At 32.1% G+C, this 238,687-nt stretch overlaps 32 protein-coding genes and 5 non-coding genes across 61 annotated transcripts; 16 read left to right on the forward strand and 21 right to left on the reverse strand.

The window, feature by feature from the left end:
* On the reverse strand, positions 2,517-2,588 carry TRNAD-GUC. Its single transcript has one exon. It is a non-coding gene; the product is annotated as a tRNA-Asp (tRNA).
* On the reverse strand, positions 9,918-12,008 carry LOC109351194 (gibberellin 3-beta-dioxygenase 1-like). The gene is made up of 2 exons (XM_019592569.1): positions 11,384-12,008; positions 9,918-10,674 (listed from the first exon to the last, which is right to left on the reverse strand). The coding sequence occupies exons 1-2, from the start codon at positions 11,869-11,871 to the stop codon at positions 10,023-10,025; spliced, it is 1,140 nt and encodes a 379-aa protein (XP_019448114.1). The 5' UTR covers positions 11,872-12,008; the 3' UTR covers positions 9,918-10,022.
* LOC109351197 (katanin p60 ATPase-containing subunit A1-like) lies at positions 21,378-25,259 on the reverse strand. 2 transcript variants are annotated; one of them, XM_019592581.1, is made up of 7 exons: positions 25,002-25,259; positions 24,409-24,922; positions 23,356-23,553; positions 22,677-22,921; positions 22,403-22,561; positions 22,162-22,249; positions 21,378-21,938 (listed from the first exon to the last, which is right to left on the reverse strand). In XM_019592581.1, the coding sequence occupies exons 1-7, from the start codon at positions 25,118-25,120 to the stop codon at positions 21,657-21,659; spliced, it is 1,605 nt and encodes a 534-aa protein (XP_019448126.1). In that variant the 5' UTR covers positions 25,121-25,259; the 3' UTR covers positions 21,378-21,656. The 2 variants fall into 2 exon arrangements, with proteins under 2 accessions (XP_019448126.1, XP_019448125.1); XM_019592580.1 differs by having other exon boundaries at positions 24,406-24,922.
* LOC109351200 (auxin-induced protein 22A) lies at positions 28,380-32,346 on the forward strand. Its single transcript, XM_019592583.1, has 3 exons — positions 28,380-28,850; positions 29,735-29,828; positions 31,939-32,346. Exons 1-3 carry the CDS (start codon positions 28,493-28,495, stop codon positions 32,051-32,053), a joined length of 567 nt encoding a protein of 188 aa, XP_019448128.1. The 5' UTR covers positions 28,380-28,492; the 3' UTR covers positions 32,054-32,346.
* On the forward strand, positions 40,021-41,790 carry LOC109351199 (auxin-responsive protein IAA17-like). The gene is made up of 5 exons (XM_019592582.1): positions 40,021-40,347; positions 40,706-40,887; positions 41,296-41,407; positions 41,540-41,601; positions 41,707-41,790. Exons 1-5 carry the CDS (start codon positions 40,190-40,192, stop codon positions 41,775-41,777), a joined length of 585 nt encoding a protein of 194 aa, XP_019448127.1. The 5' UTR covers positions 40,021-40,189; the 3' UTR covers positions 41,778-41,790.
* Positions 42,143-61,036, reverse strand: LOC109351195 (N-alpha-acetyltransferase 15, NatA auxiliary subunit-like). Of its 2 annotated transcripts, none has more exons than XM_019592572.1 (26): positions 60,859-61,036; positions 60,041-60,119; positions 59,791-59,873; positions 59,548-59,697; positions 58,777-58,892; positions 57,635-57,740; positions 57,207-57,278; positions 56,999-57,114; positions 56,071-56,203; positions 55,686-55,763; positions 55,547-55,600; positions 55,348-55,418; positions 54,648-54,702; positions 54,463-54,558; positions 49,629-49,757; positions 49,442-49,524; positions 49,122-49,352; positions 48,590-48,722; positions 48,410-48,517; positions 44,928-45,059; positions 44,659-44,715; positions 44,247-44,344; positions 44,065-44,123; positions 43,861-43,972; positions 43,298-43,374; positions 42,143-42,800 (listed from the first exon to the last, which is right to left on the reverse strand). In XM_019592572.1, exons 1-26 carry the CDS (start codon positions 60,907-60,909, stop codon positions 42,589-42,591), a joined length of 2,691 nt encoding a protein of 896 aa, XP_019448117.1. In that variant the 5' UTR covers positions 60,910-61,036; the 3' UTR covers positions 42,143-42,588. The 2 variants fall into 2 exon arrangements, with proteins under 2 accessions (XP_019448117.1, XP_019448115.1); XM_019592570.1 differs by having other exon boundaries at positions 43,298-43,398.
* On the forward strand, positions 62,599-62,680 carry TRNAS-AGA. Its single transcript has one exon. It is a non-coding gene; the product is annotated as a tRNA-Ser (tRNA).
* LOC109351196 lies at positions 63,567-69,695 on the forward strand. Of its 7 annotated transcripts, none has more exons than XM_019592573.1 (11): positions 63,567-63,737; positions 64,543-64,751; positions 64,843-64,931; positions 65,021-65,135; positions 65,211-65,416; positions 65,576-66,438; positions 66,525-66,588; positions 67,713-67,801; positions 68,416-68,536; positions 68,620-68,727; positions 69,259-69,695. In XM_019592573.1, exons 1-11 carry the CDS (start codon positions 63,609-63,611, stop codon positions 69,381-69,383), a joined length of 2,118 nt encoding a protein of 705 aa, XP_019448118.1. In that variant the 5' UTR covers positions 63,567-63,608; the 3' UTR covers positions 69,384-69,695. The 7 variants fall into 7 exon arrangements, with proteins under 7 accessions (XP_019448118.1, XP_019448121.1, XP_019448122.1 ...); XM_019592576.1 differs by having other exon boundaries at positions 68,422-68,536; XM_019592577.1 differs by having other exon boundaries at positions 66,531-66,588.
* Positions 70,374-73,993, reverse strand: LOC109351202. The gene is made up of 5 exons (XM_019592587.1): positions 72,971-73,993; positions 71,792-72,353; positions 71,475-71,697; positions 71,337-71,393; positions 70,374-70,822 (listed from the first exon to the last, which is right to left on the reverse strand). The coding sequence occupies exons 1-5, from the start codon at positions 73,965-73,967 to the stop codon at positions 70,577-70,579; spliced, it is 2,085 nt and encodes a 694-aa protein (XP_019448132.1). The 5' UTR covers positions 73,968-73,993; the 3' UTR covers positions 70,374-70,576.
* On the reverse strand, positions 76,802-84,125 carry LOC109351203 (uncharacterized protein DDB_G0283697-like). Of its 2 annotated transcripts, none has more exons than XM_019592589.1 (12): positions 83,268-84,125; positions 82,727-82,829; positions 82,429-82,643; positions 81,545-82,323; positions 81,128-81,239; positions 78,685-78,807; positions 78,152-78,193; positions 77,995-78,045; positions 77,722-77,791; positions 77,569-77,645; positions 77,154-77,241; positions 76,802-77,061 (listed from the first exon to the last, which is right to left on the reverse strand). In XM_019592589.1, the coding sequence occupies exons 1-9, from the start codon at positions 83,756-83,758 to the stop codon at positions 77,764-77,766; spliced, it is 1,944 nt and encodes a 647-aa protein (XP_019448134.1). In that variant the 5' UTR covers positions 83,759-84,125; the 3' UTR covers positions 76,802-77,061; positions 77,154-77,241; positions 77,569-77,645; positions 77,722-77,763. The 2 variants fall into 2 exon arrangements, with proteins under 2 accessions (XP_019448134.1, XP_019448133.1); XM_019592588.1 differs by having other exon boundaries at positions 77,995-78,040; positions 78,147-78,193; positions 83,268-84,124.
* On the reverse strand, positions 85,272-88,413 carry LOC109351204 (nuclear pore complex protein NUP50A-like). The gene is made up of 2 exons (XM_019592590.1): positions 88,270-88,413; positions 85,272-86,947 (listed from the first exon to the last, which is right to left on the reverse strand). Exon 2 carries the CDS (start codon positions 86,880-86,882, stop codon positions 85,587-85,589), a length of 1,296 nt encoding a protein of 431 aa, XP_019448135.1. The 5' UTR covers positions 86,883-86,947; positions 88,270-88,413; the 3' UTR covers positions 85,272-85,586.
* On the reverse strand, positions 89,848-101,501 carry LOC109351201 (coatomer subunit beta'-2-like). Of its 4 annotated transcripts, none has more exons than XM_019592585.1 (26): positions 101,399-101,501; positions 101,160-101,180; positions 100,946-101,007; positions 100,631-100,685; positions 98,071-98,107; positions 97,615-97,940; positions 97,447-97,578; positions 97,191-97,339; positions 96,623-96,691; positions 96,317-96,467; positions 96,149-96,214; positions 95,356-95,544; positions 94,818-94,958; positions 94,658-94,732; positions 94,355-94,531; positions 94,148-94,239; positions 93,945-94,061; positions 93,416-93,530; positions 93,199-93,270; positions 92,627-92,823; positions 92,433-92,526; positions 92,138-92,244; positions 91,883-92,015; positions 91,576-91,726; positions 90,711-90,776; positions 89,848-90,199 (listed from the first exon to the last, which is right to left on the reverse strand). In XM_019592585.1, the coding sequence occupies exons 1-25, from the start codon at positions 101,399-101,401 to the stop codon at positions 90,757-90,759; spliced, it is 2,751 nt and encodes a 916-aa protein (XP_019448130.1). In that variant the 5' UTR covers positions 101,402-101,501; the 3' UTR covers positions 89,848-90,199; positions 90,711-90,756. The 4 variants fall into 4 exon arrangements, 2 of the variants coding, with proteins under 2 accessions (XP_019448130.1, XP_019448131.1); XR_002108198.1 differs by having other exon boundaries at positions 89,866-90,199; positions 91,526-91,726; XR_002108197.1 differs by having other exon boundaries at positions 89,866-90,199; positions 91,501-91,726.
* On the reverse strand, positions 102,476-105,384 carry LOC109351205. 3 transcript variants are annotated; one of them, XM_019592594.1, is made up of 3 exons: positions 105,120-105,384; positions 103,124-104,262; positions 102,476-102,819 (listed from the first exon to the last, which is right to left on the reverse strand). In XM_019592594.1, the coding sequence occupies exons 2-3, from the start codon at positions 104,167-104,169 to the stop codon at positions 102,633-102,635; spliced, it is 1,233 nt and encodes a 410-aa protein (XP_019448139.1). In that variant the 5' UTR covers positions 104,170-104,262; positions 105,120-105,384; the 3' UTR covers positions 102,476-102,632. The 3 variants fall into 3 exon arrangements, with proteins under 3 accessions (XP_019448139.1, XP_019448136.1, XP_019448137.1); XM_019592591.1 differs by having other exon boundaries at positions 103,124-104,280; XM_019592592.1 differs by having other exon boundaries at positions 103,124-104,280; positions 105,116-105,384.
* Positions 108,397-110,338, forward strand: LOC109351206 (trihelix transcription factor ASIL1-like). Its single transcript, XM_019592595.1, has one exon. It carries the CDS (start codon positions 108,897-108,899, stop codon positions 110,115-110,117), a length of 1,221 nt encoding a protein of 406 aa, XP_019448140.1. The 5' UTR covers positions 108,397-108,896; the 3' UTR covers positions 110,118-110,338.
* On the reverse strand, positions 113,130-116,443 carry LOC109351208. Of its 3 annotated transcripts, XM_019592598.1 has the most exons (8): positions 116,114-116,442; positions 115,703-115,812; positions 115,476-115,608; positions 114,942-115,045; positions 114,715-114,859; positions 114,461-114,601; positions 113,692-114,232; positions 113,131-113,556 (listed from the first exon to the last, which is right to left on the reverse strand). In XM_019592598.1, the coding sequence occupies exons 2-8, from the start codon at positions 115,741-115,743 to the stop codon at positions 113,483-113,485; spliced, it is 1,179 nt and encodes a 392-aa protein (XP_019448143.1). In that variant the 5' UTR covers positions 115,744-115,812; positions 116,114-116,442; the 3' UTR covers positions 113,131-113,482. The 3 variants fall into 3 exon arrangements, with proteins under 3 accessions (XP_019448141.1, XP_019448142.1, XP_019448143.1); XM_019592596.1 differs by having other exon boundaries at positions 113,130-114,232; positions 116,114-116,443; XM_019592597.1 differs by lacking the exon at positions 116,114-116,442 and having other exon boundaries at positions 113,130-114,232; positions 115,703-115,940.
* LOC109351209 (mitochondrial arginine transporter BAC2) lies at positions 123,352-126,076 on the forward strand. The gene is made up of 2 exons (XM_019592599.1): positions 123,352-123,768; positions 125,293-126,076. Exons 1-2 carry the CDS (start codon positions 123,532-123,534, stop codon positions 125,956-125,958), a joined length of 903 nt encoding a protein of 300 aa, XP_019448144.1. The 5' UTR covers positions 123,352-123,531; the 3' UTR covers positions 125,959-126,076.
* Positions 129,844-135,248, forward strand: LOC109351210 (kinesin-like protein KIN-13B). The gene is made up of 12 exons (XM_019592600.1): positions 129,844-130,179; positions 130,390-130,473; positions 131,002-131,193; positions 131,438-131,539; positions 131,952-132,029; positions 132,134-132,215; positions 132,594-132,753; positions 132,824-133,126; positions 133,422-133,640; positions 133,798-134,143; positions 134,239-134,304; positions 134,719-135,248. Exons 1-12 carry the CDS (start codon positions 130,024-130,026, stop codon positions 134,896-134,898), a joined length of 1,968 nt encoding a protein of 655 aa, XP_019448145.1. The 5' UTR covers positions 129,844-130,023; the 3' UTR covers positions 134,899-135,248.
* LOC109350996 lies at positions 136,688-137,803 on the reverse strand. Its single transcript, XM_019592304.1, has 2 exons — positions 136,954-137,803; positions 136,688-136,757 (listed from the first exon to the last, which is right to left on the reverse strand). The coding sequence occupies exon 1, from the start codon at positions 137,558-137,560 to the stop codon at positions 136,970-136,972; it is 591 nt and encodes a 196-aa protein (XP_019447849.1). The 5' UTR covers positions 137,561-137,803; the 3' UTR covers positions 136,688-136,757; positions 136,954-136,969.
* On the forward strand, positions 141,673-142,616 carry LOC109351218 (60S ribosomal protein L37-3). Its single transcript, XM_019592610.1, has 4 exons — positions 141,673-141,785; positions 141,892-142,027; positions 142,145-142,246; positions 142,335-142,616. The coding sequence occupies exons 1-4, from the start codon at positions 141,783-141,785 to the stop codon at positions 142,379-142,381; spliced, it is 288 nt and encodes a 95-aa protein (XP_019448155.1). The 5' UTR covers positions 141,673-141,782; the 3' UTR covers positions 142,382-142,616.
* Positions 144,699-147,276, forward strand: LOC109351216 (ras-related protein Rab7-like). The gene is made up of 7 exons (XM_019592607.1): positions 144,699-144,868; positions 145,091-145,117; positions 145,398-145,497; positions 146,046-146,192; positions 146,278-146,358; positions 146,552-146,697; positions 147,061-147,276. The coding sequence occupies exons 1-7, from the start codon at positions 144,816-144,818 to the stop codon at positions 147,134-147,136; spliced, it is 630 nt and encodes a 209-aa protein (XP_019448152.1). The 5' UTR covers positions 144,699-144,815; the 3' UTR covers positions 147,137-147,276.
* TRNAM-CAU lies at positions 148,424-148,495 on the forward strand. The gene has a single exon. It is a non-coding gene; the product is annotated as a tRNA-Met (tRNA).
* On the reverse strand, positions 148,796-148,867 carry TRNAM-CAU. The gene has a single exon. It is a non-coding gene; the product is annotated as a tRNA-Met (tRNA).
* On the forward strand, positions 150,273-153,704 carry LOC109351214 (rop guanine nucleotide exchange factor 12-like). The gene is made up of 8 exons (XM_019592605.1): positions 150,273-150,871; positions 151,247-151,363; positions 151,505-151,659; positions 151,755-151,829; positions 151,938-152,213; positions 152,290-152,610; positions 152,930-153,350; positions 153,484-153,704. The coding sequence occupies exons 1-7, from the start codon at positions 150,631-150,633 to the stop codon at positions 153,335-153,337; spliced, it is 1,593 nt and encodes a 530-aa protein (XP_019448150.1). The 5' UTR covers positions 150,273-150,630; the 3' UTR covers positions 153,338-153,350; positions 153,484-153,704.
* LOC109351215 (rop guanine nucleotide exchange factor 12-like) lies at positions 154,080-156,111 on the forward strand. The gene is made up of 5 exons (XM_019592606.1): positions 154,080-154,236; positions 154,345-154,620; positions 154,697-155,017; positions 155,337-155,757; positions 155,891-156,111. The coding sequence occupies exons 1-4, from the start codon at positions 154,165-154,167 to the stop codon at positions 155,742-155,744; spliced, it is 1,077 nt and encodes a 358-aa protein (XP_019448151.1). The 5' UTR covers positions 154,080-154,164; the 3' UTR covers positions 155,745-155,757; positions 155,891-156,111.
* Positions 160,882-163,031, forward strand: LOC109351213 (pentatricopeptide repeat-containing protein At4g21065-like). Its single transcript, XM_019592603.1, has one exon. It carries the CDS (start codon positions 160,935-160,937, stop codon positions 162,864-162,866), a length of 1,932 nt encoding a protein of 643 aa, XP_019448148.1. The 5' UTR covers positions 160,882-160,934; the 3' UTR covers positions 162,867-163,031.
* On the forward strand, positions 163,661-173,065 carry LOC109351212 (golgin candidate 5-like). 2 transcript variants are annotated; one of them, XM_019592601.1, is made up of 20 exons: positions 163,661-163,950; positions 164,169-164,407; positions 164,764-165,764; positions 166,705-166,776; positions 167,515-167,589; positions 168,142-168,256; positions 169,146-169,207; positions 169,304-169,351; positions 169,711-169,995; positions 170,074-170,133; positions 170,307-170,390; positions 170,480-170,545; positions 170,640-170,738; positions 170,819-171,037; positions 171,444-171,558; positions 171,629-171,849; positions 172,031-172,090; positions 172,168-172,281; positions 172,571-172,645; positions 172,773-173,065. In XM_019592601.1, exons 2-20 carry the CDS (start codon positions 164,260-164,262, stop codon positions 172,806-172,808), a joined length of 2,955 nt encoding a protein of 984 aa, XP_019448146.1. In that variant the 5' UTR covers positions 163,661-163,950; positions 164,169-164,259; the 3' UTR covers positions 172,809-173,065. The 2 variants fall into 2 exon arrangements, with proteins under 2 accessions (XP_019448146.1, XP_019448147.1); XM_019592602.1 differs by having other exon boundaries at positions 164,174-164,407.
* LOC109351217 lies at positions 174,327-175,789 on the forward strand. 2 transcript variants are annotated; one of them, XM_019592609.1, is made up of 3 exons: positions 174,327-174,524; positions 174,676-174,816; positions 175,421-175,789. In XM_019592609.1, the coding sequence occupies exons 1-3, from the start codon at positions 174,483-174,485 to the stop codon at positions 175,583-175,585; spliced, it is 348 nt and encodes a 115-aa protein (XP_019448154.1). In that variant the 5' UTR covers positions 174,327-174,482; the 3' UTR covers positions 175,586-175,789. The 2 variants fall into 2 exon arrangements, with proteins under 2 accessions (XP_019448154.1, XP_019448153.1); XM_019592608.1 differs by having other exon boundaries at positions 174,332-174,592; positions 175,421-175,785.
* On the reverse strand, positions 177,636-181,800 carry LOC109351219 (transcription factor bHLH68-like). Of its 4 annotated transcripts, XM_019592612.1 has the most exons (10): positions 181,282-181,797; positions 180,708-181,029; positions 180,342-180,416; positions 180,069-180,134; positions 179,595-179,660; positions 179,375-179,434; positions 178,897-178,941; positions 178,611-178,655; positions 177,849-178,018; positions 177,636-177,797 (listed from the first exon to the last, which is right to left on the reverse strand). In XM_019592612.1, exons 1-9 carry the CDS (start codon positions 181,422-181,424, stop codon positions 177,890-177,892), a joined length of 951 nt encoding a protein of 316 aa, XP_019448157.1. In that variant the 5' UTR covers positions 181,425-181,797; the 3' UTR covers positions 177,636-177,797; positions 177,849-177,889. The 4 variants fall into 4 exon arrangements, with proteins under 4 accessions (XP_019448157.1, XP_019448158.1, XP_019448156.1 ...); XM_019592613.1 differs by lacking the exon at positions 177,636-177,797 and having other exon boundaries at positions 177,802-178,018; positions 181,257-181,800; XM_019592611.1 differs by lacking the exon at positions 177,636-177,797 and having other exon boundaries at positions 177,802-178,018; positions 181,282-181,796.
* Positions 192,771-195,839, forward strand: LOC109351222 (auxin-responsive protein IAA8-like). 2 transcript variants are annotated; one of them, XM_019592618.1, is made up of 6 exons: positions 192,771-193,165; positions 193,196-193,382; positions 194,159-194,388; positions 194,650-194,791; positions 194,897-194,958; positions 195,570-195,839. In XM_019592618.1, the coding sequence occupies exons 1-6, from the start codon at positions 192,997-192,999 to the stop codon at positions 195,605-195,607; spliced, it is 828 nt and encodes a 275-aa protein (XP_019448163.1). In that variant the 5' UTR covers positions 192,771-192,996; the 3' UTR covers positions 195,608-195,839. The 2 variants fall into 2 exon arrangements, with proteins under 2 accessions (XP_019448163.1, XP_019448162.1); XM_019592617.1 differs by having other exon boundaries at positions 192,771-193,382.
* Positions 196,345-199,496, reverse strand: LOC109351221. The gene is made up of 4 exons (XM_019592615.1): positions 199,031-199,496; positions 197,685-198,129; positions 197,455-197,570; positions 196,345-196,857 (listed from the first exon to the last, which is right to left on the reverse strand). The coding sequence occupies exons 1-4, from the start codon at positions 199,458-199,460 to the stop codon at positions 196,442-196,444; spliced, it is 1,407 nt and encodes a 468-aa protein (XP_019448160.1). The 5' UTR covers positions 199,461-199,496; the 3' UTR covers positions 196,345-196,441.
* Positions 202,672-205,067, reverse strand: LOC109351225 (uncharacterized WD repeat-containing protein all2124-like). Its single transcript, XM_019592623.1, has 2 exons — positions 204,192-205,067; positions 202,672-203,499 (listed from the first exon to the last, which is right to left on the reverse strand). The coding sequence occupies exons 1-2, from the start codon at positions 204,789-204,791 to the stop codon at positions 202,771-202,773; spliced, it is 1,329 nt and encodes a 442-aa protein (XP_019448168.1). The 5' UTR covers positions 204,792-205,067; the 3' UTR covers positions 202,672-202,770.
* On the reverse strand, positions 205,858-209,807 carry LOC109351226 (ALA-interacting subunit 1-like). Its single transcript, XM_019592624.1, has 8 exons — positions 209,611-209,807; positions 209,152-209,210; positions 208,384-208,458; positions 208,170-208,286; positions 207,969-208,039; positions 207,354-207,654; positions 206,750-207,039; positions 205,858-206,086 (listed from the first exon to the last, which is right to left on the reverse strand). Exons 1-8 carry the CDS (start codon positions 209,690-209,692, stop codon positions 206,026-206,028), a joined length of 1,056 nt encoding a protein of 351 aa, XP_019448169.1. The 5' UTR covers positions 209,693-209,807; the 3' UTR covers positions 205,858-206,025.
* LOC109351223 (zinc phosphodiesterase ELAC protein 2) lies at positions 210,804-217,201 on the reverse strand. The gene is made up of 12 exons (XM_019592619.1): positions 216,882-217,201; positions 215,803-215,892; positions 215,597-215,641; positions 215,393-215,447; positions 215,186-215,229; positions 214,642-215,103; positions 214,196-214,461; positions 213,977-214,106; positions 213,832-213,882; positions 212,757-213,160; positions 212,051-212,660; positions 210,804-211,266 (listed from the first exon to the last, which is right to left on the reverse strand). The coding sequence occupies exons 1-12, from the start codon at positions 217,182-217,184 to the stop codon at positions 210,949-210,951; spliced, it is 2,778 nt and encodes a 925-aa protein (XP_019448164.1). The 5' UTR covers positions 217,185-217,201; the 3' UTR covers positions 210,804-210,948.
* On the reverse strand, positions 220,626-223,146 carry LOC109351228 (aquaporin TIP2-1-like). The gene is made up of 4 exons (XM_019592625.1): positions 222,916-223,146; positions 222,113-222,363; positions 221,002-221,397; positions 220,626-220,781 (listed from the first exon to the last, which is right to left on the reverse strand). The coding sequence occupies exons 1-3, from the start codon at positions 223,043-223,045 to the stop codon at positions 221,029-221,031; spliced, it is 750 nt and encodes a 249-aa protein (XP_019448170.1). The 5' UTR covers positions 223,046-223,146; the 3' UTR covers positions 220,626-220,781; positions 221,002-221,028.
* On the reverse strand, positions 226,716-232,378 carry LOC109351224. 3 transcript variants are annotated; one of them, XM_019592620.1, is made up of 14 exons: positions 232,319-232,378; positions 232,126-232,204; positions 231,532-231,676; positions 231,048-231,277; positions 230,443-230,480; positions 230,103-230,182; positions 229,595-229,662; positions 229,159-229,483; positions 228,654-228,766; positions 228,504-228,569; positions 227,989-228,079; positions 227,780-227,847; positions 227,317-227,354; positions 226,716-227,067 (listed from the first exon to the last, which is right to left on the reverse strand). In XM_019592620.1, exons 1-14 carry the CDS (start codon positions 232,345-232,347, stop codon positions 226,878-226,880), a joined length of 1,560 nt encoding a protein of 519 aa, XP_019448165.1. In that variant the 5' UTR covers positions 232,348-232,378; the 3' UTR covers positions 226,716-226,877. The 3 variants fall into 3 exon arrangements, with proteins under 3 accessions (XP_019448165.1, XP_019448166.1, XP_019448167.1); XM_019592621.1 differs by having other exon boundaries at positions 232,126-232,198; positions 232,319-232,363; XM_019592622.1 differs by lacking the exons at positions 229,595-229,662; positions 230,103-230,182; positions 230,443-230,480.
* TRNAR-UCU lies at positions 234,103-234,175 on the reverse strand. The gene has a single exon. It is a non-coding gene; the product is annotated as a tRNA-Arg (tRNA).
* Positions 234,874-235,785, reverse strand: LOC109350997 (ethylene-responsive transcription factor ERF036-like). Its single transcript, XM_019592305.1, has one exon. The coding sequence runs from the start codon at positions 235,783-235,785 to the stop codon at positions 235,216-235,218; it is 570 nt and encodes a 189-aa protein (XP_019447850.1). The 3' UTR covers positions 234,874-235,215.

Below are 238,687 nucleotides of genomic sequence, written 5' to 3' on the forward strand. Positions count from 1 at the left end.
TTACATTACATAGGTTGATTAGATAATTGTTTATGAGAACAAGTGATGAGTCTGGTTATATTAATCATGTGAATTAGATAATTGTTTATGAGAACAATTGATGAGTTTGGTTATATTACTCATGGAAATTGGATAATTGTTTACGAGAACATCTGATGAGTTATAATGTAATATGTTATATATATATGAACTGTTTTTCATATCTGAGTGTAATATTCTGAGTAAGTCCACGTTGTCAATGAATTTATGTTCATTAGATGTCTTACTCTCTCTATTTCTCTTCGTTTTCTATTGCTTGCTTTTCGGACGTGTGCTCGTCAGGTAGACAGCTTTACTCGGATTTGGAGCTACCCGTCCGTGATGTTCCAGGAGGGGGCATGCGGAATTGAGGCGAGGCAGTACCCTAGCTTTGGAGATAGCCACTAGGAGTTACTTATCATTTTGTGACTTTTGAAACACTGACGGCTTCAGCTTGTTCATGTCTTTGTTTAGTGTCTACTGGCGATGATTAATATTTCCGCCCTTTCTTGTTGGATATGTATATTAAATACTTATGATATTTTATATCTATGAAGATGTATATTTAGGGAAATGTTGTATCATTTCAGTTACCGTTAGGTAACCGATTTTGATTTTCCGCGTTATATGTTACTTAAAGTGATGTCCCGGAAAAGAAGGGTTTTTAAAAGGAAATAATTTTATATCACTAATTAAAAAAAAAAATTACTCACTTTTCCGCGTATTAATGACACATTGCTCCTGAAGAATGAAATATATATATAGGGAGATATTCACGTGAAAACAATGCGCTATTGTGAAAAATAAGAATATTTAATATATACCATTGGATCTTAATTGAACGGTTAAGATTAAAAGATACATGCATATGACTATCACATGACCAATAACTAACTTTCAATTCTAATCATCTATGATTGGTTGTAAGACCCAAATTTATTATTTTCACAATTTTTACATGAGAACTGTTCTCACTAGAGTAACTCTCATATATATATATAGCTACTCACGTGAGAGCACTATTATGAGAAATGAAAGCACTTAATATATATCATTGGATCTTGATTGAACGTTAAGATTAAAAAATATAAAAATATATTCATATGACTATCATATGACCAAAAATTAACTTTTAATCCTAACCATCCATAATTGGTTGTAAGACTCAGATTTATTATTCTCACAATTTTCTTATGAGAAGTATTCTCAATTGAGTAGCTCCCATATATATAGAGCTACTCACGTGAGAACAATGCGCTATTGTAAGAAATGATAACACTTAATATATATTATTGAATCTCTTGATTAAACAATTGAGATTAAAAGATACATGTATATGATTATCATATGACCAATAACTAACTTTTAATCATAACCATCCCTAATTGTTTGTAAAGTCCAAATTTATTATTCTCACCATTTTTACATGAGAAATGTTGTGAATTGTGTAACTCCATGTATGTAATCAATCAAATTTAAGTTGTTATGCATTCATTGGCTAGATGATACAGCAAATGCAGATATCTTTTTCTTCCTATGGTTGCATATTTTTCTCTCATTAGTTTTCTTTTGTTTGGCATATCACTGATTATCCAATGAATATGTGGCACTATTGTTAACCTTTACTATGAAACAAGTTCTATTCATATGATGTACAAGCTAATTCTTTTTTGGAGCTGGTTTTTAACAGTTACATATTGCATTTTGATTTGCCATATTTTATATGCAAGGGTGTGTTTAAAAGGCAGATATTGGTAAAAGATGATAAAAAGAAGAAGGAGAAGAAGAAGAGGGAAATGCAAGTGGGAAAAAGGATGGAGGAGAAATCTTACTAATATTCACAAGAAAAATTAGATGAGATTACTTAAACCGACTCATATTTGAGTTTGACTAATTTGGTTTTTTTATGATTAAGTTGTTTCTAAAATCTGGCTTTTCTATGAATAAAATTGCATTAAAAGAACATGTAGTTTGATTCTTTAGGCAGTTTTTATCAAATATGTAAATTCTTGCAACTTCCTCCTAGAAAGAATCCACCAGCATGAGCATATATGCCTGTATAGTATACAAATATTAGGTAGGCTAAGTCATGATACATTGGTGTTGGCTTTGGTATTTCGTTTCTTCTTCTTGTTGGGTGATGTTGAATAAAAAGTCAGCCAAATTTGTGAATATCACTATTGGTGATCAAGGTGTTTATAATTTCACATTTTTATATTATAATTTCATTCATTTATTTGGTTTTGTTGAACTACTATAATATGCACTACGAAATTATAGAGGGAGTAAGTTAGAAAGAGAGAGAGAAAAAAGGTAGGAAAAACATCCACTTTTCTTGGAAAGATTTTTTTTCTCTTGGTTGGATTAAAAGCCCATAAACTGGATTTGATTAAATTTAGTGTGAGCTACTATTTTGCCCAACTTAACTTTGGATAAGTAAAATCTATAAAGCCCAAATTGCAGAAAATGGTTAGAAAAATGAAAGAAGAAACAAAAAACGCCGTTGCCGGGGATCGAACCCGGGTCACCCGCGTGACAGGCGGGAATACTTACCACTATACTACAACGACCTTGTTGATGTTTTATGCACATTTACATCTCATAACGTTTCATATTTTCTATTTTTATTTCACTCTTCAAATAATGCCATGCCCATCATAATCTCATTCCAAATTTGCAATAACCGGTTTCATATTTTACTTCCTAATTTAGATACATATATAGAAGAAATGGGATTGCAACATCTTCTTCCATTGTATTCCATACTTGCAAATTTTCACCACTTTAATTTCTCTACCACTCCCATTTTTATTTTCATATGAGGAAAATCTCTTCTTGGCTTCTACTTTAGACCAATGCAAACTATTTTGTCCCTTTACCATATGCTTGATTCAATGATCTTATGTCCCTTTACAATATGCTTGATTGAATAATCTTATGCCCCCTATGGCTATTTCCATTTTTGGATTGCATAGCACTACATTTGCTTGTCTTAGTTAACTACGTTACATGCCACCCCATTTATGGTAAGAACAACTAGACCATGTTGCCATGTTTATTGGTATCTTATATATCCATATCCAAGCAAGAAATTTAATAAAAACTCTCTTATACCTTTAATCTCTACATTGATGGAGCTTATCATTTAGCCATGGTCTATTAATATTTAGAGGAATCTAGCAGACATTGGTACTTTAATCAGCATCAGCTACACCATTGATTGTGTTTGGTTTATGAATCACTATCCAAAAAAAAACATAGTGGAGTAAGTGGAATACGGTTAACGTGAATGATAATGCAATGATTTAGTTTGTAGTTTCGTAAAAGAAGAAAAATATGTCTTCTTCTAATTATTTTGTGCTATTTAGAGTTTTCTTTCAAGTGAATTATAAAGCTAAAATACTTTGATCAGAATTTAATTAACCTAGAAAAGTTAATATATACTCATAACCCTATATGGTATTTTCCTTTTTGATAAATTCATCAAATTTTAGTTTAATTGACAATCAAAATTTATTTTTTAATGAAATCATTGTCATTTATACAATAACAATAAACCATTTATCCCATCAGACCGGGTCAACTATGTGGATCAAACAATGTTATATTGCTCTATTGTTGTTACGTAGCTTGCAACAATTCAAAATAACACGAAATAATATTTACTGGATGAGTCATGACCAGATCGTTCTTTTTAAGACGTTCGTGGCACTGCCCAAAATGTGCAAACAGACTATCAATCACGTCATCCATAAGATAAAACAGCTCAGATCGCTAGATCGCTGTTATCGAATTTTTAGTGCACTATAAGACATAAATATCATAAATTGAAAAGTTCAAGTTATTTTTCGCTTTTTAGTTATTTTAGTGTCTCGAGGTTTTAAATATAAAGCAAAATTACAACTTCATACTAATTTCTTAATTAATATGGATAAAAGTTTGTTAAATACATGTTGAAGCTATTTATATAATAATCATCCCACCCCAAAACTCCATACCATACACTGATACACACATACAACTACTTTAATAATATAATAAAATACAATAAAATGTGCTAATATGATATAGTACCTAGGTGGAGTCGATTAATTAGACATCTCATATTTTTACGTGAATATCCAATATGCATGAACCACGTAACCATAATCTAGTGGAAGAAAATGTGACCACATAATCCCAAATGAGAAACGAAGATACAAGAGGAAAAGATACGAAATTAGAAAAGAAAAGGCCACTAATAGCGTTGCTATAAGATTTTGGATTTTTTCTCTCCATTTTCTTTGGAATTAAATACAATAGACCCACCAATAATACATTGATTTAGTGGTGTAAGCTCCTGCTAAATTTTAAAATGACCAAAAGGTGAATGATTTGATTCCTAAGAGCAATAATTATTGGGAGAGACAATCACAAATCCCAAAATATATTAATTTTTTACCTAATAGGTACGAGAATACTTTTAGTAGTACAAAAAAATATAATAGACCCACGCATGGGGAGATTAAGCATTCCCTCAATCACATTGATATGATTAAGATAATAATATTGATTTTATTCATAAATTTGAAAGGTATTGTGGTCATTCACAATTTGAAAAGACATTAATTGACCTAATTAATTAACATTAGAGTACATAACTTTTATTTTAATTTTGTTTTTTTCCTTTTGCCATATAATGTGAGTATGTGATATTTTCATTGAGTTGCTCGTGTGGTGGGATCACAAAATAGATATGAAAAAAAGCATGGATCCTACTAAACATGTCAATACGATTTGAAATGGTGAGTGAATATTTGAAATCATGCGAATATATGATCTTTTCTTTAGTGTCAAGATTTTCAGATGTGATCAATATTATGATTACATTGTATTTATATAGTTGTAATTCTGACTTCAATTTTAATTTTTAATCTTAAAACCCTAAGTAGTCTTATTAGATTGGTGTAAGTAAAACATCTTATTCACAAAATCATAAAACAAAATCTAGCTCATATTTTCTCAATAGTTGATATGATTAAGATAATTGATTCGGATATCCTTGCTTGATAAAGAAGTTCATTCGGATATTTGATTTAAACACTTCAACAAACTCCTGATTTAGATTCATTGGAAGAAAGTGTTGGACATATATAGTTTTGTTATATATAATTAGTGTTAATTGCATTATATATGAATCTCAAGATAGGAACAAAATAACTCATTTCAACTATACAGTTTATGATATCATAAACATACCGCTTATATTGAAACACATTAACGAAAAATCACCACAAAAAAAGGTTGTTGCCTCTAATATTCATCGTAGAGTCACCAATTATTTGTTCAATGTTGGGATTTAGCTGTCTTTTCCTTTGAAGTACTTCAATCATTCCCATGAATATGATGGAGCCTCTAAACATCACTTAGGAATTAGGATCAACTAAATCAAGCATCTTAGGTTGTGTCCCTCAAAATATATCATTTCATGTATCACTTGTTATGATTGGTTAGAAAAATATTTAATTATAAAAAATTTAACTCAAAAATATTTTTTCAATCAATCACAACAAATAACATAAAGAGTGACACACTTTGTAAGACAACAAATATATTCATAAACTATGCACACTTAGAGACTCTACTTTATTCTTCAAAATATCAAACTTTTGTACCTTTTCATTACATATAGGCTATGAAATTATTGAATTAACACCGACACTTTCATTTTAAACAAATAATTACTTCGTGTTTCAATTATATAAGTTAGTCTGCTTTTAGAGTATTTTTAAATTATAAAGCCAAAATATCGGTTACTTAAATTTTTTTCCTTTCTAATTTACCACTACTTATCATTATATATTATTAACTGCATAAATCATGTACCGTACATAAAAATTAACATGAATGTTACTATCCATAAAAAGTATCCCAACATATTAATAACCGTCTGTTAATAATATAGAAGGAATCAGCTTTTTTATGATAATTATTTTCTACTTGAAAAATTAGAATGAACAACTTCTCATAGCACTGTTTATTTCTTCTAATTTTAATCAATTCAATTTTTTTAATAATAACAAAAAGTTCAAATCTTATTTTGTGTTTTAAAGTTTATCCTATATATGTGTGATGGTGATGGATAAAAAAATGTGGGTTCCCATATTATACAACAATTCTATCAATACGATTTATTTATTGTGAGAAAACTCATTTCATCAAAAACTTAATGATAGATATACTCCTACTTAAGTTATGAGCAAATTTATAAAAGTCTTATTTATAACATTCAACAAAATTTATAATAGAATAAATATTATGAATTCGTTTAAACATGTAGGCGATTCCAACTAATAATATTAATAAGTCTTAATTGTTATCGTTTATTCATGTCAATTATATTTAGCTTGCTATAATTTTGGCACTTATCGTTCCTATTTATTTTCATTGATAGAAGGAAAAATATAATTAATTAATACTAGATACAATTATTGAGTAAGGATGGAATTAGAAGAAAAAGTTTAACCAAAACTTAAAATTGTAAAACAACAAAAATTAAAAAAATAATACTTAAAACAACAAAAAAGGATTGAAAGAGTAAGTTGATGTATTTAATCTAATTGTTAATTTTATCTGCCGCATTTGTTTATATCATGATCCATGTCTTCATGTCTTGTGTTTTCTAGTGTTAGCATTTTGTAGCTAACTCCAACTTGAAAATAATGAACAATATATACTCTTAACCATATTTTGTTATGGGTAGGATTGATGTATGTTTCTACCCTATCAACATTGTGGATGTTAGTTGTATGATGGTTAGTTTGATTTCTGGTAGTAGTCATCGTATAAGAAAGCTATAGACAACACAAATGTACTTTGGTTTGGGAGTGAGACGGGGGTAGATGGATAGTGATCCGGGCGGAATTCGACTTTAAGCTGTCTTAAGTAGTATCTGAAAAGAGAGATCGTAAGGCTTAGAGAAATAGGATATGGTTCGGAGAGAAGTTATGTTTATGATGCCTTTTCTATTTATATTATTTGTTAGGAATCAACATATGTGATCTTAACGCCGACTTTTTTTATCAGTAAATGTTAGTATGTTAATATTTGTCATAGGTGAGACTTGAACCGTCAACTTCCTTCAATTCAACCCTTCACCCTAATCATCAAACAATCTTATAATTTCCTTTTTTTGGTGAGACTCAAACTCAAAACCTCATTTATTATATTCCTTAAACCCTTGATATCCTAACCATCAAACTATTTTATCATTCAGACTGAAGTGCTTACCTCAGAATTTAATTTTCTAGATTTTTACAAACTTTTCCTCTTGGAAAATTGTTTTGCATGTAGGTGACTGTAATCTGAAAAATATGTCTATGTAAAACCAAGACAATTTAAGAGAGGATGAGATAGTTTGCTCAGAAAATTATTTTCAACCATGATATGATAGTATTTTTCTGATCTCTTTCATATTTGACAGGGTCAAAGGACAAATGCTTCGTCTCATTCAACAAAGAAAACATTATAAGAAAGAAATAATTTTAGGGCAAGCTGGATGACTAAACATGGGCGAATAAGAGCTCAACAACACATAAGTAGGGACAATATGCATATGCACATTGAACAAGATAAATTAATAAGGTAATACAAATAAATACGATAAAAACATGCATCTACTAATAATATAAGAGTAATATTTATATTTAATTATCAATAAGTTCTCTTAAATATTAGTAATATTACTGAATGATTATATTTATAATACATAGATATTATATTCTAAAATAGAACAAACAAATGAAATGAAGAATGGTGAAAACAGGCACTTGCCCTTGATAAGTTGGAACCTGCTATGGTTCTAATTTCTAAGTAGAGGCTAACCACCACCATCACGTGGTTGCAGAGAGACAAGTACAACATGTGTTCAGACAATTATTTCATAAACCAAATGATTGATAAATATTCCCTTGCATTATTTTGGAGTGAATAGTTTAATTTTATTAAAAAGAAAACGGACTTCTAAAAGAGGTTTATTGTTGAAATAATAAGGATATATATACTCTAGTCTAAAACTCTACGAGTGAAATAAATTCCAGTAAAATCATCATTTAGAAGGATCTCACTACACCCATGCCAAAAAGAAGTAATGATTCTTTCGGAGAAATGATAAGTACTACAAAAACAAATAAAAAATAATATGGTAAATTATTTTTATCCTCTTTTATATATAATGTAATAACACTTTTATTATTAAAAATATAAAGAATAAGTACACGTCTTTTCATTAATAGTGAGAATTTAAAAAAGGGAGAATCAAACAAGTTTAAACTTAAAAAATTGAGTGAGAATTACTGGCCATCCACTACACTGATTCTCTTCCTTGAGGGCATGAGAAAATTTCAATATAATCTCTTGCTCAGTTGTATCTAAAGTATATAAACTAATAAACCAACTATATTACTAGGGGCCAATATCCTCTCCTAAAGAGAAGTACATAAAAAGCAAAAAGGAAATACCATTATATAATATAACATTTTTACCTGTTAGATATATTATTATTATATTTTTATCCTAAATGTAAAAATAAAATTAATAATTTATATCTTTAATACTAGAAATGATTCTCTCCCTATTACCATTACACGACATCTTACTATCATGTGAATATGTTGAGAGGTATTTAGAAATTAAAGAGAGGATATTCTTAGAAACAATGTCTTTTATTTTTTTAACCAAGATATATTATTTATATTATTATTATATAAATGTAAAACATATTTAAGTGGTATTTAGGTAATTGAGTAGACATAAACTTTATCTTTATTAATATTAAATACAAAATATACCTAAATAACATTCAAGTAATTGAATATGTATTATTTCATCTAATTCTTTTATATACTTAAATTATTTATGTTTTAGTCATTATTTCTGAAGATTATCACACATTCATTTTTTATCCAATTTTTTAGACAAAGAATATCACATTTTTAAAGAAGTGTCAAAATACAATTAAATCAAAGATTATAGATTTATTCTTTCTTGAAAAATAAATTTTCTATAAGAATTTTTATAGTATAAAGACTCTACGCTTAATCATAAATAATAGGAAAACAGATTTACATGCTTGAGAATAAAAAAATCAAAGGAGTGTTGGACCAACTTATTATAGGTATTATAAATTGACGAATTGTTACTTATTAAAAGTATCCGATATTGATGGATAATTAAAGCAATGTAATTTTCCACAGCAGTAAATTAATAGATAAAATATAAATATCAAGTTCCAAAGAAAATGTTCTTTTGTGCGTCTTGTAGTGGATTTGAATATGTCAAAATCGACAATTTTGCCATGTCACTTTCACTACAAAGACAAACAAAGCGCCAGTGAAACTGTATGTTTGCATTACTTTCATTGATTTTATATATCTTATCCTCATAATGGCTTTTCCTATGTTCTCTCTCCCCTTTACAGCCAAACAAATTTATCCATACAATAATGTTCTTTTTTCTAAATTTGAATATGACATTTGAACACCATACACTTTATATCAATGTAGTTGGATATTAATAATTTTATCTAGTATATAAGGTTAAACTTCACATATCCTACATAACCATGAATGAATTAGCGTCTAAAACATGCAAATAAGAGTGTAATATATATACATTGTCGGTATAAAAATTTATACACAGTCAATACATCATTAATCATTCCTTTACATTTTTTGAAGAGTTAATAATAATAAAACATGAATAATGAATGACGCAATATAGTGATAGTGCATACATTTTTTTTGGAAAAAATTTTGGTACCTCTTCAACCTCTTATTTGTTTATAGACAAAAATAAACTTCTTTATTGTTTGTATCCCCATTCCTAGGTACATGGATCCAAATGATTAACCATTCATGTTCTAGATAAGTAAAAATAAGTACTTTCATTTCTGTTGTGTTGCCTTTTGTTGCTTGGTACAAAATAGACCATGCAAGAAGTAAGTTTAGGAAAAGTTCAAAGCTATTTTAGCCAACTTGCACACTACTTTTGTGTGACTCGTTTACATCAAACAAACCACCATTAGTACTACTAGGTGCACAAAGTTGGACATAGGAGAGTGCCTTGTTGAAGTGTTTTGCTTTTGTTCCAAGGTACTCACTCCAAGTAACTGCCCTATAAAGGGCGGGCCTAGTTGGGCCTACTAGCTTTTCATGTGGACATATCTCCACATTCGCCGGAGGCCCATAAAGATAGGCAACCGAAAACCGCTGCCTAGTCCGGTTCACTATAACCCGATGGAGCACACTTGAGTACAACCCATTTGACAAAATATGGAAAAGATCACCAACATTGATCACAAGGCCGGTAGGTAGTGGCGGCACTGTCACCCACCCGCCACCGACACCATCTTGTTTAACCTGTAATCCACTAATATTGTTTTGGTAGAGTATAGTGAAAAGTGTGGAGTCAGTATGTGGGGCGAGGCCCATGGCCCGATCCGGATCCGGACAACTCGGGTATGAGTTCAATTGCAAGGCAGCACAAGCCTCATTGAATTGGCCCTTTGACCCAGCCCAATTGAGATCTTCCTCAGTAATACCCAAAGAATCCAACATGAGCAACATTAACTTTCCCGCTAGCTTTTTCATGGTTTCATTATATTGCATGACAATGTCACTGAAAAGACAAAACAAGCCAAATTAGATGAAGGAGTATTAGGAAAAATCACGGAATTGTTGACCAATAGCCAAAGAGTTCTCAAACACAATAACAAACACAAGCAAGTTGATTCGGTACAAGTAATAGATTCTCATCCCTTCCTAAATCTCTAGGGTGGGACCATACTCATTATAATCTTTGCTATTTGTATTAGGATAAGACAAATAAGATATAAATTGGCCATTAGTACCACCATCACAAAATACCAAAAAACTCACAAAAAAATATAAGTTTGGAAAAGAAAAAGAAATGAGAAGACAAACAAAGTAGCTAGCTTGTTTAGTTTATACATTATACTTTTTATTGTCTAGTAATACTATATACTTTATAATATACCAACAAAAGCCTAAACTTCGATAGCTGAGTTCCACTTAGCATATATGTTGATAGGAGTTTGTAATGATTGAGTTTTTTCAAGTATGAAATCTCATATCGAATATGACGAGTGAAAGAGTTTATAAGTAGAAAAATGTCATTTTGATTCAATTTTTCCATATCCCATTAACAATAGAACTTCTCGACAGTTAGAAACTCTTCATCAAGTCGAAGAGTAATATATAATATTGAGTTATATAAAGTATATATATCTATATATATGTGAAGATTTCTACTAAAGAAATAGTTTTATATTGAGAAGACGTGCATGAAGATATAGATATGTTGGTACCAGTATTTGGTGTAATCGTGTGGCCAGAGTTGGCAAAAATGGTCAAGAGGTGAACCAACAATGGTGAACCCTTCAGACCACATGAGTTTAGGGAAGAATGATGAGATTCTTGCAAGGCCATAGCCCGAAACACCATCAGGGGAACGAGAAGCTTTGAGTTTTTGATGAGAAGGAAGTGAGAAAAGGTTCCTACCAGCCCATTCAATATCATCAAGAAGACTCAAAGGAACACCATGGTTCACAATTTGGAACACACCCAATGTTTTGCATGCATGACCTATTAGTTTTGAAGCATTTGAGTCATTGAGATCAATAACTGGGACACTTAAACTACTACTACCCTCACTATTGTTGCAAGAAGGGTATGTGTGATCATTGAGATTTGTCCAAGTGTAGGACTCAGGGAGTTCTTGTAGGGAATATAGGTCAGGGTGTTTGTGGTGAACATGGACTGGGTGGTTTCTATAGGATTCTGAGATTGAAGGCATAGTGAGTGAATGAGTGAGGGAGTGTTGAATAATATAATTGTGATGATGATGAGTTTTGAAGTAGAAGCTATTGGTGCTAGTACTTCAAAGAAAACATTGTACCTTATAGAAAAATAAAAGATAGATGAGGTGAGAAAACATGATTGTGTGTTGTGAGTATATATAGAGATGATGGGATAGGTTGAGAAAATTAAATGTTGCTCTTACCCCAAACCAAAGGGAAAGATAGGGACAAACATCATCCGTTTTTAACAGTGTTGCATTTTCTATTATGAATCAATTATATATTGACATATGAATAAAAGAAAATTTTTAAAAACAAAATGTAATATTCTGATTGGCTCGGGACAGGGAATGAAACATCATTCGTGATATGTGATCTTTGTCCCAAAGATAGTGTTTCCATTTTTTTTTTCAAGGTGTCCCCCGACCATAGGCAAAGGATTTAGTAGTTTTGGAACCTAAAAATTATTGAGGTGGGATATTCATTTTTTAAAGTAAGCATTTTCTATACATATAATAGGGAATGAATGTGTGATAATATACTTATGTAATTCAACTATCTCAAACAATAGTGGTATTTCTATTTAAATATTCTTTTATTTTTTAGAAAATAATTCTCAGGTGTTGGTTGCTGTTTGAGGATAAGTTGATGATTCTTGCATACTGTTTGTATAGCTTTTTATGGCATATAAGTGATTTGATCTACATATATATATCTATGATAATTTTTCTGTAGAAAAACTAAATTCATTATTATTTAAAAAAAAAGTTAAGTGGTAACTAAAATGTATACAACATTACACATGAGTGTAGGGGTATATTGTTTGTGATCTTGAGGTGTTGGGCTTTGCCATGTATAATTTGTTTGTTGTGTTGTTTTTTCTTTCTTTTGTCTTCTTGTACTCCCTTCATAGCTTTGAGCACATAAATAGGTGTTTGTTCTTCAACCTTCCTAAAAGGTTGGAAGTGTAATTACCATGATATTTTAAATAAAATTGTCCATATATATCAACAACAAAGAATATTAGTCATTTGTTCATGTATTGCACGAGTTTTTTCATGGGTTTTTTATTTTGAAAATAAGTTATTGATTTTGTAAGTATTAAATATTTATTGCATTAAGCTTTGATTTTATGTATAAAAAATAATTTTTGAAAACACATAAGGGTTGATTAATTCATATTTGTGTAAATATTTATTTCCAATGGTTTGAAATTTGTATTTTCTAATTTATAATGGATGATGAATTTTGGGGCTAAAACTTTAAGAATCAAGTCGATATTCTTATTTGATTTGATTGAGCTTCTTATTCATTTTCACAAAATTTATTCAGACAAAGTAGGAGGCTTGGCTGCATAATTCTGAGGTTTTTTATTAAAAGCATTGCTTCTAAACATATTCATGTGACATGTCTCAAATTCAATTGTTGTTTAGAGAATTGTAGAGGCTGAGGTTAGTTAGGATATTTCTTGTGAACAATGATGCTTTCCATTAATGGAGAGATAAATAATTATTTTTCTTCATATTTCGAATGACAAAAAAGTAGTTCATTATAAATAAAATTATAAAAATGTCATTACACGTTATATTTTATGTGTTATAATATGATATTTGCTTCTCCATTAATGGAGAGTATCAGTAAAAAGAAATATGTTGTGATTTAATTTAAGATTAGGATTTGAGCTCTTCATTATGTACTCCTGATTTTGTACAAAAGAGTTTATTAAAAAATGTGCAAATACCAAAATCATAGTTAAATATGGGAGAATATTTTGTAATTGGACAAGGGAAAGAACAAAAAAATGAAAGGACTATCTTGTCCTCTACACAAAGGCATCTCAACCTTTCAGTTCTCAATTCAAAGGGTTCCACGAAAAGAGTAGGGGCCCCTACCTCCACATGTGCCTTTGTCTTCTCCTTAAGTAAAAAACACTTAAATTAAAGAGAAAAAGATGTATACACTGATAGTGTAAGAGTTTTTTACATTGTTATTGTATCTTCCACCATTCATTTTTAATCATTATTGACTTTTCAGAAAAAATAATCTAAATGAATAATAGATAATGCACTAACTATGTATAAATCCTTAGATTTTATCCTCTAACTTAAACTCTTCCAAGACTTATCTCATTCTTGTCACAACAATAATAATATTTGTACTGTATTTTTGTAATACCATTCTTACATCACTTTATTTTAGAATAATATATTCCAACGTAATCTATCTCATGTAATTTTATACGTTGGAATAAAAACAAATATAAAACATACTAATATGATGATGTGCAAATAGCATACCCATAAACACAGTATAATTAATAAATGCACTCACACTCAATACGCATCTAATTGCTTTTCGTTAGATAAATAAATAAATTTATACACGGTTTGAAGTTGAGATATCATACAATTCAATACAAACCTATGCCTCTAAAAAAAATGGATGTGTATGTAGTATTTTGCTTTGAAAAGTTCGATGCTTCACAGGGAAAAAGACAATGTTAGCCCATAATTGAACAACATATACAAAATAGTGATTTAACCTAATATACATGTGTCTATCCATCAAGAAAAAGTGTCTAAAATTCTGAAGTATCATATCACTATTAATAGTTTGGTCAATCTGATTTACAAGGAATAAGGTTATTTTCAATTCTACCAAGTGACCATTCAGCAAATTACCAAGACTATGAAGGTGAAATCATAATTATGAATTCAACTAAAAAGTGAAAAAACGGTAATATCTTACTTTGAATGGGTATAACTCATGCAAATATTTAGTGTCACACTGCTCCTAGACTAGCCACTAGGAGCACTTATGTGATTTTATTCAACTATTTTTCATGTAAATTTTTTTTTGTACCTCTTGTACCTTTTAATTTCATCATTAATTTGCCAATAAAAAAAAACCTTAAACAAATATATAAAAAAGGGTAGAAATAATAAAAGTAGAAATGAGTGGACTAGGTGCTTATTCTCCCCCTATGGTTTCACTTGTATATATGATCATTTCCTTGAAAAAATAGTAAAGTTTGTTTTGGCATTTTGTGGTTAGATTTATGTTTTCTATGTCCCATGTGGGTCAAGTGGCCTTATTGATATTCAGCAACACCACTCATTTGACAGAAATACAAAATACTAATGGGTTGTCCACATATTATCACTAAATATTATATATTATTTTCCTTTTAGGATACCACAAGTTAAGTACGATAATAACTCATGGGACATGGGCTCGTGTGTGTTCACAACATTACACATAATGTTCATTATATTAGACTAATACTCTTTGCACATGCACTTCACGTGGCACAAACATGCCCAGGTCGGGACCGTTTGGGTCGCTATTCAACCCACCGTTTTTTATTATTATAGGTTACAATGTTGTTATTTTTTTGTACTACCAATGGTATTTCATCAGTTTTGGGTAAGAAATTAATTTTTTTTGGGATTCGTGACTGCCCCTCCCAATAAGTGTCGCTTATAAGAATTGAACTCTTGACATTTAGGTTATAATAAGGATTTAACAAAATCTTACACCACTAGATCAACACCATGTTGATATGGTAGAATGTTGTTAACTGAGTTAAGATCCTCTCCATTAATGAATGAATGAAAAAGCAAATGCTTCAAAAAACAAAAGGAAATGCAATTTTTAATGACATATCTACCCTTTTGATTATAATAAAATTATAATTTTATCACTACAAACAAGTGTAAAAACATGCACTTACTTCTCTATTAACAAAGAGGATCTTTGTTCGTTGTTAACTAGTGTTCTTCAAAAAGTTAAAGATTTTTCATTGAAAATATTGTATTTAATATGTTAAATAATAATAATAATTTATTCATGAGTATCTTAAGTAGTGTTTAGCAAGACCTTATTTTAAAAATTAATTGTGAAAAAATTATGAGCCGGAAAAACATAAACCATATATACTTATGAATCCAAGGTTACGCGGAATGATTAATGAACATATGCAGGAATCTAAGGTCTATAAATTTAATTAATATAAGTATGCATATGAATTAGTGAAGATGGTGATGGGTGTGCATGAGCTTCTATTTTGGGAAATTAAAATTTAAAATGGCCGGCATGCAAAAAAGAAATGAATGCACACTAAGGAGATTTTAAGATAAGTGGACGGCAAAATATTGAAAATATGGGCTAAATACTTTCTTGTTTTTTTAGATTAGATCAATGTAACACGGCCTAAATACTTTCTAAAAATAATAATGTTGTGAGGATTGAACCGAACTAGATAGTCTAATTAGTCTGATTATTGATCAAACTTTAAAATTATTATGGTTTGCAGTCTTATTTAATTAGCAGTTAGATCGTTTTGAACCGGATAAATTTTAGATCTAGTTGTATTAAACCTAGATAAACCATAATAACCCAAGAAGTTAGTCAGATTGCTCACTTAAAATCTAAAAAAATGGAGCATTACTATGATATTTTGTTTTATTCCGGTCCAGAAAAATGGAGAGTTCTTACTTTAATATAATTATATAATTACTAATTATATAAAATTTTACATTTATATATAATTATATATTTATAAATAATTATAAATTATATATAATATTATTCGATCCGATCGGACAATTTAACTAATTAAACCGGTTAAATATACAGCTCGAGTTCCATAACATCAAAAAAAAAACTTTCTAAAAATATTGAAAATGATTCATATTTGTCTCTAAAAATACCAAAAGTAGTATATGTATCTTTAGTCGTTGACTAGGAATTATAATCACACAATTTTATTTTCCAAAACTTAGAGACTAAAAAAATGAATGAAGTTTAAATAGAAACTAAACTAAAAATGAAATTTCCATTTATCAAAAACATTACTTTAAAATTATGAACCGGTTGATTTTGAAATAAGGGCATGAGATATAAATCTAAAATACTATAGCTTTTGCCGTCCTTGTTATGGTATAGAATGAAGAACATAGTTGAATGTCTTCCCAATATGTCAAAGCAAAATTTCTTATCGTTACTATTGCAACTTGACTTACCAATCTTTGTTAAAGGCTATATTTCTTCCTCAAAGATTATACCATATTCTTATGAACCACACAATTGGATACTTGAACACTTTCAAAAGTTTTGAATCATTTTAAATATAAGATAGTTGTTTGTATTTTATATCAAGTTCTATAAATTATATTATCTAAAACCCTTTTAATTTGCATGGATTTTCAATTCTGTCTCGAAAAGTTTTCTTAGAGAAAGGCCACGTAAAAAGCCATTATCTTGGATTGTTGTTTTTTATGTAAAAGTCCACGAGAAAACATTATCTTATGTTGCTATAAAAAATTTTACACCCTAACAATAAACAATAATATTTTTATAGGACATTCAAATAATTTTAATAACATGGTTAGGTGAAAGTGTAAAATTCTTTTACCCTAAATTTTATTTATTTTCTTTTAAAAAACGCACACTATTATGGACATATGGATTGAAATTATTTACTTGATAGTATAAATTTGTAGTATCTCCAAATTAATAAATTTTTTATTTATATATAGCATATCAAATCCTGAAAAAGTCGAGTCCTAGAGTGTCTAAGATTGGAGAAATTCCACTTTGTTTAGCTTAATTACTGCTTGAAGCAAATTTAGTAAGATAAAAGCAAGATACCTTTATGTTTCAACGATATTGGGTCTAATCTTTTTCAATTCAATCGTAAGCCTATGGTCCTATACTATATATGCATTGCTTAATATATTCATTTGTCTACCCAATTATGTTAAAGGGAAAAACGTGTGTTAAAGATATATTTGGAGATAAATGTATTTATGTTTTTTGTGTTATTATTTATGACTAAATTTTAATTATGATTAAATTTTTAATGTGTTATTAAGATTTTTTGTATGTCTTTATGTATATGCGTCTTAACATATGTTAATCTCTTATATCAATAAGAGAGTAATATTTATGTATTTTCAGTATAAATATTTACACAGTCACTACATCATTCATTTAGATTATTTTTTATGAATGGTCAATAATTATTAGATATAATCATATGAGTTATGAATTATGTAATAATAATGTATAAAACTCATATATTGCACTCAATTTATGGAATATCTTTAAAAGAAAAACATTGCAACAATTGGAACTTAATTAATCATGATTCATGAGACAACAAACAATTAATATTTAATACACAAGTTTAGTTGGAAATTGCATCTTTTCATACATTCTTCTCTTACCCTTCCTTGAGCATTTATGTCAAGCCCTTAGTGTATGTCCTAGTCTTAGATTAAATGAATATAAACCTTAAATTAAGATTTTTCAAATCAAGATTTTATATTTATTAATCTTCAATTATTAATGTAATTGATATTTTATAGGCATGAAAATAGTATTTATGTTTTCTCCCACAAATTTCTATAGACCCACTAATAATGTGTAGAATTCAAAGGCTCAAAGTCTATTTAAGTTTGTCCCGATTTGCAAATCTAACTAAGTGGGAAAGATGTGATGAAAGTTTGTCTCCTTATTGTTATGGAAAGAAACGGATAAAATGTCAATAGTTTCAATATTTCCACTATCCTATAGACCCAAGTTAATTCCTATAGAAGCATCATTTTGGGAAAGAAAATTATAAATTCTATTAGTGCTTGCAAGCCCATTAAAATGACATTATTAAAGATAAAATGCTATCATTTTCAGTACTAAAGTGCACATATACACGTTTTACTTAATGAACGTACGTAGCTGTATACTGCCATTCATAAACAAACTGAGATTAATAATCCAATTATTAGGCAGAGAGTTATGAAATCAAATTATATAAAATCCCAAAAGAGAAAAGTACAACCTAAACACCTCTTTACAAAGAGGTGACAGACATATTAGTGTTAAGTTGAACAACAATAAAGGTAGAACAAACATTAGAGAAAAATCAAAGGCATAGGGATAGGGATAGAAAAAAATCATGTTTGAAAAATATATATATACATTGTAAGAATTTTGTATGAGTTCTATACATTATTCACTATTCATATTTAATTATCATTGATTTTGTAAAAAAAAAATCAAATAAATGGTAGACAATATAATGACTATATATAAATATACACTTTTATCTTAAATCCTATACATATTAAACCTAATACAATTGCTTTCTCAAATTTATAACTTTTATCCATCCAACTTCATTAATTATTTTTTAATCTATAATTTTAGATGTTTCTACAACTACTCTACTTAATTTTCATTTATTTTGACATTCACATATAGTATTATCAAGTAAGTATACTCATTTTATATAAGATGTTAATTAGAGGTAACATCATCATTTGAAAATAATTTCATCATTGTTTAAAATGTTTGAAAATAAAAGCCTTTTTCACTTTCAATAAATGAAAAATGAAAACATATACAGATAAAAAATTAAAATGTATATTACTTTATTTTATTTTATCATAAGCATGTTACTCAAACGAATTAAATCAACTCATTTTTTATATTGCCTTTTATCATAGACCTATTATCATAAGGTTCTATATCATATGTAATACTTTAGCCTATTTATTAGATCTCTACTTTAAGCTCCACTCTCCATATTCCTAACAATAAGCATATGATCATGTGCTATAACAAAAGCACAAAAACCCTCATTGTCTAAGTCTTGAAAGTGTTATAATTTAAAGAGAGACGATAAATACTAATGAACAAATTCCAATAAGAGTAGAACTAAAAAAACCTTTTCTTCATGCCCTTGGATCTAGCTGTTGAGTCAACTCTGAATGACTAAGAAAATGAAACAAGAAGTAAAGTTGAATGAAGTTTTTTTAAAACTTACCCAAATCAAAACATCCCAAGTGCAAGTCCATAGTTTATACGCGTTGCAGAAAAATGCTAGCAATTTATGGCAATTTTTTTGTCTCCTTATAAATTGAGTAGTCATAAATCTGTTTCCAAATTTGGGTCTTTGATTAAACAGATTGACTGGTCTTTGTACAAGTTAATTAGGTCATTGCTATGTTTGTAAAAAAGAAAACATGAATTTGGCTACTATTTCTATGTACCCCAATAGCTTGATATGCCAACATGTACAATCTATCCAATACCCATGATAATTCCAATGGTTCCTAATGTACTTGAAAATGAGTTGAGGAAACACGAATTTGGAAATTTGGCATCTAATCCAATGTGGTACATACCCCCTATATGTATATATTCTTATAAAACATACCCTCTATATTGTTCATTAATAAATATAATCCAATAGTTGGAGGCTTCCTGGACGTAAAAAAGTCGAACTTAATAAGGAATGACATTGTCTTGTCCAATAAACATTTTAATACAATACAAGTTATGCACTTGATCCAAATCAAATCTTAGAGGTGATCTTATGATAAGATAAGCTTGTTAACTATGACTTTGCTCAATGTATGGGTACTAGTTGTGTATCGTTAGGATCCAATTAAGTTCATCTTTGTGTATATGGGTGAGCACCTATTGCACTCCTTGAATATATTTATTCCCTTTTGCTTAGGAAAAGAAAAGTATTTGAAAGGAAGCACTTGCCTCTAGTCCTGACATGATTAAAATGGTGCCCAGAGTTAATCCAGACTAAACTTTAACTGAATAAACAAGATTAAGTTGTAATGATAGGTTCTGAATCAATATAGATTCCAAAGAAAGTTAAGTGTTATACCAACAATTTCTCAAACTCCTCTATATTACCTGATAATTCATGTTATTGAACTTAGTTGTGAACCAAATGATTTTGGGTGGTAGCGTTTAAACTAACATCATAGGGACATTAATCACGATGCATTTAAAATACAAGTGTTTAAGTAGTTTTATCTTAAAAGCAGATTGCAATCAGACCAAATTCATCATGTTCTTTGGTGATGGCATGGTTGTGCTATGAAATAAAATGAATACCAATAGCATGGCATTGCCAAGCTGCATTATTTAATTTATATATTTTTTAGAAAGTTTATAGAATTCTAATTGGAATTTTCAATCAATACAGAATAGTTAAAGAATTTATTAACCAATCAAACAATGTGCCACACTAAATGGACACCGGAAGAAAGTATGTATAGTATAGAAAACTGTGAAATAAAAATAACAATATCCAAAAACTTTGAAAAAGAATTACTAGCATCTCACAGGACCATTCAGTTCAACAATACTAACACCAAGGATAGTCTTTTTTATATAACCAATAATATCTCCTCATCTTATGGATAAAAAACTAATCTATTGTGGAGTGTATGACTATCTTTCTTAGCAAATGCTGCTTTCGGGAATCGAGTTTTGACCTTTTGGTCTATCTTATAATCTAGTGAAACCATCACCTACTAGAGTCTAGAAGTATAAAGTAAAGTAATTGATTTAGGTCACATTGAATTAAAAAATTTACAGCTATTTTTATAAACGATTGGTGATTATATGTTTAAGAAACTCTAGTATGTTTTTCTCAGTTGAATAATGTCCAATATTCATTGGCTTGAGGAGCACGTCATTAAAAGAGTGAGACTTCCTATCTAGTTATTGCGTAAGTTAAATTCCTTTAATGGTTTTGAAAGCATGTTAGTTACATTGCATAAATCATACAGAGTACAAATACAAATAAACAATTGTAGACCCCTTCAACACATGAAGATTAGTAAATTACAATAAACAACCATCAGAAAACAAAGATCACATTGACAAACAATATAGGCAAATCACCCAACATGTGCAGAAAATGGGAAGGGTTAAAAAAGAGAAACTGTCATACATTGTGTTCAAGTCTTTCTTATGCTGATCCAAATTCATGAAACCACTTCTCATGTCGATCAATGTCAGCCTGAGAAACACTTCGTTGGACTTTCTTCAAAGCTTCTTCAAAATCACACATGGCAACAGGATCATTTGAAATCTCATCTTTGGGCATGTTCTTGATCTCATCACGAGTCTTTCCTGCTATCTTACGCCTCATACCATTCAAGGAAGCATCACGACAGACATTAGTCAGATCATCTCCACTATAGCCTTCTGTTCGGCGAGCCACATCATCCATATTGACATCGGTGGCCACCTGGTGCAAGTTAAGACAAACTTATTACCTTGTTAAAGGTCCAATTCCTTTATTTTTTTGGGTGAAGTGCTCATATTCTACTCGAGATAACATAACTTATATATATATATATATATATATCCATATTTCATAGCAAAATCAATTAAAGGCTTTCCGAAACAAAAAATAAAGGTAAATTAAGGCCAAGATCCTAGACGAACAAGACAGTAACACAGGAACTTGCCTCTACAGTCTTCAAATTGATACGGATCAGCTCTTTACGACTCTCAAAATTTGGAAGAGGAATATATATACGCTTTTCCAGCCTTCTTCTGCTTAGCATTAATATCAAATTGGGTAAGCAATTGTTGACCAGTGTATCAAAAGGATTTCGGAGAAACATAACTCGTCTCATGTTTTTAACTTTTAATCACTTACAAGTTAACAAACTGGGAAGAAAAGAATGCAGAGAAGCAAATACAGACCTTAGTGCCTCATCTATGTCCCACGGGAAGTTAGTGGCTGCCAAAACCATTACTATTTTACGGCTACCATCTTCATTCGTCGAAGTATTATTTACACCATCAACCTGAACTAAAAGTTCAGACTTTACCCTTCTGGACGATTCATGCTCCCCGGAAGCCCTGATGAAGTAGAACTCAACTCAATAAGAGTTCAGATAATTTCAGGAGATAGTACATATTAATAGTGGGCCCATGGAGTCATGGAGATTATCTTGTGGAAGGAACAAAGACTTACCCTCTAGCATTGCATAGAGAATCAATTTCATCAATGAAAATTGTACTTGGTGCATATGCTCTTGCAAGATCAAACAAACACCGTACCATGCGCTCACTTTCTCCACGCCATTTAGAAGCTAAAGTAGCAGAAGAAACATTAAAGAAAGTGGTACCACATTCAGTAGCAACAGCTTTAGCAAGAAGTGTCTTCCCAGTTCCCGGAGGACCAAACATGAGAACACCTTTCCACGGTCTCCTAATTCCCTGCGAGAACAGAACTAATGAGCACCGCAGGAGTAATTTTTCTAGACATACAAAAACAGAATTTGCAGAGATAAGACACTAACTGGCTGATTATAATGTGAGAATTTGGATACAATAAGAGCCTAGTCAAAAGAATAGACCAAATAAGGAAGCAATTTCTTTGAAAAATATCTCATCATACCACGGGAGCTTTATGTAACACGAGAATTAGCGCACATAAACTTTTGTCGTAACAATAACTTCACAAACAGGAAGAGTTGCAAGCAAGAATTAAAACGTGGTTGCAGGGAAGATTAGTTCAATATATAGCTAAATGAGGATCACTTAAAAGTTGCCAACTTACCATATACACATTATCACAATACCAAAATATTCGTTTAATATAACAGATTTTTAATTATATAAGAATTGAAAGTAGAATTATTCAAGAATACCTGGAAATACTCAGGCATCCATAGTGGAAGAACAACAGCTTCTTCTAGAAGCCTTTTGGCTTCGGAGAGGCCGGCAACATCATCCCATCTGACTCCAGGAGAGGTTTCTAAGACATCTCTTTCAAGCATTTCAGCCAAGTCGGGATCGGGACCTTCATATTGTGGCCTCTTTGACTTTCCATCATCACCATCCCCATTCTATCCACAAAATAAACACACAATTGAGACTTTTGAGGAGCAATAAGGGATTCTACACAATGTAACACAGTGATGATAATGCAGACACCAAAATTCACAACCCCTAAAAGTCTAGATTACTTTTGTAAATAATAAAGCAGAAGACAGACCCCTCAAACTTGAGATGTATAGGTCATGTAATTTAGGGCTGTTTGTTTAAGTTTATTAAACAACAGAAAAAATGTGAATACTTTGATTTAAAAAACATTGCTGACACTTGAACATTTATTTGGTTGGGTTTAATAAAAAAGCAGAAGTTGCACACAAAAAATATCTGAATTTGATAAAACTACCTTTGTCAAATTACTTTGTAAGCCTAAACAATGGCACCTAGTTATCCTAGTTACTGGGATAGGAACGCAATACAGATATAGATATATGATTTATTCATCCACAATTACATTGTTATTGCAGGACTATCTTTCAAGTTAACCTTCATAGGCTACACAAAACGACGAATATGGTATGTGATATGCAAGGTTAATGAGCAAACCTAGTAACTATTAACACATCCAATTGTAAAATAACACTTCACTTGGATATTGATTCATCCAACTGTTACCTTCAATTCAAAATTTAGTCATTACTATGAAGTATGAACAGCACTAGTGGCCAATATTTTAATTTACCTCTATCAAAATTTCGATTTTGGCAGTCTCACTAACCACATCGCAACCACGTCAAACCCATATTTTTTACAATTATCCACAGATGCAGTAAACACAATCTATCCACAACCATAATATAAAAAAACATGCTAGTCACTTAGGGATCAATAATCCTAAGTAAGCAATACAGGTTTTCGCAACTTACAACTGAATCTGTCTTACTGGACTTTCCAGAAGCATTCCCTTTCTTCGCAGCGGCCGATCCTCGAGTTCCAGAGTTAACCCTACTAAGCCTCGCACCACCACGAGCATTAGCATTTGTCGCAGCACCCGTTGTTGATGTTCTGGAAGTAGCACCACGCGCCCACGCGCCATCCTTCTTCAAATTCCTCGCAGCCTGTGGTCTTCTAGAAGTATCTCGACTCGGCGGCCTCCACACATCTGGATCATCCACCGTATTACTAAAACCACCTCCACCTCCACCTCCGCCCGATGATGACGAAGTCGGATACTCATCCAACGGCTGAAATACAAAATTAGATTTAGCAGAAGAAACTGATATCGGTGGTGAAGGAGGCCTTCTTGAATTTGCAATTGAACTTTCCTTAAATGCATTTCTCTCCGCATCTAGTTGCTTCACTACTTCAGTTTCTTCAGATAGTGCTTTCTTCACGTTCATCCATTTTGAACGGATTAACGGATCATCAACACTATTCAAATGCCTATAACAACAACAATAATGATGAATCACCCATTAACGAAACGAATTTGAACTGAATTTGAAAATTAACGGTTACTTACTTGTTGATTTGTGCAATGGCGCCATCGAAGAAGATGATTGAAGTGTCGTAGATTCCTTCGAGTGCGTATTCTCTTGCTAATTTGAGGTGATCTTGTAACCCTGCTAAAGCTCCACTCATTGATTCTTCGAATCAAAAAATTCAAATTCGTGTGGGAAAAAAGCACTTAATCTATCTCTTCTAGAACCTTCTTCAGTGTGAAGTGGGAACACTTTGACGACGACGTTTAAGTAAACGGCGATTCTGAAGTAGTGAAGTGAAGAAGGAAAGTGTATTGACGAAACAGTCCCTTGAAGTTTCTAATATTGACGGTTCGGGCTTTTTTGGGATGGGTGGGCTTTATTTATGATAACGGATTGGGCCCACCAGCCCGCAACAACCTTTTCTACATACATCTCTCTTTTTTTTAATTGGTTCAACCCACCAACTATTATACACTTTTTTTGCTTTTTTTTTTGTTATTATTATTAAACACTACTTTTTACTCACCTTTCTTTTTAATATTTCCCTTGTTTTTATTTGAATCTTATGGTGTTGTGACTTTGTGTCACCCTGTTATAAATAATGTCATCATTGTTGTTTTAAAAGTTTACCGTAGAAACCTAAAAAACTATATATAAATAAGAAAATTATTTAATTTTTTTTAGTATAACAAAAGTATTCTTTCATCCTATGAGTAAAGAACTAATATTTTTTAAATGTGTGATGGTCTCTTCTAACAAATATTACTATCAGAAATCGAACATTTAATTTTTAAGTGTATCTGTAAATCCTTACATCACTGGATTAACGTCTCTAAGAATCACAAGCGGAATGGCAAACAAATTTTCTAGACAACAACATTTTTTATGAGAATAGATAGGTATTGGGTTGAAATTCTGAAAAGATACGAGAGATATGTTTTCACAATGTTGGAAAAGTGGAAAGTAAGTTTGTAAGAAAAGAAGAAAGTTATGTCTGCTGGAAAACTGGCTAACGATCTATTGTATATAACACTTTAAAATCATGCTTTATTGGGGAGTGCCTTTAGTATTCCTTTTAATAATAAAAAATTGGATTAAAGAAAAATGTATAACCATTCAAAGTTATTTTGCATAGCAAATTTTGTGACAAAATATTACAAGTTAATAACTCATGAGTTTTCATGTTCCTCATTGATATGGAATCTTTAACTTAAATTGCTTCACATATTTTTCGCCTCATGGCTTAAGTGGTTGTAACTTGATCCCAAGTGTTCCCTGGACCTATGGTTTGTTATGTTTGACTCATGATTTGTTATGATCCTTCACAATCCAGAGAGAATTGTCTTGGGTCCTACCATTTCATTCTTTTGCTCAATGCATTATCATCATGATGCCCATAAATGACATGCATTAATATTGAGGACAACTCTTTTCCAATATTTGAAGGAGAAGAACGATATTTTTAATTTTATTTTGTTAAAAATATTGGGTATTCTAATTCTGAATGAATAAATATCATACTGTACAAAAATGGATGAGTTAAAAAGCATATAAGTAAATGAACTCATAGACATAATATCTTAAGGTTTTAGATCAAGATATAGTCTCAAACTCACTTGTAAGTTTCTTTCATTTAACTCATGAAAAAATATTATAACTTATTGATAAAGATCTCCCAACAAAAAAAACTTTAAATCATGATCGTTCAAACTTTTATCCATCATGTATAACAATCTTCATCAAGTACTAGATTCTCAGTGAAAAGATCTCCATCTATTAATGTTGTACTATAGAGTTATGATTTTTCCTAGTATTAGAAAGACAAGTGTACATCAAGAAACAAAAGGAAAAATAACATAAATATCACTTTAATGAAATAATAGTTTTACCTTTAAATGCAAATACAAGGAAAACAACTTGTTTATGAAGGAGATGAATATTTTTGTATACTATGTCATTGGTCATCATCATCTAAAAGGAGTTCGTATGCACAATAATTTGGTGAAACATGTAATCATATATGGTCTGAAACTTAGAGATACTATCTTCTTACGTTTCATATTCACTACTCACCGAAAGAAAGAAAATCACATCCAAACTTTTAAAAATATTTTTTAGTGTTGTTGAGTTCCTTTGCTGCATTTTTTCCTTGTAAGTTCCATATTTACTACATTTCACAAATATATTTTTTCCTTGTAAATTTGGTGTTGTTGAGTTTAACCTTTGTTTGCATTTTTTTGTTTTTAGTTCCTAGAATACATCATTTTTCATTTTTAGCTTTTGATGAGGGACCAAAACACATTTTTTTTATAAATAAGATATTAAAAACGAATTATTAACTTTAGTGGTGTTAAACAACCAATAAGAAGCTGATCTAGTAGTATAAGATCTTACTGAACCTCAAAAAGAGTAAAAAGTCAGAAGTTCGATTCTTGGAAAACATACTTATTAGAATAGATGATCACCAACCCAAAAGTGATTTGCTTCATACCATAGAGTGAGGGAATATTACTAATTACATTAAAAAATACATAATAAAAAAGATGTTCCTTATTCACATACTTAAGGATGGCTAATGGTTTAGGAAAAAACTCAATGATGCGTGAAATTATTGTATTTTCTAATGAGAAAAATATGTATGCACTAATAGTATAATAGTTTTTATATTGTCATTGTATCATATATTGTTCATGTTTAATAATTATTAATTTTTAGATAAAAATATCATAAATAAATAGTGAATGATATATTGATCGTGTATAAATATTTATATCAGTAGTACATAAACATTTTTCTCATATATATATAGGATGATACATAATACATGCATGTTTATTTTCATTAACAATACAAAGTAGTGAAAATTCAAATATCATGCAAATGTATGTATACATGATGAATGATGCACATTCTTGATGTAGCACTACCCTCCTTCGATATAAATTATTCCAAAGACCACCCTCAATCAAGCAAATCACATGGTTTGTTCCCAGTCATCTAATCAAACGGCCATCATAAAATCACAAAAAATCCCAAGGCACCAAGAACCGTAGGATTTGTCTCATATCCAACTTATGGTGCTGGCCTTCAATAATTTTTATGAGGGAACAAGTCCCTACTTTTGTTTCTCATGTGACCGACCACTTAACCTTAGTTGACCTGTCATTGCTACCACTATGTCCTTAATTTAGGACAAGAATCATTTATCCCCAACTGTGTTTTATTTAATGTACTAAATCAATCATATATTATTATATGAATAAAATAAAAATTTTAAAAACAAAAAATAATAAAAAGTAGCATTCTAATTAATTTAAGACACGGAATGATAAGACACGGAATGAGACACCATTTTAGAGTAAGAAATCTTTCTCCCTAAATTTCCATAAACTTTGCATATATATTAACTAACCCCTTTCATTTCTTCTATATACAAAAGCAACTATTGATCCTTCACTAAATATTCTGAATCCAAAAACCAAAAAGTTCTCAAACAAAATTGCCTACACACACTAGAAAATTAATCAACATGGCCAAGGAATTAGGACTTGGACTTGAAATCACGGAGCTAAGGTTAGGTCTTCCCGGTGGGGAACCTATGTGTGTTGATAAGAATTATAAGAAGAGGGTGTTCTCGGAGATTGAGGGTGGCGGCGACGAAAACAGCTCCTCCGATGACCGGAAAATGCCGACGAAGAATCAAATGGTGGGGTGGCCTCCGGTGTGCTCATACCGGAAGAAGAATAGTGTGAATGAAGCTTCAAGACCTTATGTTAAGGTTAGCATGGATGGTGCTCCATTCTTGCGTAAAATTGATTTAGGTATGCATAAGGGGTACTCAGAATTAGCTTTGGCCTTGGAGAAGCTCTTTGGTTGCAATGGAATAGGTGAGTTACATTATGTTTTCCTCTTTTTTTCTGTTTAACCGATGATATCATTTACAATGTAGATATGAAACTAATATTTTTTGGGATGTGTATACCTTTTCTAACAAATATAGCTTCTAAAAATCGAACATTTAATCTTTTGATGTTTTCCTATTTCTTTGTGTATCATTAAATCATTATTATTTGCTAAATCTTTTCATGCAAGTTAATTAGGGTAGATATCGTTAAGAACTTAAGATAGAGACATGCAAAATCATATATTAGGTGTGTAGTTCCTAGATGTACAATATATGTATGTGTAAATCAAAATAAACATAAATTAATTGTAGATGTACAATTAATTTATGTTTATTATATAAGATCAATGGATTAACGCATAAATAATTATCAACAAATAAATTTATCCTAGAATTTTGAGAAAAATATATTATATAGTCTACTAGTTTTATCAAAATGGAGATGCTCATTGAATGGCTCATCACGAGTCATGAATATATGATATCCATATAATTATGTATGTTGTTACAAGTTCAAAATATCACTATCCTAAATTATGTAACATATATAGGATTTAATTTATTAAACTATTTTTTTATTTTTTAAATTGAGAATAAATAAGTGAATTTGTTCAAAGGGACAAAGGGGGAGACCAAGTCTTATATAGAATTATTAGACATTCTCCTTAATATGTGATGGCATGCAGTGTATAAAGTTGATTTGGTCTCTTGATTAAACATAATTTATTAACTTCTCCTAATAATCACTTAAAAGAAAAGGGTGGAAGGGAACCAAACCCTAAAAAAAGTTTTGCTTTTATGACAATCAATATTATAGAATTAAGTGATTAACAGCTAGAATTAATTTTTAAAAAAATTTGTTGATAGGTGAGGCATTGAAAAATGCAGACAATTGTGAACAAGTTCCCATTTATGAAGACAAAGATGGTGATTGGATGCTGATTGGAGATGTTCCTTGGGAGTAAGTCCTTCTTGCCCCTCTTCCTTCTAATCATTTTTTTCTTATTAATTAGTAATTAAATATCATTTTCAAAAAAACATATATTGATATTTTGGTTGTTATATTACCTCTGGTGCTTTAATTTCAATAAATTCTTGTTTTATTATAATAAAAAATTACTACATAGGTACAATTAATTAATAAAACCTATATTTAATGTGTAAATAATTAACAAAGACTAACAATAATATACTAAAAAGTAAAAACAAACATGTTACATAAGTTGAATTCAAAACAAGACAAAATAATAAAAGGTTAATTAACTTTAGTCCAATATAATTTTTTAAATCAAATTGAATATTTAAGCTATAATTTAAGTTTTCTGTAATTTAAGACTCTAATACAAAATTTAGTCCAGAAACTCATTCATAGCAACTTAGCAAGTGATTAAGGCTATTGCAATAGAATTAAGATTGTCATTTCTCTAACCTAACTTATTACTACTAATAAGATTTCAACAAATATATATCAATAAAATATTAAATTAATTTTTAAGTTAACATTATTACATATGTAATATTTGATTAATCGGAAATAGAGAAATATAATTATTTTGACATAGATAATTTTTGTTCATCCCAAAAACCTAGCATTTCTTATTGTAATTGCCTTCTTTTATTACCTTACAAGTAATCTTTCCAAGCACTAAAAATAAACCCTTTAATATACACTCTTTTATTTATTTATTTTTGCTTGGGTGGGAGCATCTATATTCATTTCCTGTGATAATAATAGTGATAAGCGTGTCAAATACGAGTCAAGTAAACCATAAATATTTGTGTCCATTACAAGTCACATAGAAAAGCCACCAAATAAGTCATAGTGCACCCACCACCAACTATATATGATTCCTTGTCTGAAAATTAAATTAGGTGCATGCTAAGAATATTCATTAACTTTGACACTTGATCTTTACCATTCTTATTATAGAGTTTTTCTAATGTATACTTAAAAGATGTTAAGACATAGACTCAAAATAAAACACATATATTTATGGAATAGTTCATAATCAAATCTCTTGACTAAGTTAGTATACACTCGTCAAGCTACAACTAATTTTCTTAGAAGCTTAACATTAGACAATTGATTTTTCACATGGCAACATCGTCATCATGATCAAGTAGTCAATATCTCAATTCATGATGTTTTCATTCTTCTAATAGATCATAACATAATAAATAAAAATTGTTGAATTTCATGAATATGCGTATAGTAAACGCTTTAAACTCCAAAAAAATTGTTGTGTGAGAAAGGCATTTAGATATATAATACAAAATTATTCATTTGTCTTCATCAAATAGCTTAAGCTATTTGCAACAATTATTGATTTTTTTGCAAATCTCACATATTTAAATGATATCCAAGTTGGTCAAACAATGATAAGAATAAGTTTGAAAAAAACCAACACTTGATTAGACAAGCCCATTGATTAAGTTGTTCATTGACCTAATTAATAAATTCAAAGTTCTACTTTAGTAATCTTAAAATAAAAACATAAAATAATCTTGGACCTCATATAGCAGACATGCGTGCATACTTAAATTAAAATGATCGACACATCATAATGGGATGAGAGGGAAGAAATGTCATTCATAATGGCATGTCCTAAAAAGTTATAGCCATTATTGTTAGACACATTAAAAGAAGAAAAGCTTCTTAGTTGGCCACATTTCCGAGAATGATCAAATGTCCCATGCCAAATACTATATTTTCATAAGGTACTACTATTTTTCGGAATATGTGGTTATCTCTCGCAACAAGTATCACTCACAAAATTTAAATTTTTGATTTTTTGATCTATCTTAAAATCCAATAGACCTTATATCTTATTGGTATGCGAAATATATGAGATTTATAAAGTAAAATACACACGAGTAACTAGTGAAGATTTTAAAACAAGGATATATATATTTATTTATTTATGTGTGTATATATATGAATGTATAATGATAATGGTAAATTTTCATTATTTGAAGCTACTTATAATATTTTTACTTTTATTTGTGTCATGCAAAGTTTTATACAGCTAGTGCAATTATGGGTATTCATATTTAAAGGGGTAATTTTTCAGGATGTTTATTGAATCATGCAAGAGGCTGAGAATTATGAAGAGATCAGATGCAAAAGGCTTTGATATGCAACCAAAAGGGTCTTTAAAGGGATTTATAGAAGGCGTGACAAAGTAAAAGATATAGATGAAAGTAAAGAATATCATGTCCTACACGTTTTGATGATCATTTCAAAATTATGTTGTCGTTTTATTATATTTAAGTAAGCAATATAGTTTGATATTTTGATGCATGAATTAGACTTTGTCTATTATATATAAGCCTAAGAATGGATGATTTTTATAGGACCCTATTTAATGAAATAGGGAAATTAAAACTCATGGTTTTAGTAAATGTTTTGCCTTGTTTGATATATGTTGTACACACTTGCAGCAATTTATTGTCAATCCATTTTTGTTTGCTATATCTAATTTAATTTTGTTTCCTTAATTTAATTTCCTCTACCTAAATCTTCATTTTCCATTTCATCTTTAATTTTTTTTGGGTGTTTGTATAGTGCAATAATAAATCGTGAACTATAGAGGCTACCACTTTCCTTTATAATTATTTGATTCACTAGTATAGAGAATAACGGTTCAGATTAAAAAAGAACTAAGAATCAATGGTCATTTTTTCCTTAAAAAGTTGAAATGATAAATTTGAATTTGCCATATTACAACATCTAAGAGTTTGTTTGCGAGTTGAGTTTTTAAGGGAATATGAACAAAAATTTAAGAGTTATTAAATACATTTGTGAGATATCTATAAAGTCCGATCTTTTTATTTATTTCTCTTCCAAAACTTAAATCGCAAATGGATCCTAAATTGTGACTTATTCTCTAGACCATGTTTAGATTGACTCACTCGATTCTATTACATTCCTCTGATGTGATGTTGTGGATGAATTCTATCAACTCAAAAAATGTTTATTAACTTGAAGGAATAAGAAGAACAAGTTGAAGAAAAATAAGAAAAAAAGGAGTAAAGAAGAAGAGTTACATATTTTGATATCACTATTGTTAACTAGTTCAGACATGGTGATCAATGCTTTGCCATCTAGAACCATCAAAGGAGGTTAGAGTTACTACAACTAAACATCAAGGAGATGCATGGCTATGTTCTCGATGTGTTAGGAGTCTCAAGTTGAGTATCATAATAATTTGAATGTGATACTTAAGTCATGAAACTCTCTAAGCTAATAAATTAGTCTTTTGAATCAATACTAGTACGGTGGAAGGATATAATTATTATATATAAGTAAATGTGGTTAGTATCAATACTGATTGTATTATTTTGGGATCTAAATTATCTGCATACAATGAATTTGGTTTTATCGATATAATTAAATGCTTAATTTATATTCAATTGAAAGAAATGTTCTTTTCTTATTTGTATTCGTTGCATGAGGTCTTCTTGGGTAAGTGCATAAGAATTTCTGGAAATGTGAGTTTGAGTATGCATGGTCACTATTTGATTTCACGTTCTTTGAATGGTTCCATGAATGTTAACTTCATAGTTTAAGAGAATTTTTTTTCATGTTGATGATTCTCTTATGAATTTTGACTTTCCGTTATATTTTTTGGTACTATTAGGGGTATCTATTCACTTTTTTGGTAAGGAACTAATCCATTTCGGGGATCGTAGCAAACTCTCCCAACAAATGCCGCTCACAGGAATCGAACTTTCGATCTTGGGGATTCAGTGAGACCTTACACCACTAGATATTAAATATTATAAAAGTAATACTAGTATAACTTAATTGTAATACTTTACTAGATATATTTACACTTTCATGACCTTTTGATAGTTATTTTCTTTAGAGGTACTCCGTGATTATTGAAATTTTGGAAAAGAAACAAAAATGAAAGCGGGATTTTATTAAAAAAATTAACAATGATATAAAAACAAGTGATACTCTATTCCACGTAGGCTAAAGAGAAATTAATTAACAAGAAGATGTATTATAATCTAAAGGGTTTAACATATATTCTAGATAAGAATAATTAAACTTTGTACATCTTGCTTTCTTGATGAGTGTTATCAAACAATCAAATAAATCTTCTATGTTTTACTCATGTCATTAATGGTAACAATTGCAATGGTGCTAATTTGTCTAAATACATTTTAGTCCAATGAATTGTCTATGTTGAAGAGTTCAATTTCTAATCTAGTTTCACTAAATAGTAAGATAGATAAAGAGAAATACAAATCCAAATATGTGAGAAAACAAATAAATGACATTCTATAACTAAAAAAGAAAGATTAAAGGAATAAACCACTAATTGTACTCTTCCAAAACAAGAAATGAATAAACCAATAGAAAAAGAAAATACAAAACATTGGGCCACATAGCTAACTAGGTTTCAACAAAGAAAGTAATTGCCTTATGTCCTTTATAGCTATTTGACAAGACAATGTACAATTTATCTTAACTTCTCGCCATGCCATGTCTATAGAAACTTTGGCTAACCATAAAGCCTATCTTGTTTTGTTGTCATGGCCATGTGAATCATGCATTGAAGCAAATTTAAGCACAAATATACTAGTACTACTAAACTTTTACTACACTAACATAAGAAGAAAGAGGGTCCATTGTGCCATTAATTGCCTCCCCTTTAGGGAAGAACAAGGGGTTGAGACTTTGAATTATGCCTACCCTAAAGTGAATATGTAGTTGTCATCTATTTCTCCCTTTGCATTGAGGGTATATAAGAAATGAGAGACTTGTATATGCAAGTTGGAAAGAAGCTTCATGACAATACACTTTCCACTTGTTTTCTTTTCTTTTCCATTTGATTGCTAAAAGATAAAATAGAAGTGGTATCTTATGCATGTAATGGGGTATAGTGTCATACTACCATTATTTGAGATAATGTTGTGCTAGTTTCTTCAAATCTAAAAAACATACACAAATAAAATTGTAGTATAATATCTATATACTATTAATATAAAGATTTTTATAGTTAGTATATCATTCATATATCATTTATCATTTAATTGTATTACTTTTTTAAAAGTTCATGATGATTAAATATAAACGATGAATGATGTAATGACAATATAAAAACTATAATTATGAGGGCATACATTTTTTTCTCATAAAATTGTAACTTTTCTAGTCCGAAGGATTCCATGGCTCTCTAGACATTCAAAGCATATGATTAATTGCTTTCAGGGTAGAGAATATTAAAGCTTAATGACCATTAATCATGGAAAATTATGTTTGAAACATTAATGATTTATATTTTGTACAAATGAATTATTCATTCGGCTTAATTATGTACCACACTTTCCCTTCATCAATGATTAATTTCTATATTTCTTTTTCTTTTGATGCTTTTCATATATAAAGATTAAAGAGTAGGATACATCACCAACGAATCTTGTTGTATTTTGACCAAAATGAAAGGAAAAAAAGGAGAAGATAAAGAAATGTACCCGTTTAATAAAGCTTTCTCAAGGAAAAAAATCACACTATCTTCTTTTTAATATTATTAAAATCAAATCAGTCAAACAAATCATGGAGAAAGACTTACACAAAAATATATATAATATATTATATTTAGAGACAATTGCATTACGTTTTCTGATTACTAACATTTAGGACTAAATTTTACTTATAATAAACTTTTTAATATTATTGTACTTTGTATTCCGCACTTAAAAAAACTTGTAATTATTTGAAAACATGAAACTAGGAAATGATATTGTTGTGGAAAATATTGTGTGTTTAAATTTGCATCTTTAATGTTCCTATAAACAAAAAATTTATTTTTTATACTACCGATAATATTCCTTTAAAAAAAAAATTATTAAACAATATTTTAAACTTGTGTCGTGCTTGTAATAAAATGGGTGTGAAGACGGTTACCTAGCCAATCATTAAAGACTAACTCTCTTTAGGTGATTATATTATAAAACTAATTAAGGTACCTTTCATAAAATCTTTCTCATACACAAAAATGAAGAATCAAATCTTGGTCATCATAGTTAAGGAAAATAATTTACCTATTTTTTATAAATAGATTTTGATCTATAATATTCTATAGTTATCTGAACTCCTCTGATTTCCACCATGGGTATCATTAAGATTAACAAATAACAAATATATAGACATCAGTAAACATGTGTTTATAATGTGTATATAATAAATTTATTTTGTTCTATATGTTAATGAGATAATTTTTGCTTGGAAAATATTAAATAAAACAAATTTGTATTTACTAGTAGTACATTGTATTCTTTTATTGACAATAATTATTTTTATTACATAGTAATTATTATTGAAGAATGCGCCAGACTTTATGGGGGACACGTGACCCGTAAATATAGGTTATGATAGCTAAACCCACGATGAGTGTAGAATTAATGTAACAATGACATGTGGTGGTTCTCGAATTAAAACAGAAAAATTATCGAGTGTAATATCTACCCCTAATATTATATGAATTTATACATAGTTGTTACATCATTCATTATTCAATTGAATTACTTTTTTATAAAGAATTAATATTATTGAAAATGAATTATGAATAATATTTTAATAGTGAAAAAACTCTTATACTCTCACTATATACAGTTTTTTCTTAAAATTAATATTTTTCCTATTAATTATCATAGTCACATATGGTACTAATTAATTTTATTTATTAAATATTCCATTCATAAGTGATATATATTAATTCTTTTATGGTATAAAAAGGTTTTAGTTAAAATAAATCAGAAGAATATTGTGTGAGACAGTATTTAGTGGAACCGACAAAAAAGGGTGAGGATCATTTCTAATATAAGAGATAAAAGTTATGAAAAATAAAATGAAAATAATAATGTAGTGTGACATTTTTATTTTTTAAATGTAATAAGATAATTCTTATATTATAGTTATATCTTTCGGATTTGCATAAGGGAAGACAGACATGGTCACATGGTAAAGGTGGGCCCACACCTAAACCCATACTTCTTATAAAGTTAACCCTTACTTCTGAGTCTCTACCCGATTTCTCTTTATTCTTTTTAATTTTGTTTTAATATTAGTGTTGCTTTGTATATTACTTTATGTTTTACTTATATTGGCAAAACTTAGGATAAAATATTTATTGTGAACATTATTTTCTTTTTAATTTTTACTACAGAGATCTTGATCAAGTGTTTAATATTATGGATCTACAATGTAAGTATTTTTTATATTATAGGCTTATTTTCCATCATTTAGGTGATTTTTACATAAAATTAATATAAATGAATGGTTGATGTAACTATGTAAAGAACTTCACATTAACAATGCATATATAAATGACTTAAACTTTTTTTGGCATAATCTAAGATAATTTCTTTCCTTATAGATAAGGAACTAATTTATTTGGAGTATATGACATCCCATTATAATAAATGTTGCACATGAGAATTTAACATTTATCCTAAATCCTTAAAATTATAATTTTGAGAGAAATGCATGCTTCTTAAACTCAGACCGAAAATGTCCAGTTTACATTAAAAATTCTTAATATTAGTTAAGATTATTTAATAACTCTATATTTAGGGATGACAAAAATATTCGCCCTGCGGGTACCCGCTAAAATACTCATAATAAATAGTAAAAATAGCTTATGGATAAGAGCGAGTATCACGATATCTGCCTCGCAGGTACCCACATATTTATAAATTTAGTTTTTAATTAAATAATTATATATATTACATTTTTATTATTATTTTATGATTATATATTATTTATTTTTGTATTATTTTATAATAAATTTTAGTGATTCAAATATATGATAAATTTAACATGTATATAAATTTTGTTATTCATGTAATAATTATTTTATATGAATTGATTATTATAAAATATATATATTGAAACTTAAAAACTTGTTGGGTACCCACAAATACCTACTACCCATATGAGTATCCGTAAATAGTGTAGTATGAGTACGGAAAAACACTAGCCGTACTCGTTCCACGTGATTGTCATCCCTAATATATTTTAAATTTAAAAACATTATCATGCATAATTAAATAATCAACAAATAATATTTTTTTATTATAAAATATCACAAACTAGTTGAAAATACCATCAAACAACATATGCGTTAAGCTTTAATTGCAATAAAAATACACATAACTTTAAAATTTAATTAAAAATAAAAGTTTTACTAAGTTAACAAATAATAAATATAATTATGAATAAGTAAAATGTTTTTTCATCTCAAAACAATTTTGTTTTGGTTGTTTTAAGAAAATATTTTTTGATTGACTCAGACAATCCAAATGATATGATCATCCGAATAAATCCAATTTTAATGCAAAATTGATTAGATGAGATGTTCAGACTGATTAAATATCCAGTTCATGGTTAAACACTCATAATAATGATCCAAATTAAGTTTTATGCCACCATTATGTGTGATCGACCGTATTCCAAACATTAATTCCTTGTTGATCGAAACATACTATAAAACAAGTTATTTGAAAGAAAAACAAAAATATCTATTTTTATGAATAAGCTAGTTTTTTTATGGACACAAGAGGAAGTTAAAACGCTTATAAATATGGTACTCTTTAAAAGTAATAATATATAAAAAAGGTAATTGACACTTCCAAATTTATGAAAGGTACAGTTTTAACGTTTTAAAATAATAAGTTAAGCAAATCTGGTCCCAATCCGAAAACGTGTCAGAATTTACATACATCATCATGGCACTTTTCTTGAATCTGTGTCATTTTGTATATCAATACTCTGAAAATATTCTAGAACAGACAACACATAATTTGCACGAGTTTCTTGTCAAATTATTCACATAATATCAATCAACTACTATTTTCATGCTTTTCTAACAACGAATTTAGAACTACATGAAAATTGTGACACATAACAAAAATATTTTTAACGAATATGATTTCATATTATTTTTAAATAAAAAAGTTAATATTTAAAAACTTTTCTTTTTCCTCATATTCTAATTAAATTAAGATAGTCTTGGACTCATTATTCTAACCACATTTCATAATTTGAACTTGACTTGAATTACACTCATTTATTTCTAGATTATTAGTGTATCCTAAATAATAACAAAGTATAATATCCATGCTGAAGATTTATACACGATTATCATCTATTATTTATTTAGATTATTTCTTTAAGAGTTAATAATAATTTAAAATGAATAATTCTATAAAAAAAAACTTTAAGGTTGTCCTTGAGGAGGATATTGGATTTACGTGGAAGTTTGTAGCTCGTTAAGGTTAGGATGGAATTTGAAGGTAAGAGGGCCCAAAAACAAAGCAATCAACTCTCAACCATGCATGCTTCATACAAATGCATGTTCCTCTATCATATACACGTGTCTAGTCTAATACTAATAGTTATAATATATGATGATAATATGTCATAAATAAAATGTTAAGTGTCTACTAGATTTGAAATTATTTTTTGAATATAAAAAACTTGAAAATTACAAAATTATTCATTTTCTTCCTATTATAGTAGGTTAAAGATGTCACTCTTTTTTATCATTTTTGTGTATAATTAGGAGTACTTTTTATTTTATGAGTAATGATGTGTAGTTGCCCCTTTCAACTTAGATGATTCCGAAAAATCAAACTATTTACCTTTTAGTCTGATTTCACATAAGGTTTTACATCATTAAACATAATGTCTTTCGAACTTCTTTTTACCATTTGTGTCTTTAGAACATTATTAATAAAACCAACATGATGTAGTTGACATTAACAAATCAAATTCAACATCCATAAGAAATCTAATATATTATTTCTTAATATAGAACTACTTATTTTGTTATTTTAAACAATATTACACATAAACTACTATACTTTTGACTTAGTAATATATAATTAATTATACAAATAACTTGTTGGTTTTGTTGTATGACGTCTAAGTGAATCTTTAGATACTGTATTAGGTAAACATTAAATACTTGATTACTTGTGTTGAAGAGATACCCACATAACCAAAAAAATATTAATTCATTATTTATAAGGGAAGGTATAAGAAAATATAATAAACTATAGAAATAGTTTTTCGAAGATGCAACAACAACAAGAGGCATAGAACTTAAACCTAGTATAAAGCTCGCACGTTGTTGAAGATGAAACAACAACACAAGGCATAAAACATTAGGTCACCACTCTCTAAAATTTCATGTCATCATAAAGTTCAAGACATATATTATACTCATATATATACTATCAAAAACCTTCCACCATTGAAGTTGAAACCACTACTCCTCAGAATCTGACACCATTGATTTTCCTTTAATGGAGACCGAGCTAACCCTAGGTCTTCCTGGTGTAAAAACTGGAACCAAACGTGGTTTCTTTGACACCATTGATCTTCATCTTGCTACCCCAAACCATGCTTCTGCAAATTCAGGAAATAACTTCTTGTGCTCAGCTACAAAATCTCAAGCACCCAAGTAAGAACTAAGAAGCTAGCTACCATAAAAGTTTTGCTTTTTTGTATTTTCAGAACAATGAATATTCGAACAAATTTTATTAGAATATATGGAAGTATGTTATAACATATTCTAATATAAACATGTTTGCATATATTCTAATATATATTTTTATCAGTGCAATAGAGTCAGAAGAATAATGAAAGATTAAGAATAAAAGAAAAAAGTGTGGCCTTTTTTTACAGACAATTGTTAGTTGTTAGTATTTTTGTTGTAGGTGAAAGTTGAACCTTCAACTTCCTTCACTTACATTCTTTATCATAACCTTCAACTTCCTTAAGCCCTTCATTCTCAGCATCAGAATTTGTGATTTTTGTAGGGAACAAATGGTGGGGTGGCCGCCGGTGAGGGCGAGTAGGAAGAATGGAATGAAGAAATGCAAGTATGTGAAGGTGGCAATGGATGGAGCTCCATATCTGAGAAAAGTGGATCTAGAAATGTATGAGGGTTATGACCAGCTTCTCAGGGCATTAGAGACCATGTTTTCTTGCTTAACCATCCGTATGTATTCATTAATACTCGATCCTAATATTTTATATATATATATATATATATATATATTATGTTGCATATAAAATGGCTACTCGTGCATGAGATTATCTAGTGGAGTTTTGGGAGAGTAGATATACATAACTTTACTCGTAAACAAAGAGGCTACTTTTCAACCTTTAAACTTTGATCTTTGAACGTTTGTTTGCAATTTGAGTTTTTAAGATGCAAAAGAGAACGAGGAGGATTTAGTGTCATCCCACGAGTGCATGTGATGTATTTGATTGCTCTCAAGCTTGAATTCTTTTTATTCCTTAAGACTCACCCTCTCTTATATTAGACATATATATGGCATTCTATGTGGGCATAGTTTTGTTTTGATATTGTCATGAGGGTAATTTGGTCTTTTGAATCATGAAGGCAATCAATTGAATGAGAGAAAACTCATGGATAAAGGAAATGGGGTTGAATACATGCCCACTTATGAGGACAGAGATGGTGACAAGATGTTGCTTGGGGATGCACCTTGGGAGTAAGTTCCACTATATGCTTCTATATATTAGTATATGTGTTTGGAATACTTTAAATATTCATCATATATATTCTTCTACTATTTGTTTCCATTTCTTAAGAAACCATCTTTGGTTCTATTTTGTTTTTCTAGGATGTTTGTTGAATCATGCAAGAGAATAAGGCTGATGATAAGCTCAGAAACCATTGGCTTAGGTGAGTTTCTTTTTCTTTTAATTTCTTATCATTTGGTAATAAATCAAATTTATGTGCACAATTATTTTGATTTTTTAATACTAATTAGATTTACTAATATTGCAGATCCAATGAATGCTTCAAAATGTAAGGGAAATCAATTAAGAAGAATAAATGGTGCAATAATAAGTTGTTAAACATTTACACCTTCAAAGTGTAGAAGCTGAAGTTAGAAGAGTTAATTTAGTTTATGATAGCACTTCCTTGGTGCTTAGTTAATGTTGTACATATAGACACTATTGATGTTCCTTTCAGCACCTTTATTTACATTAAGTTTTATTACCAATCAGTGCGTAATGTACGTGCCACATCTACTATGTATTATGTACTTACCTTTGCTTTCAATTTTCAGCATTGTATGTTTTCTTCATTCAATTAAATAACCAAAGCTTAGACAAAATGTTTTACTAAATAAACATTAAATATGGCATCTTTTAATTGAAAACTATTTCATGTTTTGTAACACTAGTTTGTAATGTTTTTTGAGTCAAAACTCCTTCAAAATTGTCTTCTTAACCATTACTAGAACTCAACATCAGAGTTTTCACATAAATGTGTATGGATTCTGATGCAAAACTGAAGTACATGATATCAGTGCATACATGCTATGCTGGCTGAATGCAGGACCAGAAACTTAAAATTTATGTCTCTCCCTGCAACCTAAATAGTATAAAAAATTATACATCTCAGGAAAATATGGGTGAGCAAAAATAAAAAAATCCAACCCTAAAACATAAATTATACATATTTGCAAGGGAATACATCAGTTTGGAGGGTTATCATGCAAAGAAAAAAATATAGCGGCGACTTGTGTCATAATTTGATATATAACCTGCGCCAAAGTTCAGTATAGCCCTTGCTGGGAACTGCAACCTAATTGTTTGGAGGGGATTCAAATGCAGGTTGGTTTACCGAACATCGTAACTCGGTAAGTGTTTTAGCATGTGTTCAATTTTGTGAGATAGTGAGATCTTTAAATGCCTCTAGTTTCCCATTTGATATGACTGACTCCTCCTTATGATCAACCACCAAATGGTTAGCACTCCCGTTTTCCGTGCTCTTGCATATCTGATTCAGAACAGAGTTTGGAGAGGCAGAGCTGTTGCTGCCCTCAAAGTATGTAGAGTAGGAGAAAATCTCTGCGCAGCACACTTTCCATCCTGCAAGAAAATTAACCATTTCGAAATTTATATACATCATGATACAAGATATGTATGACAAAACCAATTACTGAAGACATGAGAGGTTCTTGTGATGCACCATTAAAAGGTCCATGTTAACATAACAGAAAATGCATTAACGTTTCGAAGGAGAAAATAAGTGTAACTCACATTTTCGTAAAAATATTTGTTGAAAATAACACATGAAAATTCCCCTTTGTTATAAAGGAAGAAACCCAGAAATGTTAAGTCAGAACCAAAACCAATATAAATGGCAAAAGATTAAAAATAATTAAACAATGCTTTTGCCCTTTAAAGAACCATTTTTATTTTGTTCATATTTTTCCTTTCTAGAAAATGTTGTTCTCCTTAAGAGCAATTAGTAGAGATTTTAATCTCCAACAAGAGAACTTTTGAAAAGGAATATAAATCTAGATACACATTATTTCAGGAAGCACCAACAAAAAAGCTCATTTCATAGTCCCAATTGTACTTACTCAGTGCCGCATCCTGATCAACAAGCACTGTTCCAAGAAGTTTATGAACTGCAATACAGTCTTTAAGTTTCCATTCGCTGATCTGTCCGGGTGCTCCATTTCTGACAAAAAAATATTGCATGGTTCAATACTACCATTGTTCATATTAGGATTAGGAAGGCAAAATTGAATCTGGAAAGGTGGATAACCAAGATAAAACCCTATGAAGCACACACAGACAGTACTGACAATAAAGAAAGACACAGAAGACTCGGAAATATTCAACATACACATATTACTTTTGAATTTTTCAATTATACTTAATTTCATCATTTTTCAAAATATTTTTCTAATATAGTTTCTCATTAATATGCTTAGTTTTTTTCGAGTAAGCTTTTCAATCATAGAGACATGTTGAGACATGTCAAGCCATACTAGAGCTGTGAAATATGAAACTTTCCTAATCCAACACATACAGCCATGCATCAAGAGCTTTTTAAAGACAAACAAACTTGAAGACGACACAGAAGGGAGTAAGTTTCGTCTTTCTTTGGTGCTTAATAGCATGGAACTTTAGACATTACCTTTGCACAACATTATTTCTTGACCCTTCAATCAACTGGACAGCCTCAGACCTTCTGTTGGGATCCAAAATGTACAACATTTCTCCAAAAGCAGCTCTATGCGTCAAAGAATCTGTGAAGAAGAGGGAAACAAAATAAGAAACCTTAGAATAAAACATGATATATGTTTCATCAACAAAAGTTCATGATAATGCTGACAGTAACCTTTATGTTTTTCAAGGAAAGAGTTATTAGCCTCAAACAAAGATTTCCCATGCAGCTGACTACATAAGAATAACCCTTAGCAAGTTAGAAATAAAACATAAATTGATAAAAAAAATGTATAGAAAGCCCTCCAAAAGACAACGAAAGAAGAAAATTTGAATAATTGCACCATAGAAGAGAACCTAATAGTTTGACGCTCAGCTTCTAAGACACCCCAAATGAGTTTCTCAGTGTCCGTCACAGGTGCATTGATGGATCCCACTTTATGGAAGAATTTAATCTGCAATATATGCACTTACAAATTAAGGACAACAGAAAGAGAATGCTTTTACTTGCAAGGGGAGGAAGAAATTACAAGAATAGTACAGACAATACATCCTAAAAATTAAGAACATAACAAAGACGAGAGGTAACAGGCTAAATAGTTTCCATTTGATTATCTGATTTTGTAACAGGCTAAATATTAAAATTACTTGAAGCAGCAGAACATCAGACACTATTGTGTATTGTTTTGATATTGATAAATTTTAAAAACCTAAACTTTCAAATCCTATTAAGATGAAGTTGATTTGTTCCTCAGAAGAAGTACCATACCAGGCAACGATGAGAATCTGGATGTTCAGCATCCAACCTCAGCAACTGCTTTACAGCCTACAAGTCAAAAGAGACAGAACAAAACAAATTATCTGGTCTGGCATCATATTCTGAAATGATAGAGCGAAATATAACCTTATTGAGATGTGCAAAATAAATGTAGAAATGTTCAAATAATCAGCCAGAATTGGCATAAAGTAACAACACAAAACCATGAATAAGATTCTAGACAAAAAAGTTTCTAGGCTCTTCATTTAACATATTAATACCTGGAAGGCAAGCAAAACCTTCTGTTTTCTCATATATAATTCAAAAGAGAGCAAGTGTGTCTCCAATGAATCAGGTGAATGTTTCTGCAGCAACTTCAAGTATTTTGTGGCTTCGGATAATGGATCTTTAACCTAAACATGAAAAACCAAACAAAGAACAGGATAATATCAGTCTTAAGTAAATGGTTTTTGGTAGGGAAGGAGGAAAGAAGAGAATATTTCTAAAGCTAATATGATATTGATTTGAGGTAGGGGTGAGCATGGGCCGGGTTGGGCCGGGTTAAGGCTTGTCCTTACCCGGCCCTAGATATTGGTTGGGCCACTTTTTTTTAACCCAGACCCGAAGCTAACCCGACCCTAAATAGCGACCGGATCAGCCTTTAAACCTGACCCAACCCTAAACCCGATTAAATAATGCATACTCATTTTAGATAAAGACTTCTCAGTATTATTTATTATTATGAATATGTAGTTTGATATATAAAATGATATATGTATATATATTATTAATCATGTATATATTATGGAAAAATTAAAGAATAAATGATTCTTTCGACCAAAAGGATATCATTACTCAATACGCATTTGAATAAAAACACATACAAACATGATGAGCGAGTGACCATGGGACGGGACGAGTCGGGTCATGCTTGGTCCCTACCCGGCCTTAAATATTGACTGAGTCTATTTTTTGACGGCCCTAGACCCAATCAAATTTATAATAGGAACAAAAGACAATGTGATACGGGTAGGGCCGGATCTTGCTCACCCCTAATTTGAGGTGATGATAATGTGATACAAAAGACAAACCAATAATCATATTTATGCTAATAGTAAACTCCTAGTCCTAATTATAATAGGAACAATCAGGGAATATGAATAAGAAATGAATCCTAAGCAAGCATGTTGGATACTCTAAAATATTCTAAAGATACAGTAACAATATAATGAGATAATTTCCATATATTCTAACATGAACAATTATCTCTTAGCAAAACATGATCAGAACCATGAGATTTAACAACATAATGGTTAGGATGAAACTCAAAGTGGCATGAATTATCGCTTGCAAACTTAGATACACTAAGAAGATTTATAGTGATAGATGGGACAAGTAGAAGATTATTAAGAGATAAAGCAATACTAGGAGTAGTAGAAGGATAGAGTATAGAATGTCCACATGCTTTGATAGAAATTTTGATGCCATTACCCATGAAGATCTGATCAGCAGAGAATTGTTTCACTAGCTCTTGCACAAGGTTCGGACTTGAGGTTAAATTATGAGTGGCTCCTGAACCAGATAGGCCAAAACCACGTACGTGGCAGAGCCAGAAGGAGCCTGGGAAGATCCAAAACCATAGAAGAAACCACATATTTGTCTTTGAAGTAAGGCGGACCAATGGCACACCAGGATAGGCAGAATAATGATACAGTCCAAAACTCTGTGGTGCACCATTGTAGTGATAGTACGATGCACGAAAACTAGGCGGTGCATAATAGCCAAATGATCTATCATGCCCAAATCGTTGACAATACTCACAAAAATATATGCCTCCTCGCAGAGAAAACCAGCTACCATGTGAACAAACCTCTAACAGCAAGGAAACCACCACAATAATCGCCACCACCATGAAAGCCTGAGAAAGACGCATCAGCACAAAGCTGCAAAAATGGTGGTGGAGGAAGTAGAACTCATTGGACTATAAGGCATCATTGACGACATGGGTGCCTGAGATCGGAGAGATTTTGTACAAGATTAACCAACATCACATCAGAAATTGATTGATTGCGGTTACGCTCAAGTTGAGCCTCAAAGATGAGAAGAAAGGACTGAAGAGCATTAACAGTTGGAATCTTGTTCTGATTTTCAACAGAGATGATCACTAGTTGAAACTCCTCAGAGAGTCCATTTGGGATAAAGTCAACATGTTCTGCCTGAGAAATTGGGGATCTAATAGAAATCAGAGAGTCAACAATCACCTTTATCCACGTGAAGTACTCAGATATACAATTGGATCCTTTTGTGATAGAACGAAGTTGCAAACGGCGCTGTCTGCTATGCACTTCGTCTGAGCTTGGCAATACTTGTTGATCTCTTGCCTTAACTGCCAAGAGTGTTTGCATCCAACAACACGAGGTTGAAGATCCTCAGAGAGAGTGTTCAGAAGCCCAGAGAAGATCATGTGATCATGTTCATCCCAGCTCAAAAATGCTGGATTAACGCTATGATTGACACGATCTTCCTCATTGGGAAATTGTTTATGAATTTCAAGAATGAAAATGAATCGTTCAACTCGATTCAATCTGAAGACTAATTCAATGTCTTGGCTACAGAGTAGGTAACTATTTTGAGTGAGCTTAGTTGAAGGAAGAGGAAGGGTGAGAATCAGAGAAGAACGAAGAGGAATAACAGCGGTTGAAGAAGAATCGAAAAACAGAGTGGTGGTGCCATGAGAACCAGGGTCATCAGCGCTAGTCATATAGGGGTCGTGAGACCATGTAAAGATAACTACCTCAGAGAGAAAGAGATAAGCAACTTTATATATAGAGTCAGTTCTAGTCTAGCTTAGGTAACAGATTCAGTTCGCTTCAACAACTATGAGCTTAAGCCTAACTAAACTAAGGTTTATTCCCTAATACATAAACATTTAGATGTTAGAATTATTATGTTTGACAAACCAAAACTTTCATCAACTATTTTGATGTTAATAGTTTTTTACTTATGCCATACACATTGATGAAACTGTTAAAGCATAAAATATAGCATTTTATGTATAAGAAACCTAGTTGATTGAAGGGCTATATTATCATTTTATTGAAGGATTTTATTGAAGGCTTATAGACCTCAAAGAAACATAATGAATATTGCTAGTCAAATTTACATAATGAATATATATTTGCATACTGTTACCCTATCAAGTCATAACTCATGAGATAGGGCTTCGCAACACTATAACTGTGATTAGCATGGGAAGAATATCTCTGGCCAAACAATCAGAATAGTATCCAGAACATTGTTTGAGGGTCCGTATTTGAAACAAATGGGGATTTGTAAGAGATACAATAAAACCTTTCACAAGCCTTCACCTAACATCTTAATTTTACAAAGAATTGGTTCTTAAAACGATACCACAGCTGTTATAGCCAAAATGTCAATAGTTCAATTCTTGCCACCCATTCTCATAAAAAAAGATGAAACACAAGGTAGAGTACATATATAATGTACAATACATGCTTCAAGCCCAATGGGCTCTTTCTTGCATGAGCGAACGTGTTAAAGAAATAAAAAAATTCACGAGCCTTCACCTAACATATTAAACTTTTGGGAAGGTTGGGTTTTGGCAGATTGTATTCATATTGAACATGAATTCAAAGATAAAGTTTCATTTTGCACACTAAATGAAACTTCAAATAGGTCTTAGTATTAGACATGGAGTTAAAATTTAAGAATCTCAATTGCAATGAACGGTTTGAAATTTAACCTGCAACAACGTTTCCCCACGTGGATCAGGATCAACAGGTTTTGCAAGCCGTTTCCCAGACTTTGATGGCCCACTAGCGCTGAATTCTTCATTTTTTTCTTCTGCCTCCTAAAAAAGAAAACAATAGCATGAATACTTTCCAGCAAGAAGCTCCATAGAAGCTATAGAAATTATATTTACTTTCTTAGCTCTTGCTTCTGCCTTTCTCTGTTTTTGCCTCAGTTTCCTTTTCTGAGAAGGAAGCAACTTGGACGCTTCATCATCTTCCTCAGTCGTTGACTTTGGAGGAGAATCATGCAGTTTAATATAACATCTGCAGCTCAAAACATTACAAGCTTGAGATCATAAATAGAAGATCTGAAAATCATCTCACACTTGAGACTAATACTTTAATAAAATGACACTTGCTTACATTAATTTACTGTGAACTATTATGGAAGTCCTAAAGCAGTGCTGTTTTTAGGCCATAAAGTTATAATCCCATACTAAAATTGATATATAAGTGAAAAAAGCCTTGGACTCACAAGGACTGAGACACAAATAATAATAATAAAATAAATTAGTAATAATACACAGCACTGCTCAGTTTCCCGATACATTTTGCACCCCAAGTGTAGGAAAACGGATATGAACTTCCATCAATGAACAGAACCCACAAATACAGTGTTGGACCAAACTATGCAGCACATCAATAAAGACAACATATATTCACCTGATAGCTCCAGCAGCTGCTTTACGAAAATATGTGTGTGAGTGCAATCGGTCTTGAAACTTGAGCATTTCTACATATGTGCGCAATGTCATTTTCCTTAAGCAGTATGAATGAAAATCAAATTGATCTTCGGAGATATCTGCATAATGCTTCTCCACTGCTAGAAATTTCTTGAGAGCTAATCCAAGATCGCCTTGTCGGTAATAGCTTTCAGCAGAGGCAAGCTCATACCTTGCAAAGATAGATATTACAAGTGTTACAAAATCGAACCACAATATCACTAGGACAGAACAGAATATTGCACATCATTATATACAGACCACATGCACTGCATATCATGGAGATTGGTGTGCTGATCCCCTTCTTTTGTGAACAACACAGCAGTTTTTTCGGCCAAATCCACCTGCGTGTCAAGGGAAAAGACAAAGAAATGAGTCAAAAAAGAAAATAGAGAAAACTACACACATTACAGCGCTTAAATGTGAATGAAATACAAATAGATAAAACCTGATCAGCCTGCAGCATACGCTTAACGCATTCACTATTAACATAACGATCAGCAAGATCCATACACCTAGCTTCATCTGCTAATGCAGCAGCAGCAGCCAAATCACCAGCATGCTTCAGTATCCGACTCTGTTATTCAAATTTCATAGACATTCAACAATCCTTCAACATGCTTTTCTATATGCTATTCACTTGTTAGGGCAAGCCACTAGTCACCAGTAATTCAAACTTATGCACTAGCTCACTTTCCCTCATCTGCGGTCTCAAACAGTCAAACACACTCGGATGACTAGTGATCCGATCATTTAATTTGCCTCAATATTATAGACAATAAAAACTCCCTCCTCAAACAGCCAAGCAGTTATTTTATAAATTTTTACTACATTTGAACCAATTTTTTAAGTACAAACTCTCCTTTCCAAACTCCTAAATCTTTTAACCTCTAATAACTAGAGTAGATTATATGCACTATGGGTGACTTTTTTTTGTGGTACAAACTCTGGGTGACTTTGCTGCATGGTGTTTGAGTAGTTTTTTTATGATATTATCAGAAACCATGATTTTTCAAAATTAAAATAAAATTATGCATGTTTTCTTATGTCGCCTATATTTTCAATACTTAGAAATTAGTTTATTGTGTCAAACATAGAATACTTTTTCTTATATTGTCTTAAGTTTATATGTTTTTGTACTGAAAAAATAAAATAATATCTGGTAGCTGAGCTTTTCGAAATAATGCTTCATGTAGTAGATGAGCCAAAAGCATTTTTTTAGATTAAGAAGTGATTAAACTAGAAAATAGAATAAGGGTGAGCCTCAGCTCAATGGTAAGGTTCTTGCTTAGTGACCAAGAAGTCACAGGTTCAAATCTTGAAAACAGTCTCTATGCACGCGGAGGTAAAACTACACACATCTACCCTCCCTAGACCACACAAGATGAGAACCATGTACATTAGGTCACCCTTTTTTAAAATAGAAAATAGAAGATTACAGAGAGAAAGAGAAAACAAAAGGAAACACCGAAAGCGAATCAAAAGGGCTATGCAACAAAGCACATCAATCCCTCCTAACAAAGAAATACCACTAAAAAGCCCGTGTGAGGAGCTTTAAAGAGCAGCCAAAAAAATCACCACATCCCAAACAAAAGGCCAATGTTTATTTCAAATTGCTGTTTTGCCCAAAAGTTTTGCAAATAAATACCAGATTCTACATTGCAGAAATACGACATTTTTATACAACAGAAGGACAACAGAGAAATGAAATAATCAAGAAACAAGAACAAAACTAGTTAGAAGTATAAGCAAACCTTGACAGAATATAGATCAATGACAGTAGGTGTGTGTTCTATAGCCTCATTGATTTTTGAAAGAGCAGTTTCATATTGGCCCCGCCTGTCATAATGCTGCACCAATACAAATTCACTGAGTGAAAGTAAAAAAGGAGGAACCCATACAAATGCATCTAAAAACCATCAACTAAATAGCCACCAACCTGAGCCAACAAGAACAAAGTCCACATAAGAGTTGATGGAGGCTCCTTTTCAACCCTGTACAAAAGACAGACAATGGTGAGTTATCAAGTACATGATAAGATCTGCAAAGCATCGACACTTCATTGTAAAATATAATGCTATTTACCATTGAATTGTAATGTAATAGCATTGTGCTTATGGCTCCCTTTTACAAATATTTAGCCAATTTGACTTATCCTACTCAGAGATGGGCATTCCTTCTATTCTTTCAAATAATATTTTCTTATTGTATAAAGTTATAAGATGGGCACAGCATTTAGCTATTTTCATTCAAGAGAAAGTCAAGAGATAGGGAATGGAGAAAATAAAAAATAGGCCAGGAGATTCACTAGTGGCAAAGCAATACTAATCCGTCACAATAGTCACAAAAACCATCGAGGAGAAGTTTAACAGGGTGAGAGTATGGATATTATTAAAGCAAAATTCAGTAAAACCTCCTAAAAAAGTTCTGTTGACTTCACATAAAACTTCCTGACATTCTAAATTTAAGAGGGGGGTAATACAATTCCAAAAGAAAACTCCTAAATAATATATTAACATCAGCACCAATTTTGATCAAAGGAAAGAAGTTTAAAAGAGAAAGTTCCATGCTGGCAATTTTACCAAAATCCTAATGACAGTTCCTGAGGTACGAAACAGACGTTAACCAGCATATCTTACCTCCCGGGGTACTGACCAGTTGTCCTAATTGAGTTCTCTAACTCAAGAATAAGTCGTTCCAAAATGTCGGCCTGGACAAGAAAAAAAATCAGGACCCACAGAAACTGTATTTTCTACCGCCATAATATAGTAATATACAACAGGCTAATAACACATCCCAAAATATGTAAGCAGTGGAATGTAAGTAAAAAAGACTGACCTTCCCAGGGTGATTGTACAAAGAAGAAAGATCAGAGAACAGAGATGGAACTCCCTAGAAACAACACAATGAAATTCCAATTTAATTTAGAAAATAGTAAGCTAGGCAGAATATGACACCAAAAAGGAATTGTGCATACCTTAGTCAGGAAAGTCCGAATATAACTATCTGCTGCTTCTTTAAATCTGTCATCTTGTAGAAAATCTAGTGGTATTCTCTGACGAAAAAAGAAATGTAGGCTGAATTTCATTTTCAAATATTAACTCCTCAAATAGTACTAATCATTTTGAAAAGGGAAGAACATTGGCAGAGCGACATTTTTTATCAAAGGAAACCCAAAAATTAATCCATAATGTAGTGTTGTGGATCAGTGGAAGATGAAATCACACTAATCTAAGAAGAGTTATATATAATGGCTATAAGAGGGAGGAAAACGAAAACTAAAATACACCATCTTGTGATACACGAACCTGATGACAAGATATAAAGGTTATAGTATACTTAACAAGAGTTCACTACCCTACCTTAACAGCAGAAGACCACTTAAATTGCTCCCTCAGTGCTTTGTACAAGGCATCTAACCGATCTATTTCATCTGGAGAAAAATGACCATTTTCTGAATATAATCCAACACATTTTTGGAGGCCCTCATAATATCTGAGCATGGAGCATGAAAGACAAATACTTAGCTTCCACGAGTCAGTAAGACTATAAGCAAGATAAAATACTAGCAGCTTAGCAGAAAAAGGAGTTAATATATAATTATTGCACATCTTAAAATGAACTAAATAGTGTATAACCCAAAACATGTTGGTGGTAGTATCTGGACAACAAAATAAAGTGAAATTTTTCTCTGGCTTCCACAAGTCAGCAATATCTTGGACAAACCAGATACAACATAAAAAGTTTATCAACCCAGAAAGAACTAAATGAAACAACAACTATTAAGGGATCTCAACCAAAATTATACTATATGCTTCTGTACTGGTTGCTAATTAATAAAATATGAAAAATAAGTTCTCGAAGAAATTAGGACAAGATGTATTAATCCTCAACTAACCTTAGAACAAAACCCATCCCTCCATCTATGAAATATTAGATAAACTTAAAAAAACCAAGATTAAAAGGTTATGACAAGTAAAGAAAAAATACATACATTTATGTTACATGTTGATGTGAAAGGGGATATAACCAACAGTACAGATCATGCAAAACACTACTCTGCAGCAGCAGCAGCCAAATCACCAGCATGCTTCAGTATCCGACTCTGTTATTCAAATTTCATAGACATTCAACAATCCTTCAACATGCTTTTCTATATGCTATTCACTTGTTAGGGCAAGCCACTAGTCACCAGTAATTCAAACTTATGCACTAGCTCACTTTCCCTCATCTGCGGTCTCAAACAGTCAAACACACTCGGATGACTAGTGATCCGATCATTTAATTTGCCTCAATATTATAGACAATAAAAACTCCCTCCTCAAACAGCCAAGCAGTTATTTTATAAATTTTTACTACATTTGAACCAATTTTTTAAGTACAAACTCTCCTTTCCAAACTCCTAAATCTTTTAACCTCTAATAACTAGAGTAGATTATATGCACTATGGGTGACTTTTTTTTGTGGTACAAACTCTGGGTGACTTTGCTGCATGGTGTTTGAGTAGTTTTTTTATGATATTATCAGAAACCATGATTTTTCAAAATTAAAATAAAATTATGCATGTTTTCTTATGTCGCCTATATTTTCAATACTTAGAAATTAGTTTATTGTGTCAAACATAGAATACTTTTTCTTATATTGTCTTAAGTTTATATGTTTTTGTACTGAAAAAATAAAATAATATCTGGTAGCTGAGCTTTTCGAAATAATGCTTCATGTAGTAGATGAGCCAAAAGCATTTTTTTAGATTAAGAAGTGATTAAACTAGAAAATAGAATAAGGGTGAGCCTCAGCTCAATGGTAAGGTTCTTGCTTAGTGACCAAGAAGTCACAGGTTCAAATCTTGAAAACAGTCTCTATGCACGCGGAGGTAAAACTACACACATCTACCCTCCCTAGACCACACAAGATGAGAACCATGTACATTAGGTCACCCTTTTTTAAAATAGAAAATAGAAGATTACAGAGAGAAAGAGAAAACAAAAGGAAACACCGAAAGCGAATCAAAAGGGCTATGCAACAAAGCACATCAATCCCTCCTAACAAAGAAATACCACTAAAAAGCCCGTGTGAGGAGCTTTAAAGAGCAGCCAAAAAAATCACCACATCCCAAACAAAAGGCCAATGTTTATTTCAAATTGCTGTTTTGCCCAAAAGTTTTGCAAATAAATACCAGATTCTACATTGCAGAAATACGACATTTTTATACAACAGAAGGACAACAGAGAAATGAAATAATCAAGAAACAAGAACAAAACTAGTTAGAAGTATAAGCAAACCTTGACAGAATATAGATCAATGACAGTAGGTGTGTGTTCTATAGCCTCATTGATTTTTGAAAGAGCAGTTTCATATTGGCCCCGCCTGTCATAATGCTGCACCAATACAAATTCACTGAGTGAAAGTAAAAAAGGAGGAACCCATACAAATGCATCTAAAAACCATCAACTAAATAGCCACCAACCTGAGCCAACAAGAACAAAGTCCACATAAGAGTTGATGGAGGCTCCTTTTCAACCCTGTACAAAAGACAGACAATGGTGAGTTATCAAGTACATGATAAGATCTGCAAAGCATCGACACTTCATTGTAAAATATAATGCTATTTACCATTGAATTGTAATGTAATAGCATTGTGCTTATGGCTCCCTTTTACAAATATTTAGCCAATTTGACTTATCCTACTCAGAGATGGGCATTCCTTCTATTCTTTCAAATAATATTTTCTTATTGTATAAAGTTATAAGATGGGCACAGCATTTAGCTATTTTCATTCAAGAGAAAGTCAAGAGATAGGGAATGGAGAAAATAAAAAATAGGCCAGGAGATTCACTAGTGGCAAAGCAATACTAATCCGTCACAATAGTCACAAAAACCATCGAGGAGAAGTTTAACAGGGTGAGAGTATGGATATTATTAAAGCAAAATTCAGTAAAACCTCCTAAAAAAGTTCTGTTGACTTCACATAAAACTTCCTGACATTCTAAATTTAAGAGGGGGGTAATACAATTCCAAAAGAAAACTCCTAAATAATATATTAACATCAGCACCAATTTTGATCAAAGGAAAGAAGTTTAAAAGAGAAAGTTCCATGCTGGCAATTTTACCAAAATCCTAATGACAGTTCCTGAGGTACGAAACAGACGTTAACCAGCATATCTTACCTCCCGGGGTACTGACCAGTTGTCCTAATTGAGTTCTCTAACTCAAGAATAAGTCGTTCCAAAATGTCGGCCTGGACAAGAAAAAAAATCAGGACCCACAGAAACTGTATTTTCTACCGCCATAATATAGTAATATACAACAGGCTAATAACACATCCCAAAATATGTAAGCAGTGGAATGTAAGTAAAAAAGACTGACCTTCCCAGGGTGATTGTACAAAGAAGAAAGATCAGAGAACAGAGATGGAACTCCCTAGAAACAACACAATGAAATTCCAATTTAATTTAGAAAATAGTAAGCTAGGCAGAATATGACACCAAAAAGGAATTGTGCATACCTTAGTCAGGAAAGTCCGAATATAACTATCTGCTGCTTCTTTAAATCTGTCATCTTGTAGAAAATCTAGTGGTATTCTCTGACGAAAAAAGAAATGTAGGCTGAATTTCATTTTCAAATATTAACTCCTCAAATAGTACTAATCATTTTGAAAAGGGAAGAACATTGGCAGAGCGACATTTTTTATCAAAGGAAACCCAAAAATTAATCCATAATGTAGTGTTGTGGATCAGTGGAAGATGAAATCACACTAATCTAAGAAGAGTTATATATAATGGCTATAAGAGGGAGGAAAACGAAAACTAAAATACACCATCTTGTGATACACGAACCTGATGACAAGATATAAAGGTTATAGTATACTTAACAAGAGTTCACTACCCTACCTTAACAGCAGAAGACCACTTAAATTGCTCCCTCAGTGCTTTGTACAAGGCATCTAACCGATCTATTTCATCTGGAGAAAAATGACCATTTTCTGAATATAATCCAACACATTTTTGGAGGCCCTCATAATATCTGAGCATGGAGCATGAAAGACAAATACTTAGCTTCCACGAGTCAGTAAGACTATAAGCAAGATAAAATACTAGCAGCTTAGCAGAAAAAGGAGTTAATATATAATTATTGCACATCTTAAAATGAACTAAATAGTGTATAACCCAAAACATGTTGGTGGTAGTATCTGGACAACAAAATAAAGTGAAATTTTTCTCTGGCTTCCACAAGTCAGCAATATCTTGGACAAACCAGATACAACATAAAAAGTTTATCAACCCAGAAAGAACTAAATGAAACAACAACTATTAAGGGATCTCAACCAAAATTATACTATATGCTTCTGTACTGGTTGCTAATTAATAAAATATGAAAAATAAGTTCTCGAAGAAATTAGGACAAGATGTATTAATCCTCAACTAACCTTAGAACAAAACCCATCCCTCCATCTATGAAATATTAGATAAACTTAAAAAAACCAAGATTAAAAGGTTATGACAAGTAAAGAAAAAATACATACATTTATGTTACATGTTGATGTGAAAGGGGATATAACCAACAGTACAGATCATGCAAAACACTACTCCGAGAAAAAATAGGCAATCACACATCTCATCTTACTATTTGAAGCATAGTAACTTAGTAAAACAGAACCTTTCTACACGGACAATTTTAAATAGAAACTAGATCTATGCCAAAGAAACCATCAGGGGAAAAGGAAACAGTTATAGTGGAAGCAAATGAAGAAGAATACATCTGGAGAAAATTTCAAATGGAGACATTCAAACCTAAATTTTGAGTGCCAAAAGAGATCACCTATAATTGTCAGGATTCATGGAAAGTAATGACCGGTACAATTTCTCGCCTTCTTCAAAGCGACCAAGCTTCACCAAAAGAGAAACCTCTTGTTCTTTATATTCAAGCTTATCGACCTAAGAATAAGACATTATTAGAAATAAATTATGATACCATGTGTCTCATGCATTACATTATCAAATTACCTTGGTAAGTAAAACATACATACAATTTCTAATTCCTTCTTGTGCAACTCCTCAAGAGCTCTCTCGAGAAAACCACATTCCTCTAACAAAGAGATCTGGATAAAAATATTTGGAGAAAATCACCGTATCAGGGTAAAATTAATACTAGCATTTGAACCATAATAATGACTTCATATTCCTTAATATGCATGAGTAGAAGTGATAGCCTGGATATTCACATTCAACAAAGTACAATTTGAATAGAGCCAGGAGTTATCCAAAATAGTGACCATAGCGGATAGAAACTATCAACAACAACACTTGCAAAGATCACAAGAAAGATAGAAACAAAATCAAAATCCGATTATGTTATAGCAAAAGCTTAGGCAAAATTTACATGAAACAAAAAAGCGTGAAAAGGCATTATGCATTAATTAAGAAACATAAGTAGTTGCTTGCCAGAGGAAAAGACCTTATATAAAAGCATTTCCCCATGCTCACACCGTTCATTTTCAGGAGGAAAATCATCTTCTAAGGTCCCTTCATATGCTTCCAGGATTTCCACTGCCTTTGATGCACTGTTTCATATTTATAAGGTAAGTACAACAACTACTAAACGAACAAAATTATGCCATGTCAACGACAACTACCAATAACAGAAAAACTAGGGTCCTAGCAGGATACAAGGCCTCAAACCATAATTGGACTCTGGGGCAATTCAAATTACACTGGATCCAAAACTCTACTTGTGAGGTCCAATCCTCGATCCAACAAACTACTGGGATAAGATTTATTTACATCCTTTTGCCAATATTTCTACAAAAATAAATGGAGGGGAAAGCCACAAAATGAACTAAAAAATATTGATTTCTTTTCTTGAAATTGTAGTTATTTGACTGTACATCTTGAATCTTACTTTACTTTAGAGTTCAAAATTATGACTTCCAGGTAAATTATGAGTTATTTGGACATGAATGTTGATAACTCACTTTTTAAATGATTGAATCATACATTATAATATGCATTTTAGGCTATTTTTTTAATAGTGTCATGAACCTTATGATTCTTATTCTAACTTGAAAATTTGACCTTCCGATTCGTAATTTGATTCACAGCTTCACATGTGTATTATAGATATTTGATACCAGTTTTTTACACTAAATATTAGCCACTTCCATTCCAACACCATTCATCACAAGAAAGCAAAATCATAAATATGAGAACACCACAATTAATTTCCAAAAACTATTAAAAGCTTTGAAGATCACACATTAACATAAAAACAAATTTAGACCAAAATCATTTCTCTGTGGAACCCATTATTATGATATAAAAGAAGGATAACAGTGTTTTGAAATGATCCACATCCTCTCCCTACCACTACCTCAGGTCCTTAAGGCCTATTATGTAGCAAAAAAACAATTCTTGCGAAGAACCATATAGCAGTTGGTTATATCATCTGAAAAGCACCGACAGAATAAAACAGCACAAACAAAGGCAAATAAAAGAAGGTGGCCCTGAGATCAGGTAGTATTTCATATAAAGGCAGATCAAGCTGTCATCAATAGGAAATTAGGAATAACCCATTTAATTTGATATAAACCAAAATCATACTTGGAGTTTAAATGATGGGCAACAGCAAAGCCAATCCAGTTCATGCGATGGTTTGACTTGAGAGTCAGAAGCTGTTGTCGTGTCTCAACAAAGCCAGCTAAATCTCGCGTTTGTGCCTGTCGGTAATAAGTAAAAGCACCATCAAATGTGTAAAAACATACATTAAAAATTAATTCACTGCTGTGTATGTTATGAAAAGTGATACACAGTCCATTATCACTGTAAAACATTTGCTTGCTCCAGTACATGGTGGGGGCACCATCCCATGATGTGGCCTTTCATGATGCATTGAAGATACCAGAGAGAATTTTTTCCAACATCATCATTGTTTTTAATGACTCTAATAATTATAGCAAGAATGTACAAGAGCTTTATCTTCAATTTGGAAAATTCATCAAAACAGCAGTATCATTCTTATTTCTGACTTAAGTACCACTGTACAAGTGAGCTTGAGTACTTCAGCAAGAGTTATAAACGAACTTAGATAGGAAATTACAGTTACATAAAAGAAAGTACCATAAACAGCAACCATTGTCAGTTAATGACAAAGTTCATTGCTTTACTCCATAACAAATTCCAAAATTAACCAACTTGTTTACATTCAGTAAGTGTCATAGATCATGCCAGTATACGAAAGATAACACACAAATTACAGATAGAGGTGATAAACCAAATAGAAGCGAAACAAATTAAGATATGGAAGAAAGTCCATTATGAACGTAAAATTTTCTATAGTAAAGCAAAAAGAAGCAAAATGAAATAATATGATACCTGTAAGAGTGATAGGTCACGTAATATTTCAAGATTGTCCGGATCTATTCTCAGTGCATTTCGGTAGCACTTGATTGCTTCCCTGTATTCTCTGTCTGACCGGTAAAGGAGACCAAAAACATGCCAGCAAACATGACTTTTAAGGTCATTCTGCACCAGAACAAAAATTAAGCTTCGATCATCTGACAAACAAAATGATTGGAAGATTGATAACTGCTATAAAATCAAAGACGAAATGCAGACCTTTAGCCCTTGGCGAACAAGTTCATATGCTTCAGACTTACGATCCATGCAATTCAACGTCAAACCCTTCATTGATAAAGTCTCTATCAACCAAAAGGGAGAACAATCACATAAATCAGAAAAATGTCAAAGGGAAGCATTGTCTACGAAAAGATTAACGAAGCATTTTTTGTGTTACTCACTTAAACAACAAATGAACTAAGGAAAAAATATTCCGTGACAAGGAAAAACAAGCACCAAAAAAGTATACCTCCGTGATCTGGAAATTTTTTCAAAATGGCATCGGCTGCTTTGAGGCCCTTTTTGTATTGTTTGGTTTCATAGGATTTCTGCGGTAAGACAAACAATAAAATTAAGCTCCACATAACAGTAACCCAACGGCAGCAAAAGTATATTTTATTCTTTTGTATGAGAATCTTGGTATACAAAAAAATCACTTTGGACTTCAACTAATCCAAAGCTTTCCCAGTGCCTAATTTTTAGGTTGACAATACTTCGATTACTTATAGGATACTGAGATCCTTGCCTCTCAGACCAAAACACATTAGTCAAAGGTATACTTCATTTACTCACAAATTCCCCGATTACCATGATGATTAAAATTTATATACATGGGGTTATCAGCATACACTTTTCTTTTAATGTCAAAATAACTAAACACAAAAAACATTCAAACATAGCTATTAGACGGAATAATTCCGCATGGAAAATCTGAAAGTTACATGAAATAAAATAAAAAACTATTTATCTCCAGAATTCAAATCCATTGCTTCAATTGGAACAAGTATGTAGGAAAAAGAACATTGCTCAACATATTTAAATCCAAAGCAAGGTATTCCCTCAAAATCCTACTGACAACTAAACTCAAATTCAATAGTACTCCCCGAAAGTCAATGACATAGCTCAGTCAAAACCAATAACCATTTAATATTGAACGTAGTTAATTAACCGATATAATAGTAACAGAAACTAGGGTTTTAAGATTGTGGAATCAAAAGAGTGTGGGATCGATGAAAAGGGAATAGAAAGCGTGAAATTGAATAGAGATAAATTGGAAAAATTGCTTACAACAATAAGCTTGAAGAGATTGGCCTCTTTTGGAGGAAGAGAAGCACCCATTGTTACTGTGTTGCACACGCGCCGGAACTGATACTGAAGGTTTTAGAGAGAAGAATGAAGGAAAAGTAGCTTGCGTTTTTATATAAGAAGTTCAACTCTGCAAACTGCTACAAGAACCCTATACCTATCACAAAGAAGCATGAAAACTCACTCAATTTTCAATTTATCTCGTTCTATAATATTTTTATCTTTATTTTATTTCATTATTTACTTCACTTCCAATACTAAAATTACCAAATTACATCTCAAAATTAAGAATTAATAATTACTCGGTGTGAATAAAATTAAGAACCAACTATCAACATGGTTCAAGATTAGCTTTAGCAATTAGGGCCGCTAGGCCATGTCCATGCAATGTCCATTAAAATTAAGGCGGATATGAACATTCCCTTTTTTAAGTAGTACATGAAATATTATGTTTTGTCCGCCTTAACCTTAAGCAGATTTGGCTTGTCGGTCCCCCTAAATTAAAAAACAAAAAACAAAAAATAATATTGTACATAGAACATTACAATATATTATATATTGTTTCTTATTTTTTATTTCACTGCTGAAACATTGTATATTCATGTTATCATAGATGGATACACACTCTCACAATGCGATTCAAAATAAAACATAATACTTTGTTTTGGATAAATCATACATGCAGTTAATTGATAAGATATTATATTTTGGAAAAATGCTACATTGTACTTGAGTGGTGAGAACATGAATTACTTTTGTCATATTTGACCGACCAAATTTTTTATTTTAATATTCATTGATGCTCGTGGGCTGCCCTACCTGTAAGTTTGAGATATTCGTGGGCAAAAATGACATGTTGAACGGACATTTTAGGACAGATGCTCTGCCTGCACAAAACATGCGGACGAGCGAACCCCATGGGCATGGCCCAAATTGCCAATGCTATTCAAGATATAGGTTTAATAAGCATATAGAAAATATGAAAATTAGTATTTGGGCTATAGGTCGTAGGTTGATAAAATAAACAAGAGTGGAGATCCACTTACTTTATCCTAATCATCAATTTTATAGACCTTTAATAGTTTAAGTAGACCTCTTTCCAATAAATAATATTGTTTGGGTCATAGTTAATTGATGACTCGGTTTTGATATTGTATTTTCAAAGTAAAACAAAAATTGAGATAAAAAATTTACCATCTTTTTTAAAATAATTTTATCCGATTTTTCAATAAAGTAAAAATGCATTTCATGATTTGAGAATTTTGTTTTAAAATGTACTACCTTATTGTTAGTATCACTAAGGATTGACACTACTATAATTCTAATAACCACTGTTTTAAATTATGGTTGCGTTTGTGATTGCGGTCATGATTGTGGTTACTGTGGTTGCACACAATCATTGCGACCATCACGATGTGGATTGTAGTGGTTGCAGTGTGAATTATTTGGTAAGTAAAACCAATTTTTTTTACATCGATGCGATCTGACGCAACACAATACAGTTGCATTATGGTCTCATGCGATCAAAATACAGTATGATGTAGTTACGATGCGGCCTGTTCAACAAATTTGATGGTAGTCTAGTTAAGATGGATAAAATGATTTATATAAAAATCGGAAAGGGAATTAACAAACAGAAGAAAAAAAACATTACTCGTCTGTGCATAAAGGTCTTACGTAATGGTATAAATTCATTTACTTTGACAATGTAGACACAAAAAGGTGGACGTGCCGGAGTGGTTATCGGGCATGACTAGAAATCATGTGGGCTTTGCCCGCGCAGGTTCGAATCCTGCCGTCCACGTTTTTCTCTTAATTGTAATTCATTTTCTTAATGAGAAAAAATGTATGCTACTCTTTTACAAATAAATATTACACTCTTCTTTAATATAATTATTACGAAAATCATTAACATTCATGTAATTAAGCCAATGTCTTTTTGCACGATTAATTTATTATATTTTTAAATTGTTTTAAGGAATGTTAAATGATAATTTGTTATCGTGAAAAATTGTTTCCATTATAGAAAAGAAAAAAAATATACACACCAATAATATATGAATTTTATAAGTTATCACTGTATCATCTATATTTATGTTTATCATTATTGATTATTCAGAAAACAAATACACATACACTGATAATGAATAATGTATGTTATATTCAATTTGTATAAATTTTTACATGAACATAAATATTACATTCTTATAAATGATATGAGTTTTTTGGTATTACCAATTGTATTATTTCACATTTTCGACTAAAAAACTAATCTCTTTCGAGATACGTGACTGTCAATCCCAACCAGCATCTTTTCAATAATCGAATCATTGCCCTTTTGGTTTTTTCAGGATCTAATGAACCATACGTCATTGGACCAACAATTAGTTGGTAAAAAAAATAATTGAAGATTAAATGATTTAAGTGTGAGATCATGAGTTTATGTGTTGATAAAAAAAACACTAATCTAAACTCTAATCTAAACTCTAATCTAAACTCTAAATGAATCAATATTGATTCTAAACCTAGTCTCACATTATAGTATGGAGTATACCCTATAAAAATCAAGACAAACCTAGAAAATAGTGTGTAATAATAATAGACAATAATTTACTTATTATAAAATAAATAAATAAATATTTCCCGCCCAGTAATCTCATTTGAATTTTGAAACATATACTGAATTATTATTTGATAGTTTTATGTTATTATAGCTATCAGTATCAGTAACAATGGAAGATCCTCTCTTCAACTATTGGGGTCTTTCTCTCTTTCCCCAATCAACTTCAATTTCCCCTTCCAACATTCCTTACGATTCTCACCACGATCTTCATCAAATTCACAACCATCTCAAACCTATGGTATCGTTTTGTTTATTTATTTTTCATTTTTCGAATAATATAATATCGTATTGCTAGATTCTTCGACATGTTTAGGTGAATAGTAGTGTAGGAAAGTTTGGCTAGGGTTTCATAACTATGCACTTGTTTGATTTCAGTTTCTGTGATGATTGGACACACTTGGTGTAGTGTGTATGGTATTGATCTTTAGATTTAAGTTATTGTGAAAATAAGTATAGATTCGGTTATTTGGTAATGCTAAATCTTATACTTGTATGTTGGAGTGTATTTATTGAATTCATGTTGAAGGATCAAATAGATATGATAGGAGCCCTTTTGATGTTTTATTCGAGGTTTTAAAGAACAGTTTTGGTAGCGGTTTCGGAAATATTGACATTTTGCAGAATTGGGGGCATTTGCTATACAGTGGTGATTGCGGTTTTGGCGACTCCCAAAACCTCGACTTATCCGTGTTTGTAGCGGCCCCGGACCCATAATTAAAACCTTGTTTTCATGATTCTGAAGGTTCTTTCTTCAGTGGGCTGCTTTAATCATTTTTTGGCCAGTTTAACATCACGTTTAGAAATCTCCGAGGACACATGTTATTCAAGTTTTATTGGGGATACATGGTAGATGCCACAATTTCTGCACATCATACGTAAGTTTTATTGGGAAGATAGGGTTGGTTATGTTGGTTTTGAAGCATAAATAAGTATACGTTTGAAGGGTTATTAACTTTAGGGAATTAGATATTGATTTAGTTGAAATGAAACATTAGTCACAACAATGGTGTTAAGTGTCACACATGGTTCTTATGCTCGTATAGGCTTTGGCAAATCCCGGTAAGCTTCTGGATGAGGCAAAGTCCATACTTGATGCTAATCCAGATCTGTTGAACTCTCAAAATTCAAATGTTCCACCATCTGCTGAGACAAATGATGTTCCTGAAGAGTCTCAAGATCAAGAATTTCCTCGAAGACGAAGACCCGCCTTGGGCCTCAAGCGTGGGCGTTTCTCCTTAAAGCCAACTAAAAAGTAAAGTTTTATACTCACCACTCTCTCTATTAATCTCCATCCAACCCCTTTCCTCGTACTGAATTTTATTTGAATATGTTTCTCATTACAGCACTCCTGTTGAGAATTTATTACCAACTCTTGATCTTGATAAATTGAAAGACCCAGTGGAATTCTTCTTGGCTCACGAACGGTTAGAAAGTAAGTCATGATTTTTTCTCTTCCTAAATACACAGTGGATGATGTACATTATAGGCTTTTTATTTATTGGGTTTGCATTTGATGGATAGATGCCAAAAGAGAAATACAGAAGCAGATGGGTGGTGTGTCATTTGAGTCCAATGGGGATAATACATCCAACAAACCCCGACAACGTCGACCAGAACTTCCAGGGAATAATCAGAGGTACCATCATAATACTCAAACCATTAGTATCCATTGCCTTTTCTGTTGTTTAATATGATCTTAATGTTAGCTCAGGCCAGTCAGATACAAGCATCGCTATCCAAAGGAGACTTTTGACAGCAATGCTTATGTTCCATCTTCTCAAGAGATAATTGGATCCGATAGTCATAGTCCTGTTGGTGAGAACACAGACAAAGGTGGATCCAACATTCTTGATCCTGTTGGTGAGAACCCAGAAAATGGTGAAGCTTGTCTGACATCATTGGAAAATGAAGTAACTGGTGAGTGAATACTACTCTATAGAATATGGGCAACTTTGATTATCTCTCAGTCCATGTTATTCTTCCATTCATCTTAATTTCCCTTCTATATGACATCATTCACCTTTTACTTACTCTTATTTCTCATACTTCCAACATTCCTACTGTGTATTTTTTTGTGTGTAGATTTATCAGCCAAGGAAGATGTTAAGCTCAATGACTTATTGGACGGATTACTTCATTGCAGTCCTGAAGATCTAGAGGGGGATGGAGCTATGACTCTTTTGCAGGAGAGGTTACAGATCAAACCCATTGTTTTAGAGGAATTATCTGTTCCAGACTTCCCAGTTAACAAAATGATTGATCTGAAATCTTTGCAAGGAAACTTGTCAAAGCCAAGGAAGGCTTTATCCAACATAGACAATTTGTTGAAAGGTATGAATAAGACACCTCTTAAGCAGGGTTCAGGATCCCCTGCGCAACAATTAGCTTCACCTACCCCGCCAAGAAGTCCATTTGCTGCATTGTCATCATTACAAAGACACATTTCACGTTCCAAACCATCTGTGGATCCATTTTCAGCTGTTGAAATTGTTCAGTTATCCGCAAGAAATAATTCTCCAGCCCCTATGATAAACCAGGAACTCGATCTTGTTGGTTCTGGGAATCCCTCAAATGAACAGAATGAACATATAATCGAAGATGTGATTGCTGTTAGTAAGCCAAGTTCTGTTGTGAATATTGTGAGCAATAAAACCGGTACTTCTGAAGAATCCAAGAAAGGCGATTTTGGGAAGTCATCAGATATGTCGAATGTGCCATTACCTGAAGAGACAATTGCAACTAGCGAGACAGCATTGGTTGAGGACACTATCATGAATTTTGCCAGTACTTCCATGGAGGATAATGCAGGAGAACCTGGGTTTGATGCTAATGCTGACTCAAATGAATGTCATGTTGACATGGATGTGGATGTTGGAGGCAGTTTTATGTGTGAAGGGCCTATGAATGACAAAGAAGACAGGCCAAACTTTGAGGGCATAGTAAGTTTCTATTGACTTCTTTAAGTTTTATCATCTTAAGTTGTTGGCGATGTTTTAACACCAGATGAACTTCTGTATAATGATAGATAAAGGCACCTGCTGCTTCTGTGCCTATGGCTGATTTGGATTTCAACTTGGTGAGTCCACAAGGTATGTATATCTTCGTACGCTTCTGACATATAACCCCATTACAATTAGCTGAAAGTTGAATGCCTAAACATTGTATCAATGCCTGGCTAATTCATGAGTCATGACTAATCCCGAGTCATCTGCTTTAAGATGTTACACTATTATCACTGTACTCTGGCATAATATTTCATTAGCTGCTCATGAAACCTCTTGCTGTCTTTTGATTAGTTCACTTGAAATGTATCGAAAATTTAGGTTTGACCAACTAGGTTGGACGAGCTAGGTTTTTTGAAGCATAAACTTCTTTATTGATCCCCTGTTGGCGGGATGGATTGATACTTAGTGTATCAGATATTAGATACTCGGATACTGTTTATATATTTTTCTTCTATGTATCTTTCAATTATTTTTTTAAGTTTTTCGTATAAACATATTTTTACGGTATTGTATCTATGTCCATTATCCATTAGTCCACTACTAGCAATGCATGTAGAATGACAGTTTCTATTAATTTATCAAAATATGCAAGAAGCCCACTGTTTAATTGTAGTGCCAATTTTTCCTGTCCAGTTACATTTGTTCAGAATGTATTTATCTGCCAAATGTCAAGAATCATTTAAGTGGCTGACAAAATAAAAAAAAGATCAGTGGCAATTAATTTAAGCATAATCACGACTACCATGTGCTAGGGTAATTTATTCCATTTGAAGACCTCTGGTTCCAGGTGATGCATGCTTGAAGACTTTGAACCTGCACCAGTGGGATTTTTCACATGCATTTATGCTTCTCACCTGAAGCTATATTTTAATCCTTGTTGCCAATAGGATTTCATTGTTCTTCCATAGATTTCCTTTTTGTTTGGTTAATATGATATACTTGCTTGCCATTTAAACTATGTGATTAATATGTGGATAGTAACCAACACTAGAATTTCACAAACAATCCAATTATTGTAAGAACTCAATGATACCTTTTGATTCCTGCAGTTGATCTCACTTAGTGGGATAATTAATGCTTTTCGTAGTTGTTATTGACATGTAATAAGAATGTAGTGATTCCCCAGATAGGTTGCCTTTTTTAACCACTTTTTATATTTAGTGGTTATGTTCTTTTGATGGTGCTAAATCAGCTGTGGTATATATTAGCAGATCAATCAAATCCTGCTGGGTTTCAAGCCAGTGCTAGGGATAAATGCACCAGAAAAGAAGATGATGTTTCAGAGAAGTGTGTGCAGGTTAGTTACCTTGCTTATTTTCTCTTTAAATCTTTAAACTGTTTGCATCTTTTTTCATTAACTCAATCATTTTATCAGGTCCTAGATATTTAGGGAAGAAAAATTATCGAACTTTCCTGCAGCTACCTTTTTCATTGGACCTTTTTCTGAAGTTTTACCTCACATTTTTTTAAAATCAATTTGAAGCTAATAGGAACCAGACTGGTGATACTAATCAAAATTGTTAGGCAATGGTCAATTGTTTCAAGGGTATCAATTCTTAGGATGCAAAGCAATTTTAGCTTCATATAAAGCTTTCAGATTATTTTGTAAATGGTCTAATGGAGGATGTAGAAAGCAATTATTTTGGCCATGCAATTGTTAGATCACTCGTGGAAGGAAAACAGACATAGTTGTAATCTCGTGACTTTCATTTCACTCCAATCTTCATATCCTATTTGTAAGGCAACAAACCTGTTCTATACAATTCAGGTTATAAATGGATTGTCTATAATTGCAAATGTTCTGTAGATTTTAGTTGGCACTTGATTTAAGATCTTAAGAAAACAAGTGTGTATAAGCCATGACACATTATCCCACATCCGATTAATCACAATCTTCATTTCTCTGGCTAGGTACAGGAAAAGCCGGAAAGTTCTTTGGTGCCCGTTAATGGGCAAAGGAAAGCTAAATTACGTTCACAAAAACAAAGACAATCTGAGGCTCATAAACTTTCTCGTAGGCAGAGCCTTGCAGGTTTATACTTCTCATCGATCTCATCCATTCATTTTCAAGAGTTTCTTTTGTTGTTGTTCTCAAGTCATTTTCTATCTTCCCAGCTGCTGGTACATCATGGAATTCTGGACTAAGGAGAAGCACCAGGAATAGGACAAGGCCTTTGGAATATTGGAAAGGGGAAAGAATGGTGTATGGCCGCATACACGACAGTAAGTGCAAGAAAAACTCTCCTACTTACTAAACAAAGAAAGTAGAGAGTGCTTCTTATATTTTAAGATTTAGATGCCTTTACTTTTTCATTTGATATTTTATTTAGTATTGATGGATTCTGATGATACAATAATTCTGGTTTTGAGCCTCCCTGCGTTCTGATAACCACTACTATCCTATGTCAATAGCTTTTTATGTGTTAATTGCAACAAAAATTCTGCTATTTCAAACTTATCAACATAGAATAACATGGGTTACTAGTTAAAAAATGTCTATTCATTCTTTCTATCGATTAATCATAATTTTAGTGTTCTATTTTATAAAATCACAATTATTAATGATGAGCATAAATAATTAAAGTATCAATAACCTATTTGTTTACCATAACATGTTACTAAACTACAGATAAGAGTTAATATAGCTACCAGATAAGAGTTTATTATATGGGTTTATGAATTTAGCTTTGATTGTGGAGATTATATTAGATTTTTGTTCTCTGCATGAGAGTTAATAGAAAGTTAACTATGCAGGTTTGGCCACAGTGATTGGAGTGAAGTGTATGTCTCCAGGGACTGATGGAAAGCCTACCCTGAAGGTGAAATCTTATGTATCAGATAAATACAAAGAGCTTCTGGAGTTGGCTTCTCTACATTGAAAGTTATGCATTACTGAATTTGAATATTCCTGTGTCAACATAACCTGTGGTATAACTGAATTTGAACATTTCTGGTTCAAGTTGCAGAGTATTTACTTACTCATACAATTTTTTTGTTTAAATATTTTCATTAGTTTTTCTCCTTGGGTGTTCTCATGATACTACTTAGGTATTGCAAGAAGTTTACCAAAATTGTGACCCATAAACTTTTTGTTATTTGATGAAGGTATGTCTACAAATTGATAATATTAATATGTTAGGTGTTGTTGCAATCAAAAAGTCTTTTTTGATAATGGATTTTTAGAATATGAACTTTAATTCTTTAACATATAATACTATTCCGAAATAGATTTCATAACTAAAAATTCAATTATATATCAAATATCTATTTTTTTGTGTTAGTTTTAAATGTTATTATGTTTTTATTACATTTATATTTATCCTTATCACTTGTACAATAATTAAAAGCAGACTCAATTTTCTAATGTCATCAATGGTCTAGACAAACTAATAAAATGAGATGGTGAACGAATTTGACAAGTTCTTTATAACTATTTACATGGCTGATGTTGGTTTACTTTTGAGGATGGAAAGTAAGTTTCATTACTCATCAGTGAATTCTTATAATATTTATCATTTAAACAGTAGTGTTATTGCTTCACTCACTTAAAATATTCATCAACATCGTTTACATAATTATTAATAAAACTCTTGCTAATATTTATTTTCAACATTTATAACAATTCTTCCATTTAAGTTGAGATATGGTATGAACACTACTGTAGAGTCAATATAAAATAACTTCTATAGCTATTCTATCATCTTCTTTACTATTTAGCTACCCTTGTAGAGATCTCTATAACTTCTATAGAGTCAATATAAAATAAATGATTAATTTAATAGCATTTTAAACTTGAATATCTGAACTATTTAGCTTAGAGACATTTATACATGTTTCTCCTAATCTGTTTCCAAAGAAAAAAATGTGTCTTATTCACCAAATCCAGGTAATATCTCTCATAAAATTGATTTTCAGAAAGACATATGAAACATTTGTTTATTCCCCTAGTAATCTCTCACAAATGTATCAAAAATTTAGCAACGCATTACAAAGAGACTTATCAGGGATTATGAAATATGAATTCAATAAAAGAATGAGAAAATTGCAATTGCCATGCAGTTATTTCATTCCTTTACTTGCTTCTCATGCACCTGACAATAACCTCTACAAATTTCTTATACATGTGTTCCTTCAAGTACAGCTTCTCCACCTTCTTTCTTCCTTCCATCCCCATCTGCTTCCTCGCCGACTGATTCTTAAGTAAAAATCGAAGATTCTGGGCAAGGATGTGATTCCCTGGACGCCCAATAGGATGAACAAGACCTGTAACATTGTGCTCAACAATCTCCTTTGTTCCCCCAGCATCTGTTCCAACAACCTAAACCATAACATCATATCAAATATGGTTGCAGCATGTTTTGATTAGAGCCAAGTTGTTACCATAAAACAATGCACTTTACTATTATTCTTATCAGCATGTTCTGATAAGAATATAACATGTGTAACAGATATTACACTTGTTATATTTTCATTGATGAACTGTTATACATGTATCGAAAAACAATATCACAAGAATCTAGAGAACACCACCTAAACTTTTGCCATTTACTTTTAGGTTGTTGTTGCATGAGTATGCTTCATGACTATTACCATTGAGGAGTTTAAGGAGAAAATATAATATTGAGCTACGATGCATCATAAACTTTCTATATAGATGGAGATTTAGCAGTACAACATGACATGCTTGCAGAGTGTTCAAAGAACATGACCCCTGACAGTGAAAAATAACGGACTATGAGTTGTGACAAAAATTAGGACGGAATCAAGGATAAAACTGATAAAATCTGTCATTACGCGAAATAAACTAAGGGAGAGAGAGTTAATAGTAATACCGGAAGACCAAATGCCATGGCTTCTATAGTCACCCGTCCAAACGTTTCACCGAGTCCCTGTTCACCACTTTGCTAATCAGCAACAGTTTCTCATATTGAAGAACATTTCTGTAATTTAATGACTATAAATGAAGGTACCTGAGAGTTTATTACATATGCATCTGCAGCAGAGTAAAGTGAGGCAACCCGTGTAGTGGATGGGGTCCACAAAACTGATTTTGAAGCGTTTGGATGCTGCTCCAAGAAACTTAAAAGACCTTTAACATAATCCACCTTGTTACTCTTAGATCCAACAGAACCAATGAGAACTTTGAGAGATTGTTCCATTGTTCCCTTGTTGTTGGACAAAACTTGTTTTTTTCTGTGAATGTCAACTTCACATAATTAGTGCAACGAATAAAAATTAACTATCGCACAACAATAACTTGTAAAACTTTATATTTAGATTTATTAACCTGTTTAAAGGATTGCCATCCTTCAACAATGGCAATAATTTTCTAATACGACGCCTTCTCGGCAGAGTAGATTGGCCTTCCTTTACATTCAACAGTTTATTCAATTTATTATCTTCTGGCAATTGTGCTTGTTCTACTACTGAGCTTGCCGATTCGAGAAGTAATAGTTGACCCTTACCAGGGTTGATGCTACTCAGAGATATCACTAGCATATCATTATCAGTCAAGTTCATTTCTTTTCGCACCGAATGTCGCAACAATTGTCTTTTCTCGACCATTTTCTCAGTACTGAAGGTTGGAGTGTTGAGTGTAGAAGGAATTCCAGCTACGAATGCCAGTTCGTCATTAACAGACAATGGAATAAGCTCAGGTCGGGATCTCAGTTTTATGCTTTCTTCTTCACACCACTTTTGCCATTGTTTAGATTGTGATTCAGAAAGAAAAATCAACATCTTTACTCTGTTCAAGACATCCTTTGAACGGTCAAAGTATTCTCGTCGATTTTCCATAATCCACCATGCAACTTGGCTTGCACCAGCAGGAAAACGTTCAATATATTTTTCTGGAAACATATAATAAGACAACAGTTTTCTATTAGGACATGAGCAGAAGAGCGTACAAAAAACTGACAATGAGAAACAATTAACTAACAAATGATATATACCTCTATGTGTAATCAATCTCTACTATTCTATTCCATCAACTCCCAATGGGACGAATCGCTAAAATGCTACAATTTTGTCTATATATGAATATTGCATGGCAAGATTCGGAGTAAATAATAATGTATGATAAGATCTGAAGTAGAAGTCATATACCAATGTATGTACAATTACTATTAGTATGAGAATGTGGAACTAACCTATGACATTGTTGCAATGAATATCCAGAAGGCTAAGGTCCACCAAAGCTTATCATATTTTAAAAAAAATTCCATCGAAGTAGCTATAATTTTCAATCAGTGACAACTAACAAGCTTAATTTCAAAGCTTCGTTGTTTATCGACATAATAAGGTTAAGAAAATATTACTACAGTCTTACAAAACTAAAGAGAAAATGAGATGTCAGCGATGCACATTTCTTCGCTGAGTTCAAGAAATACTTTACCGGCAACTTCAACCACTTTCCAACACTAAATATACAATATTTCAAAAGGAAATGTCAAAAGTCTGTTCTTACCGATCCATGATGCACAGACAGCTGATCCAGCAATGACAATATCGGCCTTCATTGCAGTTTTAAAGCTGAGATCTGCTTTGTCCTCAAGCACCTTGATTCGTTTTCTAGAAAGCTCAGGCATCAAACCACCCTTCTTGCTAAGCACAACAGCCGAAACAGTGGCCCCACAACTCAAAAGCTCAGTTGCCAACTCCATCATTGAAAGTGGTGCTCCGGTCATGGAAAGCTCATGGAATATCAAGATAAACCTCCTGGACCAAACAAGACGTGCAAAATCTCCCTTCCTGTTACATGTCCCGGAACGCTTCTCAGGACTCCATTCCAATATCCTATCCTCTATTGAGCCGAAAGGACCAACAAGCAATCCATATGTACTATTTGTATTCGGAATTTCTGGCTCCTGCTCTTCTTTGTCGATTTTCTCAACTTCCAGTACTGATTTTTGCTTACCACGTGCTTTACCTTTCGAAGCACGCTTTGATCGTTTGCTTCTCTTCTTTGAGCTTGTTTTACGAGGAGATGGAACATCACTTCCTTTCTTGGCCAAAGCTACATTTCTTGTTTCACCAATCTCCATTTTATATCTAGCTGTCTCATTATCAGCAGATATAGAATTATCAGTAGCAATCAAGTCTCGGCGGTGAATCCGTTCAGCATCTATGTTGGTTTCTTTCGGCCTGCTTCCAAATCCTGAAAATTTCTCCTCTTTCTTATCACTGTGTGCCCACCTGGACTGAACAAAAAATCCAAGATAAGCCCAAAGGGTAATCAGAAGCAACCACATCAGTAACCGGTTGCTCCGAAACCAATGTGCACCACCACCTACGCTACTCCTTCCTTCTCTTCTTGGTGTTCGACTAGAATTTATTCGCCGAAACGTAGGAGAATTAGAACTTCTTGGAGTCGATCTTCCGGATAATGTTGATTTAAAGCTGCTGCCTGGCCTCAATGAAGACTGTTTAGCCGGAAAATCCCCTCTATTGTCAATTTCCTCCATTACTTTTCGGAACTATATCATATGATACAAAGAAATCTGACCCCTCAAGAAGCCTCCTACAATTCTTCAAGCTCCAATAGTTCTCTAAGTTAACCAAAATAAGAAACAAGTAAAACAAGCAACAATGATTTAGAGAGCATTCTTATGATTTGGGCTTATGAGAATGGCTTATAAAAGTAGCTTCTGAAAAGAGCTTACAACCTTCTTGTAAGATATTTTTAGCTTATTTCAATAAACTTATGAAAGTTAAAACACTTTTTAGCTTATTTCAAAATTGCTTTTGAATAAGAGTTTACTTAAGCTGATTCAGTCACACCATTTCTTCATCAATACCATAAAAATACTATTTTTGCAAGTTAAATCTTATGGGTATTCTCCTTAACATTGGATCAAGATTTTTTTCTTCTCTCTCCTATAACAGGATTAAGTCCAAAAAAAAAAGAAACATTGTAAAAAAATATAGAAAATAAAGGAAGTTAAAGAAGAAAGTAGAAACCTGGTATGATATTATTCAAGATCTGTGCTTTGAAGTAGAAAGGGTATTTCTTGAAGTTCTTATTTTCTTCACTGAACTTTCAACTAAACTTGGAAAGGTTTTAGAGAGAGAGAGAGAGAGAGAGAGAGAGAAACAAGAAGAAGAAAAAAACAGAGCTCTGAGTCTGAAAGAAACTAAAATATGCACGCACGTGCGGAGGGTAGTGTGTGAACTCTGAACTTGTTCAAATTTCACTAGGAGCAACTTGCAACTATAATAAATGATATGGTTTAATTTATTAATCAAAAAAATTGTCAGTTATTTTATTAAAGTGATTTTTTTTAATAAATTACACCAATGTACTAACGAGTCATTGGTATGGACTAGTTGGATAAAATTTCTAATATATCCTAAAAAAAATTAAAAAGTTAATGATTACATTTCTGAAAAATACTAATAGAATGAACATTCATACATCTAAAAATGATTAATTTCTTACCAAAAAATGTGAGAAAATATCTGTATAATAAAAAATTGTATAGAGATGGCAACAGACTTAGGCGAGTGTGGATAATGCTTTCTCATTCCCAAACCCGTAATATTTGTGGGTACTCGTGCGAGTTGCAGGTATTTACGAATACTTAACGAGTTTACAGTTTTAATTACATATTTACATATTTTATAATAATTAATATTAAAAATAATTATTACATGATAATAATATTATATTTATATAAAAAATTTATAATCATAATCATATGTGTAATTTATTATAAAATAATAATAAAATATATGATATATAATTTTAAAATAATAATAAATATATATAAAAATGTAATTAAAATCAAATATATAAATTTGTTACGATCGTGGGGCGGTACATAAAACTCACTCATACACATAAGTTATTATTACGGGTATCTATTATGATATTTTCTCATCCAATTTTTTTTTTTTTGTCATTCCTGGTGTTGCCTGTTATAGGCTTAAATTAATTTATTCATGTACATGTTCCATTAAAAGATGAAACTATGAAGATGTGGAAATAAAATATGTTTAGCTTTATTATAATGTTTATTATTTATCGAAAATACCGTAGAGGTTGAAACAGTCATTTGACGGTAGTGTAACGGCACAGTTGTTAGGTACAGTAGCAATGATGGGAATGCAGTTTTGTCCACTTACTTCAAAATTATAATAAGAAATGTTTCTAAAACTGTTTTGTTATTAATGTACACAGAGATATATTCTACTTCTGGTGCTGGAAAAAAAAACTAAAACAAAACTACAAACACTGAGATAGTAGCTTACTCAAAGAAGCTTTATTATCAAATATCGAAACTATAAACACCAAAACAAGTTTCAACTGAGAGAGGCAATAAAACCACCACCTATTTCTTGTCTAAACAGAGTTACATTTTATTTATACGGCAAACAAAATCTTCACACATTATTTTATATTTTAATACAACTTCCATGAAATAAAAACAACATATACATTTTCTCCACATTGACAAACATATTCTTATTTTTATTTAAGTCCCACAACATTTATATCTTTCATTACTTTCCCTGGACTAAAATCAACCAAAAATTGTTCTTATTTAAGAACAAAAATCCAGAAATATGAATGACACAATACAAAATTATTTCATTAAGAACTTTGCTATTTAAATATTTCATTGCTGGCCACCATGAGCAGCTTTTTCCTCTTAAAGCTATTAAGACATTTTTCCAATGATAATTGATGAGACTCATCTTATCCAATCTTAGCAGAATATAAATACTGGCCTACTTTGGATGTATTAAATGATTAGAGACTCATACAATCCAATCTTTGTGTTTTCCCTCACGTGAATTAAACTATATGAAAAGGAGGAATCTAATTAATTATATTTGTTCTTTTTCTGAAACAAATAGACGTTTCTTACCTCAAACATCATTACAAGTTACTAAAATTTTGATATTTTGCTCGGGAATCAAACAACTTCTATCGTGCAATTTACTTCATAGAGGCAAACATTAAGTAAAAAACTAATCTCTTTTGAAGGTGCGTAACTTATAGTAATTCATTTATTTAAAATGAGTCATACAACACATATTAGAAAAAACCCATGTTGAATAATATATTTTTTATACTACTAAAGATATCTTTTATCCTATAAGTAAAAAAACTAACCCATTTTGAAGGTGCGTGATTTACAGTAATCGAATCATTGATCTTTTGATCGTTCTTTTGAAAACCTAACAGTGACTTACACTACTAGGTTAGATGACTGTTAAATCTGGGCATGGAATACCAAACTTACACACTTGGTAAATATAATAGCTTCTCTTTGATAACACAAATAATAGTATCTCAACTCAAGTCTCAAAAGGCTAAATAAACAACTTCAAAGCAAAACTACTCATCAGTCAATAAAGGAACTTTGAATTGATACATAAATATGCTTCAGAAACTAAATAATTTAACCACATAAGTCCATAGACAAGAAAACCACTTATTTTACATCAGAAATTTTTAACTCCACAAGCAATTAGTTGCTGCACAATTATCATTGTTTTTCCTCATATCCATTGTTTTTCCTTTCACTAAAAAGCAAACTGCAAGTGAAAAACCTGGAAACAAACCAACAACTACTATGATTTCCTAAGCACCAATTATAGATAAGAATGGCAAATTATAGTTATGGTTACAACAACAATCTTACCGCACAATTATTACACAAGCAACTACCACCTATCAAGCTGCAATGACTTTATTATGGGAGCAGAACAGCATGAACAGGTGTTATATAACTGCACACAAGAAAATGAAAGAAATGTATGTGAGCATATAATGCCCAATGAACAAAAAACAGGATAAAATTGAACAAAAAAATAAGGGCTTGTTTGGTTCAAGAAAAACATTGTTTTTTGTTTTTATTAACAAGTACAGTATATGACCTTGTTAATTATTAATGAAAACAAAAAATATTTTCTTAAACCAGACAGATCCTATATAATCCTCAAATCTAACTGCTGTATGGTGTTTCTGTTTTTGAAATCCAAGGAGTAAAATGGAGAGGATATATCTCAATCATACAACAACTCTAACATTCTAGAGAATTTGAGTTCGGTAGTTACCTTTTTTTTTTTAAATCTGTTGCAACCCAAGTACTCCAGAACAAAAGCGCCGGAGAACAAAGGGCAAGGAGAAAGGCCTGTAACAAAAATCACAAAAACTTACAAAATTGTACAAAATAAACACAGATAAAACATTGATAAAGAAATATAAACCTTTTTCTTCTTATTCAAACAAGCAGCATGCTACATAATACGTCACTGCCCAAAATTCATCTCTGAATATCTGCATAGAACATAACCATTCATTTGGATTATGAGCCACAATTAGAAATCATGCCAATAGGTATCAATAGGTGCACACCCACCACCATTAAACAACCTCTCAAATCCAAAAAAAAAAGACCAGTGAAGTAGGCAGGCAGAACCATGGTCAAAACAATCATTGAAATGACAAATATTTTTGTATTTTTTTGCAATTCAACTTGCCTGCGGGGCTTATTTTGCCGCTGTCCAAGCTCATCACTTACAGGCTCTGCACACAAATCAAAATTCCAAATGATAATTTAATAGCATTACATATATACAACCAAAGGCAACAGGTAAGAAAATATCAATGGAAAGGATTATCAATGTCTTACCAGGTTTCTGTGGGGGCTTCAATTCATCATTAGCATTATTCTCCTTGCTACAGAGATTCAATAACAAAAACAAATTACTAAACCATCAAAAAGCTACAGCAGCATGAAAGCTAACATGGAAGCAAGAAAAGTATAAGAAGCTACTTCATTAAATATTTTCACCCCATTGAAATAAAATATAACCCTAGACCCCACTAGATGGGAGCCTAGTGCACTATGCCACCCTATTTAATGAAATAGAATATGAATAGCAATGTTCATGACATGCTTCATTAGCCAAACATGGAGATCAACATATACGAGAATCAATATGAACATGTTAGATATGCATCTATTGATAAAAATACCACAAAATGCAGTAAACACCAAACAACAATGATCAACAAAAATAATTCATGATCACATATATCTGACCACTATATGCTTCATGCCAGGGTGCAAAGTGTTCAAAGAACTGTTTTAAATCAAAAACATGGAGCAGAACACAAGTCAAAGAAAGATAAGAATGTGATCATATCAACGTTATGAAAATACCAACCTTGCAGAACCAGGTGTAGATGTCTGTCCAGATTGTCGAGCATGGTAAGCACCATCAACAGTGAGGTAGGGTGGACAGTATGAAGCCCCTAAGGCTCCTGCAGCACCAGCCAAAACTGGAAGCCTAGAACCATAGAAGGATGTAGTTAGATTAGAAAGTGTTCTAATAAAAGGGAACTACAAGGAATAAAAGTAGGGTTTTTTAAATTAAAAGTGGTTGAAATCAGTTAACAAAGAATGGATGCTATCCTTCTCAAATCATTTTGTGATCATGATTTATTGTCATATTCGTATTTCTCGAAGATATTTGCAAGTGGCAACCATATACACACAGTGGGAGGACGTTTCAAACATGTAAACTCACAGAATAGCCACCTAATTAGCTCTTCAAACATTATCCAGCATCATACAAAATTCAGAAGAATATATGTACCATGTCATTTCAGAACTTCCTAAACCATGTTGAGGCTGAACATATCCAGGGAATGCCATGCCAACAGCAGGAACTCCCATGCCACCAGGATGCTGCCCTCCAAATTGCATAACTGTGCCACACCAGAGCCGATTGAAAGTCAGACATTTAAAAACTTAAATCTTTTCTGAACAGACATACATTGTAAAATCACAAGAAAACCAAGGGCTGCTGATAAATCAAAAGAACTTGGTACCAAAATCTCTATCACAAAAAATAAGATAAACAGTTGACTTTTCACATGTTTACAAATTAAACTTGGTGCATGAATTCCGACGACAGAAGAGAGAGGTTTGAAGTTGCAATTTGTATATTGGATCCAAAATTTCCTGTCAGTAAGGTTGATACTTAAATGGAAAATAGCTAAGTAAAACTAACCTGGTAAGAAGGCTGGGAAGTTCTGATCTCCATGACTACCACCCATACTGCCCATAGCTCCACCATAAACAAAGCCCCTTCCACTACCATAGGAAGCTCCTCTTCCCTTTCCAACCAATGTGCCTTTTAATTTACCTGATTCTGATGTGGTATCAATTTCTCCAGGATCTGTTTTTGTAGGAGATGAAGATTGAGATCCACTACCAGGTCGATGACCCAGCTGTGGTGCAGGGGCTTGTACAGAAGATGAAGTTCGACCTGGCACAGAACTTCTCTGAGCAGCATGGAGCTGAGTAGGAGCAGTTCTGTTCACTCGGGTATGTGAAGTAGCTGGCTGATAATTCATGTGTGCAGGGATTACTCCACCCCTTCCACGAGCCCTTAGATGAGGAGAGTGAGAAGGATTAACTCCAGAAGATTGCAAATTGTTCATAGGCTTTCCGGCAGATGGATTGACAGAGTCGTCAATATACAGCTTGTCCATGCTGATAGAATCAACAACATTCTTTCCCCGAAGCGAGGCATTGTTTTGTTGAACTGAAAAACCCTCATTGGTAGGGAGAAAGTTCTTGCTTGTGGTTCCAGTTTGGACATCCCTTTTTGGAGTCAGATTAATCTCTTTGTTGGAAGATCCTGAAGGGTAAAAGGGGGGAGATGCATAGTTCAAATTTGAAGACACTTGTTTCTTAGCAGGCGCGGGATCAGATTCTGAAGTGGAGGCGGGTTCGAAAATTCTCCCTGAGCTAACATGTGAGGTTTTCTCAAGAGACTCCAAAGATCTTGTAAAAGACAAGAAAATAATTATCAGAAAGCCTTGACATATATTGGTTGCATTTGTCCAACTAATCTAATCTTATCTCGTAAAACACAAAGTATGCACTCACTGTTTATTTTGCATCTGGAATGCTGGACCGTTGCTTTTCTTATTAGCGGGCTCGTACCTTCGCGGCCCTCTACCTCGAACAACAACCTTAGGGACCTGACCTTGACTGCCACTGTTATCATATCCTGTTCTGTGTCCTCTTGCATATCCTCCACGATCAACAGCTCGAGTTCTGCCACGGCCTCCTCGATAATTACCTCTAGAAGGTCTCCTTCCCTATATTTTAAACAATTATCAGAAAGGTACCACTTGAAAAAAAAATAAAGGTTAATAGTATTGCATTGTTACAAGACTATCACCTCTTTGTAGTGCCTTTCTTGCAAAGTCATCTCATCAAACTTATCATGTCCCCATTTTCTTTCATCTTTGGACTCCCACAGTCTCCTTCCACCATTCATCCGCCTGAAAAAGAAAAGGAAGGGGGAAGGCTATGTAATTTATGGTTAACGTAAATATCAACCATGTAAAACTATAGTAGTCTCTAGTGTATGTACACGACACGATGGTACGTAGCGTATGTACACGACACGATGGAATCATTTTGTGATCATGATTTATTGTCATATTCGTATTTCTCGAAGATATTTGCAAGTGGCAACCATATACACACAGTGGGAGGACGTTTCAAACATGTAAACTCACAGAATAGCCACCTAATTAGCTCTTCAAACATTATCCAGCATCATACAAAATTCAGAAGAATATATGTACCATGTCATTTCAGAACTTCCTAAACCATGTTGAGGCTGAACATATCCAGGGAATGCCATGCCAACAGCAGGAACTCCCATGCCACCAGGATGCTGCCCTCCAAATTGCATAACTGTGCCACACCAGAGCCGATTGAAAGTCAGACATTTAAAAACTTAAATCTTTTCTGAACAGACATACATTGTAAAATCACAAGAAAACCAAGGGCTGCTGATAAATCAAAAGAACTTGGTACCAAAATCTCTATCACAAAAAATAAGATAAACAGTTGACTTTTCACATGTTTACAAATTAAACTTGGTGCATGAATTCCGACGACAGAAGAGAGAGGTTTGAAGTTGCAATTTGTATATTGGATCCAAAATTTCCTGTCAGTAAGGTTGATACTTAAATGGAAAATAGCTAAGTAAAACTAACCTGGTAAGAAGGCTGGGAAGTTCTGATCTCCATGACTACCACCCATACTGCCCATAGCTCCACCATAAACAAAGCCCCTTCCACTACCATAGGAAGCTCCTCTTCCCTTTCCAACCAATGTGCCTTTTAATTTACCTGATTCTGATGTGGTATCAATTTCTCCAGGATCTGTTTTTGTAGGAGATGAAGATTGAGATCCACTACCAGGTCGATGACCCAGCTGTGGTGCAGGGGCTTGTACAGAAGATGAAGTTCGACCTGGCACAGAACTTCTCTGAGCAGCATGGAGCTGAGTAGGAGCAGTTCTGTTCACTCGGGTATGTGAAGTAGCTGGCTGATAATTCATGTGTGCAGGGATTACTCCACCCCTTCCACGAGCCCTTAGATGAGGAGAGTGAGAAGGATTAACTCCAGAAGATTGCAAATTGTTCATAGGCTTTCCGGCAGATGGATTGACAGAGTCGTCAATATACAGCTTGTCCATGCTGATAGAATCAACAACATTCTTTCCCCGAAGCGAGGCATTGTTTTGTTGAACTGAAAAACCCTCATTGGTAGGGAGAAAGTTCTTGCTTGTGGTTCCAGTTTGGACATCCCTTTTTGGAGTCAGATTAATCTCTTTGTTGGAAGATCCTGAAGGGTAAAAGGGGGGAGATGCATAGTTCAAATTTGAAGACACTTGTTTCTTAGCAGGCGCGGGATCAGATTCTGAAGTGGAGGCGGGTTCGAAAATTCTCCCTGAGCTAACATGTGAGGTTTTCTCAAGAGACTCCAAAGATCTTGTAAAAGACAAGAAAATAATTATCAGAAAGCCTTGACATATATTGGTTGCATTTGTCCAACTAATCTAATCTTATCTCGTAAAACACAAAGTATGCACTCACTGTTTATTTTGCATCTGGAATGCTGGACCGTTGCTTTTCTTATTAGCGGGCTCGTACCTTCGCGGCCCTCTACCTCGAACAACAACCTTAGGGACCTGACCTTGACTGCCACTGTTATCATATCCTGTTCTGTGTCCTCTTGCATATCCTCCACGATCAACAGCTCGAGTTCTGCCACGGCCTCCTCGATAATTACCTCTAGAAGGTCTCCTTCCCTATATTTTAAACAATTATCAGAAAGGTACCACTTGAAAAAAAAATAAAGGTTAATAGTATTGCATTGTTACAAGACTATCACCTCTTTGTAGTGCCTTTCTTGCAAAGTCATCTCATCAAACTTATCATGTCCCCATTTTCTTTCATCTTTGGACTCCCACAGTCTCCTTCCACCATTCATCCGCCTGAAAAAGAAAAGGAAGGGGGAAGGCTATGTAATTTATGGTTAACGTAAATATCAACCATGTAAAACTATAGTAGTCTCTAGTGTATGTACACGACACGATGGTACGTAGCGTATGTACACGACACGATGGTACGTAGCGTATGTACACGACACGATGGATGGTACATAGCGTATGTACACGACACGATGGATGGTACATAGTGTATGTACACGACACGATGGTACATAGTGTCCTATAACATTCACTTCAGTTCCATTTTTGGGAGAACCAAGATGTCCCACATTCTAACTCACATACACCATTGTATCCTATTAATAAAAGAAATTGCCAAACATAAAAAAGAATCCGTATATTTTGATTCGTCTCGTTCTAACTTGTCTACCAAAAACACTACCTTCATATTACTTATTATGCAAAATGCAACAGTAAAGATACCTGTTACGAGCACCAGCATTGTCTCTGAATCGGTCGTCGTGCATATAAAAAGCTCCAGCAGTAGGCACAGCAAATGGCTCATTCTCCTTCTTCTCTTCACCATCTTTCTTCCCCGAATTTTCTTCTTCTTCTTCTTCTTCTAAATGTGTATTGACATCAGCAGCATCAGAATTCTTCATCATTACCACAGCACCATTCCCAACCCCACCATCCTCCTCAACACTTCTCTCCTCATATACCTCTACTTCATCTTCCTCTTCCAATTCTTCTTCTTCCTCATCATCATAATCCGCGACACCACCTTCATCTTCAGAATCATCAGAACGAATCACACCAGGATCTGAAATATTATCCCTTCCATCACCATCTTCTCCTTCAGCTTCTTCATCATCACTGGCCTCGCGCCTTCTCCGCATTGCCAACGATCTCTTAGCATCTTCAGGATCACTCTCATACTCAACATCCTCTTCTTCAACCACACTACTACCCATCAATCTAAATCCCTCACAAAACCAAACACAAATTCAACCAATTAAGCAAAAACTTCTCAATCAAATCCTAACCACGAAAACACGCACAAACAGAACAAAAAAATCAAACTTTATCGATGCCCAGATACTAATATAATCACATTTAACGAGGGTTACGAATTAGGGTTACAAATATGCAAGTATGAATAAGAAATACGCTAAATTGAAAGGAGAAGGGAAATAGGGTTATTATTATTATGATGATGTTGTTGGGAGTGAGAGATGAAACCCTAGATAGATAATTTTGGGAGATTTTGTTTTTTGTTTTGTTTTTGTTTTTGTTTCAGTTGTGGAATTTGAAAGTGAAGGAGGAACAAGACTCTAAAAAGAAAAAGGGTATATGGAGAAATTATACGATGAGTGAGAGGGTATTTAAGGAAATTCAAAGTCGGTTCCGGATTTTAGTATTTAGAGTCGGTGATTGGTTTGGACTTCGGATTGTTATTTTCAATTTCACATTTTTTTCGTCTTATATTTTATTTATATTGAGTTTTTTTTAAAAAACTAAACTACTTTACAAACTAATACAAAACAATAGGTTTATATAATCGTATAACTTAGTTATAATCTAAAAAAACAATCTTGTATCAATTTTGCAAGTGGTAATGGATTTACCCATACCAACAAAAAAAAAAGAGTGTGACTATTCTCTATTAATAGAAAGGTAAGTGTTTAATAAAATAACATATTTGTCATTAAAAATATGAAGTAATAAAAGTATTTGCGATCCCTATTAAAAAAAAAGGTACTAGCTGGCAAGTCAATACTTATATAAGAATTAGGAGCACAACTAAATTATCACTTCATATGTAATAAATTGTGATTGGTTGAAGAAAACTCAACCAAATTTAAAAGATAATTGTTAATTATTTTTTATCAATCTTAGCTTATATGACATTAGAATTAAATCTCATTTTCACTCATTCCTCTCTTCACCTATTTGTATGACATGATCAAAGTTCAATGTAAGGTTTCATTATAAGCTGCATGGAACCCGGGTGTGTGAGTTAAAAAATGTTGGTCTTCCTGAATTTGAGGAGCATGATACAATTCTATGAAGTTTCATGACAATATGCATTAATGCTTGCTATCATGAAAAACATATTCACCTCTCTGAATGAAGATATAAAATTCATATTCACATTCAATTATATTATACTTTTTTTTTCTATTTTATAATTATTATACTTCTCTTTTTTCTATTCTTTTTCACATTCATGGAACCAAAAGTGTAACACACGATATAATTGATTGAAAAATATATATTTAAATTCGAAGTTTAATAATTAAATATTTTAAGGTAAGTAGGGACAGAAAATATATTCCACTTTTTCACACTTCTCCATTTAATCAATATTAGAACATAGTTTACGAAGAAATTTTATTCCCACTTTTGTTATATGTTGAAAATAATCTATACAAAAAAATAAGTCATATTAAACAAATAAAGTTAGCATAAAAATAAAACACCAAATGGGATACAAGAAACATTTTTGTAACAAAATAACATTGAACATTCCATCCATAAGACATTGGAATTTGACAAAATTACAGGCACAAGAAAATAACAGCAGTGTGGAACAACGCAGTATTCAAAGAGCTACGATTGTGGAATATAAATTCAAGATTATCCAAAATTAAGACCCATCATCGTTTGGAGACTTGACTCTTGAAGTAAAACTAATTAACTATAATAGACTCTGCCATACAACACCAAAATAACTTCAGAAGAGAAAATTTTCTTTGTTAAATAACATCTAACAAGATAGACTTTGTTGGAAACATTTTCTCACTCATTTGTAGCCTTTGGAGAATTTTCAGGAGTCTTGGTAACTGTTGATGATGTCTCGCCCTTGTGTGCCGAAACAGCAGCTTTAAACTCCTCCACTATGGACCCATCCTTGAACTTCAAGGCAAATGTTGAAAGACCTCTATTCTCTTCTGTGGCACTATTGATGCAAGCAAACGTAACGCCCTTTTTCTCCATAGCGGTGAGCTTCATGTCCGGGTAAAGACGTGCATTCAAAATCAATCTATAGTTCCCCTTAGACCTCATGAGAAGCCTGGCCTTTTCTGTTTCACTTGAAACATTGACCTTCAATTCTCCTTTCCCTCTTTCCTTCCAACTTCCATCAACAAATTCAAACAATATTGAATCTGCATTGAAAACTACTTTCTCATTTTCTTCACCAGTTTCAACTACAACCTCCTGCAGCGCTGTGACACCACTTCCCTCACTCTTAAAGACAGCAGAGGACCCAGATGCCCCAAAAACAGAAGTTCCATTAGTGGATAAACCCAGACCAAAAGGCTTGTCATTTGAAATGGACCCAAAGGAAAATGGAACAGAAGATCCAGTTCCAGCAAGACCTGTGAAGGCATTTTGGCTACTTGAATGCTGTTGAAATGACTTCAAATTGCCAACTTCAGCACTTGGTTCACCACTTTCAACTTTCTCATCCACATTGTCAGTGTTTTCTTTCTTATTATCATTTTCAGAAACATTGTCATCCTTGATGTCTCCTTTATTTTCCTCATCAGCACTCTCATGAGCAGCATCCTTCTTACCCTCATTTTCATTTTCAGTTACATTCTTACTTTGTTCTTTATCTACCTCAGATTTGTCACCGGTGCTCTCCTTTTCTGCAGTACGCTCCTCATCTGCAGCCTCCTTATTTGCAGCAGATTTATCCTCCACCACGCCAGTTTTGCTTTCAGACTGCTTAGTCTCCCCATCTTTAGCTTCCTCAGAATCCTTAGTAATACCATCATTTCCTTTTGAATCATCCGCAACAGTGTTCTCAACAGCTGATTGTACTTCAGTAGTAGCCTCAGCAGGATTAGCACTGGATCCAGTAGGAGCAACCAAGCGAATTCCGGCAAAAGGGTTAGGAGCAGAACTAGTCGTTTGGCGACGAACTTTGACTATTCTTCTGGTTGCCAGAATCTCATCACTGGCTTTCTTAAAAGTGCCGGTCTCAAGTTCAGGAGAATCTTCTTCATCATCAATAGGAGTATCTCGAGTCAGCTCCCTTCCAGCAGCCCTTTTCTTTGAAGATTGAACTGCATTCTCAGCATCCGCCATTGAATAAAGGATGAATAAACAACAACCTAAAAGCTCCTATTTAACCAGGTGCAGTACAGCAATAGCTGCAACCAAAGAAGTAAGATTCACATTCTTTTCTCCACAAATGGAGTAGAAAAAATTCAGAGCAACAAGAATAACACAAGCCATCTGAATAATGACATAGTGTGTATTACAAATTAGTGAATTACAAAGTCACACAAACAAGCTAAAAAATCTCATAACATGTTAAACATTATTGCAGATTTACAAGATATTAGGAAAATACCACCCGAAAAAATCACAGCTATGACCATAAATCCATCAAACATGAAGCAACCAACAGACTAACTGGTAATTTTTTGGTACACGTGTTCCATCTCAAAACCAATTGGCAATGAGAGGAGTAGCCCAACAAGTATTTAAACCATTCCCAAGGTAGGCGATGTGGGACGTACTTTCTAACAGTTAGAATGGGATAAAACAAACAAAAACAAGATTTCTACCTATGGAAATCCTAGTAAACACGAATAGAATGTGACGTTTTGATTCCGCTCTGTCCTATGCACACACCAACCGCTACCTATGAAAGCCTGGTAAACACCCGGACCTATCCATGATAACATGCTATGTACATCAGCTTACACTATTTGTAGCTTAGAGTAATTAGATCCCATACAGCACAATTAAAAAAAAGATAGCTCAAAGAAGCATTCTAAGCATGACATTACACATGAACTAGTAACAACCAGATGAAAATATCAATCTAGACATCTGGTGACAAAAGATGCAATATATCACAGGAAGTTGTTCAATTATTCGAAAGTATTAAATTGCTAATGTGTTGTTTGGTTCTAACGAGCTTGAATTCTATCTGAATACTTTATGATAAATAACTAACGCACTGATAAAGAGCATGCTCAAGTTTTTTTTACACAAAAAATGATTATTTGATTGAAAAAACCACATTTGAAATTAACACGCACGTTTTGCTGGGCTTGTACATATAGAGAGGGTGGAAAAAAAAACCTAAATCAGATTTTTTGAGAAGCAATATTTTCAGCTCCTCAAAAATCACTTTCGCCAAAATCACTTATGAGAATCACTTCCTTTTAAGCCTAAACAGAGAACAATTTCTTAAATATCATACTTTCATATACTAGAAATCCAGCTCGAGATTTCAATCTTATAAAACCCTAAATAAAATTATCTGAAACCTTATTTATCTGCATATATAGGCCCAAACAATAAAATAAAAGCGAGATTAAACAACTAAAGGATAGAACTATAACTCTCATAAACCTATGTAGCGAAATTAATATGAATTTGTTTCTGAGAATTTAAAGCATAAGAATCTAAGTTGAGTAAGAAAAAATAAAATATTAAAATGAGTATTGAGAATAGTTACATGTAAATAAGGAACGATAATTGGTTCGATAACGTTTTCGAATTGACGAAGTGTTTGGGGTGAAGAGTGGAAACCCTAACACGATGGAGAGTGAAAAGAGGAACAAGATTAATATATTCACACACCTGGCACCACTAACACTGTTTCTTTTCTTCTTTATTTTCATTTTTTATTTAAGAGATATTCCCTTTATTGCACTTGTTTTTCTATTTTTTTTTTGTTAGAAAAGAAACAAGAATCCATTAAGTTAGTAATATAAGGTTGGATGGTTTGATTTTCGCTAGTGATGCTAATTGAGATCAACGGTCACGAGCTTAAAAACGATTAATTTCTTATCCAGAAGTAAGAAAATACTCTTAGTAGTACAACTTTTTTTAAATATTATACTACATAATTTAATGAAAATATGGAGAGAAAAAATTAAATAGATAAAATCACATGTTTCTTACTTTTAATTTTTTATTTATCAATATTAACAACTCTCTTGTTTTCACATGATCACATCTTTGCATCATCTAGGAATATAGCTGCATTTAATATTTGGTAGAAAGATGATTTTTCTTTGGAGAATATACATAATTTAAAATTATTTAACATGAGAAAAATAATACATAAATTAGAAATATTACTTTTACATTTTTATGATTACAATGATATATAAAGGTAATTTAAATTTTAGAAAGATATCATTGTTTAACAAAATTTATCCATTCATACTACATATCTTCTAAACTTGTATTGTTGATTACTTAGAAAATATTATCTATTATAAAGTGTTTTAGACGTGTCCACACTAATTTAGGATATCAACTAAACATCCAAGCTGTGATAGTGGATGCATGTGTCAAATTAATTTAGGATATAAAATTCAATTCGGATAATGTCGATGAGGTATCCAACACATATCTACAAAATGTTACATGAATACGATGTTAAATGCATGTGTAACATTAAAATAAAATTTCCAAGAATATAATTTTTTAATGATATTGTGTTACATTGGATCAAATTGAATATTCGTAATTACGAATAACTCCAATTCTTCCATTTGAACTAGGGATAATAATATCAATTATCAAATATACATATAGAAAAGTGATAGGTATTGAACTTTTTTCCTTTCACCGTCTTCTCTCACATGATTAGACTTCAATAAAATACTGGATCCTCAGGTCCATACATAATTTCTCACCTTTTATCATCTGATTATAGCTTATTCATCTGTTTTCTGTGTAATCCGTTTACCTACTCATTGATTTTGTTATTCTTAAGAGCCACAAATATTACTTATCATCCTTATTAATACTAGAATCCTTTGTTCCTCAACTAAACACTACAAATTCCATGAAATCCTCAAATGACAACTAAAACTCATATCCATCTCCAGTTTAATTAATCATAGGATGAACCCTCAAGTATGATCCTTTACAATAAAGACAATCAAACATTATCGGACTATGTTCTATGTCTATAGTTCGCCGATCTATGAATGCATGTAGTTCATGGAAAAAGGTAATACGCCTTTGTATAAATACTGGTTGCATAAACATGGGAAGTAGAAGAACTTAGGAGAGCATCTTGTCAACAAAATCAGCATTTGGGAACAATCATTATTTTCTCTATTAACCAATCCATGTTTACAATTCAAGGAAATATAAAGACTTCAAAGTAAAACAAGAAGAAAAAACTGTCTAAATTTAAACCAGGCAAACATATCTTGTTTAGCTTTTCTACATTCACAGTAGCACAAATATATAGAGGAAAGCCTCAAAGAATGTGATATTAAACTCTGGTAAATTGTACCTAACTGACCCTAAGAATATTGTTGTACTAAGGGCAATATGACAAAATTCAGGGCACTACGAAACCACAATACCAGGAAACAGAAACAACCAGTCCACAGAATCTCTTCATGTCCCATAGAGTTGACCTGCATTTTAAATTATAGAAAATGTAACCGATAAAAAAGTCGATTATAAATGTAATATTACTTAATAAGCAATACCAATACAATATCAATCAAGGAGATTAGATCATGGAATATTCATCTTGACAAGAAACTCTGACCCCTATGCATAACCATAAAAAACATGCAATGCAGAAATATTCAGGTGATGCTCAAGTGGGATCTATATCTTCATAAAAAACATGCATTGCATAAACAACACTATTCATCTATGCTAGGATCCAAATTATATGAAAAAGTGGTTTTATGAAACCAAAAATAGTAATCTGAACATGGTAATGAAATCATTTCATAATAGCAAAACCAGGTTAGTAGGTTAAAATTATGACTTTGTTTTGCTAGACGAAATATATTTGTTTGTAAATTCGCTAAACAGTCCTGACTACTGAAGTACTGATTTTAACAATTGGGTTTAATACAAATGCAAGGCCAGACAGTATTTGAAGCTGATGTGAAGTCGAAGTATGATCCTGACCTCAAATGATTATCCCCAAAGCCGGAACCGATTGTCTTGATGGGACCTAGTGATGTGGTGCTAGCACTGTAAACAAAGAAGAATATTTGAGGACTAATAACCAACCAAACCAAATTTAGAAAGGAAACAGCTATGTTGATGTGACATTCACAATTGAGGTAAACAATATAGAGAGTACACGATCTTGCAAATTAAAGAGACCAATCAAGCAATTATATAACAAATAAAAGGTTTTGCCAAGTGTGAATTCAGAAAGCCAGGTATTTACAATATTAATATTTCAAGGGGCACAAATAGTAATCAATAAGCCAAGCTCAATGGTCGTTCATATAACTTCAAGATAAATGTACCTAGAAACAGTTTGGTGATATTATCCTCATTATCATATGTCACAACAGGCAGATTCTAGAGGAAACACTTTGCATTACTATATCCAGAATATTTCATAGGGCAAGTTAATAAACTACAGCAGGGTGTGCAATGAAGGAAAGAAATGATACAGACTCCCAAGCCCGATATAATGAAAAAAGAGAAAATATATCAGGGTTTGTGAGATTTGGGCAACTGCTTACTACTGACAATGGATATGTAATAATTTCCTCCCAGGTTCTCAAATATACAGCCCAATTGTGGTGTATGATAAACTAAAAAGTCAAAGCAATTAGAATTGGTAGGGCTCAGATGGTATAAATAGTTATAGTAAAAACAGTCAGTTGTATTCACCAATAAAAAAAATTCAGACAGTTGACAAAATGGAGTTAGAAATGGCACTTCGGTAACAATTAATCACCAGAACATAATTACGATTTTCACACCACCCCAACCAATTGCTTTTAGGCTGACGGGGCTCCTTCATTATTCGTACCCCACTCTTCGTCAGCCTCGTTACTATTAACGAGTACTGCACCCTCTGTAGAATCAGAATCCACTACAACTGCCTCCTCTAAGCTTCCTTCCTCTCCATTTGGTTCCTCTTGTGCCTCTGTATAGTCCTCTTCTCCATTTTCCTCAGTCAACTGCAACAAAAAGACAAAAAAATACATATAGCAACAGTGTAACACCACCACAAAAGATTTAGTGAGGTAATTCTTTCTGTGGAAGAGAAACAAATTAAACTATGTAGTTTATGAGAACTTTTTTGTCAACTTTTGTTAGCCCTGTATTCAGAATACCTCGTAATTAGAGTCCCCAATATCAAGAGGCTCCTCTCCTTCTTCAATCTGCATGTTTCTGAAAACTTCAACAAGGGTGGCATGTGATTTGTCAGCATGGTTGATGTACTGCTCTGCAGGTGGGTAAACATACCTAAAATAAAAGATCAAAATTAAAGAATTAGTCAACATTTCTTGGAGATGTTTTATACACAGACAAGCAAATGAGCAATGATGAAAGAAACATGCAAAAAAATCTGCACTTTCCACACGGACCTTGATTCCGCAGCTTTAGATTCAACAGCAAGTGCAACTTGCCAGTCTTCAAACAGATTAGGATATTCCTCAGGATCAGCCAACGACTCGGCAGCTTTTGGATTAACCTGCACAGATATCAAACAATTATAAGAAACATATAATCAACTCAATCCAAAAGCCATTTGTCAACTTGATAAGAATACTAGGACAAGGCTATGAATGAGATGAAAGTTCCTACCAGTTATATCATGCTCTCAAAATAAATATCAAGTTCCACCATTGGTGAGTACTATATATCTGACTAAGAAATTACCTTATTAAGATCTTTTCTCCATATTGCTACTATCTCTGAGACCTTGCTTGGGAGATAAGATCGAGCCATTAAAGCTGCCTCCGGAATTCGATTGCTGCAAAAAGCATAACTCAGTGATAATATATAACTACAGCTTAATCAACCCCCCTGCCAGCAATGTCATGAAGGAAAAGATCCCAGGTGTAGAATATTACCTTTCTACCAACAGTTGAAGGCAGTCTTCAAGTTTGCCCAACATAAATAAACAAAGGAATGAGACGTTGTTCTTCCCTTGCTCCTTAGCAAGGGTTGCAAGTTTTGATATTCCTTCAGCATCTCCTAAAGAAGAATATAGCAGTAACAACCCACTGAAATCCTTTGCGCGCTCTAAACATTCCTCGGCCATTGCCAACTGCAAGAACAGAAAATACAGTGAGCTGGGATAACAATGCCACAATCATTACTTTTCTGACAAGAAAATAAATAAAATAAAACATTTAATATCCTAATAATACATTAGAATCAGTTTCTAAACACAACCTCTAAGTTCTAACATTCAACCAGGCTATCTTAATCTTCCCATAACTAAAACCGGAATAGCCTCTTGCATCTCAAAAGCATCAATAGGGCCTATATACATCATGTGAACATGGTCACATCCAGCAGCACATAAAAGGTGAAGATTGTGTTAAGTAGTCAATAACCAACATAAAACATTGGCAAACTCTATGATATGGATCAGAGGAATCACTTAGGTTGAAGATTCAGATAACATAAAAAAAAACACCTTTCCACTAGACATGGCTAATTCTCCCAACTGCTTCCATTTAGACTCACTCTGCACTTCTACTGCAATAATCTGAAAGGAAAGGGAATGAATATTACTCAAGATATATGAAATGACAAATCAAGCTAAGAAGAGAGACGGAGAAAATTAGATACCGAAGTCATCAACTTTTACTAGGCCGGTATTATCTCCACATAGACATATTACATGAACATACCTTTGCAACATCTAATCTTGCAAGCTGTATTGCTAGATCAAATCTGTAGTCAGGGTCAGTTGCTACTTCAAGAGCTTCCTCTACCATCCCTCGTGATTCCAGGAAACGAGCCACACTAGCATAAAATAAAGTATTTTAATTAGGATGCAGATAACCTATGAGCACCAATCACCAAACTTTAGATCTGAAATATGAACTCTTCTAATGTTTGAATAAATAAAGTACCAGATCTAAATCAAAGTGACAGACAAAGGTTATTCATACAAGAGAATGCATCAGTGTCATAAAAGCATGACAAGCAAAGATCAATGATGGACAAGTAATAAGAAACTACAAAGTTCATAATAAATGTAGCAACTATTCACACAAGATTATGTGTGTAAAAGATTCTATGGTTTGGGATCATAACACAGGATAAAATACATAATTTTGTGAAGTATGATTCTTTTACCAACAAACCTTCTAAACATATTTATACATGATGAAAGGAAAATAATCATTTTCTTATGTAACATAAGGTAACCGCTACCTGTTGTGATGCTCTTTAGGAATTGATGGCAGAAGATCATTTGCCCTTTCTAAATCACCACGCATCACAAGTGTCTTGTACTCAATCAAGCTTAAAAGCAGTGTGTATCCAATAACACTGAGAGAAACAATCAATAAAAACAAAATTAGCCAATAATATAGCAATTCAAAACTTTAAATAATCCAATCAAAGATTTCACTTACTTAAACTCTTTGTCAATCAAATAAACTCGACTTTGGTTCGCAAGATATCCCAACAAGTACATGGGGCGGTCCAAATGAAACATTGTAGTTACCTAAATTCATAGTATTATCCATCAAAAGGTTGCACGTGCTCCTTGTACTTCAATAAATGAATTATGAGTAAGTTCTTCTTAAATTTAGAAGGGAGAAGCGTTAATAACTTAATACCTCACCACCAACACAGTAATTAAGTCTCCAAGAGGAATTGTTGTAGATAAAACAATCCCCAACCCAGATGCCTGTCCTAACACGTTCATTCATTTCATGAAGGAGCTCAAAAGCATCTTCAACACCTTCCTCATCTACAGGTCTTCCACTGTCTACATGTGATGCAACAACATCACGCTGCAACAAAGGAAGTTAAAATGTCTACCAAGTATTCATTCAGAATAAAACTATAGGGAGGAAAGAATGTTCTTTAGAGAAAGCCAATAAATATAGGAAACAGATTAAGTTTACGTGGATCCTTACATTATACTTCAGGATGTAGAATGATGTATCACTTGCAATTGTTACAAGATCACCACTATCAGCCCAGTAGAGGTTCTGGCACCAAAATATTTAAATAAAAAATAAGGGATACAAAGAAAAGAAGAAGAAAAGTAGATATCACCTAATCAAAGAAACTTACTTTCACATTGACATCAATGCGATAGATCAACCTGCATTCAGCCCAATCATAAAAACAGATGAAATCATTTGAGCACATTGCCAGTAAAGTGCCACCGAAAATTCGTTCAGCTGAAAATGTTGGTCGAACACTCCTCTTTTCCTGAAATAACCATTATTTAAACTCCAATTAAATTTTTGCAAAAAACGTTATCATATTTAGAAAACAACTAAAACAATGAGAGGATTAAATTTTTTAGAACTTCCGAAAGTGGGAGCCAAACGAGGCAGTAAACAAAAATAAAATGTAAAGATGTCTTGCCATTGGCCTTGGAGCACATTTGTCAATCACTTGTATAAACGTGATGATTTTCCTTGAGAAAACTATAGCCAGGAAAGTCTTATATTACAGACTCCTTGTCATAAACAGTACAAGAACAGCAGGACCTAATTTACCCTTTAAGAAATAGCAATACCATGTTGGTTCTCATTAACACTTTCATCAAACAAAGTACAAGGTTAAAGAGTAAATAAGTCTTTCTTATGAAAAAAGTGCAAACCTGGAAATTTTTGCTGAAAATTTTAATCTTTGATGTACTTTCTCTGATAGCATATTCTCCATCCGAAGACCAAACAAATTCCAATGCCGAACCAAATGACCTATTTCTCCATGCCAAAGCAGTGTATATAATATACTCACCATCTCCACATACAACAACAAATCTCCCATTGGGATTGTGCTTTAAATTCTGAAGACAATAAATAAATTAAATCAGAAATCAACTACCATAGATGAAACAGATACATAGATTACAGACTATTATAAAACTCCCTTCTTTCGATATAGATTATAGACTACAAAAATAGTGCAGAGCTACTGACTAATGTGGCTACATTACATAGTTTTAGTCTAATAGATATCTAAGTTCTACAAAACACAGTTTCCTCAAATTAACTTCTGAATTTTAACATCTAACATCACACAATATGATCCATATTTAACGTCTAACATCACACAATAAGATCCATATACTAAAATTGTACATAAAATCTAGAAGAGAATGGCCAGATGACCAATTTGACCCTATAATGCACTGACAAGCTCTTTGCATACATATACAATAAAAACTCAGGCAGGGTTCAAGAAATATGTGAAAAATGGTGCATAAAGAACTCAAGATGAATGCACCAAAAGTCTGATTTGATAACTAACATACATATGCCAGACTTCTAAACCCTGTAAAGGGATGCACAATGGTAGCACAAATTATAAAAAATAAAAAATACAACAAATAAAAAAGACATGCTAAAGAATGCAACATAAAGAAAATGGATATTAAGTTATTAACTCACTTGTGGGTAGAGATCACAGGTGCCCAACTCCTTAACAGCCAAAGGTAATCTTTCTCCATCAGCAACCTAAGAAACATCGAACTTGCATACATCACTATAAGAAAAAGAACCCTATGCTTTTTGCTTGCAGATTATACAGCAAATGAAAGAGTATAGTTGAGTCCATACCTCCACATCTGCTCCTACAGTCTTTATATTGACAGTCTGAATTTCATTATGCTTAGCCCAAATAATTTTCCCACTGTTGTCCATGCTCGCCACAGGCACTTCTCGACCAAGTTTGACCATAATTGTTCCTTCGTCATAGCCAATCACAACCCTACAGAGAGATATTTTCATAATTAAGTCACGAGGGATGGGTGAATATAAGAAGACTTCATTATTCAGGCAGAATTTTAGACTATTGTCTCACTCAAGGGCCAAAAAATATGGGACTCAAAATTATTTGCAGCACTTTTATCAAAAATAACTCACCGACGTGAACCCTTCAAGTATCCAATAGCCCATACTCTTTCAAGAGCATAGTTCAATGTATTCTCAAGCCTGCAAGCACATTAAACCACCATGAAACAGTGAATTAGCAAGTTAATTTATACTCATAGTCTCAAATATACTCCCACCCAACTGTGGCAAAATCTCAAAAGGTGAAACAGTGAATTTTTTTTTTTTGGAAGAGATGATATGGACATTAGACAATGTGTAGTCTGTCAAAGATTCAATCATAACCCTATCTTACTTTTATATCAAATCAAGACATTATAGTCACAAAAATAAATAAATTCTACTATTTACAGTGAAAAAAGAAATGTGAATTAATAAGTCAAATATAATATATTATATCAGAAAATGTTCAAAAAGCAAATAAGGCATATCAGTACAAGGTCCCATTCTAAAAGATCAAAGGTCAAAACCACAGTCAAATTATTCGAGTTCCTATAAAGAATGATAATAACGGGAGAAAAGGCAACAGGATGTGCTAAAGAGAATAGGCATAAAGATAAAATAAAGCTCACAAGTCAATAATCTTTGCAGCTCAAATTACCTATAAGTCGTAGAGTGCCATATGCGTACTGTACCATCCTCAGAACCAGTAATGATTATTGGAAGTTCAGGATGAAAGCATACCGCTGATACATTGTGTGTGTGACCTTCTAGAGTCTGGACACAACTTTTGGTCTGATAATCCCACACCTGTTTCATAGGTTTTTACCCATGTTATTCCTATTCATATATACAAATCACCACATATGGGCAAATAAGTAAAGGAAAAGACAGTGAAAATAAACATTGAAACAAACCTTGGCAGTGTGATCATCAGAACCAGTAATGAGATAAGGTTTGTCACCACCTGTAAAGTAATCAACACAATTCACTCCTTTTTGATGGGCATCCAATGTAAAATTAGGGTCAGGAGAGCCAAGATTCCAAATCTGGAAAGATAACAGAAGCATTAATGCATTACTTACCTTTATGGTGCGGTCAAGAGATGCACTAGCAAAGGTGTTGGTGTCTTTAGGATTGAATATCACTTGCATGACATAATGAGAATGTCCCTCAAATATCTGGGTACAAACCCAGCCTTTTTCCCAATCCCAAAGCTTTATGAGCATATCATCAGATGATGACAGCACATAAGGAAGGGTAGGATGAACTGCCACACATCTAATGTAATCTGTATGTGCCTCAAATACTTTGACTTTATCCATTGTGTTGTAATTATATACACGAATAAACAAATCATCTGCGCCAGCAACAACCCACTGTTTGCGTGCAATAAACTTGGCTGACCTCACTGCAAAATCCATGTTGTATAATACCCAGTGGACATGTAAGTAAGAAAACATCCAAAGAAAATTATGCCTTCAAGCAAATGCATCAAGTGGCAAATATGAAAACAAACAGACAAATAATGGTTTATCTACCTGGTAACTCTGTAACCTCAAAAGATTTGGCCATGATCTGAAAAGGCATCGAATAAATTAGTTTTAATTACACAAGAAAATCCCCATAGAAATAAAAAAAATACCCCATTTAAAGTAAAAGGCTTGTGAAATATAGAGATATGAGTTGGAAGCTATCATCTCTTAAAACCAATTTACGGATAGAAACTGTGAGGTACAACTTGCAGAAGGTACAAGTCACTAACCAAATTAAAATTCTTCTAAGCCAAATGCTGATTGTAACATATGCAATTTATCACAATTTACTGATCTATGAAAATGAGCCTCAAAGAGCTCAACAAACAAAAAGCATAGAGATGGAAAACATTCATAAGCAAGGAATATAATCTAAAATTACTCTCCCAATATACAGGCTCCAAGACTATGAATTTCACTTTAGAAGGACGGTTGTTGGACTTCCATTACACAATTTTGGAAGGTCATTTAAATTATGTACTTAGATAAATGAAAAACGCAGCTTATTCATCAATTTGCATAGCAGGATAAAAATTTCATGCAGCTCCCATTTTCTATCAACTTTTAAGTAGAAACAGTGTAATATCAACAATGCACGGATACAGGTAAAAGTATCGGATACAACACAAGTACGGTGATATGGCTTGTTATAGAAAATAAGATAGAGGAACAGTAGGATCTGACATAGCATACATATAAAAAATTTATATCATCTCATAGATTCATACAATATTTTATATAAACACACACACAATATATATATATATATATATATATTATAGGCAGCATACCACTTCATGGTTCCGGGGAAAAGTGGAGAAAATATATTTTACTTTGGGGTTAGTGATTGCAAATACAATGCAAACTAATTATCAAGAATCCAACTTTGGTACGGCATCAGTATTGGGTACGTACCTGACACAGGTATAGCACATATTATGAAGTACCCGTGCTTCATAGTATAAATAATTTCTAACCATGCTACCACATAAAAGATCACTGGAGAGCCCTTTAGTACAACAACTGCAAATTTATTTGTAGATTTGGTTTAATATTTGTTCCATGTAGTGAGACCAGAGAAACATAATTCACCCACTTCCCTAGAGAACCACAAATTGGTTCAGCGTACCAATTTGCGGTTCTTTTGCATACCGGTTCTCCTCCGTTCGTGTATCAATTTTCTGAAAACAACAGCCTCTCCACTTGCGGGGATAAGGCTGCATACATCCACCATCCCCTGACCCCACTAAGTGGAAGCTTCGTGCACTGGGCCGCCCTTTAGCAACCCACTTTCAGCCATGTGTAACAGTAAAATTGGGGTTGCTGCAACTCAGCAGTAAATAGATAAAGCAGCGAAAAAGATGAAGTGTATTGGAAAAAGGAAGTAAAGTTAGGTGCCAGCTATTACTATTGTATCAACTTTTGAGGACCTAATACTGTAGTTTCTGAAAATCAAGGAGCATTAAAGCCCTCTTTCACTTAGCTTTGAATAAATAGATAAAATTTACAAAAGAATAGTAGCTAAGTTAGTTACTAGTAGTACTGAATAGACACGCAAAATATTAGAGAATAAGAATCAAGAGCAGTGACTTAGGGATATAAAGTGGTAATTGCAGTGACAGTTGTCACTGGCAGTTACCTTTCTGTTATTAGTGGGTTAGTTAGAGGAGGTAACATGCTCAGCAAGTTACCTCCTATAGTCCTATTGTAGCTTCCCTTGTAAGATTTCTAAACCTCTATACAATCGGAAAGGCTAAACTACTGTAACTAATTAATTCATTCTTCAATTCAATAAAATTAGATCAATTTTCTCTCTCTCTTTCTCTGTTATCCTTTATCTTCTCTCTTACTTCTTCTAGCCTAGGTAAAACAAGGTTTATCTACTTAAAAATATTTAAGGAAATATTTCTGTGCATATTATTAATATATACAAATAGTATTCAATATTACTCTTTTGCGATTCAGAACATATATTTAGAATGTACCGCGAATCCATAAAACGTACCAACTAAGTACGCACCTAACGTGTAACACCCCAGCCATGACATGTAATTCACCATGAATTCACTGAGTGTGCCACCTATTAGCTTAAATTCATTATGCAATATTTTATTCCCCCTAAAGGGAGCCTCCTGCGACTCGAATCCATGACCTCAGGGACTTATGGTCATTTGTTCCATTGAGTCGCTACAACTAAGCTACACGTACCATATATTTAACATAGTAGTATAGCCCCCTACCAGTATCCCTACCAAAGAGAACCGTGTATCAAGTAACTATGATTGAGACAAACCTCTCCTAACTGCATACAGTACATTCAATTAATCATATAGCTGCTTGAAATTTGAAGGAAACCATTAATAAATAGGTCCCTCTATTCGTTATTCAGCAGCTCGTTACATATAGGCACCATGCAAAAGGTGGCTTGTTTGGAGATCAATCAACAAACACCTGTGTCTGACTTAAGTACCAATATATAGGTATCCATCATTGCATTGCACAATGAGACAAAGTTCGTTTATAACAATCTACATCATCTTAATCTCAATTGTATATAATTGCATACCTGAGATTGGTAGTTCCAGATACATACAGTCCCAGAGTACAAACTTGCCAGAATCCTGCATTAACAAAGGTCAAATCACACAGGTCATCAAAACATCTAAGTATAAACTATTCACCCAATCTATCTAATCCTCAAAGAAACTAAATAATCCAAAAGTAACTACAATGCTTCATATAACAAAAATCACTATCAATCATGCCAGGCGCACTTGAGAAATCTTGAGTGATGAACGCAATGGCAGATATTCTCAACAATAAGATTAACTTATATCATAAATGAATTCCAGAAATAACGAAGCAATGGATAAGACATTACCATGGTTCAGTTGGATGCAGATCCACAGATTTTACTCTTTCTGATCTTTGTGCAAGCTTTCGCTGATCATACATTACAATAAAACGTTAGATTAAGTAGCTTGAAAGTTAAACATCCACAGTACGCTTAGTTTCCGAGAAATCTAATCTACAATAACATTTCTCGGCAACTAAACACAAACAAACATTGAATCAACATAGAAAAACAACAGTACCTTGATATCGAGTCTGAGAGGCTGCAAATGCAAGTAAAAAGAAACAAAGAAACGTTAATGCACGATTCCACATTAGATCACATCGAAACTGAAACCGTAAAAACTAACTACGCAAAATTGAGAGGCTCGAATTTGGAGTTATATGTATAAAATCGTTTGAAATTCGAAGATCATGAAATGGAAGCGAATTCAGACCAGATCTAAGGTTACGAAAGTAATAGAACAAAGAGGAAGCTCACCATTGTAGAAGATTGGAGAATGAAGTAGTGTTGATCGAGAAATCGAAATCAATCGTTGTAGATCAGAATCCGAATTCCACGAGCCCAAAGAGAGAGAGAGGTTCTTTTTTGTATTTGTAAGATAGTGCAGTGTATATACTATAGTGAGATTACGAAAATGCCACTAATGGAAAGTGGGAACAATGATGAAAGTTAGTCCCATTTTAAACGTCATCTAAATTGTTAGAGTGTAATATTTATGTATGTGAGTGTAAAGATATATACACGGTTAATGCATCATACATCTTTCATTTGAATTATTATTTTTAAAGAGTCAATAATAATTGAAAATAAATAGTGGATGATACAATATCAGTATAAAAAACTCTTACAACGTCTATATACATCTTTTTTCTCCGATTGTTAATATAGCAAGTATTAATTAAAGAGTATAATGGTAATTGTTTTTAATACTTGTGTGCATCATTCAACTTTCATATATCTATTTTTCGTTTTATAAGTCATTATTTAAGACATAAATAATTAAAGATATTATAAAGTATGGAATTTGAACTGGGATTTGGACATTTGGTTAGTGTTTAGCAAGAGAAATTTTTTGATCAAAGATTGATGTGATTTTGGTAGCTCAAATGTGTTTATTATTAGTAATAATATTGTATAACTTTTAACTAGTATGCTATAGTATATAGCCCAAATATGTCTAAACAATGAAATATTCAAGGTAGAGTGGTTAAGAGAATCTTAATGGCAAATATGCTTCATGCATCAATCAAAGAGTTCATAAGGTAGAAGATAATTATAAACAGAAAAAGAAATTGATGAGAGAAGGCCTATGGCCTCATTCAACTCATCTAGTAAACATTACAATGCATATATTTGTCAAGAGTTATGATAAGAGTGAATTTGTGTATAAGCCTCTCTAGATCTCTAGGTTGACTAAAATATATGAGTTCGATTCCTATGAGTGACACTTGTTAGGAAGAGCAGTCACGCACCCGAAATGCATTAGTTTTTTTAACCAGTGTGAAGGGATACCCTTGGTAGTACCCAAAAAAAAAATAAGAGATAAAACTATGCCCTTTCTAGCTTTTAACTCATTGAACCATGAAAATTGGTTCGTGACAACAACAACAACATTACATAATTTTCATAATCCATATTATAAACAGATACACATAGGCAAATGTTTGTAAATAATGTTAAACTATCCACATATTTAACCTTTGCAACAATTTCATAACTTGGATATTGTCTCATGAGAAAGTGAACAAAGCATGTTATTAGGAAGACCAGAGAGGAAGAGATCATGGTAACTTGAGTCAGGAGAGCTCTCTGCTGAGTTAGCATATGTTTTCTCCAATTCCTCCTCGGCCGAAAATTCCTCGGATCTACAGTTAAAGCTGCAAAATGCTTTCTCACCTCTGCGAGATTTACGAAAGGTTACAACTAATGCTTCTGGCTTATTTGAAGTAAAAGAGTAAATGATCAATTTAGTCCGCCGAAGATAATAGGGTCACCAGTTAGGTCCTCCAAAGTTTAGTGTCATCAATTAGCTCCTTGATCCTTAGAAAGACCCATGTAATGAATTTGTAAATCATTGAAGGACTTAAATTGGTGACAAAAAACTTTAATGTAAATAAATGGTAACACTATATTATCTTCGGAGAACTAAATTGAAGGTTTACTCTGGAATAAAAATAGCAAACTCTGATGTTTGGGACAAACCTGATTATGTAAATGTCCTTCCCCTTTTCCGATTTCATATTACAAGAGTCACAAGAGCTCGAAACTTTGTCAGAAGGGTAAGGCGCTGATCCTTCTGAAAACATAGAAACTTCAGAAGATCCGAAAGCAGACTCTTCCTTCTTGACGGACTCGGAAAAGACACTTTTTTTACATTCCAAAATGCAATCACCAAAAATATGTGTTCGCTTTGGGTTTGGACCGTGAGAAATTATACAAGTATAATCCTCAGAAAGCTCTATATCTCTTGCAGAGAGTGAGCCTATATATCCATTACTAAAATCAATGGATATTGGAAGTGAACTAGATCTAGTTTTCAAAGAATAATCTAGTTGCAGACTTCTGCTTGTCATTGGAGGCAAACTCGTTATTGCAGATGTATTTTCTACACATAAATCATTGACTTCCGAATTGGAAGTCTGGTTTGAGTTGATCAATGAAGAAGAAGGCCTCGAGGAATCGGGCAAAGAAATCATAGAGCTTATGAAAGGTTTAGATTGCACAATGAACGATTTCTTTCTAGAGACGTCGTCAATGCTCACCACTTCAGAGTTAGGATTTTTGGCTTCAGAAGGGAGTGAAATTACATAGTTTTTGGGCAAGGAACAAGATTTCAAATAAGGTGCAAGAGTTTCGTGGTTATTCGTTGAGAAGTTAAGGATGCCGGTCTTAAACTGTGGTCCAAAAATAACATTTTTCCTATGAAATTTACCAAGGATCTCGTCATTGTGTTTGGTTTCATTAGCAAGGGAACTTACGATGCCGAGGCCTACTTTACTGCAATCTAACTGCTTCTTATGCGCGGTTTGGGATGGTGGTCGAGGGGACTTGACGCTAAAAGGGTTGATAAGGTTCGAGAAGAGTTTGCAATCAAGAGGAGATGTAGGACTCCAGACAGATTCAGAATCTGGTAAAACTTTGGCACCAACCCCTATCCTAGAACCGGAGGTGTGAAAAAATGAGAAGCTTTTCTGTCTTGGGCTCGATGTATTACAAGGTAAAGAGAAATTGGAAGAAGAATCAGCCATGAGATCACAAATCTTCCAAATATGATCCTTTTCTCTTCTTCAGCATTATCTAATCCTCCATTCTTCGTAAAACGACGAAACCATCTTTCCTTGCTGCATAAAATTCAAAGGCTGAAGAAAAAGCCCTTTCTTAATTCCTAGTCAAACGGAATGATGATCGAAATTCACAACAAAAACTAAACATGGCATAAAAAATTGCTTATTCATTAGGCAAAAGAATATGCGCATCCATATATAATTTCTGCAGCTCAAATAGTATCATAGAGAGTATTAATCTTCATTTCCAATTCAAGTAATAATTGCTGCATGAAAAGGAGCACAAAGAATCTAAACTTCCATGTTGAATTTAGGATGGCAAATCTCATGAGAATTTAAACAATTGATCAGATAAAAGCTTTTCCAAATATATTATAACATAATTCTTCAAAATCAACTTGGAAAATAAAAATTTAAGAACAATAATGAAGCAATTTGGAGAGTGGTTAATAACAAAAAAGGAAATCAAATCAATCCTTAGAGTTCTACACTCTAGTTAGGTAAGCTCCAATTTAAGAAATCAGATATGCAAATGATACAATACAACAACAACAACAACAAAAACACATAAAAGTGTAACTCCTAAGAAGAACACCACAATCAGATTATTCATAGTTGCAATTGCAAAATATCACTTTTTTCAACAGAACAATTATCAATTGCTCAGAAAATCGCCTTATAGAATATAGAGCCTAAAAAACAAAAACTAACTGAGAAATCTCACAAAAGCATCAAAAGGGTATCTGATTATTACCCAAAAAACCAAACTTTCTTTACACCTTCAAAATGAACTCCAAAACAATCCATAGAAACTTGGAGAAGCAAATGAGTAAAAGTAAAATCCATAACGGTTCAGATTGGTCAGAAGCCAAAAAACAAAAAAAGCAGAAAAATTTACTATAAAACCCACCTACTTTTGATTAAATCTGAGAGACCCAAATGCAGAAACCTTGAAGTGAATAAGCAGCAAGAGATCAAAAGTTGCATAAACATCACTCTCTTTCACATTTTTCTTCTTTCATTTCAACAGAGATTTTCATTTTCATTTCTTCAGAATCATGTTCTTCTTGCATTCATCAAAGTCAGAGAAACAGTGAACCACTGAGTCTTCCTATGTACTATGCTTTCAGTTTCTCTTTGTCTTACTCATCCACTCTCATGATTGAGACTTCCAAATGTGTACAATACATGTGGCATAGTGTATTCTACAGTATACATCATTATCATTTTGTGATATTTATTTGATAAATTATAATTTTGTAACTTATTTCATTCATAAAAAATTACAGTGTCATTTTCACGGGAGCAGATATGCTGTTCCAAAGTTTGTGTCACTCTATGGGTTATAAACTTATGATTGATTAAAAAATACTTAATAATTAAATTTTAACTTAAATATATTTTTTTGACCAATCACAATTTTATATACATGAAGTGACACAAACAAATTGTGGAATAGCATATGTATATCTCATTTTGACTATGATTGTAAAATTTTCTCATATATTTGTTAAGGCTTAGTAAATGTATAAGAAAATTGAGATATATTATAATATAATATTTTATTTATTAATAATTAATTTATAAGTTATATGACTTTACTTTATAATGGGTAGAAATGATATTATAATATTCCTCATTTTTTAAACCAATCACATATATGGCATTACAGTTTCAATGATATTTAAAATTTCAATAATATTATTAAAGTGACATTTAACAATTGCTGCTTGTTTATGCATATGTGTAATGTGTTATAAATTTTAATTTTTTATTATTTATATTTAATTACTGCTTACATTTAAAGTGCACTTCTGTTTTTTTACCAATATTTAGGGATGCAAATTGGTCACCAACCCAGCCCACGTTTTTTTGGGTGAGTTGTGAAATTTTCACCCTATTATAATTTGGGCAAATGATACTTCATCCTACAATTCCTCCTACATTATAAGAAAAATAACATGTGTCATAAAATGCTATTTTATTTATACTGATCGATTTATAAGTACTATATGTAATTTTCTTATATCTAAGGGAATTTATAGAAGAGAAAGATATGTATATAGTGACAATGTAAGAATTTTTTACACTATCAGTTTATCATCCACGATCAATTTTTAACCATTAGTGACTCTTTGATAAAAGTAATATGAATAAATGATACAATGACTGTGTATAAATCTTTACACTATTAATACTAGATATTCCACTCTTTATAGAGTAATTTGATAGGAGAATATATATCAACCATACTTTATACTTTGAGTTAGGGGTGAGCATGACCAGACCCTACCCACTCATCTGGTATGGTCTGATCATGATCATACTCGAATAGGGTTGGATCTCATCGGGTCTATGGTCGAGTTTAGGTTCAAAGATTAGACTCGATCAATATTTAGGGCGACATAGAGACCAAACATGACTCGTCTCGACCCATCTAATAGTCATTCACTCATCATGTTATATGTGTCTTTATTCAAATGTGTACAAAGTAATGTCAACCTTTTGATCGAAAGTATCATTGATTCTCTAGTTTTTCATTATATATACATGATTAAAAAGATATATATATATATATATATCATTTTATATGTCAAATTACATATTCATAATAATAAATAATATTGAATTTTTTAAATCTAAAATGAGTATGTATTATATTTAATCGGGTATGAGGTTATGATTGAATTTAAAGGTTGATTCGATCTATGTTTAGGGTATAGCTAGCATTGAGTCTATGGTCGGGTTCGGGTTCAGAAAAATGATTCACCCAATATTTAGGATCGGGTTCGGGTTCAGAAAAATGATTTACCCAACATTTAGGGTCAGGTAAGGACAAGCCTTAACTCGAGCAACCGACTCATGCTCACCTCTACTTTAAGCATTCCCCTTATTTCATAATTAAATATTTTCTAACCAATCACAAGCAGTTACACATGAAATGATATATTTCTTAGGATACAAAATGTAGGTTACATGTGATTCACCATCACCCATGATTGTACTCACTTCACTCTTTCATTTCATCCCACTCATGGGCCGTTCTTTTTCTGAATTGTATTTATTTTATAAACTCGTCATATTCAATGTAGTTCATAAATCAAAACAATGAGAGAAACTCACTTTAGCAATCACTCATTTGTATTACTCAATGAATGAAAATAAATAGTAGATAATGATATGACAATGTATAAATCCTTTACATAGTTAGTGTATACATTTTTATTATAATTAAATTAATATTTAAGTTATAGGAATAAATGTGATTGAGATATATGACTAAAATAACTCATCATACATTTGCAAAAAACATTTCTTCTATTTCATTATGTGCCATAAGCTATGATTGTTGAGAATTTTTTTAATAAATAACTTTTACTTAAATATAGTATATTCAAGTAGTCACACAATGTGGAAGTTGTAGGAGATGTCCTACCCATTTGTAAAAGGGATATAAGTTTAACTCATGAGTACGGGTGAGCACGATGAACTCTACTCGCTCACTCGATATGACATGATCATATCTGGCACGAATATGGACATATCTCATCATATTTAGGGTTTGGTTCAGATTAAAAAATTAGACACATATAATATTTAGGGTTGGGTAGGGACTAAGCATGACTCAACCCGACTCGTCCCATGGTCGTTCAGTCATCATGTTTATATGTGTCTCTATTCAAATATATACAAAATAATGACATATTTTGGTTACGAAAGTATTATTGATTTTCTAACTTTTCATTGTACATACATGATTAATAATATATATACATATATAATCTTATTTGTCAAATTACATATTTACAATAATAAATAATATTGATAAGATCTTATCTAAAATGAATGAGTATGTATTATATTTAACTAAGTATATGGTTGAATTCAGGTTTAAAGGTTGACATGTTCAATATTTAGAGTCGAATCTATAACTGGACCTAGGTTTAAAAAATAACTCATCTAACATTTAAGACTAGGTAAAGAATAAACCTTAACCCAACATATGTTCATTCCTATTCATCAAAAGACATTTGGGTCAAATTAAATTGGGATGGTTCTTGCTTTTGCCAAGAAAATTGTACCTTTTTAATGAATTATCGGGGGCTTCCAAAAAACAAAACAAAAAAGTAGGTAATAATAAATTATGGAAAGAAAAAAAATAAAAGGAAAATGTTAACTACACATACCCGGCTCACGTTAGCAACGAGCATGTTCTATATCTGCAACTCATTATTATGCTTAGCTATTTGCTATTCCATTTTCACTTTCTTCCTATTCTACAATCTTCGAAGACCCACTTCATTTCTTTAAGGTAAAAAAGTGATTTTTTTCTGCAATCTGATCTAAGCTTATTATTTCTGCTTATATCTCATTTATTATTGTGAATTGGAGCTGAACCCACATGTCTCTATGCTTCAATTAACTTTCACAATTTCATTTTATTCAGATATTCATTTTCAATTGTTGCAAAAATGATTCCTTTTGTGATTTGATTCTGTAATGAATTTCTATTTAGTTGAAGAGTTTTAAGTATTTGAAGTAGGTATTAGGAATTTGGAGTATGTGTGTGAAAAAAGGATTTGGTAGTTTTACTGGTAATGATGAACAATAGAGTTTTTTGAAGTTAAAAGCTAGGAATCACTTTTTTCTGAAGGAAAGTTTAGTACTTTGCAATTGTCATCTGTTTTTGAATGGATGGCATTGAAGATGATGATACAAGGTATCCCTCTAACCCTTATAGGGTTAGTCACCACCAGCAAGGTTTTGGTTATATGAGTCATCGGAAACTTCCTACGAATGTTTATCCATATTCGCAGCCGGTTGAAAATGAATATGGGGAAAATAATAATATTAGTGAGAGTGAGGAAGAGGAAGAGCAATTAGGAGAGGAGGGAGATGACGATGATGATGTTAACAATATTCACCCTTCGGAAAAGGATGCGGATGACAATGAAGATCAGGAGGAAGATGATGCTGATGCAAATGGTGGTGGTGATGAAAATTGTGATGATAATGGTGATGGCGAGGATGATGATGATGATGACGATGATAAGGGGAAAAGTTATATCATGGAGATTGATGATGATTTAGAGCGCCAACCAAAAAAGCAAAAGCTGAAGAGTTTGATTTCAGCTTATGAATTTGCACCCCGTGTGCCAGCACCATCTGCTGCAGCTCCTAAACCATCTTCTGGTGGTAGGAATCCCCTTACTGATTGGACTGAGCACGAGACATTTGTCCTTCTTGATGTATGGGGTGATCGGTTTCTTCAACATGGAAGGAAGAGTCTTCGATCCGAGGAATGGCAAGAAGTTGCAGAAAAGGTGTCAAAAGTTTCAAGAGTTGAAAGGACAGATACTCAGTGTAGAAACCGTCTAGATACATTGAAGAAGAAATACAAAAAGGAGAAGATTAAATTTCCAGAAATGGACGGTGGAACCAGCAACTGGGTTTATTTCAAAAGGATGGACAAACTAATGTCGTCTCCACCACAACAAGCAGGTATTTCTTGCGGTTTGGATTCCGGGGAGTATGTTTCTACGAACTCTAGAATTTATTCAAATCGTGCAAACGGATTGGATGAAACGAGGGATAGTCCTGAGAATACAGAATCTACCAAAGAAGGTTCAGATGGGCCTCATGCAAAGAAAAGAAGAAAGGGAAGGAGTAGCAGTGAATCTTCTTCCTTCAGATTACTTGCCGATTCCCTTCATAAATTCAGTAACATATACGAGAAGATTGAAAATGATAGAAGGCAACAGATGGTGGAACTAGAAAAGATGAGGATGGATTTTCAAATGGAAATAGAAACACAAAGGCGGCAGGTTTTAGAAAGATTGCAGAGCGAGATTTCGAAACTAGACCAGACAGAAGATGATGAGAATGATGGTTCTTCTGAGAATGGTATGTGATGTCTTAAGCATTATAGCTCCCATTGTTATGTAACACACAATGTAGACATTTGATATCTACCTGTTGTATCATATACATTTGAGGCATTTTTTCCCTTGTTCATTTTTTTCTTGTGAGGCAATACTCTTTGTCAGGAATGTTGCATTTCATTGGAATCAAAACTGGTTAGTCCATCCATGTTTTCATCACAATGTTCAGAATTGTGTTCAGTGATTGTTAGTGCTTTGCTTTCTTATATCAAATTTATTGCTAGTTTATGGCAACAATCCATTAGTCATGGAGAAAGGATATGGACTATGAGTACATCTTCTGACCCAAAAAAGTGTACCACAGTGGTACTACCACTCCATGTGTCATTGTTTGTGATTGGTCAAAAAAATACTTAATTATTAAATTTTTAACATAAATACATTTTTCCGACCAATCACAAGCCGTGATACATAGAGCGACACATTGAATGGGACAACAGATGTGCTCTCGGAAGGATTATAAGTTTTTATCCTTATGTTTTTACATCTTTTTGTTCTGAAGTAACTATTCATTAGGATGGCCTTTCAGGCTTTAATAATTTATTTTTAATTTTTCAACGTATTTTTACAACAAAGCAAAGAGTTATCTTAAGTCTTATTTTTTTTGAATTTTGTTACCTAGTGATCTAATTCTTAAGCTAACTGTTCACCATTATAAGCTTTGGCATGTGCATACAGTTAGACAGGGAGAGATGCTTAGGGATGTAGTTATTGACACCCATTTATTATATCGGGGAGGAATCCACTTAGTCCAAGAGTGAGTATTTTAAACTTATCTACCATCCTAGCCATCAATTCTATGGAAATCCAATAATTCGAATTAATGAGTAGATCTAAATCATTACATATCCATAAAATTGATGGCTAGGATGGAGGCTAAGTTTAAAGAACTTACTCTCGGAGTACGTGGATCCTCACTCTATTATATCATTTGGTTCTAAGATTTTTTATATTTTCAATACATCTTTTATTATTTTTATTTATGAGTGAATAATTAAAAGATGAATATATAAGAAATAAATGCATAGGCTATTCTTTCTTAATTATTTATTTATTTTGTCAAACGAATGATAATTGTGTCAAATAAAAACATAAAACAATGACAGATTGATAAAGAATTTGAATACAGAATTTAGAAAGTTAGAGTCTTTTTATTAGAGTTGTTTCGCTAAAAGTCTAGTTTTGGAACTACTGAAAATTTAAAAAAATGAGTAAAAATTATAATAGACATTTTTAGTTAGAGGTAACTATTGTAATTTTTAAATAATTTTGAAGGGTAAAATTTGTATACAAATAGCAAAATAGAGTTTTTTTTAGTAGATTTTTAGAAATTAGTTTTCAAATGCTATAACTCATTTTTAAAAACTACAATTTTTCTTCAATTTTTGTTTACCAAAATTGAATGATTGAGAAGGTTACAAGTTACTTAAAAACTAGTGTTCCTTGAAGGATGATAATATCATTACTTACCATGGTGGATACACAAACTTAGCACCTACATGGCAAATCCAATCAAAACAAATGTTAACCTTAGGAAAGAAATGGACAAAAAACAAAGTTGATCATTACAGTAAATCAAATTGATTTTTGGACCAAATTCCATGATCTAAATTTCCAGCATCAAATTGAGGATTTACTAATGTTATAAGTCTTTAATTGTCTCACAATTATCAAAACCATAGACAAAAAATTACATTTATGCAATGCTAGGAGACCAAATAAAGCAATAGTATCACTTTCAAGGCCCAAAATGATGATTTACTTCCAGCACTATACATGTCTTAACTTTTGGTAATATATGTCTTAACTATCATGTATTATAGGATAACAGATCCAAGCTATAGATTATCATGAATTATAGGATGTCTACCTTTGATCATCATGTTGTTCTCTTGAATTATAAGATATCTATCTCTATACAACATTTTAGTCTTAAAGGATCTGATATTACGAGAGGAGGTAGTGTTCTTCGGGATAATTAGGGTTAATGGGTGTTAAGGTTTTCTGCCAACTTTGGGCAGAGGTCACCTATTTTAACAGAACTATCGGCTATGGAACATGAGTTGTCTCTGCCTTGGAATCTAAGATTCATGAATGTGATTTTGGGAAGTGATTGCTTGGAAGCTGTTCAGATTATTTCTGAGGAGATTCCAATTCGGATTGTTCGCATTTCATCTTTGACCACTAACATTAGATCTTATTTGGCTCGTTCTTGGGTAGTTAAGGTATCCTATGTGAATAGAGAGGCTAATATGGTGGCGAACTTTATGGCTAAATTTGGTTTTCACTCAACAGACGAGATGAAGACTTGGGATTCAACCCCAACAGATTGTCAACCTCTATTAGAGTTAGATATTTCCGTGTGTTTGTAGTTTGTTTCTTTTTCCGATGTACCAAAAAAATACAACATTTTAGTATTTTTTGTGTGCTTCCACTCAAATATGTTATTTCAAACCATGCTCCGCATTAATGAAAACATGTATGTATTAAAATTTTAACTATTTATTATTTTTTTCTATTTTTGCTTCATTGTCATTGGCACATAATAAGATTTGAGACATGATTTGGGATAACATATCTATGTTTATGTTTGCTTTATTCACCTTCACAATGTACTATTTTCATTTTCAAAACAATTAATGAAATAAATAGCATTTGTTGGCCATACATTTCCCTCCCATTTGAAGTTGACTATGCCAAACAAAGGAAAGAGTTTCAATGAAAAAGATATAATGTTGATATAAATGAGTTGGCTATATAATCTCTCATCATTACAATCCTGGTAATGTAAACCTTAAACTTAGAATATTGAAACATTGTACACAATTTGCAACACCATATGTTCATATATAGTACCTGTTTTTACTTGGTGAAAAGGTGGTAAGAGAGAAAATATAAGATAATATAAAATACAATATTCATATATTGATATTCAATTTTGTTGTACAAATAATAGATTTGACATAAAAATAAGAGTAAAAATCTCATTTTCACTTCTCACGTTTTTCGAGTTTACCAGATTGGTCTCTCAAAAATTGGAAAAATCAAAATAGTCCCAAAAATTTAAAATGTAGGTCAAATTAGTATCTTTTATAGTCCCTACCAAATGATGTAAAACTTGCTAAAAATGACTAATTTGACATACATTTATGAGGACTATTCTGGATTTTTCAAATTTTGATAGACCAAATTGATAAGGTCGAAAAACACGAGAGACTAAAATGAGTATTTACTCTATGCAGAAAGGAAAAACACTATTTGAACAATCAAACACTAAAGAATTTAAAGAAAAAGGAAGAAAAATATTATCATGCTCTATAAGCTGCTTGCATGGGTTATCTCCCTCTAAGAGATGCAATATTTGCTTTGAAGTCATCAAAATCAGGTAAACTAGGATGCACATGCCTTGCTCTACTAAGCATTTCTGGTACTAAGGAAGTTGCTCTTTCATGTCCTCTCAATGTTTCCTTTGAAGTTATGTGTTCATCTCGATTTTCGGCCGCACGACTATAAGAAAATGATATACCTCTTACTGGTGCTGCACTTGAACCTGATTTTGTATAAGGAGATTCTTTCTTACTATAATGCATTAAAAGCATATCCACTGCTTTTTCATTACCATCATTTTTAGTATCTGAAACCTTGTCATTGTGGCTAGGAGGGTGTGGTTTGAGAGATCTAGTCCTCACTGATTTCGGCATTGGCTTTTTTTGAAGAACTGGTTCATGAAGATCATGATTTGATGACTCTGTTGCTTTCTTCAAATTGCTTTCACCTTTACTATTCAATGTTTCTTTGACATAAGGTGGTGGAACAAAACCATAGGAAAATACCCTCTTGTTTTCTACTTCATCCTTAGATACACTTTCCAATGAACTTGAACAAGCTTTTGTTTGGTTACCATGTGATAACTTGTCTCTACTTGTTTCATCATCACTCACAATGTTGCTTTGCACCCTCGATGAAGCGTCAACAATATCCGAATTTCGATCTATTTCATTTCTTTTTGGCATGGCAAGATCATTGTCCATCTTGTGCCATTTTTCATCATTATGGTTATTCATTGGATCATGTTTAGGCTTTTCCTGCAACAAGTAACACTCCTTGCAATAAGTCAAAAGTAGTAAGAGAAGCTTAAAGTTGATGAATAATTGCTTAGTTGCATTTGATTTTAGTACAAGAAAGTAACAACTATATACTCAAAGTGTGATTTAAATGAGTGTATATCTAATCAACCAATTCCAATTCACATTTCTGCTGAAACATGCTTTATTGTTTAGATAACAAACAAATCACTGGTAAGTGAAACTTACTTCGTGTAACTGCGGCGCCGAGTAAAGTCTCTGCTCCAAAGCCTTGTTATCCCATTTTATAGAGAACTCTTGTGCTAAATCACTTAACAGCTGAACCTTCATTTCTTTTGAAGGAGGTTCATGCCTCAACTTGTTAACAAACTAAGGAAAAACAATTATTCAAGTAAGTGGTGGAAGCATCAAAATAATTTATAGTAGTGCTTAACAAGAGTTGTGAAATAAGTAATTTTTATAAGAGTGGTCTGATCAATCACCTCTTTACTTGCATAAGGTTCAAGATGAGTCCCGAATTTCTCTGTAAACATTTTTCTAAGCTCACGAAGTTCGGGCAGATCGGAAAACCTAGCTGCAGCATATATCAATGACGGTATAGCTTCCTTACATTCATCAGGGCAATCCCTATTTAACAAGATTATAAAAATGAGTGTGGTGATAAAACTACTGATGACAAAAAGTATAAAACATATGCAGAAAACCATACCTTTGCTTACAAAGGTCTCGAGCATGATCCGATATGCTTCCGATAAACTTCGCGATGAGTTCATAGCAGGATGACATATTTTGCTCTACCAAAAGCCCTTCAGCCTGATTCAAGTGCAAAGAGTTTAACATCTAAACTGGCTAAGGTACATGTTTTTGTAGCTTGCTTATAAGAATTTGTATTGCAAATCATTTTCCTTATGCAAAAAATTGGACCAATGCAAGACGTCGAGTATAGGAATCGCTTAGATAACATTTGGTAGACATGTACAGCAAGGGTGAAACAGAACACATGATTCGGTTCTGTTTCGATGTTACTTTTCATGTTCTGTTTATAAAACACATCAAGCATAATAGAAACTATGACAAACATTTTCGTCTATTGCGTTTCATCTAGTTCGCGCACGAAACACTAGAGTAGAGAGTGTTTTTACACAACAAATCATGCAGATAAAAATAAAGCTAGAACCTCAGAAAATTAACTATCTAAATCAAATGAAATTGATTATCATAAAAGCACAGAAATGAAAATTACCCTTCCATATGCATTGTATTCAAGGCCACTCCTAAGAAGTTCTGCAATGTCTTTCTTAAGAAACTTCTGCACTGCATTCCTCTTCTTCTGTATCACCTCTAGCCTCATCTTTATTAACCTTGCATAGGATTTGCTATTTCCAAATTCAAACAAAAAACAAATTTAGCAGCAAAAAACTACCATAAAAATCAAGAGCAATGAAGAATAGAACCATTAACTTGTTTTACCATTTTGAATAGAATTTTGCTTTGAATAACCCCTCAAACATTTTAGTCCTCAACAATATGAAGATAACCAAGATAGAATTGAGAAGGTTTCTGCTATTTAGAATAATAACCTGAAAATTATAATGAACATTAAGTTATGCCAATAACTAGCATTCATGAGTGCTTAAAGAAAACAAATTGAGTTCTCATAGAACCATAGATATAAATGGACAATGAACATTGTTATAACTTGTTACACCTTTCTTTTACAAATCCTCCTTATACTAAATAGAAAATTAAATGTATTGGGCATATAAAAAACATACAATATAATTTAACTAGTATTTGGAGGATTTGCATGAAAAAAACTTATATCATTTCTCATATAAATCAGAAACAGTTATAAGAGAGGCAAAAAAAATAGAGTAAAACCTGAAACCCAGAGAGAGAAGAAAGAGTTGTAGATGAAATGAAAAATACTATCTTTGTTACCAAGAAGGAAACTTTGATGATAGAGGAAAAGAATATTGCAAGGTAGAGAAAAAGGGTATGAATAACATAGCACTGAAATTTGCAACTAGAACAAGAAACATAGAAAAAGTGATAAACTTATATCAGATAGAGATAGAGATAGAGAGAGAGAGAGAAATGGTGATTGTTAGAATCTATATATATGGCAAGAAAAAGAAGAAGCTGAATATTGAAATGAAAAGTTAATTTGGAGAAAAAGCTGTTGCCACATATTAGATTCTTCATTCTTTTAGATACATAAGATATAAGCCATGTGCTTTTTCATGCATAATAGCTTATTAACAAAGCAAGTTGACAAATAAGGAGGGAAAATATAACAATCAATAATTTAGAGGCAAATTTTGTAGGGTGATCTAAATTTTTTAACTCTCATGGCATGAAAAAATGACACAAAAGTCAAACTTGCTTATGTGTGTAGGGTCCATTGAAATTTAATTGTGTCATTCTCTTTCATAATTTGAGAGGAAAAAATGAGGAGGGTCCAAAATTCCAAATGCATTACTAATTAGTATTAAAGTTAATTAAAACAACCACCAAGATTTTAGTCTAGTGACATAAGTCTAATGATATAAGATTTTACTATATTTCTAAGATGACTATAAGATCATAAGTTCGATTATTGGGTGCAACACTTGTTAGAAGCGATAACCACACACTTCGAAGGATTAGATCTTTATCCAAAAATGGTGAAAATATTATTGGTAGTATGAAAAAAAACTAGTGAAAAACATAAAAAAAATTAATTAGGATAACTTGGTATTTCATTTTACATTTAAGTCTTGTAATATTAATAAGAGAAAAAATGTATGCCCTAAAATTTTTATACATTATTACTCTATTATCCACCATTCATTTGCAAATGAGTGGTGAATGATATATTAAGTGTGTATAAATTTTTACACCATGCATACTACACTCTATTAATAAATCTCTACATATTATCTTACCTGACATGTACCTAATATCACTTGTAGTTATATGACTATATGAAAATACTTACAAGACTTGATCCTTAAGTTTTTTCTTGCAAGTAAGAATGTATTGATGGATTTATCCTTAAGTCTTTGACATAAGAAAACAAGATTTGTTGCAAAAGTCAAAAGCAAGGACAAGTTAGAGGGTATTGTAGGCAAATTTTGACATAAGAAAACAACTATTTGAATGTGTATTTTAGGTAAATCTTAGAGTTCTTAGTGTTGCCTCTCATTATCTATGTCCATAGAGTGTGCATGGAAGTAATCTATCAACATTTAAAGGAAAAAACGACCAAGATCATCAACTTATGAAAATTGAGAATTAAGTAGGAAAAAGTATACAAATAATATTCTAATTTACTGCTAAATTATCTTATTTAAAATAAGTTATCTCTTACGACTATTAAAATTATGATATTTATGTCTATCTTTTTAGCTTTTAGAAATATATTTTTTAGAAAATGGTGAGATTATAACACATATCATCATTTTAATGAATAACTTATCTCAGGATAAGCATGAGGTGTTGTTCAAGAGAATTCTTTTATTTTGATTTAGTAGTTATATTATAATAGATAATATGTATTTTTTACATTTAAATTAGATAACCTCACTTTAGAATTTAAAAACATATTTAAGATTCATTCGATTGGAAGTAAACGGCGAGTCTTATACTATGTTGTAAAATAATCAAAGAAACTAAGGAAAATAGTGGACATGTCTCAATTCAATGCAGGGTCCTCCAATAATGATTATTAGTAGAAAGAAAAAATAGGATTTGAAGTAAGAGTTTTTTATTGTCTAAATTATATAAATATATAAGTAAATAAATAAAAACTATCTAGGACAATGAAGTTAGAACCAAGCAAGCAATTTAGTTATTTCAAGATATCTAACACAGGGAGGAACTAGAAAGGATAGCATAGGGATAGCAAATACCAGCTAAAATATATGTAACGGGTATCTGTAACAATAGCTTATGGGTCGGAGCAGATAGACACATATTTATAAATTTATTTTTTAATTAAATAATTTATATATATGACATTTTTATTATTATTTTATAATTATAATTACTATTTTTTGTATTATTTTATAATAAATTTTAATGATTGAAATATATGATAAATTTTACATATATATAAATTTTATTATTTATGTAATAATTATTTTATATGTATTGATTATTATAAAATATATAAATATATATTGAAACTTAAAAACTCGTGGGATACCCACAAATACTCACTACTCATACAGGTACCTGTAAATAGTGCGAATATGGGTACAAGAAAACACTATTTGCCATCGGTAGGATAGCATAAATTAATGAATTAAAAACAATAAAATAGTGTCACACGGAAATGGGAAGCAATATTTTCCAAAATTCCACTCCATATTTATTTATTGCATGGCACCATGATGTGTAGCTGTATATATATTAAATACCCGAAGTGGATTTTTATATAAAGCCTTTTTTGTTGGTAAAGTGAGATGAATTTTTTTTTTAAAGTAATTAAGATGAGTAATATATCAATTTCTTCAAAAAATTGAGTTGCCTGAAGTAATAAGGTAGAGTTTTTTTGGGAGCCTAATTCTGGATGAAGACTATGTTGTTATAACTTTGAGAGGGCCTGAAATAAAGTAAAAAAAGATTTTTTTTGTGACAGAAATTTTTTATTATATTTTTGGTGTCTAAAGCAAGAATCTTACTCACATTATGCATGATTGGACTTTTTTAAAGGGTTTGTCATGGAGAAAAGGAACAATAGTTATTATGATTTGAACATATTGTTACTTAATTAATAATAAGAATTTAACATTACTGTATAAATGATTAAACTACTTCTAATCCTAGTCATTCATTTTAATAAAATCTAATAATTAAACTTTAGTCACAAATTCAAATTATTAGATCTCCCTAAAATAAATGATTAAGATGTGGAATAACTTCTTTCAATTACTCTTAGAATAACTGAATCGTGTTCTTAAATGTGATGTCCATCAATTAATAGATCATGGAGAGAAGATGGGTAGGAAAAAAGTGAGAGGATTGGTTGAGTTTGTTTTGTGGTGGTCCCTCATAGTCATAGATTGAGAGATAAAGAGAGTGAAGTAGCGTGACATCCTCAAAAAGGTGCTAACTTCTTTATCCTCATTGTTGCATTGAGCTGTTTTTCTTTGTTTTTTTCCCTTTTATTACTTCGTTTTCAAGTTTATGTATCCATTTGCCAACTCATGCCACACCCACTTTATGATCATTAATTATGGATATTTTTCTTCTTTTTTGGTTGATTACTTTTAAACATAATATTAAGGAGGTCCTATTAAACCTCGACATTCTAAGACATCTGAATTGATTAACTCAAGAATATAAGTTCATAAATTCAAATTACAAGAGGGGAATACAATATTGCATAAACATTTAAGTTTGAATTATAATTGTAAGATATTCAATAATTTATGGACCCAAAAAACTCATATGTCAAGACTTAAGTTTTATATTATCATTATTCATCATTTCAACATTTTCCTTCGAAATTAATAAAAAATACCATATTGCAAAATGTTAAGAAAATGTAAGGGCTAAAAACCAAAAAAATTAAAAACTTATATGTATGGTGAATTAAATACTGCAATACATTTGTGATAACCAAGAGATATTTAGGCGTTTTAAAATATTAATTTTACATTATATTTTATTGTTGGATCTCTCTAGTTTCTTTTGTAAGAAAAAAGAGGAAAAGTTGTCGGGCTTGGATCCAATCCGTTATTAAAGCGTTATAGGAACCCAATTAAGAAATGGCAAACTTTGGACTCAGTTATGAATTTTAAATTATAAAGGCCCTTTAATATTTTTCAAATATAAGTTTGACACAAATAAATTGTGAATTATTTCCAATTTTCATTGTATGAGACTCTATTATATCCCATTATATTAGCTTAAATGTCAAATTTTCAACTCCAGGGAGCGATATTTATTGGGTTAAACAATCACATATGTCGTAAAAGATTAATTCCTTCAATATATGGTAAGGTATACCATTAGTTATACAAAAAAATTCATTTTTGTCTCGGGGAGTTTAACTCCACCTTGTTCAACAAAGAAAGAGTAAACATGTTAGACAAGATACAAATAAAAATGTATTGCATTGGTCGAATATTTGGTCTAAGTAGACCAGAATAAAATCTGGTATATAATAATATATGATTATACGTTTTCAAAATCTCTTGTTGGTTCATATTGTTATCATTACAATGATTACATATTTCCTAGGTATGTAATGAATGGTTTCTTGTCGATCAAAATAGATAGATATATTTGCTTTAGTGTGCTATGTTAGAGATACATTCTTTGATAATTTTTGGTACGAGTCATTGAAGAAAACTTCTTGATGAAGGAAGAAGCACGAGAGAATACAGGAATAAGAAATGAAAACTTGAAGAAAGAAAGAGAAATAATAGAAACTATATTCCTCATTATTGAATGAATCTTTATGTATTGAATTACATTATTTATCATTAAATTCAATTACAAGAAATAAGAGAATTATCCTTTGTATACTACACTGCTTTATTAACATCTAATCAATTAATAGATTAATTATACTGTTAATTAATTCTTACATGATTAAAAAAATTTCAATATCATATAATCGATTAACCATAATGTTAATAGGTCTTCACATATAAATCTGAATTATTTTGACAATTCTTGTAAGAAGAATAATAGTTGATATCATATCATCATTCATATATCACTCACTCCCGGAAATATATTTATCTACCGACATTCTTTCTTAAAAAAGAAGACATAATTTAATTATTTTGGCACATAAAATATTGATTTTTTTACAATAATCGCTTTAATCAGTTTGAAATACCTTATCTTAAAATTCATTTTTAGGTATAATTTTATATTAGGCCACCCATGGATGAAGCAACTAAGTCAAATTAAATCATTATGCACATGGGATTCATTTCCTTTTTGGAGAAACATAAATTGTAGTATTTGAGTTTCCTTATTCTGCAACAGAGTTATTAATGCTGTAGAGGATAAGAATTAAATGAGAAATATATATTATAAAATAACATTCGAATAATTAATACTTAAAATTTACCAATGATATATTCATTAATAAAAATGATAGGATTCATGAACCATGGTTTGATGGCTAGCCATTATGTTAGAGAAAATTTAGTTTTTCGATGCATTACAATGTATTATTGCCCACAATCAATTTTGTTTTTTCTCAAGCTAATAATTAATAACTCTGTCAACATGTTTCATATATTGTTCTAGACATAAAAATGAGACAAAAATAACAACTATATAATAAATGTTTTAATTTTTATTGATTAGACAGAATATTAGAAACAAAATTAGGATAATATATCTTTGTTCTTGGTTGCAATCATTATAAAAGTATTCTATCACACCACGACACACAACATATGTGCATATCTATGGAACTCAATCATACATTTCCCACATCAATGTTTTGATGAGTTAACTTTTAAAATTTATTTTAAACAGAAAAATGTATATATTGATAATGAATAAGTTTATACATTATTATTGTATCATTTCTTAGTCGTGTTTAATAAAAAAATATATGATTCACTTAGTATGTATATATCTTTATTTCATACCTTTCCAAAACAAAATCTGTTTTGAGTATAATCCAAAATAAAATATTTAAACAACAGTCATCACGCCATAATTGTACTAGCTAAGTCATTCAAATAAATCCATTATATTTACATTGAGCTATATTCACACTTCCTTAATTTTAATGATATTATTATATAAATTATCCTTCATTTTTAGTTTCTTACACAAATCATTATTAATTTATAGTTTTATACAGTACATTACACACACTATAACTGGATGAGTAATTAGTATAATCTTTTAAACAAAAAAGTGATAAGTATAATTAAGTTAAACAAAATATGATATATTATGAATACAAATCCAACCAGGTCAAGAATCAATGTATCTTATAATTATTTTTTAGTTCATTACAAAATAGTATAAGAGTGATTTAACCTACATCTCCTTATAAGTATTGATGTATTTTGTAACCAACCTTTGCATTGCCTATATAATATATATCATATTTTCTTTAATTTAATCACATTTATCACATGTTTTTTGTTTAAAAAATTATACATATATATATATGTAGATATAGTTATTATGATGTATGCATATAAATAATGGTGACGTGTGTATATACAAAAAAGATGGACGATTCATATAGTTTTATAAAATTTAGGGAATATCAATATAATTTACTCTTATACTTAATAAATAGATATAAAATGAAAAAAATATGTTAGAGTAGAAAAACATGTATTAAAACATATCAAATACATGGTGAAATAAACTTATTTATTTTTGTTTAGTACTATCATTCATGATATTAAACTTTAATTAAAATTAATTTTTAATGCATTAACAAAATTTTATCATTTATCTTTATATCATGTCTTTGAAACAAGCCATTTTTGGATAAATAGAGTGACTCAATTTCTTGCATTGATAAATGGAAAACAATAGTAACATATACTACTAATTAATAGATAAATAGATTTGGAAAGGAAGTTAAAAACATTAATGACCAAGAACATATTAAAAAGCTTCCAAATTTTTTTACGTTAATGTCAATATTCTAGATTTTAATACCCTTCCATCATTAATTCGTTATCTATTCTGTCTCTTTTCTATCATTTCAAAAAGTTAGGAACACTTGTGTATATCCCAAATCTCACCCATCATGCTGCCATGACAAATGTTTTCCACGTGTAATATATTCATCGGTCCACGTGTATCTTACTTTCATTTTTAACCCATCATAATAGGATATATTTTCGCTAACCGATAAAAATATAATTTAATATGTATATATTGACAATATAAATGAATCATCAACTATTAACTTATTAACCATTATTATTGATTCTGAAAACAAAACTAATACAAAATAATAGTGAATGATATGCGGCCGACGGTGTAAAAAAACAGTACAAATATTTTAAACTCTAGAAATATATCATATTATTTAAAAAAAATTAAAAATTCTTTATTTTGTTTTTATATTTTTTTGTTTTGTAGCGTTCTCCGACAAGATTTGAGACAGTATATCAATTGTTATCAAACTGTTAATAAGTTGTAACAAAACATCACCACTTCGGTTTCAATTGAAAGACAGTGGCACATTTCCACAACTGCAATTTGATCCGTGCAAGTTTAACCAATAAATAAAACATCCTCATCATTACTTTTAAGATTCTGGGTCTTGTTTTTTTCATTCTTTCATAGAGAGAGGAACGTAAAAAATGGATTTTTGGCCAGAATATCTTGCTAGCAGTTGGGGTAGAGAATTTGTAGCAGGAGGAATTGGAGGCATTGCTGGTATAATATCTGGGTACCCATTGGATACAATTCGCATATTGCAGCAACAAAATTCTAACTTTGGTTCTGCTTTCACAATTCTTAGAAATGTTGTCGCTAAAGATGGTCCTGTTGCTCTTTATCGTGGCATGGCTGCACCTTTGGCTTCTGTTACTTTTCAGGTCCCGTTTTGTTGTTATTATCAATCTAATTTTATCATTTTGATGTGTTATTTGCCTGTTGTAGTATAATATGGTAGGATTTTAAGTTTTGTTTCTGTTTCTGTTTCTGTTTATGTTGTGTTGATCGTAATTGCGATAAATTGCAGTCATTGCGATCGCGAGAACTGTAATTTTAGATGACAATTATTGTTGTTGATGGTAACTTAAAACCACTAAGCTGCCTCAATTCCTCAACGGCAATGGATGTGTATTAGGCTCTTGATGAATAAAGTGATTATGCAGAAAAGGTTTTAAAAACAAATTAAATCCTAGGAACTCAATTTCAGTTTTTAATCTTGAGATAAGCTTTTTTATTAAAACTTTTTTAATAAAAGCTGTGTTTCTTTCTTATGAAAAATGGCTAAACAAACTACTAATACTTAATTGTTTTCTCTTCTTCCTTTTGGAATATATTGTGTAGTATATACTCACTGATTAGAGTGCTGAATTCCTTCTGAATGTTATTTCCCTATGGCTCTTTATTCTATTCTATTCTATGAATTCTTTTTTGGATTGTTAAAGTATCAAGAATCACTGAGTCATCATCCAATTTAAACAAATATTTAACTAATGTTTAGGATTAGGCAATAGTTGCTTTTGGATAGGAGAAGAATCATTAGGGATTTAGGATGATGACTCACTCTAACATAGTCATACACATATATCAACAAAGAGTGGGCCTAGTGGTGCTAGACACTTCTAGATTCCTGAGAGCGACATTTGTTGGGAGAGACAGTTACGCAACCTGAAAGAGATTAGTTCCTTACCCTAACATGAGGTGATACCCTTAGTTATATAAAAAAATATTCATATGGATACAACTTTTCTTGTCCAATCAGTATTGAACTAAATTATAGGATGAGTTGTAGAGATACCAATTTGTCAAGTCCTAGTGTTCTTCATGAGTAAGAATGGTTTGGTTCCACTTGCCACAATAATAGTCACAACAAATTGTAATTGCACTATGTAAAGATGATTGATTTGGAAAACATGCAGTCACTAATTCAGTGTTACATAAAGTTAGTTGTGTTCTTTTATTTTTCAATGCATATTTGTGAAACTAGAGTGTAGCAGCAATATAATTGCATTGCATTTGTGATCATGTCAAATCCATAGATACTTCAAAACAATTTTTTGCTGACCCACCTGCCATTTCCATGTATATATGTATCTCTTGGGTGAATAGAGATCTGTTATCCCAAATCTTGTCTCGTACTAATGAAAACATGTAATATCAATTAAAATAGATCTCTGTTCCTCTTGAGCATGATTGGTGGGGAAAACGAGCGAAGGGCATGGGGTTACCTTCACCGTAAGATTTGTGGCCTCCATTTGGCTGGCTATAGCACCATTCATGGCTATTGAAAATTGAATATGCATCTAATGTTTTTGGATAAGTATGTCATTGTATATATTTTAATCTTCATCATAAATAGATCAAATATTCAAATGTGCTGAAGTTATTCTTTTGGTTTTTGGTTGCAGAATGCTATGGTTTTCCAAATTTATGCAGTTCTATCAAGGGCATTTTGCACATCAGTTTCTTCTAATGACCCTCCTTCCTTAAAGGGTGTTGCATTAGGAGGAGTTGGTACCGGTGCTCTCCAAAGTATGCTTCTCTCCCCCGTCGAGTTGGTTAAAATTCGCCTTCAGCTACAGAATACAGGTCAATCTTCACAATCCGTAAAGGGTCCTGTCAGGGTGGCAAAGAACATATGGAGAAATGAAGGCTTTCGCGGAATTTATCGAGGACTAGGCATTACTGTGCTTAGAGATGCACCTGCACATGGTTTATACTTCTGGACTTATGAGTACACAAGGGAAAAACTACATCCAGGTTGCCGAAAAAGTAGTCAAGAAAGCTTGAACACTATGTTAATAGCCGGAGGATTAGCCGGCGTATCGAGTTGGTTTTTCAGCTACCCTTTAGATGTTATAAAGACAAGATTGCAAGCACAATCACCTTCTTCATTGAAATACAAAGGCATTTTGGATTGCCTCAGAAAGAGCATCAATGAAGAAGGATACATTGTGCTATGGAGGGGTTTAGGAACTGCAGTTGCTAGAGCCTTTGTAGTGAATGGTGCTGTATTTTCTGCATATGAGATTACTCTGAGGTGTTTCTTTAACAATGGAAGCATTCAAGTATAGGAAATAATGAAGGAGAATTACCCATGTCAATGTATTTGATACTTAACAAACCAAAAAAAAATGGGTTTGATATTTGACAATCATTATTTGATGTAGTTGCTAAAACATTTATTTTTCATCTCCTTGTGTTAGAGATTTTGCAAACCTTGGCAAAATTATAATACTGTGTTTAGACTTTAAGATTGAAATGCCTTAGGAATGAATTTGATTTATAAAATGGAAATGTAAAGGGTCTATCCATCCAACAGGGTCTAAACAAAAGAGAGGAAAATGACATGAACTAGCTTGAAAGACTTGTAATTGCATCAAGTCCTTTCTCATACTTGTGATATTTTTTTACAGGTTCTTTTTACAATATGGATAACGAACTAATACATTTCAAGATACATGAATGTTCTTCCCAACAAATGTTATTTACATGAATTAAATGTTTGACTTTTTTTATTTTTCGGGGGATCTAATGAGATTTTATATTACTAACCAACGTCTTATTGGTCTAAAACTTGTGATATAATATAAGGTCAATAAAATATTATTTGCTCCACGTGTTTATATGATTTCTTATGTTTTCTCCCCTAGAAATATTCAAAAATAAATTATTCAACCTGGATATAAATATTTTGTTTAGAACAAGTGAAATTATTTTTGTGGCTTTTATTAATCAAGTTTTATGTTTACATATATCTCCAAAAATCCCTGTAAAATTCAAATAATAGCTTAAAATCATCATAACTTGGTAACATTATTAAAAAATAGAATAATATAGTGATATCAATCTATTAATTATATAATAAAACTATTTTAACTATATAATAAAAAAATATCATTTCCCATTATTTATTGGCACATGTCAATTTCTTATTCATTTTTTCCTTTCAAAATGGTTTCACCTTGTTCATGTATACATTTCCACACTATATTTCATTTCTTTATTATAATAATATTAAATCTATTATTGCATTACTTAATAATTTAAAAAAAAAACATGACAATAAACTTTATTTGTGATGATTACAAGTCATACTAAATCTAATTACTTTGTAAAATGGGAATGTATTTTTTTATAATTAATAGTAAAAAAAAAATATAGTATGTAATATGTTATGTTGTTGATAATGATTATTCGTGTATTAATACCCCAATATTTTCCTTTTAATTAACATAGTTATGGAAGATGAGATGAATACTATTTCATATTCTTATTAATGATAATTTGCTAAAATTTAGAAGAAAAATTAAATCGTGTATTAATATTCTGTTATTTTCCTTTTAAAATTTTGATTATGGAGATATAATGAATATTATTCCATATTCTTATTAATGATAAATAACTAATAATATATTATCATTCAACTAACTATTCTACCAATTAATACTTTTATTATCAAGTATTATGATATCAGTTTTGATAACAAAACCTTAATATAATTCATTTACCCTATCTTGTGTAATTATTTAATTTAAATTGAAAAAACTATACATTTTCAGCTCATTCAATATTTGCAATAATCTATCTATTATATTTAATATTTACTATTACTCTTTAAGAGTTACTGTACTTTTCACTTCATCAAATTTTTGTGATACTTTTTTCTCATTGAATTTTAATATTATAGTTCAAATTCTATGGATTTTAATTTTCCTTTATTATAATTGAAAAAATCAAATTCAAAATTGAAGTTTTTTTTGTAATTTTAAATATTTTTTTAATAAAAAAGACTTTTGTAGTGTCATGTTTATTTTCAAAAAATCAAGAGTATCCTGTTTCAATTTCCTATTTGCATTAGAAAATTCAATTTTGAAATTTTCATTTATTTTTCTTATGTGTTTAAATGAAAAATACTCAATCATGACGACAACTATTAATGAGGGTTGATTCAAGTGGTACATGTTTGCTTCCCCTTAAGTAAAGTCTCGAGTTCGAGTATTGTGGATGAAAAAATACCCACTGGAAGAGTTAGCCCCACATACCTGTTGATTTTCCCGAGTTCGGATAAGATCTCTAGTGTGATGATATATGTGGGAAACAAAAAATACACAAGTATTACATGTGTTCTTAACAATGCAAATGTACGTATAACATACGTGTTTTAACTACGCAAATGGATGAGTAACATGTATATTCTTAGCAATGCAATGTAGAGTAACATGTGTGTTTTTAAACATGTGAATACACATGTCACATGTGTTCTTAACAATATGAATACACGAGTAACATGTGTATTTTTTATCTAGAGTGTATAAGTAACATATATGTTATTAAACATGTAAATATATAAATAATATGTGTTTTTAATCGTACAATAAAAAATACCACATCATACTAATGCCACATCATGCTAATGTACAAGTAACCTGGTAGCTTAAGAATTGAGTGGTGCTGTTTATTCCTTTGTGATTTCTCTCAATCGGATTAACCTAATTGGCTCACGATAGATGGGCATAAATAAAGTCAAAATCAGCCTATTTAGAATCACGTAGTCAAAACTGTATGGTTTTGTTTTATATTTTGTGCCAAGGATTCATTGGTTGATTTAAATTGTTTTGGATCAGATTCAAAGAAATCTACAAGACTAAACAAAAAAATGTCTTCGATCCCTCCCTTGATTCACCTAACCCATAGCATACTTTCCTTTTATGGGATAGATTAAAAATAATGCATCAAATTTTAAATTGAATTCCGCATAAAATGAAACTCATTCTTTTATGAGATAGATTAAGGAGAAAAAAATGTATATACTATGAATTGCATACGTTATTATTGTATTATTATCATTTATATTTAATTGTTATTAACTATTCGAAAAATATAATTTAAATGAATGATGAATAATATAGTAACCATGTATAAATCTGTAATTAACTATGCATAAATCTAGATTTAAAAAATGAGTGTAATATTTATGCACTAACAATGTAAAGATTTATACAAAGTTAATGCATAATCTACTATTCATTTGTATTATTACTTTTATTTTATAGTCAATGATTATTAAACATGAATGGTGGATGATGTAGTGAGATTATAAAAATCTATTATACTGTCAGTATATACCTTTTTCTCTAAAAAAAGCATATACTTGGAACCAAATTGATAAATTTTCACATCTTGAATGTATGGTCTATATATTTATTAATTATTACTGACTATTCACTTTTAAATAAAAATACTATACATAAAGTAATGATGTTAATCATGTAAAAAACTAGTAGATTAGTGGTGCCAAAATAGTGGGCCCAAACAGCAACGGTGCCACGCCGAAAATTATTGTAAATTTGTAATCATCATAATAGCTTTAAGAATATTTGAATGTGAAGCTAAGCGCGCTAAGATAATTACATAAAAGATGAGATGACATCTTCTATAAAAAAAAAGTATTATTATTGAATTTAAAATCTATGTATTAATAATGTAAAAAAATTTATATTGTCAATCTATCATTTATTATTGATTTATAATATTTTTGTTTGTACTAACTAACATATGAATGATATGAATTTGTTAATAGTATAAAAAACATTTATATTGTCAGTGTATATATATTAAGTCAATTATTATTTATAGTTGATTAAAAATATTTAACTACTAAATTTTTTATTTAAATATATATTGTCAATAGATCAAATAAGTAATACATGATCGATAAGACGTTGGTCTAGTGATCTAAGACCTTATTATATTCTCAAAAGTTAATATTTATTGAAAAAAATAACTACGAATCTAAGAGAAAATAGATTCTTAATTAAAAAGATAAAAATATATTTGGTGGTACAAAAAAACGGTAGGGTTGACATTTTTTTGGATTGAAGAGTGACTGCTCAAAAAAAAACCACGGGACCCATAGGTCATATCCCATACGCTACGTCTTTGTTTGACTCAAGTCTCCCATTTGACACGTGGCAACCAGAGACTGGTCACGTGGTCTTCCCTTCTTTGAATTTCAAAGCCACTTCCTCACTCACCATTTTCATCATTTCTTCATATCTTCAGTTTCACTCTCCACTCTACTACTTCATCACCGTTCACCACTTTCCGTTTCCAGAACCTTCCGATCTGATTAACAGATGAACGGTGGAGGTAGACAAGGGCAGAGATCTGGTGCGCCGAGGGTGCACCACCACCGCCAACACTCCGATAACTTTCTCGATGCTTCCTCCAATTCCAGGTGGTTACAATCTTCTGGTCTTCAACACCTTCAATCATCTTCCGCTACGCTTCAGGTTCAGTTCCATTTTCACAATTTCTGAATACTAATCTTATATATATATAATTGATGAATTGTGATTATGATCCGTTAAACGACGTCGTGTTCGAACTTTAACATTTTAACAGAGGAAAGTTTTAATGGAGGAAGTGGAAATGAGTATTATATGGAGCCTTCAACGCTTCCGTGTATTAATAGTAATAATAATAATTACTGTTTGATGCAGAAAAATAACGGTGAGGATTCTCCCGGTGATTTCAGTCCTGGACTGTTGGATCTGCATTCATTTGATACAGAGCTTATTCCTGAGGTTATTTATTTTTTGTTTCATTTCATTTTCTTTTTCTGTTGTTCTATAATTGTTTTCTGCTCTTATTTAGTTATGACTAATGGTCACACTCACATTGCATCTTTGAATTGGAAAAATAATAATTGTTGCATCTGGCTTGAAAAATCTTTAACTCTAAGCTTGTACATGATGCAATAATTTATAAATTTTCTCAATCTAGATATCACACTGGATCTATTTACATTAAGGACGCGTCTGGTTAAGCAGTTAATTAAGCGCTTATTCATTCAAAATAAGCTAAAAATAACTTATTGGCATAAGAGAAAAGGGCTTTTTGGAGGGTAATGAACTACTTTCATAAACTTATTTTTGTAAGTTCTATGTAAACTCTTCCGAATTCCCCCTTAAACATTGCTTTCTTAAGCTGATCATATAGGCAGGCATATAGAATCAATTATTTTGGTTTTGGACTAGGATTGTTGATCTATCATTTTGTCCTTCTAAGTTGATAATAGCTTAAATTTTCTTGTAATTTGTGTATACTAGTAGATGCCGGCGTCAAATGTATATGATGGCAACTCACTGTATCTACACGGACGAACTAGAAGCTTTGATGACTCTGAACCTTATATGTTGAGCAAACAGACTGGCAGAGCTCGTGCTCCTGCCCCTGAAAACATGTTGAAAAGTTTTCCTTCAGACAAAGAGAAATCTAGTTCTGTAGCAAAAATTAAAGTTGTGGTATGTTGTCTCCCATATCTTAATTTACTGTTCATGTTTCATTTTTGAAATGCTTATGTTCCCTATTTGCTAGTAAATTTGATACTTTTTTTTGTTTTCAAATATTGCAATTGCAAACCAGTACACATAACTTTATTTAAAATCCATTTTATTGTCTAAAAGTGAAAATTAAGTTTTGTTAAACTGTGAAAAGCATTGCGTTTTAAATTAGTGTAACATTTGAAAGTTGCTATTTTCAATGCAGGTTCGGAAGAGACCACTTAATAAGAAGGAATTAGCAAAGAATGAGGAAGACATTATAGATACATATTCCAATTCTTTAACGGTGCATGAGACTAAACTAAAGGTGAGTGTAATTGTCATCACAAATTTACAATAGCAATGAACAGTTCCATGTGGTATAATTGTCTTAAGTTTTTGGATGTAAGATTGAGCTGCTGAAAATAGCTCATGTGCACTAATAAAATGAAAAGTGGTGCTGAAAATAATACAGATGACATATATAGTATTAAAGGAGAAATGTCAAGCGATTCCATAAAATCTGTTCTGTCTGTGGCAAGTAATTTGATAAAATCTGTTCTGTGTAATTATCTGTTTGACTATTTTAATTTATTATATAAGCTTTCCAGGCATAGTGCGGAACCAAAATAATGTTTTACCCACTTATCTCCTCACTCGACAGTTCTTATGAAAAGTTTTTGGTATGATATTTAATAGATTTGTTATATTGAAGATACTAAAATCTACATGCTTTACAGGTTGACCTGACTCAGTATGTTGAGAAGCATGAATTTGTTTTTGATGCTGTATTGAATGAAGAGGTTACAAATGATGAGGTAACTAACTACTATGTTATAGTTCAATTTTCAGTTGATAAGAATGAATTGAAATACATACCCTTGCTTATTTAACTCTCTGTATAACCTTTTTGTTTCTTTAGGTGTATGGTGAAACAGTGGAGCCCATAGTTCCTATAATCTTTGAACGCACCAAAGCAACTTGCTTTGCATACGGGCAAACAGGTAATAGCAGCCTCTCAAATTTGATTTAGTTGCTACACATCACATGTGAAATGATACTTCCACTTCATATCCGTATCTCTTTGGAATTTCTTTTCACTTTCCAAAGTTGTGCTGGCCTTGATCATTGACCCATTTTGTTCACTTCTTTATTTACATCTGTAAAAGGTTATCTTCTTTTGGTTATTTAGTAGTGTTTGTCATTTAGTGTGGATATTGTGATTGATATTTGCAAATGTTTTCACCAATGCTACACTTTGTTTTATGTAAAAACTATATTCTTGAGTTCTGTAAAGCTAAACGTAGTTTCTGCTGTTGCCAACATGACTCTGATGCTTTGCACTATGAGTGAGATTTTAAATATCATTTCTGCTAATCTAGGAAGTGGGAAAACATACACAATGAAGCCTTTGCCACTTAGAGCATCAAGGGACATATTGAGATTGATGCATCATACTTACAGGAATCAGGGATTTCACTTATTTGTTAGTTTCTTTGAAATATATGGTGGGAAGCTTTATGATCTTCTGAATGATCGAAAGTAAGTCAACTCCTCCTTGTTTTCACTTGGAATATCTATGTTCTTGAGGTTTGATATTGTACTTACGCAGAAAACTTTGTATGAGGGAGGATGGTAAGCAGCAAGTTTGCATTGTGGGTTTGCAAGAGTACGGAGTATCGGATGTGGAGAACATAAAAGAACTGATTGAGAGAGGAAGTGCCACTAGAAGTACTGGTACCACAGGTGCAAATGAGGAATCTTCTCGATCACATGCAATACTTCAGCTTGCTATCAAGAGGTCAGTTGATGGCAATGAATCCAAACCTCCTCGTCTTGTTGGCAAGCTCTCCTTCATAGATCTCGCTGGAAGTGAACGTGGAGCAGATACCACAGATAATGACAAACAAACAAGGTATGATCAATCTAGAGTTACATGTGGTGGATTTATGCAGTTACTTGTCTTGTTAGAACAGTACTTGTGAAAGATAATATTCTTTAGGAATTTAGGGCAGAATAAACTCCGAATTCGGACATATGGTTTATTATTGCAGGTTTTTTATATATGTGCCATCATGAAATGTAATTGTCCCCCGTGCATTCCAATTCCAGTCTAACTTTAACATAGACACAATACAATAAGCAATGTCCTTATCCCTCTAATGAATTTGTCGGTTTTGCATTCGTTTATTTGAAATTATATGATGCAGGATAGAAGGTGCTGAGATCAATAAGAGCTTACTTGCCCTGAAGGAATGCATAAGAGCACTCGATAATGATCAGGGACATATCCCTTTCAGAGGAAGTAAACTTACTGAAGTTTTGAGGGATTCATTTGTTGGCAATTCTCGCACTGTTATGATATCATGTATATCACCAAGCTCAGGTTCATGCGAACATACCCTGAATACATTAAGATATGCTGACAGGTAATGATAAAATTTTATAGTTGATACATTATAGTTCTTTATCCTTTTCTCTTTCAAAGAACCACACCTCACACTAGCACATAATATAACCACTAATGTGCACAATCGAGAATAAAAAACTCATGGTTTTACTGTTACAAACTGATGGAAAATCCAGGGTGAAAAGTTTATCGAAAGGGAACAATTCCAAAAAAGAGGTTTCATCTTCGAATTTAAACGTTAGAGAATCTACTACAATTCCCATCTCTTCGGCTACTGCATTGGGCTATGAGGATCGTACAGCTGATACATGGCATGATGAAAATGATGGGGATGATTTTAGTCCCCCTGAAGATTACTACGAGCCAGTGAAACCATCATTGAAGAAAAATGCAAAGATAGATCCATATGCTACAACAGATGATAAACTGAAGAAACCCAGTGGTCAGATAAAATGGAAGGATGTCCCAAAAGTTGAATCAATAACTGCACAATCAGAAGATGATTTAAATGCCCTCCTACAGGTAAGACTGCTGGCTAGTGAAAGGTGGTTTATTATATGTTCAAAGACGTAGAGTGCATTTTCACTGTGATCTTAAAGCATATGTTATAATTTCAGGAAGAAGAGGACCTTGTAAATGCTCACCGGACACAAGTAGAGCAGACCATGAATATTGTGAGAGAGGTATTTGAATTGCTTCTATTATTCTTCTATCACTTGATTTATTCTTTTAGATGCATGATGCAAGCATGAAGCATGCAAATGAGCCATGTGCTTTATCCTTAAAAAATGTTACTAGCTGTCTAATGGTTTCATGCAATAATATTTGGTAGTGGCCATCATGACTACGATGAGAATTTTTCTAGATTGTTTAGGAAGACCCTCAAAACAGAGATACATAAGAAAATTCTTTCGATAAGTGCCATAAAGGGGGACTATGTGATGGTAGCACCAAAGTTGTCATTAGCACTCCTAACTCCTATGGCCCTCACTATTCATTTTTGAATAAATTAGTAGTTCTCTTTGCTGCATCCTTCCAAAGAGTGGTGCCAAATCCATACTTTTTTCGTATTCAATTTTTTTGTACTACATATGCAGGAGATGAATCTCTTGGTTGAAGCAGATCAACCAGGGAATCAACTGGATGATTATATAACCAGATTAAATGCCATTCTTTCTCAGAAGGCCGCTGGCATCCTTGAGTTACAGACCCGTTTAGTGCATTTTCAGAAACGTTTAAAGGAGCATAATGTTTTAGTTTCGTCTACCGGTTACTAATATTATTTTTAAGAGACTCCATGTGGGGTTGTTTCTGTGATCCAGTGGGAGAAAGATCTGGGGTATCACATGGCACTCTTACTAGTTGATTCATCATTATTTTGCACCTTGGCTATTTACCATAGGGTCGGAAGCTTGAGTCTTTGTTTTTCCCTTTACTCTCCTGAAATGAAGATTTGTATTGGTTTCGTGTTCCTACCAGGCAATGTATCGATGTATAAATTGGTGTTTGATTCATGGATGGAGTGTTTCTTATCGACTAAGTCTACTAACTACTGCTTATTCTGCCGTGTTGATATGTTATAAATTCTTTTACAGTGAACTAGCAATGAATTTTCAGGTTCTGAACACATTCTTATTGTGTTACGACTTACTCATGAGGAGAGCCTAACCCAAAAGACTAGTCTATTAGGTGGGAGAGCCTCATGACTTAAGTACCACATGTTCATATTGAGTTTATTGTTCTAGTCAATGTGAGACTCCTAACATTGCCGCCCCTTTAAGGATTGACGTTCACAGCGGCTTTCACTCTATCGGCATTGACCCGATGATAGCCCTTTCTCGTTTGGTGGCTTCACTCTCCTATCAGTATTTGGTAATATAACTTAATCCAGCCTATAAGTAGCCCTTCTTGTAATGCAACTCTCAATGAAAGACACCAATTGTTAAGACTTGAGCTCATGAGGAGAGCCCAACCCAAAAGGCTAGTCTATTAAGTGGGAGAACCTCATAAGTAACACATTAAGTTTACTATTCTAATTAATGTGAGACTCTTAACATAGTGTTGTTTTTGCAATTTTGAAGGCATTACCAAGTATTTTGAATTCATCATTACCATAATGAATTACGGTTAAGCAATTACCATGGGTGCATATTAGAGCTATTATGTAACCCAAGATTTTGTCAAGAAAGGAACACGCGGTAACTACAGTGCAACCCAGGAACTAATGTGGCATGGTTCTAGCAAAAAAAGGTCAATGAGGAGAGTAGCAAGAATTTGTAGAAACCAAAGTGGAAGATTGTGACCCTCATAATGATGTAGCTCCTTACTAATACAATTGCTCCCAATTTCAACACAGTCTACCAGACATGAAAACAGAGGATAGTTATGTGCAGATTTTACAGTTAAATTTGATATCTGATTTGACGCCATTTATGTGAACTAAATTTCCATTGCACTAATTGAGATTTGTGAAACTACTTACGGAATATCTATGTTCATATTATTTCCATGTGTTTTGCCAATTAACACGACCATTTTTTTCCTGTCATTGAGCTAGATGACTGTATTAGTCACCAACATTGAAGGGCATGCATGTCTTCCCATTCGTCGTTTCGACCTTTCCATGTTCTTCTACGACTTTGGTTTCTGTGATATAAGGCGTAGCCATGAAACCAAAATCGATCACTCTTGTATGTATTGCATTTTAATATCTCCCTGCTCAAACTCAATGAGATGTTTGGAGTTTCCAAACTTATATAAACACGTTTGTGTTTCTCACCTTCTTATCAAATAACTAAATAAAATTTGTAACCAAACAAAATTTGCAATTATATGAAGATCTAAGCATATCTGTAATAAAGAAACTTAAGACTTAGCAAAATGGAAAAAAACGACAAACAATGCTAGAGATTCTTATATTCTGGTCATATTAACTACATTTTTTCGCAATTGCCTTGAACTAAATGTAATTGTAATCGTGATTGTCCCCACAACCACAAATTAAAAGCATGATTGTAAGTAGTAAAAAACTGTACAAGTGGGAAATCAACACAGTAGGAGAAAGGAAAATAGTGAAACAATACATACTTGATACAGACACTACAACATCCTTTCATTGCATTAAGGTTATCTTATCCACAACATGATATAACATAGAACGCATCTGCTGCTGTCTCACTCCTCCATGTGTCAGGAAGTGTGATTAGTCAGAAAAATATTTAACAATTAGAATTTTAACTCAAATAAAAATTTTCAACCAATCAGAGTTGATGGAACATGGAGTAATACAAAAAGTGGGACAACAGATGTTGTCCCGATATAACCAACTCTTCTCCTTGACACTGAGTGTTAGATACTGACATAGGGTTGTGGTAGAGAGAACTCTGATTTCATATCCATGAAAAACTTGTTCACAATGTCCAAATAAACAGGACTTGTAAGTCTTGAATAGTAGTGAAGTGCCTCTTCTATATCTAACTCATGTTCAATATCACCTGATTCAATCATCTCCAATTCCTTCATCTTTTGTGCCAATACCTTACTTCCCTCAATCATGTTTCTTGAATCTAAATCTCCCTTTTTTCCATATTTACAATTCTCTTTTAGTACTATAACTTCAGGAATGCTCATGCTAATGTCATCACACCTCTTTATGCTGTTCCCTAATGCCCAGTTTCTCGGTTCGGTTCGAGCGGTTTCGAATGAATTGGACTGAATTTGGACACTCCTGCTATTGATATCAGACTGGAGCAGATCATAAAACTCATTGTAAAAGTGGTCACTTGTGTAAGTTCTTGCATTGCCACTGTGACCATGGAATGGATTGAATGAAAGTGATCTTGGTAGTTTTTTGTACCTACCAAGAAAGAAAGACTTGAACTTTCTAAGACTTTTGTGAAGCAAAACCTTGGTTTTGTGAATGGTTTCTCTTAGCAGCATTTGTAGCTCTTTCTAGTTTAAAAATGTGTAAGGTTTTCTCTAACTGTCTCTCTCTCTCTCTCTTCTAGAGAAAACAATGTATTTTTTGTGTATTCTCCAATTTTGTCTTCACTCATATTTAACATATAAAGAAAGATACTTGCTTATAGTAACTAGGTTCCTAAGGTTACCAAAAGAGAAAAGCAAAGTACCCTAAAGAATTGTGTTTTCCTCTGTCTATGTTTCAACCCTACCCTTTTTTCAACAGAATCACATGCTCTATGTCCCTTTCAAACCCTTTCAAATTTAAGGGCCAAAGTACTTTGGGGTCCCAGCCATTTATAGAGAGATTTTGCTAGCTGATATAGTAGTTGTTGCTCTTTAGGGGTAAACATAATTGAAGATGCAAAGCTAAATTATCAAAAATATTGTATTGTTTTTTTGACTATGTGTTGTTTGAAGTGCATTGGCATTGATTAAGATGCAAAGCTAAAGGTAGTAAGTGACTAAAGGATTAAACAAGGATTTCAGTACTAACTTGTTAGCAAAATTTGAAACCTAGGGACTGCTACATCAAATAGGGAGAAAAAATATCTGTTATTCCAAATCATGTCCCGAACTAATGATATTAAAATAAAAACAGAAAAAATAATACACATTTAATTTTGTTTAACCGACATGTCATATTTTTATTAGTCTGATATATGATTTAGGACACCATTTAGAACATCAGATACTCCTTCATAAAAAATTAGACCTTAACTAATTTTTTTTATAGTTGTATATGCTTGTTGTCATGAAAATTTGTTTTTGGAACTATAGTAATTACATAATGTGACTCCAAGCAGAAAATCAGTTACTGCTTTAGACAAAAAATTCAGTGTGGGTCATTGAGGAGAGTTACTTGAACAATTGCTTCGATATTAAACCTGACTAAGTTGATGCATTAGCATCTTAATATATTGACATTTATCCCTAAGCCTAGTGAAAGTAGCAATCCTTATTTATTTGTAAGAAAGAGGTGCATGGTCCCAATTCAGAGAAATTCTTCCATGAACCATCAACTTCTAAGTTGAATGGAGTAGGTCAATCGCCAAATTAATTATGATTGATTATGACAAGGAAAATGTTGCATGATATAAATACAATTTGGTACAAGCATACTGAAGGTGGTTGATTAATTAATTTTAGAGTAAATATTCATTTCAGTCTCTCATGTTTTTTGATTTTATCAGTTTAATTTATCAAAAATCGAAAAACTCAAATTAGTCATTTTTAGGGTCAAATCCAGTGTTGTTGGAATCGGACCAGACCGGACGGTCCGACCGGTCTGACCGCTGACCGGACTTGAAAACGGCTATGGTTTGCCGTCTTAACCGAATGAGAGTTGGACCGCTTTGAACCGGAAAAAATCCGGTCCGACCATGTCTAACCCGGTTAAACCGGATTAACCCGGGAAGTAAACCGGACGGCTCACTTAAAAATAAAAAAAATGGGACAATGTTCTAATATTTTGTTTTACTACGGTCCAAAAAAAGATAAAAGGGTATTATTTCAATATAATTATACATAATTATTAATTATATAAAGTTTTAGATTTATATATAACTATATATTTATAAATAAAAATTATTAATTATGTACGAAATCACCCAGTCAAACCGGACGGTTTAACCGTTTAAACCTAATACGGGACCTCTGCCAGTTTCACGTCCGGCTCGGGTTTCACAACACTTGTCAAATTAGTCCCTATCAGGTGTTGTAAAACATGTTAATTTGACTAACATTTAAAAAATTTGGGAAGGATTTTAGAATTTTCAATTTTTGAGGGACCAAAGTAAGATAAAAAAATATAATAGACTGAAATGAATATTTATTCCCAATACTAACTCCTTGAGGATGAGTTGATGGCTTGATGCAACATAAAGTTGTCAATATTTGTGACCTTATGTATGTGATATTGTTGAAGTTTGGTAGAATTACTGTAAGTGGCAATACTATTTGTATTATGTATTTCATAAATATACATTTTGATGGACTCAAGCTCAAGTTCTATGGTTAAGCTAAAATAATTTTATGAACAAGTAATTTATATATTTGGTGGTTAGAAATAATCTTTTTACTTGAGAAGAATAAATTTGTATATTATGAAAATAATCTTACCATCCTTATTTTAAAATTCGAGTGATCAAATTAGATTTGTTAATAGTAATATAATCTGATGTCAGAGTCAAAGGTTATTGGAATTTAATCATATTGGAAAGGGTTCAACTCGATAAATAAAAAAAGTTGAATCTAAATATCTTGAACTAGGATGATGGGATTTGAATTACTATACCTAGTTTGAGTCCTCAATGTTGTAACTAATATTCAAATATGTCTTTGAATTACTATACCTAGTTTGAGTCCTCAATGTTGAATTTCTCCCTCAAAGTTAGTTAGCACTTAGAAATGAGAAAGATAATTTGATATGAAGACAAATTAAACGTGAGGTGTGTGAATTCCATTCAGTGTACCTGCAAAGAGAGTCACACATATTTGTATTTTCTTCATTGAAAAATATATACCATGGCATGTAACTAAAGTTACTGAACTCTAGGTAGCTTATATAAGCATGAACACGTAGTGCATGTGTTAAAACTATTTATCTCATTCATGAGGGTACATCACATTGAGATTTGGTAGAGTGGTATTAAAGATGAACTATGTCTATATGTTAAATCTTAGTAGAAGTACGTCAAGGAAGTGTAATAGAATATTGTAACTTGAATAGTTTATATTAGACTTGATAATGATGACAGTATCGTAACTGAAAATTGAGGTGCGACAATAATATAATAGCAACTCGAATAGGTTGTTGCATAATCGAAAATGGGAGCTTGTCAATCACAAAGGGAATCTAAACAAAGTATTAGATAACATTTGTTACTAGTTTGATTATGAATATACATGTTTTGGAAGGTAAAAAAATTATCTTTTTGCTATCTTTCACAAGTGACATTATATTCCTATAAGGGTAAAAATATTATAATTTGTCTTAGAATTAGAGTCCTTTTTTAGTGGTGGTAAGAAGTAAGAACATTTATGTCTTGTGTTCCATGACAATGCTGAGGGCCCTAGATGAATGAAGGGGGAGTTATATAGTGCTGAAAATGAGATGGGTTATTCAAGAAGTGGGGTAAAGGAGAGAACTTGGTCACATATAAACCAAAGATAAGGTTTATTTGAATTTGAGCACTAAGATTGCTTAGTTGGGTTCATGTAACATATCTAATATTATATTTGTTCATCACCATTCAATGAAGGTGGCACTTCACTCATTAAATGAATGGATCACCCAATGTAAGAGTTTTCTGACCTTAATTTTTAGAGTTGGGAATAATATTAAAAAAAATAGTAAAAAGGTACTAAGAAACAAAGTCTGGTATTGGTGTTATTTCATTTTGGAATATCCATTACCTTACTAGGTGTGGATTTAGTAGTGTAAAACCCGTTAGATATTTAAGATGACGAAAAAGTCAATGATTTGATTCCTAATAAGACATTTATTGAGAGATGTATTCATATATACCAAAAGATGAGGAAATACCTTAATAATACCAATTTTTTTAAAACATCCATTCTAGCTAGAGCTTATAAAAATTCCGTTTGTGATAAGTAATGTAATGTCAATATAAATACGTTTCTCTATCATCAAAAGTTGTGTTACATTCATGTAATTTGTCTTGGCAATTTACATAAAATTCCCTTCCATAAGTCACATAACATCTCTTAACCATTACATTTTCTCTCCTTGGTTTTCCTTTAGATGAGAGATTTGACCTTCCTATTCCCTAGCTAACAGGTTACAAATATATATTATAATCTTGTTACATATATTGTCTCGCACCAATAATAATGAAGAAAAAACAATAATAAATAATAATGAATATTTAATTTTTTTAATTAAATAAATGATATAATTACTATATATAAAATCTTTATACTCACAAATAAATATTACAATTTTTCATAAAGTATTGAGAGATAGGAGTGTAACTATTTTTTCTCAATATTTTTAATGTCTATTCCTCATGAATATTTTTATTTGGGCTTTATAAAAAATGCCCAAATGAAAAGTTCATAGTATATAGCCCAAACATTTGAAAAAGCCCAATTCTCTTCGGGTCAAGATATAAAAGCTACCTTCCACTCCAAAACCATCTTCTTCAGTTAGGGTTCTGCATCTGCATCTGCTGCTTCAATGGTAGAATCATTTCCCCAATTCCTCTCTCTTTCTCTGTAAACATCTTCGTTTCTCTATGATTTTGATTCTGATAATGTGTATGTTTGTGTGAATTGAATTTACGCAGGGGAAGGGAACAGGTAGTTTCGGTAAGAGGAGGAACAAGACTCACACCTTATGTGTCAGGTGCGGCCGCCGCAGCTTCCACCTCCAGAAGAGTCGTTGCTCCGCCTGCGCTTACCCCGCCGCTCGCAAGCGCACATGTAACTGAAACTCTATTTCTCTTCATTTTCATTATTTTCATCATTCAATTGTTACTGCTAGGGTTATAGTTATTCTTACACTTAGGGTTTCATATGATTATTCGTTTTTTATCTTAGATAACTGGAGTGTGAAGGCAATTCGTAGAAAGACCACTGGAACTGGTAGGATGAGGTACTTGCGCCATGTTCCTCGCCGTTTCAAGAGCGGTTTCAGAGAAGGTACTATTTTAATTCGAATTGTTCTAGATTTTAATTATTATCTGTGTTATGTTAATTGTTAATGATTTGTTATGATGTTTTGAATCAGGTACTGAAGCTGCACCAAGGAAGAAGGGAGCTGCTGCCAGTGCTTAAGCTTTTCGGAGATTGAATGATGTTTTCTCGGTATCGAATTCTAGGGTTAGATTGTTTTGTGGTTGGACAAGACTTTTTTCAACCTGTTTTGTTGCTATTGTCCTTTTAATTCATTTCCTATGATATTTAGTGGCTTCATTATCAGAGCATTTTGTTTTATCAACTGGATTGAATGATACATTTATAGCATGTGTTTTGAATTGTTTTCTTTTCAGAAATTGATATCAAACCCCTCGTATAGCTTTATTGTCTTGCACATTTTATAATGATAATTAGTGTGCTTCAGCTTGTTGAATTATGTGAAGTTAGTTTTTGTTTTTAACTTGTTATGCATAAACTTCAATTCTATTCATCTGATGTACGTAGTGTGCTTCAACATGTTGCATATTTTCCAGTAATAATGTATTTTGATGTTAAGTGTCCATTCTATGGTTTTCTTGATTTATGAGTTCAATTATGTGCTTGGGGTCATGGGATTCAATTTGTTGGAGTTGCTTCACCAGTATATTATGACTCTCAATTTTGCCTTTGCTCCAATTTCAGTGATTAATGCATTGTCAACGGATAGAGTTTATGGCATAAGTTTATGGATTGGTTGGGAAGATCAAGTTTATCATTACAATATGGACTTATTATTGTTTTAAAATTGATGTTCTCTAAGGAATTTACTTTTTGATGTTAGATTTGAAATTTCACTCCCATGCCTTTCATGATTATAGTTTGATTTTTATAGCAAGGTTCATTCGTGGCATATATTCAACCAGATTTATTGTCCTATGAATTGTTTGAGCTTGACATATTTCATTTTCATTTGCTTCTGGATATGGCAAGTAAAAAAGATACTCATTCTCTTTCTTCTTTTTGATCTAATTGCGAGATATCTTAAGTCTTGGATTAGCTTCTACCTATTATAACTACTGTTTTTGCAATCAGATTATATCACTGAGTGGAAAGCAACATTTCTTGATGACTCGATATAATTATGAGATAACTATATAGTCTAATTTGATCTTCCCAATTTCCTTAATCTATCACATATTTACGTGCGTTACTGCGTTTTGTTAGTGCATGATTCAAAACATAAAATATATTCACCCGATGTTAGAGCAATGTTGTCTAACGAAATTCTTTGTAATTTAGGGACAAACAAGCTCCAAAAGAAAACGAGTTCTATGTACACATATGAAGGATCAACACTTTCATAACATTCATGTATTCGATATTATACTCTTCTATATTGCATTAATACATGCTCATAGTGAATTGAAATTATATTCTTATAAAGTAAATAATTTATAAATCTAATACTTTTTGGAATTACTCTTAAAATACACCCAAACTAGTATACAATAGCTTTTTAAAAGAGGGAAATACATAAGGAACATGATAATGGACTTTATAGTAAGAAAATAAAATAACATAGAGAATGAATAGGAAATGCATATGCATGATGTTGTTCATCATTTATAAATATGATATGAATCTCATTTCAGTTTAGTGATTTTCATAAGATATATATTTTATTTGGAAGAATGTAATATATATGTTATATGAATAATATAATAACAATGTATAAAAATATCAGGTGTATATATTTTTCTCTATTTGGAAATACAAAATGTTTATTGTCTTTTATAGAGTGAAGATGGCGAGAAATGAAAGTGAACACGTCTGATGGAGGAGAGGGGGGAAACTCCAACTTTTCTCCATTAAACTATGGTGTTAATTTTATTAGATGGACTTAATCACATAGGATGTTTGAGAAGGGAGCACATCTGTTGTCTTAGAGTTAGTCATTTCATGTATCATGAGCTTACGATTGATCAGAAAAATATTTAATAATTAAATTTTAACTTAAATATATTTTTTCTAACCAATCACAAGTGCATGATACATGGAGTGACACAAATTGTACCCATTCGTTTAAGAGATATTCCATAAAACACATGTGGGATGATCAATACCCAATTACCCATGTTCCGTCCATTATTTTATTTCTAAAATTAGTTTATATATATGTGCAACTTTTAAAAATTACCGGACCAAAATGTTTATAACATGTGTATATGTACTTTCCAATTATTTAACTTGACAATTATCTAAAAATAATAATTAATAGTTTTTATTTAAATCATTTAATAGTATATTGCAGACACAAAAATGGAATGAAGTACTAAAAACAATTTTTTTTTGGCCTGTTTAATTATTCTTATGAATTTAATATTTATCCATTCTAATTTTAGTAGACTTTATACATCATCTGTAACATTCTATTGAATAATGTGACAGTGATATAATTATTAATAAGAGTGATCTTGTATGATTGTAATGTGTTGTTGATCCACCTGTCCCATTGTAACACAAATACACAACACATTATTACAAGATCTAGTTCCCACAAATTTCCCTTTCACAACTAAATTAACTTCCATCAATGGCTTCTCGCCGCCGCATCTTATTAAAGGTTATCATTCTCGGTGATAGTGGGTATGTTTTTCTTTCTTCAATTTTCAACTTTTCCTTTCAATTTATTCTACAAATGTCTTTAAACAAAAAAAGAATCATTTTTTATTCAATAGTTTTATAGATTCCGGTCATATTTTTATTCATAACCATGTTTTAGAACTTAGGATACTGTCACTTAGATGCAATTTATATTATGAAGGAGGGTTTTATATGCTAATGCCATTTTGTATCTTTATTTGGCAGGGTTGGTAAAACATCATTGATGAATCAGTATGTCCAAGACGCTGTTTTTATTATTATTTCATATATAATTGATTAGTATTCTTTTGTTTGATTAGATGATGAGTCTCTGAGTAATGTTATTATTTCATAATGTCACGAGTTCAAATTCTGGAAATAGTCTCTCCGTTTGTGGAGTACGACTACATACATCTATCCTTCCAGACTCACTAGGTGGCAACCTCGTGCATTGACTCACGTTTTTTATTCTTTTGTTTGAGTAATTGATTTGTGTCCATAATGGTGAATGCAAATTTTGTACATGTGCTAGGTATGTGAATCGTAAGTTTAGTAACCAGTATAAGGCTACCATTGGCGCAGATTTTCTTACCAAGGAAGTTCAGTTTGAAGATAGGTTGTTCACATTGCAGGTGAGAGAGAGTTGTTTGTAGAACATAATGTTTCTTTTTCCATTAAATAAAATATGTGAGAATGTTTTTTGCACTTATGCAGTGATGCTTATTTTTTCTCCTGTTATAATTTAAATAACCTTGTTATTCTGCTTTAGAGTATATATTTGTTTCTAATTTTATTATTACCTTGTAACTCATTCATTAACTTAGAGACTCGACACGATAGTAAGTTTGTTCCTTAGTGACTAAAAGGTCACATGTTGAAACACCGGAAAGTGGAAACAACCTCTCTGTTTGCAGTGTAAAACTGCTTACATCTAATCTCCCTAGAGTCCATTAGGTGGGAGCATTGTGCATTGGGCTGCCCTTTATTTCAATCTTGTATTATAGAAGCATTTGCTTCTCCTTGCGAGGGTGAGTCTCAATGCAAAAGTAAGGTTGTTTGCCTTGTAATATGAACGTCTTGAATTCGAATCCGGGAAAGAATCTTCCACTTACATTCATTTAGGAGAAGCTTTTATATTTAATCATCTAAGCACGGATTTCTCCTTGTACTGTATGTGCAGATCTGGGATACTGCTGGTCAAGAGAGGTTTCAGAGTCTTGGTGTGGCTTTCTACCGAGGTGCAGACTGCTGCGTCCTTGTTTACGATGTAAATGTTGTAAAATCTTTCGACAACCTTAACCACTGGCGAGAAGAATTTCTGATTCAGGTAATTGTAAATCCATGGCTTCAGAGTAATTTCAACACAGTTACTACAGAATAGTCATTGAAATTCTCTGTGATTTGATATTCAGGCTAGTCCTTCTGACCCTGAAAACTTCCCATTTGTGGTCTTAGGAAACAAAATCGATGTTGATGGTGGAAATAGCCGAGTTGTAAGTTAATTCTCACCTCAAAGTTACTTAATTGCATGAAAATTATTTTGCAGCATTCAATTATGTATGGTTAATAAGCTTTCTGCTAGAGTTGTGTTAAGATGTACCTGCTCTTTTTTCTCTTCAATTTTACATATGCATTTAGGTGGTTAATTCTACATGTTTGCATTTGTTACAATCTCATTTGTTGCAGGTTTCAGAAAAGAAAGCAAAGGCGTGGTGTGCTTCCAAGGGAAACATACCATACTTCGAAACTTCTGCGAAAGAAGGATTCAATGTTGAAGCTGCTTTCCAGTGTATAGCCAAAAATGCACTCAAGAATGAACCTGAAGAAGAATTGTGAGTTTCCTCTATCTTGCTTTTCTAATCTATAATGTGAATTTGAAATGTTGATGATAGAATTTTACAATTTTAAAGAGGATGAGGAGAAGAAAGAAAGATACAACTTATTTTAGAAAGGTACAACCAAGAATATCGCTTTCGGGGTGTATAGTTGCCTCTCCCAACAAGTGTAGCTCCAAGAAATCGTACCTTTGACTTTTTGACATATCTAAGGATCCAATGAAACCTTAAACCACTATACTAACGTCTTGTTGGTTGAATACCCTTTGAATTTGAATAAGTTGTTTATCATTTCATCAATAGGGAAGAACATATCCTATATATGCTCAAGATATCTGATGTATTACTTTTTTATGACAGGTACATGCCGGACACAATTGATGTGGGTGGTGGTGGTGGTGGCCGGCAGCCGAGTTCTACAGGCTGTGAATGTTGAGTATATTCCTTGGTTCATCTTCACATTGGTGATATAAATTATATTTTGTATCTCACTGATGGGATAGATACTCCCATGTTTATGTTTTTAACTTACTCATGTTATATAATATTTCTATCAAATGTTCTTACTATATTTCATGAGGGATTGGAACATAGTTATGTGGTGCATGATATGGCCATTCTGTTTGAACTAAGGGAGAACATTATCTGTCATACATTTTGTACAATTCCTTTTATCTAAGTTTTGTAACTAGTCAATTACATTTATATGTTGAATTTCCAATTCATTTATTTTGTTTAGATCAATTACAAAACCTTGGCTCAAGGAATGATGCAAAATGTGTGATAAGTGATGTGATCCCTGAACAAATGTGTTGATTCTAAATTTAGATTGAGGAGTCATATATGTATTTTTTTCGAAAATTTTGTTAGAGTCTATTAGCGAGTTGAGTTTTAGAGAGAAATGAAAAATCTATAAAATATATTTTGAAATACCTCTTAAGCTTTCCCTCTCAAACTCGACCATTAGTCTTGATATGTGCATAAATGAGATGAATTTGATTATTTCCTTCTTAATTTATCTGAGTTTCACCAATTAGTGTTAGTAAACTCAAAATGTCAGTATTTATAATGAACTAGTGTGTTCTTTTCATCTCATTGTGGCACTTTTATCAATTACAATCCTAGTTTCTCAACAAAAATTGCAACCTATGACTAATAACAAGGAATAAAATAGTGCATGTGGGAACAATGAAAGCATCAGTTTTTTTGTTAATATAACTTCTTTTTATATATGGTCTATTATGTATTATATAAATAGAAGAGAACATGAGGACTAGAGAATGAAAAATAAAAGAAGTATTTTCATTGCACAGAAAGGGTTAAATCAAACAAAGCCACACATACATGACATTCTCTCATCATGTCACCTTTTTACTATTATCTGGCTTGTGAATAATCTTCATCCTATAGATAAAAATCTAATCATCATCCTAAGGGTATTTCCTTCTAACAAATGTCGCTCATCACAATCACCTAATTTAAGTTAAGTTTAATAATAACACTAAGGTAAAGTTAGAGAAAGTTATCCGACACTAGATTTGAGGAATATAGATGCTAATTGGGTACTATTATTTGAGCAATATTTAGCAAAAATCCAAAAATAATAGAATCCAACATGTTTTTCTTGGAACTTTGTGCGAGTGTGATAGAAGGGAAGATACCCCAATGTTGTGTTTGGTTTGAGAATTAATTCAGAGGGAAAAACAATTTCTCTAAATATAAAATCAGAGTGGCGCAGCGGAAGCGTGGTGGGCCCATAACCCACAGGTCCCAGGATCGGAACCTGGCTCTGATATTAAAGAGTGGCTTCGTTAATTGTTTTTTTATTATTTTTAATGTATTATGCAATTTTGGCTCATCTAAGACCATTAAGGACAAATGTGGGCCTTTCATTTGGTAATTTGTGTGTACAAATGGAATTTTATATGCAAATAACGTTCCACAAATCATTATTAAATGATGTGGAACATGATTTTGGTTATCAACTCATGATCTCAGTGGAAGTGACATTTTATGTTGGTTCAAACTATAAGCCAAAATTGCATAATACATTAAAAATAATAAAAAAGTAATAAACGGAAGCCACTCTCTTTAATATCAGAGCCAGGTTTCGATCCTGGGACCTGTGGGTTATGGGCCCACCACGCTTCCGCTGCGCCACTCTGATTTATATTTTTCAGTGATAGTTAATACTATTTAATGTAAAGCTAATCACATGATCGAGTTTAAGAGGAATCAATCTCTTTATGTATTGTCTATAAAAAAAAAGTTACATGCAGTTACAATACATTCCCCATTAATTCGTATTACTTTTTCTAAAGAATCAATAATAATTAAAAATAAATAATAAACTGACAGTATATAAACTTTTTATATTATTGGTACATATATCTTTTTCTCCTGTAAATTATATGAACTCTAATCAAAATTCAATAATATGGATTTAATATGTATAGAATGATAGTCTAACTGTTTTTTACACTGTCAACACATCATCTACCATTCATATATCAGTCTTCGTTGACTATCAAACAAAAATAATCTAAATCAATAATAGATAATGTGCTGTTAATATAAAAAACTTTTACAGTAACAATACACATATATTAAACTCATTAGTATATCTTAAAGAACAATAATCATAAATAAAGTGAGAAAATATAAGATATTATTTTGCATGTCTTTACAACAACTCTCAGAAGTCAACTATAATATTGAGACCATAAGCACTATTACACCTTAAAACCACTTTCTAGTTTCTACTCTAAATTTATTTTCTAACATAGATGTAAATAAAATGATGAAAAACCAAACATAAAACTCAAACCACTAGAGTCAACTTTCACTGGGATATAACTCACTTGAGAAATAGGAAAAAAAGAAAAGTCCACATTGATAAACTTATACTTCCTAGTGATTATTAATGTTAGGGTAGAAAATGGGAGTGCATAATATGGTCATCAATTCTAATAAAATACTCAAAATACGTGCAAGTGGGTGGACGGCAAAATTATAAAAACTTACCAGCATTTTAGACTTCATAAGCACTAATGATATAAAATTTAAATTGTATATATATATATATATAAGGATTGTCGTATTTGAATTTCAGTTATAAAAGGTTTGTAAAATTTTATTTTATTTTATGCATATATATCTCTACAAAAATCATGCCAGAGTATAAGTGAAAAACAAAAAACAAAAAACAAAACCTGCCCATTATTTATTGTACATGTAAAATGAAAGATAACCCATCCTTGGCCAATAACAGAAGACAAAAAAGAATCATGACATAATAATACAATTAATTAACTCTAATTAAAACAGGAAAACAATAAATAAGTAATAACACCTAAGATACAATAAAATATTAAGAAGTACTTATTTTGCAACTATTATATATACTACCTTAGCTTGAAGTCAATATAAGGGATATGCACCGTGCACTAATATATATATATATATTGCAAATGAATAGACATGCATGAATGTCTTCCCGATCTTTAGGGTATGATTGACCTTAGTTTAAATTAAGAACCTTAACCAATAACCATTCAATTCTTCACATTCTTACCTAACCAAAACTCTCCTGACATTAAAAAATAACACATTTTATGTTTCTTTCACTCTCAAACCCATCACATTATTAACAACATGCACCCCACGTTCAAATAACACAGCTAGCTCAAAAATGGAAAACAAAACTAACACAAAATATCATCAAACATGTCACTTCAACCCCTTTGACAAACTCCTAATAACAAAACAAGAAAAACAACTAATCTCACATTTCATTTTGTATCATTGGCTTCTCTCACCAGAAACTTTCCCTCTCCCTAAGGATCCTTCACTACCCCATGTTTTGTTCTTGCTTCTTCATCCCTTCAAAGTTTTCTTAGGAAACTTTTCATATATTCAAAAATATAAAAGATGGTTCGAGTAGGGGAACAAGATCAGGAAGGTTATAGGTCCAAGATGTTAAATTTCAAAGGGATGTTTGAGATTCCAGGGAGAAATACAAAGAGTATGAGTGTTGAGAGTGCTAACATATTAGATCCTATTTCTATAGAGGATGTTGCATCATCATCAAAAAGCCATGGATCAAATAATGTTCCTAAGGCAAGGGTTATAAGCAAGGAAGAAATTGCAGCCAAAGAGAGATTATTGCAAGGTGAACATTAATGTTAATTTTTTAATGATTAATGTGTTTGTAACCTAAGCTTTATAATATTTGATATTTTATGTTAGCCTCACTTACATTATATCTTATTTCTATGTACATAATTCTATAATATACATGAAAAGTAAAGAAACATCATATGGTTTTCCCTTTTTTCATGTCCATCAATCATTTTCCTTATACTGAGTAACCGTTAACAACATTTCCATGCAAAAGAGAGGGAAAAGTAGTTGAAACAACTAACACATTTTCTTGAACTATATATTAATTTTGAAGCTGCAAATCAATGTTCATCATATATTCATATTCTTAAACTTGCATTTGATTTGTCTATAACTTTCATATTCATGGTTGGGTTTAAACCAGAAATGGAACAAATGAAGGAGAGATTTGCCAAACTACTATTAGGTGAAGACATGTCTGGTGGAGGAAAAGGTGTTTCATCTGCTTTGGCATTATCAAATGCATTTACAAACCTTGCTGGTAAGTTCTTATGTTCTTTTTTTCCTTAAACTAAAACATGATATCTTTCAATATTGTTTGATTTGTTATGTACATATATTACCTTGTCATTCATGCATGTTCAATAATATATTGTCAATTTTCCTTATATTCTTAATGCAGCATCTATTTTTGGTGAACAAAAGCGCCTAGAACCAATGGCTGCAGAAAGAAAATCAAGATGGAGAAAAGAAATTGATTGGCTTCTATCAGTTACAGATTACATTGTTGAAATGGTTCCCTCACAACAAAAGTCTAAGGATGGTTCACAAATGGAGGTAACAAAACACATACATTATACACTTCTCCTTCTCTATTATTATTCTTTTCCTCATAATTGCTATACGATTGAACATGATATTTGAATTGATAGATCATGACGACACGACAACGAATCGATCTCCACATTAATATCCCCGCCTTGCGCAAGCTTGATGCAATGCTTATTGTAAGATCACCAACCTTGCTTACTCATCAACATGATATTTGAACATGATATTTGAATTGATAGGTTTCAATTGATTTTTATTTATCTCTAGAATTTTGTTATGAACAGGAATGTTTAGATAATTTCAAGGACCAAAATGAATTCAATTATATAGCAAAAGACTCAGAAGATTCAGATAAAGATAGTGGCAATAGAAAAAATGGTGATAAATGGTGGTTGCCTACCCCTAAGGTTCCTGCAGAAGGTTTATCTGATATGACTAGAAAATTTTTGCAATACCAAAAAGAGAGTGTAAATCAAGTACTCAAAGCAGCCATGGCAATAAATGCTCAAGTTCTAACAGAAATGGAGATCCCTGAAAGCTATATTGAATCTTTACCCAAAGTAAGAGAGACAAAAATACTAATACTACCTATTCACACATTTATTTCACATAACACAATTTTTTTTGATGTTACAGAACGGAAGAGCAAGTTTAGGAGACTCGATCTATCGAAGTATTACAGTTGAATTTTTTGATCCTGACCAGTTCCTATCCACCATGGAATTATCATCAGAACATAAAATCCTAGATCTGAAGAATAGAATTGAAGCATCAATAGTGATTTGGAAGCGAAAAATGAACCAAAAAGATTCCAAATCAGCTTGGGGTTCTGGTGTGAGTTTGGAAAAAAGAGAACTCTTTGAAGAAAGAGCAGAAACCATCTTACTTATACTAAAGCTCCGTTTCCCTGGCATTCCTCAATCTGCATTGGATATAAGCAAAATCCAATTCAATAGGGTAAGAACATGTCTTATTAGCAGATTCAGTTCTATACAATATCTTCAATAGAAACCATCAGTGTTTCAAATTACGGTTGCAATCGATATTGCATTGTGATCCGGTATCACACCGCAATTGCAGTGTGATGCAGTTGCGGCCGCATCACATGATGCCGGTCTGCAATTTGATACACTGGCATAAATTAATATCTTAACAAGGTTGGCATGGACATATAGTAGGCTATTAACTTTTGATACACATTTAGTTGCATATTATGTCCATGAAATAAATGCTACCTTGTGTGATTAACATAATAAAGCACTTGTTATCTTTGCAGGATGTAGGGCAAGCTGTTCTTGAAAGCTATTCACGAATATTGGAAAGTTTAGCCTTTACGGTTATTTCAAGAATCGATGATGTACTCCAAGCAGATTATCAAACTAGAAATCCAGTAGGAAGAAAGAGTAGTATCAAAAGCTTAGTTTCAAAGCGAAGTCATAAAGAAGAGTCAATAGATATGGGTAGCAGAGAAACACATGGTTCAATGACACTATCAGATTTCATGGGTTGGGGTAGTGATCAAGTTGACACAGAGTTAATAAAGAACAACTCTTTTGCACTTTCAGATGATATTTACAAAGAACTTGAATCAAAGCAACAAAAACTTCCAAATGTAGTGACCAACAAGAAAGTGTCCTACCTAGAGAACTTGGGAGTCATGAGAAGTCCCACATCGAGACATTAAAAAGACAGTCTAAGTGTCTCTTTGCGAATTGACTTTTGGAGGGCAAGGGACGGAAGGTGAAAGCTTAAGAGCCATGAAATACACTTGTGGGATGACTCTCAAGTCTTCCATTTACCTCCAAAACTAAACTCACAGACAAACCCTAAGAGGGTGAGAATGAAGACGACAGAAAATACAAGTAGAAAGGTATTTGTTAGAGTCTTGATTGACCCATTCTTTCCTTTTGTACATAGGAATCAGTGTACAAAAATTATCGGTTTTGAAGCATTTGTGACATATTATCCTCTGTATAAGAAGGATTTGTAGTGTTGTAGCTACTAGAATGTGATTTTTGATGATATATATGTAGTTCCCCATCATCTTTAAACTCTCCTTTCTTTTCAATATTGACAGTTTAAACATAGACGTCATGCTAGTATCAGTATTTTAAATTGTATATCGCCAGCACGTAATGCGGCCACAATGTTGCGGTTGTGGTGATTGCTGCAACTGCATCACATTGCAATTGTGATGTGATACCGAATCACAGTGTTGTGATCACAACAGGCCATTATGTAACCGCATTATACTGTAACGCAACCACATATGGTTGTTCAGACCGCATCGATGCCAAAATTATGTTTTTACTCACCAAATAATTTACATCGCAACGGCCGCAATCCACATTACAAGGACCATAATCATAGTAACCGCAACCGTAATTTAAAATACTGACTAATAGTCTGTCTTATACCAAAACACATACATTATACACTTCTCCTTCTCTATTATTATTCTTTTCCTCATAATTGCTATACGATTGAACATGATATTTGAATTGATAGATCATGACGACACGACAACGAATCGATCTCCACATTAATATCCCCGCCTTGCGCAAGCTTGATGCAATGCTTATTGTAAGATCACCAACCTTGCTTACTCATCAACATGATATTTGAACATGATATTTGAATTGATAGGTTTCAATTGATTTTTATTTATCTCTAGAATTTTGTTATGAACAGGAATGTTTAGATAATTTCAAGGACCAAAATGAATTCAATTATATAGCAAAAGACTCAGAAGATTCAGATAAAGATAGTGGCAATAGAAAAAATGGTGATAAATGGTGGTTGCCTACCCCTAAGGTTCCTGCAGAAGGTTTATCTGATATGACTAGAAAATTTTTGCAATACCAAAAAGAGAGTGTAAATCAAGTACTCAAAGCAGCCATGGCAATAAATGCTCAAGTTCTAACAGAAATGGAGATCCCTGAAAGCTATATTGAATCTTTACCCAAAGTAAGAGAGACAAAAATACTAATACTACCTATTCACACATTTATTTCACATAACACAATTTTTTTTGATGTTACAGAACGGAAGAGCAAGTTTAGGAGACTCGATCTATCGAAGTATTACAGTTGAATTTTTTGATCCTGACCAGTTCCTATCCACCATGGAATTATCATCAGAACATAAAATCCTAGATCTGAAGAATAGAATTGAAGCATCAATAGTGATTTGGAAGCGAAAAATGAACCAAAAAGATTCCAAATCAGCTTGGGGTTCTGGTGTGAGTTTGGAAAAAAGAGAACTCTTTGAAGAAAGAGCAGAAACCATCTTACTTATACTAAAGCTCCGTTTCCCTGGCATTCCTCAATCTGCATTGGATATAAGCAAAATCCAATTCAATAGGGTAAGAACATGTCTTATTAGCAGATTCAGTTCTATACAATATCTTCAATAGAAACCATCAGTGTTTCAAATTACGGTTGCAATCGATATTGCATTGTGATCCGGTATCACACCGCAATTGCAGTGTGATGCAGTTGCGGCCGCATCACATGATGCCGGTCTGCAATTTGATACACTGGCATAAATTAATATCTTAACAAGGTTGGCATGGACATATAGTAGGCTATTAACTTTTGATACACATTTAGTTGCATATTATGTCCATGAAATAAATGCTACCTTGTGTGATTAACATAATAAAGCACTTGTTATCTTTGCAGGATGTAGGGCAAGCTGTTCTTGAAAGCTATTCACGAATATTGGAAAGTTTAGCCTTTACGGTTATTTCAAGAATCGATGATGTACTCCAAGCAGATTATCAAACTAGAAATCCAGTAGGAAGAAAGAGTAGTATCAAAAGCTTAGTTTCAAAGCGAAGTCATAAAGAAGAGTCAATAGATATGGGTAGCAGAGAAACACATGGTTCAATGACACTATCAGATTTCATGGGTTGGGGTAGTGATCAAGTTGACACAGAGTTAATAAAGAACAACTCTTTTGCACTTTCAGATGATATTTACAAAGAACTTGAATCAAAGCAACAAAAACTTCCAAATGTAGTGACCAACAAGAAAGTGTCCTACCTAGAGAACTTGGGAGTCATGAGAAGTCCCACATCGAGACATTAAAAAGACAGTCTAAGTGTCTCTTTGCGAATTGACTTTTGGAGGGCAAGGGACGGAAGGTGAAAGCTTAAGAGCCATGAAATACACTTGTGGGATGACTCTCAAGTCTTCCATTTACCTCCAAAACTAAACTCACAGACAAACCCTAAGAGGGTGAGAATGAAGACGACAGAAAATACAAGTAGAAAGGTATTTGTTAGAGTCTTGATTGACCCATTCTTTCCTTTTGTACATAGGAATCAGTGTACAAAAATTATCGGTTTTGAAGCATTTGTGACATATTATCCTCTGTATAAGAAGGATTTGTAGTGTTGTAGCTACTAGAATGTGATTTTTGATGATATATATGTAGTTCCCCATCATCTTTAAACTCTCCTTTCTTTTCAATATTGACAGTTTAAACATAGACGTCATGCTAGTATCAGTATTTTAAATTGTATATCGCCAGCACGTAATGCGGCCACAATGTTGCGGTTGTGGTGATTGCTGCAACTGCATCACATTGCAATTGTGATGTGATACCGAATCACAGTGTTGTGATCACAACAGGCCATTATGTAACCGCATTATACTGTAACGCAACCACATATGGTTGTTCAGACCGCATCGATGCCAAAATTATGTTTTTACTCACCAAATAATTTACATCGCAACGGCCGCAATCCACATTACAAGGACCATAATCATAGTAACCGCAACCGTAATTTAAAATACTGACTAATAGTCTGTCTTATACCACAATGCATATACTATAACATGTAACTATTACTAGCATTGCTTTCCATAATTATGCCCATTGCATGAACCTTAAGGACATCAAGTTAGTTAATAACAGTCAATAGCCAATTGGTTTAACAACAATAATCTTCTATACTCACTAATTTGTCTAACTTTCCTTGACATAAATGAAAAGTAGCTATCTCCTTGAAAATTCTAATAACGTTGTTTTTAATGGAAATTAATTTTTTTAACAAGATGATTGTTTCTAACTTGTAACAAAAGAACACTACATATGAATAGATATAGCATCAAATTGAATGATTAAAAGAACTTCAATTAAGTCCTTGTAAACCCTCATTGAGACTTGTGCATAACTTTCATCTCAAAATTTATCAACCTCCATTTATCCTTGCACTTTATATCACACAATGAAGAAATTAAAAAAATATTACCTAAAACAATATGAGAGGGACTACTTACAACAACATTAACCAATCTTAATTAGTCTTGTACGGTTTTTTCCAACTTAAATATGATAGGTGAAAATTAAAAATTAAAATATTTGAACATGGTAAGACTTAAAAAAATGAAGTAAGAGGAAATAAAAATATTACACACTTTTTTGGACATTTTATGATGGGATAAGGTAAACAATAAGGTGATTCCATGTAATAACCCCAATCTGGGAAGAAAGAAAAGTGAATGACTTGAATGAAATTGAATAGAGGTGATGTTGGAGTAGAAAAAAATGAAAAGTGAAAAGAGCAAATGCACTTTCTGTATTTTCCTATTTGTATTTTTTGAATAACCAATCTTCTTTGCATTCCATATATGATGATTCCTAGAACAAACTGTTATAACCATAAATTCAACTGCTCAATGTTAGTTGACTCCTTAACCATCAATCCTCACCCCTCATATTTCCATTAACATAAAATAATATATTCTCTTATAAGGCCTCATACACATATAAAAAAAGTATCTTATATCATAATATAATATTACATTGTTTGTTAGTTATTAATTTATAAATGACTTATGTCTATAGGAAGATTTATAGAATGATATAACATTATTTTTTAACCAACTAACAATTAAGCAATGAATCAATTTAAAAGACAATTAGAAAACTAAAACAAAAGGAAAATGTTTATTTCCACGTTTGAAATGACTCCTTTATTTATGCTTAAAGTTAAAATAGATGGTAGTTGCATTAAAAGTTCGAAGGTTATAGGAGGAGGTGAATCTATTAGAGACCATCCAGGTTAATGATTGTCTGATTTTTCTACTAATTTTAGTATTGGTTCACCTATTATGGCGAAACTCTAGGCTATAAATCAAGGTCTGAAACTTGCTTGGGGTATGAAGTTTAAGAAGGTTATCCTGAAAAGTGATTGTGTAGAGGCGGTTCAAATCATTTTAGATGGGTTCATATTTGTTTTCAACAAATTATGTGAGTGATCATTGATATTTGTACTTGGATCTATCATGATTAGATTTGTGAGGTCAAATATGTTGTTCAAGAGATTGATCAAGTGATTGACTTCATGATAAGACTTGGGTCTCACTCTTCAGAGAAGCTGAGGATTTAGATAATGGTCCTTATTGACTGCTAGTCTTATCTAACAATTGATCTATCTAGATAAGTTTAGTTTTTTTCTTTCTAATTTTTTTTAGGTTTTTCGATGTAACAAAACAAATTTAAACCATCTATTATTATTTTCAAAGCAAACATTTTTATTTGAAATTAAAAAATTGACAAGACAGATAGAATTTCATCATAATATTATTGACTTGATATTATTTCTAGTTTTCTTCGTCCAAACCTCTAAGTGTAAGAGTTTGTTAGATATATAAAAATGAGTATTATTTTAGATTACAAGTATCTATACATTAATATAATTTCATTCGAGACAATAAAATTTACATTATGATGAGCCTAAGTTAACTATAATATTGTGAATTTTTTCATCGAAGAGATTCAAATATCGAGATATTGTTTAAAGAGAATAAAGTATGTATCAATTGAACTCACCTTTTAGAAATATCAACGTTATTTATATAAATAAAATAATTTAAAAACAATAGAGAATTCCTTCATTTGTTTTTATATTCTTAAATTGTTTTTGGTATGTCTACGTGTTTCTTAACATTTAATAATTTTTTATGTCATTATGATAAGATTTATTTTATGATAGGATATATGTTTTAATATAATCAATAGTATATTTACTTTATTGCTAAAGAACTAATCATTTTCGAATTACATATTTGTCATTCTTAAGAGTATGATTCACATAAAGTTGTAAATGTGTGGAGACAAGACCAATAACCTTCCTAAGAGAGGAAAGAATTTGAGAGGAATGAAAAAGGAAGGAAAAAAATATTTTTCATTGTTTAGTTGCATTGAAAAAAGGAAAGAAATGAAAAAAATGGTAGGACAAATGTTGTTATGTTTTCTTTCAAACATTGGGAGGAAAATAAGTAGATGATCGATTATTCCAAAGTATATCCTAAACTATGTCCCAAACTAATACGTCGAATGAAAAATAGAAAAAATAACGAATATTTAAATTTTTTAATTGACATAATACGCTTTCATTGATTTAGGATATGATTTATGACATACTTCGGGACATCAAATCATTGTCTGATAAACTTATGACAGATTTTCTCATCACTAACTCCCTTTATATTAAAAAAATTCGTATTTTGTGTTAGTCAATTTATAAATGTCGATAATTTCCTAAAATTCCAAAGAAAATAAACTACCACATGCATGTCAATATCATTATTAATAAACAGTGCGTTAGTTTATTGATCTAAATCCCGCTTGATCCATAGAAATACCGGAAGATCAAGTATTTGATTCATGTGATAGACACTTGTTTGACAGGGACAACCACACAACACGAAAGTTATTAGTTCCTTACTCATGGGGTGATGACATACTCTTGATGGTACAGAAAATATCATTTTTAATGATAATGACATTATTTTTTTTCACTTTCTTTCTATTTTCCATCATACCAAACAACTAAAAATCACCATATTTCATATTTATTTTCTTCTCTCAACTTTTCTTTCATTCTCTTTGCTTTTTTAAACCAAAGAGAGTGTTAGGCTTGTAAACTTTATTATATACTTTAATTTCTTTAGCAATTTTCACTTCATGCTTAGTTTAACAATAGTATAGATATTAATGGTTGGTTTATCAATAATGTTATACGTTATTTGTACAAACTTGAGAGTACAAAAATGAATAATGAAATTAAAATTGAGCTCAACCTAGGTCCTTCCTCTAACTAAAATGGAATAGAGTTGTTGAAATATGAAGATTACAATATCATAAGGAGTCAAATTTTATGCTAATCTAAAGATTTATGCATAGTTACTATATCATACGTAATTTATTGGAATTACTTTTTGTAAGAAGTCAATGATAATTAGATATGAACGATGAATAATACAGTAATAATATATAAAACTTATATATTATCAGTACATACATCATTTTCTCATATTATAGTATAAAAATTTGACACAATACTCTCATTTAATATACATTCTAAACTAAATGAAAGAGAAATATAAAAATAAGAGTAGGGATGACAAAAATACCCAACTTGTGAGTACATGCTAAAATACCTGCAATGAATATCCATAAAAATAGCTTATAAATTTAGTTTTTTAATTAAATAATTCATATATATTACACTTTTAATTATTTTATAATTATATATTATCTATTTTATCATTACTTTATAATGACTTTAGTAATTGAAATATAATAATAAATTTAACATGTACATAAATTTTATTATTCATTTAACAATTATTTTATATATATTGATTATTATATAAATACATGTTTAAAAATAAAAACGCATTGGCTACCCACGCCCATTCAATCCCGTTGCCATCCCTAAATAAGAGATGTAAAGGAGGAGGAATAAGTAATAGTATATTTAGAAGAAAAAAATATAAATATATATATTGAGTTTTAAAACATAGAATGTTATTTTGAATAACATGATGCTAATATATATATATATATATATAGTATATATTCATAAATGAATAATACGTATAAACAATATGTTGGTTTAGTGTAAGGTCCAACTAGATTCACAAGATTGAGAGTACGATTCTTGGGAAATACTTTTTGGGAGGGACACTATCCTTTGATAAAGAATGAAATAATGAATGTATAAGATAAATGTCAATTTTACAAAAGAATGAGAAAAAATAAGTTTAACATGTGTTGTTGTGTGTCAATAATAATAAAATGTGAATAATAATAATAAAGATTTTAATTTTTTAATTGTAGGAGAAATGTAGAGTTCCACTAAGCTTACCTATGTGTCCTTATAGTTTTGATTTAGTTCATAACTGTGAACTAAATGAAGAACGCTACTAGTATATGAAACCTTTATATATTGATGATTCCTACATTTTTGTTTGAGAAATCAAATGTCCTTTTGTTATTATATTAAGAAGACACATGAAATCTCAAGAACCCTTTCCCCAACTCTACTCTCTTACCTCTCCAACCTCATTTTTCAACCTCACTTCTTCTATCACTCATTTTCCACACAACAATTCCATCATCACTATACTTCACCACAACCCCATTTTGATTCCTTTCCTTTATCACCACCATCATCATCATCCCCATCCCATTACTACTATGCTTCACTACTCCACTCATGTATCTCTTCCAAGGCCTTAACACCCGGGAAACAGCTCCATGCCCATTTTTTCCAACTGGGTATGGCTCAAAATCAAGACTTGGCAACTAAACTTGTCAATTTATATAGTGTTTGTAACTCTCCTTGGTATGCACATAAGGTGTTTGATAAAATTCCCAAAGGGAATTTGTTTCTGTGGAATGTTTTGATTCGTGGTTATGCTTGGAATGGGCCTCATGAGGTTGCTATTTCACTTTACCACCAGATGATTGTGTATGGGCTCAGCCCTGATAACTTCACTTTCCCGTTTGTTCTAAAGGCATGCTCAGCGCTCTCCGCGATTGGAGTGGGAAGGCGCATTCATGAGTGTGTGATAAGAACTGGGTGGGAGAGGGATGTGTTTGTAGGTGCAGCTCTGGTTGATATGTATGCTAAGTGTGGTTGTGTTGTTGATGCTCACCGCGTGTTTAATGAAATTGTTGTAAGAGATGCTGTGTTATGGAACTCCATGCTTGCAGCTTATGCTCAAAATGGACACCCTGATGAATCACTTGATCTGTGCCGTGAGATGGTGTTGACTGGTGTTAAACCTACTGAGGCGACTCTTGTCACTGTGATTTCGTCTTCGGCTGACACTGCCTGTCTTCCTCATGGAAAGGAAATCCACGGACATAGTTGGAGACATGGATTTCAATTCAATGATAAGGTCAAGACTGCTTTGATAGATATGTATGCAAAATGTGGTTCTGTGAAGGCTGCACGTGTTTTGTTCGAGCAACTTTGGGAGAAAAGAGTTGTGTCTTGGAATGCAATTATTACTGGTTATGCAATGCATGGTCTTGCTATTGAAGCTTTGGACTTATTTGAAAAAATGAGGAAAGAGGCTCGACCAGATCATATAACCTTTGTTGGTGTTCTCGCAGCCTGCAGCCGAGGGCGTTTGCTCGATGAAGGACGAGAGTTTTATAACATGATGGTAAGGGATTACGGTATCAATCCTACAGTTCAACATTTCACATGTATGGTTGATCTCCTTGGTCACTGTGGTCAACTGGGCGAGGCTTATGATCTTATAAGACAAATGACTGTACTGCCGGATTCTGGCGTGTGGGGTGCTTTGTTGAATGCATGCAAAATCCACGGGAATGTGGAGTTGGCAGAGTTAGCTTTAGAAAAATTGACCGAGCTCGAGCCTGATGATTCTGGCAATTACGTAATTTTGGCTAATATGTATGCTCAATCCGGTAACTGGGAAGGAGTTGCAAGGTTGAGGCAGTTAATGATAGACAAAGGAATTAAGAAAAACATTGCTTGTAGCTGGATTGAAGTAAAGAACAAAGTGTACGCATTTCTTTCCGGGGATGTTTCACATCCGAATTCGGATGCAATATATGCAGAGTTGAAGAGATTAGAAAGGCTTATGCTTGAAACTGGCTATGTCCCGGATACTGGATCAGTTTTCCATGATGTTGAGGAAGATGAGAAGACCAATATGGTTTGCAGTCACAGTGAAAGACTAGCAATTGCATTTGGACTTATAAGTACATTGCCAGGGACCAGGCTTTTGATAACAAAGAATCTAAGGATTTGTGAGGATTGTCATGTTGCTATCAAGTTCATTTCAAAGATTACTGAGAGAGAAATCACTGTGAGAGATGTTAATAGATATCATCATTTTAAACTTGGAATATGTTCATGTGGTGATTATTGGTGAAGAAGTTGGATTTCATTTGAAATTATTCATTTGTATGAATCATTTTGTACTAGTTGCTAATGGAAAAAGCCTCATTTTTTAATAGTTATTTGAAACCTTTAACATGAATTTTGTCTTATCTAGATGAGACTTAAAATTCACAACCAATGTTATGTTAATTAATCATTGGAGAGTAAGGATAAAAGTGTCCTTGTTTAATTTTTTTATGTTATTTTTTAGGTATTTGCCTCTTCATTAATGGAGAGGATCCTAACCTTTTTTATTACACTTAGTTGACCCCAACTTTTTTTGGGATTAATGTTTTGTTGTTGATTATTGTTTGTTGTACTTTTTAGTACCTATAATTGATTAGGTCTTATTGATGGTCGAATACATACTTAATAGATATATACCACGTGAATCTCACTTAAAGAAAATAAGTGTTTGAAAAGATTATTTATCATTGTTTTCTAACTTTTGTTTGGTCATTTAGATAGTCTTTATAATTTTTATCTTTAAGGTGCTTTTTCATACATTCTCTAACCAAAGTTTTAAATAGCAATTTTGAAAACTTGCAAAATTCTTTAACATTTCATATAATTTGGATATCGACAGTCCCTTTTACCAATTCTCAAAACATTAATATACAATATATGAATACGAGTGAGTCATTCACGCTATTGTAATAAATGATAACCATCTTTTAAATTTCAATTGAACAATATAAAACTAGAAGATATATACACATGACTATCATATACTCGTTTAATAATTTAGTAAACATTAACATAGGTGGGTCTATAGTAGCCAATGTAACATTAAAACGACTGCGTAGCATTCATTGATGATCTGAAGGAAAAAACATTGGAATCGCGTTGGAGGATTCATCACCCCTCTCGCAAAGTGTTGCTTCTTGCAGAGCTCATCAAATTCAATCTCCATTCGCGATTCTTCTACGCTTTCTTTCACTTCTCACCATTTTCCACCGACAACTTCTTTTGTCTTTTCAATGATCCAATTTGTATATTAATCTTCCCAATTCAACTATGAGCTCAACCACTTTTACTTGATTCCTTCCATCCAATGCATTCATTCGCTTCTCAAGGTTCGATTCTTCAACTATCTACCAATTCAACCCTCTCTGCATTGATATCTGCCTTTAATATTATCCGATTCCGGATTTTCCTTGCAATTTTAGTTTCTAATCAAAACGATGCAGTTTTTAGATTCATAACTAGAATTATATGTTTATATTTGATATTAGGAAAATTTGATTTGTTGTTACTATTATTGATGATTTTGTGGGATCTTGAATTTGAATAGAGTAGGGATTCAGCGGCGTGCGGTGCGTTTTTGAATTGGGAATGTCCATCGCGGTTCGAGTTTAATTTGATTTGTAGCTTAAGCTTTTGAGATGTCATGGTTTGGAAATAAAAATTCGTGGGGGAACTTCCCTGATTTGGCGGGAGCTGTAAATAAGCTTCAGGAGAGTGTCAAGAGTATTGAGAAGAATTTCGATAATGCTCTCGGCTTCGAAGAGAGTTCTGAATCCAGTGGAGAAGGTGATTTGTTCAACTTATTGTAACTCCTCTCTGTTTTGTTTATGGATTTTTCATTTTTCTATTATGTGGGTTTTATGATTGAGGTATATTATGCAAAAAGTAATTCTAAATCCTCCTGCAAACCCTTTTCCTACTAGATAAAGAAGGTTTTGAATGCTTTCTATATTCCCAAGACATTAGATGCATTTAATTTTAACTTCAATGCATTCTTATTTATCTAGTAGTAGGAAAAAGTTATAGGAGGATATAGCAAAGCTCTTATGCAAACTCTTTAACTGTAAGTTAGGGTTTCTCTTGATGGGGATTTTTCACTTCTCATACTGATTAGAGGCATGGCCTTTGCTTCTGTATTCCAGCTTCAGGATCATGGCCTATACCCACAGATACGAAAACCTTATTTAATCCTGTTATGTCCTTTATGGGGAACAGAAGTGAGGAGAGTATAAAAGAAACATCTGAAAAAGTTGAATCCTCTGAACAAGAATCTGAAACTGAGAAGTCACATGAAAAACCTGAGTCTCCTGATCATATATCAGTGGCTGAGAGAAAAGAAGGCATTGAAGCGGATAATGCAGTCCATGTGGAAACTGAAGAAAACACTCTTCAAGAAGAAAATAATGTGCTCAAGGTAGAAGAAGACAGTGAGCATACGGAGTCAGTGGATGGAAGAACTGCAGATAGTTTGGACCATGGAAAGGAGGAACACCCATTACCAGAGATGCCTATTGAATTGCCTGAGTCCCCCATTCAGAAGTTTGAGAATTCAGATTCTGTTGATAGTCCTCAAGAGAATGAGATTTTTGATGCAGGGACCTCTGGTAGTCCAGTGTTGATGCAATCCAAGCCTTCTAATGTTATGGATGAGCTTGTTGAGGGTAGTACTAGTGAGCCTGGTGAGTCACATGGTACTAGTGATGTGCATGATAATTTACAAGTAGATACTAAGGAGAGAAATGAAGAAGAGAGGGTGGAAACAGAAGATAGTCTAGAGAGAGTTTCTTCTGTTCAACATGAGGCATCAGGTGATAGCGAGAAAAGAGATGAGACTAATGATTCTGTGGCTACTGAGGAAAACAATAGCAATGATCAATCATATAATGAACATTTATCCACTGTTACTCCACCAAAAGAATCTTCTGAGGTTATATCTGAATTGGTTTTGCATGAAAATGACACAACTGTTAAGGAAAATGAAAGGGACCACTTAGCCAATGACGTTGAAACTGACATGAAAGAGCAGCAATTGAGTTCTCTGAGAATTGTGTCTGACTCAGATTCCATGCTTGAATTGGAGAGGGTGAAGAGGGAGATGAAAATGATGGAAGCTGCACTACAAGGTGCTGCAAGACAGGCTCAGGTATATCACTTGCTGCATATTGTCATGATAGTAACAAAAGCTTTTTACGCACATTCATTTTTATGTTGTAAGTGTCCAGATAGAAACACAATGTAAGTCCCATATGTTGTTTTTTTTTTACCATGATGCCCGCCTTTGTTATGATTAAGGAGTTTTTCTTGGTTAAGGCCTAAGGGTTTGAGGTGGTATAAATCCTTCCCAGTTCTGGACACAATAGTTTTCCAAATAAAGATCATAAAGTTTGTCAAGTATATAAAATGATTAAGGAGTTTTTCTTGGTTAAGAGCTAAGGGTTTGAGGTCATGAGGTGGTAGAAGTCCTGCCACCTTCTGGACACAATAGTTTTCCAAATAAAGATCATGGAGCTTGTCTAGAATATAAAATTATTAAGGAGTTTTTCTTGGCTAAGGCCTAAGGGTTTGAGGTGGTATAAGTCCCGCCCCCTTCTAGACACAATAGTTTTCCAAATAAAGATCATGAAGTTTGACAAGTATATAAAATGAGTTAGGTTTCTAATACACTGTCATAAATATGTTTCTCTTGCTCCATTCTGGACTGATTAAGATGTGTACATAAAATTGTTTCTTTCTAGAATCAGTGTTGAATTTTTTCTTCCAGTGATGAACATTGAAGTTGAACTTAGATCCTGTTTTAAACTTTTACCCTTTCACAGTTCTCGGTTTCTTAGCTCCTAAATCCTGATGCATACCCCTTTTTCTTTCATCTATAACCAGCCAATATCTTCTGACTTCAACTTATTAAAGAGGATACGATTTTCCTATCAGTAAGGTGGGGTTTCCACTAGTTGCTAAAAGTCATTGATTTTATTGGTTTATTGGTGACTCTATTTGTTCAAAAAGCTGCACGCTTGTGTAATCATGCTCCTTATGCTTTAACCTATATTTGGGTTGATATTTTGTAATCTTGGTTCTCTTTGCAGGCTAAAGCTGATGAGATTGCCAAATTAATGAATGAAAATGAACAATTAAAAGATTTGATTGAGGATTTGAAGGTATATATTTTTTAATACCCTGTAGTTTTGTTGTGTTTTGATTTAATTCTCAGCCTTTCTGTTGTTACCATCAGATCCTGAATCTTTCCAGTCTTTCTAATGCCATCTATGCATTCACATATGTCTTTTAAGCATTTAAACTGATGGTTCTTGCCTATTTGGCACCTGACGCTATTCATGGGTCCTATTTTCCTTTTCCAAGACAAGATCTGGCATCATGGAAAGTGGAAATAACAAATTGATCATATATGACTTACTGATGTAGTGATGTGGGATCCGAACTGATGTCTTGGGAAACAATTAGTGAAGAATGTTAATGTGTCAATGACAGTCTTTAGATGATGTGGTGCAATATACTTTTTTAGAAATAAAAGTAGACTTTTAGGATTTTCTTGGTTTTGTCTTCCTTAGTCAGTGTGTTTCAGGTCTACTTGTATATAACATTTATTGCAAATTATTTGTTTCAGTCTTTCAAGATCTCATACATTCATTTTGAAAATTTTGTCCTTACGAGTTATGACCCTCTCACAATGTCTAATTTGATGTAATATTGTTGGATTCCCCCCTTTTATACCATGTATCAGTATTTTCCTTCATACATCATCTATGAAAACTCATGTTTTTGTAAACTTATTAGCATGTGTGCTTTCATTTTATCATGTGCCGGTGTTGCACACAATCCCGCTTCTCACTTTCTTTTGAAATATTTATGTTTGTTTCCTAATAATTGTGGAACAGAGAAAATCCAATGAGGCAGAAGTTGAGACTTTGCGAGAGGAATACCATCAGAGGGTTTCAAATCTTGAGAGAAAGGTTTCACTTATCATAATTCTTATTTGTATTTTAGTATATACCGTAGTATTTTTTATCGGTATGTTGAAATTCTGGTGGACTTTTTCACCAGAAGACCAGCATAGCATGGCGCAAATGCCAGAACTATTGATAAGGCATCACATGTTTTCCTTTGCTTAGTTTGCACTTCTGATGTTGTTCTCAAGATTCTTGTCATATCTGCATTGCTGCCACTGATGCCATGTTTTTAAGGCATAAATTTTGATAATGCTTTGCATATCTTGGATAAATTAATGTTTTTGGTTTATATTTCAAATAGGAATTGGCAGTTGGGGATCTTTTTTGAAAACTCAACTAAAATCTGAAGATATATTGTAATTGTAATTTCAATATCAGAGAGCATGGGCATTTTAAGCATGGGAGTTTGGTCTTAGAAAACTATTCTGGGGTTTGAAGAATGTGATTTATCAAAGTGAATAACATGGGTATCATGTGCATGTCATAAAGTGTATGCTGTCTAGTTTGAGCTACAAGTGTTATGTAATTTATTGCATTTTGTGTGAATACATGCAGGTTTATGCTCTCACTAAAGAAAGGGATACTCTTCGCCGCGAGCAGAATAAAAAAAGCGATGCAGCTGCTCTCTTGAAGGAAAAGGATGAAATAATCACTCAAGTTATGGCAGAAGGTACCTCAGTCTGAAACCAAACCTAAATCCATATCATCTAGAACTCTTTTGTTTTGGTATGTTGTCCTTTTAGGGTTGGGCATATGAATGGTCCTGTTTAGATATATCAGTGAAGTTTAAAGGGAATGAAAGATTTAGCATTACCTTGTTCGATTAGGTACTTGTTTGATTTCTATAAGATGAATATTCATAGTTATTAGAGTTATTGATGCTTTATTAACACCTTTACTTAGACCATGCTCTTATGTACGACAATATCAATTTTCTTCATTTAGATGGAAAACTCTAAACAATGACTTGGCCTTAGGAATGATTTGCTTTCAGTGAGGTTCCTTTGATGGAGTTGCGCATGGTGGGTGGGGGGTTTGGGTATTCAGCACAAAATTATCTATGCACGCATGGGTCACCATGGCATACAATTTTTTACTATATTGATGAAGTTGTAACTAGATGCATCACACATACTATTTTTTCCTTTCAAGTTTATATGGAAGTTAAAAGTAATTAATCAATGCAATAGTTTGGTTGATGCTTTAATGTTTTCAAGTTAGGAATTGGAAGGCTTGCTCAAGACAGCTGGACACTTTGCCTTGGGATTTTGGACCATGGAAAATAGTGTTGATTGAATTTAGTTTCACTTTATGCTTGCTTTAGAAGTTTAATTAGTTCCTTTTAATGGAAATCTTAGGCTTACTCCAACAACCTCATATACCTTTAGTGTTCGTCTTGGTTGAAAGGTATAGATAAGGTCATTAGGAGAGAAAAGAAGGTTGAATTGAGGAAGGCGAATGTTACGTTATCAAATTTGTATGTAGACCATTTATGTTCTTTGCTTTAATGGAGATTTTACCGGAGGACTTTTTACATATTAGAGTGACTCTCATCTCAGGTGAAAAGCTTTCGAAAAAGCAGGCTACTCAAGAATCTACAATTAGGAAACTAAGGGCTCAGGTATGTAGACTACTTATTATATTTTCCCATAAACTTCAATCTCTTTCTAAACTTACATATTGTAATAGATCTTTATTTATTTTTTATGAAAGCTAGATTAGAGAACTTGAGGAGGAGAAGAAAGGTTTGACTACAAAGCTTCAGGTAATTGAATTCTGAAAGCTTTAGTAGATGCTGTTATTTCCTGATAACTTGTTTGAATTAACTCTCTTCACTAATTATGGAATTTGAGAAGCAGAAGATTAATGCAGTATAGATTATACTGTACTGTTTTACTGTCCTGTTTACTGTTTGACTTCACTTGTTCAGTTTGTTAATCTTTTTTTTCTCTGAATGAAAGCCCAAATTGCTCTTAAGCGTAATTTTGATTTAGTGTTAAGCTGAACAATCTCTCTATCACTGAAATTGTCAAATTCTTTTGAGGAGCAGCACATGTTGGCAATCCTCAGATTTATTGGTTCTTCTGATTGGAACTGTTGTTTGTCTAATGTTGTGCAATCCAGGTAGAGGAGAATAAAGTAGAGAATGTCAAGAGGGATAAGATAGCTACAGAGAATTTGTTGCAAGAAACAATAGAAAAACATCAAACAGAACTTGCAGCACAGAAAGAATATTATACTAACGCTTTGGCTGCTGCTAAGGAGGCTGAAGCATTAGCAGAGGCTCGTGTGAACAATGAAGCAAGAACTGAGCTAGAGAGTCGTCTAAGGGAAGTTGAGGAACGTGAATCTATGCTAGTTCAGACACTTGAAGAATTGAGGCAGACATTAAGTAGAAAGGAACAGCAGGTTTGTTTCATTCTGTTTCCTCAGCTGACTTTCTCTGGATATTGCTTTTGTCTTACTGTTCTCTGCATCTGTATTTAGGTAGTCTTCAAAGAAGACATGCATCACAGAGAAATCGAGGATCTTCAAAAACGTTACCAGGTGTTCTTTACAGCTCTCTGTTTGTCCTTGAATTATTTCTTTCTGAGGATCCCTTACTTTTCCTTGTTTTTTTTTAAGTTCTGGCAAATTAATTCATGCATTTGTATACCGAAAAAGAAAACTTCATGCATGCATTTCGTAGTTTTCATAATTTTGTTAAGTACTTTATTTAGGCAAGTGAAAGACGATGTGAAGAACTGATTACACAAGTTCCAGAATCAACAAGGCCACTTTTAAGGCAAATTGAAGCCATGCAGGTTAATACACATGATCCCAAAATGTTTCTTTTTTCTTTCTGTTTTTTATTAGATGCATGGGATCTGTACTCTAATTCACCGGATAACAGGAAACAAATGCCAGAAAAGCTGAAGCCTGGGCTGCTGTTGAAAGAACTCTCAATTCTCGACTTCAGGTCCCAAGCATAGTTTTTGAATTTTATTTTAGAAACTTCCCCACTGGATATTATTTTACTCATCTATCTTTGCCATTGACTATTGGTTCTACAGGAAGCAGAGGCTAAAGCCGCAACTGCCGAGGAAAGAGAGCGGTCTGTGAATGAACGCTTATCTCAAACCTTATCTCGAATAAATGTCCTTGAGGCTCAGGTTCTGCAATTTCTTGTGTGAAATCATGCCTATAGTGGCAGTTTCATGTAACTGTGACTTACTTTAACAACGAATTACAGATTTCATGTCTCAGAGCAGAGCAGACTCAGCTAAGTAGGACCCTTGAAAAGGAGAGACAAAGGGCAGCTGAAAGTAGGCAGGAATACCTTGCAGTAAAGGAGGAAGCTGACACTCAAGAAGGTCGCGTGAAACAGCTTGAGGAAGAGATTAGAGACATTAGGCAGAAACACAAGCAAGAGTTACAGGAGGCTATGATGCATAGGGAGCTTCTTCAGCAGGTAGGCTTCTGCTTCTGGTTCAAGTTAGCATTGTTGACCATGTTACATGAAGTTCTTGGTTTCTCCTTCCATTAAATTTCCCTTGTATTTCATTTCTCATAACATGTGTAACGGAATAAGTCAGCCAAAGAGAGATATTGGGTTTCGTGCTGCATGATTTTTTTCTGAAAAATTGTTCCATGAAAAGAACAACTTGTGTTTATCATGGACTTCATATGTCGATAGTTGGAATAGAACTAATGTTCCTGTGCATAGGTAGAATATTTAGGTAAATGCATGAAAAATAAACCATGTAAAAAAATGAAAACAAAGAGTGATGAGGTACCTCCTGGTAACATTTCCATTTATTAGAACCTTTGTAATTAGTGTATTTAAATTCCTTAATAAAGCTCTTCATTTTCGCTAGGAGATAGAAAAAGAAAAGGCTGCTCGGTCAGAACTCGAGAGGACTGCTCGTGTTCATTCTGCTTCATTATCAGATCAAGCTCCTACAACAAAGCTAACTTCTACTTTTGAGAATGGTGTGATGCTCTTCTCTTTACGTTGTCTCAGTTGTTTATGATATTTTCTATAATATTCTTTATGATGTAGGGAACCTGTTTCGGAAGCTCTCTAGTGCTAGCTCTCTGGGAAGCATGGAACAAAGTTACTATCTGCAAGCATCATTGGATTCATCTGACAGTTTTTCTGAGAGGAGAAACCATGGAGAACTAAATATGAGTCCTTACTATATGAAGAGCATGACACCCAGTTCTTTTGAAGCTGCTCTTCGTCAGAAGGAGGGTGAACTTGCTTCATATATGTCACGTTTGGTATGATTGGTTGCCCTCATTCCCTGGCTTATTATTTGCATCCATAGCTTCCAGTTAATAGCTCTGTTGTTTCTTCCATTATGAACTTATCATCATGTGTGAGTTATAGACTTTATATTAAGCTGTTGGATCATAAGACAGCAATCTTGACGTCATTTTTTTGTAATTATAAAAATTTCAGGCATCAATGGAATCTATTCGCGATTCTCTTGCTGAGGAGTTGGTTCAAATGACTGAACAGGTAAGTTCAGATTCCTGTTCCATACTAGTGGCCTCCCTTGCTTGTTATTAGCCATGACTTGCATATCAACGCTGCAGTGTGAGAAGTTGCGTGTGGAGGCTACTCTGTTACCTGGCTTACGATCAGAGCTAGAAGCACTGAGGAGGAGGCACTCTGCTGCTTTGGAGTTGATGGGCGAACGTGACGAGGAGGTAATTTTCGCTTGGGCAACCTTTTCTTCTCTTGTAATACTTCAGAGCATGGCACAATCGAATCTTAGAAATCAAATGAAAGAAAAAACAGTAGAAATGGTAGGCCCCAAATACAAGAAGAGGCAGAAGAGAAAAGAAAATGATGTTGAGGAATTAGGGTTGTGGTTATACCGATGCTTCAGACTTTGCTATATCTTAAATGTCCCTGTTTTCTTTTATGTTTTCCACCTTAAATATTTATATAGAAAGGCTTACTACTGCATATCTAAGAGAAGTTGAATGTGTTTAGCTGGAGGAACTTCGTGCGGATATTGTAGACTTGAAGGAAATGTACAGAGAACAAGTCAACTTGCTTGTGAATAAGGTATTTTTGTTAAACAAGATCTTTTGCTTCTTTAATGTCTTCAATTATATTTTTCTGACTTCTTATTAGAGTGCTTTCTCTTTTCTTCTATCTACTGAATTTCTAACCTCGCTGCATCTTTTTACAGATCCAGATTATGGGTCCATCAATGGATAGCACCTAATTTGGCCGAAGCCTGGGGTGTGGGAAAGGAAAGGTTAGTGTCTGGCAACTGTTTTAGATGGTTATGTCTTCAAATTCAATGGGATGCAATTGGCACAGTAATATACTGAAGATAATAAATAGCCTTTGGTCACAGTAATAATATATTGAAGATTTATATCTTGTTTGTGTGGGCAACAGATACTGAAAGTCTCCTTGTTAAATGTAATTTGTATTATGACTAGGGGAATATTGTATAGTCAATCTCTTTACACTACATTCAAAATTGTCAATGGATTTTATAGTAAGATCTATGTCACAGGATTTATTTGTCAATGGATTTTATAGCCTGGATGAACTGCTTAAAAAAGTAAGGATAATTGGCATCAAATATTCGTATAAAATCTCAAAATAAAATTGTTTTTATATAATGTGGAGTCTTGATCTATGTTCATCTGAAACGTGTTTTCCGGGACCGCTCCATATACTATCAACTATGATTGGTTGAAAAAAGTTACTTAAATTAAAATTGTAATTTTTAAATATTTTTCTGACTAGTCACATCTCCTGACACAGTGGAACATCTTTCACAATCCCAGAAGAGATAGTTCATTAATAAACCTAGGGATAAGTAATGGAGTAATACAAAGTTTGTGTTTCCCTATTTTCTTACTTGAAATTAATGTCTTTGCAACTAATAGATGTCTTTTCTTATTATGGGTTTTAAACATTCAAAATCTAATTGTTGTACCAAACTGGTCAATAATATACCAACGAATAGTATAAACATTCAAAATCTAATTGTTGTACAATACAAAGAGTATATTATTATTATCGAATGAAGCATTACATGGTTTTAGTTCATAGAGGTCCGAATCACAGGCAATTGGATAGAAGCTTAAAGTGAAGTATTAAAATGAGGCTTTTGCTGTGAGTTTAATGGTAGATTAATGTATGTGTATTGCTCTTTTATTTTTATTTGAGATTGTATGAATAATGTAAGTCATATTGCTTTCCACCCTGAATTTTCATCATATTTGCCTTGTAGCCTTGGATCTACAACTCCCCTCAACCTCAATGATCAATACCAATGTGGATTTATATATGCAACAATAATATATCACAAAAGATATTATGTAGTAATTGTACAAGTATATTGTACCAAAAATATGAGTAAATATTTATATACAATTAATATATCATCCATTGTTCATTTGTATTATTTTTTTCTGAAAAATCAATGATGATTGAAAATGAATTATCTAAATTCTTTACATTTTTTTTGAAGTAAATTCTAAACTCTACTGATTGTTCCACCAACCCCATGCATCTGGACAACAAAGTGATTCTTAAATCATTAAGAGTTAATTATTAAGCGAGATAATAAAAATTAACAAATGAAACAAATATGAAGCTTGTTATCTTTTTTTCATAAATTTATTCAACAAAGTTACTGAAATATATAATCTGTCTGGTAAAATTTGACCCCGGTATCTCAGGTCCAACAAAAAGTGAATGCCACAAGTCCCAACACTCCTAATATATAGAATCATACTTACACACTTACCATTTATAACAACCTAAAATGTGACACAGTTTTAAGCATGCATGTTTCACAACAACAAGATTAAACATATAAAAATGGAAAATGATCCCTCTTTGCAACGTATCCATAGAAGGATAAGAAAACTCTCTGATGGTGCAGTTGAACATGAGATTGAATCAGTTACTGCAAAGGGTATCCAGTTACTCCAAGCCCACAATGGTTTCCTCCTATGTTCTTATATAGTAAACAACACAGTCTTAGTAAGTTAATGCCTTATACAACCTTTTTTTGTTTTCTTTCTTGTTTTTGTTTTTTTGGGAAAACCCATGTTTTGGTTTTGCAGGATGAGAATGGAAATTGGCAAACAGGATCAATTGCAACAATGATTGACATCATTGGAAGCTTGGCTGTTCATTCAGTTAGTCCTATGTTTAATGTTTCTGTTGATTTCAGTATGTCTTTCTACTCAACTGCTAAGTTTCAGGTACTTTTTCTGTTGAAATCAAACATCAATATTCTCTTTGGGAATTCAATTGGTTTAACATTATTATTATCTATCTTTGAAGTAGTTTTTGGTATTGTGTGTCTTGTTGAAATGGATATTAGATGTGTGTCTTTGTAAGTATCATAATTCATGAGTGAATAACTTTAGAAGGATAAAACTTAATAATTGAAAACTCATTGAATTATGGCCAACTAAGAATTAACAAATTTTCATTTTTTCAATCAAGGTTTGGAGGCCAAATCCAAACATAACTTACATGCTCATGGAGATGTCAAACAGCATGTTCAAAAATTTAGAAAAGTTGGTATGAAGTCTCTAGTTATGCATTACTAACAATATGATGGTCTATTAGTACAAGGTCTCGCTAGGTCCCAAAAAGACCTAAAGGTCCATGATTCACTTATTAGGAAGGACAGACACGCATCCTGAAAGATATTAATTTCTTAAATAGTAGTGTGTCAATCTTAGCTATACATGATTAAGTGTTATAGGTTTATGTTTGGAAAATGTGCCCCTAATGGTTGTGTTTTCAAGGACTTATTTTTTATTCCTATGATGACGTGAGGTTACATTTTAATGACAGGAAGAGGTTGAAATAGAGGCAAAGGTTGTGGGGAAGAAGGAAAAATTAACTTCTGTGGTTGTGGACATTAGGAAGAAAAATGATGGAGAAATAATAGCTATAGGTAAACAATGGATGTCATCAACTAATATTAACTCGAATCGTTATCAGACTAGTAAACTCTAGAGGCTAGAGCACTAGCACATAAACTGAGACATGAATGAGAACATATATTCTTCGCTCATCTTTCCGGTTCTTGGACATTGCTGAGTAATTGGTTTTCTTCAACAAAATTCAACTACATACATACGATCATAAGTATTTACTAGTCTGGAGACTAGTTCAATTACATTTGAGTGTAAGCTTCATTAGACTGCAATGTACTATGCTACAAACTTGTATCTTCATAGATCACCATAAACTTATACAAAGAATAATGTATACACATTAGTATTTTAAATTGTGATAGTGATTATAGTTACTTCGATTGTAATCATTATGACGTGGATTGTGATCATTGCAGATGTAAATTATTTTGTGATTAAAAAATATTTTTGAATTTGATAAGATCCGATGTGGCATGAAAGAGTCTCATAAAACCCAAATATAATCTTATACGATTATGTTGCAGCCACATCATTATAATATAGCATGAGCTCGAAGTTGAAGAGAGTGTGGGAGAAATGGGGCATGGGGCACTTGAGTACAATAATCTCAAAAGTGGTCCAAATTAAAGATGACCCAAGAGAGTGAGATAGGTCCACATAACAGGAACATTAGGGGTCAGCTACCCCTACATGAATGTCTGCCATCAACTTCTGACAACAACCTGCATGCTTTTCAATTTAAAAAAGATCTCTAATTCATCTATTGGATTAGGACCCTTTAGCCTGTTTTTAATACAATTTGTTGATGGAAAAAAAAGATAACTATTACTAGCTAGTAATTAATTTCCACTTAGAAAACTTTGATGTAACAAAATATATATATATAAGGAGAGATTTATTATATTAATTATACTCAATCTTAGTTATTTATTTTCTTAAATTCAACATACTATCAGGGTGAGTGAAATAAATGATGAAAGATAAAGAAAAATCTTAAATAATTTTTAAGTTTAACCCATTTAGTCCGTTGGATTTAAGAAAATAGATGACTAAATTAAAAGTAATTAGTATAATTTAATTTGAGTGTAAATGAATCTTTTTCCTGTATATATATTCAAAGCTATATATAATGACTACTCCTCCTGCCATAGAAAACTTCAGTGTAAAAAAAGAACATGTGTGTGTGCATGTTCCATATGCATAGAATTTGAAATCATGAAAGACACATCGATCAACAAATTAAGAACCATAAAGAAAAGGAAATATATTAAAATGACTATGATATAGCATATGATGGCAAGTGATTATCACACTTCACAATGGATATATAAACATGTAGAAATTAATTGATTAGTTTCAGCATGATACTTAAATAGTTAAATGTAATTAGCAGATTAGTTCTACGTGTATGCATCTAAACAATTTGTCATAATAATATTATATATATGTTGATATATATTTGTAAATGTTGTAAAAGATATGTAATTATATTTTGTGGATTACTACCATATTCTCAATTATCCTATTTTATGTTTATTCTTCTTAGTTTATATTTATCATTTGAATATCAGGGTTCTTTTATAGTGGTTTCAGTGATAGATGTGAGTGGAATCTTAATAAAATTGGGTGTTATGTAGTAAAAACAATTTACCTTGCTCAATTGAATCAAAGTTCTAGTGGCTTCATCTAATATTCTTAACTTATGTTAGCTCTAATTCAAAGGTTCATGGTTTAATTTGGAAAGTTATTAAAAGTAGTGTATCAATAAAGAGGTTTCATAGAGAAATATTATTGGGGAGAATGAATAGAAGTTTATTTATGTTTATCGTAAGATGAACATTTAGATTATTTAATTTGTTTTTGTTGTACCTTTTTGCTTCTCATATGTTTGGAAAAGATTTTACTCTTGACTCCAAATTCAAGTTTATGTCCAAAATATTACTATGGAACTTTTACAGTTACATAATTCCTTGTGTAAAATTGGCAAAAGGAAAATCTGATTCAAATTAAATCTTGGATTATTTGTGTTGCACCTCTTGTACCCTTTTATAATATATTTGTTTATCTAAAAAAAAATATAAATTATTAATAATCATCACTGTTCATACTTTTAAACAAAAGAATAAATAAATTTTCCTTATAGAACTAATAAATGTTTGGATAAATCTTAGCAATATGTAATTCAAATGTTATCCCTACTTACATTAGAGAATACACATAATTGTTGAGGTATAAATACACATCCACATAATCATGAATCCCATAACCATATAGCTAGCCTTTTCATTATTACAAATTGATTCCTTGGGATGTATATATCAACCCATAAATTTCCTCCATGCATGTTTTTAGCTATATAAAAGGGTTATTGATGCATTGCATGCTAAAATCCACTGCCATTTAAGGGTAACCAATAATCATTTCCATTTTCACTTCCAACATGATGAGTGCAACACAAAGGGACCAAACATAACCCTCTACTCCTCAACTCCTTTACCTTAACTTCTCTATCCTGATTATCATTTTGAAAACATATAAATAACATAAATCATATTTTTTTAATACTAATTATGTTTCTTCTACGATTGTGGACATTAAATGATATTTTTTATAAGAGTGTAATATATATATATATTGATAATATAATATATATATATATATATATATATATATTGATAATATAATATATATATATATATATATAATCAGTAATCATTCACTATCCATTTGTATTATTATTTAAGAGTTAATAATAATAAAAATGAATAGTGAATGATGAATTGACAATGTAAAACTTTTACGGTAGTTGTAATAGCATATAATGTAATTTTGATACACTTGAATAAAATAAAATAGAGTAAGGGGGAGAAATGTATATGGTGTTTAAAACTTAACATGTAATAAATTAAAGGAACTCTTATATGTTCTCTATTTCTATTTTTACTCAAAAAAGCAAAGTTAAAAAGTGATAGAGTAAATGTCTTTTCTCAACAAATAATAAGCATGCAAAGTTTGACAATTTCTACAAATTCTCTGTACTGTAATGAAACTAATGGTGATAATGATGATAATCATTAGAATTATAAAAAAAAAAGAAACCATACCTTGTTTGGAGCTCCCTTTCTTTTCAGGGCATTGTCATTCAAGAACTACATGGGAATAAAAAAGGAAAAGGTAAGTACAAATTAGTAATTTCACTTCTTTATGTTAAAATAAGCAATGCACCCTTCTCATACTTTTCACTTAGCTTTTAAAGAATGATATAAAAAGGTAAGAAACCTATGTAGTTGTTTTAATGGTTTCCTTTTTTGTGGATAAAATATTACACTAAATGCAAAAGTGGCTCTCCTAATTTTATTATAATGAATTGAAGGATCCAATAAAGTATACCTGACCAGGGTCCTCAGGAAATATTGAATTTGTTTCTCCATGTACCTATTGTTTAAAAATAAAAAGGAAAAGCTTAAAGGAAGAAACATTCCCTTCAATTAATTTTATATATGTTCTAGTACATGCAATGAAGGTCATTTTTGTCCTGCCCAAACATGTGTGTAAAGTGTCAGTAAAATGTAACATCACTTCTCACATAATTTGTGTTATTTCTTGGGTTTGAGACTACATTTAGTTAAAAATACTTAATTTTTTAATTTAAACAAGTTAATATTTACTGCTATAATAACATGCTTAATAAAAATTGTGGAACGTGTATATTCAATAAGAAATTATTATATTGCCATGGACAATAGTCTCAACTACATTATCATCAAGAAGATAATACATTAATACTTAATAAATTTATTTTGAATCACTAATGATGAGATAGTTGAGACTATTAATTATGTACTAAATAATAATTTTGGATACTTACATAATCTTGATTCCTCATGTTTTCTGAGGCATTATTGTCCAAGTAAGGAGAAGTGTGTGCCTGCAACAAAGGTGAGGAAAAAGAGAATGAAAATGTATAAGTCCTCTTATAACTAAAGAATGTTATGAAGAGAAACATCAAAATTGGTGAAACTTTAACTGCATGCATGCTCTCACTGAATATAGTTGGCAGAGTATATAATATGTGGGGAAAACATCACCTCAATTTGACTCTGCAGGAATCTGATATATCCAATGGCTTCTAACAACACTGAAGCTGTGTCACTCTGCAAAAGTGATGAAGAATCAAATATCACAACATGAAGGGTCATCTTTCTCTCTACTTTAAGGTTAAAAGTGAAACTCCACTCAATAAATACTGAAGAGGTGAATATATAGGGGTATAAAAGAAGTTTTTAGAATTTTAAATCTACTTCTCAATGATAAGCTTGATTATAATATTCTTTTTCAGAGTCTTTACCATGATATTATTGGAAATATATTTTCACACAATTTTACTTTAAACATAATATAATCACAATTTAAAATACTAAACTTTAAAGAAACTACTAAAACCAAAACAAATAAAAATATAGTATCATAGCATGCAATGCTTTGTGATTTTAAATTAATCAAGAGTATACAAAACTTTAAACATGTGATTATCAAAATTAAACAAGTGATTAGTTAATTACCTTTCCAAATGGGGAAACTAATTGGTGAAGTGCTGTTATTCTATCACCTAGCTTCTCCTTCCTCACCTGATTCAGATTGCAAATATATACATTGAAGTGAGGACATGAATTTCATATATTTCTCTCTCTCTCCCAACAAGTATTGAAGGGCAGAAAGAATATTACAATCAAGAGAGAAAGACAACTAAAAAAGACAACACATGACAGAACAACCACACACATGCTCACTTGCCAAGCAAGAATAGGAGAGAGGAGAGAGAGAGAGAGAGTCACCTTAAGAGGTTGTTGGCTTGAAGATTGCTGAACCCTAGCCTTCTTATTAACTCCAACAGTGGCAGTGCTATTACACTAAAGAGACAAATATAAATTAATTTGAACATAAGGCATATTTAAGAGATCATCTATGTATATGATATTGTATGGACAAGATATGCTGTCACAAATCATGTATTCGACCAATAAAAATATGTTATTTCAGTTTTTCTTATTTTTTTTTTCTCTTTTTCTTTAATATCATTGGTTCGGGACATGTTTTGGGACATCAGATGTTGTCCATATTATTTATGCTTAAATTAGAAGTTGAAAGGTTGAAAGATTGAAATGAGAAAATAAGAAAAGAGAACCTCTGATCTCTCTTACCTCAAATATTTGATCTGGAAGTTGATTAATCTTCCTATGATCTACCTTGTTATAAGTGAGATCCAGTATATTATTACTACTGAAGCTACTAGTGACAGAAGACCTAGGGGAAGAAATTGGAACCATATTTGACCAAGATGAGCCATCAGCCTGAAACTCTTCATGCCCATACAAGCTGCTACTTTGGGAAACTTCTTGCTTTATTATATCCAAAATAGGAATTCTGGAAGATGGATCAAGAATTTGTTCATCCCAGTTTTCCAATTTTTTAGATTGAAAATGACTCAGACCCATACTTTCATCTTCCCCATGTAATCCAGTGCTGAAAATCAAACAGAATCCATAAATTTTTGCAACATATATAAAATGAAATTTTGACATGTGAAGTGACTGATAATAGGCATCTAAGTTGGATAAACACTCATAGAAGACATAATTCACTCATTAACTGTAGTAAACCAATAAAAGAAACAGCTTTTCAACATTAACAAAAATAACAGTTGAAGTTATAGGTACACACATATATATTTATTGAACTTGACACAACACACATAGACCCAAAGAGAAGAATTACAAAAGCAGTTGGCTCCATGATTGAGGAGGCTCTTGGTTTTCTGCCAAAGAATTGAAAGGAATTGAAGAAGATCCAAGCACATATTGTGGAGGGATCAAAGAAGCTGGATGCATGCTCCACCAGTTAGGGTTCTCAGCCATCATCTAATTTGCTGCACTGAAAGACTCTTCTGTGATAAAATTTCAACTCATGTATGTGCCTTCAAAAGAACCTAGCTATAAGAAATGGAATTTTTAATCTTCTTTTTTCCTTTCTACTTTTTCCACTTTCACCTTTGTGGTATTTCCTTGTATGTAGACAAAACAAAGCCTTTGGCTAAAACTTTGAGAGTCATGTTTAACTTTCTTATACTAGCTGTTGAAGAAAGAGATGGTGTACTGATAAACTTTGCATGTGTTGCTTTCTCTTTCCTTTCTTTCATTTATTCATTTTTTCCTTTTTATGCTTGCTTTTGCTTTATTATAAAGTAGAACAGAAAAGCTGGTTGCCCTTGTTTTTAGGCCATAAATTAAGAGTAGTTACTAACCATTGTTTACTTCCTTAATTTTGGGGATTGTTTTGTTTTAATTTTGGGGTAGCTAGGGTTTGGATTAGAGGTAGGGCAAAATAGCATTGAGTTCAATGTCAGTTGCTTTTCTTTATTCTCTGCACCAATAATTCACTGTAATCAACAAAAATACAAAATATATATAATGGCTGATTAAAATAAGAAGATCAAATCAGAAAATTATATAGGAATTGTCCATGTGTTAGTGCCTTGACCTCTTTTAAACACAATGTTGAAATGAAGATTATAATAATTAACTTGTACCGTTAGCCACATAGATCAACAATTATTAATGCAGTTAATAAAAAACAGACATAATGGTTATTTTTCTTTAACATATTCCATATATCATTGAGTGAAGAACCAGATTCTATGCTCATCAGAAAAGACAATGAAGTAAGTTTAGGTGTAGAATTATAGCTTATGTAATTATGTGCCTCAGAGTACTTGGAATGAGAAATTCAGTGCCAAAATAACACATGTAGATCAGTGATAATATCGTTAATTTGATTATTATTTCATGTTATATATATATATATATATATATATATATATATATATATATATATATATATATATATATATATATATATATATATATATATATATATATATATATATATATATATATATATATATATATATATATATATATATATATATATATATATATATATATATATATATATATATATATATATATATATAACATGAAATAATAATCAAATTAACGATATTATCACTGATCTACATGTGTTATTTTGGCACTGAATTTCTCATTCCAAGTACTCTGAGGCACATAATTACATAAGCTATAATTCTACACCTAAACTTACTTCATTGTCTTTTCTGATGAGCATAGAATCTGGTTCTTCACTCAATGATATATGGAATATGTTAAAGAAAAATAACCATTATGTCTGTTTTTTATTAACTGCATTAATAATTGTTGATCTATGTGGCTAACGGTACAAGTTAATTATTATAATCTTCATTTCAACATTGTGTTTAAAAGAGGTCAAGGCACTAACACATGGACAATTCCTATATAATTTTCTGATTTGATCTTCTTATTTTAATCAGCCATTATATATATTTTGTATTTTTGTTGATTACAGTGAATTATTGGTGCAGAGAATAAAGAAAAGCAACTGACATTGAACTCACCTCCAGGAGTAACTATACAAAGCCAAATCCATTTTATACTAATCTAAAAGCTGTAAGAATGAAACCCAACTCAGTTTCCTTTTTTTTTTTGTATTATCGAGGATATCTCTCACGTTTAAAGTTAAATGTTTCGTTACATTGATGCTTATCCTAATATTTACGAGCTTTACATCTTAAAGTCTCTAAATGTCTCAATCAATTATTCCAAGGCTCCAAAAATTATTGAAGTTTTTGGTTCCCTCCTGCTATAGGAAGGGTGAAAATTAATTTGGATGGGGTTGCTCAGGGATCTCCTGGCCGCCACTCTGGTGGAGCTATCTTCATGGACCACAAGTGTGGTTTCCTGGCCTGATTTGCTGATTACTTTGAGATCAATGATGCATTATTTGCAGAGATGAATACTGCTATCATGACTATAGAATTGACTTACAAATATGGTTGGCAGGTTATTTGGTTAGAGTGTGACTCGGCCATGGTAGTTGAGATATTCAAGGGGAAGGTCAATGCTTCATGGAAGCTGTTAAACAAATGGGCATGCTGCAAAAGACTTATGGCATCAATAGACCGCTTAATTACTCATCATATTTATAGGGAAGGAAATACTTGTGATGACAAACTTGTTAACTATGACATTGTTTCAAAGGTCTTTTCTTATTGGAATTCAATTCCAAGTTCCATAGAAAATGATTATAATAGGAATAGGTTTGGTCTTCAGGCCTATAGATTTGTTTCAATGTAGTTCTCCTTATAACACTTATCTAATATATTCCTCGGGTGTGTTTTCACCCTTTGTTTAATTTTTTTTTTATCCCAGACTCAATAACATTCACCATTGTAGAGTTAGTAATAATGGACTAATTAACTTGATGCATTTGTTTGTTTCTCATAGCATAATCACGTCGAAGTAGGAAGACATTATTTTTTTCAGTACACTTGTGAACCAAACAAGGAACCCACATGAATTAAGGAATCAAACTGAAAGCTCATACTTAAATGATTCAAATTCATTCTACTTAGGATTAACACATATTGATAGCTTCATATTATTCTTTAAGTTTTCTTACTTCTATATAATTTGGATCACAAAATACAATGATAAAAATATCCCCTAATCCACCATTTATGACCAAACCAAAAACATTATTCCTTAGATCTTTCCACTATCTCATACCCTACTTCCTGTGTTGAAGCTATCAAACCTGCAACCTAAAATTTAACACAAACGTGTGGCTGAAAAATTACTAAATCTCAACAAAAACTGGAAAATACACAGCAAATTGAAATTACAGAATCTGAACAGCAGCTGAAAATTCGTTCAAAGAAAAAAAAGTACAAGGGAACTTTCTACATGTTTTGCACCACATCATTGACATCTGCGGAATGAAGATTCTCATCCAAGGTTGCACTATTAGAAGCTCCACCACCTACACTTTCTATATTTCAACAATTCCTTGTGCTTAAAATTTGTACAATTCATCCAAGATATTTTTAACCAATGGAATCATTTTGAATGTCAAATCTTTATCATCTGTATAGAAAATTTTAAAAACGGAATAAATATCCTAGCATGAAATACCTATCAAACTCCTTCTCAAACTTGTCAGCATGCTCCAATATGAGGTAACAAAAATTCCACCTAGTTGGAACATCCAAGCATACAAGGGTTTCAGACTTAACCATTTCAGCCTCAATGCATTCTTTAACTCTTTTAAATCATTAGGAAAAACCGAACATATCACACAACATTCCTAATGCTACTGATAAAATGTTATTTTCTTAAATCATCATTGTTATTTTCACACCCCATTTAATTTCCTTTGAAAGCATGAATGAGTCCACCATTTGAGCTTGCATTTTCAACTGTGAATACGAATACTCTTTCAAAACCTCACTCTCTTGTAATATTATTTATTTCAAGTGATTGTTGTGAGGCTTGGCTTAGGGTTGAGAAGCCCACTCTTCTAGTGTGTAAGTGGTTCATAACAGTACTGGACTAGTTATTAGTATGTCCAAAAAACTCAACTTGGAGTTTGCATTTTGGACCTCAAGGCCAATTTTATTTAAATATGAACTGTTTAGCCTTCATATTATGTTATCATACACATACAGTATCAAAAGGAGAAGGAATGGGAAATGGTGGAGCACATTGTCAGGGTTTACCTGGTCCATAATTTTAGTATGGAACTTAATAATTTAAGCTACAATTCTATGTTGTCACCATTATTTTTAACAATTAATGGTTCCAAATTAAGATATTTTAAGCACATTTTTTCAAAAACCACATGTGTTACTTCTTACTTGTTACATTACTTTCTACTTGATACACCTTCCATTCTCAATTTGATATGATTACATTTACATTATTACCTTTAAATGCAATGATTATCTAGCTGCCACTATTGTTTTGTTTATACTTTTTTGGAGATAAAAAGGAATTGTTTTATGTTTGGGTATCCTTCAAAATTCTAATGTTTTCCAAGGGAATTCATGACTTGTAATAATCACACTCAAATGATTAATTTATAGACTGGTGGTAAGTCAATTTTATCTGGAACCATTAAGAATCACATAATTGTGTAGCTTGGAGCAATGTATTCCACATCTAAAAAAGTGACACGTGATTCCATTTTTCAACAATACCTGCCATAAACTACTAATAACCATATTATATGTTTGGATTGACATTTGATCACTTGTGTAGTAAGGAAAAAAGATAATGCATCCATTAACACCATTGCAACTTTTCAAAGTCCTTTTCAACTCCCAAAGATTCCAAATACATACCTTCCACTGAGAAATTAGGATTGCTGTTGCCAAAATGGAACTTATATCTGTCCTCACTTCTAATAAGGCTATTTACATCATGTGTTTTTCTTGGTGGGAGAGTGTGAAAGTGTGCTTAGTTGGTGCTGAGAAAGAGAGTGATATATGATGGACATGCTGAAAGTGCTTAAGTTATCTTTGGTGGATGCCAAAAAGTAAGGCATATTCTAAGTCTTCCACCAAACATGACTAATGGGTAAGATTCTTTGCACCAAAAGAAATGGATTAGACTAAAAAATGAAAACAAAATGGTGCATAATAAATTAACAATTGCAAAATTGAATTTTCCCCTTGTATTTGACACTAATGATGTAACTTGATTCATGCTATTCTAGCTATTTAGGCAAAACTAGAGTTACTTGTACTAGCTATCAAGTTATATCAGTTTCATATTCATTTGGTAAGAAGAAAGAGTATATATCAAACATTTGTTCTAGTTTTACCTAATTTGGTATTTTTCATTTCTCTAATTTTAGTCTCAACTAAGGTTGGTATTTTATAATGGAGATCCTTTGTCCTAGTTTGTATCCTCAATGGTATCTTCCACCGATTATAATGTGTCATTCAATTAAATAAAAAAAATCATAGAAGCAAAATTATATTAATTGGTATAATTTGATTAGATAAAAATAGAAAGAGACTTTCTTAGGATAGATAATCTCTCCTCGGTTTTTTTTGTAGTCTAGAGAAGACTCAACGTGCAAGTCTTGTGTCTTTCACTTCTTCGATAAAGTATAAGTGATGTCCTTTCATTTTGTTTTCTAACCTTTTATGGTAAAATACCCATAATGTTCTTTTTCAGCCCACAGAATTGTTATTATGAATTTTTGGTGCCCTTCATCCCAACCTTGCATGTGAATTAGCCTTAATTGGCTGCTCATTTGAAGATTCCAAAACACATTCTTAAAATTTTGATTCATAGTTGAAATGATTTATTTGTATCTCATATTTAATATAATAATTGACTTCCACTTCTTCAACAAAGATTGTTATTTGATCATCATTATTATGGACATGAGAATGTTGAGTTCATCTATAAATGACATCTGTACAAATAAGACATAATTGAAAATTTTCTGGTTAACATTTTTCCTTAAATGATCCTATATCTTAGCCCTGCTCTTGCTTGAGCTTAATGCTATAGTTTCATTCCATGATTAATCATAGAGGTTATGCTTTATATATGTCTGACGAAGAAAGGTGTAACACCGAGATGAAAACTAAGAGGGGATAAATTAGTTATCTTAAATGGGTGACAAATTTTTCTGCAAATTTCAGAGTTAATAGCGACAGAAAAGTTATGCAGAAAAATATTAAACAAATTTAAGAAGAGAAGAGAGTACTCCGAGAATTTCATATTGGTTCACCTTCTTGTCTATCGAAGATTACGTCTAGTATTCTTGCAGCACAAGAGATTTCTTCACTGGATATTAAGAGTAGTAATTACAAATTCTCACCCGAGACTTCCTTGTATCTTACTTACTCTCTAATACATATGTCACTCTTTGGAAACAATCTTTACAAGTGACTCTATCCCATTTCTTATCACACCCTTGTGAAAGAAAATAATTCAACAAATTGAATGAAGAAAACTTTAACTGTGGCAAGGATTGCCTTTACAAAATTTGAAACTGTGAACTCTTGTAATCCAATAACTCTTTATACAATTAGTAATAATGCTCAAAAGGTTTGAATAATTTTGAAACAACACTTAAGGCAACTTCAGAACAAGTTGCAGAAAGTGTAGAACAAGTATTTTAGAAAAGTTTAGATTGTGTATATGAGTTGTGTGTGAGAATTATGAGTTTCAATGCCTTTAAATAGGTTTTCCAATCAGCCATAACACCTCCATGAAAATGTATGAATTGATTGGAATGAAACCATTTCGTTTGGAGTGAAAGCTTGTGTGTTTCAATCTGAAAACTGGTGCAACAGCTCTCACTAGTCGATTACAACATTGTCGTAATCAATTACCCAAATATTTTATCCAACTGAGTAATTGATTATCACATTGTGTAATCGGTTACTCAAGGTATGTAATTGATTACCCAAGTATTTTGTCCAACCGAATAACTGGTTATCATATGGTGTAATCGGTTACTCAAAATGGTGCAATCGATTACCATGTTCAGTTTTTATTGGCTAACTCGTTTCTTACTCGTGTAACATGTTACTTAGTTCTCTAACCTGATACTTAGTCACAGTAACATGTTACTTAGATCCAGTAACTCGTTACATAGTGTTTTTGAAAATTGTTTTCATTTATACTAGCTTGTAGTTTTCAATTTTCTTTTAAAATACTTTTGACCAATACTAATATTTGTATATAGACTTGGATAAAAGTACCTATAGACTTGGACTCTAATTTCTTGAAGTTTTATCTTCATTGTCTTTATAGGTATTCTTTCTTTTCTTCTCTATGTGATGTTGATGTCTTCATCAAAACCGTGTCAAGGTTATGAGCAAGATTTTCTTCGCAAAAGGTCTACCATAATTACTGTAGAACTTGGCCTTTATAGTGAGCATGCCACACACAATGCAACGAATGCTGCACAAGTTTGGATTTAATATAAGTAAAAAGATTGTGCATTTTTTCCTGAAAACTTTACATATATACAAATATGGGTAAGATATCATCTTTTTATGTAGTAGAAATCCTATTTAAATTCCTATCCAAATTCTCAGGTATTCATATACTTAAAACAAGTCATTTATGAATACAATATATTGTAACTTGACACCTTGTAATTGAGTTCACATATATAGATCACTTGTAAATATTCAAGAATCATGGCTGACAAACAAATACAGTGAGTGAGGAAAAGATGATGGCAATTTTGAATAATAGTAATAGAAAGTAATGGTTCTATTCACCATGTATCAGACCAATAATATTAAAGTAAAAATAAAAAAAATAATAAATATTTAAATTTTTTAACTGACGTGATATGTTTTCATTCACTGACATGAGATTTTTATCCTAAGTATATAAGGTCAATTCAAGAACACCAGTTTTATGAAATCATGATTCAAGGAAATCTTTGTCCTAAATATTGAATGGAGGTAATGACTTAAAAGTTTCCCTAGGAATGCCACTAATACTCTTTAAAGAATTGGGTACTTTCTTTTTAAGATTCACTTTAAATTTCTAGTCTTAAAATTTTTGAACACCCTTATCTCCTGAGGTTTTAGAAATGAAGCACCCATTGATGGGACTTAACATGATTATGATTTATGGATCATTATTTTGTTTTGTGGACTCTCATTCATGTCTAGTGTTATGAGGATGTAACTCTTTTTTTTTTATAAGTTTAATTGATTCCCTAATTCCTTGTCTCCATGCTCTTTAATTAGTGAAAGATATGATTGAATCTTTAAATGAGTAAGAAACACTATAGAGCCAACTATTACTAGTTATCCATTGAGGTTGCATCAATACTTTTTCTGATGTATATATCACCTTAACTCAAACTACTTTTGCATGAGAAAAATATCCTAGTTTCTTTGTCTTCTCAGGTATAATACAGAATTATATGGTTCATCTAATAATCAAGCATAGGAGAGAAAAGTGTCTCATGCATTCTGCAATTCTTTGCTTTTTTGGTCCTTGGTTAGTAGTCAAATAATTTGCTCACTTTCTAGTTTATTGAGTTGTTACTATTGGTATTTTTCCCCTTAATTTCAAGATTGTTATTTGATGGCATAGCTTAATTGGTATTTTAACCTGAACTATGTGCTTTTGTTTGACTCAAAAAAAGTCTCATATTTGAGTGCCTTAAATATAAAAAACAAATATTATGAGACCTTTACTTCTTAAATTAATGCAAACATTGACATGTCTGTATATTAAACTTTATAGCATGTTAGTTATATATTTAATAGTGAATTATATACAAATCATCCAGACATTTTTAAAACCTACACAAACCACCTATATATATTATATTGACTACCTCTGTAAAAGATAAAGTTAATTTTTTAAACAAAAATAGTGACAAGTGTAATTAAGTAAAAAAAAAAATATGTTATATTGTGGAGACAGTTCCAAATAATGTAAACTTGATATATATTCATTATTTTGTATTTATTACAAACTACATCAATAAGTCTAAGAAGATATTTAAATTACTCTTGTATTATATTGCAACAAACCAAAATAAAGAATAAACATCGACTCTTATACTATTTTGACTCGTCTTCACAATATATCGTATTTTGTTTGACTTAATTACACTTGTCATTATTTTTTATTTAAGAAATTACACTTATTTATCTTACAGAGATAGTCAATGTAATATATATATATATATATAATTAGGTGATTTATGTAGGTTTTAAAAATGTGGTTTATATAATTTCACTAAAATTGAGAGGTGTTAATATAATTTAGGGTATATTTGATGTGATGGGGCTTTCAAAGTTCAAGAATGGGATCATGGTATTAATGAAGCAGCCCCATGTACCAAAAAGAAAGAAAGAAACATATGACTATAATGTTCCAACTACCAACATGCATTATATATATGGATAGGTGGGGGCACAATTTATGGCAGTGCATTGTACCAAGTCCTTAACTCAATAAATTTAAGAAAATAAACATAAGAAGAAGACTTATATTTGATGGAATATATCTATTGTCCCACACTTAGTGTTATTTCATGTGCTTTGACTTTATTATTAGTCAGAAAATTACATAAAAGTTAAATTTTAATTTAAATATATTTTTTTCAACCAATCACATGTTCATAGCACATGGAATTACACTAAGTGTAAGATAGCAAATATGTATCTCTACTTTGACTTCAAGTTGGTGGAAATCAAAATTACTTTAGTATTGTGAGTATAATTTTTTATGTTATGACTATATTATTTATTGTTTATTAGTATTATTTTTATATAAGAATCAATAATGATTAATATATGAAAGATTGATGTTGCACCTAGAATGCAAAAAAATATTATACTCTTATACATAAATATTAAACTCAATTGGTGAAAAATAAATGGTTCTGAGCAATAACAACATATTCATTTTTACTTTGGTACCTCAATTCCTCCAAAGTCCAAACAGCTTGTTAGGTTTCAGTTACATATTGGGTAGTTTGGAGAACAACCTAAGTGTTTTAGTACAGAGATTGACACTTCTTTATTTTTTAAACTAAGTGATGGCTATGCTAGAAGCCCTGTTTTTCCTAAATAAAACATGAAGGAGCATTATTTTTGTTTGAGTGTGATATATATGAATTATAAGTATAAAAATTTATACATACTTTGTATATCTTCTATTATTTGTTTATATTTTTTAAAGAATCAATGATAATAAAAATTGAATGACATAGTAATAGTTTATAAAACTTATAGTCTTTCGGCGCATTTGTTTTCCTTATTATGTTTACTAATTTTTTGTATTTTTTGATTAATCAATAGGTAAGTGACTCAAAGTTTTTTTTGTTAATTATAATATATGTGAACTATCAATCCAAAGATTTATATATAATCAATATATTATTTACTATTAATTTGAATTATATTTTTTAGTAGTAAATAAAAATTAAATTTGACAATAAATTATATATTAACAATATATAAAAATCATACCAATGAATATATTTTTTCTCATTTTTGTTTAAGTAATATAAAAGATAACAATCTTTTTAATTATTGTACTCCTTAACTATTCTAGAACTAGAAAAGTATGGAATTAATGTGAGGAAATGAGAAGAGGGGAATGAAGTGAAGTAGAGAGACGTGATTACGATAGGATACGCGCGTGGAGGATTATAGATTCACTGCACCACCACATGTATTTCTCTCTAAGACTCTAACTCACTCAATTACAATATTCATAAATAATACAAATTTTATATATTATTATTATATTATTCATTATTTTTATTTAATTATTATTGAATTTTCAAAAAGTAATATAAATAAATGGTGAGTAATCTTAGCTATGTATAAATCTTTATATTAACGATATATAGGTATTATATTCTTTGAAATTTATTTATGAATATATTTTAATGTTTAAAGTACTAATGGTAAAGTGGTAGGGAACAGTGCTTAAAAGGTTGCCGGGGAATCCTCACCTACCTGTCGCTGCAATTCCTTATACTTAATGCCTTATTAATTATTAATAGTAAAAAATTTATAATCAATCTCATTATCATAATAGATGATTGGTTTTAGGAATAATATATAATACTATTAGCAACTTAAATATTCATGTATTTATAAAATATCATTTGGGATATTTTTGTTTAGGCATCTTTCTAGACCTTATGAGATTAGTCTAAAAAACTATATTCAGAAAATATGTATCAGTTGTGAAAACCATATAAATTATAAGTTATATATATGTTCTTTAATTGGATTCTATGTCTTTTTAACTTGCTCCATCAACTTTGTTTTCACTTTGGCATTAGTCTCTTTATATGATTTTTTGGGTAACATGACATGATTAGAAAGAAACATGTGACACCTTAGACATGTTTCATGATAGAAAAGAGACAATTACATCAACTTTAACATAGGAACTAAAGTGATAAAAAAAAAAGTGAATGAACTGAAATGACAAAAAAAATTGATGAACCAAATTAAAAAATAAAATAATTTAAAGGATTAAAGCAGCACCTTGGCCTAAAACAAAATAGCAGTACAAATTTACATATATTATTAGGATGTGAAATGCAAGTTAGTTCAGCAAATTGTTTTTTAGCTATTGTATCAGTATGGTTCTTAATTTTATCTATTAAATTTGTGATCAATCACAGTTTTTGTCTATAAGTCAATAATACTATCACAATTTCTAAAAAGTACTCAAGCAACTAATAACTAATTTTTTTCATCTAATGGGTACAAAGCAGTTTGCTTCTAAGCGAACTAATATAGCTCGCATATTAGCTTTGGTTATATTATTATTATTATTAAAAAAATTAACATTTTATATTTTAGCATTTGAGATGAGAAAAAGTTAGCTATAGAAAGGTCCAAGAAGGTTCTTTCTGCATCAACAAAACCAGTAACACTACTCTCATATTCTCATAAATGCAGTTTAAACCCTTTCTTTCTGACACCCTTAGAAACTTTGTTATTTCTGAATTTGGTATATAACACACTTCACTTATATAAACTTCTGTCACATACATATTAGAATATCCTTTCATTTTGACACTGTTATGTCTAAACCATTGGAAAATCCATCAATGGATAGAAACTCTAACAAGATATCTTCTTCTCTTAACTTCAAGGAGACAGAACTTAGGCTTGGTCTCCCAGGTTGTCATTCTCATGAGAAAAATTCAGGTTTTGTTGTTGGGGTGTCTCTTTTTGGCATGAACTTGAATAATAACAATATTTCTTCTGTTGCAACTCCTTTGAAGAATCTTGTGGCTGGGGCTAAGAGGGGTTTCTCTGATGCTATTGATGGATCTGAGACAAAAGCTAACACTCATCAGGTTAATAATAATTCTTCTGCACAAACCATCAAAGAGGTTGGTAATGGTATAGTTCCACATTCTGCTAAGCTTGTTCAGGAAAAGAATGTTACTGTTCCTGCAGCAAAGTAAGTTTTGTTCCTGCTTCTCTTTTTTTAGTGTTAATTTGGTAGTGTTTGGTAGTGTTTGGTGTGTAGATAGGACAAAACTTCCTCTACAAGATTGATGCTTTGAGAAGTTCTGTTTGATGCTGTGATTTTCACTGGAATTGAAAAATTCTACTTTTTTATAAAGAACTCATATGTTATGTCATGTTTTCTTGTGATAATATATCAAACAATACCTTTGTTTTCTGTTCTATTTAATGGCTACATGTTTTTTAAAACAGATTTAAAAATGAGTTTGAGTTGGATGCCATGTTTTGGTAATTCATAAATGGTTTTGTTCTCATAAGGAATTTGAAGTTGTGAGCATCAATGGGAAATTTCACTATTGGAGTATAATAGTGTATATTGTATTTCTGATACTTTCTAGAAATATAAAACTTCCAAATTTGTATCTCTCACATATGGTGCCTTATTTAGATTCAAAAAGAAGGATGTTGAGGTAGGTTAATAATCAGTCATAAAAAAAAGGGAGGAGTATGATTAAAATAAAAGTTCACATTCTTAATTCTACTTTTATAGCAAGACTCTATGATTGTTATTTTTTTTCATCCTTTGAAGTTCTAGCATTCAATATGCATGGTTTTTTAGTTACATGGTACTGTTTCAGTTAGATAGTTTTTTTCTTCTGCCAAAAGTGAAGTTTTTCTAGCATTCTATATTTTCTATTTGATGATTACCATTACCCTTATGCATACTCTTCATTAGGTGATCAATGACATATCAAACTTTTGCAACAGGGCACAGGTTGTAGGGTGGCCACCAATTCGATCTTTTCGAAAGAACACCATGGCTTCTAATTCGACGAAGAACGACAATGAAGGTGAAGGAAAACCAGGATTTGGTTGTCTCTTTGTAAAGGTCAGCATGGATGGAGCCCCTTATCTCAGAAAAGTTGATTTGAAAACCTACAGCAACTATAAGGAACTTTCTCAAGCACTTGAAAAAATGTTCAGTTGCTTTACCATTGGTACTATATCTACCTAACTCTCAATACTTATATAAAATTTCACAGTCCATTTTGTATCAGCCAAAAATTAACTAGTGCTAATAGTCCTTTATTCATAAATTTTCTTAATCATGTAGCCCTTTAACAAATTGATCAATGTTTTGAAACATTGTATATTCTGTTCTGTGTACTTTATCTAAGCTTGTTGTTTAGCTATAATATTTTCCTTATGAATTCAGCTTAGTCACTTTGCACCTAACATTTTCCTATTCCTAAGTTCAGGACAATGCAATTCTCATGGAGTTTCTGTTAAAGATGGATTAAGTGAGAGTTCTTTAAGGGATCTTCTCCATGGTTCTGAATATGTTCTTACATATGAAGATAAAGATGGAGATTGGATGCTTGTAGGTGATGTTCCTTGGGAGTAAGTTATTTCTACTTTTATTTGTTATAATTCCTGAAAAATTGTGTTAATGTCATCTTTCAATTATATAATAACTTGCTGATTTAAAATCCTTTGTTGTTGCAGGATGTTCATTGACTCATGTAGGAGACTAAGGATCATGAAAGGCTCTGAGGCAATTGGGCTAGGTATGTCTTAATCTTACTTTAAGCATTCATTTAGGGTTTGTTTGGGAGTTGGAGGGGAGGGGAGGGAAAGGGAAGGCTTAGGAGTCATCTCACAAGTGTATTTCATGACTCTCAAGTCTTCCCTTTCCCTTCTTTCCCCTCCAAAATCCAACTCCTAAACTAACCCTTAGGGTCTGTTTGTGAGTTGGGTCTTGGATGAGAATGACGGATAAGGGATGGCTTCAGAACCATCTCAGAAGTGTATTTTATCACTCTCAAACCTTCTCTTTTCCTTCCAAAACTTAACTTGGAAACAAGACACTTAAACTTTAGGTTCTTTTAAGGTAGGGTTTAAATATAATCATTCATGAAAGTGTTGATATGGATCACTGATTTATTTTGGAATACAATATTTCTTAAAGAGAAAAAATATATATACACCGAAGGCGTAAGAGTTTTTTATACTGTCACTGCATCATCCACCATTCATTTTTAATCATCAATGACCGTTAAATAAAAGTAATGCAAATGAATGAGAGATGATGCACTGACTGTGTATAAATCTTTACATTGTCAGTGCATAGATTTTACACTATTTCTTAAAATATATTTGTCAATTATGTTGGTTGCAGCTCCAAGGGCCATGGAAAAATCTAGGAGCCAAAACTAGTGCAGAAACCATTGAAGTATCTTAAACTTTACAAGTTACAAGGGAGTTTGAGTTTATTGTTCTGTTCCAAAGCATAAAATATATGTAATTTGCATTTATAGTCTGACAATTATTCCAGCTGTAGAATTTAACTGGAGACATCCAGATCATATCAACATATGTTTTGTTTGTTTATTTTGTGTATATTTGGTTTCTTGTTGCTGTATAAAAGAATTGTTTGTTGTGTTTTTTTCCTCTCTAACTATAGTAAAATGATTGTTGTTGGTTTTGTTGTATTTGTTCTTACATAGTTACATGCACACAGAACATTTTGAGTTTTCATATTAAATTGTTTATATATATGTTTTTCAGAATGTTGTTATCCTCCAAAAATAAGAAGAAAATCCGCAAGAAGTTGTGTTATATGTATCATGTGTATATTTCAACCTTTATTTTTACATGTTTTCAGGGTCATTGTCTCCTAATTCAAAAAGCAAGTCCTCTTATTATAAGTACAAAGCATGCTACAATATTTTAAGAATGTAAAATATTGACAATGTAAAAATTTGTAGACAGACGATACATTATTCACCATTCTTTTTTATTCATGATGAGTAAATATGAATGAAAAATGTTGCACTAACAATGGTTACATGAACATTTTCCACTTATAAACCATTTTGCACCTCATGTATATTCAATGTGGATCACACTTGAATATACCTAATATTATAGATGACTATCTTGAATTTCAGAAATAAAAACTAAATTTGAAGCCAAACCAGGCAATGAATCAACAATTCATAAATAATACAGGTACAAATTACAAATCTTCCTTGTCTAAGCAACTCAAAATTATTGTTCAGATATCTGTAAATACACCATCTGAGTGTATCCATTAAATACAGAATTATCAAGTTTGGCCAAACCAAGCCGTTTGAACAAACCATACTTCCCATCTTCAACAATAGGACTAGGTGCTCTAGCAGGATCATACCTTGTTTGATGGGTCAGGGAAGGACCTGCAACTGGAGGGAGTTCCCAATAAACATCAAGAATAGATTCTATAAACCTGCTGTTCTGAAAATGTTCTGTATAAGATATTGGCTCATTACTATGGTTGAAGTTATCGCGCATGTAGCCTCTAACTCCCCACCATGCTTCATCCGGCCCGCAAAGTTCTTTGATATCAACTGCTTTCTCCCAGAATTTCTTCCTCCTTGATCTGATCCTAGCTTCATCACTGTTTTTAAAGCAACTGTGTCCCCCACCTTAATTAACAACAGAACCCCAAAAAAAAGGTTAATTTCCTTATCTGGATTCAGTTACGCGATACTTGTAATACCTAATGCTAATGGATTAATGTATTAAAATTTAAAAGAAAGAAAAGTAACTCCAAAATCCACATCACTATAAGAAATATCATCAGTTGCTGGAACCAACCAAACATTTTACAACAATTGAATGGTGTACTTAATGGTGGCAATGCTAAACAAAATATTAACTTCAATTTTTATGCTACCAAAACCACAAATTGTTAAAGCATTCTAATATTCAGTTGATCACTTTTGGCTTTTCATTGATGCACTTCAACATTTTCTGCTGTTTACCTGAATGTTGTATATCCAATCCTTCAATCTGTCTAATATAACACCTTTGTCTTTTAATTCAAATATTTCATTTGTCTGACCATAGACCATCAAGCATTGATATTTGTAACATATCAAGCTTTTATAACTAAGGCAAGAGAAAATGCAACACTGATGAATGCCTATAACATGAAACTTACATGCATTTCTTGCTGAAGCAGCAAGGAAATTGAGTGAAATATAACAGTAACTTGGTGGGAAAAAGGATAGTTTACGCACCCCTTATATAAGATTGGTCGCATATCTGCCTCAATGAATAATGGTCGCCAGTTCCAGTGTCATAGTTATCTTCAAAAACAAGATGTCGGAACCCAACATTCAAAGCTTGTTCAACTCTGCCCATTAATACAATAAGGCATATTATTATATAATAATACTATTAACTAATAGCAACTTCATCAGAAGTAATCAGAAACTGAATCATAAATCCCAAAAATCCTATAAATTACCTTTTCATTTCATTCTGATGGTCATCAAAAAATATAAGAACCCGACTAAGGTCTGCAATCCCATGTTTGTGCAGCACCTTTGGCCAGTCAACACTTCCAAAATCCACAAAGTCCTTTCCAGCAAAATATGTGCAGTTTCCATCAACATAGGCAGGTCCCTTTTTCAGATACTTCTCAGGATGCCTAGGTGAAAGAGAAATAATTGGTGTGTCTGGCATAGCCTGCCGCAAAACCCAAGTTGAATGTCCCTTGAAAGCACCACTCTCAATCATCATATCTGGCTTCAGCCATCTGGCCATAAACCAAAGCCCAAAGCTGTGGTCAAAACCCATCCCATACAAGTTGTTCTTGATTGGCCTGGTTTCATATATAGGAACAAACTCTTCTAGCCCCTTAAGCAGATCTTTTGATGTCCACTCCACTGTGTTACCATGTTTCGATCTGCCTTTACCAAGGATAAGATTATAAGTATCTAACAACAAGGAAATGTATGACTTAAGTGATTACAAAATAGAAAAACTAAGAATTTGAAACAATGGGAAAACTTATTGTCAATCAATGACTTGCATTATGAACATTATATATCTACAGCATCATTGAACTTCTGTCTCCAATTCTACTCAGTCAACCTAGTGCAACTTCAAACTTCAATAATGCCTATCTTCTACTTGAAAGAAAATACCAGTTTGGCCACAAACCATTTCATAATTCTTCTTATATTAGAGTAATGCTACTATTACTCACAACATCAGAATCAGACTTCCCCGCCATTTGATTATCACCGGCCCCACCAAAAATTCTTACTACTACACTCTAACCTGTTAGCTACCTCATGCTAATGTGAGATAGAAATGATGTGCAAAAAGTGTTCTCCCTTCAAATGTTCTTGTTTAATATATAGTTTTCTACATGAGTTATGTTACAACAAATGCCGACACCTTTCCGAAAAACTACTTTTATAGTGCAAAATTGAAATTGTCAAAGTTCATAATATATGTTAATGAAACATTTTTCCAAAAACAGAACTAATATCTTTATAACAAATCCAGACAACTTTCTACACAAGTAGTTTGCACTATGAAGATCAAAGTTGTCCACATTTGTTATTTACAAAACATTTTTTGCAATTCAAATCAGAACAACCAATGTAGCAACTAAATATGGAATTTGGTTCCATGCAAGATCAAGAAATTATTAAAATTGATTTTATTTATTTTAAGCCAAATGCTTTCTTAATGATTAACATTTTTTCAAACCAAATATCATCAAATAATTTTCCACTAGATCCAATTAATAATAAATAAATGAAACAAAATACGATTTATTCGCAGAGAAAAGAAACATACACCATGGCACACCGAGTGCTCCAAAATCAGATTCAAGATCATCAAATCCAAAAAATCGAGCACGAGAGAGAGTATCAAAAGACGAAATACAAACAAATCCTCGAGAACTGAAAAGCAAAGAGGACCCAAAAACTAAGAGAATGAATAAGAACGCGATGATAACACAAAAGCAAAGGTAACCGGAACCGATTGTGAATCGGGAAAGATAATTAGAAGCTCTGTTGGTGATTCGACAGAAAAAATGGTTGTGCTTCATGGTTTTGGAATATTCGGAGGAGGAAGGTTCGTCGGTGTCGCCGTGAATGTTGTAACGGCGGGAGGAGAGTGCGCGCTCCAACATGACGGTGGTGGCGGCGGTGGTGATTTCAGGGTGTTGTGATGAGTGATGAGGATGACGGTGTGTTGGGGTTGTGCACTTTGGTGATGGCATTTTTTTAACTTTATCACTCACTATTTTTGTTTATTGTTTCTATCTATCTATATATATATATATATATATAAATAATAGCTAATAATAATTTTACTACAATTGTACATTTAGTTGCATTATCTACTTTTATTTCCATTTTTTTTGAAAAGTCAAAAATAATTAAAAATTAATTAGTGTTGTAAAAATTAGTTTGTATCGATTGGTAAATCGGTTTTAATACTGGTATGGTATAATAATTATATCGGCCATGTAATTATACCGATTAAAATTGATTGAAACTAGTAATAATGGTCGACTTTCAATCAAACTGTACCGGTCATGCTGACTGATTTTATTTAAAATTAATTTTTCAAAAATATTAATATATATATATTTAACTTCGTCAATATGTGGTTTAATTAGTAAATCATTAATTAAACTGTTATATTATTATATAAAATTACAAATATTTTGACCGGTTTGTTGACTGATACAATATTAGTAACATTGAACTGAATAAAAATAATATACTCAAAGAACAAAAACTCTTATATCATCAATCTCACATTTAAGTATGATAAGTGAGGTATACTACCATATATCATCACTAAGAAATGCCATAAGGAAAGAGTGTAAAAAATAAAAGAAAGAAAATAATGTGATGAGATTTTTTGTTACTTTTATTATTAATGTAAAATGAAAAGTAATAACATATTTCTCTAATATTAGAGAGGGGATTCTTTTCCTTATAATCTTTGTTCTCATTGTATAGATGTATAGTAGAATTGACTTATATAGCTAATAAATTATTGTTATTATTAAGACTTTGACAAACAATTCAACTCCCACTTTTTTAATTTGGTAAATATATTATTATAGCTTAATATTTTCATAAATAAAAATTGTATAGATATATATTAAAATTTTAAAAAGTTGAATATATACAAAATCGTTGTTAATGGTGATGATAGAAACACCTGTAATGATAGAAAATGATAATGATGTATATCTAGCATAAAAATAATTTTTAAATTTATTTGAGTTAAGATTTGGTGTAATTTTATATAAGTTAAAGGGTAAAATAGAGATATGAGATACTTGCTATATGTTATATGTTTAGTGTATGATTTAGGTGTTATGTGTTGCATAAGTTTCAAATAAAAGAATTCAACTTTGAATATATTCCTCATTTGTCAAATAAGGGACCCAGAAATACAAGGTGTTACATGTTATTTTAGCTCCTGATCCTCCACCAATATAATATAAGATTTAATATGTATAAATGACAGTGTAAGATATTTTTATACTATTGATAATTATCTACTATTGATTTGTTAACCACTCTTATATCATCGACAATGATATGAGACAAGTTTTAATTTTAGACATGGTATAAATAACTTTCTTCTATTAGTTTTGCTCACAATTTCTATTCTCTGTGTTTTTTGTTTGCTATTGTTATGGTTTTTCATGGAATAGAAGGCGTGTTTGCTAATATATTCAATTCTATCACTCTTTTAATCAGTATTGTTAAAACCGTACCGGTTATCAAATCGGTCAGGGTACTGGTATAGTGGTACAGTGGTTCAATAATTAAACCGTATGTCGGTTAAACCGGACATACTACTTATATTTATATATATAAACCTATAACAAAAAAATTCCAAATAAGTAAATACTCAAATTTATAATCCATATTTATAATCTATTCAAAATTCACATAAATAAACAACTTTAAGTCTTTAACAAATTCAAAGTCTAAATTAAAAAACATATATCAATCCAAAAGTATCACTTAACAACCGCAAAATATAAATAAATGACATAAGTTCACAACTCACTCTACAAAACAAATAAATTTGGAGTTTTAACATTTAACACCAATGGATCAAAGTTGTCTCATATGAATATTATATTTTTCTATCAAATTTTATCTTCAGACAGTACTCCAAGATAGATTATAACAAAAGTCATGTTAGGAACCAAAATGTGTAATCTAAGTATGTTTTGGAAGTATGTGTCTTGAAGGGTTGAAGAATGGTTGGAAATGTGGGTCACCTTGTAATAGACTTTTAAGTTTTTAAGTTTTTAAGTTTTTTTTAAAAAAAAATATGTGTACAAATCGGCCGGTTTAGTAAAATACCGGCCGGTTCACCGGTTTGGACCAGTTTTGACCGGTTTAATACTTGGCCAGTTCAACACATGTACCGTGCCGGTTAGGGGTCCAGTTTTCCGGTTGAACCGGTCGGTACAAAACGGTTTTTATAACTATGCTTTTAACTAGAGTTTCTTTATGCCGGTTTTAACTTGTAATTAAGTTCATCAACTTTAAAGTATATTACTCTATTCAAAGAACTCAAGTTTGAATTGGAAAAAAATTATGTTTCAATTACACTTTTTTATGTTAATTTGCACTTCTAATATCCTTTATTTTCCCATGAGTACTCTCCCCTTTAATAGATGAGATGATGGTTTTAAAATTTGTTAGTGTAATTGATATGAGTGCACATCTGTCTCACACTTAGTATTATAACATTGTGATTGATCAGAAAATTATTTAAAAGTTAAATTTTAACTTAGTCATGACACATAGAATGTTACTAAGTATGGGAGAGCAGATACGCACTCCATTAATATAAATGTGAATATTGTGATCATAGTGATCATTAAAACCATGTTACATTGATAATTTCATATAATAACCATCACAATATAACAACAACCATCATTTAAAAGTGGGAATAAGATACTAATATCTAGTATATTTGAATACTTTTTTTTCTTGCTATACACGTGAAATCTATAGTAAAACACAGAATATATGCTTAATAGACTCACTCATTTGAGTAGTATAGAAACATATTGATTTAATGCTTTTATTTTATTATAAAACATACCACATTTCTACTTTCTTTTCTTTTCAATATTTCTCATATTTTCTTGTATTAAAAAAAATGATATTTTCACGTTTGGAAAGATATTTGACTTAGTTTTTCTAGATTGAATTTCTTTTTTTATATTTCTTGAACAATAAATCTAGTCGTTAATTCTCACAGTTTCAACGGAAAAGGATTATAAAGATATCAAAATAAAAGCAAAAAAATTAATTAGTTATTGAGATTATTTATTCAAACATGAACAAGGTTAATTGTCAAATTTTACTAAGTTAAAAAGAGACTGCATTTTTCATATATGTAATCTGCTTGTGTCAACAATGAAGAATGCGATATATTGATGTAATGTCTCGCTAGATACTCAGATCGAAAGGTCAATAGTTTGATTCTTGGGAAATCGATAGTTGTTGGAAAGGGCAATCACACACCTCCGCTACTCATTGAAGTCCCTTATACTTAGGTTCAGCTTGTGATAAGCAGTGATTATTGACATTGTTAGAATGAGTTACACGCCAAACCTTCAACACCCCATCAAGGCTACCACTACAAACAGTGCAACTATCTTCATTTTCTTCCACAAATCTTCCTCCAATGAATGTTGTTACACACCTAATAGGTCCTCTATGACCAACAAGAACTGCTACACATGTGTGTTGACCATCTTGTTCTCTAACCCAAACCCTGCTAGTTGAATCAGCTGAGCCACTAACCACATACTTAGCCACACTGGCTAAGCACAACACTGCATGTGTGTGGCCTTGGATTGACCCACCATATTGTAATTGCCCTGCAAACCAACCCTTTAGCCAGTAGTGTATGTAGCCATCAGTGCAGCCACCATATAGTATTCCTCCATCAGGGTTTAGTGTCAATGTCTTCACAGGGGAATGCTTGGCATGCAAGGTAACTGTTAGAGAATGTGGCTGGTCATGGCTGCAAAAATTGCGGCGCCAAACTCGTACCGTGGCGTCGTCCGAGGCCGTGTAGAGGACTCCATCATCAGCTACAATGATAGCATTGATTGGCTCATGGTGAGCTTTGATGGTCTCTATACATTTGAGGTCTGTGATTCTCCATACTTTCACTGTTTTGTCTAAGGAAGCTGTGTATAGAATGTCCTCTGCTGTGTTAATTGCCATTGATGTGATTAGACCCTTATGCTTCATCTAATTAAGATAAAACCAATGAAGTTAATGTAACAGGAAAAAGTATAATGATGTGGTTTATAAGTTATACATGCTTAGGTTAGCCTTAACTTTTTGCATTGATAAAATCCCTAATGATTGAGTAATTTTAGTGATGAAAGGCAAGTTTTTTTACATGTGATTTTCCCTAATGTTCTTATAAAAGTTTTACATGTTGAAAACATAACTTTGTAACTTAGTCCCTCTAAATAAAGCACTGTCCTTTCATACTTCCCCTGAACAAATGTTTTAGCTCCACACTTAAAGTAATAGTAATCCAAGCATTATACATCATCAATAAGCAATAAAGCATGCTTAATGCTAAGAATCGATCAATCATATCATATAGCATATTTTATTTCATTTAAAAGCAGTTCGTCACTTTTTAAATCATTATTACATAACCTTTTTAAGATAGGTCGGATATAGTATATGGTACATTTAACGATGAAATCAATACACAATGTGTAAGTAGTGATTTACATTGTAGACCGCATCATCTGATGCAGCCACAATATATTGCGGCTGCGGTGTGACTCCAAATCATAATGATGCAGCCGCATTAGGCCGCAACGCAACCGCATTTGAACTGCAATCCGTATCGCAACGGCTGCAATGATCACAATCACAGTAACCACAACCCTGATCATGACTGCGTAATTTAGAACACTTACTGTTTTGTCCTTCCCAGCAATGTAACTCCTGACATAGCCAACTGTCTTTGGTATAGTAGCTAATCTGACATGCTTCAAAACCTTATCCCAAGTTCTTCTCCACACCCTTATTTTCCCATCACCATATGCTGCATAAACCATATCATTACACACTTCAAGTGCTACAACCCTACAAGCCTTAGTCCTAAGTTGTCCACACTCACTGAACTCAGGTAGCTTCCACACCCTCACAACATTAGAATCAGAGCCAGTGTATACTAAACCATTTGATGATAAAGCCAATGAAATTATCTGGCCATCATTTCTAAGCACAGAAGATGCACAATGGTATGTTGTTTGAGGGTCAGAATCAGATAGTTTTGAAGTGGAAAGTGTTGGTGATGATGAGAATATAGGATGAAGAGGAGAGTTTTGAAGGCTGCGAGAAAGAGTAGGACAAGATAGGTGCTGTGGTGAAACAAGTAAGTTTGAGAAAGGTGCTGTTTCTTTTGTAGAATGGCTTCTCAAGAAGTTGAAGTTGTTGGTGTTGTTGTTGTTTTGAGTTGTGGATCTAAAAGCAAAAGATGGGTTAGGATCAGAAGAGTTAGAAGAAGAGTCCATTGATCTAAAAGCATTGTCTTTTCTTCACTACCAAAAGAAAATATTACTTGGAAGAATCATAAGTTATGAGTGTTATGAATGAAGTTGGTTGATGGGGTTATGAATTTGAAGGGTGGTAGATTTTGGTTGTAACTTTGTTTAATGCAATAGTTGATCAAAATGTATATGGTGGATGCTCAAATATTAATGAAAAAGAAGCATTGGTAACATTGGTAGGAAATGTTGTTAGAATATAAATGCAGCATTAGTTGCAATTACAAATAAAGTATGTATGAGTTTCCTATCTATGCCTTACTCTCTCTATCATCCTACTATAAGAAACTACTTTTTAATTTGTTAAGAGGGTTTTACAGTTTTACTTTATCCCTTAATTTTAAAGCAATATATGCTTGGAATGTTTAATTATTACATTTTCATTCAGGACTGTGACCTGTAATAGTTTCCAAATAATTTGGGCCAAAACAATGGTTTTCTACTTTGTTGTTTGTATACAATTTCATTTAATGAATAGGAAATATATAATTATTTCCTATTTTAGATCTTCATTAAAGTCTCCAACAAAAAATACTATAAGAAACTACTTTTTAACCACATTTTGTTAGTTGTTATTTATATATTTATCGAATTTTTTGTCGACCAAATTATGAAAGAGAAATTATAATGTAACTTGGGACATGAATTAGAAAGATGTGAATAAGTAACTAAATCTATAAATACAGTTATTTCTACTTGATGAAGTCGACTACATAAAAAACGAAAATGTCTATAAAAAATTTAACAGTTGTAAATTACATTTTTTTTTACAGTTACTATAACTTCTTTGTTCTATCTTTCCCATATGTTCTAACTCTTCTAATGTCTCTAAAATCTCAATATCCAACTTCCAACACATTACTCAAAGTAATTCACTGTTCTTTGCTCCATTCACTTCATTGAATTAAAATAGTAACTTTTTCTTGGCTACAAATTTACACATCACTTGAACAATTTTTTTTCTATATAGTCTAATTATTATACTAACGGGCATTTGAATTGAATTTTTTCTGACAAATCTTGAGCTTCATAATTGATGCAAATCATGCCACTCTATCATAACTTAGTCAAAATAATACTTAGATTATTATGTCTTCTATTATGAATCAAAAAATGTTTTATGTACACTAAAGTTTCAAGCTTTTCACCTAGTCTAGTACCAACAAACAAGCCTCTTCCTAGAATGAGCCTTTATCACATATCATTTTATATAAATTCCTGGATTTCTGTTCCAAGATAAGTAAGATGGATCACCAAGAGGTCTGCACATAGATCAATATAACAATGTCAGTTTGCAAGTGATAAATATATATAAGCAAAAATAGTTACTAGCTTTTCTCTTCATTCTAGCCAATATCATAATCTTCATTAGGATAAAGTCATGAGGAGGTACTTAATTTAATCTAAATATTGGATATGGACTAAAGATATTGGCACTTCAAATCATAACTTTAGCTTTTAGTTTACAAAATTATGACTGGTTAATCATAACTTGTGAGTGTCACTAGCCTCACCCTTTTGGACAAGAAATGCTGAATTTTGAGACAAAGAAGGGGTAGATGGAGGCAATACATATCAAATTAAGTTTAAAATTCTGAAGTTTTTGTGTTATTATAGTTGGAACTTGAAAGCAGACAAGAAATAACATATATAGAGGACACCAAATGCAAAATCATGTTCTTTGCTAACAGAGATTACCTGTCCCGAATGATGTATCATTCCTTATCCTGAGCCAATCAGAATGTTACTTTTTGTTTTTTAAAAATTTCTTTTATTCATATGGCAATATGTGATTGACTCGGGACATGGAATGAGACAACGTTTCGGACAGGTGATCCATGTCCACAATCATTACATATATAAATCAATAGAGATAGAACCATATAGATGTATAGTATAAGGTAAGCATAAAGTATTTCTTTTACCTTGGCCTAATGACATATAGAAGTATGAATCCAACAGCTAGGATCAAGGATAGGCCACCAATGAAAAGGTATGCCCTCCCTAAGAAGGGATTTTTTCCACCAATCCAAGTTGTAGTCGACAAAACCAGGGTCTTTGTTCCACCAAACTCGTATGTGTTATAATTGTTCTCTATCACTATTTCTATCATATCATTAACTTCAAGGTTAGTCTCAATCTTGCCATATAGTTTTCGGAAAGTTGGTAACGCTGCCGTTCGCATCCACACGATGAGATCCTCTTGTTCATTCAACTAGTACATGCCACAAGACATAGATTATCTACTTATTCTCCAAAAACAGAAACAAGCAAACAGAAAAGTGCTTATTTGAGCTTTAGCTTATCATATAAGCACTTAAGCAGGTGCTTTGAAGAGATGAAAATAACTTAGGACTTTCCTATAAGCTTATCAGAGAAGCTTAAGAAATAAGATAAAAAAGAACTTATAAGGTCATAAGCTCTTGTGTGATAATGCTTATTGAATAAGTGCTTAATCAAACTGCATACTGGAATGCGCATTCAAACGAAAGTGAAAAATGAAAATGACTAAAATGAAGAAATGTTTACCGGTTTGCTCTCGTTGAGTTTTGCACCACCAACCATAAATCCACCCTGAAAGTTTTTCGGATAAACATCAGATCCGAATTTCGAACTTCGGTCGCTCTTCCATGATATGTCCTTTTTATTAACTGCCAAATCCTTGTCTTTCATTGAAAATCTGTATGTGTCATTGAACAGACTCCATGCAATGAGGCCACAAGGAACAATTGGTTGATGCCCTTTTGTTTCTGCTTCAGGATCACAATTGGTTGTGACACCCTCGGCCGACTTACTGCGCAATTGCTTGTCGTTTCTATTCTTAACATATCTTCAAGAATCAGAGAAAACCATATCAGAATTCAGCAGAAAGAGAGAGCAATAAGAAGTGGTTGCATAAGTAGTAACTCAACAAAGTACAATTATTTTCATTGTATATGTTGAGTGAGATGTGTACAAAGTAAATATAAGCACATACTCATTTCTAGTAGTTTCAATTACAAAGTAAATATAAGCATATACTTATATGCAATTCAAAAAAGAACAATGCATCAAATACCAAATGCACTTATGCATATTCCTGAAATAATGACATAAGTTTATCTTCTTTGAAAATGTAAAAATGATTTAATAAATTGTTCATACCTGCGATGATTCTGGTAGTAATTATCAAGCTGATAATAGATATAAATAGGGGCTTGCATTTTATGCTCAACCTATAAAGTTTTCACCAAACAATTTTGAATTAACTTGCAGCACAAGTTACAATACCAAACAAGGAAATGGAAATGAAAAACAACATTGCTGCAATGCTGCATCAATAGAAACTACAGAAACTGTACTAACAGTCCATGTTTGAGTGCAAGTCTTGTTCGTCGAATCGGTTTTAATAAATTCCAACGCATTTTTAGCATGTGATTCAGGAAGGCAATTCTGATCATATCTGATTACATGTTCCTCCACCTGCATCAGCATTAGTATTAATTTCTTGATCAATGTACATTCATTTTCATCATTTGACACTATATTTGTAAGTATAAAGAGACAAGTGAGATATTACACTTTCTGATGAATACAATGAGGCAAGACCAACAGGGATGAATATGATTCCTATGACAGTAAATGTGCAAATAACCTGAGAAAATGAAAATGAAAATGAAACTGCTGATCAATTATTAGAGCATTAGCAAAAAAACAGAAAGTGTGACTGAAATTAATTGTTGCATAATATGATCATGGCACAAGTATCAGTTGTCCCAAACTGTGTCCCAAATATAGATGTCAAAATGGGCATTGTCCGCCAGCATTATGGGCAGGACCTGTAAATTTTGCCCATTTCCCGTTTTGCCCAATAAATTATGATGTGATTTAATGTCTCAAAACACAAATTTGTGATGTAATATAATTTAGTCAACTTTATAGAAAATATCAAAGTTTTTTTAAATTTTGTTCTCTTTTAACTACTTTATTTAATTTCTTTTTATTTTATTATTTTTAAACTATTCATCAATGCTTGCGGGCCACCCGTTAGCCCGTTTTAAAACGGACAGGGCATGCTATTTTGTCTGTTAGGTCAACGTGGACATGCTTGTGCCTGCTTAAATTTTTGCGGGCACAAACAAAACGGGTCGGGCAGCCCGTTTTGTCATCTCTAGTCCCCAACCATATCCCGGATCAATGAAAACATGAAATGTCAATTAAAAAATAAAATATTCATTAGTTTTTCTATTTTTGCTTCAATATCATTGGTCTGAGACATGGTTTAGTACGATAGGACATTGTGTATAAGCATGTAGTAAAACTTAAGGAATCATGTTGCAAGCTTTACCCATCCAGGAGTTAGAATAGGTTTCCATGCAGGAAGTTCTTGCTGTGAGAATTTTGAATCTACAATCAAATAAAAATTTATATGAGCAATAATACAAATACTACATGAAACATCTTCATCTGCAAAATTATTTTATTATAAACTTATTGAACAAATTTCCTTACAAATAAAGCAATGAAAAATGCCATATTCCACAAACTATGACATTATAATTTTGTTTAACATAGACATGTGTTGGGGGTAAAATGGTAATTTTGTTGCACGTCAAACAATGGTTTTCTCCCACTCTATCGTTACCAGATTCTTTAATCTTATGGAGTATTCGATAATAATGCTATATCTATGTATATATATATATATCATTTGTTAATGGTGCATGAAGAAGATTATGATTTATGAGTGCACATTGATAAGAAGAAAACAAGAGGAAATGTAAGAAAAAGTGAAGAACTCACATACATTTGGGTCTCTTAGAATTCTTCTTGGTAGGTGATTCACCTTTGCTAACCAAACTTTGTGTAGGGGTATCCATATCCATCATGGTTTCTCTCTCTTTCTCTAGTTAATAACTAATAATAATGCATTTCAATGATAACATCAAATTAATGAGTCTAAGAATAACTGAAAAGTAGTTGTGGTTAAGGTTTGAAGAGAAATGAAAGACAATGCTTACATGGTGCAGTTTTTACCATTCAAATGTAGGAGTACCACACATTTATATTGTTGAATATTTCACCACCTATCATCTCTCCTAATATACATTATGTGTATGTCAAAATATAACAGTTTTGACTAGGGAATGTTTACTTGCAGCAAAGTATACTGTTGAAAAAATATCATATATTTTCATCTAACTTTGTTTATATGTTTATGATATGAACTAAATTTTGATCCATTGTTGTTGTGAATTTCTTTTACACTATTATCTCATCATACATGGTTACTATCTAAAGGCCACATATATGTAATGTATTATGGATTTATAGAATAAAAATATTGTGTTCACAATGCATGATTAGTTAGTGTTAAAAAATAGTTGTATAATTTTCAATGAACTAGATGATTTAGTGAATTTTATTACAAGAGTTAACATTTTAAATGTAGTAATACAATGATAAGTGGGTTGTACTATAAAAAAAAGATCTTTAGTGCATCAGAATTTAATCCATTTTCTTATCAGAAAGCTTTCTATTTGTATGTATTTATTTGTTTTTAAAGATAGTGAAGGATGATACTTTTGAAAACAAACTTGAGTATATTATTAACAAAAATCAATGAAAAAATTTGTGCATTTATTTAGACTCATTTAATAAATAATGAATATTGACCACTAGAAATATTATGAGTATGTATAGCCTAATAATAAAATGCTAAAAAACTCATTGGTTTAGACTATTAAAAGAACTCAACTTCAAAGGAAAGCAAAACTAATAGAATAACAGCATTTAGGATTATGAATACCCCTCAGATCAACAAATTAGTAAAAGAGTAAGTAGAGGCTTGCATGGAACAACTATATTCATCGTTGGTTAGGTTGAGCCGACTCCACCTAGTAGGAATAAGGCATAAGGCGTAGTCGTTTATTTTAATGCACTCAACTTTTCTTTGACTACCTCTTTCTTCAGATGAGATGGGTCCAATCCCACACATTCTAGGAACAAAAAGAACTTTTATTTCTTCTGATCTTGGTGAAACTGCATTGGCAATCCAATAATATATGCTACCATGTCATGCATAGATTGACAAAATGATAGTCAAAATAAATAAACCAAAAAAAGACATAATTGAATCATTTTGTTAAGAAGCTGAAGCCACAGCATCTACTACATCATCTGACTCATCAACTACCATTTCATTTTTGAAAAGTAATTTCAAATATGGAAGAACCTTGGGAAGCACTGGCAAATCTGCTATATTGATACTCATCATATCAAATGCAACACATGTTTTATGCATGTGTGATTCATCAAATACAGGAATTTTTGGATATCTTTGGCTGAAATGAGTAAGAATGATTCGATACGCATTCGCAGCATCTCCCATTTCTATGGCTTCATTTGTGGTGCTGTGGTTTTTTGCTATGGCTTCCTCTATCATAGACTCCTCAAAAGTTGCCTGCATCAATTACAAAATCATACATAAATAAACAGCAGCATCACTAGTGATTGGTACTAATCAACAAACAATACTCTAAAGAGTTGGGTAGCATTTGATGCACATACAGTACAGAATAGAACAAAACAAACAGGACAGAACCAGATTTTCTGTTCTTTTTTGTTCCACCACTTTCCGTAGAACCAAAATGATCTATTTTTTATAGAATACACCAAATACAAAGAACTCATGTTCTGTTTCGTCCTCGAAGACATGACTATCGATAGCATGACTGATAGTAGATGTCAGACGTACATTGCAGAATGAATTGAAGCAAAAAGATTCTTTTTATATAAAAATGAAAGAAACATGTAATCTTTTAATAAAAGAACTATGCAAGTTACACCTGCAAATTCTGATGTAAAGAGAGAAAGAGCATCCAAATTTGAAAATCAAGGGGAAGGAAGCTTTAGTATTGGAACTCCTAGATATGGGTTAGTTTTGCCAGAAGTTATTAGACCAAAAGCTTCTAGACTTTTTTCTATAGGCAAAAAAATGTCTGCATTTAAGGCTTGTTATCATTGTTGGATAAAAAATACAAATGACATTACTAACATTTAGAAAAGACTCCTGCCACTCTAAAAAAGGGTACACTAGAATAGTCGGTTCTCTACTGCATAGTTTTCCAATAGTGGCCTAAATACAATTATAATGTTCTCATTCCATATCATTTTCAGATATTCACATGCTGATACTAATTCATTACAAGGTCAGTCAACATCAAGTAATTTATAGAAAGACTTACCTCGTGTATAAGGACTGTGGCATCTTGAGATGCTGCTACCAGCTCAGGGCAGGGCCTTGTGTCACCAGAATATACAATCTTCCAGCCAGGTATCACTTTCCCTACACTGTTACTCCTCTCTTCTGCTTGCAAAGCAACACCAAATGCCTGGGGGCAATGTATAACGGGGAAACTAATCAAGGATTTCAGACCAGCTTCATGAATCACCCCCTTAAATTTCTTTAGGATATGAGAAACTGCATCTTTGTCAATAGGACTCCCTGGTCTTTTGAAATAGCTTTGCATACGAGATCCTTTAGAAAACAAAGTCGAACCATCGTCAACTGGAGTTCCTAGGGAGCCATCGTCAAAAGAATCCAATGAGGCTGCTGTGGTGTGCTTGCAATCAAGAAACACCATATCTAAATCTTCAAGCCTTCCATATGCATCTAAATATCTCTTCAGCTGCCTGGGTCCTATAACAAGCAAGGGTTCACGAGGCACCCCCTTCAGCAAATCACGCCGCAGAGCAAGAATCCTAGCCAAGCCAGTATGGTGATCGGCATGAATATGAGAAATCCAAATGCAACTCAGACCTCTCACAGCATCATCAGCACCACTTACACCATATCTGTTTCCATGGAATATATCAACCAACAGTTCAGATTAGAAGAGCAAATGAGTGAAGTACTATAAACATGTACGTTAAGAATTTCAACAGACTTGCCTTCTTTTAAGTTGTCCCAAAGTTCCTTCACCACAATCCAAGAGCAAACCTCCTTTTGAGAAAAGATTTATGTATACTGAGGTCACATTTCTGTACTTGGATGGCTGGGATGAACCAGTTCCAAGAAGAACTATCTCCAAGTCATCTCTTCTTATATTTTCCAAAGAAGCAGGAACACCATCTGCACACAGCCATGGCTCCTCAATCATCATCTTATAATCGAACACGGGAACTAAATCCTCTTTTCTCTGACTGGATTGTTGCCACAGCTGGCTCACATGCTCGGCTGCTTCCACGATCTCTGGAATCTCTGACAGTAGCCCATCAATGATTTCTTCGGAAACCACCTTACTTGGAATACAAGATCTATCTAACCCAAGATGAGAATATGGACGCAAAGTAAACTGTACAGCATGGAATAATACATCTATAAATATTTGAGCATGACAAACACAAGATAAAGAATCAGAAAGCAAAATGGAAGTCTTAAGGTGGCAAATTCATCTCAGAGAAAGTTGGAGCAGCACTTATAGACAAGAATATGACAAACTCTGCTAAGGTGGTTTGGTCGTGGAGAAGATCGATAGAAACAACAGTGAAAAAAGTGGAACAATGGAAGATAATTTGACTAAAAGTATAGAGGACACAAAAAATACATATTTTGAAGGGTTTTATGCAAAATCTAAGATATAAAATTTTGCCTGATTATATTTATTTATTTCATCATACCCCAACTTTCCAAGGATTTCACAAAAAGAATGTCATTCTTATATTCTTTTCTCAGTGATGCATCTAAAAAATATTAGTTAAAAAACAAATGATCGCCAAAAACATGTTTCTTATTTTGAAAATTAGAAGATTGTTACTCGAGCTCATATATCAGCATTAGGTATAACCATAATGCTTTAAATTGTTAACGGTAATTATAAAGTTACTTCTTTTTCAAAAGATTATTACAACCAGGACATCATAAAAGGCATGGATCATTACAATTAGGTGCTTATCAGACTCCAAAAACTCTATGCAAAGACGTCAACAAGAAGGCAATAACAAGTAAGTTAACAGCCTTCCATACCTTGAGAAGGTTTTCAGCACAAATGACTTCAGAAAGATCTGAAAAAGAACCCTGCAGAAGAATCAATTAGAACATTTTAATTATACTCATTTATGTCTTAACCACCATTGTCCAGGAATTCCACTTCTAGCATATTGTGACAAACCTCACTTGAAGCAAGGGAGCAATTTTGAAGAGACCCAAATCCTGGAGCTGGAAAGAACTGCGGACAAAGGTAATTAAGTCGTGCAGCATATTTTGCACTAGATTTCAATATTGGAATCTCTACATTTTTCCTGCAGACGGCATAAGCAACTAGAGTAATCACTAACAAAGATAGTAGGAGAACCAGACAAAGGACATTCCAGAAAGACTAACACCTTACTTTTCATGTCCGGCCATGATATGCTGTGCAGAACCAAATTTCTTCATCCAGTTTTGGTAATTCGAACAGCTTACAACAGATGCAGGACTTAAGTGAATTACACATGTGACACTCTTACCAGCCTCCGGCAAGTTGTCCACTTGACCACAATAACTATTGAGTGATTTTACCGCCAATAATGATTCCAAATGAGATTCTGTCGGGCAATCAACAAGGAGTACAATGGGACCAGGAAGAGAAGGATCCATGACATCACTTGGATGAACCTATATGGCAGACAAAATGTTAGAATAACATTGAATGGAAGCCCAACATCAAATTATAATAAACTAAAGCATGTGCAATACTGATCGAAATGACGAAATCTATCTCGGATTCTGTTTAGTTTTCAAAATTTCCTTCCGCCCTACATTGGGTAAATAATGTGTTTGAGTTTTGAGAATTACCATAATATTTTGGCGATCAGATTTCACTGAATTTCCAAGTTGTAGTTCACGATACTTAGGGCCAGGTTTGAGTCCGAGGGCCTTAGCTTTCTCTGGATCAAACTTTCCCTTGATCTCAGGCAGTTCACAAACATATACTACAGACATATCACCAGGCTTTCCAGCAGGCTGCCTTTTTCCATTAGGGGAGTCAAGGATCTCTGAACTATGTGCAGGACTATTTGAAGGCATTGGGGGCTTATTTTCAAAGCAGTTGGGTTGTACAATAATGGCTGATAATTTGACCACTTCATCATCAATGAGAACAATGGGATCCGAAAGCTTACTTCGACTCAGCACGGTAGACTCATCAGTGCTGAAGTTGGGCCCGAAGCTCTTCGTGTGAACCATGGCAGCATTAGGAATAAAAGATCTCATGGCATCTACTAAATACTTAAGATCTGAAGGGCCCCATACATTGACCTGAAAATTAAAAGAACCTATCATTTAAAGCAAATATGTATTATAAGAGATAGAAAATACATAAAATTCATCTGTTACTTACAGACATTCCCTCATCTCCCATGCCAGCCAAAGTAAGCAGCAAACCTGTAAGTTGAAGACTGATCATGAGTTTTTCAAGGCTCTTCTCTATGTATCAGTGGACTAAATATCAATTTCCAGTATCTTAGTAAAGAAATTACACTACTATCTGCAATATATGATATGTATAAAACTAAAACCACAATATTATTTATAATCCTAGACAGACCTGGAAGCCCACCCGCAGTCTCTGAGCAAACGCGAGAAAGAAATATGTGATCTATCTGAAGAAAGATGGATGATGTAAGATTATGAAACTAAAAAGTAAAAATTGTGACCAATTATCCTTTCATAAGTTGATAATGGGTAATGTGTGAGAAAAAGTATTCACACTAAAAGAAAAAAATGTCTCGAGTCCAAGATTTAATCGTACCTTTGATAATTTAATTTTATGCTCTGTGCAAAAACGTTGTAGTCCCTGAGAGAAACATCATATGAATTTGGGTAAATAAATCCTAGAAGGTATTCAATAAATTTTCAACGAAAATGTACATAAAAGAATTAGTCAATAGGATTTCAGGCAGGTAAGAAAACAAATGACAGCATCACAGAATTTGCTAATGTAGAGAGAAGACTCACCTCTCCAGCATTAAATATAAACCTTTGCTTGTCAAAGAAAAGCAAGACAGAAGGTGATGTATCTTGAGTATCCATTCCAGTCCCTAATATCTACAGTAAGCACAAAAAACCACAAAAATGGAAGTAAAAGAGTGAAAAACACACACACATACATGTATGGAGCCTATCTTATTAGAGGAGTTTTTATTGAGACAATGACATATGTGAAACTTGACCATACAACCATACATAAATGGAAAGAATTGTGCTATGTAACATGTTAAAAATGCAAAAGAAAGCAAATCTCTATCAGATAATATCTAAAGTAGTACTCTAAGACAAGGACGTGAGCAAAACAAACTCCTGAACCACAACCCAACCGAACATGAGTTCAAGCTATTGCTCCTCACACTAATATTTAGAAACTCAGGCCGGAAACACAAATATATTTTTGTTAGAGCAGAGACACCCTAATTAAAACTTTAATTATAAGGGGAATCCAACACAGTTATTCATATAATCATATTAGAAACTACCTTGTACACTTGACCTCACTCAATAACTAACTCCCAAAATAAATGATTTTTCCCTAGGAGGGGATCTCAATGAACATGAAGAGAGGGACACTATATGATGTGAATGTTTTCATGGAATTTATGACATAAAGGAAGCAAATGCGAAAGGTAAGGCAATTCTAGAATTCTCCTTGGCTTTTGATTTTATAATACATATATCACATATAAGAGTAGAGAGGCATTTCTCAAAACAATTTCTTTCTTATAATGTAATCATATGGAAAGTTTTGTTTAATGCAAAAACTATAAAACACGCAATGTTATATGGACCGGATGTCCATTGCTACATTCTTATAAGTCGCATTTTTTCAACTTCAGCAATAAAATGCCTAACACCAGAATAAATCCACCCTCTAAGATATTCTATGAGTTGAATTTTCAACTCCAGCAACAAAAAAAATACCACTTTTTAAGAAATCACTTCCATAGAATATCTTAGAATCACTTAATTTCAAGCCATAACAAATAAACAAAGCAAAGCATGAAACCCAACACAAATGAATAGATATAGATATATATATATACCTGTACATAGGAAATGGTATTGATGGGATTGAGTTTTCGAACTTTCAAGTGAAGATTCTTTCTGGAAGCATCATTCTTATCTCTTCCTTCAGCCCTTCTCTTATTGAACCCAACTTCAGCTTCCGTAGGCATGGTGGTGGTGGTGGTGGTGGTTCTGCGGTGGAGAGGGTTGGGGAAGTTACGGCGTCGTTTAGAAGAAGAGGAGATAACAGTAAAGAGAGACCTAAGTTGAAGAGTGGGGGGTTTAGGAGAGAAAAGGGAAAGAGAAGGAAAGAAGAGACGAAAGTTTGAAACTTGGGCCATTTCTACTCAATGGGTCACTCTAGCCTCTTATTATTATTATTAAATCATCATAAGAAAGTCATTTTTTGAGCTATAAAAACTCACTCATCTCATTCCTTCTATCAACTCTTTCAACAAAACTCGGGACCACTATATGTATCATTAACTGTGATTCATTTAAGAAAATATATTGAAATTAAATTTATTTTTTAAATATTTTTTTGATCAATCACAATTATATAACATAGAATAACACAAATTTTAGAACAAAAGATGTGCTCCCATAAGAACTCATCCTCATCCCATTGCTTCTCTACCAAATAATAACAATGAAACAAAAAAATAATAGTAGTAATAAATATTAAAAAATTTAATCAATGTATCATGTTTTTATTGAGTCGAGATAGCATGTGAGACATAATTTGGGAATAAGGATGGAAACATGTTAAGACAAGTCAGATTTTGCCTTAAACAGACTCAACATATATAATACATAGGACTTGAGTCTACCTTATTAACATGTTTAGAAAAAATTCAAAACTTGGGTCTGACCTGTTTAAAAGTTTCATATTTAAAAGTTTGGTATGAGCTATTAGCTTGTTTAAAGACCTATTATAATATATGGTCATAAAATAGACTACCATATCTACATTTAAATGACTTATATTCCTACTTTTAGTTAAGTCCATCTAATTCTAATAATTAAATTATATTTTTGTTTACATTTTTATATTAATATTACACGTATAATAATATTACTTATATTAAAATAATATATTTTTAACATTCTTATATAATATAATTAAATAGGTCAGTCTGTTAGGTTTAATAAACATTTTAAATGCCTAAAGTCTAACCTGGTTTAGCCTAGCCTGTTATAGGTCAAGTAATAGGTCTCTGATAGGCGATCTGACCTATTTCCATGAGACAATAAATCTTTCTTACAACTCTTTAACCCTTCTAATTATGTCATTCTGCTCTGCTTTGGAACCATTATCCATCAACTATTCCCAACTGAAAAAACTTGTTTGATTTAGGATGAAAAAAAATTATACTTTCGTTTAACTTATATAGTGAGTGGAAAACATAAAACTGTGTACACAAATACTTTCCCTAGTTTTTCCCCTTTTGTATTTGAACAATTTTTTGAGTTAAGTTCAATTAGTTTTATAATCTCTTTTTGGGTTAAGTATCATATCAAATTTCATCTATCAAGCACTAGGCTTATTATTATTATTTTGACAAGTTGCACAAGCATCTCTTAGGTCCAACCATTTAGTTTTGCTTCGCTATATAGGCCATATTGATGTAGCTACTAGGCCCAATTCAACCAATATATTTACCTATTGGTTTATTTCTTTTTATATGTTCTATATCCATTTCAATCTTTAGCATATAGTCTTGTGCCATGTAGAACCCTATTGAACCATATAAGACCATCAAAAGAACAATCACAAATAAAAAAGCATTATACTAAGGTCAAGGGTTCCATGCAAAAACCATCAAACAAACAAACTTTTCTTCAATCTTGGAAAATACTAGATTTCACAAATGTCACTCCTCTAATTCCAATTCAGCTCTCATGCCTTGACATTTCTCTATCTTCATAACTTCAAATACATTACATAACCCAACATAGCTCTCTTTATATCTCTAAGGGTTTGTTTGCGAATTGAACTTTGAAGAATAAAGAAAGAAAATAGAAGACTTTGAAGTCATTCCATTCGTGTATTTTATGATTCTCATACCTTTTATTTCCTTTAATTCTCTCCAAAATTCAACTGGGAAATAGATCTTAAATATCTCAGTTTTGTTAGAACAAAAGTTATAAATGGTCTTGATTACAACCACCTTATGTTACGTTACTAATTTATATTAGTGAAAAGATTACAACTACCTTCAATCATATCTTTATTATTAATTTAGAACAACTTCATTTATTTTTAAATCATTATATATAAACTCAATTTTCTGATGTATGTCTCTATAAGAATGATAAGAGAATTACTTATAGTAGCAAGACTACTTTTATGAGATTTAATCATCTATTAGAAAGAGTATAATACTTATTTGAGCATTTGAATAAGGATGGCAATGGGTACCTGAATTCGTAGGTATAAAAAATACCCAAATGTATTGGGCATGGGTCCATGTTTTTGGACCTGTGAATAATTGAATCTGAGATTTTAGATTCGTTGTTGGATGGATCTGGATCCGAGTAATGAGGTACTCAGACTCACGGGTACCCAGGCGGTACCCAGACCCGTTATTCCTTCGTATATATTGTTAATCGATAATGTTATTTTGTTAATTCATAAATGTGATTGTTATGTTGTTAAACAATCATGTTATATTGTTAAGTAGTGATGTGATATTATGTTGTTAATTGATATGTATAATATAATATTATGTTGATTGAACAATTCTTACTAAATCAATTTTACATCATAATGTTGAAATAATCAATTTAAAATGTTTTTAAAACTTTAAAATATGTGTTCTAATTTTCCCTCTTGTTGATTACATAAATAACATATAAGATTGCAGAAAAATAAACATACAATTATATAAATTACTCGCAATTATTTTTAATGTTTTTCAATTTGTAGGTACCCGTAGATCCGCTGGATGTCTATAGATTTATGGGTAGCAGACCCAATATGTATTTGTATGGATCTGGATCCAAAAATAAAGCAACTTGACAGACCCGAGTACTGCATTACTTTGACTCATGCAGCCATGTTCACTACTTGCAGCCATGTTCAAATCTCCTTGGAACACATCGGTCCTCTCTACCTAAAACTTGACCGGATGTGTCCCTAGAATTGTTTTTCCTGGGCCCTGGCTTGTATTGTTTTGATTGTACTCTTCAATGATATATCCTAAGATTAATAATTCTCACTTGATGGGCCACATAACACACTTCAAGCATATACATAGTTGGAGAACAACGCGTCAAGGCATCTTAAGCACTTTAGTTGAAACTTTGCATCAAGCAACAGATTATTTGTTAGATACTCCTTTTGGTTTCTTCTGCTTGTATCTATAAGCACTACTCTCTAGTTGTATATCCAAATGAGATGTGCCACCTTATTTACATTTTTCAATCCTAATCATTTGCATCGGTCAAAACCGGGTGAGGATCTTCTCCGGTACTAGAGAGAAAAGTATCTAAAGTACAAAAAGAATAAATATTATGATATGACATTTTTCATTATTACAATGCTATTTACATATATTCATGCACATATCACTTTATATTTCTTTAGCTTTCAATTTTTTTCATTATTTGATTAAAATTGAGCTTAACCTTAGACCTCACTTAATGAAAGTCTCTACATTGAACCCAATTTTTTTTTTAAGAATCAAACCCAAAATGCTTTAGTGGAACCAAATTCCTTGCCACTTGGAGCAACAAATGTTCATTCATCTGACAACAATAGATACAAGAGAAAAAACAAGTACTGCAAATCACCAGCCTCTTAGAATGAATTTGTAGTTTCATACATTACAACATAACCCCAATACTTTATAAGCAAAAACAAAAGGAGAAATGGAAGAATAAAAGAAAGAAAAGCAAAAGTTGCCTCTCCTCCTTTATTACATAGAAACATCGATGAAGATCACTTGTCTCAACTTTAGTGTCATCAACCCTATCACGACTAATAATATAATGTCATGTAATGTCTCGTTCTGTTTTAGCAAGGGAAGGAAAAGTCACAAATGAATATGTTTTTTTACTGGCATAGTCAATTGGAACTTTCAAATTATGTGACACTATATTATTGGTCGATACAGAGTTGGAAACACCACGGTGGGACATGTAATCTTCATCCATTACAAAGACAATAATCATCTAAACAAATCAAAAATCAGTAGCCAATGGTGCATGGTCAGAGGGAAGGAATATATAGCCATAGATAGCACCAGCTAAACCACCACCAATCAAAGGTCCAACCCAATAGATCCAGTGACCACTGAAGTTACCACTAACAACTGCAGGACCAAATGATCTAGCAGGGTTCATTGAGCCACCAGAGAATGGACCAGCAGCTAAGATATTGGCACCAACAATGAAACCAATGGCAATGGGTGCAATGGTGCCCAATGAACCTTTCTTAGGGTCAGCTGCTGTAGCATACACAGTGTAGACCAATGCAAATGTGATAATGATCTCAGTCACAACTCCTTCACCAGCTCCTACTCCAGCACCTACACTGTGGATAGGAATAGCCTGACAAGAACAAAAGAATTAGTTAAATTATGTTATCCCGAATCATGTCCTAAATTATGTCTCTAACCATGTTTCAAATTACAGGATCTAAATCCATTAGGAAACATAGCAAAGATCTTCCTTCTCAAACCATGTTTCAAATTCTGTCTCACACCAAACGTGCGAGACGGGATTTGTGACATGGTTTGGGACACAGTATCGTTGTTAAAGAAACAGTGTTCCAACAGAATTCATTGTCCCCTTAACTAATAATATGATGAGAAGCAAAATGGCAGATATGCCCTGGATTTATGGATGAAGCTTCTATTACAAGAAATTTTTTAGCATGTTCCTAGAGTAGCAATAAATGCATCCTATAGTAGGACCTTTATCATTGATCTAAAGTTGTTTTGTTTAAAATTCATGTGAATGTGTTTTCAATTAGCAGTGAAGATTTTTATGTAGCATGCATGCACTTATTACTTCTCCAAAAGCATGCAACAATTTCTCCCTGTGCAAGGGTGACATTTTTGCCATGCTTGTAACACAAATAATGAATCATATAGGTAGGTTCGGTTTAAACTTAAACTTAACGACCAACAAAGGCATTGGTCTAGTGGTGTAAGGTCTCGCTAGAGCGACATTTGTTGTGAGGGACAACCACGCATCCCGAAAGGGATTAGTTTCTTATCCATAGGGTGAACGGATACTCTTAGTAATAGTTAAAAAAACTTACCAAGCCACCGGTGACAAACTTGAGGAGAAAGGAAGCCACTATGGAGCCAAGAAGCTGTGCAATCCAGTAGAAGATACCAGTGAGAATGGTAATTTGGCCAGAAATAGCTAAACCAAATGTCACAGCTGGGTTGACATGACCCCCAGAAATGTTGGCACCAACAGAAACAGCAACAAACAGAGCAAAAGCATGAGCAATAGCAATTGCTACTAACCCAGCAGGATCAAGTGCTGCATCTGATGTCAACTTACCTGTAAAATACAATAAATAAAAAAGTGAAATTCTTGTTTTCTTGGGTCTAGCCATTGTTTTAAATTACGGTTGTGATCATGGTTTGGTTACTGTTACTATGAGTGTATTTGTTTCCATGCGTATCGTGACGTTACAGTGTGAATTATTTTGTAATTAAAAAATATTTTGGAATTCGATGTGGTCTGATTCGGTTTGATGTGGTCCAAATGCGGTTGCGCTACGGCCAAATATGGCCGTATCATTGTCACACTGTAATTACAATGTGATGCAACTACGGCAGTTACCATAACCACAATATTGCGGCCACATCACATTATGTGGTCCGGAATTTAAATCACTAGGTTTAGTATCCAAAAGTCAAATTAAACTTCAACTGATCTGAGTTGAGTTGAAAAGACTCGTTAAAGGAGAAAAAGCTCCCCAAAACTCAATCTTTTAATTCACAAGATTCAAACTCTAGTTCATTCTCAAAGATACTCAAAGTTTCTTACTTGAATTAGTTGCGTGTAACTCAAGTAATAAAGAAAGTAGCATACATATATAGCACTAACCATAGGCTATGGCTGAACCAACACCAGCAAAAACAAAGAGCAAAGTTGAGATGAACTCAGCTAAATAGGCTTTGATAGAGCCTAAACTGAAAGAATCATCAAAACGCCCAAATGCTATGCCACCAGCCATCTTCACAAATTTCTATGAGAGCCTCAAAGATAAGATAAGGAAATGTTTATGTTCAGAATTAGAAATGTTGCACATAAAGCTTCTAAAGTGGGTTGATATATATAGTACAAACTTGCCAAGTAAAGTATTAAGGCTTATTAAATAAGTTCACCAACTTGATAATGGGTTAGGTTCATGTTAGTATTATTAATATAAGTTTCATTATTTGTATATACATTGTGTTTTTTGGTATTATATCTCCTCACCTTTTTGGATAAGGTCTCTTTCGGGGTTTGTGGTTACCCCTTCCAACAATGTCGCTCCCTGAAATCGAACCTTCAATCTTGGAGATTCAGTGAGACCTTACACCACTAAACTAACGTTTTAGATACATTGTGTTTGATACATATTTATCTATTTTAACTTACTTTATACTATTTTTTATACACATTTTCTAAATATATGTGGTCCAATTTTTTTATATATAGCAGAAATTTCCTATTATAGGTATCCAAATCATTATTTAAGATGTGCATTGCTGTGTGAGAGCATTTTATAAGTGCACCCATTTTAAAAATTAATTTACATAAGTAAAATAATGATTTGAATGTATAAGATTGTGAGAGTTAGGTATTTAACCAAAATTTTGTGTAAATCCTTAATTCAGTTATCAAAACATTATTTGAGTTAGGTGTTTGAAAGTGTTTTGTCATCAATTTAATGTAAGTGCTTACAAGATTTAAAATAGCACTGTACCTTCATTCTAATAACAACTTAATTTGTAAAAATATTATGGAAGTTCAGGTTATTTCCGATATTTGAGAGTCTAATACTAGATAAACACAATTCATCTATGCATATCCAATCAAGTTTCTTTATGACAATCTTAGCTGTCATTGGCATGATTCAATAGAAATGTCCTGAAGCTAATGAATGATTCGTCCATGTGAGTAGTATAGGGTTTGGTGGGGCAGAATGTGAAGAAAATAATGATATAACAAAGGGTGGAGTGGATGATATGAATAACTTTGGGCCACAAATAGCACCGGCCATTTTCTTAAAACAGCATATTGTGAAATTTCAAATGAGTGAACATGAATTTATGGGTCTATACTGTTTATTTCTGAAGCAATTAATATGTCACATTTTGAGGTGAATACATCCTAAAAAATGTATCATTCTATGTGCCAATTTTTCTGATAGATTAAAAAAATACTTTATTATAAAATTTTAAATTTAAATATATGTTTTTTAACCAATCAAAAAAAGTGTCATATGGAGTAAAACACTTTTTAGCAAACCAAATGTTGACCCCATTTTGAATGTTTATGTCTATTATGGAAAAGTGGTCGGCTAATTGAAGAATCTTAAGAGCTTTTTGCCCCCTTTGTTTTGCTAAAAGAATAAAACTTTCTAGCATTATGTCATATCAATTTGAAACTTTTGTGCATAGAAAAAAAAAACCTTTAGTCCTTCACTAATCAATTTATATTATCAACAAAAAACCAAGCCTTACTCTTTTGTTGGTTACATGGGTCGAACGAAACATCATAATATATTATAAATCATGCTCATAGCTAAAATGTTGATCTAATATTTCATAATTATTTTGTCTATGTTTTTTCTTAGACTATCCTTATTTTTCGAAATTGAAAAAAAGTGATTTTGGATATGCCCATGTGATTCTTTTGTCCCTTGTTATATATTGGCTAAAAGTTGAACATATATTGGCTGGTGAATGGTCCATGCATGAATCATTGGTAGTTCACTTTTGATTTTGAACAGAGCCCAAAATTTCAATGAAACATACACCACTGGTGAATTGATAGAAACCCTTTTCCATGTACTGATAATATTTTCCACTAAATTTCATTCAGATCATACATGCCAGCTAATAAAAGTAGTTATGTCACAAAAATGTACTTTTATGTGAAGGTGAGATTTTACACTAGACAATTAATGTCATTGTAGCAACCCATGTTTTGTCTCAATTGCTGATTATAAGCTACTAATTTATGAGAATCCTTATCTGCCAACTGTTATTTAATAAGATAAAGCCATTATTAAGCTACAAATTAAGTAACATGTTAGCATTGAGTCATTGTTTAACTAATTTCTGATTTCCTTATCTGTACATGCATCATGTCCATGTTTATAAAACATTATCTTCATTAGTTTGAAATCATTTCAAATTTTGCATAGCCCAAGTTCAATTAAAAGATAAAAATTGAACCAAACCTAATATAAAACCTTGGGCATATCATTATTTTGTTGTTGTGTAGATCCTCAGATATGAGTACTAGAGATCAAAACCAAAATGATATTTGATGATGTCCCTTTTTACACTTATAAAAATAAACATGAAATTAATTTAATTCTTAACCTTCCTTTAAATACTACTCAGCTTATTTAAACAAACTTATAGAGAAACTTAAGAAAATAAGTTTTTTTAACTTATTTCAAAAAAGTTTAATGAATAAGCGCCTAATTACCAACAAGACATTCCTCTAGTGCTGTAAGGCTCTACTAGATTCTTAGAAATATCAAAACATCAAGGGTAGTATGAATAGCAATAGGAATCTCAATTTTCATTAAACTAATGACTTTATTTATATATTTCAACCTGTGAAATCGATAATCAAACATGGAGAGAATTGGCAACAACAAAAAATGACAACAAAGGTTAATGTAACTTGTTACTAACAATATTTCAATTTATCCCACTTAGAATTAGTAACTAAGCTGGGACTAGGTTCATTAGCACCTTCAGAACTTAAGATCAATTTGTGATGTGTTATGTCACTCTACACCTGTCTTTATATTTCACCTTGGAATTTTAGTTCTCAAATAAGTATCTAAAATGATTTACTGTACAAATTCATGCATCTCATTCAGAAAGTTAACTAGGACAATACTTTTTCTTATACAGTCACTGTATTAGTATAGTCTTCACATCAAGCTCTACCTCTGCTTTGATCTAGCTTATCAACTAGATATAATTATGATGGAGTATTTCATTTTCATACTTTAGGTACCGCATATTTCTATACATGCCAAAGATGTTTGGAATAACTTGTCAAGATCTTATTTAAGAGATTAAGACATTCTTTTAACCTTTTTTTTAGCTTAATTCAATAAGCTTATGAAAGAAGCTGATGAAAATACATTATTTTTAGCTTGGTTTTAAATCAAGCTTATTTGATGAATGCTTAATTAAATTGTTCACCTAAACATACTCTAAATGGTTATAAAGATGCTTCCATCAATATATTTGAAGAGAAAATGTTCTATTTATTTTAAGGATCAAAGTGCTAATCATCCCAGCCAAACATAATTGTGGACTACATAACAATCACAAGGCACATCATTTTGCTGTTCTATGCTTCTGCAGCTATAGCCAACTAAGTGGTTCTTCCAAATATGCAGAATATGTTAATGCTTTCAGTATATGTAAGTTAATTTTTGAAGGGATAGAAAGGAAAATAGAAGGCTTTGAAGCATTCTTACAAATATATTTCATGATTTTCAGAACTCCCATTCCATCCATTATGAGATAAAAATATGGCTGACATTTTTTTCTTTCCATGTACAAGATATAAAACCTTTTAGAATTGACTTTAAAAAAGTAGTGGAATTTCCACATATTCCCATTGATTATATTGACAGGAGAATGAATGATTCCTAGTATTATTTTAGGAAGAACTTGTCAACATATATTAACTGCTGATTAGAAAGTTGAGGTCTACAACTATAAGAGGGCATGTAAGGCAACACATTTGAAAGTATAACATTTTTAATCCAAAACTCATCAATCCACATAGGGGAAGTAAGGTCATAACCAACAACACATCTATCATTCTACCTGCACGTTTTCAGGAAAAGGTATTGAAGTACAGCAATGATAGTATCCGTGTTCATCAAACGAAAATCTCTGCGAAAGATGAGCTTCACGAATAAGATACTGCCCCCAATCCTCTGATCCATACCGCTTGAATATGCCCCGTGCATCAAAAGAATCAGAACTTTTCTTTGTCCACTTCACCCTGAACACAGGCATATTATGTCAGCTACTTACACTAAAGGGTCTTGCTAATCGATACACTGTTAAGGGGTTAAGGAATCACAAAATATAGAAGGTTTGTATTGACAATCACAACTTTTAAATCTTTAATATGTGAAATACACACATTTCCCAAACAAACTTTCTATGTTTACTTCCTTAACCAGCAAGGGAAGTTGTTGAGCTGCAAAACTAAGTAGTACTCGGACAAAAGAAAAGGAAGTTACAGCACCTTTTCCTATGCCTTGCATTCATCACAGTGGCATGCAACTGCAACAGAAGAGAAAAACCTTCATGATCACTAAAACCACCAAACTTACAAACAAAATGCAAAGGAGGGGCAGAGTATAGCATGATTCTGGTGGTAAGGTTTCCTACCAAGGCCTCAGATCTGTGTATTCCTTCTTTCCTTTTTTGTTAAATATTCTCATTAATTTGTACAGAAATATACAGATGCTATCATGATTCATGTCAAAACATGGGCTGACACTGCATTAACACTAAATCTCATGCATTTTCAGTGAACATACAGAAATAAGTAAGACCACTACTACAGTTAAAGTGGCATTTGACTAACATAATTCCTATCGAAAAAGTCAACTATTATCGCTTTTCTATTATCATGATTCTAGTTTTTCTATTATCATTTATCTAAGAAGCAAATAGGTACAATGAATCAATTAAATGTAATTTACCTTCAATTTTTGTTTAGCGTCACCCTCTAAAACAAGTCCAGCATCAACATATGCATCAATTATGATTTCTAAAAAAGCTCAGGAAATCAAACAACTCTTTGAGAGCATTTTATAATCAAAACCAGGGTATTACCATTGATATAAAATTATTTGAAATCTAGAGAACAAAAAAATCTGAAAAATACAAAACACATTTGAAATATGGATACGACAGGCGCGCAAGAGACGACCCTCGCTGCCAATTTCTTCCACAGGAGCATACAGAACACGGGCTTTTGCCAAAGAACCTTTCATGCAATCCTGAAAAATTAAACAGATCCTCCCCTTAATAAAGATATCAAACAAAAAATTCAAATTTAGTGGTAAAAGAAAACAAGGCTCTATCTGGCATACACAGAGGAAATCTTCCAAAGAAAGCCAACTTTACATGAGTATAAGGATTAACATCTCATGATTGAATGCTAAAATTGATAAAAATGTTATCTACATGAGCTAAAAAGGGAAAACTTCCAAATTGTTAACATCATATAATTTTAAACACAGCAAGAGATAATATGCAGATACCAATTCTTTAAGGTATACATTGTTCAGTTACTTCATTCCATAGATTCAGTGAATGTACAAATCTTCAAATGTCACTCCATGTTTTGTTAACAGATAATCAGCATTAAGAAATTCATATGAATATTCTATCAGCATAATGAAGCTCAAAATTGATTCTTACCAATCCCTTTAATCTTATAGAGAGAGGACGGTTATCCAAGGCTTCCAAAACCTTTGAGGAGATACTCTGCACAGTTACAAGCATAAGTACAAACAAATAATTTACTTAACATGCTATATTATATATACTGTTGAAATTAGTAACCCTAACCTGCAAGACCTCACTAGCAGTCTTAACTCGGTCTTTGTTCCACAGCTTAAGCATGAGTACTGTAAGGTGAAACGTTTTAGGCTTGATAAAAATGGATCTATCGATCCCCAAATCTGCAAAGGTGCAACAAAAATCAGTGAAATTCCATATTAAAGAAGATAGATCCTAAAAGAGAGAAGAATAATGCATAATAACTTGTTATCCGAAGTAAAGCATAAACATTTAATCCTTGATGAGTTTCTAATGACAATATAAACTCATAAGCTTTGAAAATGACTGGTTGCTGGATATTATGAGATACATTGGGAATATAATCATAGCATCCACATAGAGGAAAATGACAGAGAACAGCAAAGAAAATGCCACATATCACGACATAAGTAAGAATGTTTATTTATGCTGCTGAGTCAGTTGATTACACAATGGAGACAATTCCATTATCTCTGTATTCAAAATCCTTCAGCAATAAGCACACTAAACATTGCATAGATGATTGTTTTCATACCAGATGAGGCAGAAGACTTGGATGCTTTAGGCACATAACTGACAAGTGGTATGTTAGTAAAATTAACTTTAACTGATTCACTGTGACCGTCAACTTTAAGTTCAACTGCAACATCAGCATTTTCCTTTGACAATTGATCCACTTCCTTGCTATCAGTAGTATCCTCATCCTCAATGGAATCAGTGTCATGATTCTCATCCATGCAAGAATTACCAATTCCCAATATAGAGTTTTGAAAATTGATTAGCTTATTAACTAACTCCGGATGGATGGCCAATGGAAGTGATATGAAGTGCGAATAATCAAGACTTCGACTGTTAACCGCCTGTTTCAAACACAAAATTATGTTAATCTTTGTGAAATCCTGTGACTCTGTGACTACAAAGTAACATCAAGTCACCACCGCTGACATAGATTTGAAGGACAGGCAATTGACCTCATCAATTATAGCTTGTATCTTCTCTGAAGCTGATGTCACATTATCAACTGAATTGCCTTCAATGGCTGAAAGAGAATTTCATCAAATTTATTAAGATATTGGGTTTCATATGGTTATCCGCTCTTATGATTCATTACAATGTAGAGAAGATTCCACTCCAAAAAAAGCCCAGGCTGTTAAGAGGAGAGAGCCTCTACTTTAAATGGAAGTTCCATACCTCATACTCAGCCAATATAAGACTCATATTCCCATGGTCACATAATTATGTTTTGGCTTTCTGATTGAATTGGGCTTTTGGCTATATAGTTAAAAAAACACAACTTGAACCAAAGACCCATATTATCATTATGATTCACAAAAGACTCAATATGTTTTTTTGAATGCAACATAATTTTATTAATGTCAAATCAGATATAACTTATTTAAATTTCCGAAGTGTTTAACAATAATAGAAAATAAAGCAAAAGCAAGATATTCAGTGGAGTAGGTGAAGCCAAAAACTTACTAACAAAATCCTCTTCTTTTGATGAAGGTAATATTATCTTGACACCTGTCTCCTCTTCTATCCTTTTCTGAGTGGACCCCCTGAAAACAGTATAAATAATGAGTAACAAGCATATAATCTAATTTACATATCAGAAGCACAATCTTATACCATTTGCCTCTGATAACAACAATAACAAGATTGCATATTGTATCCCATGTGGTATTGGCTACACAAGTCTCAAGTTGAAAATACCCAAAATTCCTAATATGCATCACTATTTCATTTTCAGCCTATTTTGTCTAAGCCTGCACTTTTCTATAGTCCTTTTACAACCATAAAAAATGAAACTAGTTTTTACCCTTTTCCTTTGATAAATCGAAATAGAGAAGCACCAACCTGCACAACAAACACAATGAAAACAGAGATGAAAAGGCTAAAGCTTTTGATTTTTCAGTGCATAATCAGAAAAGAGAAGCCAATGGGAGTATAGCTAAAAAAGCATGATGAACAGGAATATCAAAATTGAGGAGGCAGATACATAGTTCAAGCAAAAAATAAGTAACACATGATTTCGTTCCTTACGCTGTAAATTTGCAAAAAAGGAAAAGAGCAACATCAGATAATAGACAATAAAAACTAACATAAGAGTCATAGAATAAAAAAATAGTCAGCAGCACAGCCTTCATGCAAGACCTCTTATAAAGTTCTCCAATCTTTTTTTAATGATGTTTTGCCACCTGATAACAAACCAATGAACTATATAGTGCTACAGTAACCTGTAACATATATTGAACAACCAAAAATTCAGCAACTCAAACATAATAGAAAGGAACCAAATAAAAGACATATGGCATCACTAGTATGTAAAAAGACAAAGTGAACAAATATTGGTTGCCAGCTTCACAATAAAAAAATACTATCAATTCGATAATTGAAAAAAGGAAATGAAAATTATAATCTTGCCTCAACAGAAATCGAATGCTTTCCAGTGGAAAGAGATGAACCTCCTCCTACAACTTTGTTTTTGACATTATCCTGCAATGGGCTGGAACTGGTAGGTGATTCCGTATTTTCATCCATAGCTTCATTAACTACCTTCATGACACTTGAAATATTGCTAGATGAGGTACAACCCACTTCCCGAACTTCACTTCCATCTTTTGACTCATTTGTTTCATCCTTTATCAAGCTCTCTGAAAAACAATGTCATTTATTATTGATCATTGAACTCACACAGTCATACTAGATGAACAAATCCCTGCTCCTCCTATGGAGGAAAAAAATATCATGATTTTAAAACATGCTACTCGATGGCATCGTGTGCTCTTCAATTACCTTTAGATATCAGAAAATATATAAAATACCATAATAATCATCTGATCTAGGAAAATGGATATAATACCAGAAGCTGATAGCCGATGTGTCAGGATGAGAAAAAAAGACACACCTTCACAAGAACTGGCATGAGTGGCAACTGGTCTCCAGATAGAATTCACTATTTTGTGTTTCTTGCTATCGTCCTCGAGGTACACTTTCTTCTTTCTACCGCCCATAACAAAATTACAGCTTAAACAATGATAGTCGCTCTGTCCCTGTACCAAAATTGAAAAAGTATTAAGCTGACAAGTAGTTCAAAACTCTTCAACAAACTAGAACGGATTTAATAGAATGACAAGACATACTATTTAGGTTTGTTCTCTTCAAAAAAGTGCTTTTATTGATAAAAAAACCACTTCTAAGTTCTAACATTTATATACTTGTGTGGTTTGACTTTACTTAAAAAGTTCATTTGGAGAGAGAAAAAAACTGAAGTTCTGCTTTATAAGCTCACAAAAAAGTTTCTTCCAAAAAGGGTTACAAAAAATCACTTTTTTAGATAAAATCCTAAACAGAAACATCTCACTGAGGCACCACCTCAGTTCAGAAGTATTGCATATGCAAGTAAAAGTACTTCATGATTCCACATTTGTGAACTAGTAATGTAACTAGAAGCACTTGATAAAGAAAATCACTGATAACAAAAGGATTTAAAAGTGAGAACCTGAAAGTAAAAAGATGAATTAGGGTTTGATGATGCAACATATGTATTGGTAAATCTGAGAACACGGTCGATTCTGCAACTGCAAAGCAAAAACATATGATAATGAATAGAATTGAGTGAAAAATAAAAGAAAAGAAATTGAAGTGTGAATTCAAATTGAAAAATGAAATTGTGAATAGTTAGTTGAAGGAACCTGGAGAATAGAGACCTGCAACCTATCATTCGACTTAGCTAGAGGATGTGTATTTTTCAGATAGTAAAGATAAGAGTGGAATATATTATCAGTTTAAAAATATATTATTTTTCTTTGAAAATTAAAGATGATAAAATATGAATGGTGAATAATATCTATACTATATATAAAGCCAAAACTTGAAATAATTTTCTTTTCCTATTTTGCCCTTCACATTATTTAATTTTTACAAAAAAACTATATAATCCTAAACAATCACCACCAATACATTAATTAACCACATATCTCACGTTAAATTAAACATTATCATAAACACACAAAAATATAATATAAAGTACACTGAACACAACAAATACATTCTAATTCAAAAAAATGAAATATATAAAAATTGAATATGTAGTATCACACAATATTCGCCGACAAGCACGAAGTGCATGTACATACTAGTAATAATAATGTATAAAACTCTTACCCTACTCATTATTAGTGTATACATTTTTCTCTAACTATAATGCTCATGTACAATAGAAAAATAATACGGTAAAACAACTTATAATTCACCATTCATTTTTATTTTAATTATAGTTAAATTTTATATAAATATTAGACTCATCTTAATCATGTAAGAGTTTAGGTTTGGTATACAATTAATGTGAGCATGGAATAGAAATGAAATGAGTGGGTTTAAAGTGAGTCCAAAGTATGTTTATTTTTAGTGAAGGAAAAAGTGTATAAAAGTCCCCTAAATTTTATGTCTTTTGTAAATAATTATTATGAATTACTTTTTCTTTCTACTTACTTTTTAAACTTTATCAACTGATGAAATTGATCCATGTGCACATATATTGTTAAATTATTAGTAAGCAAACAATGAAATCGCTACAATCAAACTCACAATAGTAACAATGCATGTTAACTAGCATTGACATCATTGAGAAATCATCGTCAAAATATAAAATTAGTTCAGAAGTAGATAATGTTTTTTATATTCTTCTATATTTCATTTAAGAGGGACCAATTTCACATAAAGTGTAATAAGAAAAAATGTAGATCAAAATGAATGAACTTTAAGATTTTATGTGTTTTTCCTTAAGTCATAATATAATCTGGAACTTAAAAATGTGAAAATGGGTATTGCAATCCAAAACCTTAGATGTCGTATGTCTATTGTTTTACGGTAGGAGATAAAATATTTGGATATTGCCACCTCTTGCATAACTTGTCTTTTGTTTAGATGCCTTATTTGCCAAATGGAATATAAGAGAGGGGACAAACAAATTACTTTATAGAAGACCAATTTTTCCAATAATTAAAGTTTAAGGGTTAATTAGAGGGAAAAAAGTTCATGATAATTTCTTGCAAAAGACATAAAGTTTAGGATGTTCTTATAGACTTTTCCCAGTAGTGAATAATTATAATATTAGATGGTGTCACAAAAAGCTTAACCCACTTGCTTGTTAGGATTTATTGACTCTCATCAAACTTGAATAATCCATTAATAGACATCTTCTCTAAAAAAACTCATCATATCAACTAATATACTAACTTTAATATTAAAATAATATCAGACCTCAACTCAAAATCTTAATATATAGATTTATCCACTATTTCTTACTTAATTAATTTATCAATTCTTTCTTCTTCAATTAGTATTTTTGTCTTTTGGCAAGTATAGGATGCATGATGCAAATCATAAAATTAATTATACATCCATATATATGAGATTCTGAACAGCAAATAGTTGAATAGAGAAGTTATTAAGATAAATCTGTAAAAAACAGATGCACGCCCAGTGGGACTCGAACCCACAATCGCTTGATTAGAAGTCAAGCGCCTTATCCATTAGGCCATGGGCGCTAATGCTTCTCACACTTCGTATTTATTATATAACTATAATATTTTTACTAATGAATTCAACTATAGAGTGATAAAAGGTTCACAAATTAAAATGCCCATGAAACATTGAAGCACCTGGTCCTGAAATCAATCTGCTATGAAATAATAACATATATAGCGGGGGTGAGGGGATTTTTCTCTAGTAATTGAGAGATAAGTTATTGATTTTACCTTTATATTTAAGGATAAAAATATCATCACATTATATCTAAAAAATAAAATTGTCTCATCATAAAAGAACTTACCTCAAGTTTTATGCACTTCTCTCTAATAATAGAGAAGATCCTAACCTAGAAGATAGTGACACAACCACCTTGTAAACATTGAGACACAAAACCTCAACAGTTTCATACATTAATTTGGGAGTTGGGAGGATACATAAATGACAAAACAAAGCCTATTCCCAAGGCTTTTGTTTTTGTTTTCTGGTGGGCATGCATTATTTATTTACCACCAATTATCTATTTTGGCTTTTCTTCATGAATTATAAATAAGCTGCTAGATTAAAAGATTGAAAAAAGAGGGTAAGTTGTTCTCGGATGAGTATCTGCTGGCCCATAAAAGTACATAATTCAATGTACCACTATTCAATTCAACCAATTACAAGCTATGCCATATAGAGTGACACACTTTTTGGTACAGCAAATGGATTCCCGTTGTTCCCCAGATAATATTTCAAGTAACCTCATAAACGAATAAGTGAATGCCTCAAAGTAACTAATACATTTCTTCATATTTGGGAAAAATTATCAGCAAAACAAATATTATTAGAAATTACCTATTTGACTTGTCTTGTCCCTCCAATTTAGTCTTAGCCTAAGCTCAATTTAATCGGTTCAAGTCTTAGAAATTTAATCTGACGTATTTTTTGGATGAATTTGAATTTATATTTTAGATCATCTCAAATTCTCAACCTTCATATTCTCTTAAAATGAATACTTATATTGCAATTACATATAAAAAAGTATACCCTTTAACTTAAATCACACACCTAGAGCACTCTATAACAAGAAACTTTCTCCTTCATGCATGAATTCTATTCCATAATCCCCCATTGTTGGGTACACCCAACTATCCACCGAGTCTATAAACATCAACTCAGTTCTTGATTCCACCGAGTCAGAGCTTTCTTCTTCTAAATTTGGAAGTTCAACAATCTCACTCAGTTCTGAGGACTCTGTCTCTAACCATTTTTCTATGTCAAACTTAACCATAGCTGCAGCTTCTGCAGCCGCAGCTTGAATATCACGTGGAGTACACGTGAGTGGTTTTGGAAGCACGTGAGCTATATTTGGAAAGTTTAGAATAGCTGAGTTACCCTTAATGCTCATAGCTGCAACATCGTGTGCTCTTGCTGCCATTTCAGGTGTATCGAAAGTTCCGAGCCAGATGCGAGATTTCTTGCGAGGCTCACGAATTTCAGATACCCATTTGCCCCAATTACGCATTCGAACACCATGGTAAATAGGATGCTTACTAAACTTTATGGGTTTCAATGCTCTGTTTTTGCTCTGTTTTTTAGACTCTGTTTTGTTGTTGGTAGAAGTTTGAGAAGTGGTTCTTTGTGTCATAATGGAAAATGAGAATGTTCATGGAAAATAATATATGGTAAGGTTTTTGTAGTGAAGGAAGATACACTTTCTCATACAAAGATGTAGACCCTTAACCTACTAATAGTAGTAGTATATATGAGCATGATTTTAATGCTTCAATGTTCAATATCACGTGTTGATTATAGAGTGTGTAGTTAGATACTTTTTGTTATAATATATGAAATTAAGGTAGATGAATAATAAATAAGAGAAAAAAATGTATATTTAAATAGTGTAAGAGTTTTTTACGTTGTTAGTACAACATCTATTGTTCGTTTTTAGTTATTGTTGAATTTTAAACAAAAATAATGTAAATGAATCGTAAATGATACACGAGAGGTGTGAACTTAATGTTAATTTGTGTACTATAAATAACAATATTGTTGTAACATTGGTGGCCAAGTCTCATTCTTCCACATGTTATCTTTGTTGTGGCCATAAGGGGTCAAAATGTTTGGTGGTTTGTCGAAACCCCATTCCCCACTCATTTAAAGAAAAATCGTCATCCATTTGGTGTCTTCCACACTTCACTCATAGGCACACTGGCAAATGCAGGACTTGAGTACAGGGAGTGTAAATAGAATAAGACAAATGAAGTAACAAACGTGCAATTTTATATATAATATGAGGTGTAATAAATGTTAAGTATATGTTTAATGAGTTGGGATCATGCAGTGTACAATATACGAATGTGAGACCCAAATTCATTTCATGATTTAAAAAAACTTTAATTAAAAATAATTTAAAATTTGAATCATTAAAAAAATTAAATGTTATATGTCATCGTCTTATTCAGTACCGGAAAGGATTTAGATTGAAGTGTAATATATACATACAAACATTTTCCAGAGGGTGTGCAGGGTGTGTATATTTTTGTTCTATCCTATGAAATGTATAACTTTATGTATATTTTTGTTCTAAAAGATATGAAGTTGATTTATATTTTTAATTTTCTACCCACTAAAAAATGAATATCTATTTTGATTCTTATAAGTTTCCACGTATTGCAATTTAACACACGAAATCGTAAAAACATAAAATTAGTATTCAAAAATTGAGAATGCTAAGTCAAAATAAATGGGTTTATTTTATTTATGGAAAATGATATATCCTCCTATTAATTTTTATACTTATGAAAATTAATTAACATACATATGTCACACTTTATTCATTAATGATTAATTTACAAATGACATGTATAACTTTTATATAAGTAAAAAAATTTCTATGAGGATTTAGTATGAGAATATAATATTACGCTTTACTTATATGGTCACACAAATATCAATGCACAAACTTTTCCAATAAGATTCTAGTGATCTAGGGACTTAGGAGCAGGGTAATTTACTGCTTCATTGGGTTGCATAAGAGAAAATAAGAAGAGAGAAAGAAGTGAGAAAAGAAAGAGGTGAGAAAGAGAAAGAGGAGAAATAGAGTAGATTTTAGTGATGTTTGGTACGAGAGAAGAATGAGAGAAAATGAATAGAAAGAGATATTTTATTCTCTTTCTCTTTTGTTTGGTTGAATTGAAAATGAGAAGAGAGATGATGTTATGATTCAAATGACAAAAATGTCCCTAATAATATTTAAAACTAAAAAGTAGAGAAAAAATTAAAGGGCATTTATGTCATTGCATGCCAAAATTTCATCTCCTCCCACTTTCTCACCAAAGGAGGAGAGAAAGTTTTTTGTGTGGGACCCACATACTTTTTAGTCTCTCCTCTCTTTCTCTCTTCTAAACCAAACAAGAGAAATTTACATTTTCTCTTCAAACCTCTCTCTCACCATTTTCTCTTCACTCTAACTCTCCTCTACCAAAGAGAGGCTACAAGTCACCATATTCCTTAAGTAGTTAATACTTACCTTGGTCCTTAAAAAAAGTTGGAGGGTACTAATTTGATTTTTGGAAAAGTAAAAATTCATACTATCACTTAAAAATTGTGAGTCAAATTAGTCATAAAAATGTTAAAAAATACTAATTTGTTTTTATGATTAATTTGACTCATATTTGATATTTTTGGGACAAATTTGTATACAAAAAAATTAATTACAAAGCAAGTATTTACTCATATATATATATATATATATATATATATGCACTAACTCAAGTGAAAATAATTGTTATGGTGAGAAATGAGAACACATAATATGGATTATTGGATCTTAGTTGAATAGTCAAAATTAAAAGAAGTAATTGATATTAACTTTTCATCATAATTATCATGATCGGAAGTTACACCATGTTTTGGCTTTATATATAGTATAAATATATAAAAGCAATACTATATATAAAGGCAAAACATGATATAACTTTCACCATGGTGTAATTTTCACTTCCTATTTTGCCTTTCCCAATATTTAATTTTTACAAAGAAATCATATAATCCTAATTAATCACCACCAACACATTAATTAACCACATCTCTCATATTAAATTATATATTATCATAAACACACAAAAATTATAATATAATATACACTGGATACAACAAATATATTCTAATTATAAAAAATAAAATATATAAAAACTTAATATATAATATCATGCAATATTAACCGGCACACATGAAGTGTCTATACACTAGTACATCATAATTCCATTTGATTAGCATACGTTTAGTACAGATTGTAATGTTAGATTTTGATAATAAAGTATAAGTTTATAATATGAGATTATAAACTAAGAGAAATTGATCAACTCATCAAACTTGAATATGTTTATTTTGTTTTCCCCCCACCGTTTATAAGCTCTTTTTCCTCATGTGTTAAATAAGCAAAAACACACAATTCAATGAAACGAATACAATTACTTAAAGGTCATACGTGTTATGATTGGTTCAAATGGTATATATATATAAAACGAATATATATATATATATAT

This window comes from Lupinus angustifolius, chromosome LG06 (genome assembly GCF_001865875.1).
Source record: "Lupinus angustifolius cultivar Tanjil chromosome LG06, LupAngTanjil_v1.0, whole genome shotgun sequence".
Taxonomy (NCBI): domain Eukaryota; kingdom Viridiplantae; phylum Streptophyta; class Magnoliopsida; order Fabales; family Fabaceae; genus Lupinus; species Lupinus angustifolius.

What these genes read in the sequence shown, in the direction of transcription:
- LOC109351215 (XM_019592606.1), top strand. Translation starts at nt 154,165, where the DNA reads ATGACGACACGACAACGAATCGATCTCCACATTAATATCCCCGCCTTG. An exon ending in ATATTGAATCTTTACCCAAA is followed by an intron (nt 154,621 to 154,696) that starts GTAAGAGAGACA and finishes TTGATGTTACAG; the next exon opens with AACGGAAGAGCAAGTTTAGG. An exon ending in GCAAAATCCAATTCAATAGG is followed by an intron (nt 155,018 to 155,336) that starts GTAAGAACATGT and finishes TTATCTTTGCAG; the next exon opens with GATGTAGGGCAAGCTGTTCT.
- LOC109351200 (XM_019592583.1), top strand. Translation starts at nt 28,493, where the DNA reads ATGGCCAAGGAATTAGGACTTGGACTTGAAATCACGGAGCTAAGGTTA. An exon ending in CTTTGGTTGCAATGGAATAG is followed by an intron (nt 28,851 to 29,734) that starts GTGAGTTACATT and finishes ATTTGTTGATAG; the next exon opens with GTGAGGCATTGAAAAATGCA. An exon ending in ATTGGAGATGTTCCTTGGGA is followed by an intron (nt 29,829 to 31,938) that starts GTAAGTCCTTCT and finishes GTAATTTTTCAG; the next exon opens with GATGTTTATTGAATCATGCA.
- LOC109351222 (XM_019592617.1), top strand. Translation starts at nt 192,997, where the DNA reads ATGTCTAAACCATTGGAAAATCCATCAATGGATAGAAACTCTAACAAG. An exon ending in GTAGGTGATGTTCCTTGGGA is followed by an intron (nt 194,792 to 194,896) that starts GTAAGTTATTTC and finishes TTGTTGTTGCAG; the next exon opens with GATGTTCATTGACTCATGTA. An exon ending in CTCTGAGGCAATTGGGCTAG is followed by an intron (nt 194,959 to 195,569) that starts GTATGTCTTAAT and finishes TGTTGGTTGCAG; the next exon opens with CTCCAAGGGCCATGGAAAAA.
- LOC109351216 (XM_019592607.1), top strand. Translation starts at nt 144,816, where the DNA reads ATGGCTTCTCGCCGCCGCATCTTATTAAAGGTTATCATTCTCGGTGAT. An exon ending in AAAACATCATTGATGAATCA is followed by an intron (nt 145,118 to 145,397) that starts GTATGTCCAAGA and finishes TACATGTGCTAG; the next exon opens with GTATGTGAATCGTAAGTTTA. An exon ending in GAGAAGAATTTCTGATTCAG is followed by an intron (nt 146,193 to 146,277) that starts GTAATTGTAAAT and finishes TTTGATATTCAG; the next exon opens with GCTAGTCCTTCTGACCCTGA.
- LOC109351217 (XM_019592608.1), top strand. Translation starts at nt 174,395, where the DNA reads ATGTTTCACAACAACAAGATTAAACATATAAAAATGGAAAATGATCCC. An exon ending in TAGTAAACAACACAGTCTTA is followed by an intron (nt 174,593 to 174,675) that starts GTAAGTTAATGC and finishes TTGGTTTTGCAG; the next exon opens with GATGAGAATGGAAATTGGCA. An exon ending in ACTCAACTGCTAAGTTTCAG is followed by an intron (nt 174,817 to 175,420) that starts GTACTTTTTCTG and finishes TTTTAATGACAG; the next exon opens with GAAGAGGTTGAAATAGAGGC.
- LOC109351213 (XM_019592603.1), top strand. Translation starts at nt 160,935, where the DNA reads ATGTCCTTTTGTTATTATATTAAGAAGACACATGAAATCTCAAGAACC.
- LOC109351195 (XM_019592570.1), bottom strand. Translation starts at nt 60,909, where the DNA reads ATGGGTGCTTCTCTTCCTCCAAAAGAGGCCAATCTCTTCAAGCTTATT. An exon ending in ACAAGAAGGAATTAGAAATT is followed by an intron (nt 57,115 to 57,206) that starts GTATGTATGTTT and finishes TCTTATTCTTAG; the next exon opens with GTCGATAAGCTTGAATATAA. An exon ending in GCAGCTGCTGGAGCTATCAG is followed by an intron (nt 48,723 to 49,121) that starts GTGAATATATGT and finishes TTTGAGCTGCAG; the next exon opens with ATGTTATATTAAACTGCATG.
- LOC109351196 (XM_019592573.1), top strand. Translation starts at nt 63,609, where the DNA reads ATGGAAGATCCTCTCTTCAACTATTGGGGTCTTTCTCTCTTTCCCCAA. An exon ending in ACAACCATCTCAAACCTATG is followed by an intron (nt 63,738 to 64,542) that starts GTATCGTTTTGT and finishes ATGCTCGTATAG; the next exon opens with GCTTTGGCAAATCCCGGTAA. An exon ending in GGCTCACGAACGGTTAGAAA is followed by an intron (nt 64,932 to 65,020) that starts GTAAGTCATGAT and finishes TTTGATGGATAG; the next exon opens with ATGCCAAAAGAGAAATACAG.
- LOC109351218 (XM_019592610.1), top strand. An exon ending in CGCCGCTCGCAAGCGCACAT is followed by an intron (nt 142,028 to 142,144) that starts GTAACTGAAACT and finishes TTTTTATCTTAG; the next exon opens with ATAACTGGAGTGTGAAGGCA. An exon ending in CAAGAGCGGTTTCAGAGAAG is followed by an intron (nt 142,247 to 142,334) that starts GTACTATTTTAA and finishes GTTTTGAATCAG; the next exon opens with GTACTGAAGCTGCACCAAGG.
- LOC109351205 (XM_019592594.1), bottom strand. Translation starts at nt 104,169, where the DNA reads ATGGCTGATTCTTCTTCCAATTTCTCTTTACCTTGTAATACATCGAGC. An exon ending in AAGGACATTTACATAATCAG is followed by an intron (nt 102,820 to 103,123) that starts GTTTGTCCCAAA and finishes TAAATCTCGCAG; the next exon opens with AGGTGAGAAAGCATTTTGCA.
- LOC109351208 (XM_019592596.1), bottom strand. Translation starts at nt 115,743, where the DNA reads ATGTTTGAGGGGTTATTCAAAGCAAAATTCTATTCAAAATG. An exon ending in CGAGACCTTTGTAAGCAAAG is followed by an intron (nt 114,860 to 114,941) that starts GTATGGTTTTCT and finishes CTTGTTAAATAG; the next exon opens with GGATTGCCCTGATGAATGTA. An exon ending in AACCTTATGCAAGTAAAGAG is followed by an intron (nt 114,602 to 114,714) that starts GTGATTGATCAG and finishes GTTTTTCCTTAG; the next exon opens with TTTGTTAACAAGTTGAGGCA.
- LOC109351209 (XM_019592599.1), top strand. Translation starts at nt 123,532, where the DNA reads ATGGATTTTTGGCCAGAATATCTTGCTAGCAGTTGGGGTAGAGAATTT. An exon ending in TGGCTTCTGTTACTTTTCAG is followed by an intron (nt 123,769 to 125,292) that starts GTCCCGTTTTGT and finishes TTTTGGTTGCAG; the next exon opens with AATGCTATGGTTTTCCAAAT.
- LOC109351197 (XM_019592580.1), bottom strand. Translation starts at nt 25,120, where the DNA reads ATGAGTGGAGCTTTAGCAGGGTTACAAGATCACCTCAAATTAGCAAGA. An exon ending in GCCATTGCACAAATCAACAA is followed by an intron (nt 24,923 to 25,001) that starts GTAAGTAACCGT and finishes TTGTTGTTATAG; the next exon opens with GCATTTGAATAGTGTTGATG. An exon ending in CCAGTAAGACAGATTCAGTT is followed by an intron (nt 23,554 to 24,405) that starts GTAAGTTGCGAA and finishes TTTTGTGGATAG; the next exon opens with AATGGGGATGGTGATGATGG.
- LOC109351221 (XM_019592615.1), bottom strand. Translation starts at nt 199,460, where the DNA reads ATGCCATCACCAAAGTGCACAACCCCAACACACCGTCATCCTCATCAC. An exon ending in AGCACTCGGTGTGCCATGGT is followed by an intron (nt 198,130 to 199,030) that starts GTATGTTTCTTT and finishes TCCTTGGTAAAG; the next exon opens with GCAGATCGAAACATGGTAAC. An exon ending in CATCAGAATGAAATGAAAAG is followed by an intron (nt 197,571 to 197,684) that starts GTAATTTATAGG and finishes ATTAATGGGCAG; the next exon opens with AGTTGAACAAGCTTTGAATG.
- LOC109351225 (XM_019592623.1), bottom strand. Translation starts at nt 204,791, where the DNA reads ATGGACTCTTCTTCTAACTCTTCTGATCCTAACCCATCTTTTGCTTTT. An exon ending in TTGCTGGGAAGGACAAAACA is followed by an intron (nt 203,500 to 204,191) that starts GTAAGTGTTCTA and finishes TATCTTAATTAG; the next exon opens with ATGAAGCATAAGGGTCTAAT.
- LOC109351203 (XM_019592589.1), bottom strand. Translation starts at nt 83,758, where the DNA reads ATGGGTAGTAGTGTGGTTGAAGAAGAGGATGTTGAGTATGAGAGTGAT. An exon ending in GGAAGTTCTGAAATGACATG is followed by an intron (nt 78,808 to 81,127) that starts GTACATATATTC and finishes CTATGGTTCTAG; the next exon opens with GCTTCCAGTTTTGGCTGGTG. An exon ending in GAATTGAAGCCCCCACAGAA is followed by an intron (nt 78,046 to 78,151) that starts ACCTGGTAAGAC and finishes TTTTGATTTGTG; the next exon opens with TGCAGAGCCTGTAAGTGATG.
- LOC109351224 (XM_019592620.1), bottom strand. Translation starts at nt 232,347, where the DNA reads ATGATAGGTTGCAGGTCTCTATTCTCCAG. An exon ending in AGCATTCGATTTCTGTTGAG is followed by an intron (nt 230,481 to 231,047) that starts GCAAGATTATAA and finishes TTTGTTGTGCAG; the next exon opens with GTTGGTGCTTCTCTATTTCG. An exon ending in CAAGTCTTCTGCCTCATCTG is followed by an intron (nt 228,767 to 229,158) that starts GTATGAAAACAA and finishes GCACCTTTGCAG; the next exon opens with ATTTGGGGATCGATAGATCC.
- LOC109350996 (XM_019592304.1), bottom strand. Translation starts at nt 137,560, where the DNA reads ATGCTGCTAAGAGAAACCATTCACAAAACCAAGGTTTTGCTTCACAAA.
- LOC109351214 (XM_019592605.1), top strand. Translation starts at nt 150,631, where the DNA reads ATGGTTCGAGTAGGGGAACAAGATCAGGAAGGTTATAGGTCCAAGATG. An exon ending in AGGATGGTTCACAAATGGAG is followed by an intron (nt 151,660 to 151,754) that starts GTAACAAAACAC and finishes TTGAATTGATAG; the next exon opens with ATCATGACGACACGACAACG. An exon ending in ATATTGAATCTTTACCCAAA is followed by an intron (nt 152,214 to 152,289) that starts GTAAGAGAGACA and finishes TTGATGTTACAG; the next exon opens with AACGGAAGAGCAAGTTTAGG.
- LOC109351204 (XM_019592590.1), bottom strand. Translation starts at nt 86,882, where the DNA reads ATGGCGGATGCTGAGAATGCAGTTCAATCTTCAAAGAAAAGGGCTGCT.
- LOC109351223 (XM_019592619.1), bottom strand. Translation starts at nt 217,184, where the DNA reads ATGGCCCAAGTTTCAAACTTTCGTCTCTTCTTTCCTTCTCTTTCCCTT. An exon ending in ATACCATTTCCTATGTACAG is followed by an intron (nt 215,893 to 216,881) that starts GTATATATATAT and finishes TGCTTACTGTAG; the next exon opens with ATATTAGGGACTGGAATGGA. An exon ending in TTATATTTAATGCTGGAGAG is followed by an intron (nt 215,642 to 215,802) that starts GTGAGTCTTCTC and finishes TGTTTCTCTCAG; the next exon opens with GGACTACAACGTTTTTGCAC.
- LOC109351194 (XM_019592569.1), bottom strand. Translation starts at nt 11,871, where the DNA reads ATGCCTTCAATCTCAGAATCCTATAGAAACCACCCAGTCCATGTTCAC. An exon ending in CACGATTACACCAAATACTG is followed by an intron (nt 10,675 to 11,383) that starts GTACCAACATAT and finishes TTGTCTTTTCAG; the next exon opens with TGACATTGTCATGCAATATA.
- LOC109351206 (XM_019592595.1), top strand. Translation starts at nt 108,897, where the DNA reads ATGGATGGCATTGAAGATGATGATACAAGGTATCCCTCTAACCCTTAT.
- LOC109351199 (XM_019592582.1), top strand. Translation starts at nt 40,190, where the DNA reads ATGGAGACCGAGCTAACCCTAGGTCTTCCTGGTGTAAAAACTGGAACC. An exon ending in GTTTTCTTGCTTAACCATCC is followed by an intron (nt 40,888 to 41,295) that starts GTATGTATTCAT and finishes TGAATCATGAAG; the next exon opens with GCAATCAATTGAATGAGAGA. An exon ending in CTTGGGGATGCACCTTGGGA is followed by an intron (nt 41,408 to 41,539) that starts GTAAGTTCCACT and finishes TTGTTTTTCTAG; the next exon opens with GATGTTTGTTGAATCATGCA.
- LOC109351210 (XM_019592600.1), top strand. Translation starts at nt 130,024, where the DNA reads ATGAACGGTGGAGGTAGACAAGGGCAGAGATCTGGTGCGCCGAGGGTG. An exon ending in ATACAGAGCTTATTCCTGAG is followed by an intron (nt 130,474 to 131,001) that starts GTTATTTATTTT and finishes GTATACTAGTAG; the next exon opens with ATGCCGGCGTCAAATGTATA. An exon ending in ACATTAAGATATGCTGACAG is followed by an intron (nt 133,641 to 133,797) that starts GTAATGATAAAA and finishes TGGAAAATCCAG; the next exon opens with GGTGAAAAGTTTATCGAAAG.
- LOC109351212 (XM_019592601.1), top strand. Translation starts at nt 164,260, where the DNA reads ATGTCATGGTTTGGAAATAAAAATTCGTGGGGGAACTTCCCTGATTTG. An exon ending in TTCTGAATCCAGTGGAGAAG is followed by an intron (nt 164,408 to 164,763) that starts GTGATTTGTTCA and finishes TCTGTATTCCAG; the next exon opens with CTTCAGGATCATGGCCTATA. An exon ending in TTAGGAAACTAAGGGCTCAG is followed by an intron (nt 169,208 to 169,303) that starts GTATGTAGACTA and finishes TATGAAAGCTAG; the next exon opens with ATTAGAGAACTTGAGGAGGA.
- LOC109351226 (XM_019592624.1), bottom strand. Translation starts at nt 209,692, where the DNA reads ATGATGGATATGGATACCCCTACACAAAGTTTGGTTAGCAAAGGTGAA. An exon ending in GAATTCTAAGAGACCCAAAT is followed by an intron (nt 209,211 to 209,610) that starts GTATGTGAGTTC and finishes ATTTGATTGTAG; the next exon opens with ATTCAAAATTCTCACAGCAA. An exon ending in AACTCAACGAGAGCAAACCG is followed by an intron (nt 207,040 to 207,353) that starts GTAAACATTTCT and finishes GGCATGTACTAG; the next exon opens with TTGAATGAACAAGAGGATCT.
- LOC109351228 (XM_019592625.1), bottom strand. Translation starts at nt 223,045, where the DNA reads ATGGCTGGTGGCATAGCATTTGGGCGTTTTGATGATTCTTTCAGTTTA. An exon ending in TGGTTCAGCCATAGCCTATG is followed by an intron (nt 222,364 to 222,915) that starts GTTAGTGCTATA and finishes TGTATTTTACAG; the next exon opens with GTAAGTTGACATCAGATGCA. An exon ending in AGTTTGTCACCGGTGGCTTG is followed by an intron (nt 221,398 to 222,112) that starts GTAAGTTTTTTT and finishes TGTTCTTGTCAG; the next exon opens with GCTATTCCTATCCACAGTGT.
- LOC109350997 (XM_019592305.1), bottom strand. Translation starts at nt 235,785, where the DNA reads ATGACACAAAGAACCACTTCTCAAACTTCTACCAACAACAAAACAGAG.
- LOC109351219 (XM_019592612.1), bottom strand. Translation starts at nt 181,424, where the DNA reads ATGATGGCTGAGAACCCTAACTGGTGGAGCATGCATCCAGCTTCTTTG. An exon ending in CAAGCCAACAACCTCTTAAG is followed by an intron (nt 180,135 to 180,341) that starts GTGACTCTCTCT and finishes AATCTGAATCAG; the next exon opens with GTGAGGAAGGAGAAGCTAGG. An exon ending in TCCTGCAGAGTCAAATTGAG is followed by an intron (nt 179,435 to 179,594) that starts GTGATGTTTTCC and finishes CCTTTGTTGCAG; the next exon opens with GCACACACTTCTCCTTACTT.
- LOC109351202 (XM_019592587.1), bottom strand. Translation starts at nt 73,967, where the DNA reads ATGGAGGAAATTGACAATAGAGGGGATTTTCCGGCTAAACAGTCTTCA. An exon ending in TGTCTGTGCATCATGGATCG is followed by an intron (nt 72,354 to 72,970) that starts GTAAGAACAGAC and finishes ATATGTTTCCAG; the next exon opens with AAAAATATATTGAACGTTTT. An exon ending in GATGGCAATCCTTTAAACAG is followed by an intron (nt 71,698 to 71,791) that starts GTTAATAAATCT and finishes TGACATTCACAG; the next exon opens with AAAAAAACAAGTTTTGTCCA.
- LOC109351201 (XM_019592585.1), bottom strand. An exon ending in CCTAAAGAGCATCACAACAG is followed by an intron (nt 93,531 to 93,944) that starts GTAGCGGTTACC and finishes ATTTTATGCTAG; the next exon opens with TGTGGCTCGTTTCCTGGAAT. An exon ending in CTTCAACTGTTGGTAGAAAG is followed by an intron (nt 92,527 to 92,626) that starts GTAATATTCTAC and finishes TGCTTTTTGCAG; the next exon opens with CAATCGAATTCCGGAGGCAG.